The sequence below is a fragment of the Rousettus aegyptiacus genome, unplaced genomic scaffold (genome assembly GCF_014176215.1).
Source record: "Rousettus aegyptiacus isolate mRouAeg1 unplaced genomic scaffold, mRouAeg1.p scaffold_m13_p_2, whole genome shotgun sequence".
Lineage (NCBI taxonomy): Eukaryota > Metazoa > Chordata > Mammalia > Chiroptera > Pteropodidae > Rousettus > Rousettus aegyptiacus.
Genome location: NW_023416295.1, coordinates 46,135,029 through 46,423,386, shown reverse-complemented (window position 1 = coordinate 46,423,386; position 288,358 = coordinate 46,135,029). Strand labels below are relative to the sequence as shown.

Genomic DNA, 288,358 nt, shown 5'->3' with positions numbered 1-288,358 from the left:
TTCTGTCTTTGGAAATCTTGAGCTCAGTATCAGATGAGTAACCTATACAGGCTTACACAGAAAAAAACAATTTTCATCAGGGAAAAAGACTTGGGAAATGCTCAAAACAAGGCTTCCTTGTGGTGATTCTACTGCATGTTGGGAGCCGCTCTGTATTCGCAACCCTGAAGACTGCCTTCCAACACACCCGGCATGCAATCAGGGCAGAATGGACAGGACAGCTGTCCAGAGGTGAAATCTGTGTCATATTCCTTTGCAAATATGATTTTTCAAAAAAAAAAATACAGCAGCAGTTTTTGAAATACGTGGCAAGTCTTGCTTTTCACTCTGGGCAGGATTTCCACTTAACTTTCAACTGAAATTTTCTCCATCAATGGCACGCTTTGCAGCTGCCATTTTCCGGCTCCCTGTGGGTCCACATCCCATCCAGACATAAAACCACTGGGCCAATTTCTGGCCTAGGAGGGCCGTTCTAGTGCGTGAGGGTACTGTTCTTTTAAGGGCGGCTGCCACTTGAGTGCAAGTTCATTGTTCGAAACCCCAGCTGCACTTCATTAGGGTAATGACTGCAGACCAAGAGGAAGGCTGCCTGCCAAAGGTGACTCAGTGGAGAGTGAGATGCTGCTCCAAGAGAATGCAGCTTCACAAAGGGCTGCTTAACCTGGACCCTGGCTTTCACAGGCCCAGGAGGGGAATTTTAGTTTCAAGTACTGCGGTTGTTTTAACTGGCCCATAAAGAGGATCTTTGTCAGAACCTAATCATTATCATAACATTGGAGTGGCCACATAATTCCATTCAGTTCTACAGATAAGCAATGGTGTCAATTATGCACAAGTCACGGAGCTGGGGCTTGAGAGAATTCAGAGAAATAAGACATGGTTCAAGCCCTCCAGGAGCTTACAATTTAGTAAGAAAATAAGACAAGTAAAATCACCAATTGTTCAAACAAATGTTCATTGTTTTTCTCTTATGTGCATGGAAATGGGCCAGACTAGGGAAAGCAGGTACACGAAGCCAAGCCTCTACCCCCAAAGAATGAAAGTAAAATATGAACCACAGTGATTCTTTTTGTCATTTTAAGCTTTTTATTTTGAAATAATTTAAAACTCCTTCTCCTCCTCTTCCTTCTTCTGTCCCATCTGAAGCGATTGAAAGTTGAAAACTCCTAAATATTTCACTGTGTAGTTCCTAAAAGACAAAAAAACTCTCTTACCTAATCACAGACCAACCATCAAAATCAGGAAAACTGCACTGAGACAATCTTACTATCAAATCCCAGGGCTTCATTTAAATTTTACCAATTGTCCCAATAATGATCTGTATAGCAGAAACAAAATTACATTGCAGTCAGTCCATCGTCCAATCCAGGACAGCAGTTCGCATTTAGCTGTCACGTCTTTATGCATATGTGTCTGCAGTCTTAGGTTCTGGAACACTTCCTCAGTCTTTTCTTGTCTTTTGTGACCTTGACATTTTTGAAGTGTAGTAGAAGGTTATTTTGTACCTTAATTTGAGTTTGTCTGATGCTTCTTCATGATTTGATTCAGGTTATGCATTTCGGTCAGGAATATCAACGAAGTGACACTGACTCTTCTCAGCATGTCACAGTAGCAGGGAAGTGATATCAACATGTCCTACCACTGGTCGCATTAACTCTCATCATTTGGTTGAGATGGTGTTTGCCACTATAGAGTTATCATCATTTTTTCCTTAGTAATTAATAAGTGTTTCGTGGGGTGCTACCTTGAAATCACGTTAATATCCTATTCAACAAACTCTCAGCGTCTTTTATCATCAGTGGATAGTTCTTGCCTGAATAAAGTACTACTACAATAGCTGCCAAAATTTGATTTTTTTTTCTAATTTTGTCATTTATTAGTTGGCTTTTTAATGAAAAGAAGTGCTTTTTCTTTTCCTCATTTATTAATTAATGTATTCATTTATTTATTCTTATCAGCAAGATCCATGGATTTCCATTTCACTCAGTGGGTCATAATCTATTATACTAATATTTATTTTGATGCTCAAATTGTTCCATATTTGGCTGGTGGGAGGAACTTCAAACTGGTTTCTGCGTGATTTTTATGATTCCCTTAATTTTTTGAGACTTCCTTACTTTCTGGAACGAAAAGATGTTCTGGGCTCACCTTATACTTTGCCTGCTTCAGCCATTTCTTCAAAGAGCCCTGATTCCTATGAGCGGAGAATGAAATTTAGAAACCAAGACACACGCAGTAGGTACGCTGCTCTCTCAGTGGCCAGACCTAAGAAATGTACATATATTTATGCGCACACACACACACACACACACACACACACACGATCTGTATCTAATTCTATATCTATGTAGCTACATTAAAAGTCATGAGTTTACATCAATAAATTCTATTCCAAAACAATACCACAGGGCTCATTTTAGTCTTTACTCTTTCCATATTTATAACCCCTTTCTTCAACCATGAAAAAGCCTGCTCCCATTATGTGTTCATATATTTGTCTACTTATTTTCCTTGGAGGACAGCAATCTCCTGATATCTTGTTGTTCCAGAAAGCAAGGAAGTCTCACCCCCTTTATTCTGGCCCTGCACACCCCACGAACCTCACCAGCCTCCTAGGCCCTGACTGCTTCCTTGGCTCTGGTGCCACTGGCCCTGCCACCCTTACCTAAGGGAAAGAAACTAATAAATATTTTTTAAAGAAAATGTTTAAAGGGAAGGGAAGAGGAAGAAGAATGAGAGTTACTATAGTCTGAATGTTTGCGTCCCCCTTGCCAAATTTCATATGTTGAAATCTTAATGCCCAATCTGGTATTAAGAGATGAGGGCCTTTAGGAGATGATTAGGTCATGAGAGCAAGAAGGAGCACACAACAAAGAAATGCAGCTTGAGACCTCCATCTTAGAGAAAGCTATTAGATACAGCTAAATATGGCAAGGGGACGCTCAGGCTAGCTAGCTGCATGAGAATGAGCCCTTTGCCAGAGGGCCTCAGAGAAGTTACCACTTGTCCATCTTAACGGGAAACAGTGGGCGGGAACAGCAGTTGCGGTCAACCAAGTAGAAGGTTGGAGGCGGGACAGTTAAAAGAGACACGGCTCCCTTTCACTCCCACCTCCCCTTCACTCCCACCTCCGATCCTCTACAGCACAGCTAAGGAACTAGCATCTAAAAGGAGAAGAAGGGAGAGAGGGCTGAGAGCAAGCACCCCACTTGTAATCCCATACAATTTTACCTAGCGCTTAGGACAGGGAAGAAGATGATTTTAAACCAAATTTGGGGTCGAAGTTCTATAGGAGCAGAACTGGAAGAAGATTGTTTTATTTTAATAACCAAAAACGGGTAAAAATGTATGTGATCCAGCCAAGTAGTCATTAAGAAAACCACTACCCAACCCCAAAAAGGGATGGTGAACATAGTATATTTGGTGTCAATTCTCATGAAATAAGATTCTTAAATGTTCATATGCCAAAGAGTTGAGATTTCTCAATAAACTGTTTACACAGACATCTGTTTAAAATGATATTTCAGAATACAGCTCTGGCTTGCACAATTCTGCAAAAGAGTTTCCAGAATGCATCTAATACAGTTATCTGCTATTAGATGCAAAAACATGTTGCTAACCAAGTGCCACGGAAATGGAGAGGAGGGAGAGATGACTTCCACATGGAGACTTCCCTGGGCTCTCCTGACAATAGGAAAGTTGCCAGATTGAGCCCAGATGCACTGACAGCTTCTTTTTACTTTGATCGTTGTAGAAGGGAAATTCTTTAGCTTCTTTCCCCAAGTTCAACCCAATTCTGTACTTATTCTTTCTCCTACCCCCAAAATAGACTTCCTGCATTGAAGACTTTACATTTATTGGCCTTAGTTTGCTGGTTCAGATGGAAGAGGATAGACACTAGCTCTCTTTGGCTCTGTTGTTATAATGCTGCTCACTGCAGTTGCTGAATGCACTTTGTATAATATAAAGAATTAGAGCTACAGTGTGCATATATTCATGTGCATGCTTTGAACACACTTAAAAATTTTTTGGAAGGAGCTTTGGACTTAGAATTGGACAGATTTGAAATAAAATTCTAACTCTGCCATTTTTCATGAAAAAAGTTTCTTTGAGCCTCATCATCTTTACCTATCAACATGGAGTAATAAGATCAATGTAATAAGATTACCAGGAGGTCTAAGTGAGCTGACATTGAAGTGTCTAGCATGTCCTTCCACCTTGAGCACCTCAATAAATGGACATTCTTTCTAGTCTTCCTCACGGTCAGCATCTGGCCCAATGGAGGACACAGCAGAAGGTGTTCAATATTTATTTTCTAGCAGGAGTTCTAGCATTGTCTCAGGGTTACCAGGTGCAATAACCCATTCCAACAAGATTGAGTGAAAAGGAGATTTATCGTAAGGACATGGGGGTAATCTCATGAACTGGCTCCCTCATAATTGATGCTGCTATGTGACTTTGTCTTATGACGATGCTCACTCTTGCTCAGATTCTACATGACCTTGCCCTTTGGCTCCCAAAAGGTAGCATGATCAATATTTCAGTCCCCTATTTCAATTTTCTTAGAAAATTTTCTCGTTCAGATTTACTCAAGATTTTATCTCTGCTGCCTCAGCTGCTTTGGCTGGGCCCATTATCTTCTGGCCCACTCAGCTGTGGTCAGAGCTGTAAACATAGCCACCTACACTCACCTCCTCAGTCAAGCTGTGGGTAAGAGAAAATTGCTTTAGCCAAGAATGTGGTCCACCAAGATAGAATTCTCATCTTCAATCTCTGTGATTCAATAAGATTCATTCTTTGCTCTACAACTAAGGAGACATCTCAAAGGGTGACTCTCCAGAGCTCACATTGACTATAAAAAGCACCGTGTAAAAACTTTATAATCAACTAAAAGTTTTAACTCAAAAAAATCTGTGCATCATTTACTATATGCCAGGCAGTGTTTTGAGAATTCTATAAATATTAACTCATTTAACCTTATAACTGGCTGAAGGAAGCTACAATGAAAGACTCTGGCATTTTACAGATTTTACTAGAAGCACAGAGAGACGTAGTGATTTGCCCAAGGACACACGGCTAGTCAGCAGCAGAGCCAAAATATGAACTTAGACAGTTTGTGGGGCAGAGTCCACTCTCCAGACCATTGTATGATGCTGCAATTCACACTAAGACAGCCAATTACTGCTATGTGATGCTGCTTCTCAGACCAAAGATACCAGCATATGTACTGTATGACCTAACGATATTAGAGTATTGCGACATGTGAACATTCTCTTCAGCACTTCAAGAAATAACCCGCCAGAGACTGGCACTCACCTCCCACTTGTCTTTTATTTTTGTATGAATCAATGGGCGTTTAAGGGAGCTCTGCTGCATACTTCATATTACCTTGAAAGGGTTACATGTGCTAATGGTTTGGTTTTGCATTCATGTTTTTAAAACCTTTTCACCTCAGTAACATTTCCCATTTTCTAACAACACTTTAAATTCCATTTCTATTACTTGAACGTCAGGTACAATTATGCCATTTTGAGTTTCTTCTTTGCAATTAATGCAATCATATGACACATCACTAATGCCAACCAAGAATCTTATCACAAAATAGTATAAATTATCATATTTCTATATACATTTGCAAATGTCTTATCAACACTCTAATCCTGTATACATTTTTATCAAAGAACGCTCTCTGTGTCAGATTTCTGGAACTGTTGCTATCAGCTACACTAGATCAGTATGCATGACTACCTGTCTCACAGAGGGAAGCTCTGAAACTGGCAACTTAAATCAGGTTGCATAAGATTTCTTATCCAATTGAAAAAGTTCTTTGAGCTGCCAAAATTTAATAAGTCTGTAAGACCGTCTTTTCATATAGATATATATAAGTGTATAATATCTATAAGGCTATTTTCTCATAGAGATAATATTATATATCTATATGTAGATATGTACAATGAACAATTTTTATACATAAATTCTGGAAATGAGCATATTGGATTAATTCTTTAGATAATAATCTGGAAAAGACATTGGTCAAACATTGCCTGAATATCAAACGTTGCTCAGAGCACTGGTTGTGCTTTAGTTTGATTTATATAAAAATGAGTATATAATGGTAAAATTTGTTTCAGAGAATCAGTGTAATTTTAACTTTAGTAAGTCACAATTCTTCTACTTCAAATTTTCTGTCTTTCAAATAAGAACATCTCCCTGTATACAAAGTGATGGAGAAAGTGACATAAAGGTATAGGCTCTCTCCTTCATCTTCAGCTCTGTCTTCAGCCCTCTCTTGATTTTGATGTCCCGCTTCCCTCTGATGAGATACCCCTTCCATAACTCTGATCCGACATGTACCATTGTATGGGTAGGATCTTCGTCTATTACCCTTCTAGTCATGGCAATATAGGTCCCTACATTTCAGGACACCACCAGATAATTTTCTAATTGCACAGTAGTGTGTAACGTAGAAAGGGCCAGCTTCATGAATGTGCCTCCAGGGCAATTGCATAGGATCCCCAACTGAGTTTAATGCTCTGCTGTTGCCATCTTGAAATTCTTAAGAGTTTTATTTTTGAATTTGTGTTTCGTAGATAAAGTCCAATGGGACAATGGATTATGTGTATGAGCAGAAGACACATCACACGATATGCATGTTTACTGTTCCTTGCTGTCCCATTCACACACATAGCATTCACAAAGTTCTCTAAGCACAGAATTCCTGTGGACCCATGATACTCAGGAGTTGGTTGCATGAGACTTGAAAAAGATTACAAGGTAAAGTCTATGGTTGAGCAAATAGTTGACTAAAACTAAGTTTTAGTCAAACCTTGATCTCCTGACAGGATTGTTACTAGTGTGGGTTTCACTCACTTCATGCCTGTTCTATGATATTCTAGTTGTTAGAACTGGACAGTCTCCATTTTTTTCTCTACTGGTAACTTTTTCTTCTCAAACCACGGATGGTGGTGGTAGTGGTAGTAGGGAACGTTGGAGGAAACACACTGCGTTTGGGTTTCCTGGACTCATTCCCTCTGAACAAACTCCTTAGATGAGCTTTAGCAGCTGGGAAAATTACGTTTGTACCCTACGAAGATCTCATAAATTTGCTATACTTAGGTTTTATTTACCAATGAGTGTTCATTGGCTCTTCCTACTGTGAAATGAGTGAAGGTTCAGAGGCAAGTCAAGAAATTCCAAAGAAATAAATGAATAATCAAATGAAAAACACTTTATACCAAGCACAGAAATGTTATACTATTAAGACTACAATAAAGTTAGTGTATAAATGGTATTGTGTGTCTAAGGTATCATATCCTATAAATTAAAAATAAGTAAATCTAATGCGTATTGGCAGGAAATTCTCCATTATCTTTTTATGCAGATGAATTGCTATTTGTGCAGGGATGAAAATAGACCAAGATCTTGCAGGGTAGAGAATATATATTTATAATCCATTATAGCAGGGAAGAGAATGGTGTCAGGAGTTGAAACCTTGGGTCCTGAACCTGGCTTTGCCACTTATTAGCCATGAATATTGGGCAAACGTCCTCATCTGGAAAATGGAAATAATAGCAGCACTGACCTCATAGAGCTGTTGTGAGTTTTAAATGAATTAATATGTATAAAGTACTTAGTTCCATGCCCTGCATATAGTAATCACTTAATAAATATCAACTATCACCATCATTACTATTACATACAGGAAGAAGAGGAAAATACAGTAGAAACTCTGAAAAAGATTGTTTAAAGTAATGAGAAGGCTTTGGGAGATAATGAAGAAGAAAACAACAAAGTGAAATGAAAGAAATAGGTGTATTTCTATTTGCTTTTGGAAATTCACAAATAATTTCAAGGATTGAAATTATTTAAAGTACCTTTCCTTCTCAGCCAAGTGTAGAGTGCCATCGCATTCACTGAGCATCTCGTTCTGTGGAGATGATCATTACTATCAAGCTGGTATTAAACCAATCAAATGAGCCTGACCCAGCAGCCATATATTGCTTTTCAATGTCCTCATGTTCTAAAAAATAAAATAAAAAGCCCTCTAATTTATGGTAATCTAATATGTGCATAGTGCTTCAGATATTCTATCAAACCCATGCAGTTAAAACCGCAAAATTTCAAGCATTCTCAGACACAAGTTGCATCAGCCAGCCTAGGGGTGTGGCTGAAAGGTGGAGGAGGGACAGCAAGAAAAAGAAGAGAATGCTTTATAATAGGGGCTATTATTTCCTTTGTCATATTTTGGTTTCTTTAAAATTGTTCAGTTGCATTTAAGTCCCTAAGAGCCACAAAAATTATGCCGAACAATAGCAGGGATTTGTGAAAAGATTCCTTAGATAACATTTGAAAAACACAAGCAGCCCTTGAACCTTTTTGCATCCAGTACATCTGACAGGCTTTGTGAGCTGCAGCCACCTGCAAGAGTTCTAAAATAGATGCTTTCATAAACAGAGAATTCTCAGAATTGATGTGTTAATATCGTTCTCTTAATTACTTGACATCTGACCTAAGTAGCAGTAACAAGATGATTTCGGCCAAAGGGAAGGGGAAACTAGGGGCCATCGTTCACATATTTTTGGCCACAAAAAAAAAAAAAAAAAGAAAAGAAAAAAGAAAGAAAGAAAGAAAAGAAAGAAAAGAAAGAAAAAAAAAAGACAGCTATTGGGGGTGGGGGGGACATGGTATCAGTGAGGCAAATTGTCTACCCAGCTGAAGTGCACTAAATAATGACGTAATCTACCACTTCACTTTTTCTGTGCATTACCAGCTTAGATTTTCACCAATACAAAGAGTTTACTTACCATTTGGGGGTGATGAGAGGAGACTGGTTTGGGCAGGAGGTGTGGAACCGTCAATGGAAAATGTATATTACAGCTATTTTGTTTATGGAGAATTTTCAAAGCATAAACACACACACACACACACACACACACTTAGAAGCCCCAGGAGAAACGAAAAACTGCAAATAATGGAAACTTTATTAAAAGATGGAAATTATAGGTCTAAAATTTAAGTTAGATCAATAACTTCTACTAATCAAATCAACGCTTCTTGTGTGGGTCACATCCCATCTGCTTCTTTCCCAGCCCAAGACAAGGTTTTACTTCCTATTTGTCCTTCTCTGTTTTCAAACTGTCAACACTGCAAAGCCGTACAGCTGTGGGTGAAGCAGCTGTGAGATATTCTGCCTCCCTCATCGTCAACCAAATTGTCTGCTCAGTTTTTCTTTATTGCTCATACTTGTGGGATAGAATGCCAACGGCTGAGGATTGAGTTATGTCAAATACTGTGTTTTGTGTTTCTCAGGTATCTCTCTCTTTAGGACTTCTCTTTTTGCTAAACTTTGCCTCCCCGCTATATTCTTTCAGCCTTTTTTACTGTCTTTTTTAGTTATAGAAAGATCATGTTCATAACACGGTTTTGACTCTTGATTATGTCTTTAATATGTGGCCATAAGCATAACCATGCACTTAAAAATTCCCCTTCCTTTTTTGGATGGCTATATGGTAGCTCTGTAGGGAAGAATCACATTTCATTTAGCCATTTTTATATCTAACCATAAACAAATGCATGCTGAATATCTATACATAAATCTTTATCTTCATGTCTGATTTTTTTCATGAGGATGTCTAGAAGTGGCATTGCTGGATAAAGGCCTATGAGCTTTTTAAAGGTTTGGGGTACATAATGTCAAATTGCTTTCCTTTCTGGGTCTATAATAGTAGGAAAGACTAAGCCATTTTTAGTTCATCCCACATGAGGGAGAAATGTGTTTTCTACCCTCATGCATGTAGCACAGGGGCCATGTCAGACCTTAGAGAAGCATTTGCAACACTACCTGGCATAAGCGCCCCCGGAGTGCTGGTTGCCGGTATGGATGACTGGTGCCCTTGCCTAGAGATTCTGAGGCGGTAACTGTGGGCAGGTCTTTGGACTCAGCAGCAGCACATTAGCAGGCTCCTGGAGTATGATGATGGCAGAGAAGTGGGAGCCGTGCTCCCTGAGAGTTGAGGTGAGTGCGGTGAGAGGAATAGGAAATAGGGTAAGGTGCTCAGGCTTGTACCTCTGAGGTAGAAACTGAATGAAATGTTGAGAGAGTGTCTATTTTTAGGAATTTATAGGGTTGGACCCAAAGAGATACTAGGAAGAAAAAGAAGTGTGGTGAGGAGAGAGTTGATGTTGAAGGTAGGCCTTCAAGAAGGGCAAGGTCAATGCGAGCATAATAGCCAGGGAAGGCTTCCTAGAGGAGGTGAGCTGAGCTTGCTGACAGCTTGTGCATGCGCTTGTGCTCACACACACACACACACACACACACACCCCTACTTTGCCCTAAAGTCTTCTATGTGTAAGTTGTGTGATTTCACTAGAGAAGAAATATGTGAATACATTCCTCCTATAAAACTTTCAAGTACTGCAGATGAGTCTAAAATAAACGTTAGCCATCATTATCTAACACATCTAACACATACCTCCCACCCCCTGAAGCAACCATTGCTATCAGCTTGGTGTATCTACTACTGTACCTTTTTCTGTATACTTACATATATATATATATGCCAGTATAAAATAATAAAATACATAGAATAGTTGTAAGTGTGAGCACATTTTATATAAATAATACCATGCTGTATGCATTGTTTTGCAACTTGAGCAGGGGAGGGGAGTAGTACTTTGGTCCATTTGAACTCAATTTACTTTAGAGTTTTCTGGGGTTAATTTTTAGTTGCACAATTAATATGAGAGTTCAGTCTTACTGTGAATACAGAAAAAGAAATAAATTACAGATAACCTTAAAATCTCTTTTCTCTGTCACCTCTATTCTACTCCCCTCTTTTCCTTTCCAGAGATATAACCCGTCATAGTTTTGGAGGGCATTTTTGGCAATGGTTATATTTTATACCTTCTCTTTATCCCCACTAATTCCTCCACATCTCACTGTAGTCACTGCTGTCATAGAATCTTAGAACCCAAAGAATATCTTATAGATTTTCTGGTCCAGCTTCTTATGGTATAGATGCAGAAATAGGTCAAATGCCTGGTCTCAGGTCACACTAATTACCTTGGCCTTGGTTTTTGTTACCCTTAGCTAGTGTGCTTTACTAATCTATGTAACTTTATTTAACACTATGTAAATATATAAATAACACTTTACCAATCTATGTTACTTCTAGCAACTTCTGCTTAAATGATTTAAATTAAAAGCATCCTTATTAGTAACTTCATTCACAAAGAGTCTGTGAAATTCTCTCTTTTACTAAGATGTAGGCTTTGGGGAGGAAAGAATTAGACAACTAATGTCAAGCCTGAGCTATGTAAAGGAACCACACTTCCTGTTTCTTTAAGCAACTGCGAGCACCAGAAAGAGTGTGGCCCTTTGGTTCGACTCCTGATACTGCAAGTGAGAGGAGGCCTTGGACTCAACTCTGCATCCCTCAGTTGGGCAAGATTTTTATTTTGAGGCCAAACGTTTGAAGACCGGCTCCCACCTTCTGGCTTTCTAACGGCGTCAGAAGCAGAAAGAGCACAGCTTGACTCTTAAATTTCAGGTTTAGTTCATTTCAGGGATAAGCAGAAAGAAAAAAAAAGAAAGAAAAGAAAGAAAAGAAAAAACCCTTTGGCTCACAAAGTAAGAATCTTTGAAATGAAAGTTGTGCAGAGTAAATATGGAGCCCCACAATGCCATCTTCAGAGCTGCATTTCAGAACACAAGGGCACTTCCACTCTGACAGAAAGTTAAGAGATTTCATGTTCCTTAATTAAAACATATCTCAAGAGTCAGTGGGAGGCACCTGTGCAGCCCCTACCTGAAGATGCCGATTTACAGAAAAACTTCCAGCCGTGGGATTCATACAAGGGACACGCTGGCAATTGTGAGTTTCCTTTCAAATCGGCTTCTGTCTGTCATACCTATGTAGTTACAAAATCAAAAGAGATAATAAAGTTCAATTGTATATTCACAGTTTGATATTTCTATTGACAGGTTTCACACAAAAAACACCATTTCAGGAAACTCTGATTCTGTGTCCCTCTATGAAAGGCTCTGAAAGGCTCTCCTGGGTTGCAAATCCCCACCCAACAATCCCTCTAAATCTGAATCTATAAAGTGGCCCCATCAAGGTTCAAAGGTGTCAAATTGGGCCTCCTCTCCCCAGGTTCTGTTTGTGATTTTAAAATATCCCTCTGATGGTGAGGGAAAAAGGAAACCACCCAGACCAAACCTCGACTGAGTTAAAATCCCAGCTCCCCTGTAGAGAAGAGCAGTTAACCCAAGCTTCACCACACTCGGAGGGGATTAGAGCCGCTGCCCACACTGAGGCCTTGGGTATACCAGGAATGACCCTCAGAGCTGCCCTACAGCCTTTGCTTCACCCAGAGAGTCCATATCGACTCTCAATAGTTCTCATGTTTTAAAAATGTCAATATATTTCAATATATTTCACTCCTATGGAAATATTTTTTCAGGCCCACTAAAAAACCAACACGCAGGTGCCTCTAATTTTTAAAGAAGATTCTTCTTGGAAAATAAGGGTGTGTGTTTGGCTGGATTCAAAACCAACGAGTCTTGTAATAGTGTATGGGACTAGGCTTACGCAAAAGCAGAGCACATCTGAATGCAAAAATTAAATGGAGGAATGGGAGGGGGGAACAGGTGCTCTTTTATAAAGGCTAAATTCCATATTTACCAAACTGATTTGCATGAGGCATATTTTCAATGAAAATATTGCTACTCATTTTGCCGCATTTGTGCAACAGAAACATAAGGATGGAGCAGAAGAGGAGTGCAGCTCTCAAGCTGTCTTCTTGTACCTACTCTTTAGGCAACAGTTAAGCGGCACATTTGGGAGATTAACTCTTAGAACTTCTGGCTTCCCACTGCCGGGAGAGCAGGGCCTGAGGGTTCCTCTAACTCCACAATCCAGCCTCTGAGTCAGCACTGAGATGAGAATCTAGAGAGGTGGTGAGAGGTCATTCACTGCACTGACTTTCGCCAAGTGAGAATACCTAAATCATCTCGAGAGAAGAATTCTGTTGTGTTGTAATTCTGTGCCTTCTTTTAGTAATCTAAACCAGCATTAATTTTTACTACCAAGAATATCTTCCTCCTGTTAAGCATTTTATTTATGCTTTACTTCATTTTCATGTAAACCCAAAATGAAAAAGTGCTGTCAGCTATATAGATTATCTCATTTATATCCTTAAATCAACCCTATGACGTAATACTATTACATTCCATTTTATAGAGAAAGAAATTCAGGCAGAGATAGGTGAAAAAAACTGGCTCTAGGTCACCCAGCTTATACTTGGTAGACCCAAGATATAAATTCAGGAATCTGAGTCCATGTTCACCTCATTACCACAAGATGCTACCTGGCACTCTCAGATATGGTCAGTTGCAAATGGAATTACTAACAATGCACTAAGGAAGGCCCAGGACAGAAATACCAGGTAGAAATTGGAATAAGGTTAGTTGAGCGCTTGGCTAATGGAAGATCACTTTCTAAGGTTTACATACTGAATCTGGGCTCCACCTGAGGAAGACGACTAGGAAAATGTTCTATGTATGGAAATTAACATTCTCAAGGAAGATTTAATTCTTCTCTGGGGAAAAACCAAGCAGATAAAATCAGGGGCCTCAAACAGTCCACAATTTGTGACAAACACAATTTTAATTCTCTATAAAATTCTTGATCCTTCGGTCCCTACATAAAGTCCCCTGCTCTCCCATAGCCCTCCTGAGCCACTCTGATTTCTTGTGACCTACACAGTGCAGGTCATGATCTGTTATTACTGTTACTATCTGGTTGTTTTTCTATTTCTTAATGTAGGTCTGGTGAAGGAAGATCATATATGCCCAACTAAAAATTTCGATGAGTGAAACACAATTCATGCTAATCTTCTCTGTATCATTCCAAATCTAATACATGTGCTGCTGAAGCAAGCGCTGAAATACAATTCAAGTGCCCTCCCTCTACTGTTCCTCAGACACTAGCTTATTAACCCTTCATTCATATTGTTTCACATTTGTCCTTCAGGAGAGAGTCTCTGCATATATATAATGTGTGTGCATGTGTAGGAATAAATGTTTCAATGCTCATTGCAACATAATATACACATGTAACATAATGGTTAAGAACACAAACTCTGGACTCTGGAGTTTAGGTTTGAATCCTAGTTCTGTTATACAACAGCTGTGTGACCTTGGGTAAGCTACTTAGCCTCTCTGCACCTTAGTTTCCTCAATGCTGAAACTGAGATACTAATGGTGATAACTTCATATGACTTAATGATTAATTAATAGCTGTGAAGGATTTAGAATAGTATCTGCAACCGAATTTTTTTGTTAACTATAGATCTTAGAACTTCCATGTAAGTTTGTTTAGCTGTGGCTCTTTGTTTCTAGTGGCTGACAGTGTTCTGTTGTATGGAAATACAAAACTATATTTGACCAGTAGCCTATTGATGGACATTTAGATTATTTCCAGTCTCTTTCTATTAAGCTACTACAATGATTATCATTGTACGTACATCCTAAAAGTAGAAAGAATTTCTAAAAGTAGAATTGCAGAGCCAATTTCACCACATTAAAATTTTTGATAGATATTGCTAAATTTCCTTACAAAATTTTTCTTTTAACTTATATTCTTGGCAACAATATAAAGCATTGTTGCCTATCACACTTCTTGATGCTTACCAAACTAGCAGGTGAAAATGGTTTCTTGGAGTTTGCATTTCTTTCATTATGAGTGTAGCTGAGCACTTTTTCAAGTGCTGCATTCACTTTTTCTGTTGGGTTTTTGGTCTTTTTCTCATTGAGCAGTCTGTTCTTTTAACCAGAGAACCCTTATGTGAGTGATTGGATCTGCCTCCTGCTTGATCTCACTTAAAGTCTCATTAGTCTGTGTAAAAAGGTTTTCTCTATGGTAATTTTATTCAAAATGTTGAACAGTACAAATCTGATCACTGCAAGGATCCGTTAGCATTCATGCAACATGATCTACCCTGCTGGGAAATGAGAGTTTTTGCATCATAAAAATGTTACCTTCCACTTGTGTTAGTCAAGTATTGAAATTTTTATGAGCTCTTCTTAACCCAACTTATCAATAAAATACACACAATTCTTGACTGAGATAACCCTAGACAGATGTGACTTATTTGGTAAATCAACACCATAAAGGAACTCTTGGCTCAGTGTTCAAGGAGAGAAGGAGGATTTTCAACTCTGAGTTCCCAAGTCTGACTCCAACAGTGAAAAACGGACAGTTGTGTTCGCCTCCCGAGAGTTGATCGCCACTGGTCAAAGGCCCGATAAATAGCTATCATTGATCGAGTTCCCTCTGCAACTAGGTTGTTGCAACACAAGGACTCCCTTTAACCCTGCCTTCTATTTGATCTGACCCAAAAGAGGCCAGGTTTGCAAAGGTCTTTTCTGGTGCTTCTCACACTTTAATATTTATCAGTATCATCCAGGGAGCTACACCTTTAAACCAATCCACAAGTGATTCCAAAGCAGGTGGTTAGAAGGCACACCAGGAAACTCAGCTAGCAGAAACCATGCTGGATCACCAAATCAAAATCCCAATTGAATCTTTATTTTTACAGGCACACCTGTTCATGCTCATGCACCCTGAGGAGAAGAACCGCAGTGCTGAGAAGGCATGTCTTGTGACAGCCGATGGAGTCGGAAAGATTTTTTGGAATGTTTCCTCCAATATATTTGGAATTGTTGGTAGTAATTCAAAGAGACTTTAATGATTTCCTCTTCCCCACAGCTACTCTTAGGTGGCCGCTTAGAATCAGGTTTACCTCTCTTTTCTCTTTTCCCTCACCTTATACAATTATAAAGTGAGTGACAAGAAATTTGTCCTCAAAAGGAACTGGTCACAATGGGAAAAGGAGAGCAGTGTGGGGCTTTTCCCTGAAATGCCCCTCTTTGACATCTTGCCCTTACTTGGGAACGCAGCTTGCTTGAAACATCATCTGAGCAGGTGTTCCCGGACACACTCCATTTCCACATGTAGAGCTCCTGCTTTTGTCCAAGCTGTTCTTCACCTGAAAATGAGACTCGCTTAGCAGAATCATCCGGTAAGAATAACAGCTAACACTTAATTATGCCAGACACTGTGGTAACCATTTTACACGTATTATTACAATAATCCTAAGAGTTGGTACTGTTACTATTCCCATCCCATAAGTGAGAAAACAGACTTAGGGAGGTTGAGCAACTTGGTGCAAATCACACAGCAAGTAAGTGGAAAAAGGATTCAAGCCCGGCAGCCTGACTCCGGATTCCCTATTCTTCATTACTCAGGGTGTGTTCCCACTGGTAGTGTCTGATCCTCACCAAGTACATTTTACTCATGGTAAATGAGTAAACATTAGATTACACATCAGGTAGTATGATCTAATAGAACAAGACAAGTTCAAAAACCAAAAGTTCTGGAAATCCTCTGACACCGAAATCCTGTGTAAATCAATTTCTTTTACTACCTTGTTGTAACCATGTGTGATGGTATTGTCACATTTGTCAACCTGTTTGACTTATATGACAGTATGCGCATGTGCAAACATACTGCACAGTTCATTTGAAAGTGCCTGGCAGAGAGACAGCCCCGAGGGATGTAGAGATGCCTGTAAACCAGCTCAGATTGCCACTGGGGCAACAGAGAGAGCGGAGAGTGGTATGCAGAAGACTTGCTTCTGGTCTCACTTCTGCAAATGCGTGTGACTTGGACAATTAGGCCACGCCTCTGGAATTCATTCTCTCAACTGTAAAATGGGCAGAATCAATGAAATCAGTAATTTAAATTTTTTAACGTAATAAAAATGCCTAATGTATTCGATTATTGAAAAAGCCAAACAATATGAATAATGTGAAAGACTTTGTTGACAACCCCCCAATCTCACCGATCCCTTAAGTAGTTACTGCTGTAAACAACATGGTGCAGTGTTTCATTCCACTCACGTTTACCAAACATGCACATTCCCTTACAAATGTATAGATTCTTTTGTTGTTATTTTACATAAATGATACCAGATCAGTGCTTCTTAATTCATTTTCTTGGATTTTAAAAACATGATGAAAGTTACGTATCTCCTTCACTCCAGGAAGATGTACCCATTCACATTTTGAATAGAAAACCTTCAAGAATACTCATGGAACTTCTGAACCTCATCCAAGGGTTCCTTCCATACCTTCCAGATTAAGAAGCCTGGACTAGAAGTTTCTAAGGATGCTCTAGTTCAAAATTGGTGTCCTATACTTTGAAGTGCAGGGCCGTTTGGGGTTTCTAAACTCTCCATGTCAACTTCCCCACCCCAAACACACACACACACACACACACACACACGCACGCACACACGCGCGCGTGCGCGCACACACACACACACACACACCCTTCCACACGAGAACATTGCTTTATTGAAATAAAATCTTATTTTTTATCAAAGTCTTCTATGCATTACAGTTTTTAAAATCACGAGAGTGAAACTCATAACAGAAAAAAAATTTTTCTCCAATTTCAAATCATGCTTCTGAGAGGCAAACTCCCTTTTAGTTGTTCCTTCTGAGATTTTCCTCCCCGTTTCTGAATAACATGTTTATAGCTGGTTTACTAAAAAATCTTAACTAGATGGTGTACAAAAAGAAAATGATTTTAGTTTTCTCCAACCACAGCCTTTGATCTTTCCTGACATTGATGCCATCTCAGGCATTTTCTCTAGGTTTTAGTTATAATTTAGACATAATGATTTTCAGAGATAAGTTAATCTAGACCTACTTGTATATTTCAGTCAAATCTGGTTTAAAGCTTCTCCTGCCCCTCGGCTCAGGCCTGGCCTGCGGCTGAGGGGCGGGCAGGGGTGAGGATGACGCCGATGTGCTGGTTGGGTTTGAACGACCCTCCAACATAGTGGTTCCGCTCTTTGCCTGCTGCTGTCCTGGTCTGAGGAGCCCAGAGCAACTAGTGATAGTGGCAACCTCAAGTTCCCTAGAATCCTTACTGAGCTTCCTGGCACCTGAGTCCTGGACAACAGACCTAGTTGATGTTCATGGGAAGAGTCACACTGTCTACCCAGGTGTTGAGAACTCCCTTGATGATGGGTGCTTTTTGGTGAACACAAAGATTCCATAGACATATCTACATACCCCTTCCCTAGTACTTCATGTCTCTGGTATTGCAGTTGTATTCATTGCAGGACCCTGGCCACCCAGCCCAGTCATTTGCCAGTGACCAGGAGCTCCCTTAAAACCTTCCTGTGCAAGAAGTGAACAGTAATGTGTGTGCTTGGAGCTCTGGATACTAGGGAAATAGCCCTTCACCTCTGTCCTTCAGAACCATCTCCGAGTGAGGCTGCAGTGCAGCTGAAGTTCACTCCCAGCTGGCGCAGACATATAATGCCAACTCGTCAATGACTCTGCCCTAACTTCTTTCTCTTCCTTTATTTGGGCAGAGTGGGTTCCCATTAGCACATGGGTGTGAGCTGAGGGTACAATAAGGTGTGCAATATAGCAGTCGAGGCCTCCTATCCGTGTAATTTACTTGTGCCTTCCACGCCTGCCAGGCTGGATCCTGAGAGTATCGTTTCTGTTTTAGAATGGATTGCCGCTGTGCTCCCTCTTCCACGCCATCAATCATGAGTTCCCTCAATTATCGGTCTTATTAAATACCATAACAAGGGAAAAATCCTCTTGCAGAAGATTTATGTAAGAGAAAACACCCAAACACTCCTATATTACAGGATCTGGCAAATTCTGGGTGATTCCAGCCTGCAAAGTGCGTTCACTTCTCCCTCAAGCACAGATGCTTTCCTTTTTCTAAATAGATATGGAACCTTAGCGTGCGCATGTTCCTATTTTTTTTTTTTCCTGGACACTCCTTCATACACTGGAATGCGTTTGCCCTCTGGTTATGTCAAATCATAGTCTGTTATCCTTCTATGCCCGTGAGACCACTAGCCTAGCTACAGCTTTTGCTGTTTTACTCACTCTTCCTCAAAGGCAGGAACATAACATGAGTGACAGTCCCAGTCTCCCCAGTGTTGTCCAAGAAAGGAGAACTCAAGCTTTTAACACAGGCCCTAGGCTTGTTTCTCTCTTCTACTCCATTACTAGTTTTCTCTTGACCAGAGAGACACTTCTCTTCTGCCACTGAGCCCTCCGCTCTTCAGTCTTGCATCACTTCTCTACGGTACACATTTCTAATACAATCATATCCCAAGTATTGTGAGCATTTGCCCCAGTGATCACAGTACAAAGAGATATAGCTTTCTAGTTCTTAAGAAGCAGAAAGCCAGCATGCAAGATGTTTCCGTTATTTCTTGCTCTTAATACTTCTTTTCTCCTGCTCTGACTTGGGACACTGAGTGGTGATTATAATTACTTTATAACAATGGAATGGATTATTATAGCAAACGAAAATGTTTCAAAGGAGTACTTAAATCCATCAAAGCATCCCTTATCCAAGTTTGCTAACTTAAATGAAGAATTGTTAACAATGTATTCTTGTTCGTTTGTCAAATGTTCTTCCTGACCTTTTCTTGTTTCACATTTTGAAAGGAAATTATGTTAAAATTGTCTCGGGATCCAAAGTCTACTTAGTTCTGTATCTCGGACTTGCCCAGGGCTGGAGCTGTCTGCACGACCTGGGTGTCCTCTTTTCACAAGGAGCCTCCCAGAACATTTTGGCAGCAGGTGAGTTTTAACCCCCACGACCACCCTGCTAAATCCATTAGTCTGTTCAGAGTTCACAGAATCCTTAGGGCTTGATACTGTGTGTGCCTTTCCTACTATGTTCATGGGTCCCGTTAGACTTTTAACATATAGAAAGTAATAAAACACACACATAAGAAAAGAGCAAACAAGATGATAAGAGAGGCAGAAATGAGTACTATGAGAACATATCTATGGAATTAATAGGATTTATCCTGGAGAAAGTATAAAAATCTGAATGGCTGTGCTATTTTAACAGTCACCCTTTTTCCCCGGCATGAGGTGGTCAGAGAGGCTTCCTGGAGAAGCAGGGCTTGGGGCAGCCTCTAAATGATGAGTAGGAATCAGAAACAGGGGAACTGGGCTTTCTAGGTAAGGGAAGTAGTGAAGGCAAGTGCACAGAGGGCAGGCTGGAATGTTGTGATGTTGTGGAGTGAGAGTAAACCCACGACACTGGAGTAGAGTTTGCGAAAAAAGCAGCGGGAGAGGAGGTGGGATGGGAGGGTAGATCTGGGCAGTGCGTGGGGGCGGCGTGCCTAGCACACTGCACTAAGTGGATAGGATTGTTTCGGAGAGTGGGGATTTTTCGAAGGTTTTTGATAAGAGGAGTGACATGTAAAGGGAAGTTCTGAGGAGATGAATCAGCCTCTGGGTTAAGAGAGTTAAGAGAGACCAGAGGCAGAAAGTCTAGCCAGGTATCAAGGCCATCGCAGCTGGGAGAGAAAGGAAGAGGCGGCCTGAGCATCGCTGTGGTGGGCAGGTTACAGTTCTCTCCGCAGTACCCACACTTTCTCACAGACTTCCCAGCCCCATTCCAATGGCCAAAGGGATCGACCTCAGGGTGACAGGCACAGGATACAAGCAGAGCTAATTAAAATTCTAGGTTGGAATGGGAGGAATGGAGGCCACAGAGCCAGAAGATACTGACTGCCACCTTCGGTACTGGGAAACTGTGGCGGGTAGGAATGAGGCCGACCCACAGCAGAGGCAGAATCAAGGGGTGAGGGCTGGGGAGGGGACTGACAATCTAACAACCTCATTTGTGTTTCCGGATCCAATTGTGCCACTAGTTTTCCAGCTTATATAAGTTAATAAATTTTGACCCTTGCTGTTAAGAGTCCAGATTAATACAGACATTATTTTTTAAAGTCATAATAGGATTTGTGGAGTATGGAGAGAATTGGGAAGAGATAACTCAAACATTTTTATACTGGGTAGCCATGTGTATCAAACATAGTGGCTGGCATGCAGATGTACTCGTAGTTTGAATGAATGAATGAATGAATGAATGATGGACAGAAGGATAGTGTCAAAATACCGATATGAATTGTTTTCAGATATAGCATGTTTAATTTTTTAAAATATATATTTTACAAGTAAATTTCTGTCTAATTCATACCATAAAGTTACATTTACCCACTACTATAAAATTGATATCAATATTCATAGAAGAAAAAGAAACACTTAACAGCAAAGGAAAGTAGGGAGGGAAAGGATGAGGGGTACGTGAAAGGTCTATGACAAAAACACTTCTCTTTTTTCACAGCCCTAGAAAATAACTGAAAATATATTTCAGCCCCATCAAAAGGTGGTGGGGTATCATGTAATTTGTAATTATTTGCATTAGCATAGGGTTCTAGTCTTTTACCAAAGACAGAAAACTGCCCGAGGGCCTCTTTTTCAGAAGTTTGCTTTCATTTTGGGATGCATTCAAAACTTAAGTTGGACTATAATAGCAGAACCAAAAAAGAATACTGCTCTGTGAGAAGACAGCTGTCCGAGGGTTTCTCTGGCCGAGCAGGATTGTTGTCACGGTGCCAAGGCACACATCCCACATCTTCTCTTACAGTGTGTCATTGCCAGTCCTCGCCGGAGAAGTATGGTTTATATCTCCTCTCCCTGAACCTGGGCAGGCTTTTGATTTGATCATAACTGAGAGAATGAGGCAAATGCAATTCTGCATGATTTCTGAGGGTGGGTTGTATAAGGCAGGCGGCTTTTGCCCCATTCCTGGAACACCGACACTGGAGAGCAGAGCTGCCATGGAAGCAGTCTTACTGCCCCAAGACCACCATGCTGTGAGGAAGCCCAACTACTCCACAGGGAGAGAGCACATGAAGAAGCCTAAAACCACAAAAATAGAAAGAGGAATGCCTGGCCAGCACCTGGTTGCTCCAGATACCACGCTGGAAGAAGGTGACTCCAGATACTATCTGACTGTGACTACAGGAGAAAACTGTCCAATCAAGCCCTTCCTGAATTCCCGATGCAAAGAAACCATGGGATAATTTGTTGCCCAGCAATTATAACCAGAACGGTCACTGAAAGGATTTGTTTTGTTTATTTGTTTGTTTGTTTTCCCTAAAGCTATTGCTGGGTCTTCTGGAAAATGAGTGAGACCCCAGATCTATTTTGCCAACTCCAGAATGGACCCTCCCTATGCATACATGACTTCACCTGCTCCAAAAAGCAAATGCTTAAAATACCTCAAATATAGAGTTTGAGCTGCCTGTACGATGGCACTTTACTTCTGAAAAGAGCTCTGAAAACACAGGTTAAACCTCTACTAAAAGATACATATCTATGCAATTAGCAGAACTCAAATATTCATGTAAATCACCAAGATTTGTTTTTAATCATTTCTCTAACAAAGACAGGAAAAAATGAATTATTTATTATGTTCACTTTAACTACTGGAAATGTAAAACTGTAACGTATATACCAATGTGAGTCTTGTTATCGTCTTAATTTTCCAATAACAATGAAAAATTTTTGACAATGCACAGATTAGGCACTGAATAAATGTTCCAATAAGATTATATTATGTAGCTTTTGTAACTCAATGTGGTGGAATATTGCATTTTCCTGCCACTGAAAATAGAGTGAAATGCAGTTATTAGAATTATTACAATATATATATGCACATTTTCAAATATAAATGGCATACTATAAACATAAATCATCCAACTATAGTATAGTATGATTATGTTGAAATAATACAACATGGACATAAATGAAGAGAAATGGTGTTGAACTGCCTTTCCAGCAATGAGATTTAAAATTCTACTACAAAGATCAGAATTATAATTGGAAAACCGGGTAAATACTGTGCCAATAGTTTTAACCTGAGAAAAGCACCAATTTCTTCAAAACTGAAACTGTAGATATACATTCCTATTTATCTCACCAGGCACTTCCTTTCCACTGCACAAAATAGTCATATCACTAGCAGAAATGAGGTAGGATGTAGCGTAAATTGGAGATAAAATTTTAATCTGGCAAGGTAGTTAAAACTAAAATGGAGCCGTGGTTTCGTTCAAAAGGCTCCAAATAAGGTGAAATACAGGGGTCCTGTAACGTCCCATCATCTATAGCAGTCCACAGAAAATCAGGAAGCGCCGACAGCTTACACGTCAAATACATAAATTTTCTACATTTTTCAAAATGAGTTAACTTTGTCCCTTCAGCTGCACTCCAGCTGTCTGACCTTGCACAGGCGCCCTTGCACAAGCAGGTGAAATATAGACAAGGGAAGTGTGAAAATTGCTTCTTATTGCAAAGGGTCTGAGGCAGAAAAGTAGCAGGACGTGTCCGTTGATGCCAACACGACCATTTATAATAGAGTTTCCAAAGCCGCTGTCCCACTGTGCGGCAGTGGGCAGTAATGAAAATTCAGGATAGGAGAGGGAAGGGGAGAGGAGAGACAGAGAAAACAAGAAAAGGAGTAACAGCCGCTCTGTAATCCTCTTGCACTCACTGATAAAGCAAACCATTTATAGCTATTAAGAACCCCAATGAGCCTTCTAGAACTTCTAGATTGGTCAGTCTCAACTCTATCAAACCAACACCAATGCCCTTTCTTATGATGAATCTCTTGTAATGCCCCTTTACTATCCTGAAATGAAATTCAACTTACCTGGATATAGAACTTTTTTAAAGCCCACAAAATGTCCTAAGTATATATAAAGGCTAAGTAAAAGGCAATCATGTATAATAACATAAGATGTATTTAATTATATAGAAGCTCAAGTCAGAATACTGCTATCATCTGTATGCAGAATCACCGAGAGTGTGAGAGCTACAGACACAGACCTAGAGTAGAGATTGTTGTATTGGCACATTCAATATCATAAGCTGTGTTGCAATGGCGGTATGATTTTCCAAAATTGGGAGAAACTTTTGTTCAAGTCTCAAATGAAACCAAGTACAGCCTTCCCTTGATTTACACAAGATTCCAGAAAAATAGGGCATTATTAAAAACTACGCAAAATACTTCATATTTATACATAAAAGGGTATACTTTTTTTTCTTAAGAGTGTACAGTCTAGTCTCAGGTGATCATAAATACATTTTTCACCTGGGGGATATTTGAGAGTCAAGCGTGAGGTGCAGCAAATTTTCACTGTCCAGGGCTGAACATCCTGCTACCCACACTCTCACTAAATATCAGCAGCGCCCCCAACTCATCTATCCCCTCCATCACTTTGTCCATTTATTTGCCCCCATGAATTTCCAAAATCTGATGATTTAGATGAACCAAAGCTTTGGCTTTTATTTAAATGGGATCACACTCCCCAACCAATATGAAGCAACCTTTTTCTGGTTTTGGAGAAGGGAGAACTGGAATTTAAGAGGAAGGATGGAAACTAAGTCAGAACAAGACCCCAAATCCCAAAGACTTTGAAACTAGGGTAGGAGAGAGACTACAGGACCCAGTGGAGTGTTCTGCTGGAATTTGCTGGGATAGGGAGGGAATTCCCTCCTCTACAATGCTCTGAGTTGGGAAGGCAGAATGGAGAAGTCTCAGGCATGCCTGAGTTTCTCTCCTTAGTTTAACATAGTTAAGAACGTTCTTAAAAAGCCATTTAAGATTGTTCTTCCTGAAACATCCAGGCTGCCTTGCGACTGTGTGGCCATGGCAAGACCCTGACAAGGAAATGGAGAATACTGTTTGTAAGAATAAGATACCCTCTATGTCTCCCACCTGCAGCCTATCCTCCATTCCTGACTCTATCAAGGTTGGGGTATAATGAGGAAGAAAGTAAGATGCCAGGCCCCGTGCAGTCTTTTCCTCAGAGTGCTCTGCTTATGGCAAATAAGAGAAAGGTTCTTAGTGGGGCCTGTTTTACCAGGGAGTCAGGATGGTTCCCCTTTGTCACTATTCTCATTGCTTCATCCTGTCAGAGAACTCTACTTTTTAATGAACAGTGTTAGGTTCTCATATGGGTGCAATTTGGGGTTCCTACTTCACTGAGGCCAGTGGCATTCCCCTTGATTTCCCCACGAATGCTTCCTTTCTGGAGCTGGACAGAACCTTGTCCAGAGCTGGAGGCATCCCTGGCCATTTCAGGAGCAAGCTCAGAGTCTTCTCCCACCAAGTACAATGTGGTGATGCCGAGTGTCCGGCTCACAATCTCACACCAGTAGCAAATCAGCGGGCGTAGTCACTGACCAAGTTCCTAGGCTGGTGATGGTGAGAGGCATGACCTGCTTGGCCACACTTCTGGCACTAAGGCAGACCCACACCAACTCTGCCTCCTCACATCCATTCTGGGCTACTTTGTGTGAATACATCTTCGCTTCCTTCTCCTTCCTCTCTTGAGTTACCACCGTTCCAACAGTGAGAATGCAGTCCTCTATGTTCCCTATACAGTCCAGGCCTCTCGAATGTAATTTCCCTCCTATTAAATCCAGAAACCCGTTATCCAACTGAGCTCCTTTCCCCATTCAATGCCAATTTTTATGGCTTTCTGCAAAAACCTTCCTAATCTTACCACATATACAACGTTATTTGCTCCCTTCTGATGGGACATGGTCAAAAGTGGACTCGTTACTAAGAACCCATCTTAATTCTGTTCAGCAGTTAGCCATAGACCCTTGGAGGCTGAAGTAACACACAGCCTCTGAGAGTGATAGAATCAGTGGTTCTATCACTCTCCCTCACTTTTCCTTTTTTGATTGGCCTCTCTTGCAACATTTCTATGGCCCTGGCTACCATTTCCTGAGAGAACACTTATTTCTGTAAGCTTTTGGCCTCTGCCAGGAACTCCAAGGCATGACTGATTGTCAGCACCCAGAACACGCTTAGCCTTTGGGAGATTCTGTTTGGGCAGATGGAAGAGAGATGAGAATCTTTGATCAGACTGAGTAGATCTACCAATATCTTATATGTTCCTCCTAGGGAAAACTTCAATATTTAAATAACTTGTCTTCCTATGGATGATGGCTTGCCTGCCAACCTTTGCCTCATTTTCTATCTGGTTTTCTATCTGAAATCTTCAGTCTGCTGTCCTCATTTACAGTGAAGCTAATTTTAAAGAGGTTTCCACAACTTCTTTCTCACTTTGGTTTTTCAAGGTTTTCCCTGTTTTGGATCTGTTTGTGGTCCCCTTGTATCATGCATCTATAAATCGGCGCTCATTCGAAGCATGTACCTCCCTGGCTCAAATCTAAGGTAATCAATCTATACAGAGATACACTTGTGTACTGCCCAAGTCCGGATTCCCCTGGATGAACATCAGGCATAATTTCAGCGTCAACTGATATCATCCTGCCCCTTTACAATATAAGGCTTAATATGAATCCCACACAGAAAGTACAAGTACTTCTTGAAATTTCTGAAAATCCTAGAGGTCCTTAAATTCTCATACTCAGTTCTGTCTATAAGCATAGGCTACTACTAAATTGGTTCAATTTATGGCTTGCTTTGTCACCCCATGGGTACTGTCCCTGCCAGGTATAAAACCTAGCTCCTTTATTTGACACACACATAGGCACATGTTCATTTATTGAGCTGTTCATTTATAAAATATGCATGTCTTCATTAAAACTTCCTTTATAAAAGAGCTTACTTTTTAGTGGAGGAAGATGTTGAATAGCACAATAAACAAGTAAATACATCGTCTGTCAGAGAGTGATTAGTGCTACAAAGACCCACAGAGCATTGCATGGAAATGTCAGCTCCATAAGGGCAGGGTATATTGTTTGCTTTGTTGTTTAGTTCATTGACCTATTTCCAATAGAATAGGGCCTGGTATGTGGTGTTGAATAAATATTTATTGGGTGAATGAAAGCGTAAAGGGAATAAGGTAGTGGTGTATTCTCTAAGTGAAAACGTATGCATATATATGTGTAAATTATAAGCTTCACATTTTATATATGATGATTATATATGTCTTATATTTATAGATTTTACTATTTAAAGGATTTGTAGCACACAATTAATAAATAATAATAATAAAATATATCATTCTCTTCATTATAAATTCTGTATAATTTACCGATTCTCTGATTTTTGCTAAATTCAAATACATTACTATCCTCTGGATGCAATGGAAAAATAAATGTAGTTCAAATGTGAATGTTAACTGATAATTTTATTTACATGAAGAGAAAGACAAAAATGAAATAAAGGTATATATTAAATCTCACTCCTATGTCAATGATGCAACTGACTTCTTTGCCGAATGGGAAAATAGTTTTTGAATATTGAAAGAATATTTTCCCAATTTTTTTTGTGCTTCCCACAATATAATAGCTCCAGACATGAAAGACTTTTAAGTTTAAATGATGTTATTAACATTAAATCAAAGCAATAAAAAAAAACAACAAATTAAATTTTACTTTGTGTTTCCAGATTTCTGTTGTATAAATACTCCCTGGTTTCAAGCCACCGACATGTTTATAAACATGATGTTTATGGAAAGAGACACAGCAGCACACCATCACGTCACGCAGTTTCTACCATATGGATTAGTGGTGCTCAGCGGGGGACAGTTTTGTCCTCCAGGGGATGTCTGGCATTGGCTGGGGATCTTTTCAGTGGTCATGACTAGGGGGAGGGGGGTGCTACTGACATCTAGTGGGTGGAGGCCAGAGATGCTACTAAACATTCTATGACAAAATTAAATATTGCTTACCCAAAATGTCTATAAGGCCAAATGTATTCAACATAGATAATAGTAAAATATAATTTTAAAAAAATTGGATAGTGTGCATTATAAGTATTTACCACCTTTGCTCTTAGTACAATTTCTTCAACTTATTTACCAGTATCATTTAGAGACAATTAAATTAATTATGTATTTCAACTTTTAATAATGCTATATTTAACGACCAGCTTGCAAAATTCCTGAAAACTTAGCAATCAGTTCTTACACACCCATATGAGCCAGTTCCAAGGCATCACTGGGATAAGGTAGGGAGGTCACTATTTTACATAGAGTGGTCTTAGAAAGTAGCTTTTGAACTCAGACCTGAAACAAATGAGAGGTGAGTTCTATGGACATCCAGGCAGGTGGAACAGCATCTGCAAAGGCCTGCCATCAGGGAGCTTGCTTCACATGTTCTAATAGATAGGGGCCAGTGTGGGATCTGAGTGGGAGAAGAGAGAGTAGGAGAGATGGAGGTCCATGGAAGGCTCTGAGCAAGGAAGCATCATGGCTCAGTGTGTAGAATTTCTTGAAATGTATTGGGTGGTAGAGAAGCCATACAACAATTTGACAGGGAAAGCAGGTACCTCCATCCTTGAAAGACCTTTTGGCCACTCACTAACTGGATTTACCACCGTCGGCCCCACTACACAGAAGGCAGAGCCAGGCATCTTGTACTGACTCCTCTTTCCCTGCTCTCCTCCCATCCTCCTTCTCACCACTCCCTCCCCCCAAAACACTCTTCTTCCTTCATCAACCAGAGAATTTTAGCTCTCTCCGGTGCTGCCTTCAGACTCAACTCTAGATGCTTTGCAAGGCTCAGTTAAACCAAAGGGCCTTCCTCTCCATCAATAGCAAGAACTACGATGAGCATTCTTCCTGGAGCACAGAAAGGCTCACATCACACTTCCCCTCCCTGATATTAAGATACAAATGACTTTCTAGCAATTATGTTAAAGTTCCCCCAAAATAAATTTTATTATCATTAATAAAAAGAGGCATAGATCCAATGCAATTATTTTGCCCCCTGACTTATAATAGGTGGCCTTTTATTGAGGACTACTCTGTACCCAGTGATAAGTGCTCACATATACAGAGTGACCATAATCTTGGGCAAATGATGTTCGAGAGCATCTTCGATCTGCAAAAACTAACATTATTTATGTTTCTTGACTCTGTAAGCATCTTGCATTAGCTCTCTTCCCCCTCATAACAATCTCTGATAGGAATATAATCATGTGTTATAGATAAGAAAACTGGGGTTTAAACAGGTTAAGTGACTTATACTAGGTTTCATAGTTCTAAAGGCAGAGCTTGGATTCAGAACCATGTCTTACTCCAAAGGCAGCTCTTACCTACCCTCCTCAACCTCACCTCCCAGCCCCACTCTGTGCTGTAGCCGCACTGCATCCACTACCGGCTGTTCCACAACCTCCCAAAATGTGCGCATGCCTTGCAATTAATAACAAGGAAAATAGGTCAGCTAGTTTTCCATTAAAATTGTTATATAAGTGAATAAAATAAGGCTCCACTTCCTTTTAATTATAACCACTAAAGTAATTTAAAAATCTTACAAAGTATCTTCCATAAGTACAGAATATTTTTGTAATTTTTAAAAAGAAAGCAGTTGGCCTTGTGTTGATGCACTGTTGTTTGCTTGTAGACTTCAAAATTCATTTTCAGTCAGAGTTGCCTGTAAGTGAAGCACCATCATCAATTCTTCATTCAAGGTTTACCTGTTTCTTTCTTTCTTTCTTTTTTTTTTTTTTTTTGGTGCCTCTTGTTCTCCTCTTTTTGTAACAGTTGCAAAGAATTCAATCTTCCCCCTAGCTGAGAGGGAGGCATGAGCTTCTTGTAGGTTTCTCTGTCTCACTCCAAGTTACAATATGAAGTTTAGTCATAGCATATTTTGGAGATAGGAAAGAGGCACAGAAAAAAAACAAAAACAAAAAACAAAAAACAGCACTCTCCGCCGGTCTGCTTCTGATGCACCTAACAGTCTCTGTTATGCTTCAGTGTTTTGCTCATTCTAGAAATATCAGTCACCTGCTGTTTTTCCATAGTGGTGACATTTTTCTTTAGCTGAGCCACAAAGCTTGAACTTGGAAAGGAGGACCGTGGGAGAGCAGACACCAGTGAACAAATGCCAGCTGGGGACAGAAGGATCTGGAAACAAGTCTGCTACAGTTCTGAGGACTGTGAAAGAAGGCTGAATAAAGTCATATCTTTGATCTATAGGGCTTCCTCTTCCTTTTCTGAGAAAATATGAATTGTAGGATTTTGTAAGAAAATGCTGTGAACAATGAAAAATCAAGATAAAGACTAAACCAAAGAAAAGAGGAAAAACTAGATATATTAACAAATGAGCAAGAAAATTAGTAAGACAAAAAAATACACAAACTTTCTAGAGAATTTGACAAATATACAAAATTCATCAAAGATGCATATAGTTTTGATGGAGGATATCAATTCCACTTCTAGGAATTTCTCCTAAGGAAGTAATTAGAGAAGTCTATAAACATTTAGTTCAGAAATGTTTATATTAACATTGTTTGTAATGACCAAAAAAAAGGGAGAGAAAAATATATAAACATTGAATAATAGAAAATTAGTTTAGAAAGCTGCAGTCTGTCCAAATGGTGGAATACTAGGCAATCATTTAAAATAATACTGTGGAAGTTATTTATTAATGTCAAAATCAATTATTTAAATATTTTAGAGTGAAAAAAGTCAGATTAAAAAATAATGTAGGGGAAATTTGCTTCTGGCCAAGAAGGAGTAACAGGGACCAGATTTATCTTCCTGCTACAAACAATCAAAAAACAGACAAATTATATGAACAATGATTTTTGAAACACTATACTTTAGCCAACCAAGGACAGTGATTTCCCAGGAATGTAAAATAAATGAGATGAGTCCTACTACCATCCTAGCTGACTATCTTGAGTGTTTCCAGACCACAGTGCAAGGAAGAAAAACCCAGTCAGAGACCAGTGGATCCCTGAGTTACGCAGATGAAAGAGGGAGAACAAGAACACTAAGGTAGCTAGAGTTTATGGGAAAGAGAGCCTGCAAGGAGAGATCTTTATACAGAGAGAACTCTGGAAACATGCAGAGGGTCAGCCTCAAGTATTCAGCTGAGTACCGATCAGTGCATGCATGCGAGGAAAGTAGTTGGGGCCAGGGAAAGAACTATTCAAAAGGATGAGAGAGAACAGGGCCTGACACACAAACAGGGCCAGGAGTAGTGCTTGTTCCCATTAGACAGACTAGAAAATCTCAGGATTCATAGGGCCTTTGGTAGAGTCTACAAAATGGCTTTGCTTCAGTAATGGAGAATATTAGCCCTAGACAGAGCCCTACTCCAATCCTGCCTGATAACCCTTAAAAATGAAAACCTAAAGGATCAAATTGTTCCAAGTAAGTTAACTATGTCACAAAGTTCGATAACACTTATAGGAATACAAAAGTATCCAGCACACAACAGGTAAAACTTACAATGTCTGGCATCCAGTCAAAATTACCAAGGATTAAAAGAAGAAGAAAAATAAAACTTATGAGGAGAAAAATTAATCAAAACTGACCCAGAACTGGCACAGATGTTAGAGTTAGCAGACAAGGACACTAAAGAAGTTGTTATAATTGTATTCCGTGTGTTCGAAAAGTTAAATAGAGACATGGAAGATATAAAAATGACACCAATCGAGTGTTTGGGGATTAAATATATGATGTCTAAGATTTTTTAAAAAAATTATTGGATTCAATTAATGTCAGATTATACATTGCAGAAGAAAGAAATAGTGAACTTGAAGACACAGCAATAGAAACTATCAAATATAAAACAGTGAAAGAGAATTTTTAAAATATAAATAGAGCATATCAGAATTTGTAGCATGCTGCTAAAGTAGTACTTGGTAGGGGGGGATTATAGAATTAAATGCCTATATTAGAAAAGAAACAACTTCTCAAATAAATGACTTTAGCTTTTAGTTTAAAAAAACTATAAAAAGAAGAGAAAATTAAACCCAAAGTAAGAAGAAAAGAAATAATAAAGATCAGAGAAGAAAAAAATAGGAAACAGAAAAACAATAGGAAAAAACAATGAAACCAAAGCTGGTTCTCGGAAAATATCAAGAAAATTGATAACCTCCAGTGAGACTGATCGGGGGGTAAAAAAGAGTAAAGACACAAATTACCAAAATCAGAAATGAGAGTAGTGACTGTGCCACCAATCCTATTAAAAGGATAATCAGATAATATTGTGAATAACTTCATGTCAATAAATTTAACAATCTAGAAGAAATGGGTGAATTCCTTGGAAGACACACAAAAAAATAAATTGTACTCAAGAAGAAATGCATACCCTAAATAACTCCGTATGTATTAAAGCATGAATTTGGAGTTTAAAATCATCCAACAAAGAAAACTCTAGGCCCAAATTGCTTTACTGCTTAATTCCACCAAATATTTATGGAAGAAATAACACCAGTTCTACACAAAATTCCAGATAACTGAAAAGAAGATAAATTTCCAAGCACATTCCATGAGACCAGCATCACCCTGATACCAAAATCAGATTAAAACATTACAAGAAAATGACAAATAGCCCTAATTAATATAAATACAAAAATTCTAAACAAAATTTTATCAAGTCAAATTCGACATTATATAAACACGATGATATATCATGACCTAGGCATGAAAATCAATCAATGTAATTCACAGTATAAATGAACTATAGAAGAAAAACCATAAAATCATCTCAATAATGTAGATAAAAAAATTGACAAAATCCTGAGAAACACTCTCAGTCAACTAGGTATAAAAGTAAAAGTGAATTTCCTCAACCCGATTAAGGGGACCTGTGAAGAACATACAACTAACATAATATTTAACGGCAACAGACTGAATGCTTTCCTCCTAAGATCAGGAACAAGACAAGGACACCTACCCTCACTACTTCCATTCAACAGTGTATTGGAGTTTCCAGCCAGTGCAGTATGGCAAGGAAAAGAAACAAAACCCATCTAGTTTAAAAATATAGAAGTAAAGATATTTTTGTTTGTAGACAACATGATCATCTACATAGAATATAAATCTATAAAAACTCATAAGTGAGTTTAGCATGGTTGCAAGATACAAATTAATATATATAAAAAATCAGTATGTCTATATACTAGCAAAAAACAATTAGAAATTGGCATTTATTCAAAACACACCATTTATAATAGCCTGAAAGTAAATTTGACAAGAAATATGAAAGACCTGTGTGATAAAAACTGTAAAACACTAGGAGTGAGATTTAAAAAGACCTAAAAAAAAATTGAGTCAAATATCAGGAGACTCAATATGATTAAAATGTTAATTTTTTCAAATTCATCTAAAGATTCAAAGTTATCTCGGTCAAAAATCCCAGCAAGCTTTTTAACAGAATTTGACAAGCTGACTATAAGATTCATATGGAATGAAGTTCAAAAGACCTAGAATAGTCAAAACAACTCTGAAAAAGGAGAATAAAGTTGGAGGATTTACATTGCCTGATTTCAAAATTTATTATAAAGCTATAATAATAAAGACAGTATGGTATTGGTATAAAGATAGACAAATACAGCAGAATAGAGATTTCAATAATAGACTCACATATATAAACAACAGATTTCTTGCACAGATGTAGAGGAAGAATAGTACTTTTAACAAATAATGCTGAAATCAGTAAATATCCGTGGGGGGGGGGGGAGGAGAGAAAGAGAAGAGAAGAAAAGAACAACAGGAAGAAGAACAACAACTTTGATGCATACCTTGTACTATATGAAAATTAGCTTAAGCTGAATCATAGATCTAAAGATAAATTTTTAAACTATAAAATTTCTAGAAAAAATATATGAGAAAGCATTTATGGCCTTGAGTTAGGTAAAGGTTTCTTATATCTGATACCTGAAACTTAAAAAATTAATAAATTGACTTCAATGAAATGAAAAACATCTGCTCTATAAAACACACTGTTAAGAAAATGAAAGGATATACCATAGACTTGGAGAAAATACTTGTGAGTTATATATTGATAAAGGACTTGCATCCAGAATACAATAAGAACACTCAAAACTCAATAAGAAAATTACTGATTTTTTAAAAAATGAGCAAAGAGGATATACGATGGCAAATAAGCACACAAAAAGTTGCTCAACATCATTAGTTATTAGGAAATACAAATGAAACCTACAATGAGATTCCATTATACATCTATTAAAGCAGCAAAATTTTAAAAGCTGACTACAGCAAGTGGTGGCAAAGACATGGAGGAACCAAACTCTCACAACCTGCTGGTGGGAATGGAAAGTGGTATAATCACTTGGAAACAGTTCAGAGGGGTCTTAAAATGCTGAACGGCTGCTGTATGAGTCAGTCATCCCACTCCTAGGTGTTTACCCAAGACAAATAAAACTTTTCTTGTTCACACAAAGACTTATGCACAAATGTTCATGGAAATCTTCTATCATAAATGTTTATTTATAATAGCCAAAAGAGGAAACAAACCAGATGTCCTTAACAGATGAAAGGGTAGACAAACTGTAGCATATCCATGCAATAGAATGAAAAGGAATAAACTATTGACCATGCTACAGCATGAGAGAATCTCAAGATAATTACACTGAGTGAAAGAAGCCTGGTAAGAAAGAGTACGTAATGTATAATACCACTTATATACAATTCTAAGAATTTTAACTAATCCATAGTGACAGAAAGCAGATCTGTAGTTGCTTGAACGTGGAATGGTGGGAGAGGCAGGATGCAGGGGTTACAATTGAGCATGAGGAAACCTTGGGGGTGATGGCTACGTTCGCTCTTAATTGTGGTGATGGTTTCACATTTGTATACGTGTCTCATCACATTAAATTGTACACTTTTATAATGTGCAATTTATTATATGTCAATTACTCATCAATAAAGCTGTTAAAAATAGTATAGCCTTATTTTGTAAAATAAGTAAAAATATCTATGTGTATTTATTTGGTTGGGAGAGGGCGTATACACTGAGATTAAAACACGGCTTATTTTTCTTTCCTGTTTTTTACCTTCTTTATCCTTATCTTTTCTTCTTCTTTTGCTTATTTACAATTTCTCATTTTCCAAATATGACGTGTATTATGTATGTAACAAAGAAAAAAGAAGAATGATGTGGAGTGAAAGAATCAGAGAAAAGAAGGAAAGCTAGCGGTTTTGTTAACAAAGTCAGAAGAAAGAACAGGAGACACAGTTCAAAAGAATTTTAAAGAAAATTTCTTGCTTTAGAGCAAAGATTTTACAAAAATCCACCAGAAACAAAAAAGTTGAAGATCAATTTTTTAGAAATTTCCAAGGTGGTTTAACTAGAATGTTACAGTTTTAGAAAGATACACATAAATAAATAATTATGGTTGATTATTTTCCAGGCAGCAACTTCAGTGCAATGTGCAGAAGTAGAAAACAAGCCCAACTGGTGGCTGAAGGTTTGGAAAGAACAAAATCATTTTCTATGTAGTGATGAATTTCCAACTAAGAGAAGATGGATGGTCTAGGTCAGATTTATTGCCAGTGGCAATTTTTTAAAAGTTTTGTGTCTTGGAAGAATTAGCTGCTGCATTATTATAGCTGACATACTTAGTGACCTAGATAATTTTTGGAATCAAAAGGATTATGCAAATGACATTTTGGTGTTAGAGCTGATGGCTGGTGAAACTGTGACAAAAAGGTACTGGAAGATCAAATATTTCACGGAGCCCCAAAGCCCTGAGATAGAGCAGCGCTCAAAGGCAGGATACTCAACTGTCTGCTGTTTTGTAAAATACACAATAGATGACACTGTTGACTGGTTGGGGAAAGAAGAGGCAATATAACTCAGCGGTCGTGTCCACAGACAACTCCACCACCTTCTAAGGAGCTATAGGCACTTTATGTTTCTCATCAGCCCAAATGAAAATTCCAATAGTTAGTTGTGAGTTGTTGTAAGAAATTCACTTACGCTTAAAATGTAACACTTACAATAATGTGCATGACAAATTTTAAAATTTTGTGGTTCATTCGTAAATGAAAACTAACGTAATAAATTAGAATAATAGAATATTAGCATTGAATGGGTCTTAGAGACCATGGTCCAATTCCCCAAACCGAGGCCTGGAGAATTTAAACTGAGGGAAGGCCTGATAGTGCTCCCTGTGTAAAGCGTGTCCCATTATGCACCGCTGTTGTCCTACTGCTCACCTGGATTCACTGTAAGTTTTCCATCAGCTCATAAGCTTCTCCTGAGCGATGATTAGGATGTTTTAAGTGAATACAAAACGGTCAGCAGAGCTGAGCGCGCCAGGTGCTCAAGAAGGATGATGGCGACTACATGATGACATAGAGACAAGGCCAGAAACTAGTTCCAGAGGCTCCCTAGTGTGAAAATGATCCCATTCTCCCTCGCTCTTTCCTCCTTCTCCCCCTCCCCCTTCTTCTTCCTCTGTCTCCTCTCCTCTCCTCCTCTTTCTCTATCCCTCCCTCCCTCCCTTCCTTCCTCTCACACACATAGACACACAGTTTATTCCTCTGTCTTCTTTGTGCGGATCAATAAGCATTTATGCAGCAAAACCAATTCATTCTCAAATCAGAATGTCCAGAAATAAAATTTGCCCTTAAAATAAACTTGCAAGTAAGGTTACATTATTTTGGATTTACTGTCTCTCCTTATTGTAAAATACTTGCTTAGCACATTGTTTATAATACAAGACGAGAAATGAAGTCCTTAACTACTCCACTCTTTCGTGGCAGCTTAGTTCAAATTTCTATTTGGCTTCGATATGAGATTTAGCAGATTCAATCCCAGCATGCAATGGAATATAGGGAAGAATGAAGCCAAATGTCAGAAATGGATCCTCTTGCAGCTTCTTCTGAGTGCCAGCCTTACAGTGTGGTTCCATTCATTATTGTTTTTAAAGCAAATACTCTTTGATTTAAAACCTGAGCCAAAATGTATTTCAAACACAAATCTACATTATTTTCACATTCTCAACAATCTGAGGCCATCCACACATCTACTTCTCTCTCCACTACTTAGAAATTATCGAAACTCAACTCTTTGCCATTCTACAAAACTCTCTTGTGTTTATTCTAAATTCTGCCTCTTCTTCCTGCTGTATTTTCACAGATAATGAAAAACAAAGTGACAGTAAAGTGAGGAGGGTCTGGCTCTATGTGTGAAGCTAATCGAATCCTCCCAAGGCGGTTGCCAACAACATTCTGACCCTTGCTGGGATCCTTCAATATTGCAATGAAAAGTGCAAATTGTAGATCAAATGTGTCTCCACTCTAAGTGCATTGGGTCATTTACCTTAACAATGTGAATGTGCTCTCATTATCATGTTCAACTTGATTAGTGTATGGTCTAACATTTAAAAGTGCACTTCAGATAAAAGAATGTATAAATGCATGATTGGTTCCTAATAAATCGAGCAACCTCTTAATGAACTGTGAGGCATCTAGAGAGGAACTATTACATACCAGTCACGGAAATGGCAAACCAGACAAAAATAGATTGTGTGTGTGTGTGTGTGTGTGTGTGTGTGTGTGTGTTAAGAGAAGATCTTTCTCTATCTTCCATGATACACTGATTGCTAACTTTGTTGGAAAAATAACTAAATGAATTCAAGGCAACCAGAGAAATAGTTCATTTAAAAGCCAAACATAAATGAGCAACATCTTGTGGCTATATTCAGCCTGGCTGGCCTAGCATACCAAAATTGGAAAGGTCTGAGGGGGCGTGTGGAGAAATCCCCTAAATGAGTTTTCTCACTATTTTCTTCAAGGTAAAGGAACACAGACTTAGGGCATAAGATTTTGTCAGTCGTTTAAGACAAATTTTGTCCCACCTCCTTTTATTCCTATTTCTCTTTTTTTCCCCTGTTTTCTTTGGCCTCTACTTGCTAAACATATATTTTATAGTGATAGAATAGGTAAAGGCACTGGCCAAGTGGCCTTTTCATACAGTTTAAATCTTGAAGTTTGGTATCTTCATTGTGAAATACTTCTTGCATTTACTTCTGATTGGAATCTAAACATTTTCAAATGAATGAGGCAATGTGTCTCTCTACTTTCTTACTCATATATCAAATAAATTCAGGTGAAATGTAAATGTGGACTGAAGAGTTTATATATTTAATTGGCAGCAGGCTCATCCATAAGAAATTTAAGAACTATGCAGAGCAGCATCAACAAATGTTTACTTGGTGTTGAGTGAACACAAGAGGAATACAAATTGAGTCACGGGTCCTCATCACGAACAAGGTAGCACTTTCTAAGTGCCGCATGTGTGTACAGGCAAGACACACAAGAAAGAAAAGTTCATTAGAGACAGGATGGTGGGGGGAGGGCTCATAGAAGAGTTTAAAATCAAGCTGGGCCTTAAAAGATGTGATTGGACAAAAATAAGAATGGCAAAGGACATAGTGGCAGGAGGCCCCAGTTGAAAAAGAACAGAATGTGTCTGGGGTCCATGGAGGAGTCCAGTTAAGGCTGCACATGACATAAGAGGCTGAGGACTACGACACTGGCTAAAAATGGAAAATATCAAAAGCTTCCACGGCTCCTGCAGAGGCAGATTAGGTATGTAGCCGAGGTTGTAAGGGGAGAGTGCCTATGAGCAGAGTGTCCAGCGGGAAGTTGTTCCAAACAGAGCAGGTACATGTGGGTAACAAAGGGAAGACAGTGGTGAGTACGAGCAGTCTGAAGGCAGACTCTGTGGGTGAGAGTCCTAACCAACGGTTGGGTTTTACAAAGATGGAGATATACACAGATATGTAACCCTCGTGTGCTCTTCTTCAAATGAGACATTGATGCTCGCGAATTGAGAAGTGGGGTCTATGTTGTCTCCCCTTGAACCTGGACAGGACTTGGTAACAGCTGCCACCAATAGAGTGTGGTAGAAGTGACACTACATGACTTATGCTGCTGAGGCTGGGCCATGAAAGACAATGAGGCTTTATGCCTTTTTCATCCTCTCTCTCTCACACACATACACACACTCACACAGTCTTGAAGGCCTAAACCAACAGGTAAAAATGCTAGAGAGATCACATGGGAAGAGCACGAAGACTGATGCCCGGGGAGCTCTAGGCTTTCAAGACCACAGCCTGTGACCCTTCCAGCTGAGACCCTGTACATCATAAATCAGAGATCAGATATCCCCTCTATGCCCTGTCCTGGCCTAGGGAATCCATTATCATAAGAAATAGTCATTTCATGCTACTCACTAAGTTTTGGGGTAATTTGTACCAAAGCCATAGTACCTGGAGAACCCACGCCTTTATCATACACCCACTAAGCACACCTTGTCCTGCTACTGCCCCCAGTCCGGCAGTCAGCAGATTTGTTCTATAAAGAACCAAAGAGTAAACAATTTAGGCTTTGCACCTACCCTACCATTGTTGTGTGAAAGCAGCCTTAGCCAATACCTAAATGACCTTACTGTGTTCTGATAAAACTTAATTTATAAAAACAGGCACCAGGCCGAATTTGTCCCGGAGACCTAGTTTTAAGACTGCCGCCCAACCCACCACCATCCCATCCTTAGGAGTCATCAGAAATTGGTCTCATAATCATAGTAGTCCAAGGCTGGTCCCACAGGCTGCCCTAGGAAGACAGGGATGGTGCACAGGGCCCATCCATGTCCAAGACCATGATGCGGGAGCCAGAGTGAACAAAAGGTCTGGGATGACATATTTTCTTACCTTCCAACTTCAGCCTCTGAACTATGCCAACCATTTTCACGGTAGTTAGGTCTTTAGAACTGTCCTAAGCTGGAACCCTTCTTCCTCCTGCCTCCTATTTTATTTCATTCTTAATTGCCCCACATTGACTGTGTTCAACACTGTAATCCCGAGGGTTTTCCTGCTGGCTCGAAGCAAAGCTGATTTGTGAAACCCAGTTCTCCGTTACTGAGTGCTCAGAATTCATTCAGAAACCAAAAAGGTGCTCTTTACCCATGATACATGGAGCTCAAGGATGGATAAGAATGCATCCCATAGTCCAATTCCTATTCCTTGAAACGCCATCAACTGTGAGCAGCAGAAAGTGACAAGTAGACAAGAGAGTACAATGGAGTTGCACTTTTGTTCCTGCCTCCTGAGAGCTGAGTTGCTGTCTGGTCCTTGATATCTTTAAGTGCTGATTTTGCAATGATGGTGAAGTAAGCAGTACTGAGTTCACAAGTTCACATCACAGAATACACCGAGAAAGAGGCCTTAATGAGAGACAGGAGGACTATAAGCTAGCCAGAAAATTCGCCTCTCCTTCCTCCTGGTTTTACAGAATTCTCTAATAAGGGGATAACGGAGAAAAAGGAAAGAAACTCAGCTAAGTGTAACAGCAGGAGTCTCTCCAGCAGTCTTCTAAGCAGCTTCCTGAGAAGGCCTCCAGCCATTCAGCAGAGCCCGAGAAGGCTTAATGACAGCAGCCCACATGCATGACCCGGATCCAGCTGCTGGGATTCTGGTTTCCCTGGGGCCTTTGCCTGCCTAATATCAGCTGGCCAATAAGAAAAAAAAAAAAAAAGGCAAGAGAGACAGACTCTCAATTACTGATCTCAGCCCCGACCCAGCTGTTTTATATGTGTGTGCTTATAAAAATACTTATTAAATATACATAGTTTGCCTTATAGAATGGAGGTCACTGAAATGTGAGGAATAAAGAGTTCTAAGAAAATGAATTTGTAATTTCATTTCTAAGATAAATAGAAAGTGAGAACAGAATTTGAAGGAAGCTTCTATTTCATCAGTCCAAAACTCCACAGCAATCACAAACACAGATGGGTTAAAGGGAACGTATGTCATCCTTAGAAGGCAGACAAAGACCTATCAGACTGACCTAAAGGGCTCTTGGGCATTGCTGTGGGTTAGAAATTGGCAGGCTCAAACAACCAGAGCAGGAATGGTTTGGGAATCTTTGAATGAAGAAGATCCTTTCTTCCTCCCCCACCTGTTCCCTAAATCATGACAACTTTATAAGGAAGCAAGACAGCAATCACAGTGAACTCTCACCTCAGGCCACAGAAGAACTGACCTATTCTTTCACAAAGCACCTGATAAAACAGTTGTTTGTGTGAGAGCTAGCTCAAACCTTCTGGGAAAATGTGTTTAAAAGAATCACTTTGATTTATAAAAGGTAGCAGAGTGAATTTCTGTTCTGAAATACCACACAAAGGCTTTTCACAGAATCAGACTGTACTTTCAAACACAAAGTGCTGTATTTGTTCCAGGTGTTGTACCCGAATGATGGTCTGAAAAGCCTCACCAGGGGCAAGCACTTACTATCCCTCAGTCTTCTCATCTGCAAAATGGACCTAACAAACCAACGTAGCTCATTCAGCTGTTATGAATAAGGTCCAAATGACACCATGTAGGAGAAAGTACTCCAGAAATTCTAAAGTGCTTTGCAAAGTTATTCTTTTCATGACATTTTGTGCAACTATAAGCAAAATTTAATAGGGGGAGAGAGGGAAAATGGAGACGATGTGGTGAATAAGACGTTTTTATTATTAAGGATTTAGACAGCACTTCATATTTTCAGAGAGCGCGGCAATCTTTTTTCCTGGGTTACTATGACAGGTTAACATTTCTCTTACTGACCTTAGAGCAGTTACTAGCATCAAAACATGGCAGAAAGGGTAAAAGTTCCGAAGAGCAATAGTGCAGCTACTTCCCTTGTGGATACACGTGGACGTCATCATCAGCCGTGGAGCAATTGCAGCCTTCACTACCACTCCCTCCCCCACCACTCATATCTAAACTAGGGGCAACATAAAATTGAGCTGAGACCAAATTTTAGCCACAAACTGTACAAATTTCGTTTTTCTTTATCACAAAACCAGGCTAAGAGCTTAACTCAAGACTTATGAAACTTACCTGCAAAAGTCCTGATTTTCCTAAACAGCACAGAAAAAGCCAGATTCTTGGACTTTGCTCTAGAAAGCAAGATAGGCCCAACCTTTGCTCTAATTAGAGCTACAGGCTTGAGGCCAGCTGGCCAAAGGGCTGCAGGTCACATACTGATTCTGTAATCTCTGATCCCTTGAAACCTATCCTGCAGTCACTGATATCTTAAAAACTCACAAAGCTTTAGCGTTTTTTTTCTATTGCTCAAGATACAGGCTTAAACTAAGAGTCAGGATGTACTTGTTTTCAGAGTAAAACACAGACAAAAGGAACCATTTCAATAGACTGGGCAAATGTCAGGCCAAAATCCTATTGTAAAATGGAGACATTTGGGGAAAGTTTGGTTTTGGCTTAGATGCATTGCAGGAAGACTGGTTTGGTTTTGCCTTTTGGCCTCCCCTTTGTTGGGTCCTGACTGTAAAGCAGGGGTGTGGTCCTAGGGTAGGGAGGACGTGGACAAAGGCCCCCACAATTGCAATAGGCCCAGGTGCCGAGGAGGAAGGACAGATGGATGACAAGAAGAGAGAGCGGTAGTGGGGCCTTCTTGCAGAGGGCTGCGACTGGTAGATTTGGGGAAGGAATTCTGGCGAATATTGAATTGAAAATGTTTTTTTTTTTTCCTCATTGTAAACCCACCTGTAAACTCTAGTCAATTTTATCATGAATTAGGTATCACAGCAGGTGAGAGAATGATCAAGCATCAAGCATCAGCAGAACAAACATATCTTTGTTCAGCAGGTTGGGGATTAGGATCCAAAAAAATAAAAGAGAAGGAAACACGAGAAGCATAAAGCTAAGGATGACAAGTTGAAAGAGACCCCAGGGAACTTCTGACCCTTCCCCTACCATCCCACCCCATACTACAGATAAGAAAACAGGCCCAAAGAGGTTTATTTACTTCCCAAAGTTTGATGAAAAAGTTCTCATCCGTTGTTTATATATTTGGGCTGGAATTTCCCTGCAAAATCCTACTGCTCCGTTCTCCACAAAAAAGGTTGGGGTTTCTTATGCTGCTTCCTCCTCAAACTACTAAAATGCATTGACTGGAAGCCAAATCAAAGCCATAAATATCCAAACAAGTACAATGAGTTGCTGAAACTGGGTAGACTCTTATTTAATAATGTGCTGGGGTTTTTTCTCCTCAGATTTTCACTATCGCACAAGGCTCTTTTATTTTTGACAGCTTTCAGTGATGGCCCTTGACTTTTTTTTTTTTTTTTTTTTTAGGCAAAGCAACCCTTGGTTGACCTCACAGATTGCAAGGACCTTGTCAGCTTACAATCCCTTATTTTTATATTTTTTTACACCTACAGCACCTGGTCTTCCTAGGTGGTCTCCCATCCAAGTACTAACCAGGCCTGACCCTGCTTAGCTTCCGAGATCAGACGGGATTGGGTTTGTTCAGGGTAGCATGGCTGTAAACTGTTGACGTTTTCTTATGTTGCTTAGACTGCCTGCGGTCTTTACAAAGATGCGGTCATTAACACACACCACTCAGCCAACATTTATTGAGGGCTTGCTGTCAATGCCAGGCACTGTTCTGGACATCAGCTGCATGGTGATGAACATGTCAGGGAAGACCCTACACTCCTAGGATGCACAGTATAGGTCTGCTGCATCTCCCAACTTCAGGAGCAGTCCTCAATGGAATAGGACAACCTTGATTGTCGACTAAACCCTTAATGTGTGTTAGCACCCAGAAAGCCAGCCACAGACAGAGGCAAACAATTCTGTTTTATTCAAGTTCTGCTGACTCTTCACACTCTCTTCTTTATTTTGTCATTTTTTAATCAGTACATTCCTTGGCTGCATCCTCTAGCTTCTATACCCTCAAGTAACTCAGGACGTGCCCTTAAAATGCACATAGGATTGTAAACCTTTCAGGAATTTGAGTGCAACTCTCTTTCCTATTTAGCATCCAGAAGCTAACTCAAAAGAAAACGCACTCAATTGAGGAATGCCAAGTGCAGATGACTTGGAAGTGTTTTTAGAAGTCAGGTTTCTACTACGCTGAGATGCTTCATCATATTGAAAATACAGGATAAGTTAGGAATCTATTAAGGGAAACAAAGAAAACCTGGGAAGCCAGTTGAATTGATACCTTAAAGTTGAGAAGTACCACGCAGTCATACCCTTGCAGAGCCCCGAGGTGACAGGAAGACATATCAATGTGGCGTAAAGGCAAAAACCAAGGAGAACTACCCACCCCCAGGTCTTCTTTTCATTTTTAAGGCCTTGACGTGAAGAGAAAACAAAAACTGCCACCACATCAACCTTTCCAGCAGATTCATCCTAGTGGAATCTACTTGAGTCTTAGAAAGGTGTTTGAAAGGCTTGCAAGCTCCAGGGCTTGGTGTAAATCTACAATTGCTAATAGTATTGTGATCGGAGCACCTATGAGTCAGTTAGAACTATCTAAATCCATAGGATTAACCATGTCACTTGCTTGGGACTTTAGGCATTTTAAAAAAGGTGAGATGAACACATGAAATGAACCAAGCTAAGGAATCTTCTGCAAATACATCTCTCTCTTCAAGACAGGCTAAAAGTTTTACATAATTGGCAGTAATAAATATCAGGGCATGCTATTGAAACAAAGGTCACTGGTCTACGAGGGTGACAAATAAGTTTCCAAATTGGCAAGAAATTTTACGCACGTGCCAAGGCCTTTTCCCAGCCCAAGTGACTCACCAAGGCCCTGGAGGCATTACCTAGACTCATTTCATTCTTTCCAACCACAGCAAGGCTGCCGTTCCCCTTCTGTGTTTCTTCACTTTTTTGAACTGACAATAGAAACATGTCAAGCAAAATTCCAACATTGAAACAAAGTTGTCTAAAGGATGGGCCTGTGCCCACTCAGGCTCTTGCAGCGGAGATGTATACATATCCACTGCACTTTGAAAAGGGAAACTATCCACTGGTGTTGTGATTATCAAATCTGTGAATAGAAGGGTCATTTTCTGCCTTGATTTCTTTAAACTTCATGCGTTTAAGAAGGATAAGATGTACATTAGGAGAATGGCAAAGCAAGCCACCACAATATTCTAGCTCTGTCAGTCCTATTCAACTCTCTTTTTCCTCTTCAGTGAGCTTTGTATAAAGCTTACCCAAACCCACATGGATTTCTAGAATATCCAAAAAGAATGACAATGAGTGATGTGATGTAGGTGGAAACTGCCTGAAGAAACCTAAATTGTAACAGGAAAAAAAATTGACATTTTAGATTTTAAATGTTACACAGTTTTTATAAAGCTTCAGTCAATTTATTTTATTTATTCTAATGAAGAGCATTACAACTGCTTTACTGCACTGAAGCAAGCATCGATCACATCATTAATCACACCTTGTGAATAGCCACAAATCAAGTTCTAACAGCAAGCACTGAATCAGGAGCAATGAAGCATAAACTCCTTCACAATTTATGATCTCTCCAATTGCATCTTTTCAACCATTAAATTGCAAGATACCATAAATTTTTATCTTCTTCACTTCAGTCACATTATTGATTCTGCCGTGTGAAATATAGAAGTGCCGTAAATCTCGGCTATTGAATTAAATTTAAAGTCCCGACTTCAGAAAAGAAACCCAACACGCTGCCATGGCTGTTAATTTACACTGAGGAACAAATGATAGAAACATTAAAATTTAAATGGACAACAGGGATTTCTAAAAGCCATAGTACTGTCAATCCTAGTCCTTGTCAACCTTGAGGGTCTTTTAAAAAAATATTAATTCAAATTTTCAAATGTAAAAAAAAAAAAAAGAATTTAAAAATTTTAAAGTAGAAGGTAGGTAGGTTATTCATAAGAACAGATGATAGAATGGTTCCTCAATGGGAATGGCTGCCAATACCAAACACGTTAAAAGACAGGACAATGATGTATTTTTCTCCTATACTATGGGATAGGTCCAGATGAACCCGTGTGTCCCACGTTCCACTCAGGACACCTCTGGCTAAAATGATGACCTCATGGGAGGTGCTGACAGTGTCTAGGCAGGGGTGCTCGACCCATTTGCCACCCTTAGTCCTGATGTATTTGCTGCCCTGTTGTACCTCCCTGTGCACCAGGATGTTGCTCTCGCACACAGGCTGCCTTACAAGGCCCCCTTGCTGTCTGGCTTCTGGTTGGGTTTTGCTAATGGGAGGGAGTAAAAGAATAGCAAGGGGCAGGGTGAGAGATTGGCTGAGGTATTAGTTTACTACTCCTTCTTGCTTTAATGCTAGGGTTTGGCAGGGGTGGGACCACTCCCTGACTACAGCTCCTCTGTGTGTGTGTGAGTGTGTGTGTTTGTGTGTGAGACAGACAGACAGACAGACAGAGACAGAGAGAGAGACAGAGAGAGAGACAGAGAGAGAGAGAGAGACAGAGAGGATGCTCCTCCTTGGCTCAAGTTGTCACGAAGCTCCACGAACACTCTTTTCTTTTGCCCCTTCAGACCTGGGGTTAGTAATGGCTTCTCTCAGTTGCATCTCTCTAGGTGCCTCACTATCCCATCAAGGTGCCCTTAACTCTGCCCACAAATCTGTAAATAGCCCCTTCATTAAAGTCTCTTCAGTTGAATATCTGATGCCATTCTGCTGGAACTTTGACTGATAAAGGCAGGGCACAAGGAAGTTCTTAAAAGCTCTAGGGTGGGGGGGGGGGAGGAAGCAGACAGCAGTCCAACCATTTAGTAAACACCAGAGATATCATAACTCCAAAATGGTAAAAATCTTAAACTAAAGCCGGATCATATACAGATCAAAAAATGCCAGTTGTGTTTTGGCAGATAGCTGACCCCGGCTATTATGAAGGGCATTGTACCCAGGAGTGAGATAAATGGGACCCAACAAACAATCTTTCTTCACCACAAAATGACCAAGGACTCCTGGAATTGAATATATTAATTTCTCCAACCTAATAATGGTCTTATGGGATAAAGGGGTTAAGTGTATTTCTCAGCCTATGGCTGTGCCATACGTCAGGCTATCCCTAAGACCTAGTAATTATGGGACCTACTGGGACTTCAACCTACTCCAACAGAGTCCAGGCAGGTCCAGGCTGAACAAGATTTCTGGGATCATTCTCAATTTGATCAAAATCCAATGAGAGGTAAAAGAGCAGAGATTTACACCTGTGTCATCAGTCATGTGTATTCTGTACTTGGAGGTTTCTGCTTCAAAGCAATTAAACACTCTTCAGTCTATCACAATAATGCTACAAAACCGCTGGGTGATTTCTGATACTTGGAAGAATTAACTAAGGCTCTAGAAGAAATGCCAAACTGATGGCTCTCAAGTTGCACAAAACTTCTGTTCGTCAAAATTCAAAAGATACAAAAGAGAATGAGGTAAAAAGTTTTCCTTTTGCCCCATTCCTCAGCCATTCAGTTTTGCTTCCCAGAGCCAACCAATGCTACTAACTTACCTGTCATCCATCCATCTATCTATCTATCTATCTATCTATCTATCTATCTATCTATCTATATCTATCTATCTATATATGTGTGTGTGTGTGTGTGTGCTTTCAGAAATATTCTATTTCATATTCAAATGAATGCACACATGTGAACATGTATATTCTCCACCCCCCCGATTTACATGAATGATGGAATATCATACACACTGCGATATACCTAACTTCTTTCACTTAGCAAGATCTCATGAAACACATAAGGAGATCCTTGCTACTCTCTAAAGCTGCAGATTAGTTATATAAGATGGGCCATAATTTACTGAATCAGTCCACAATTGATGGACATTTAGATTGTTTCCCATCTGTTGCTATTACGGTAATGATCTCATGCACATTGTTTCACAAATGCTATATAAGCTTTAAAAAATGGATCCATTTTTAAAAATCAGATTTCACATTAAAAAAATGGATTTAAGGTTTCTCTTGCAAAATGAAGTATCTGACAGTAGTGAATTCTCACTCCCACATGTCAACAGCCAGCTAAAGCTGAGCAATAGATGTTTCTTTGAAAGACCTGTGTACTCTCCAATTTGCTGTCTTCTTCATGCAATGTTGTATGGCCTGCCTTGTTCCTGTGGGCATTTGAAATCCTATCGACCATAGAGTATGATCAGGATTAAATGATATAACAAAGATAAGCACCTAGCATGGCACTTGCCACACTACAAGAGGTAGAGACCTCTCAGGGGAATAAGGTGCTTGTTAAAGGACGACTCTATTCCATTCTCCTTCCTTCCCTTCCCTTGGGTCTATGAATCCCTAGTTCTTCAGTCTCTCTCTAATCTCACTGGAACATAAAATCCACCACGACCCCAGTACCTCAGAGTATAAGACATATAAAATGAGTGAGTGAGTGGATCAATGAATAGAAGACAGCAAGAAAGCACCAAGAAATAAACTCTACTAGGGTCTGTATGCCTATAAACAGCTATAAACCTGTTTCTTGATGATTTCTTGCTTTCATTTCTTTCCCATACTTTTCCACTTACTTGCCCAATTCAAGCTTTAACATCTGTCAGTTACATGTTTTCCCAAGTTCTTTAGTATTTACCTTCTATTCCTTATCTTTAGAATTATCTTTTCTCTTCCGTCCACTAACGTTTTCTGTTGCTTTCAATTGTTTCAACCTCATGGTTTCAAACCAGAAGAAATCAGATTGATTTTTATGTGTTCCCCAAAGCCATAAATCTAATTTTAAATTCCAAAACAGCCCTAACATCTTTGAAATGTTAATAACCCTATAAAAATATTCACATTAGTTCAAATTATATGATTAATGTGGCATCTTCCCCACGAACATTTAAATGACTTTATACATGACTTTGTGACATTTGGTATGTAACACAAGGTCCATCTTAGAAAATTTAGAAGATGAAGAACATTATCTGATAAATGCAATTTTGAAATAAACACTAAAGACTTTACCAGTCCACAGTTAGTTATCAGCTTGTTTGTTGTTGTTGTTCTTGTTGTGGTTTAATGTAACCAGCGGAATGCCATGGTTGTAGAGAGTTTTAAAGTTTACAAAGTGCTAACCTCATGTTACACCGGCTCATTTGGTCTTTACTACAGCCCATGAGGGAATGGGTTACTATGTTGGAGATGGTTTGAGTTAAAGAAACTCATTCAAACTGTCTTAAACTAAAAGAGGCAGTTAATGGGGGAGAAATGTAGGTATCTCACAACTTGAGGACAGAAAGTATAGCTCCATTCCAATAGGAACAGGAAGTGAAACTGTGAAATTGTCAGGCCACGACATTTGTTCCATTGGCCCCTCAGTGAGACCACAGTCTCTCACCTCAGTTTCTCTCTGTGCATCTGTTTCCCACTTCTGCTCTACCTGCAGTCTGGCTTTCTTGGCTTTTCCCTGTACACAGATGATGACTGCCCTATAGCTTCTGAGTTTCCCCACCTTCCATCTTCAGACAATCGTAAAGGTTAACCAGAGACTCTCAGTCCCAATGCCTGTGAGAGGCATTGTGGTCGGCCCACCTTGGGCCAGATGTCCATCTCAATCCAACATGAGATAGAAGAATAACACTACTAACCACATTTTATTCTTTGACATGCCAATTTTATTATCCAAGAGCAGCTTGCTAGAGGCTTCATTGTGAGTTACAGAAAGCATATAGAAAACCTTGAGTAAAAAGGGAAAATTATAAGGGAAAGGCATGGATATCTCTTGGGTCCAGGAAAGGAAATGCGGCCACTCTAGATTTATTCTGACTGACTCATCCACAGTAGGGCACTCTTGTGCATGGCGAAGAGTCAGTCACATAATGTGTGGGGCCCAGTGCTACATGACAATGTAGAGCCCCTGTTTAACAATTATTAAGAATTTTAAGATAGTGATGGCAGAACTGTCCAAGAGTAGGGCCCTTCTAAGTACAGGGTCCTATGGGACCAAAGAGACTACATGCCCATGAAGCCAGCCTTGAATGGAAGGTGATCTTTGAGAAGTGAGGACATCAGTAGGCAAACACTCCCAAAGGTCTCTATTATAACCTTATAAGCAAGTATTATTATATCCTTATTATAGGTTTATTGTGACTAAAAGACTTGCCCAGGGCTATACAGGTAGCAAATAGACTTCTGACCTAGATCTGCTACACTTTAAATATATTCCTTTAATTCTACCACATTCTCTTTTCCAAAGTTTGGCACATAATAGGCACTCAGGACACAGAAATTTTCAAAGCAGAAAAAAATTATATAATATTCATGAATAAGCTGATAAATTCTGCATTCTCCGATATGATATTCATCCATTTAAAAAGCACTAAATTTCAGTAGTAATATAATTGCAAGGCTTTTAGATCCTTCCAAATAAAAGCATATCCTCACTATCACTATAATTTTTACATAATTATCCTATCATAATTCCTGGAATTTTTTCTGAGCCCTAGAGTGCCAAATTGACACTCACTTTCCAGGAATCATCAGTTTTTTAGACATTGAATATTACTTTCAGTACTTCTCCCATCAAGGCATATAATAATTCTCCAAAAATATACTCTTCCTACCTTTTCACTTTTAATAAATGTAATTGAATCAGTCCTGGACAAGAGCATCTGGCCCTGGGTTATCATGTGGAGTTTTTTGGTCCAGAGGGCACATTTTTTGTTCTGGGGTCAATGAAATAATCAAAACCTAGTCCCCAGGGAAGAAATTTTATGGTTCTCATTTATTTGATCCACAATCTACTAAACTCCATGCCATAGTCAATCAGCTACAAAATGAAGGAAAGCACAGCTAGTTTGCTCTAGAAAAGGTAAAATCCATTGGATCTTGAGCTGGTTAAGTTAGAAATAAATTGATTAAACATAAGCTGGGGCCTCACAGGACTTCGGTGAAAATGTCCAGTAGTTGAGAACTCACTCATTTATTTTGCTCACAAACAGAAACTGCCTTTTGAAATGGCGAGGTAAATTCTAGTTAACCGGATTTCCAACCCAGGCAATGGTCAGGATTGACAGGCTCAGATTGTCAGAAAAGGACAGCAGGAAGGTAATAAAGGGAGAGCACTTCGGAAGCAACAGGGCGAGGTTCACAGAGAAAGTGTCTGTTCAGAGGCACCCACCACTGGCCTATGGCCACCCAGGGCCATCTTCTCAGTGACCCATCCCTCTCGGCTCTCACTTCACTGGGCTGGCCCGTCAATTGATCTCTAATGCCTGCCTTGGTTAATGTAATTGGAATGTCAAAGAATAAAATATGGTTAGTTACGTGATATTCTCTTTTTCATAAAACTCACTTGGACAGAGGGAACCAGCCTTTGACAAGGACTGTCGCTGGGCTTCCAGAGAGCACTTATTTCTATGTGTTCTCTAGGAGATGTGTGAAGCCCTGGAGCTCCAAGCTGACCGTGAATTTGAATTAGTGGTACAAAGGTCAGCAGGATTTTAGACAGCTATGTGACCAGGAACTCTAAGAATTTTTTTTGTCAGTCTATAGAAATAATCACCACCTAAAAATTCCTTATACCCTTGCTCTCTCACAGTCCCCACCAATTGCATGAAGACGGCAGTGGTGACAGAGGGGCTTTCTTTCCATATTTGCCTTGGGAGACAACACTCCTTACCCCAGCAGTTGCTGTGTCAAAGCCATATGGCATCCGCCTATCAGCACTTTAACTGATCTGTACCTCCCAGGAGGGCAGGGACTATGTTCACTTACTTACTACTCCAGCGCCAGGGCCCAACTCAGGCCCTGGAACATAGTAGTTGCTAAGAAATGCTTGTTAAATCATCAAATAGATCTGTAAAATTCAAGGGAAAACATATCTAAGCTAGCATGACAGGTGTGGAATGATACTACAGATACTACTCCTGAGGTGGAGAGATAGGGAAAAGCCACACTAATTTTGTTTTTCTTTTTTTGAAATTTATGATCATAATGTTATTATATTGGGCAGTGAGATAGAGCAAAAGCTGAAGCCGGGGCAACCTGGGGATACATCTGAGGTAGAGTGTGAAACTGAAAAGAAATGAAAGAATTTAGAAATGGCAGAAAGATGAGCCAAACAGCCATTGAATCTCCCTTAGCGATGTGACTACCCCCCTGCTTTCAAACAGGACCACATCCAAACATGCTACAGAGATGAGAGCTATTGTTTGAAAGAGCTATACAGGGGTTCCAGAAGCCACCATGGCCCCTGGTAAGCCCTGCCCAGCAGCATGCTAGCACACATGCAGGTATAGGGCCTTCAGGTTCGAGTATAATGACACACAGAAAGGGTCTGTGTAGGAACCCCTCCTCTGCCCTTGAGAGGGGTGGAATCCAAATTCAATGGCAGGAGCCCTGACCTGCGTCATCACTACTACGGATTTCTTTTGTCTCTATATTTAGAGCTATTTGCTACTGGAAAACCCATAGAGATACTCTAAATGTGCATCTTCAAAAGTTGATGTAGCCTCTTGCTAAGAATACTTTGAGCATGTTTTGGTTTTTCTGTCTAGTTTAAGCTGCTTCTGTGAATCGCCAAAGTTGGAGTGGGTTGTAAGTCAAAATGAATCCTCCCACCCATACAACAACCCTAGAAACATGCCCTGAGGGACAGCAACCACCTATTAAAACATGAAAAGAGGTGCCCTGTCCAGCAGAAAATGGACAGGGATGAGAGGAATAGGAAATCCCATCAGCAAACAATAAGTGTTTGAAGAATGACAGCTGCCCACAGTATATAATGAAGCAGGCACACCAACTCAGGGAACACCCTCAAAAGTAAGTGATAAATATCATAAACTCACATTGTGTATTATAGTTTTAAAATGAATACATAAGTGCCATTGATGCATGCTAAGTATAATTATTTTTAACACTTTTCCCAGAACTAAGCCAATTCTATCCCTAGAAAGCTTTAGATGCCAAAAATGAAGTATGTGGGAGATTTGAAGACCAAGTGGAAAGAGATTCATATGAAGAGAGTGTACCCCCCAATTTTTAATTTTCTTTGAATGCAGTCACTTACCTGATCTTGGAAGGCCCAGACACTTGAAAATGCAAAATAGATTTCATACAGTTCAGGAGGAGAGTCTGGGGGAGTATTCTAGGCTGTCAGGAGACAATCCAGTAATGGGAACAAAGTCTTCAATAAAGACAAATGAAATAAAAGGGCTGTGTGAAAATTACTGCAGCCTTGCATAATAGCTGAGCTGCAAAAATACTGTAGAAATGGTAATGAGTACAATAATGCTCTGAACTTGGAGTGTTTTTAATTAAAAGATTTTAATTAACCAGAAAATGAGCATTAATCCCAGGCAACTTGGAAAATAACAACATGCCATCTTATTGCTACAAGTAAAAAGGTAAGAAAAAGAACAACTAAATGTTATCTGGGGAAATAGTCTCATTGAAAAATTAACCATTCAGAGCACCAGCTAGAATATCTGGTATGGTCCACTTCTAAATGGTTGACTTTCAATAGCTTTTTATATTCTGAAATTTCTAGCCTTAAATTTCCAAGAATCCAGTTAAATTCAATGCTCTGGTTTCACAAGTTAAATACACTGAATGAAATTTTCAGTCATCTAGAATTTATATTCTGAAAATATTACTCCTTGTTCCAATTATCCTCAATGCTTAGAAAATCCAATGAGCCAACGAGCATCAGCTGCCTGCCGCCTCTTCTAAAATATTAAAATAGTAGGCACATACGAAGAAGATGCCAAGAGGGACTGACTTACCTATGAAGGTCTTGGCTGCCACACCAGGTTCCCCCCTGCTGCTCAAAAGAAATAGTTATTTTTATCCACTACATGAGCTATTTCTTTCCAATGGATGAGGGCCTAGGTTTATTAAATGAATCACAGAAGCAACCTCAAAATATGAAATTGATTGTCCTAAAGCTTCCCGTTAGCAATCAATCATGTCCAAAACGCAGGCATTAAATGAGTAAACTTCTTTTATAAAAAATTCTCCAAAATGTTCCCACATCATTTTTTTCCAGATTTATACTTAGGATGCAAATTTCAAAGCTCTATGGCTATAATTTCTATTATCATTGACAATCACATGATTGCTAGAGTGCCAATCACAGAGCCTCAAACTGAACATGCCCAACACCTGACTTGACAACCTGTGCCTTGCCCTAAACTCCTTCCCTTGGACAATGCACTGTGATCCCCATGATGGAAATCCCAAAGTTATCTTAGACTTCTTCTCACAAAACCTTGTCGATTCTACTTCACAAATGTCTCTTGAATCTGGTCTTTCCCCTCTATTCCTTGGTTCAAGTATCCAGCTCTTCTCTCACATGCAAAAATTCCAATAATCTTAAAAGGTCTTCCCACTGCCCTGATTCCATTTGTCCTCGGTCTTTTTTTCCTAAGAAATAATTAAAATTCTCATGCTTAACATTTTCCATTTCCCACCAAACAAAATCCATACTACTCACCATGCCCTTCACAATCTTACCCAACTCTTATCTCCTACCTCTTCCTATAAATAAATGTTTGGGACACAGTGACCTTCTTAACATTTCTCACGTCCACCATGTTTATTTACAACTTCGATTATCATTCAAGTCTTTCGAAAAAATCATCCTTCAACTTTTCAAGAGGGACCCATGCCCGGGTCCCTGTGCTTTAGGAGGCTCCTGCTATGACCTCCCTCCACCACCCTTCTCCACCAGGCAGGTAGTCTGTGGGACCAAGTTTACACACCTGCCCAGAGGCTGCACATGCCCTTCTAGAGCATACTCTCAGTGCCCAGGGCTCCAGAGTTCCCTGTTCAAAGGACCCAAGCCTGCTGCTAGGGCCTAGTGGGCCTCTTCCCATGTGCATCCTCCAAACGGCAGCTCACACCACCATGATCATTCCAAGGCCTAAGGGTAGCCAGGTGGCAGCTGCTTGTAGAGGAGGTAAAACCAGGGTGTCCACATGTATGGCACATGAGGCCCCTTGTAATACAAGATGGAGCTAGGGGTGGGGAAAGAAGGAACGAGGCTCCCAGGAAGGAGCTCCAGGGGACAGGTACCTGTTCATTACCTGCCATTACATTCCAGCCTAGATCGTCTAGGAATGCTAGAATTCAAATTTGAATTTGGTCTTCCCAGTCATTGTAAAGGTAAATTTAGCAAGGAAGTGGAGTAGATTATATTTTATTTGTTTATTATCTTGATTTATAACTTTTAAATATTTAGATACACGGCACTTGGGCCTCTTTTTGTACTGTTCTGGCCCTGCAGTAACCATTAGGGGCGGGCCTGCTTTCTTGTCCTACTGTTATGTCCTCCTTTCCTACCATGTCTACCTGGTAGGCTCCTATTCAGCCTTCAAAAACCATTGCAAATATCACCTTTTCTAGGAAACCTTTTCACGTATTTCTAAGGTGTAAATTTAATTGAGGCTTATGATTGCAAATAGCAAGTAACATTATTTAGACTTACACATGCAAAAAAGTAGATGACTTCCTCCTTTTCCTCCTCCTCCTTCAATAAAACTAGGGAATTTTGGAATGCAGCTGGACTTAGGCCTGGAACCAGGAGGTGGGGTACAGTCAGGTCCCAGGTGGTGTGCTCAGCCGTCTTCTGACAGCTCTGCCTGGCACTCATCCACATGGTGAAATCCCTCCAAGGGAATTTCAAGTATAATGAGAGCAACCTTTGCCCGAAGGAGTTAAACCTTTGAGCTTCCTAAGTAGCACATTGCCAGTAATGAGAGCTAAGTGGTCACCTGCAAGATGGCCGTTGACTCTGAGCCCCACCATAGAGTCAAGGTGACAAGGAGGAGCTAGGGATGGTTTGTGAAATTGGAAGCTGTTATTTAGCATCAAGTCTTGAACAGAGTCAGCTGAACATATCTCAGGGACATCATACAGGCTTGCAAAATACCCCAGAACGTGAAAATTAGTGGTACGAATGTTTCTGTTTTAAAAGTTAAATTTAAATGAGGACATCTGAAGATTTTCCATCTCTGGCTATTTTCATTTACATCAAGTAGTGCATTTGAATGAATGCTTTAGAAAAAATTAGATAGGTTACTGACTGTGAAAATCTGCTCATAAACTATTTCATTGCCATACTTTCATAAAGGAACATCTGAAGTCACTATTTCATTAAACAAATTACATTATCAGATTGATTAAGTTGCAGAAGACTTTCATGGTAATTCCTATATTGTCTGCCATGATTTCTAGGGATTGGACAGGAGGGGGAATATCATGTCACCCCTGCTCTGAGCACCACCAGCAAGAGGCTTCCAGCTCCAGCAGATTGGAGTTCTGTTTTGTTTTATTATTTTAGTTCAATGAGAACTTAATAATCTTTTCTTTTCCTTTCTTTCTTTTTCTTTCTTTTATTTTTTTAAAAAAGAAACTTCAGGAAAGGAAGGGTCATTGCTTAACATGAGACAAATTGGTACCATCATAAGAGAGGGCAGGATACGAATTGCGCTGTTCTGGAATGATCTGACAGATTGGGAGTGAGCATGAAAGCACACTCACCTCTTCCATGCACCACTCTCTCCCCGGGCTTCCTGGAAGGGCAGCCCACTGTCAGTTAACACAACAGCAGTGAGCATCAGAAGAACAATAGATTTTGATTAGAAAAACACTAATGCCATATCTATTTGTTAATTGTAGACTCTTAACAATTTCTGTCAAATGTGGGATTCTTCTTTAAATTTCAGAGAAGTAATCACGGCCTCCTGAAATTCAGTGTGAACCCTATCCATTCAGGCTTTTGTTTGCATAATGCATGGAGGGTTGGGGAAGGGGGCCACGAGAGGGATGTAATAGAGCAGTTCTCTTTCCAAGGGTACTTGAGAAAGTGAGTGTTGAGCTTACCGTTTTAATCATGAAGGATTAAAGATAACCAACTGAAAAGTTTTTGATCAAGATGTTTACATTTTCAATTTAAGCACTAGAATTGAGAGACCAAATCACAAAACACATGCAGAAGCCACAATTTTTATTCTTTCACATGGAGTCTGAATGTTTAGCTTCTCAGAATTTTTACTGCTAAAATGAAGAAAGGATAAGAAAATCATCCAAATGAAGAAGAAATAAGAAAAATAAAAACCATGAGATAAAAGAACTATTTGGGGAGAAGGTTTTTTTGGGTAGTCTGGTCTGAGAAAACAAGAAAATTAAACTAAACATCTATTTTAAAAATCTGAAATTAAACAATAACATTTAACTGTACAATAGAGCGCAGTAGAATAATTCTGATTTATCACCGTTTGAGGATGGGGTTATCTCAGCTTAATTTGTGGTTAAGAACCTGCTGAGACTCAAACATGCCCAGGCATATATGACAAAAAGAAAATTGAAGTAGGCCTGCCTGAAATTTCTTTGCCTAAGAAGTGGAGGGGAATTTGGGGTGACACCTTATCCTTAGGAAAGGATTCAGACTCACTGAGCCTGGCCCAGTGACAAAGAGAGAGAGGACATGCAAATGAACACAGCCCTATGTCTGTTAGTCGGATTTTTCTCCTACTCTAGTCCCAGATTTGATTCATTGCTGGCCACTAATAAGGGACTGGGCCAAAGGGACTAAAACTTGCTTTCAAAGAAGTTCTTCTGGAAAATTTTTGTAAGCGCATGTAGCACAAGCAACTCTGCTTGGGGATCCTTCTGCCAGCAAGCACAAGAAGAGGTCTCTTTCTCACCTGGATACCAAGCACCTTTGGTATTTCAGGGGCACCTGATGTTCCCATTGGGGTGGAAACTCATTGCCTGGAGGTAGCCACTGGAGGGAGAAGCTGTCACCTGCCCAGAATTGCTTCACTTATGAGGACTCAAAAATACGTAGTGAGGAATATTATTTGCAAGAGACTGATGGTCAGACTGAGAGAAGGGGATCAAAAGCCAATTAAACATTCATGACACTCCAGGCTTCCTTTATTGTTGACTATGATATTTAGGTAAGTTGATTGGTGTCATTATAACATCTTGCTAAATCAAAGCTTTCAATGACTTGTTCACTGCTGGTTAAGTTCTATACGGATTAAACTTGGACTGTAAGCACTCTTTAATAGCATTATACCCTTTCAAAACTGGGACCCCAGTGCTCTCTTTCTGTACTATGTATTCTGATATTTCTAACTATGAAAGGACCTCAACAAGTACAACTCTTAATGCCCTTAAAAATGGTTTATGTTTATATTCGATTGGGGGGGGGTGCATTTTTCATCCTATGGCAATTACCTATTATTGTAGAATAAATCGCTCCAAAACTTAGTGGCTTACATCAGCGGTCCCCAATCTTTTTGGCATAAATATCGAAATGTCTAAAATTAAAAGACAGACCATACCAAGTGTTGGAAAAGAATTGGACCAATTGGAACTCTCAAGTACTGCTAGTAGGAATGTAAAGTGGTGCAACTACTTTGAAAAGCAGTGGAAAACAGTCGGTAGTTTCTTTAAAAATTAAACATACACTACCATGTGATCCAGCCCTTCTACTCCTACAGATTTACTCAAGAGAAATGAAAGCATACAGCCATATAAAGAACTACAAATGTTTATAGTAGTTTTATTTTTTATCAGCAAAAACTGGAGACAATGGAAATGTCTAACCACAGGTGAATGGAACAAATTGTGGTATATTCATAAAATAGATTACTACTCAAGTAATAAAAATAAACTATTGATATATCCAATAACATGAATGAATCTCAAAATAATAATATTCAGAGAAAGAAGCCAGACAAAAAACAATACATACTGTATTAGTCCATTTGTTAAATTCTAGAAAATGTAAACCAGTCTACAGGGACATGAAGCAGATCAGTGGTTGATGGTTGGGAGGGGAGGGCAGAGGGGGAGATTACAAAGGTTCCCAAAGAAACTTAGAGGTAATAGATATGTTCGTTATCTTGATTGTGGTGATAGCTTTACAAGTATACAACATGTCAAACTCATCAAATCGGAAACTTTATGTTATACATCAATTCTGCCTCAATTAAAAAATTTAAGTAAAAAAATAAAAAGCAATGACGGAAGAACATTTAGTTGCTTAAAACAAACAAAGCTTGATAAAATCATTTAATTTGCTGAAGGATCTGTAGGACTCGATGGAGAAGGCTCGCCTCTGCTCCATGTGGCATCAGATGTGACGACTCAATTGAGGGCAGGAGGATCAAATCCCAAGATGGCTCACTCACACGATGACAAGTACTAACTGTAAGCTGGGAGCTCAGTCTGAGCTGAGAACTGGAGGCGTCTCTTCCTCTTCACCCGAGCCATTTCATTATAAGTGACCTGGGCTTCCTGCCTAGTAACTGGATTCGAAAGGCAAGTGTGCTGAGAGGGAGCCAGGCAGAAGCTGCATCGCCTTCCATAGCTTGGCTTTGGAAATCACATAACATCACTTCCACCAAAACTCAGTAACTGAGTCGGTGATAAAGGCACGCCCAGTTTCAAGGAAAGGGAAAATAGACTCTACTTCTCGATGAGGAGCAGCAAATTCTGGAAGAGCATGTGGAATGGGAGTTATTGTTAAAGTTATTCTTTGGAAAATATGATCTCTCGCGATGCACCCTGTGGCTTAATAATTCACATTCCTCCCAACATGCAAAATGTACTTTCTCTTCCTCTGAGACCCCCAAAGTCTTACCCTGCAATGGTACTGGGCTCAGGCTTGAGGCACTAGATCTCATCATTTAAAGTAAATCCAGTGGAAAACAGTTTCTTAAGAAGTTTCTTCAAAAGTTAAACATATACCTACTACATGATCCAGCAATTCCACTCCTAGATATTTACCTAAGAAAAATGAGAGCACATGTCATACAAAGAGAGAAAGCTCTTTGGATGAAATTCCTCAAGTATAGCTTCCTGGGTAAAATTTCTCGTGATCTTAAACACTGTGAATTACAGAGAAAGTTGTTTATCTCATACACACCCAATGTACAGTGATAGGACAGACATGATAGCTTTTATAAACACTTGTGTTCAAAAAGAGAACAAATGGAGGCATACCGAAGTCACTGCTCTGTAGCAAGTCCAAAATTCACTTGGGCGCATTTTGCCAGTCTCTTAATTAGAGTTCATTTCTACTGTCTGTGTAAAATTTATTATACCTCTGAACTCTGCCCCTGAAGTGGATGTGCTAAGGTTCTAGAAGAGCATATAAAATGGAAAATAGCATGGCGGCCATTTTTTTTTGAAAATACAATCTGCTACACATTCTTTTTATTTAGTTATATCTTTGAATATTTAAAATATTTATATAGTTCAGAAGTCAACATTGTATAAAAAGTTATACTCAGAGAGGTTTCATTCCCATTTCTATCCCTATAGATAAGGTTTTAGTTAGTTTTTGGTTTACCCTTCCCATTTCTGTTTTAAATTACACCCCCCCCCCACACACGCACACTTCTATTGCCAATCCTTTCTTACACAAAAGAGATACTATATATATTATACAAAGATACCATATCCTAGTACTTGCTACATAATCTTTCATTAAGGTCTTCCTCCTTCTCTATTTATGGCTGTATAATATTCTATTATGTGCACATATTAGAGTTAATTTAATCACTCTTTATGAATAGTCACTTGCTGTCAAGCTTTTGAATTTTGGCCATCTAATAGGTAAGAAATAGCATCTCAATCTACCTTTAATTTTAATACCCTTATGTATGTTTAGGAAAAATCTACTTTTTTTCTGTTAAGGGTCTGTTATGTATTTTGCCAATTTTTCTATTGGGTTCTCTAAATTCTAATTCTTTTAATTTTAACAATTCTTATATACTAGAGAAACTCATCCTTTATCTATGGTGTTGAAAATAATTTCTGCTAGTTTTCCTTTTGTCTTTTGACTTCATTGTATTTTTTGTCTGGCAAAAAAATAATTCAGTAATGTTGTCAATTTTATCTATTTTTTTATTACAAAGAGAAACAAATGATTTTAACAGTAAATAAATTGGATAACATGGCTACATAAGAAAAAAATAATTGAACTAATTTGTGAAGCTAGTACTTTGGCTACACATCTTTAGTAGGATATGTTCCTGTCAGTAATATGGGCGTATTAACTCTGAGATGATTTTGTATCTGTCATAAGATAGAGCAAATGAATTACTATATTTAAATGATTGGGAAAAGCCAGATACCTGCCATCCACAGCCTCAGTCTCATTAATGGTCCAGCCACAGCTGTGTAGTGGTTGCAGGCAACCTTCAAAGAGCTCAAATTGACAACATCTCACCTCAGGTGTGTACCACCTGTCTCTCACTTCCTGCTCCTGGACTTCTTTGGCTGTGGCATGAGATGCATGTGGGAACCCACACGATACTCACACATTATGATTCAGGGCAGCAAGTAAGTTAACACCCCACAAGTAATTATCAACCATTTGGGGCAGGAGCCCATAGATAAATGCTTACGCATTTTGTCCATTGGACAAATAACTCTAAGGCAGATTTTATATACTACTCACAAATCAAGCACCAGTCACTTGTAGAGGTGACCAGCTCAATAATGTGTTTGAGGTGTCCTTCTTTCCTTGTTTTATTCTCCCTGGTTCCTCACTCTTGGTCCCTGAGATCATTTCCCAAATAAACCACCTGTACACGAGCCCTTATCTCAGGCGATGCTTGTGGGAGGGCCCCAGGACAGGACACTGCTAATGGAATAGCTGAATTACTGAACTTATTCTGGAAGCCACTGAACTTCAAATTTTTTTTTTATCATAACGGAAAAATACAACTTAATTTGTTTGTTGTTACTTGCAGCCTAAAACTTTCCTCACTAATACAGGTTCACTAAAAGGAGTAGCAGAAACTGAAGCTGGAAGTATGGAAAAGGACCAAATAGCAAAGGACTCCGTATGGCAAACTGAAATGTTTGTACTTTATTTTCTGGAATGAATCCAACATTTCTTGCCTGGATGACTGGTTGGATGGTGTGAGTGTCCACTAGTGCAGAGAGAGGCACATATGGTAAGATAGGGGAACTCATTAGCTTAGATTGAGACAAGTTAAATTCGCAATGCCTCTACACAGCGGCAGATCCAAACCCAGTGAGGCTCAAGCGAAAGCTATAAATGAAGCAAGTTTAATTTTTCTAAAGTTATTCACTTTTGTCTTTTTGCCAAGACTAATTCTAATCTTTTTGTTCCTGTCATGTTCTCTCCTGCCTAGACTTATTTTGTAATAATGCAACATTATTTTATTATTAGTCATTAGCTATGAGGACTCTACTTCTAAAATTACCTTATTTTGTTTACAAAAAGCCATATAAATTACCACTACAGTTTAGATTCCAAGTTCAGAGAGAAATAATCAGTTTTTAACCCATTTCCCATTTGCCCTGAACACCTGCCGGCGGCACTTGTGGCTACAGCCTTTACCCCGAGATAATTTGTGGATTCTAGTCCTAACTTTACCCCCAAAGTTTGCCATAAAATATCTTGCTTTCATTATTTTCTCATTGTTCTAGTATATCGATAGTCTCTGGAAACAAATGACATCGTTCTATTTATAGCAATTCTGTTTTTAGTATTTCGGTTGCTAAAAATGTCAAATCTTAGAAAAATGTAGCATTCCTAAATGTGATGTTAGACAAATGCTGGCAGTGAGCTGCTCTTTTTTTCCAAAAGGGAAAAGGGTTAAAAATCAGAATATTGCTGAATTCTCATTGGTTGAATTCATGTATGGCACAACTGGAAAAAACATTCATCAGAAGTATGCAGTCTAAAAAAAAAAGATGATGTTTGCAGTCACATAACTTTAGATTTGATAGCCCCACTGAGAGTAATGTTGAATCACATTTTAGCCATTTCGTACTTGGGGTCTTTTATTTACAAAACCAATTGAACTGAGTGTGTTTTTGTAATTCGCCTAGAGCAAATTAAAATGTCGTGTGGCTAAAATGTAATGATTTATGCTTCACAGCTTATGCAAAGTTCTTTTACAGGAATGGAGTGAGGATATATTACAGCTTCTGCCTTGGACTCTTGAACATTCTCTCTCTGGACACTACCTCCATGGATGTTCCCTCTTGGGATCCAGGTGCCACGCTGTGAGAAGCTCACGACACCTAGAGAACACACATGTAGACATCTGGTCAACGGCCTGGCTCAACCCCTCGCCAACAGCCAGCACGAGCTGTGCAATGACAGTGACCTCCCTGGACATTTTTCCCAGTTGTGCCTTTAGATGATTATGGCTCTTGACAACATCCGACTGCAACTGAGTGAGAACTCCCTAAAGGGAACGACCCAGCTGAGACCCTCGGGAATTTCTGATGTAGAAAATTATGAACACTATAAAGTGGTTGTCTTTAAGGTACTAAATTCTGGGGTAATTTATTACATGGCAATAGATAACAGAAACACTACCTTAATGTAGCTGCTAGGGACAATCAGACTCCTCAGGCCTAAGAAAACTTATCTGCTATTAACACTTTTTCTTCTTAATGTTCTTTCTTATTGACACTGTTATGAAGGTTCATGGATTAATTTTAAAGAATAAAATGTCTGAATCTTTGGACATTGCGTGTCTAATGTTAACAAAATGCCTCAGTCTTTTTTGCTCCGATTTCCTATTGTGATAGTAAAAACATGACCAATAGCTATAAGAAATTTGCAAGAAAGTATAAAAAGTATTTGTTCTCTTGTTTCTTTGTTGCAAAGAAATGAGAGATTTCCAAACAACATACTTGATGGAGGGTAAGCAGACTTCCAAGATGAAAAAGGATACATAAAGCTCTTCAAGAAGGATTTAGAGATTGTAATCAAAAGTACTCAAAATAATAGGATGGCTAATTATCTCATTAGTAAAATTATAACTCAAAGATTCAATTTAAAAATAAAATAAATTAATGCTCTCAGTTAGGCATCACACATGTAGGATAAAGAAAAGTCTCATGTCTGCCTAGAGGGCAACATAGAGGAGCCCAACTTTTCACGTATGACGCCCAGAGTTGATAAATTTACCAGAGTTGGTAAATTTGATAATATGTGATTTTATAAGAATAATCTATACACATTTGCTGTTCTGCAATGCCCTATACCTAGCTTATCAGTTCAAGTAAGAAGGGAAATGAATTATTTAAGGAAGAGAAAAATAAATACTTGCTAATGATACTGGACCCTTCCTCCACTTTCATTTTTAAAGGAATAAAGAAATAAGAGACTATTTATACTATTGTACTGAGGGAAAAGATTCCAGAAATTAAAGTGTCAACCAGAAAGCTCTGAATGTTCTGAAAAGTCTCTATAACCAATAATCAAAAATTCTCTCCAGCTGGACTCACATGTTACAGTCTTTGAGTAAAATTGTTTAGACACTGCATTCCTAAGGACCACCTGATTGAGTCCAAATAATTCTTGTGATAGATAGATAGTAGGACAAGATTTTCTTTTAAAGAATAATTCTTTAAAAACGAGATGATTTTATTATCCTCCTTAGAGGTATGAAAGACTAATCATAATGGGGGAAAGGTGTGGGTCTGATCATTTTTTTTTACCTTTACTTTGCTGGAGAAACACAATCTAGAGAAGGTCCAGAGCTAAGTGGGAATGTCAGCCACTTCCAGCCCTTAGCAATAAGGGCTCATTGATATAAAACCAGTCTTGGCCACATCAGTAACTCAGACTCCTGCTTTCCAGAAGTAATGCTTGTATTCTCAACCACTCATCTTATACTAACCACATTGGCCATTTTCACATCTTGTAGCCTCGTAGAGGTCACTGCAAAGCTAATGGCTCCTGACCAGGAGCAGGCAATGACTTGGGCCTGACAGTTTCCTGTGACTATAGGAAATGAGGGAAGAAAAAGCACAGATTCAAACAAAACTGACTACACTTGGTCTCAGTCACTCATTTTCAGCTTGCCAACTGGTTCGACTCTGGAAAAGAAAACTGTTTTGCATCTCATCCTATGAGCGAGAGTACATAGAAATCTTGTCCCGGAGAAAGAGGACACACTTGATGACATCAGTGGCCATGAAAAGACTTAGAAAAACTTTTATTTACTGTGTAGGTAGAAAGTGAGGCGAGGTATCTGGCTATCTTGGTTGGGAAATTCATACTCCTCTTTGAAAGATAGAAATTGGGTGTTCATCATTTATGTTAATCTGAAAAGAGAAAGCCAGTCTTACAACGAGCTTACAGCAGGACTCACCTGGCGCCACGCTACTCCTGTAAGTGATCCTCTTGTTGAAAACTTCAACAGTAGGCACTGGATGAGCCCTGCCCAAATATATCCATAATCACAACTAGCTGACAACTGTAAAGAGAGCAGACAGAGAATTAGCAAGGATTTCTTAGAGGAGACAAATGAGGAACTGTAAGAGTGACAGACAGTGGCAGAGCACGCAGCCTCCACGGCAGGGTGCCCAGACTTGACTGTATCAACCGCATTACCATGGGGGCTTCTGGGCTGCCAATCCATGGGCCCAACATTGGTGTCATAAGTGGTTTTTCTGTCCTCGTTTTATTTTCTCCAGTATCCTGCCAGCCCACCATCTCATGGGCCTTCATTGAACATATAAGATCAGGTGCTATGGCTCCCAAGCGCTCAGGAAAAGCCCCATAAGGGATGTTCTGAAAATTTGCAGGGGTGCTTTTGAATGTCAAAAGAATTATAAGAGGGAGGTACTACAGACATTTACTGGGCAAGGCCAAGGCTGTTAGATGTCCTGCAATGCACAGACATTCCCAAACAACACAGACCCATCCTATATCCATGTCCTTATGACTTTGAAATGATCCACTGCACATTCATTTACATGACATCATCTTATTTTTCAGTCTAGAACCTTCTTCCATGTGGCACGTAAAGACAGAGGATTCTTTTGCATTTTGCACAATTTTGTCATGCTCTGAATTTTCCAGTTGATCAAGGAAAGATTATTTCTTGCTTTGTTTGAGACTTTACTAAGAGTTGTCATTGTTTCAGAATGTCAGTTCATGACAGTAATGCTGCTCTAGGTATCTGAGACTCTGACATCGCATGCCTCTGTAGCTGTCACAGGCATGGTGACTATGTCTGGATTCTTATGCAGTTGCACACAAGCATTTACATACTAAAATAAAGGATATTTTATTTTAAATGACTTTTACTTTTATATTATAATTGGGCAGTATACGTTTTGTGTGCAGGCAGATTATTTTACCTGTGAATGTCACTTTCTGAACAGTGTTAACAAAAAGGTTTGGATGGAGAATGCGAGGTCCATCAGGGTTGACAATCTCTGCTTATAAGGAGCTGGAGCATCGAGAAGTTAGTAATTTTTCATTCACTGACCCAAGATTCTCCTACTACTTTAATAAAATGCTAAAGAAGAAGGGGGCTAAAAGATTATCATCAACAGAGTAAAGGCCCACAGATAAGTTTCTCTAGTCCCAGGATAGCCCACAATCTCTTGGATTGTAGCAACATTTCATTGGGGACTTGATTTAGCTGGTTCTGCTGTCTTACCTAAAATCTTCCTCACTCCTCCATGTCCACTTGTGATCATTTCTTATCTCTGTCTCTCTTTTTTTAATTGTGTGATTTTGGCTGTGCTCATTTAAAGTCCTCACCCAGTACCTAAATTGTTTGAAAGAAAGATGCTATGTGAATGTCTGTCCATAGCAAATATATAGTCAAACAATGAACAAAATGTTTATAAAATCTGTCTCTATCTGGAAAAGAAACTTGGAGATTATTATATTTCTTTGACAGCAGAGGCCAAATTTTCTTTCAGCTGATTAATTGCCTTCTTAAGGCCTCAATTTAATTTATTTTGGACCTAAGATATAGATGTGCCCTAAGATCCTCTTTACAGTGCCTCAGACTTTCTAACTTAAAACCAGTAGATAATTTCCCAGGCATATCCAGAATCTGACCAATTCTGAATCAATGACATTTCCAAAATCAAAATATTTCTGAAATTTAAAGAGCTTACACCTGAAACAGCATAATCAGAAAAGGATTCGATTCAAACCCAAGAGATATTTTTAATCATATATATGATAGAATGGGTTACATAGTGTACACTTGCACAGGGCTGCAGGACAGCTGTTGCCCACCAGAACATAAACCACATCTGCCATGCACCAGGAACAACGAGACAGCCAAGACGTCCCCAACATGCGCTGCAGCTTGGATCCCTAACTTCACCAACCAGTCTTCAGAGGCCCAGCAGCTTACACGTCAGCACATGAAATACAGTATACAGAATACAGTCTATGGACTCGCTCTTAGGTATTGGAATGGCATAATCTTAAAATAAGTGACTATAAAAAATAGCCTTTGTTTGAATGCATCTTGGGTTTAGACTCTGAGATAAAAATCTTCTACCATAGTTTTGGGGGTGTACAGCATTATTTAAGTACCTTGGTACTGTCTAATTTCACAGTAAGTTGATAATTGGGAGTAGGAGAGTAGATTGAAGGGAGAGAAGAGGAACAAAGAAAAAAAGACTTACCCCCTTCTCATTCTCTTTGAGGCATCAACTATGGTTTTCAATGTTAAATATCACAACTGAGCAGAGACAGTGTGGAGAGGACAAAAGAGAGCCAGTCTCGCTCATATTTGTCTAACACTGGTTCTGTGCCAAGTACATAGTCTTTTGCATATATGATCTCAGTTACTCCTCCCAGTGATCCCATATAGTCAGTATTATTATCAGACCCCCATTGTACAGAGGGAACTAAGATCCAGAGTGGTTAAGTGATTCGCCCAAGATCATACAATAAGTACAAACAGGCTGTGTGTGTCCAAACTCAAACTACTAAGCTTTTCTGCCTCCAGCTTATATCTTTCGATCCTTGATTTTACATAAAATAATACTTTATCTTACGGTTTGGATCTTTGATTTATGGTGCTCCAAACATCTCATATTTGTACTCTCTGTTAATCCAACAAATTCCCAGTGAATTTGAGGGGTCAAAAAGTTTCATTCCCTATTAAATATTGAAAAATCACAAAATCTTTACAGAGTTCCCTCTAATCCCAGCACTTCTCTACTTAATCAGTATTGCTAAAGACTCTTGCCTTGAGTCACTACCCCTTTCCCGGTGACATTCTGCCTAGGCCAACAGGCCACAGCAGCAGGCCACACACATATGGATGGAAAGCAGTTATTCATATATTATACTTTTAAGGGAAGAAAGATAAAAGCAGCAGAATCCTTGATCAAGCTGATAACTAATGTCTGAAAGGGGCACAGCTCTGCCATCTAAACATGCTACCCTAACACATGCTTATCTAGGGAGTACGATAATGTGTTTTCCTCTAATTCTGGTTTTCATCATACTCATATTACTGTACCTGTTATTCACATAGATATCAACTCTGGACACCATCAAAGCTGCTTTTCGGCAGGAGCTAATTTGAAATATTAACCATACTAGTGGAGTTTCTAAAATGTGCATTAGTACTTACAAAGCACTAAAATACTAGACTGCTTAAAAGTAATTCTCTTACCAGTTCTAGATTTTTTTTCTATTGACATGACAAAATCTCTCTGTAACTGGACAGTAGAATTGCTATAAAACCATGATTCTCTTTTTAAGTATAACACATATAATGTCATAAGTATATACATTAAATTACATATCATAAATATAATACATAATATTAAGTATAGTGATATATGTTATCTATGTTTATAAAAATATGTATATTCTATTTATAATTAAGTTATGTTGTTATTTTAATTATATCCTCTTGCAAAGGAATACCAGCATTTCTGAGTCATCCTTTCCCTAGTGTAATTTTCATTGCTATTACCCTGCTCTCTCTAAGGTAGGTGGCTTGCCAATAGCAAATAGACTCTGTGCTTTGCAAGTACCAGGAAAGGCTATTAATCCTGAAGGATTTCATTCTGGATGACATAAGGGATTTATTGTCATGAAGTTTAGTAATTGTAGTTTAGAAGCAGCAGTAGCATTTTAGATTGAGGCATCTGCTTCAAATTATTATAAACTTCATGGTTTACTTGCCTTTCAAAACTCAGGTATATGATTGCAAAGTCTAAAGTACGTAACATTGTTAATGATTTGTTATCATTAATTTTGAGACAGATCCTGAAAGTCATTTTCATCAAGTTGTACAGAGAATCCAAAATAAGCCAGCATGTTCAAACCCATTAGCCAGTGAGGAATGTAAACATACTCCCCCCAAAAATAAAATTTAAACCTCTCAAGGGATAAAAATTAAGCTAACATTGAATTTGGATATAGTTATCAATATGGCTTAGATATTTATAGGCAGCAGTACAAATTATACATTGAGAAAGTAATAACAAAAGTGAATGGAGATAAGAAAGTAGGAGATTCAGAGGTTGCAAACCCAAATGCTTGCAGGGGCAGGCAGGCAATGGCGATGAGGGCAGGCTGGTAAAAGGCAACATGAATGGTAGGGACCATGAAAACAAGATGGCGTGTTCCCTGTCTAATGACATCCTACAGCATAAAAACAAACTTGGTGAGTACTGAACTATCTTCAGATGAATGATACATCTGGCATTTGCCTGAAAGTAAACCAGGGCAAGTGAGAAGGAATAGAGGACAGGAAGATTATAGATGAAAGAAAATTAGCTTAAAGTTGATAATTCTTGAGGCTGGTGATGGGCATATAGGTTTCATTTTACTGTGCCCCTTATTCCTGCATAGATTTGAATTTTTCAATAAATAAAAAATAAAAATTATATTAAATAATCAAAAAAAGAGGTACATAAACCTGCCAACTTTCAGTCCCAGTTATAATTTTTAAAAAAATTAAAATTGCTTTAGTATCTAGTGCCTGACCATTTAGTATCTAAAATGAAATCAAATAGTAAATTCACTGCTGCCATTAATAAGAATGTCCCAAAGCCAATAGGATCATGTGAGGCATCAGTGGCTATTTTTATGTCTCCAGTATTTATTCATAATTACATATCAAATTCAAAGTATGGGAGAAATAACCCCTAAAATGTAATATTTAGATATGTATACATATACACACATACATCTTCCTTATTCAGAAGCATTAAGCAGATGCTGAAATGCTCTGGAAAGTGAACTTCCATTTAGCCAAACATCCTTTTAATGTCCTCTTTGATGACAATTGAATTTCCAGAAGTCAAGATCAGGCCTTATTATTTTTCAGACTCCTGGAACATAGATACTTTACAAGTACTTGTTGAATTAACATAACAATCTTTGTGCACTGGGAACTTCACCTTGGCAAATTGTAGAAAGGCTATATGTAGAAAATGAGTAGAATGAAGTTTTTGGAATAATTCAGAAAAATTTCAGCAATATGTGAAGTGTGATGATCAATGGAAAAATGACTATAGTCCCCCAGTTTTTAAAAAATTGATTCTAAATATATTCAGCAAATAACTTTTTCTGGAATTGACTTCGAAGGGCCCTAACCCATTCTATTCCCCCATTTTTCAAGACTATCACACGCTCTGGAATTGGAATCACAATAGACCTTTTTCAAGTCACATGTCAGAGACTTGACTAGAAATCTGATGCCAAAAGTACAACTATGGGAGCTCCTCCTTCCAGGCTACTTGAGCTCATGAATGTCCTGAAGTCCTGGGCAGGGGTCGGGGGGGCGGGGCGGGGTGGGGTGGAAGTGTCCTCAAAGAATGACCCAGCAGTGTGGGAGGGACACATATGGCATGGGCAGGAGATCACCCCACTCATGGAGTTATTTGGAGGTTGACAGGTGAGGGTCCTAGGCTTAAGTGGAAGGAAGTGCCCTTAACATGAAACAGCACGGTTGGCTGGCAAGGCCTGTTGTCCAGCACAACACTTAAGCTCCTAAGCTGGGCTCCCTAAATTTAGGTGGGCAGATGCAGTAGAGAGATATCAGTTAAACATAATGAAACCCAAATCAAGAGGCAATTCAAAATATTGTCACTATCATAAGCAGGTCACTTATTCACAAACTGCTTCACCATGCCCCCTTTCTCCACATCTAGAAAATAATAAAGTTGGTCCCTCTCACAGAAAGCACACATGCCACAGAGCCATTCCCCTCTGTGATTAAGAAATGCTCTTCTTTCTACTTCTTGCATCAGCCTGATCTGGTGACAGCACAAATGACAGAATAATTCAGTTGTGACAGGAGTACCACAAGGGGACATAATACTTGTCAATGGGCCCATCTGCCTGCTGTCATTCTCCATCCCCTCAAATGCTTGAGGGATTACTTTGGTACTGAAAATATTACAAGGAGTTACACTCACTCATCCGTATTCTAAATGGGTGAAGGAAGGGCCTGAATAATAGACGGTGCGTTAGTAGAAAAAAAACAGTCACCAGAAGGGCAAGTGATGAATCTAGAACTTTCAACTCTCTGGGTAATTGTAGTCTCTCATCCTTCTTATGTTCTAGAATTGATTACAGAAAAAACAATAAGAAATCATTATGTCCTGCATTTCTTTCACAAATATTTAGTGAGTAGCTACTATATAGATAGCAATGGTCTAGATATTATAGAGGACACAAAACAGTAAAATTTATTATTTCTACTTTCAATAAACTTAAGAGCTAATTAAGAAAAGCTACATACCCATAAAAAGTTAAGATGTGCAAGTCCTAACTAATCACATAGCCCCAAAATTTCCATTTAATAATTTAGAATCAAATAAAAACAAATCCTGGATATTGAGAGTTGACTACTTTTGACATCCTAAATAGCACCACCTCTAAAACACAACATTGGCCATCCATGGTTCTGTTTCCTATGTGTTAATCTGATCGTCTCAGACAGACCCCTGCATACTCTGCAGACTTCTCAATGCATAGCCCAATGTCTAATGACCAGTAGCCACCAGCAAAGCTTCTATTCCAGCAGGCAAAACTCTTATTCACTTCCTGGTGTCCCCTCCCATAGAGCTTACCACACCGCACTATGGTCAGTTAGTGTTGTCCCTGTTAAAATTAAGTTACATGAGGGCAAGAGTCAAGTCTCTCTTTCTTATCATTATATTCCCAGCAACCAACTGAGTATACTTATTGAAAGAAGAAATGGCTATTACAATTTTGTTCAAACAACCACCAAAGTAACTAGAAAATCTGAGGGTTTGTAAAACAGTACAAAGATTCAGAATTATAACAACAACAAAAATAAATAAATAAAGGGAACAAATTGAAAATGACAGAAAGATAGGAAAAAATCTTCAACTACTTCAAAATTTTACATTTTATTTCACAATTTCGACCATTTGAGGCTGCCCCTGTTTTAACTGCCATCTGAAAAGCCATGGGCCAAAAAGGCCATCATCGATGTTGCCGGCCAGGCTGCAACAGCAACTGCAAGATGTGGCTGAGCCATGAATGACTGCAGCTTCCCCACACACCCTCCAAGGCAGTCCTGTTTCTGGGCTCTGCCCATACATATAGGAGCACCCCACCTCCCCACCACACACACACACACACACACACACACACACACACACACACACACACACACACGGAAATACCCAGATGCCTCCAAACCTGAAATGGAGCCACAGGTATGCTGGCAAAACTATAAATGTCTCAATCCCTATGGTTTACCCAAGAGAAAATACAAAAAAGCAGAAGGCACGAGATGCCTGTATAGTTCTATGGATGCACACAGATTCATACCATTACATATGCTGGGCGATCAGCTAGGTAGACCAGTGAACAGCCTATACACTTTTCGTTTTATTATCACTGGTTCTTTTGCAGTCTCAATATAACCATAGTATTAAGAAGAGACTCAGATAGGTCTGGGTCACATGGGAAGAAGTAAAGTTGGAATTTGGTTCTGCAATGTGCAGGTAAAGAAGATAAAGTTCTGTATACGAAAACTGTCTTTGCTCCTTTTCATCATGTCACACTGAATCTACACACACACGCACACACAACCTGCCAAGGGAGACCCGAGAGTGCCAGGTCTAGATTCCAAACAGCTGGAGCAGAAAGCAGCAGTTGGCAGGAGCAGACAATAACAAGAGGCACAGTATTGGGTCCAGATTGACACGCAGAATTTTTGGCATAACCACATTGCAACCCTTTTTCAGGAGAACTGGCAAACTTCCAGGCCTCCCCAGCCCTTCCCCAAATGGCAAATCCTAGACCTTCTATGGAAAAGGAAAACTTAATGGGTAAAGCCATTTTCTTCTGTTTTCAAGCTATATCAAATTATACTTGTTAGGATAGGTCTCAGAATGAAATGTGTTTCCACCCTAACAAGCACAATGGCATGAAAGCAATAAGGCCCATTTTCTCATATGTTATAACGTAAAGAGACCTTGGACATAATTACTCCACTGCTCTCATGTTGCAGTTGAGGAAAAAGTCTCAGAGAAGTTATGTGACTTGAAGAGGTCACACTGCCGGTTAGTGACAGAGTTCTTGCCCTGACTTTTAGAGAGCATTCTTTATTCTCTGCCATGCTGCCCTTGTGATTCATTTCACATTCATCATTCACTCCCTGAAAGATCACAATATCCAAATTATAATTTTGCAATGTTTTATTCATAGCTAAAGCAACATGCTGTGATCTCTCAAATACAGTTGCAGGTTCTGCCCCAGCTGCAGGACACCCAGAGTTGACCTGGGGTTGGAGGGTAGGTGGGGGGTGGGGGTAGGGGGGAACCTAATGATGACTGGCATGATCAGGAGGCAATAGGTAATGACTTCCTTAATAATTTTCTTTTGCTGAAAATCAATGAACCAATAAGTCTCTATTGATAATGGTTAAAAGTGATGAATTTGTAATTAGGAAGACTGGGTTTAAATTCTGGGTCCACCACTTAATAGTCTATCTCAGGCAGTTTTTTCAATCTTTCTATATGGCTCAGCTTCTATGTCTGTACAACAGGGATAAAAATAACACCTCCCTCTCTGAGTTCTTATAAGAATTAAGTGGGATAAGACACTAAAGATGCTTAGCATATGCCAATCTCTTATTACCTAATGAGTTCTATCTTTCATTTTTCTTTGATTCAGGTTTTTAGTTATATAGCTAGATCCATCATTAACGCAGATATCAACTTTGGACTCTTTCGAAGTTGCTTTCTGGAAGTAGCTGATTTGAAATTTCGGTCTTACTGGTGGAGTTCCTAAAATATGTTTTAATACTTGTAAGGACATCTAAAACACAGGGCTCTTTAAAAAACAGTTTGCTTCCTATTTCATGTAAGGATAGTTATCCTCCTCAGTAGCACCATTATCATGATCTTTACCATCATCATCATCATCAACAGTGTGCCCAGCAACTTAGACACATAAAGGAAATCTCCCTTGATGATGAGGTTTGGCATTTTCACAAAGAAGGAAGACATAAAGCTACACAGTTTCTGGTAGTAGACATGGCAGGGACACTGAAGATTGAAGGAGTGAATATTTTGCCTTCTGAGTTAACAAAGAGGAAGCATTTCCAGATATTAGAATTGTCTCTACTTCTACTCTCCCAGGATATTCTCCTTGTTGCCTCTAAAAACTGAGGCTTCTTTCTCTGAAAAGCTCTCAGAGGAGACATTACCACCTCCTTTTCCTTCACCTCAAAACTCTGACTTGTATTTTTACATGGAAAGTATGTAGCTATAGGCTGGATCATTTCAGACCATGACTCTGCCAACCACCTTAGTTCTTGAAATAGCAAGTTCACATCGCACAGGCTCAAGCCTCTCTCTTTCACTGTCTCTCTCAATCTCTGTCTCTGTCTCTGTCTCTGTCTCTCTCTCTCTCTCTGTCTCTCTCTCTCTCTCTGTCTCTCTCTCTCTCTCTCTCTGATTCTTATCAAAATAGCTTTTGCTTCTACCAAAAAAAAGAAAAGAAAAAAGAATCCAAAAGTCCATGATCCTTAAATCCAGTAACAATGTTTTTAAAATGTGAAAGAAAATAAAACTGGGTAAAGCAATTAAAAATTACTTTTTAAATATTGAAAAAATTGATGAGAAAGAATACTATTCTAAAATGTAAAAGCCCTCAAGTGATAATTTTGTTTCCAAATGTTACCTTTATTCTTATTTAAATTGTGTTAGTCACCCAAAACCTACATTTAAAATATCTTGGCATAATCTTAGTGATAGAAATATTTACTCCAAACATCTTGCCGGTATTATTTCTTAAATTCCACACTTTTAAATCATAGAGAAACTGCTTCTTCCAGGGCAGATTACCATATTTTTCAATGTTACCCCTTCAATCTGCTACCTCCAGAATGCAAATTGTTCTCTTTTTTTATTATAAGAGTTTTACTGATTCAGCTTGAACCTAATCTCAGGACATAAGCCAATTTTCCTAAATTTATCTTGTGCTTGTTAGCAATTTGGATTTGTCTCTGACAGAGGCTAAATAGGGTTTAGAATATTAATTTAAATTCTTGTGCTAAAAAGGTAATAAAAATCTTGGGTTATGAGGATAAGAAGCTGAAGTATTTCCATAACAATATGCAAAAGGTTCTCTTTTTACTAAATGTACCAAGGTAAAGTTAATCCTGAAAATAAAATTGTTCTTTTTTTTTTTTTTTTTTTGTCTGCATACAGGAATTGGTGATACTTGCTTCTAGCATAATCTGCAGCCTATTTAAAACAAAAGCTCTGGGCAGCACATCACAATACCAAGGCTAACAGCTGTCAGCCAGTAAAGGCATCTGCCAGATGTTGAAGCCCAGAGGCGTCCAACAACAGTTATCATTATGGCCTTCAATCACCCATTTAGAATTTACAACAAACTGAGCAGAAAGCCATTATTCCCACCTTCTGTATAAAGTTTTCCTGAGGCTGCAAGTGGAGTTCTACAACGGACAGACACACCATCTGCTCCAAGTTCACTTTGCTCTTTTGTGGAACTTCCATCAACAGAAACAAGTCCCAGATAAAGTCCAGAAATATTAGGAAGTTATTTGTTGTCACTTGAGGGATATCAAAATCCCCAAGTATTTTTGATCATGCCTAGAAAAAAGGACTTACACTGTAATTAAATAAAATAATAACAAATCATAATATAAAGCATAAAATGAACAAACATTATGAATTAATCATACTTAGACAATTACAACCCATATGGCTTGTTAAATCCAATCTGCTACCTGTAGTGATATCAATTGCATACTGTATATTCAATGCTGTAGCTTTTTCTTCCCCAAGGATGTAATTATTCAATTTTGTGAATGAGAAAATGAGATGTAAAAGGCAACGTATTCACCATTTGGTATCCTCTCAAGTCTCCTTTACTGGGTTAAAAGCATGTCTGCCACTCACGGCTCAGAAGACTTCTGAATTCTTTGCCTTATAGACACTGGTTCCTTTAGGAACAAATGTCCTTCTTTCTCCTTCCACCTTATTCTGTCTTTTCCCTCTTCTCTACTTCAAGATATCTATAGCAAGAAGTTAGGAGAGCAGAGTTCCAGATCATCACAACCAGAGGGAAGACTGTACTTCTGTGTAATTTGACATCTCAGTCCAATGACACCAGTGCCCTAGAGAAAGTCTTGCTTTTTCTATAATAAAATCGGTGATGTGACTTAGAAGACTGATGACTTTCCTGCTTACCACGGTCACTGCTGATCTTGAGCAAATTACAAAATTTACCTGGATGTCAGTCCCCGCATCCACACAATGGGAAGATCAGTAATATCTACTTGTGCCAGAACCATTGTGAGAATTCAATAAAACCTCCCCTGTGAAGGACCCAACCTAGTGCTTGCTAGTCAGTGTTCACTACAAGGTAGTAAACTTCCATTCTGGAAACACCACTGGGAGTTGGACTGCTCAAGAGACATTTTAAAAAACAAAAACAACTAAGGAGTTGGTAAGAATGCTCCTACTCTGGAAGGACACAGACTGTCTTCCCCTGCAGTGAAAATGACACTAGAATGAACAAGACACAGGCCTGGACTAGACGTTTGGTGTATTGCAAAATCATCCTGTTACCCACCAGTAGGTAAAGCCTAGAGAATTCTGCAGAGTGCCAATAGCTCTCACTGGCATGTGGGCTCAGAAACTAGAGACAAAGACCCAATCAGCTGAACTTTCCCAAGCAAGTCTTCAGAGCAGCTACAGGCACAACAAATGTGTGAGGACAACTGCAGGTGACTACGGGTAGGACAGATGCCTGTGTGCTGTCTACCTCAGGGTCCAAACTCGTCCACACATCAGCAGCCAGTTCTAGCATCTGCATGTACCTATAAGATTTACTGTTGGATCAAAAGAGGTTGAATGAACCACGAACCTCTTTGACTCCATGGGAGCCAGTAGAATTAGTCTCTATGAATAAGCCTTAATTAAGCAATTTTCGTACCATCACAGCAGAGTAGAGGTGTGAGGCCCATTCCACTATTTATCTTCTCTAATCAGGTACTTTGAATAATCCTACAATAACTCTGACAGAAAAAAAAATCCTGGATTAGCTCTTCGCACTAACTTAGATTACAGCCACTATCTTCTTAAATTCTAATTAGTAGTTTAAACCTGTCAGAGAACCCAGAGGCTTCCTTGGTTTAATCAAGCCCAGACAATGTGAGGATGATGATAAAGGGGGGATCTCTCTTGGAAAGGAGCCAGAGTCTGTCACCCTTATTTTTGTGTATGGAGGACCACCTGCCTCTAGGAGAACTCTTACAATTCTTGCTTTACCTCCAGTCCACCCTTTCCGAAACACTCCAAGACATAGCTGAGACCACTTAAATACAAACATTTAAACATAATTCAGTTAACAGGGAGAACAAAGAGAGAGATTTGGCATCTTAGAGTCTGGGTACACTTTATATACCTTGAGCAAGTGACTTAACCTCTACGATCTTCCTGTATGCCACGTAGACGGTGGTGTACCTACCTCATGTGGTTACTGTGAGGATTAAAAGAAAAAAATAAATACAAGTCAAGTGCTTAGCAATCAGCCTGGCATGTGGTAGGGACTCTAAAAAAAAAAGTCAGTTTCATTTTTGTAGTTTTGTTTGTCTTCTTCCTTATAAGGTATAACTTTTTAACTATATTCACTCTGATCCAAGTAGCTATCATCTCTTGCCTGGATTATCACAGTGGCTCTTAACTATTCTCTTTCTTCTTTTTTTGCCCACTACCTGGAGTCCATGCTCAACACAGTAGCCATAGTAATTGTATTACTTTCTTATTGCTGCTGTAATAAATAACCACAAACTTAAAGATTTAAAACAACACAAATTTATTATCCTGTAGTTCTGGAGTTTGGGTGCCAAAATGGATCTCATTAGTCTAAAGTTTAGATGTCAGCAGGGCTGTGTTCCTTTTGGGAGCTCGAGGAAAGAACCCATTCATTGCCTAGTCCAGCTTCTAGAGTTCACCCCTACCCATCCCTACCCTCTGCATTCTTTGGTTCATGGCTGCCTTCCTCCATCTTCAAAGCCTGCAGTATTAGACTAAGTCCTTCTCATACTGCCACCTCTTATTCTTTCTCATCTATCTCCTTTTTCCACCTATAAGGACCCTTTGATTATATTGGGTCCATTCAGATAATTCAGGATAATCTCCCTATCTCAAGGGCACTTGATTACCAGCCTTAACTCCATCTGCAACCTTAATTCCTCTTTGCCATGTAATGTAACGTAGCCACAGTTCTGCAGACTAGGTCACTGGACATCTCTGAGAGCCATTATTCTACCTCACAGTGGTCCTATTAAAATATAAGTCAGACCACCCCACCCTTTGCCCAAAGCTCTCCACCCAGAGAATAAGCCACAGTCTCACATGGCTCACCAGACCGCGTGCTTCTCCCATTTCTTCTCTGGCCTACTCTCCTGCTGCTCTCTCCCTCTCTCACTCTGCTCTTCTTATTCCTCCATGATTAGCTCAACACTCCTGGCCAGCAGCCACTTCAGGGTTTTCGCACTCGCATCATAAAAAAAATATATCCACAATGCAAACAAGCATGTGGAAATACGCTCAATTTCATTATTTCATTAAGGAAACGTGAATTCAAACCGTGATACAAAAGCACTACACACGCCACAGGATGGCAAAAATTAAAAGGACAGAAAACACTAAGTGTTGGCAAGGATATGAAGCAATGAGAAACCTCATACATGGCTGGCGACAATATAACTTGTTACAACCGCTTTGGAAAACTGCTCAGCAACTTCTACTAAAGCTGAACATAGGCATAGCCTATGTGCTTTAATTGTTTATTAATCTGTATTTCCCATAGAACATGAGGGCCTAAAAGGCAGGCATTGTATTTGAAACACAGTTGACTCCTAGAACAGTGTGTAGCATATAATGGGCATTCAGTGAGTACTTGCTAAATGCATGAGTGAAGGCATACATCTCAAAAAATCCTCGACGAAACATGACTAGACCCTTTGAGGTTAACCTACCCACCTTATGTGGTTATATTGCTTCTATTACACACCTTTGAGGTTACAGGTTTGATGTTTTTAAATAATTGATCAGGTTTCTTTACAATATGACTTCCTCCCCTGCTAAAGCCGACAACCCTGTTTACTCGTCTGAGTTTGTCTGGAACTTTGGTTCCCAAATATAGACCAGGCCTTGCTAAGGAGGTGAATAAAGCTCACAAGTGAAAAACCACACTGGCGTTCTGCCTGCACTTCACAGGCCAGGCCCTTTCTTTAAGCACTTGAACTCACGCACTCCCACAGCCCGTTATTTCTCGAAGTCTGTGGATGCTGTCTCCTTAGCTCAGGAACATGTGCTCCCTGTCACAGCATGGTCACCACTGTTTTCTTTCTCCCTGCTCTGTTCAGCTCTTCTCAGTGTCAGAGCTCTGATGTTTGCAAAGCTGCATATTGGCACCTGACTCACCCTACCCCAGGGCCCACCAATGAGCCCCTTCCTGCCAGGTACCACCCCTTCCCCTCAGCGGCACCACCGTTATCAGCAATGCCCTGCAGGTTCCCAGGCACCAAACTAGGACCACCTTTTCTGCAGTTTTCAAGGCACGAAAACCCCTCCTTGCTCCTGTTAATAGTGGGGGTCGACCCTCCCCTTCGTGCTATACTTCGTCACCTGGCCCCCAAAAGAAAATTACTCCTGCTACATCTACCTGTGACACCCATCTCTTCAAGGATCAGGCATGAGTTAGCTGTGTGTCAATCTCCCAATCTCCTCTCCTCTGGCCGCATTTCTTCATACAACCACGATGAAAAACCTTAGCTGATATTTATTGTGTGCCAAATATTGTCAGAACTCTTCAAAAGCTGTTACAATTTTTAATCAGTTAATCATCAGCACAACCCTATGCCATACATACTATTATTATCTCCATTTCATAGAAAAGGTAACTGAGGCATGGAAAGGTTAAAACACTTGTGTGAAGCCATGCAACCAGGAAATGCCAAAGCCAGAATGTAAGCCCAAGCAAACCTTGTGCATATCAACTCTTGGCCAGCCCACTCCCACCAGTCAATAACGATAATGGAAAAAGAAGAAAAGCCAACATTGATTGAGTACATACCAAGCATTAGGCACTGTTCTAAGCACTTTAGAACTATTGTCTTATTTGAACTTCACAATAACTAAGAACTGTTACGATGTTTTCTACAGAGATGAAGAATTTGATGTAAAGAGGAGTTAAGTAAATTGCCCAAGGTCATGCAGTCCTTAAATGGTAAAGTCAGATTTCAAACACAGGCACTGTGACCTTGGAGTCCAGCATTATACCTCTGTGCTGTGTCACCTTTGCCTCTGGAAGACCACAGCAATGTCAGACAGCCCGGGGAGGTGATGGTGGAGCTCCAGGAATGCCTGAACACTTCTGATTCCATTCATGGATGTGGCTTAGACTCCAGATGAGAGCCACAATACACCAGAATATGCACTATATTAATACAACAAGATACGATTTTTCTCCATATTGCCATGAAGATTACAACCTTTAGGTGCTTTTAAAAATTTCTTAGATCACCAAGATGTCTTTCTCTTCTGCCTTTAAAAAAAGAATTAATACCATAGCTGAGAGTGTAGTATCACTATCAAATCTGCAAAAAGTACAGCACACGGGTGCCATTTGCCTTCTTGTCAGCATTCTGCCCTGATTCCACAGAATATAACTTCTGCCATGACTGCTCTCAGAGAAAGGAATACTTCTCCAGACTAAACACACGTACCTTATTTACAACTACCAAGGAAGAGAAAGATTTATTTTTTGTTTGTATCCCTAGATTCGGGAAGAGACTACAACATGCTTTTCTCCCGAGCTTCTTAGAACATGATATGGAGGTCAAGGGATAGCTGGTCATGCAATAAGTTGAGCTATCATGTCCTATGCAAACAATACTCCTTGCCACTAGACATGTTTGAAGTTTGCTACAATCCTAATAAGATATTCACAGAGCTCTTTAATAAATTTGATTTAAAAGCAGGGTTTCACACCTGTCACCTGCTAAGAGGGCGATTGTCAACAAAATGCATGGAGAAAGATAAATGTCCTGGCAAACATCCTGGAATGCAAAAAGTCCTTTGCCTCAGAAAGACTCCCCATGAAATCGCAACTCTTGGAATCACAGAAACTGTCAAATCCCTTCTATGTAAACAGCAAAGCTCTACAGATGCTAATAAGTGTAGAGAAGGCTATCTGGTTATCTAACATTGACATTCAACGTAACAGCTGAAGAAATGTTCTAATTTAAACTCTCTTCCAAAATAAAATATTTGAAATAGTGGAATGCCACATGGCCCATTGCTTTAAGAATATCCTTTAAACTGTGAATCAGTCAGGACCCAGAAAAATTTCCAAAGATCTCCATTTTCACATCCCCACTACTCCACCTTACTGCAATGTTTCTCCTTCCTATACAAATATTATATACACTATAAAGAGCATAAATTGATTTTTTAAGTTTTATGACTAAAAGAGGAGAGGAAAAAATATCTATGAGCTTGAAGGAAAAAGAATAGAATTTTACATTCAAAACTTTTCAGAATGAGCAGTCCATTCTATAAAAGTACCTAAAAATGGCCCTCTTATCTATAATTACATAAAGACTGAGTCTTCATGAGAAGTTCATTCCTGACACACAGCATTTGGGCCCAGGGATTAAGGATTTTACCATTCTCTTAATGAATCACAACGACTATTTAAACAATTTTAGTAGCCAATGCTTAAAAACAATGGACTGTTACTCTGAAAATTTACAAGTAAAGAAATGACTTCAACCTTTACTTTGTCTTTATTATATGAAATATATTTCAGAACAACCAAATAGTGATAGTTGATGAAGGAAAGTTTTTTAGAAGAATTCCAGTTAATACATAATAAAGAAAAGATAGAACTATAAAATCATCATTTCGTAACCCTTGAAGTAATAATTCAGGAAACAAACATTGATAGATGCTAAGAGTGAAGGACAAATAAAGAACTAAATTTTGGGGGCAGATTACTTCCAGTTATAAGAGGAAACCTCAACATTATAATCAGAGGGTCTAGCTGTCACCAGCTGAACTCATTGATCAATCTTGGCATCACTAAACTTAAAATACCCAGATATTTTTTGTCTCCTGATGTGATGCAATATGAAGCAAAACGCAAAATATTTCACCAAATTTATTGAAGCTTTTAGAATTAAAAGAAATACAAAAGACAAAGGGATGAACCTAAAGATGTAATGAGGAAGACATCAGACAAATCCAGAATGTGGACCATTCTATAGGATTAGTCTTTTTAAGACAATGGTATGAATAAAAAAGCGGAGGAAGGGTAGAATTGCTCTCAATTCAAAGACGTAAAAGACATAGGACCAAACGCAACATGTGGACCCTTTCAGGATCCACATTTGAACAAAACAATTAATAAAAATTGAGAGGACAACTGGGGAAAATTGAATAGGGACAGGATATTAGATGACATGAAGGAATTATTGTTGGAGTGCCATAAAAGCACAGTGATAATATAAGAAAAGGCCTTATGTGTACAGAGATGCATACTGAAGTATTTGAGAGTGAAGTCACATGTTTGGAATTTACTTTAGAATATTTCAGCAGAAAAGAAGACTGGTAAATCAAATATGGCAAAATATGAACAACTGTTAAGTGATGGATATGTAAGGATTCATTACTATTTATTCTGTTATATATGTTTGAACTATTTTTATAATAAGTATTTTAAATTAGACTAAATTCCACTTTCATTTCTTAAGGTTGAAGAAATAAATAATACTAGAATAAAACCTTTGACATAAAATGGGAAAGCTAATTCTTAGACCCGGCTTTACTACTCACCCTAAAATTCCACTTACAAAAAATCTTTTCTGCCTTTGAAGTCTGTTTAATGATATGAATACTACCAAAATGGAGTCATGAAATTTATAGGTATTCCTTGAATATGTATTATTTTCTTAACTCAGAGTTTTTAAAAAGAATAATTGTCATCCCTGGTTGACTGGCTGATTATTAGTATAATGAAAAATGCACTCTTAATGAGACATTAGAAAAATCTAAAATTATGTTCAATTCTTACCAAAAATAATGAGCTTTAAGGCTCTCTGAAAGTTTAATGCTTCCCACATACCAGGGATTAACCATTGTCAATATACCCACTGTAGCTTTCAACACCATAATTTCTCCTAAAAAGTATAAACTGAAAACAAGATTCATTAGCTAGTTGATCAGTTAATTTTTTTTTTCTTTTTGAAAAGGTGCACATAAAGTCACAAAAACTTTATTTTATGAAATATGTTTTATAATTAAATTTATAAAAATGATAATGGATTTTTTCACATGCTCAAGTATTAATTACATATTTAAAGCTAAATCTAATTGTGATCATCCCTAACAGACCTCCCTGAATGGAGACAATGTTGAGCTAAGCCTTGGTCTTGATGTTAGAAAATGCCAACTAGACCCCTTTAACATGCACATAGTGTGATTGACAATTACGTCCCATTATCTTAGCTTGTGTCTGAAATACCAGAAAAATGTCTACCCCAATATACAGTCCAGAGATATAGTCCAAAACTTCTACACAGAACAGCTTTAAAAAGTATAAATAAATCCTCTCCCTCTCTCTCTCTCTCTCTCTCTCTCGCTAAATGACCTCTCACTGCACTCCTGTCATAATTAATTCTCTTTTTTCCCCTAGATTGCTTTTTGATAATACTCCTCTATACACAGAGACAAGCATGGCCACACTCACAGTTCCTCAATTTACATATCTTTAATTAAAGCAATTGCAGAAACAGAGTAGCTCTCTCAGGACCAATTCCAAATTCTCAGGGAAGAAAATCTGAGTGATTCAGATTAAGCCGAGTGTCCATTCCTGTTTGAATTGACAATGCCAGGGGAATGGTCACAGTCAACATAACATGAACATGTCTTCTGGGTCCATTCTCACATGTGGTTGAGGGAAGTCCTTAGAAAAAGAGGTCATGGACTAGACAAGCATCCCAAAACCTAGCCACTGTAATCTACTTCACTCCTGTTCAAATGATCAAGAATGAAATATCCCCAGGTGGATCTTACAGCAAATTAGTGGATATTAGAGATCACGAGATGCTGTCCTACCCAGCTAGTGCTACAGCCTCATCGCTGAGTGTGGTACAGCCCTATCTGGGTCCCCCATTTCTACATTGCACACTTCTATCTATGCCCTCAAGAGGCAGAATTTCAGTTGATTTGTTTATTGCTTATCCACTATGCCTAAAACAGTGCTTGATACATAGTAGGCCCTTGATAGGTATCTATTTATTGAATGTTGCATAATGTCTTACTCAGTTGGGGATGCCATAACAAATTACCACAGGCTAAATGGCTTAAGCAACAAATATGTATTTCTCACAGTTCTGGAGGCTGGAAAGTCCAAGATCAAGGTACCAGCAGATGTAGTATCTCATGATAACCTGCTTCCTGGTTTGCAGATGAACACTTTCTCTTTATATCTTCACATGGAGGTAAGCAGAAAAAGAGAGAAGTAAGCTCTCTCTTGTCCCTTCTTATAAGGACATTAATTCATTCATGAGGGGGGTCCAACCTCATGATCTAATCATCTCCCAAAGGCCACACTTTCTAATACCATCATATAGGGATTAGGATTTCAGCATGAGTTTGGGAGGATACGAACATTCAGTCTGTAACAGATAGTATGACAATCAGAAGTAAACTGTCTTAACGTTCTACCCTGTACACACACACACACACACACACACACACACACACGCACACGCACACGCACACAGCCACAGTCACCCTTCCCTCCAATCTCAAAGGGATTAATCCTGCAGAGTTAATCCTGCACTTGCTCAAGGTCAATCCATCACCTGTCCTCTTAACCTCAGTGCCCTGCTCTCTTAGGCCCGTGACCTATTATTGATTCCTTCTCTAATATCTTCTCTATCTTTTCTCTCTTTCCCTCCTCTTCTCCCTCCTTCTCCCTCTTCCTCTCTCCTCTCCCCTGACTTCTTCCTCTCCACCTATAAACACAATCAGATCTTTCCCACCCCAAATCCACCCTGGATTGGGAGGACTTCCATAGCCACTAACTATAAAATTCATCTCATCTCGTTTTTTCTTAACACATTTTCCCACTGTTCAATTGGAGGTGGATTCTTTTTTGTAACTTATAAAAGCTTTTCTCAAAAAATGTACAGACAAAGTTATTTACCACATGGGGCCTGTTCTTTAAGAAGTCTTGCCTGACTCACACTGGCCAGCTGTGTCCCACAAACCCTGGTGTACATCTAGAGCTGTATTTGCCACGCGATTGAAAATCATCTACATACATGTCTATCTGCCTCCAAATTATTAGCTCTTAGTGAACAGGACCATGACATTTAGAATCTTTGATTCTCTAAGTTCTAGCAGTGTCTGATGGTAGTAGAATTCCACGAAGAGTTTGTTGAATCAATCTCAATAATTGCTGTCGATGGAAATAGAAGTACCTTTTATTATTGGCCATTCTTAGCACTACATTACATAACAAAATGGAAACAGCACAAATAAGTGAATACTTACAGTAAATAAATTGAGTAAATATTTCCATATGTAGGCTTTGTAATTTATAAAATAATTGATTAGTCACTTATCCCGACAAGGAATTTGCTGACATTTATTATAGTTGCAATTTTTAAGGCAATAATTCAAGTAAAAGAATCATCGAGGACTTTTCTCATTGTCACTCATTGTAAGGACTTTTCACAGAATGTGGATAAAGAACTCTAAAACTCTGGACTCCTACAAAACAGAGTTTGACTGCAAGGCCAATCTCTTTCATAAAAGTTTATATTTTAAAAACAGATTTCTGACATGGATCACTTTCCTTTTATCCCCCTCAGATTTCCAACTTATTTTGTAGAGTACCCTGAACGATGGTGTTTACTTCATTCCATAGGAAATGCCTCCACAAAACGGTGGAATTCATCTGCACAATACCATAGTCCATGTAGAAGTTCCCCATTCATGGATGTGGAATGAAGGAGAGAGAATGAGAGGCACACCTGCTGATACCCAGGGTTCATAATGGTGAAATTGAATTCTCCCATGCAAAGAAAACAGCACAGAATTGTGATAATGTTTGATATCAAACCTACTCAATTTGTGACTTAAAAGGATATCAAAGCATTTCTTGGAAGAAGTCTTAAAGTGTAATCCTGGAGTCAGGGTAGAGCAGCAGATCCTGTGCATAGACTTAAAAAGTTTTAGCAGAAGAATTAAAGAAAAGTAGGCAGAATCCCAAATGGAATTCTCCTTTCTAGCTTATACATATGTTTAGGGATAGGGTAAAATAGAGTTTCATATTTACTTAGAAATCTGAGAAGATCTGCTCCAGGTAAACGACCACATTTAGGAGTAAAAGAGAGAAAGAATGAAATGGTATCATTTAGACTAAGTTCAAGCCAATGAAATATTTGCAAATCTAATGATTCTTGGCTACTCGGAGAGCTTAAGTAATATCGGGATTGTTCTTTCTTGTCCATCACGCACATCCCTTCATCAATTTGTTACCCATTTAGACAGTACACCAGCTCCTTCCAAAGGACTTATAGTAGCTCTTACGATTGGAATCCTTTTTCCTCTTCTAATTATTAATTGGCCCCACAGCTTCCCTACTTCATAGAAGCTGCAGCCTTGGGCTTTAGAGGAGAGTCTGCTAAATTGGCAAGGGCCCATCCTTCCACTGCATGAATGTACCACAGCCATTTGCATTTTTCTAATTTTGGATTCCTGCTTCGATAGGTATATAGGACATTCTTGAGGGTATCTTGGCAACCCACCCCCATATTCATGCATGAAGGTACATAGTCTCAGGTTGACTAATCCACTCGTCTAAATTACACATGTCGGGTGACCATGGGATTTGCTGACTGTATTCAATTTGGTGCAGTTATCAGAATTTTTCAACATCTCAAGTTACATGAAGCATATGTTAGAATAAATCAACTGCTTTCTGCTGCTAGGTTTTGGCTCTGGTTCTGAGAGGGAAATGGAATGTGCATTCAGTATGCAAGATCCTTTTCTCTCAGCTGGACTTGAAGCAGAGAAAACAAGGAAGTTGAACCTGAACCTGACCATGGCCCTCTGTGGTCTGGCACTCCATAATGTGAAAGAGAAAGGAAGCAAAGGGAGTCTCACTAATAAAAAATTCTCCATAGGACTGGGATGTGATTTCAAGGGCTTCTACCCAAAAACATAATCTCCAGTGTATTCTTTGATTCCTTTACTTAGGAGGAAAGCAGGCCATTACAATAGAAACTCAAACTTAAAATGCAAATATCTGTATAATAGACTCGTGTTGCTTCTTAAAGCATTTTTTCTTTTAAGCGAAGCAACCCTTGGTTGACCTCACAGATTGCAAGGACCTTGTCAGATTACAATCCCTTATTTTTTTTATCTTTTACACCTATAGTACCTGGTCTTCCTAGGTGGTCTCCCATTCAAGTACTAATCAGGCCCGAGCCTACCAAGATCAGATGGGATTGGGCTCATTCAGGGTGGCATGGCTGTAGACCATCGCCTCTTTTATTAAGGGTTAGTCAAGCTCCTTTCACCACATACCTGTGCACCTATTCATTCATATATGATCTGAGGGGAGTTCAGACAAATACTGTGACATCTGATGGCTTGCCATACTAGACACCTGATCCAAAGGTGGAGGGTAGAGTAGTGACAATGCCAGGAGGACAACAATGTCCTGGAAAATAATTCTGCGTAAGCAAAGAAGGTGTCTACATGGTAAAAAAGGACAATAAAAAATAACTGTAATTCAAGATCGTAGAAACATAAATGATAACCTTCTTAAAATCAAATACGCCACCTTCAGGTCAAACTACTGCCATCATTTTATTTTAAAATTCCATTTTTATAGATTAAATGCTGTGTCTACCAGGCAATTATGGGTATATTTTTGTATTCTAAGAAAAACAACAACAAAAAGAATGTCTATAAGAGGGTCATTTTGCTCTTTAGTTTTTTCATAGAATTGGACTAAATCATGGCAATTAGTGTAACGGAAATGTTTATAGCAATCTCTGATGGCAGTTCCACTAATGTAATGATTTAGCTCAAGCCCAATAAAACATGAACATGTATCATTAGGATGAATCGGAATCAAAAGCAAAGCAACTTTTTTTGCTTACAGTAATTCAACATACATCATCTCATCAGCAATGCCAACTATAAAATTAAGGATATACAATTAGTCAATCAGAGAGTTCCTGAATTAATTAATTAAGCAAAGAAAATTAGCAAGCAAGGACAGGACTACATCCAACAACATACTTGCCCCTCTTGGAGAGATCCTTTTCATTAATTTTGATCTAGTTTCCCAATAAATCATCGGGTTAAATTCTTCCCATAGATATTAGTGATAAGGACACCTCCCAGATTGGCCTTTGCAAAATTCTTACATTAGTATCCCCACTTTGATATCTCCTAAACTCACCCTCCAAGAGGTCAGTTGGCTTTGTTTCTACATCTGAGAATTATGTTTTGTTATCTGCCTGGCAGAGATACACCTCTAATAATCCTCAAGAGTTCATTCAACAGCTGCCAACAGAACTATGCTAAGAAACAGGGTTAGGTGTATTCCTCCCTCGGGATGCATAAGAAGAAATTCAGTTACCTCGAGATTTCAAGACAATGAGTATTACTAAAATAGAGAGAAACATTTTATAATAATAAAAGGACAATTGTAAAATGTCAGTGGTGGACTCTCGGTGGTGAGTATAAAAAGACTGTTTGCTGTAAAATTCTTTCGACTTTCCTATGTTGGAAATTTTTCAGAATATAATGTTGAAAAATATGTGAAATTAAAATGAATGACAACAATAGCATAAGACAGAAGGTGGCAAATGAAGTTAAAGAGTTCTTGGGTCTTTGCGCAAAGTGGTGAGAGTGAAATTCACAGTATGATTTATGATTTATTTGAATAAATCATGTTTAAATAAGTCATATATTATAATTTCTAGGGTTAAATCTAACAGAGTAATAGAAGATAAAAAGAACCTATTTGGGTGGTGGTGGAGGGTGGTTGGGTTGAATAATAAAAACTTCTCAATTAATCTCAGTGAAAGTAAGAAAGGAGAGAATCTAAAACAACTGAGTTAAATAGAAAACAAACAGCAAAATGGTAGATAGAACCCAAATGTATCAATATTTATTTTAAAAATAACTAATATTCTAATGAAAGGACAAAGCTGGTCAGACTCAACTTTTTAAAATCCTTATGCTGCTTATAAAAAGATATACCTTAAAAATAAGGACATACGATGTCTATAAGAAAAAATGGGAAAGCATATACTAAACAAATAACCAAAAGAAATTAGTGTTGTTATATTATATCAAAGTAAATGTGAATACAATGATCATTAATAGCAATAAGGAGGATCATTCATAATTATAAAAGGATTAATTCACCAGAAAGATATAACAATTTAAAATTTTATGCATTTACTACTATAGCCTCAAAATATATAAAGCAAGAATTGGTAGTACTGAAGATATATAGAAAAATTCACAATTGTGGTAAGAGATTTTATCAATCCTCTCTCAGAAGCTAATAGAAGAAGTAAACAAGTAAACAAACAGTGACGTAGAGTATTAGAACAACATGATTATATAATCTGACTTTGAATATATAAAGAACAGTGCAGCTAACAACTACAGAATTTATACACTTTTCAAGTGCACATGGAGCATTCACTAAAATTTAAATTTGCCTACCTCTGAAGATATCAAAATAATTTTGAGAAGATTGAAATTACACATATCATGTTTTTTAAACACAATAGAATTAACCTAGAAATCAGTCACAAAAAGATAAATATAAAAATCCTCAAATGTTTACAACTTAACCAATACACTTCTGAAAATACTGCATAACAAAGGAGAAATCACAATGAAATTTAAAAATACTTTGAAATGAGCGATAGCAAAAATATGACATATCAAAATTTGTGATATGCAGTTAAAGAATACTTCCAGGAAGAATTATATTGTGACTTATTAAAATGCAACAATTACTAAGACAAAGTAAATTTTGTGAATAGAGGAATAGAACAATGGAACATAAGTGAGTCCAGAAACAGATCTACACATAACCAGTCACTTGATTTATGACAAAGGTGACCCAGCACAGTGGGGAAGGGGTGGTCTTTTCGATGATGGTACATGGTCAACTGGAAATTCATATGCAAAACATATTAATACTGACTCCTGCCTCAAACCCCATATTTACAAAAATAAGCTTCAGGTGGATTTAAAAGCTAAATATGAAAATTAACAATAAAGTTTAATCTAGGAGACAGCATACGAGACCATATTCATAATCTTGGTGTAGATGCCATGGTAGACATGAACAAAAAACCAAAGTTAAAAAGAAACAACTAACAAATTATACTGTAAAAGAATTATTAGTGACAAAAATTTCTGATGTTATAATGTGAAAACTAGTTATAAGACTATAATACAATTTAAAAAAATACATTTGTATTGTTATATATGTTCAAATAAAAAAGAATATTTACCAAAAAGTGGTTATCTCTGCATGATAGAAGAAAATTTTTCTTATTTATATTTTTCTGTATTTCTAATTTTCTTTATATTGACATATATTCTTTTCAAATTTACTAAAAATGATATTTAATTCCTGCTATGGTCTGAATGTTTGTGTCCCCCCAAAATTTACATGTTGAAATCCTAATACCCAATGTGATGGTATAAGTAGGTAGAGCCTTTAGGAGGTGCTTAATTCATGAGAGTGGAGCTATCGCGAATGGGATTAGTGCCTTAGAAAAGAGGCTCCAGAAAGCTCCCTAGCCTCTTCCACCATGTGAGGACAGAGCAAGAAGGCACCAGCTATGAGCCATAAAGAGAGCCCTCACCAGAATGCAACCATGCTGGTGCCCTGATCATGGACTTCGCAGCCACCAGAACTGTGAGAAATAAACTTCTGTTATTATAAGCTACCAGCCTAAAGGGTAGCTAAATGGTAAGAAAGACAAACCCCCTTCCTTAAGAGCAACAATTTTTAAACTGTTCTAAAAGTGTATGGTATTAATTTGATTTTTTTAAAAATCAAAGACAAGAAATTACTGGTGAATGAACACATGACCAAGTCACAACAAAGAGTTTCATATTTAGGTTAGAAAATCAATCTATATAGCTATTCTTCAATTTAATCAGCAAGAATCATTTTTTAATTAGCATCTTTTCCAAAGGAAAGTTACATTTCATCAGAAAGACAAAAAGAAACATCCATGTTTTCATTATCCAGGAGCAAGCAATGTAGTGGAAAACATCAGAATCCGGTAAATTTATATAGAGCAGTCACATTCTACTGCAAAGAAGTGTTCATGAAAAGTGGAGAGATGTGGTTCCCTTCCATGTTCTGACCCCACTGCAAGGCACTTAGCCTCAGACCACGGTTACAGCATTTTCTGACAGGACCTTGGGACCAGAACTGGCAACAAAGGGAGGAGCCAAGTTTGAGAACTGAGTGAACAAAAGTGTCACTGGGTTGATCTGGGGAAACAGTAGTAAAGGCAATGCCCTCCGGCAGAACCAGAAATGACTAGGGAGAGCAAAGAAAATAGGGGAATGCCAGAAAATTAACTGAATCCTTGTTCCTCCTTGGGGAATACATGGGTTTTTTGTGTGTGTGTGTGTTTTTTAAATGTGGAGCCACAAACTACTAAAAGCCGATTTAGAGAAATTACGAAATTTGCCCGTGGTCCACGGTTGGTAAATAATTGAGCCGAGATCTGAACAAAGCATGTACTCTCCTCATGGACCAAACGCCTCTCAGCAAACAGAGAGGGAGCCAGATGTTCTTGTTCTTCCAGCTCTGTACTGCCAGAACACCAGACAGAATACTGAAGCCACAGGTGTGTCTGTCTATGGCATTCCTCTTCCAGCAATCTGAATGCCAAAATCCCAGGAGAAAACACAACTGAACAATTTCCCAACCAGGTGTCTATAAAAAAGAGAAGAAAAAGGAGGAAAACCAAGACAATTTTGGGATGTGTAACTGACATAATCAAAGACATGGTTTAAAACTCTGCTATCAAGGATCAGAGGGGCCTCCAATTTGTATAATATGTGTGTTTATGGCCTCGAAGTTGTGCAACACACAGCCTTACGAATGGATAAATAAGTTGAAATAATGCAAGAGTACATGATGGAATATTTCTCAAATATTTGCTTATTCTAAAAACATGCAACATGCAGATAAGAGAAATAGAAAAGAAACAAGGGATGACATGACTTATCTTGTCAGGGCACCTGCTGGATGCAGGTACTCTGTCATTCTGCCAAAGCAGGGAAGTGACTTTGTCCAGAGTCCTTGCAGGCCACTTTTCTGGAAGGTTAAAGGAAGTCTGAAGCTGACCAGAGCTGTCTGCATTGAGGACAAAGGCCAGGACGTCTATCCGCAGACCCCTGCAAGGATTCTCCTCACCATGGTACGAGAGGACTATGGGATAACTATGTGACAGTCCAAAAACACCGGCATCCTCCACAAGGCACGATTAGTTCCTGGACGTTCTGTCACTATCCGGGTTTTAACATTTTTCTTTTCACCTATATTTGCTTTTATTTATCAATCTTGTAGCTTTCTGAATTAATCAAGTGATAATTATATTACCTTTTTAGTTGATTTATTCCTTGTTTTTTAAAAATTATATTTAATTGCATAAGTAATAAGTACCTCATACATAATAAGACCAAAAATACAATGTCCTCCTTGACTACCAGCCCCATCCCACCACCACCATTGCCATTGGGCCAATTTCCATCCCCTCTCCCAAGGTAAAACAGTGTAATCAATAAGGCATATAGCTTTATGGACATTTTCAGTATATTTAAAAACGATATGTACCCATAAATATGTAATTATATAGTGATATCTTTTACACAAATGGTGTCATGCCATGCAACTTATTTTTCAACTTGCTTTATTCACTTAAAAATATGTCTTGGAAGTCTTTTGTTGGCAGTGTATACAATTCTACTTCATTCCTGCTAACTGCTGTATTCTTAAAACTGCTGCATAGCCTGCAGTACCATAGTTTCTTTAACCGCTCCCCACTGCTTCTAATTTTCCAATCACAAACAATGTAGTAATGCATGTTCTGGTATTTAACACTTTGGGCACATGTCCGAGTCCTTCTTTGGGACAGATGTCTTTAAGTGGGACTGCTGCAAATTATAACAGCTTCAACTAAATTATCATTCCTCCAAGACCCTACCAATTCACACCCACACCAATTGTAACTGAGCGTGTGTGGTTTCCCTCATCTTCACCACCACTGGACGTGATGGTTTTTCTAGTGATCCCACTGTTTTAGTTTTCATTTCCCTGAGTACTGGTGAGGGTGAGCGGTAGTTTTTAAATGTCTGTTTTTTCGTAGTTTCCTATGCTGTATTATATTACTTCGATGACTTTGTCTTTTCCAATTAAACCCACAGTTCATCTGGAGTTTAATTTAAATTCATATTTTGGTATGAAGAAAAACCCTAACTTTATTTTTTTCCAAACAGGAAGTCAATAATCTGTTCAGCATTTATTGAAGATTCCTTATTTTCCATAGTGATTTAAGCTTCCATCTAATATTTGTATAAATCTTCATTTTTTACAAGGGTCGGCGTCAGAACTCCCTATTTGCTTCCACTGATCTATTACTATAATAAAATTGTTTTAATTACTAAAGCTTAATTGTATGTTTAATGTCTAATAAAATAACATTGATGTTTTGTACATTTTCTTTTTGAGATGAATTGTGAAATTGACAAGTTTCTCAAGAAAATTCAATTAGTATTATTTAGGTTTTCTTTTCTTTCATTTAGTAAAGTCTTATAGTTTACATAATATAAATCTTAGACTGTTCTTGTTGAATTTCTTTCTACTCTTTTTTTTTTTTTTGATTTTTGGCTAAACACATGCATTTAAATTTATATCAAATGAGACTCCACTGCATTGCCAATTAACTACTATCCTAACAAGACAAATAAAATTATAATTTTTGCTGGATAGTCTCCAAAATTCACTCAATCGCCATTAAATTTTTGCAGCTCACAATGTTCAGTTTCCTGAATCTACATTTTGCAATTAACTTGGCCTATAAACAGATAACAGAATAACCCGCAAGAACATTACTAAAGTTCCTTGATTGTGGTGAGTGACCGGCAGAACTGCTCCAAGATATTTCCTGGCCCAAACCTCTTCTGTCCTGGGCCCTAAACCTTTTTGCAACCAAACAGCAATGCTTTTTTGCTATTTCATACACAAGGGTTATATATACAATTTCATTTGAAAGCAAACTTTCCTGGTGAAAAAAAAAAATTGTTCTGAAAATCACTGTGTTCACGGTAGGAAACTCTGAAAACAACAGGCTGTTTGTTCCAGGTTGGAACAAATTCAAGGCTGCTTGCTAAAGAAACTGCTGACTGGGCCTGCAGGAACCCCTGGGACCGATTTCCTTGCAGAGGTTCATGGTCTACAACCTATCGTGTCTCCTCAGCCTGCTAAAATGGGCTTCACCAATCACCACATGTTCTCTTAATTACCAAAATCTCAAGTTCGACCTTAATTCAGGAGTATAGAGCTTAGGCATTCTGAGTCTTCAGCAGAGTCCAGTCTTTCCTCCAGCACCTCCCAAAGGCTGGTTGCCCAAGGGCTGTGTAACCTACATATTCATCAAGGACTCTGAAGTCCTTGGATGGATGGACAGCCAGAATAACTATTTGGATCCTGTGAATTCAGTTCCAAGAAAAATCACTTTTACTCAACTAAGTATTATGCTGTTGTTTTGATTTAAGGTTATTCCAAGGGTTATGAATGAATCAATCAATGAGTGAATGAACAATCAAATTTAAAGAGAATCAATTTGCAAAGCAGAAACTATAGTTTTGTCATTATAGGCAGCTTTATTTAAAAGTCTACTAGAGAAAGAACTAATAAATTTAGCTTCATCTCAATTCAGTTAAATTCTACGCAGGCCAAACAATATAATTACCAGATATACCTCGGTGTTAGTTGGAAAGTTTAAGCCAAGTACTGCAAAATATGCATTCAACACAGAAGTTGTTCCAAATTAAGCACTATTTCTATCTTTAACAATTCAAGGTGCTAAAACTTCAAAATAAATGTTCACTACGAAGGGCTTGCTTTGTGCTTAATAAGAGTGATTTAGCCAATTTTATGCATTTTTTAAAGTTCTGGATTTTGTAACAAAGATGCAATGAAAGTTTCAGGATAGATTTACTTCACGACTTAGATCTTTACATTGAACAACTGGATTTTTGACTGTCATAAAATAACAGGTATGTGATATGACTGCTACAGAAGCTATCCATTTCTCTCACCATAGGAATAAGCCAGAATAGAAGATTTTACTGATAATTCACTATTTTTTTTTAATGTATTTCATGGCACTCCTTACTCAACTCAGAAAAAGTTATTTCCCTACACACACAAAAGTGAAAGAAAGACAGGGAAAGAGGCAGAGAGAGTAAAGGAAGCCAGTCACTTCAACAATATAAAAGATTATCTTCAGGAACACCCTACAAATTTTATGTTTAAATATAATTCTAATAATAATTATTATGATATTCTATAAGTGGTAGAATCATTAGCTAGAAGGTTTATTTCCCAAAACTTCTATAGGTGAGTGAGCCTCTGTTCTACATGTCACTTCCAGGAAACTGCGCCACATAAAGATGTGTTTCTACGCTTTCTTACAACAGTTCTGTTCTAACCCACTTATGGGGAGACTGGCGGAGACAGGAGGTGGGGGGCAGGGTGAGGGAGGGGACATTGTGCCTGTGCAATGGGCACTAGACCAAGACTGATTAAAGTTTTTATTTTTTTTTATTATGCATAGTCCTCCAGATTATTTTCTAAGAGTGATGTATAAGTTTTTAATAATGCATTATTTTACCATTAAATACTTTTATCAGGCTATAAAGAAGGAATTTTTCTCTATAGAGCAATACAAAAGTTTTATAAAGATCATTGTTATATTTTCCATTCTGTCTGAAGAAATAAGATCATTTCTGATATCTATTTGGTCTTGACATCTTCAGGCCAGGACACATAACTCATCAGAGGAAGCCCGAAGTTCTTGCTGCCCGATTTCTCCCATCCCCGAGGTGCACTTGAGTAAACCACTTACTTGTGGTTGGATGAAGGTCCAGTACAAGGGGCACATAAATCAGTAGGCATGGGGGCTTTAAGACATTTGGCATGGGAAACAGATTAGTAACTCTGTTTTATTGTAACTTTTGCTTCAGTATCTGCCAGGGGATTTCTGGAACGTGCTAAAAACAAAACTCTTCCTAGCATGTGGTAAGGGACTAGACATTTATCCAGTCATTAACATTCCCTGGCTCTGAAGGATGACAGAAACACACAAACACACTTAATCCATCATCCTGCCGGCTTCTCTAATATTTTTAGATTCCAAAAAAAAAAGAAGGCTGGAAGTTTCCCATAGAAGAAACTGAAGATATTAATGAGAGCCCTGTGGGAAGCCTTGCTCCATCTCCTCTATGGCCAAAACATCACTGAGCAAGACCTGCCAGGTGGACAAGGAACACTGCAAGACAAATTTGCTTATGTAGTGGCATAAGGCACTTTGTTTTCAAAGTTCATAAAAATTCGAAATTGGCTAACTAGGAAGCGCTGCAAAAGTGAAGTCAAGCACAACCGCATTATTTTCAAGGAATAATGATGAATGAGCAACAAAGTCAGAATCTTGACTTATGTCATGGAAAGCCCACTTAAGTTCCACAGCCTGATCAGTTGAGCAAATTTGTGAGATGCCTTAATCTGCCCCTTCTTTTTGTAGATAAGGAACTGAGACGTAGTGGCCAAACGATAGCCCCCAACACTCTTAACTAATTACGAGTTGCATGAGACAAGAACCTGGGGTTTCCCTGATATCTATGAGCCTCTCTCTGCACCCAAGGCAGAGTCGAACACTGCCTCTTTATGTGGTCCCTGCTCCTCGCACAAATGCAGTTACAGTTCCTATCATGCTGAATTTGTAATTGTTTCCATCTGTAGAAGACAGGGACAAGTTTTATCCACCTTTTGATCTCTGCTCCTAGCATAACACCTAACACAAGCTATTGTAGAAAGTAAGGCTACTGATAGCAGCTCATGTATACTGAGCCCCTAGTTCACATCAGGCCTGTGTTGCCTCAGTGCGTTACCTCATTTGGTCCCACAATATCCTTGGAGGCAAAAACTAATGCTGATCCCACTTAACAAAGTCAAAAATTGAGGCTCAGCATGGCAACAGGCTGAGTCTAGACATCTCGGGGCTCTCCGACCACTCAATCGGCATTAGTTCAGATAGTGAATAAGTGAATGAAGCTGATGTCAGGTCCCTTATTCCACTTACCCCTGTTAGCTTTTCCATTCCTTAAGTGTCTGGATTAGAAAAACGAAGTTACCAGCTCCTTTCATTCCTTCAGCACAAAGTGGAAAGTTACGCATATGGAAAGAGTAAGACTGGGGAAGCTTGTCAGAGTCTCAGTGATTGTGAGACAACTGGATCATCTTCATTTTTGTGGTTCTCAATATACTAAAATACAAATAAATGCCAAAACAGTGTTACTAAACAATAGCATATTTTAAATGTTTTGTCTTGGCAGTGTAGCCCTGTGACTACGTGTAGCCTCATTTGAGGATAATCTCTAAATGTAAACTTCCAGATCCTTCATAAATGTGAGCCTAGGACCAAAAGGTCTTCTGACTCCACCCTGTGATAAGTCCCTATTAATTCTAAATTCATTTACCCCGATCCTTTTGTGGAGTTGTGTAAAACTGTTTGCTGTTGATTCAGTAAAGCATTTATTGTACAAAGTACCTTACAGTCGCTAACTATATTGAATGATTATTTCTGCCACTGAATGTCATTGAGGCAACAAAGGAAAACACCTTTCTATCATAAAGTAATCCTCTACCCTACACCCATTTGACAAACTAGACATACAGGTGCTTATCTCAGCAGAAGCAATAAAGGCATAATGAATATGTTCAACTTCCTTCTCACTAGTACAGATGGCACAGGTGATCTCCCTGGGAAGGATTCAATGTCACAGCCACAATACACCATCCTGAGCATCGAGAGAGGTGTCATTAAAGTCAGTATATGCAGAATTTAAGTACTTTTTATTCCATGAAGAAATATCTTTGAGAGGCAATTGCTATATTGGCTCCTAGTTGATCTTGAAATTATTCAGCAATGCCAGGACTTTCTCTGCAGGTCAGTACACAATGTTTCAATTATCTTTTTATAAATTATCACTTGAAAAAGTAATCGGTTATCCACATTTTTTTCACTTTAGGTATAAACAGTTGGTGTCAAAGTAGTATCAGAAATTGTCTTATCTTAATTGTGATTAGTTGAATGAACTTGTATAAGTCAGCTATCTCTTTTCCAAAAACTGCAATATTTTCTTGAAAAATGTAACAATAATCAAGACAATTCATGATTTGTCAGCCTTTTATCTGTGTCTGCCAAAGAACTTGATGATGCCATCTGGGTCTGATATTCTCAATTCTAACTCACTTATTATAATTAACCTTCACTTCCTAAAGCAGGACAACTGAACAGTGATCCACCCACAGAGGTGCCTTTTGTATGCAAACTTTAGCAACAATTGGTGCTCAACCTATCCTTTACGAAGGAGCATCCCATCCTCAGACCAGCTATTCATTTATTCAGTAAATATAATGAGCACCTACCATGTGCTAGGCATATCAGAAACATGTTATTTTTGCTCTGAATTGAAATTGATAATACACTTTCCCATAGAAATATTGTCACTGACATTACTCGAAGACTCAGGTAAATAAGGGACCCTGCCAAGAATCCAAAACTTGGGGGTTCCCATGCTTTATAATCCCTTCTGGTTTGTGTAACTCAAATTGCTTACACAAATAGGTGCCCCCCCCACACACACACACAAAAATTATTAACCTGGGACTCCCTCCCACCATAGGTCTGGGCATTGAATCACTCACTTCATTGTTATAATGGTAGGTTTAGGTACCCGTGAAAAGGAGTTATAATTTCAATTTATATCTTAGTTTGGGGTTAAATTTATGAGCTAAGAAAATCCTTATCAACAAGCCTAGGAACTCACCTTATATAAATTTTTTAGTGTAGGGAAATACTTTCTGATTACCAAACAACAAATTTCCAAAAGGATTTTGGCACCCAATCCATCCTAAATTGGGGACTATCTGTATTGTTCTATGTATGTACCGTAGAACTCATTTATAAAGACAGTCCATTGTTCCACAAAATTTTCACTGTTCATCTTTTTAGAAACGATGCAAAAGAAACACCATGCGCATGTTGCTGTGTCTTATTCATGTTATTCATCATTACGCCTCCAAACATTACGCCTCCAAATACCTAACTCAATACATAGCTCAGAGTAGACACTCAACAAATATCATTTTTAAGTAGAAAATCTTAATTATATATTTTTCTTCAAATAACAAATGTTTGTAGAAGCTTCATAACTAACTGAGCTGAGACCTTTTATGAAGAAAGCAAAATGAGAAAGCTCTTACATAACACATGATAATATTTTCCTCAAGAAATTCTTCTGGCTTCATAATCTTGTCAGAACTGCCAATGTTCTCCTTGTGGCTCGACAACAACAATAAAAATGACACAGTCATTCATAGAACTAAAAAAATGATTTAAAAAAAAAACGAACAATCAGAAAATGACATATAAATCTCCTGAAAACAATTCAAAAACTCTCTCACTGAGGGAAAGTCTCTTTCCATCTCAAGTCTCTCTTGTCTTTGTTTCTCTCACATACACTCATGACACTGACACACATACACACATGCCAATTCCATCTGACAAGAAACAAGAAAACAGTGCGGAGCATATGGTTTAGGTCAATGTGAGCCCAATAAAATAGCCACTTCCAAAACAGGCATATGATACTGTGAAAGACAGGAGCCATTTCATGAGCCAAGCAGAAATAGAATTACTAGTTCAGTCATAAACTTAACAAGTGAGAAATTTTCATACTCGGTATAAAAACCAACATTTAAGTAATGCTATGTGCATATATTTGCCACCTATGCAAATATCTATTAAGACTGTCCAGCCAATGTGTTATATCCCCTACGCGTTAAAGGTCAACGATTACAAAATGTCATTAATCAGCAACTACACAGTCTCCATGAAGTGAACTTTACCTTTCTTGACAGTTCCATGGCATCATTTAAGTAGATTCTTTCAAAATCAAATGTTTATCATCTTTAAAAATATATATATATATATGTGTGTGTATATATGTATATGCACACATATATATATATATACACACATATATATATATTACATATGCTGATAACAAATCAAATCAAAAATCTCAAGAAACAACTGAAATGCACTATCTGAAGAGTCAACACCCTTCCTTGGAGTTTTCTGCAGGTCAGTGTTTTCAGTTTAGCTGAAAAAATACCTATGAGCTCTTCTTCTCTGTGCCAGCAAATGGATGGGTCACCAATGTCTGGTGTCCACACACAGAACCTTGACGTTCACAGAGATGTGACCTAAAAGTCTTTGTGCCAAGTTAACTGGTGTTGAGTAAATTATATTTAAGCATACCAAGGGAACTTGATACTCTTTAAATATATCCTCTGCTGAATAAGCATTGCTCAATATACCTTTTTATGTAAGTATAGAATTAAGATATCAAATTACCTTAAAGCAAAAAAAAAAAAAATGAATTTAAATCCTAAAGCACGTAATCTGAGAACTCTTTCACTGTAAATTCTGACTATATTCAGTTTACAGATGAAAGGGTAAATAAAATGTGGGTCAAATGTCCCAGTGTGCTAACTTTCATAACCATCAAGATTGGGCTTGTGTCTTACCTCCATTGGGGTTACTCTAATTTTGAATAGTAGAGGCTCCTTCTCATAGACAAAAGGCATTAAAAGAAAGCTACTGAGGTGTGACTCTAGGTCAGAGACAATTTCCAAATACAGTAGCCCCCGCTTATCCTCAGGGGATACATTTTAAGACCCCTAGTGAATGCCTGAAACTGCAGATAGTACCAAACCCTACATATACTATGTTTTTTCTGCACATATATATACCTAAGATAAAGTTTAATTAATACATTAGACACAGTAAGAGATTAACAACAATAACTAATAATAAAATAGAACAATTATAATAATATGCTATAATAAGTTATGTGGCTCTCAAAATATCTTATATTGTACTCACCCTTCTTCTTCCTGTGACAATGTGAGATGATAAAGCACTTGCTTGATGAGAAGAAGTGAGGTAAATGAGACATTATTAAGTAAAATAAGGGTTACTTGAACACAAGCACTGTGATACCACAACACCAGATCTGACAACCCCGATGGCTACTAAGTGGCTAAGGAGCAGACTCTGATTTGCCTCTCTGGCCAACAAAGCAGGTATCGCGAGATTTCATTATGCTACTCAGAACAGGCACAAAACCTAAAACTTATGGATTGTTTCTTAATGAACTTTTCCATTTAATATTTTCAGATGGTGGTTGGCCCCGGGTAACTGAAACCGTGAAAAGCAGATCCACAGCTAAGGTGGAGACTACTGTAACAGTCAGAACTAACTCACTGCCCCAATTGGCAGAGAACACCCACTCTGAGTGTCACCACGTTTCACCTGTGGTGGAAAAGGAACCCAGCTGAGAGAGATCAAGGAGGCTCAATGCCCAGGTGTTCACTCTCTCACTGCAAGATAGGCTTTCTGGAGGCAGTCACATTCTTAGACAGCTCCACTTAAAGCTTCCTCTTCAGCCGCTGTCGGATTATTTCCTTATGAACTCTTACTCCATCATTTCACCCAGTCCCTTGGGAAGGTAATAATCCCTGCAGAACGCCCATCTTCTCCATTCTCTCTGGACCATACTTCATGATTCCCCCCACCCCCCATCTCCACCTCTAAGGTTTTCACTGGATCTTCATTTTTACTTCTGCTCTGGGATAATTTCTAACCAGGAACCTTTAAGAACTGACAACAATGCTCCAAAGCATGCAGCTGCAAACATATTTTCGATATTCATCAGCTCTAGAACCAACTCCAGAAATGTAATGGAATTCTCTAAAATACATGCTTGTATTTCTTGTTTACATGAAGAAAAATTGAATGAGTGATGCTAGGAACTGAATTGTGTCTTCCCAAAATTCATATGTGTGAATGATAACCCCAAATGTGATGGGATTTGAAGATGGGGCCTTTAGAAAATAATTAGGTTTAGATGAGGTCATTAGAATAGGGCCCTCATGATGGAATGAATGTTTTTATAAGAGATATGAGAGATATTCTCTCTCTCTCCCTCTTCCCCCTACCCTTCCTGCTCACCCCCTTCCGCCCTCGTCTCCCCATACCCCCCCCCACCCACCACCACTACCCCCATGTGAGGACACAGCAAGCCAGGAAGAAAGCTCTCACCAGAACCTGACCATGCTGGCACTCTGATCTCAGACTTCCAGCCTCCAGAACTGAGAAAATATATTTCTATTACTTAAGCTTCCCAGTCTATAGTATTTTGTTATGGACCCCAAGCTGGTTAAATGCAAGTTACTTTGATTAATTGTCCTTAAAATTCTTTCTAGCTCCAAATTCTTTGAATCAAAATGTCATTCATAAAAATATGCTTATATTAGTGTGGATAGATGATGGGTGAGGGTGTTAAGGATGGGGAAGGGAACTGTTAGAGTCAGAGATTCAAAAAATAATGAAGTAAATGACAAACTATCAAAACTTTCAAAAAACAGGAGAGCCCCGACCTGAGACTTATCAGATGCAAATTCTATCTTGACCTCCATGAATATGAGTTATCACTATTGCCATTTTCTCTAACTGGACAACTTTTGATGCTTCAGTCCTGGAATATAAGTGGTACCTTACCTAAATGTACAATATTGATAAACTTAACTAAATTGGGAAAACTGTTCAGGATATGGTATAAAATTGAGTTTTCTCAAACATGTGTAAGTCAGAGTGCTAATTAGGTAAGCTATGAAGATTGACAAAGAGTTAGTAATGGCTCAACAGGATAGTAATATCAGCTTGGAATGATGAATAGTAGATTGCTGTGATGTCAAGAGATGGTGTTTGAACTTAATGCCTTTACATGCTAGGGCTAGTTTCTCAGCTGTTCTGGAAGTTTTCCCTGTCTCTCTTCTTGGCCTCACCGTATATACAGACCCACACATATACACCATCCATCACATTCTAAACTATTTACACATAAAAATATCTGGGTCTATAGAGATAGAAAGTAGATATTGATTGCTTAGAGCCAGGGTGGGGGTGGGGGGAGTGTATAATGAGGCGAATAGGGGATGATAGCTAAAAGGTAGAGGGTTTCTTTTAGATGTGATGACCTGTTCTAAAATTGACTCTGGTAATGGTTGCACGTATCTGTGAATATACTAAAAACCAATGAATCGTATAGTTTAAATGGGTTAATTGTATCATGCACGATTCTATTTTTAAATTAAACTCAATAAAGCTGTTTTGAAATAAATATATATCGGAGTTAAACCTAAATGTCCTCTCTTGAGGACAGTCAATAAAAGAGAAGAGAGGGTACGAAAGGAGTAACAGAGCTGAAGTCATCCCTTGTGGCCTAGACTTGACAATAAGAAAACAGAATCATGGCTATGGTCCACAGGTTGGTTTCCCCGGTGAACCACCCTCTTTGGAGGGCCAGATCACAGCATCGGGACCAGAGAAATTTCTTCCACTTTATGAAGAATAAAAAAAAAATTCTTTGCCCATCCGACCTCCCCCCACAACATCCTCTTCCCTCCACCGTCCAATGCTCCTCCCTGACCCCCAGACAACTGAGTGATTTGTCAAAGCCTCACTTAGGAAGAATTTGATTAGCATAAAGGCTCATAAGGTGGAAGAAGAGGAGTGTATCTTGTCTCAGAAGCCTGGCGACATCAGTCAGGCTGCAGGGCTCTGGGCTGGCCTCTCCAGCAGGGACACATTAACATGCAGATCTGGCACGGTGGTTTCCCCTCGTCCTCGCAACACACCTCCTGCCTGATTCCTGTCCAAAATCCTAATTAATAGGAATCTATATTTTCACACAGCTCTGGCAGTTTGAATATGCAAGTGCCTCTTCAATGCTCCAAAGAAGCCAAGCACCCTTTCAGAGCACATGGCTCTATACAAGGGCTCCTGAAATGCAGACACTGCTTCGCTGTCACCATCCTAGAAGCGTGGCAGCTGCACTCCCCAAAGCCAGCAAAGTGAGTCCTGGGCACAGAAGACATGCCTCAGCTCCCATCCACCATCTGCCTGGTTGGTGAGTACGCAGCCTCAGCACAGACAGACAGCTGCCCCTGACAATGGGGAAAACAGCAGCACTTCCTCGGCGCCTTTGGCGACAAGAAAAAAAAAATGTCTGCAGAAAGAATATGTAAAATTGCTGCAAATTTTGGATGCAACTGCTATTATGTCTCCTCACAGCTAAATGATCACACTCAGTAGGATGAGTTCTGTTTAGCAACTGTAACAATTAGGCACATTTATACAGAATAAGACACTAACAAGGCTTAAAGACTATTGTCCTGGACAGAGTCCCTCTCATATGCGCTACTATAATAAATGATACCTTAAAAAAAAAACCTTCTCTTAAGTAAAATGACTGGCACTAATTACTTTGTTGTGAGTACAAATAAAAATTACTTTCTTCAAAAATTCTCTCTAAATAAATCACTCTCGTCAGAAAGATGTACTCAATTAATTCTTTATTAAGGGTGTTGTAAAATCTAAGTGATTGTTCTTGGATACTACATAATAAAGTTAGGCAGTGCCAGGAAAACATTTATCACTTAGCTAACTAATTAGAGTATTTACTTAGAAAAAGTCTTAAAAGTTAAAAAGAAGAAGAAGAAGAGACTCGAGGATTATTTATAGTAGTCAAGTCTCTGAAGAACATGAAAAATACACACAAATATAAGAAAGAATATTTTTCTTTTAAGGAAAAAAGCACCCAGCTTTTCAAATATGACTTATTTGGGTCCCCACACAGTTCTCGCTCAGCTGCCCAAGCTCAAGGGTGCCCTTCCTGGTCACCCTCATGATTTCATCAATATCAGCTGCTTCAGTGATGTTCACACAGTTGTGAATTTTAATTCTTTAGGGAAAGGCACTTTCTGGAAGATATGGCATTTAATCCAAAATTGAAAACTTTGGGGTGATCGCTCTGTTACAAATCTACCTGCATCTGTTAGAATTATGTTCAGTTGGGAGTAAAAAGAAGCCCTTTAGGATTCACATCTAACAATGGCTCGAACAAGACAGAAGCTTATTTCTCTTGCATGTAAAAAAATATGGAAGTGGAAATCCAGAACTGGTTTGGTGGCTTTATGTCACTGGCTGGGAGCCAGCCTCCCTCTATTGGGCTGCTATAATATCCTCAACATTGGCCATTTCATACTACAAGATGGCTGCTCAAACTCCCAGCCCTCTTTTCCACATTCCAGCCAGCCAAAGGAGGAACAGAAGAAGAACACAATCACTTCCTTTAAGGACACCTCCTGGAAGCTGCACACAAAACTCCACAACATCCCAATGACCAGACTTATGGCCCTAGTAATTGTAAGAGGGGCCGGAAAATGCCATCTTTATTCCAGGCATCCATGTGCCTAGCTATTACATAGGAAGGAGGAAAGAATAGATATTGAGAAACAAATACCTGCCCCTCTCAAAGCATCTGAGAAGCAAATTGCTACTAAGAGTGGGGTCCAGCCCTGCAATAACCTTTGGTTTTCTTATTATTGCTGGACATGTGGCCTAGCAGAATTCGAAGGGTAAGGGCCACCTGTAGTCAACACGCTAACTGCTGTGTCTGCCAGACCAGAGAGCAGCAAACTGATTGTTAAGGACTGGATAGTAAGTATCTTAGGCTCTGCAGGCCATACAATCTCTGCTTCAACAATTCAACTCTGCCCTCGTAGCACAAAAGGCATCCATAAATCCTACATAAACAAATGCACACAGCTCTGTTCCAATGAAACTTTGCCTAAACAATTTCAGTAACTGCTCCAGACCACTGGTCTCCTTGCAGTTATCAATCATGTACCACTACCAAAAAATGAAATGTTTGGGCATGTCCCCATTTGTTTATGTTCATTTATAAAACATATATACATATAATATATATATTACTGTATGAACATAGTATGTACAGAGCTGAAGTCACACACAAAATAGAAATTAAAAGGGGAGGTTTAAAATATATAAATAGAACTGCCTCATATTTTCTTCCCATGCCCCGAATGACTGTCTTGTATACAGCACGTAGGGACAGCTGCACTAGTCACTGGTTGCCAGCATGGATGCTGTTTGTTGAACACTGTGTGCCAACATTCTGTCTGGCCCGCAGAATAAAATGACTAATTAACCACGGCCCTGCCCTCTGGGAGCTGGGATCCTAGCAAAGGGGAGAGATGTTTTGATGGACACTGGGATGCACTGTCCAGATTCTCCCTCCACAAAGGACTGTTGCCCCAAATGTTAGGAGTGCTGTGAGCAGATAGCATTCGGCTCCCTATGGACAGCTTAGCTGTAGCAAGTTCCCACCCAAGGTCACACTCCTGTCTAATGACTGATCCCCGTGGGGATGTAAAGGTCCTCATGCCCCAACTTGGGAGAACTCTGTCTCCAGCGCTCCCCCTGGGGTCAGCTTGTCTCACACCTCGACCTCTCCCCCATGCCCACTTCCTGCTTCCTCTCCCATTTTTTTCCTTCATGCTTCCTCTCCCAAGGAGGCTCACCCCATGAAAGATATTTCACAGTAAGTGCAATAAAGTGTTTCTTTCAAATGCATTCTGTTGGAATTCAGGGAGGGACACAGGTAAAGGGGTGTTCATGGAGGTCTGGGGCACCTGGGTCTATACATACTGGGGGTGAGAAGGAGGGAAAGCAGGGAGAATGCTTATGGCAGAAGGAAGTTCATTTTTTAAAAACTTCTTGAGAAGTTTAACCTCAAATTGAGTCTTAAAATTCTTTGATGAAAGTTTGCCAGAGTGGGAAGAGAAAGAGAAGAGCATTCCAGGCAAAGGAGGGAGTGTAAGCAACAACGGACACAATTGAATGACACACTTGGAGAACCTGCACATTTATGATATGTCTAGACCACAAATATGTTCAACTGATGGTGTTTCTAATGACATTCTAATGAGTTTGGGCTGTTGGTTCTTGATTCTAACAGTATGTTCCCTGGACCAGTAACAATAGCATTACCTAAGAGCTTATTAGAACAACAGAAGCTCAAATCCTGCCCCAGACCTACTGAACCGGAATCTGCATTTTTAACAAGCTCCCAGGCAATTCATGGTCAAGTAATATAATCTAAGTAGTGGTTCTAGACCACTGGCACCCAAGGTGTTATGTACAAAACAGTCCACTGGGGGAATGGGGAAAAAAAAGAAAAATATCTGTTGTTGTTAATCTTATCTTTTAAGTCTATGTTTACATATTTGGATTCTATGTAATGTATCAGTACATTACCTGCATATAATTTAAATAAACAAATACGTAAGTTGGGGATGCATGCTCAGAAATGTTTGGAGACCTTGACTGTGGGCAACAGGAAGAGACACTGAAGGCTTTTGGGCTGAGAGGGTCATGATCAGATTTACAGTTCAACAGATCATCCTGGCAGTGGTGTGACAAGTTGATTGGAGAAGGACAAAACAGGTGGTAGGAAGATCGGTTAGGTTTTTTTAATTTGCATGTCTATATGGCCAGAAACTTTTTTTAAGACGATTTTTTTTAGAGCAGGTTTTAGGTGCACAACAAAATTATGAGGAAGGTACAGAGATTTTCCATATACTCCCTGTTTCACATGAACAACTTCCCCCATTATCAACATCACTTACCAGAGTGGTTCATTTGTTACCACTGATGAGCCTACCTTGACATATCATTATTACCCAGAGTCCATAGCTTACGTTAGGGTTCACTCTTGGTGCACATTCTATAGGTTTGGACAAATTTCTAATGACATGTATCCATCATTATAATATCATACAGTGTATTTTCACTGCCCTAAAAATCCTGTGTTCTGCCTATTTATCCCTCACCCCACTCTCACCCCCTAACAACCACTTATCTTTTTACTATCTCCATAATTTTGCTTTTTCCAGAATGTCATAGTTGGAATCATCTAGTATATAGACTTTTCAGATTGACTTGTTTCACTTAGTAATATGCATTTAAGTTTCTTCCATGTCTTTTAATGGCTTGAGTTCATTTCTTTTTAGCACTGAATAATATTCCATTGTATGAATATACAACATTTTATTAATCCATTCACCTGCTGAAGGATATCTTGACCACTTTCAAGTTTGGGCAACTATGAATAAAACTGCTGTAAACATTTGTGTGCAGGTTTTTGTGTGGTCATGATTTTTCAACTCTGAGTAAACACCAAGGAGCACAGCTGCCGGGTCACATGATAAGAGTTTGTTTATCAAACTGTCCTCCTAAGTAACAGTGTATGAAAGTTCCTGTTGGTCTACATTTTTGCCAGCATTTGGTACTGTCAGTGTTCCAGATTTTGACATTCTAGTAGGTGTGAAATGCTATCTTATTGTTGTTTTAATTTGCATTTCCCTGATAACACATGATTTGGAAGATCTTTTAATATGCTTATTTGCCATCTGTATATCTTCTTTGGTGAGGTGTCTATTAAAGTCTTCACCCACTTTTTAATTGGATTGTTTGTTTTCTTACTGTCAGCTTATAAGAGTTTTTTGCATGTTTTAGATAACAAGTCCTTTATCAGATGTGTCTTTTACAAATATTTTCTCCCAGTCTGTGGCTTGTCTTCTCATTCCCTTGACATTTTCTTTCACAGAGAAGTTTTTAACTTAATGAAGTCAGCTTATCAATTTTTTTTCATAGATAATGCCTTTGGTATTGGATCTAAAAAGTCATTACCGTACTCAAGGCCATTTGGTTTTCTTCAATGTTATTTTCTAAGGTTTTTATAATTTTGCATTTTATATTTAGATCTCTGATCCATTTTGTTAATTTTTGTGAAAGATGTAAAGTCTGTGTCCAGATTCACTTTTTTGCATATAGATGTTGAGTTGTTCCGGCATCATTTATTGAATAGATTATCTTTACTCCATTTTATTACCTTTGCTCCTACATTTTTAAGGGGTCTATTTCTGGGCTCTCAATTATATCACATTGATCAATTTGTCTGTTCTTTCACCAATACCACATTTCTTGATTATTATAGCTTTAGAGTAAGTCTTGAAGTTGGATAGTATCATTCCTCCAACTTTGAATTTCTTCAATGTCATGTTGGCTATTCTGAGTCATTGCCTTTTCATATAATCTTTAGAATTAGTTGATCGATATCTATAAAATAACTTGCTAGGATTTTGATTGGGATTGATTAAATCTATAGATCAAGTTGGGAAAAATTAATATGTCTGGCAGTATCAAGTCTTCCCAGACATAAACATAAGACATTGCTTCATTCATTTAAATAAATAGTTCTTTGATTTCATTCATCAGAGTTTTATAGTTTTTCTTATAGAGGTCTCGAACATATTTTGTTAGATTTATAACTAAATATTTCATTTTGAGAAGTGCTAATGAAAATGTTATTGTGTTCTTATTTTAAATTCCATTGTTCATTGCTGGTATATAGGAAAGTGATTGACTTTTGTGTATTAACTTTGCATCCTGAAGCTTTGCTATAGCCACTTGTTAGTTCCTGTAGTTTTTTGTCAACTCTTTAGACATAACCATCTACGCAGAAAATCATATCATCTGAAAACAAAGACTATTTCATTTGTTCCTTTCAAATTGTATACCTTGGTTTCCCTCGCTCATCTTATTGCATTATAAAAGACTTTCAGTATGATATTGAAAAGTTATGGTAAGAGAGAACATCCTTGCTTTGTACCTAATCTTAGTGAGAAAACTTTAAGTTTCTCACTGTTAAGTCTAATGTTAGTAGTGACTTTTTTTGTTGGTTTTTTTAATCAGGTTGAGAAAGTTCCCCTTCTATTGCTAGTTTACTGAGACCTGTTAGGTTCTTCCATACAACGACTAGATTTGAAATCAAGAGAAAGAAAGCTTCAGACTCTCAATGTTATTTGAAGAGAGTAGGCTCCCTCAGCTGAACCTTTAATCAAGACCTAGTCTCCCATGGGAGCTGCAGGAGCTCTTTCAAGTGTACTGGATCATAGCAAGATACCAGGTTATTTTTGGAAATCTGCCACAAAACTTTGATTTGTCTATTAAAGAGTCAAGGACAAAGCACTGACCTAAACGGTTCACCCATCATTGCTGTGTGTTTTTGCACCACAACCTCACTTTCTCTCTTCTCCCTTCTCCCATCTCCTGCAGGTTATTCCTGACCTAAGAGAGTTCTTTGACCTTCCTTTGCCATAGTTCAACAACTGCCATGGGCAGCCAGAACCACTCCACGAAGCAGCCTAGAACATAAACCTCTTTCCCTAGTTCCTCCCTCTTGGTAGAAGCTCAGACAGGTTCAAGGATGAATGCACTCTCATCACTTAGATTAAGGAGACCAGGGCACTGTGTTTCTTACCAATTTCCTGCCCTATCCCACATACCAGCTTCCACACAGTGCTTTTGAATATTCTAAACAACCCTAAGCTAAAAAGTCAAAGATTAAATCTAAGTCAGGGGTGATAAGTAGTATGCTTCAAACACCCACAGACTGGAATGGATACCAGCCTGGCTGAGGTAGGGCCTGGCAGCCTCCTTTTAAGATAGGCATAAATCCTTTGGCTGCTGTCTAGTGGGACTATCTGGGGAGTCTCAGGAAGGGACCTGAGAGGCGTAGCACAGGGGGCTCAGGAGAGGACTGTTTACCAGAAGGTGAGCACATATTTCAATATTGTAGCAACCAGGACAGCCATTTTGGCGTGTATCAGTTAAATGAAGGGACTACATAGATAGATAATATTTGGCTGTTTCATTAAAGTTTCTCCCCATTTTCTGTCTGTTCTTATCCATGAGACAGTGGGTGCCCCAGACCACAGCCTACTGGGGGCTTTACCCCTGAAGAGATTACTAAAGAAACTAAATATATACATACCTGCAGAAGTTGTCTTAGAAGTATTATCTGAGCAAAAATAGAACTATCTTAAAACTTATGATACAATCCTAACCATTCTCTACAGATCTTGGCTCTCCAGCTAGCACTGAATAAATGTACATTTTTTCATTCTAATTGTTTTCAGACCACTGACTAGAATTACAGCATGAAAAGGCCGCTGTCATGTTCAGTATACATTTTTAATAGACATCTTTAAACATTTAGACAAAATATTATTTTTAAATGGCAAATCTTTAACTGGTAAATGCAATTATCTAACTTTAAAGAAAAAAAAAAAAAAAGAAACCCTGACAATCAAAATATTCTGTCACTGCTTTACCGACGCACCTAAAATATCTTTTTAGCAAATAAAATGATTCTTTATTTTATGCTTTTAAAAATGCATTAGGGTAATTGCTCTGCAACAAATCACCTTCTCTGCTCTGAGCTTGGCTGCCACATCCTTCACGTGCCCATCAATTGTACGTATTGTCATGATCTCTTGATGATCACCCAGGGTGAGTCCCCCAACAGAATGTTTATAAGAGTATTCAGTTGAGCAATCTGCAAAATAATTATATTTCAATGGAGATATTATGCTGTGAAAAAAATCTATTATATGTCAAGTGCTAAATGAAGCAGTTATAGAACCAAGACACATTTATTGGTGCTTTTAATCAAAGCAAATAACTTTTGCAAGCTGATCATTTCATTGTTTTCTTGTGATTTTAATTTGCTTCTTCAATAACAAAAATATACTTTTCAACCAGCAGTCGTCACTTCATTTCTGAGTGAACAGAACTCACCAGATTTTTTTTAACATTCTTGATTTACCATATCCACATGATTGGAATCTATTTTCCCAAAGTCCTATCACAAAAAATATATATATATATATCCAGAAGCTAGTCTCCTTACAAAGGTTGTCCAGAGGTCCACATTTTCCCTAAGTCCAAAGAGAGACTAAGGGACCCTTAACCTTATCTGTTGGTGGCAAAAGGGTTGAAGAACTTTTGCTCTAATGCATTTTATTTGTTCCTTTGTAAAGTTTAAAGTTTAAAGCAGAGGAGTCTCTTTGTAGGCTTCAAGTTGAATGAAAACCTGCTCTGTTTCAATGTGCTAGTCATCACCACCACAACAGTGAAAACCTCCAGCTTACATCTCAGCACTGAGTTTCAAACCATATACTTGGATTTTCAGAAATTTTTGAGTATATAAAGAAATCACTCTTTTAAACCTCACGATGAAATATAAAGTCATGAACTTTCATCACACTTTGGCAAGGTTCACCACAAACACTTTGACCTAAAGTATTGGTGAATTTCTCATGAGAATAATAGTCCACATTTCCTGAAGGCTCACTGTGTGCCAGGTTGTATTTTAAGTCCTTTATAAGTATCCGCTCCTGTAATACAACAATCCTATGAAGTAAAGCCTATGATTAGCCCAATATACAGATGAAGAAACTAAGGCTAGAAAGATTAACTTGCCCAGTGATCCAGCCAATTTCCCTAGCTGACCCCTGTTGACATGCAACAGATGTTGATGGACAGCATGAAACCTACTTAAGAAAGCCTTTTATGTAAAACCATTTCAAGTTCTCACCTATATCTCAGTGGCCCACCACACGTGAATGCTGGTCAAAGTCACTTGGACAACAAAGTCAAACACATAACAAAGACATAGGGAACCAGAAATCCAGTGTCTCCAGGCCCCCTTTATGGCTCGATAAGCCCCAGCCCAGGAAAGTTTGGGATCACTTTCCTGCCTTCAATCTTATTTGCAGAAAAGATCCATTTACAATCCCATGTAAACCTCATGGTAGGATTTCCTGTTCTAATATCTGCCTGTTTTCCAAGCAAGAAGTGTGACTAATCACAGCATTGGGATTAGAGGAGCCCATAGAGGGCTCTTAGCCTGGATCTGATTATACTCTACCCTCCTTCAGCACCAACAACCCAGGGGCCACCGGGAGGATGCTCCAGCTCCACTTCACCCAAAACTGGCACAGCACACCTTAGAAACAAGAGACTGCATTTTCCATCTTCTGGCCACCTCACGATAAAGCCGCTGACTCTGCTGTTTATTCTACCCTCTCCACCTCCTGTTCCGCCCTCCAACCTTCTTGCTCTGCTCACTTATCATTAAGCCTGTACCGTCTAAAAGGGACTAATTATTTCAGCCGACATGCCAGTGTTCAGTGCAGATATTAGGAAAGAGAGTGCTGACAAGAGGCTTTTCCAGAACAAAGAAAGTCAAATAGAAGCTGGCCCCTGAAGGAGAAAGTCATCTTGGGAATTGCAGTGAGGTGCGTGTGAGAGTTGTGTGTGAGAGAACATGTGTGCATGTGTGCTTGTGAGAGAGTGTGGTATGTATGTGTGTGTGCACGCAGTGGTATGTACAGTGTTCGTGTGTGTTACTGTCTGTGCACACGTGCCCATGAATGACATGCACATGCATAAAGTCTGGGGAGAAAGAGTCAGAGAATGTAACCAGTAATCTGATCTTACCATTCTAAGGAAAAATGAAGGGGAAAATCACACTGTTCGAAACTGAAGATACCATCTTTTGCTGGAGAAATCACTAAAGTTTAGATCAAGAATTTTCCTCTTAGGATCACAAGAGTTGGGTCTCTTTATAACTGTAATATTGAGCACTGATATGAATGCACGAATCCCAACATACACTCTATGAAATATATATTATTATCTCTATTTTACAGATAAAGAAACTAGGATTCAGAGAGGTTAGATCATTTCCTCAAATTGGGCAGTGTGAAGACAGAGTTGGTGCTCTAAGCTTGTTGACAACAGCGTATCTTACTCCTAAAATTAAAGACACTGTTGTGCATTAATTACTCCCTTTTCAGCCCTGGATTCAAATGCTCACATCCATTTTCACAGCAGAGTGGAGTCCTGGGCCAGAGGTTTTCAGATATCAGTGAGCAAAAAAGTCACTTAGGGAGCTTGTTAAAATACTGATTCTTGGCTACGTATTAGTGATTCTGATTCCCCTTGTCTGTGGCAGGTCCTAGGAATCTGCATTTTCAACTAGCATGCCAGCTGATTTTGATGCAAGGGGAGCAAAGACCCTGTTCTAATCCAGAGCCCAGGATGGGTGTTGAAATAACTGAGCTGTTTCTGTCTTTATTAAGCACTCACCACTACTAGCACACTCTCACCGTCATTCCCGTCCTTCTCCCCTCCTTCCTCACCATATTTCCACCTGTAAGTCTCCAACTCTAGGAAAGAAACCTACTTAGAGCTTTCACAATTAACAAATTTCAGCACATATTTTGCATAGTCAAATAAGTTTTTAAGCCTTGGACATTAGGTTTCCAGGAGCAGAGGACAATGACACCTACTAGAGTGACATAATGAAGAATGCAGATGCACTTGACAGAAAAAACAAAAAAAAACAAAAAACAGGAAATTGCACTGTTGTCTGTCTCACTTGCATGAGCGGGATTTTAATCTATGGAAATAACCGAGTGGCCACACAGAGAGGCCACTGCCACTGAAAAAATTTTACTTAAATCTTTCTTAAGTACTTAAATGTCCCCAGAAAAGGGGACATACCATGCCACACAGGGACCACATGGGGAAGTGCCACGGTTTGGTCAGGAAGCAGAGGGAGGAGTGAAGGGAAAACCCAGGCCAGAGCCTTTACTGTATTTTCCGCAAGAGAAGCAAAGCAGGGAAAATGACTTAGGGGACTAGCTACGGTGAACAATGTCGGTGGCTCTGGGCTACCCGGTGGTCTCTAACTGTCTGGTACCTGGCCCCATGTGGTAGGGAAAATATTGGCTTGGGGTGTGAGAGTTAGATAAGAAAGTGGTTCCAAGCATGGGCTCTGGATCACAGGAGAGATAAATAACTTTGGCTGTTAGACAAACACAGAATCTAAGAAAACACTGAACATCATCATCCATATTGTTAATAAGTCTTTCCTTTACTTAGCCAAAACTAGATACTGCAAGCTAAGAAGGAAGGAGTTAGTCACCAACAGATTCTAGACTTATCCATCATTAGGGGGTCTTTAACACTGTGCATTGTGCAATCTGTTGATTTCTGTTAGTACCAAAAATAATCTTTAAAAATTATTCAATGTCACTAACAAATCAAAATCTTTCATAATTCGCATCTGAAAACAGATGTACTATTGCAACTTATAAGATTAAGAAACTATACTGTTGAAAGAAAGCAAATGTAAAAATTCCAAAATAAGATGCTCTTTAAAAATTGGTAGAATTCATATAACATTAAACATCCATTTTAGAATGCTTTTCTCAATAACAATTAATAACCACAAATTATAAATAAGTAATTAGACCTTGATCTAATTGACACATGTCACACAATATAGATGATGAAAGACAAAAAAATGCTGATTTCACATGATTTGGTTTAAATATGGAAGTGAATTCCACACCCTCTGAAGTTGTTAAAATACTGTTAAGAAAGCTTAATATTTTCAAGATTCAGTATCTCTGTTCTTGATAGTATCAGCAATACTCAGAGACTTCTACTCAGTCTTATCTCTATCCCAATGTAACTATCCCATTTCTGAAAAGATGCCAAATAAACCAGAAAGCATTTATTGGGCTATATTGCAAGTGCCTTAAAAGTTACTCATCTTTCAGTCCCTAGGACTCTAGGGGACACAAGAAAGCCATAAAATCAAAAGATTTGGACAAGTGACATGCGTGTGAGGTATGTGCTGTTTACAGAGGAAACTTTTAGAAAAACCCAGGCATAAGGCAGTAGGCCACAGAGAAAAGGAAAGCCCTGGAGACATTTTAAAGAGAGAGGGCAGTACCATGTAGCGGTTAAGAGCACGAGTCACGGGTTTCAAGCTGAATGACCATTTAAAGCTGAATGACCTGGGGTACACTGATTAGTTCTTTCACATAGAAGAATGATACCTACCTTCCAGAGAGTGTAATAAAAAGCATAAGCATGGAAACATGTTAACACTGTGTCTGGTATACAGTAAGTATTCAGTAAATAGGTAATAATATTTTCGATTATTTAAAATTTTTAAATCATTATTAAGAGAGAAGACTCATTGATAATTTCCACATTTCTAGCCAGGAAGACCTGGATACTACAGAGCCGAGAGAGAAAGCTTCCTTAGGGAGGTCAGCGATGAGCCCCAGTATCCTGAGATTTAAACAAGCTGAGTTTACATGGACAGCAAGCATTCAGGTGGAGGACCCCACACAATTAAAACATCATGGTTCGGATCCAAGTACACAAAAAGAAGTCAAACATGACATTTATTCTTCAGAAGATGAAATATTATGGAAATTGCTGAACTTTATTTCCAAAGCCTGTTTCTTGCAAGACACTGCAGTAAAGAAAAAAAACAAGTCGATGGAAAGAGTGTTTTGTTCCGTGATTACTAAAAAAATAATAACAGCTTAAAGCGCCCTTTGTTAGGAAAACAGGGGAGGTTAAAAGGATTCTGAAATTTCATTATTTGGTCCTGAAACTGAGCATAGTTAGAAAAAACAATCAAATAATTTTTATTTTTTCTACATGTGTTTTTCCATCTCTGGCATTCTGTAATAAAAATTTGCAATAGTCAATTCTCAATTAGCTTTTTTAATGGAGAGGAGCACTGACGTAGATAAAAACAAACTACAGATAACACGAGAATGATTTACTGCCACTTAGAGGTTCTCTTCAACCCCCAGCCTCTCGCCTCCTCAAAGCCCTCTAACCAGCGCCCACAGACCCCCAGCACGCAGTGTCAGAAGGAGACGGTGGGTCACATAGATAATCCACTCAAGGGTAATGGATTTGACCACAATTTAGCATTGATTAATTATAGTGTCCAATTTTAATTCAGTGCTATTCACTAACTAATTAGATAAGGTTTTTCGATGTTCTATTTTTGGCACAGAAAATTCTAAGCGTAGGTACTTTAAAATTAGCAGTGATGTTAAAATTTAATAATTATTTATCCCCAACCTCACAATGAGTACTGTACGAGGGTCAGAAGACCGAGATTCTTCCTAGTTCTACTTATGACAGGAGCTTTGTGACACCACTGAGCTGTGTCCTCATTTATAAGGGAGCAAGGGGGGGTGGGAACAGGGAGGCGTTAAACGACCTACATGTCTGAGATTGTTTCCAGGGCCGCCTTTCTAGTCTAGGTCATACCGTGGATATATACCTTGTTACTAACATTACTGTCCTTAGATCTGTAATCTTCAATTTATGGCAGTGGTTCTCGGCTAGGGGCAATTTTGCCCCCAGGAGACATTCGGAAAGGGTCTGGAGTCATTCTATTGTCATGACTCAGAGAGGAAGGGGTGATACTGGCATCTAGTGGGTAATAAGTCAGGAATGCAGCTAACCACTCTGTTAAGCCCAGGACAGTCCTCAACAGCAAAAAATCATCTGGTCTGAAATGCTAATTGTGCTGAGGTTGAAACACTCTAATACTTAGGACGGTATTTTGACATAGGTCAGTGGTCTACAAGTTGTCTTATTTTGGAAGAGGAACAGATGTATAAATTACAGGATAACAAAATGTGAAATTGGAACTTATTATTGAAGCATCAAAGATTCTAGAAATATGAAATCCCAAAGTGAGGTATCACATCACCTCGTGGAAATGTCAAAGAGCATATTTAAAAACTGAGTAGGCAGCTCTGAAACCTATAAGGAGGCTTTTAAAAGAATCGAAAGTGTGGATATTGGGGAAGATTCATGAAAATAATTTGTTTGTTTGTTTGTTTGTTTGTTTGTTTGTTTGTTTTTGCAGAGAGCCCCTAAACCCACCCAACAGGAAAAGAGCTGGTTGGAACCATTTTGAATTCTTCAGGCAGAGACCCTCCTGTGAGCAATGGTCTCCAAAGTCTTTAGGGAGTGGAAACTCCAGAAAACAAAGGGGAAGAAGTGAGCGCTGCTAGAAGGACAGTGTGCATGGCCCGCCTCCCAGGACTGCCAGTGGAGGGACCTGGCAAGGAAGCCCTAGAGAGCCCACTAACACTCTTCCAAGAAAAAGATTCATCTTTAAGCATCTGCCAGACCCAGATGGTGCAAAGTTATCTCACAATCACACACCTCAAAGAACTTCCCTACCATTTCTTTCCAGCCTTCCTATACTCTGAGCTTAGAGGAGCCTGAAAGTTAGAAAATGGAGAAAGAAAGGGAAAATCCTTTTACACTTCTTTCCCCAAAGGCAGGCAGCCTGTGAGGAACAGACTGTACTCCATACCAGTTAAGTCAGAATCTGTGTTGGGATCCAGGCTCCTGCAGTTTTTAAAAGTTTCTAGGTGACTACTGTGCAACCAAGGTTGGGAACCAAAGACCAACATAAGTCAAACTGAAGGAGTTGGTTGACAATTATATGGTGGAGTTATGAAAAGAAATAGCTAATATTCACAATTTATACCCCCAACTAGCTTTGGTGGGAGTGGGGTAGGAGTAGCCAACTCGACCGATCTATAACCCTCTTTCCCATCCACTGTCCTCACTCAGATTCTCATCATCATTAATCTAGACTATGACAGCAGCCTACTGACCAGTCTCCTGCTTCCAGTTTTGTCTACTCGTACTCTACATTGCCCATTTTCTTCTCTATCTACACTACTCCTCCAACTCAATGATTTACCTAGAAAAGAAAAAAATCAGACCATGCTCCTCCCCACTTAAAACTCATAAAAATCTCACCATTGCCTACCTAACAAGTTCCAAGCTCCTTAACCTGGCAACCTAGGCCTCCCATGGTTTATTCCATGACACCTCCAGCTTCACCTCCTGATCTTCTTATCTCTGGGCTCCAGCAACAATGGGCCAGCAACAATGGGCCAGCAACATGTTTCTATACTCCCTAAGCCACTTCATGCCCCTGGACCTCTTCCCATGCCTTCTCCTCATTTCTTGGAGTGGCCAACTCCTGTGAACTTCTCAAGACCCCGCCCAGCTCAGATGCCAGTCCTCCAGGAAGTCTTCATTTTCCCCTAGCCAATTCCTTTACAGGTTGCTTTCAATAGGGCTCCTTTGTGTTCTAAAATGAAGAGAATCCATGTGAATAAGCACAGAGGTTAAAGCATATATGTCCTGAAAAAGTAAATAAGCTCATTATTACAGATGCTGGTGATAGATGTGGTACAGAAGAGATGAGCGTCTCAAAGAATCAACCACCCTGTTTCTATTACAATGCAGATGCACTCAGCCAGGTGAGGACAGCCTCTCTAAATCATGTGAGCTTGAGTGAAAAATAGACCCTGGCCAGTTAAGGGGAGAATTTTTTTTTTTTTTTTTTTTTTTGCTAAAACAACAAAAACTATATTCATTATAAAATTTTTGAAAAACTTACCAAAGAAAGATGAATTCCTAAATTTGAATTTAAAAAGACTCTGTGTGACTCTTCTGTAACTACTATCTAATAATCATTTTCACAACCCTCAGACTTTGATGAAGTTTCAGAACTGTTTCGGGTTGCTTTCTGTGTGAACAGTCCAGGAATCTCCTAGCTTGTGCTATTCTCATCAGAACCTGTGAAATAAAATAAGAGTTATCATAACCTTCTGCTCCCTAAAATAATAACAATAAAACCACTCGACTAGATTAAAAATGGTACTAGGGCACATAGGCTGCTGTTTTCAGCGCTGTTTCTTTTGCCTTGTTAGTCACAATATTTTTTAATTCCTCTTTCAGTTGGTTCAGTTGAAGGAAAGAAAATAAACATTTATCCTACACATATTTATATGCTAAGCACTGTGTTCAGAGTATTTCTGTATATATCTTCTTATGCAATTACAACCCTATGAAATTAGCATTATCTACCTCTTGCAAATGAAGAAACTAAAACTCAGGAAGCTTAAGTAAGCTACCCAAGATCACACATTTAGTAGGGTACTAATAAGTTCCATAAAGCTGTATCTTTAGTCACAGAATAATGATGACAATACAATAAAAGAAGAAAAAAAACAGGACCCAGTTAAACTCCTCCAAAGTTTACGTTAAGTCCATAGCAAACATGGCAAAGTGAATACAAGTAGATAATAGTGTTAGCTTCTCTCCATCAAGTGCTGGACTCCAACAAACAGCTCTTAAGGGTACCAGCAAATCTTTGAATGCCACACAAAACTAACAGAAGGTCCTCCTGTTAGTGTTACCTTGCCAAGGAATACAATTTCTAACATAGAGCAGAGCCTGGAAGAAATAAAATACGAAGCTAAGCATAGTCTAAAAAAATGTTAAAAGATAGCTGTTTTTAAGTGTGTGTGTGTGTGTGTGTGTGTGTGCGCGCGCGCACACACACGTAAAATCTTCAGGGATCAGACTTCTTCTCATCTAAAATCATGTCATTATGAGACTGCTTCTTTCCTAGAAATCGCCTTTTACTGAGACAATATGAACTTATAAATCAGGTTCAGAAGGATGTGCTAAGGATTCAGATCACGATATTCCAATAAAATCTCTTCTTCATGACCCAAAAACAGGTAGGTTCCAATGTATGGAGTTTCAAAAGCAGACGTCTCTTACCTCTTGGCTATACATGGAGAAATGGAGGGAAACCATATTTGGATCCAGTTTTAGAAGAAGAAATCGCCTGTAAAAGACAAATGTACATCTCAACTTACAGTTTCAATGCAGGTTGACATTTCAATGCTGATATGGCCTGTTTGTGGTGATGAGTCTTTATTATGTGCATGAATCTATTAATGTCTTCTGGTTATGGTTTTATACCCTATTCATCACATTAAGAGCTTAATAGCTGAAAACTACAGATCCACTGAGGTTGTCTAGCTAAAGAACACTAATCTTACGGGATCAAAATGAGAATCTCATTCCAAAGCCAACCAAAACTAAACTTATGTAAAAAATAACACTCTCACAGCAATAGAAATCATGCCCGGGGTCTAAGAGAAGATTGATAAGGAGCTACTGCCCCTAACCTGAGATCCATATTGTTCAAGGCTCATGCTTCTTTGTTTCCATCCTGGCTTTAAGGAAAACAAACTAATACATGATAAAGTAAAATAAAATAAAATGTTTCTGAATACCTCATAATACCCGAGGAGACAACACTTCCATCTCACACTAAAGAGGCTTTTTCCAAGGTCAGTGTGAGCTTCACTATAGAGATTGTGTTTATATATAAGATACAAGCATTTTTTAAACTGTCTGAAAATACTGGTAATCTGAAAACTATGACTTGCTTAAAATCATACACTCTGTGATGTCTTTTCAATAGTCCCTGTGATCTTCTAATGTGGGGAAGTGGTTTTTACCAAGCTAACCACCAGCCTTGAAATACCTAATGATGCCCTGAGACTGGAGGGAATCATTCCAAATTGCTCTAAATTGAACTTCCCATGGTAAGAACAAAGGGTGACACTTAACTCAAGGCCAACAGCCATGGACCTTGGGGGGTCCAATTTTCCACTCAGGATTCCAGTCTTGGGAACTTCAGGATTTTAAAGTACTCTATTCTCAATCTGGCATGCAGAATGAACTTGTCCTGAGAAGAGACCGTGCAGTAGTTTTGTGATTTTCCTAAGATTCTCTTTTTCACTAGAAGCTAGAGACCTCTAGGCTAGAGCTAACTGGGAAAATGGCCAAGTCACTGCCCCTATGTTGTCATTTACCCAGACTCACCCTAAATTTCTAAATGTTCTCCTTAAAGATAAGCTACTTTACTCTCAAAATGCATGTCAGCATTCTATGCCAGCCCTGTTACAGCAAATCATAAATGATAGAGCAGATTGATTCCCCTCTGGGAAGAATCACAGTTTATTAGGACTTTTTTTTTTTTTGGTTGCAAAAATAGAAATCCATTTGTGCTAGCTTAAGAAACATGTATTATAAGAATTTGGGAGTATCTTAAAGAACTTAAGAGTTTGTTAAATAGCCAAGTTTCAGAAAAGGCAAGAAGCAGGAATTAGTGCATTGTAGAGAGCCTTAAAAGACTTCTTTCCATCTCTCAGCAACTACTTCATTTTTCTTTCTGTTTCCATCTTTATGGTGGAATGTGGCCATCACTAGCACCTCTCTCATTGGTGTGCTCTCCATTCAAGACAGCATTCACGCCGACCTGTATGCTTTTGACCCTAATTCCATTTCCCCAAAAAGGAATCTGGTTGACTTAGCATGGATGAATTGTTCACCACTCATCCAGGCTCTTGTGGCTCAGAGGAGGGGTCATTTGTTCAATTACGTCTGCTCCCACTGAAACAATGGGATAGAGGGACATGAGGAAGGACTAGAGCCTACAGCTTTAGAAAATAATAATATAGGATAGCCAGTTAAATTTGAATTCACCTAAATAATAAATCGTTTTTAGTATAAGTATTCACTATGCAGGACAATAGTGTACCATGAGCTATTAATACATATTCCATAGTAAAAGTTTCCATGATTAAAAGGGTTTGGAAAACACTGGATAACATCTAATCAATCATTGACAATTAAAATTAGTGCCTGCTTGAGCCAGGTACAAAATTCAACAGTGGATTTCTCAGAATTTTTAATACACCAGTGGTCACTGTGATTCTCCAAGAAAGGAAATAAAGTGGACAGTGTTTCACAATTTTATCTGACCTCAGAAAAATTACCAGAAACCTAGTATTGCTCAGGGCCCAGCATGAAAAATGTTGACTTAAAGCAAATATATCAAGAAAGATGAATTATTCTAAGATCTACCACCTATGGGCATCTTGATATTAAGTCATATAAGAGCTCCTAACAATTCTGTGCATTCCGAAAATGTGCAGGGGAAATATGCATTATTGATAAAATACACACTCAGTCCTTGAGCCTGCATGTGAGAGTCCCAGCCTTGATCATTTTCCATTGACATGCCCATTATTACCACACTAGGCTTGAGTTTACTCTGTATTTTATAGACATTGTTTGATTATTTTATTGAGGCCATTTCAGCCCTCTTTTCATAAAGCTTCTAGACCATTTCTGATACCTGCATCTCCTATCAGAATCACTATTTGCATATTACATTATGATCCAGAAAGTTCTGACTGTGGCACTGTCTATAAGAACTAGCAAAAACTGTACTAGCGGCAGATGAGTAGCCAAAGGCTGTTTTTTCCCAATCGTAAAACTCACATTCTTGAAGCCGCCATAGCTTTTTGTACCCTTTGACTTTCCGCCTGAAGTACCTCCTCAATTGTCTCTTCTTCTGACATCTTGACTTTCTCCGCTGTCCACTCTCACTCAGAATTTTTGTCTGTCCCTCAATCCACTAAGTTATCCTTCCATGACAGCTCCTTCTGAAGGTTCCAAAATACCTCCAAAGACAGAAAATTATAAATGTAATCTAGTTCGAAACACCTTTTGAACTTGGAGGTGCCAGTTTTCGAAATGTATGTAGGTCACGAGACAAGCATGAAAAAAAATTAAAGCTTGGAATTTGCTCCAGGTTATAAGATTACAAGGACTCCAGGATAGAAGGACTCAATCTTAGAGATTTAAACTGGATTAACTGGAAATTTAAACACCGACTGGATATTTGATGATATTAAAGCTTTTTTGATATTTGCCAACATTAAAAAAATAATGTTTTTAAGAGTGTTAATAGTTTTGTGGTTATGTTAAAAATAAATAGGGGAAAGAAGGAGAAAGAAAAAAGAAGGGGTAGTAACTACTATGGAAAGATATGTCATCTGAAATTTGCTTCAAAATAATACAGGCGAGAAGGAATGTAGATAGGGCAGGATCAGCTGGGTGTTAACGGTTGTTTGAGTTGAGTAATGGGTACATGGGGGTTGGGAGTTGTTCATTATACTATTCTGTCCATTTCTGTGTATGTTCAAAATGTTCTCTAATAAAATATTTAAAATATATAAGTGAATGGGGTTAGCTGGTCAGGAGAACTTGGGAGAGAGTGGAAATTATGGGACAAGTCCTACCATAGATCCTAGAATGGAATCTAAGCTATAGAGTTGAAAGCAAGCCTGAGAACTTATCTTTTTGTTCATTGTTCCAGGCTTCATCTGGTAGAGCATTTACAATGCCGAGCAACCTGTGGTGGCCCTGGACTCAAAGTAAGAAGGTATTTCTGTTTTGGTGAGATCCTCTTTTCTCTGGCCCCAAACCAGCCGGTCACAGATGTCTACTTCCTGTGTTAGGGAATTTCCACCAGGTCTTGTTTTTTGCTTGTGTGGTCACTCAAGGAATAGACATCAAACTGGGTCTTTTTCATCTGCTGTCTCTGGGAACCTTTGTTTCCCTCACCAGGCTTGGCAAGACACTGGCAGTTGCTCTGAAGCTGAGCTTTCCATCATTCTCACGTGAGCCCTCTGGGTTGCTGTCCTCTTGGCTGATCTTCATTCTCGCATGCTGAGGTGACAAGAAGGAAGAGTGACTTTCTAAGAAGTGCACAAACCCAAAGCAGAGCCATACCTCAGAAGTCAAAGACACGTGATGGTTTCTGTGGGACAGTTTTAAACACTCCACTGCAACAGCAACCAGGAGCACCAAAGCTGACATCAGGTGCTTTACAAAAACATAAGCTTTGCAGGTAATTCTGGTTCGTGATCAGGTCTAATTCATGATCCGTTTACAGGGTAGGTATTTTGGAGACATATTAATACTTTCATGGAAAGAGATTATCTTCAGGATCAGTTCATTTTCTTGGTTACGAACCATAGCAACCAATTCTGGAAGATTTAAGCAAGGTAAGAATTTACTAGAAAGATGTCTTGGTAGCTCAGATTCTCTAGGAAAGGTAGAAAGCAACAATGACAAAACAGGCAGGAACAGGGCAAGTGAAGTCTAGACATGCCAGGGTCATGTCTAAAACCCACTGCCCCGGTCTCCAAACACCAAGAACCACCACCGATGTCATAGACCTGGCCCTCAGTGTTGCCATTGTCCCCTCTTCTTCACATCACTAGCTCTGGATCCAAGTTCTAACCAGTTGGGCCTATGATCTGCCCAAACCCTGCCCCAGGGAAAAGGAGGCCCAGGCCTTTTCTGTCTCCCTGCCAGCTTCCACAGGGGGTGTCATCACAGGGAAGTATCTATTTCTCATGTTTCCCAATGATCCTGAATGGCTGAATGCTTATGCCCTTCAGATGTGAACAATTTGAATCCTGGACTAACGCAGAAGTCACCCTGAGACTCTGTCGAAGAATGCTACAGAATGGGGGAAAGGCCTCCTTGTTAGAAAGAAATTAAAGAAAGGGAATGAGAAGGCTGCTAAATTATTGTGCTGTAGGAATCACAGGGGTTACCTGTCTACAGCTATGCCCTGTCTCCACCTTGCCTATGGACTTCTAACATTTGCACTTAGTGGTTATTACACACTCCTTTTTAATTTAAGAAAAGACTCATTTAAAAGAAAACAGTGAATACAGAGAGCAAAGGGGCTATGATGGCAAAAGAAGGAATAAAAGATATCTGCTGACCCTGAAAAACTGTCCAAGAGTCTAGATGCATTAGAAGTTGCCTTTCCAGATTTGGGAGGAGAACCCCTGCCACTCCCCAACATGGCCAGAGAGCAAATGTGGCTCTCAACAGTTCACATTTGCACTCTCAGTCGTCCTTGCTGCTGGACCACCTAACACCAGTCTTGCCCACAGCCTGAACATGGTTAGTGTAATGAGTCTGTGCTTCCTTTGCAAGTTGTCAAGATGTCAATCAAGTCTGAACTCTTCATCTATACTATCACAGTTCCGTAATAGCTACAGTTCACAGATGAAATCATCCATGATTGTATCACGGACTACTTCAGAATTAAACTTAGGATGTGGGGTAGTGAAGCGAACCTGAACTGCCTGCTTCATTCATATCAATAATCGATGTCTTCTGTGTCTGCATCTGTAATTCTGCTTGACCCCCTGACTGACATATGTAATTTGCCATGCAGTATATTGCCTTAGTGCTCCTCCAGATTATGATGGCTAACCTCACTTCCCTTAATTGAGGGTACTTGTTTTCCCTTTGCCAATGAGGAGAGCAACTGGAAATCCTGCTGAATCCACAGTTCCTCCTAGAGCCTGAGATGGAAGTTATAGCCATTGTCTTTCTCAAACATTAACTTTCCAGGGATAAGCCCAGTGCCTAACAATATAAAACATCATCATCCAAATGGGCCTAGGCCTATGCTAATGGTAAACAAAACATCTGACCATATCCTAAAACCAAGAAGCTATCTAAGGCCACATGGGTCACATCAAACAAACTCAGGTGCTAAATCAAATTGGCTCACACTGATCAAAGTTGACACAACTTAAGTTTAAAAGAGAGTAGTAACAACAAAGAATTGAAATTGTTTAAATCCATAAGTGATAATAATAGTAAAAAAAAATCATCATAACTTATTTGGAGAATGCTATGGGACCAACTCATTATGATAAAGAATTGAGCCCTCATGCCACTTTTCCCATATAAACAAAAATCAAACAGTAGATGAGGGAAATTTTCTCTTTATAGAAGTAGTCAAGCTAAAAAATAAAAGATAACTGGTAGAATAAGAAAATTATCATTTACAGCCATGCCACCCTGAATAAGCCTGATCCTGTCTGATCTCGGAAGCTAAGTAGGGTCAGGCCTGGTTAGTACTTGGATGGGAGACCACCTAGGAAGACCAGGTGCTGTAGGCGTTAAAATTTAAAAAATAAGGGATTGTAAGCTGACAAGGTCCTTGCAATCTGTGAGGTCAACCAAGGGTTGCCTCGCCTGAAAAAAAAAAAAAAAAGAAGAAGAAGAAGAAGAAAGAAAATTATCTCTTTGTAACTTCTAATTGATAAATGAATCAAGGCAATATTAATCAGTGGTTGTTCACATCACAGAAAGGCAGATAGTCATATTTTCCTTCTGATGGAGGAAACCACCACTATCTACACAGTAGTGTTGCCAAAAAAAATAAAGATCGAGTTTGCTCCAATCGCTAACACACAAGTCAGAGGAACATGTTAAATGACACCTTAAAAATGCACTCAGAAAAATCCAAACTTTGCAAATCTATACAGGACAAGCAACTTTGTTTCTTCAGTAATAACAAAAATTGGAAAAAAAAAAAAGAAAAGAAATGGAGAGGACCTACATATCAAGAGACTTGAGAAATTATAAACCAATTGCAATGGGTGGAATTTGTTTGGACCCTGAGCCAAAAAGTACCATGAAAAAAATTTTTAAAGATTCTCACAGCAATCAGAAAATTTGAACACTGGATATTTAATAATACTAAGAAAGTGTTAATTTTTAAGACATGATAATGAGGTTATGGTTTTATTTGTGTTTTTATTTATAATTCTTTATTTTATAGAGATACATACTGAACTATTTGCAGATAAAATGATATTAAGTCCAAGATTTACTTTAGTATAATCTGTGGGGAAGCAGAGGAAGGGTAAATTAGATTGACCACATTTTGGTAATTGTTAAAGCCAGGTGCTGTACAGTAAATCAAGTTGGTTGAACTATTCTCTCTACTTTTATGTATTTCCAAATTCCCATGATAGAAATATACTAACAATAACTGCAACTGATCAAAATAATTAAATACATTTTAAAAAACTGTTATCAATGATACTCACACAAAGACAAAGCTAAAAACAAAACAAAATTAAAATGTAACCCCCATAATTACACACATTCAAAAAATCTTTTTTGTCACCATTAGAGGAGTCTTACTGCATGAACTCTTCAAAGAGCCATAGTCAATGAAGGAAATCTTTCAAAAATTCTAGTCAATGTAAAAGAATAATAGAATTAGATTATTTTGCAGCCTGTAAAGAAATTCAAGCAAAGATCATCAGTGGGTATTGTAATTAGAAGAAATCTTGAGCACAGCATTTCTCTACAGATTACCCAATGGTCATGAGCAGAGTAACTCATTGTTAGAGTCCAGGGTCAGGCTGATCAAACTTGGCAGCCTCAAAGTGGGACACCAGTCATCGTGTACCTCACGGCGTGATGCAATGGGAGGTTGATAGGTCTTTCAAAATGAGTTCTCAACCACAATGTTGAACTTCAATCCAATCAAGCCTTTAGATCTAGTTTCCAATTTACAGGAAATGCAAGGGATATAAGAATAAGTTATATGACACTATAAGAAAACAAATAACCAAATTCTGATTTCTACAGCACAAGTCAAAAAACATGAAAAGGGTTGGGTGTGGGGAGGTAGGAGGAGGTGACTGCTCTTTACTAAAATAAGTATGAGACATAATAACCAAAATATACAATAAAATAAAACCTCCCCATTGCAGATGGGGTCCCTGAGAAGCAGATTCCAAGACAGGATTTGGCGCCCAAGATGTTTGCTAAGGAGTGCCCTGGGAACACCTGGATATGGAAGAGAAAGTAGCAGGAATGCGCAGAGGGGGAAACTGAGCTGCAATGCAGGTCCCAGGAAAGCCTTGGCTCAGACTAGAGGGGCTTTTCCATATTGTCACAAAATGGCCAGGCAGTTTACTGTTTTTTTAATCAGTCACTGGATATAGGCAACCTTAAGATAGGCTTAACCTTGCATGAAGTGAGAGGTTAACATCTGAAGGCTGTCTGCCCACATTGCAATTACTTCACTGAGAAGGGATCTGCATGGCACATCTCTATGTTCATCTCAGCCACCCCTCAAACTGCTAGGATCCACGGTTTTATATATATTCAAAAAGGAGCTCCTCCAGGATTCCGATGAACCACTCTTCCTACAGGAAATTACAGTTCCCCTCCCTGCTGTAGCTGGTCTCAGGACTACAACTGACACTCATCTTGATGTTCCTCTACCATCCATTTTAGATTCTGCTCACTCTGATAGGTCTGAGCTGCTGCCCTCGCCCGTTCATCATCAAATTTGGAAATGGAGTACCAAGAGCCATCCCTAGTGGACCACCTAGGTGTCAAACACATTCATCACTTTCTATTAGCCATCTCATCATTCCCTGGATGTTAGGATGCCCTGACTATCCACATCGTCCTTGCCTTTGGTTGCAGTTGTCAGAACTGCGTCCACAAAAATTCCAAATTTTAGAAGTCAGCAACCCAGATTATCTTCCTCCTGCTACCCAGGGTCCAATTCTTTCCCAACCGAAGACCTGACCTTGACATAGCAGTCCTGCTTGGGTCAGGAGAGTTCACCTGTGCAGCTCAGTTATTCATGTTTAAGTCTTGGGCCTGGTCCACAGCTCTCTCTGCCCTCCAGCCCTAGGATTTGAGAGTTCCCCTGGTGCCAGTGCACAAGTGCCTTTATGCTCCTGCACCCATCAACCACTGGATGTGGGCATAACGATGGCGAGGTGGCGCCCTACAACTGAGGTAACACTAAGGGGCTGACAGCTAAGGCTATCCGCCCATGGCACTCTGTCCACTGAAATAGGACCCAGGAGGTGTATGGCACTGTCCTCCACACTCCTCTTTCCCTAACCCTGTTTGGTTTTGCCACAGTAGTAAGTCTGTGGGAAAGAAATATATCTGGACTTCATGGTTTATATTTTAACTATTTGTTCTTTTGGGCACATAAACTCATTTTACAAATTTGCCCTCAAAAATCTCATCACGAAAATGTCACTTTTTTCAGCAATTTATATTTCATTACTTTAAAAAGTTCTTTTTAAAATAAAAAGACCTTTTAAAGGGGATCAGATATAATGTAATAGATAATATAAATAATAATATAGTATAAACTATGATGTATGACATAATTATGTATTATATATAGCATAATGAGTGCACACGGATGCCGATTATGAATGCCATAAGGCTGGGCACACCAAGCACTCAGCTAATGTGTGAGGACAGATTTACTCATTGGTCATTTTAATTAGCTCTTCTGGGATCTCTTCTCATTTCAGAACCCTGACACTCTACCTTTAAACATTATTCAGAAAGGGCTGCTTCAGGGGACGCAGTAACATCATCCTAACTTGACAGCTTCAGAGCACTAACCTTGTGATTTTAATACAATGCCATCTCCATGCTCACCAGATGTGCAAAGCTTGCTGTCTGATGGAGACTTTTAAGATCCTCGCAGTGAACGAAAAATCGGCCACACAATCTGTCCAAAGCTGGAACCTGTGGGCTGACGGCAAGCCTCTGGAGAACTCACATGCTCTGTGGAGCATTAAATATGGCTGAATTAGATCCTGGTGGGGGTCTAAGTGAGCAGTACTGTTTTCAGAGAAGATGGGGGCTCCAGACTTCAGGTAGTTATTACTTATGAGCAATTGGTTAAGTCAATGTCTTAATGATTCTGGGCCTTAGACCCCTCCTCTTCCCCCCAACCCATTGGCCTGCTTATGTGACTGTCTCATGTTGATCACATTACTTGCTCAGGACACAGATAAGGATGTCAGCCATCTTGTATTCTGACTCTTTTGGTCACGAAGTTCTCATTTGATTCCTTCTTGCTACCGCTCATCTATGGGAAAATGCTGTCCTGTGTTCCCCTACCTCATCTACACTCTTGCTGCCTATTCTTCTCCTTAAGGGCCTTATAAATGATTGTCCATTTCCTTTTATCTAAAATGAGGTGCTTGGATTAAATTATCCCTAAGGTTCCTTTTATCTCTAAAGTGCTGTGCTGCTGTAATTTTTTAACATTCTTTTGCCATAATATTCTACTATCTGAACCTGTTACTTATTTCGTAGTTAGGGTTATAGCATACTTTTATAATTCAAGCATAATATTTATAACAGGAGTCATTTTGAAGATTCAATGTAAAACGTATAAATACGTTATTAGAAGATTATAGGGTAATGGGGTAGAATTTGATTTTAATGTATCATACAGCATTTTACAATATTGCTACATGATATAATATATATTTTATGAGTTCTTGACAGCATTTTTAAAATCTTCTGACACTGCTTTTCAGATTGTTTAAGATGTTTATTAACTCTCTACTACTTCGGAATAATCTTTACTAAGTGAAATATCTGCCCTCAAATCAAATTATTTTTATCCAAATGATAGGTTTCTGTAGCAAGTTAATAGGTGCTTCATACATATAAGAATTAAAAGGATTTTATAATCAGATAAATTTTGGGAAAAACTGGGTTAAACACAGTTAAACAGGTTTTTACCGCAGGACTTTTCAGAACTTTTTATGTACTTTAGAAGTAATCCCTCTACCAAAAGTCTGCTCCACATTCACTTGATACACGCTTTATGTTTTACTCTAGCACTGTATTAAAACTAATAAAAGTGAAAAAAGGATATCTTTTAAGATCTTTCTGTTTGTCTTTCTTTGCCCAGTCTGAAGTGGTTAGGTTCTCATCCTGACCAAGCCTCTGGACACTTCTTCTGAGTGCTCCTGCTCTTTTCTTAAATCTACTGAAACTAAATCAATGGCGAGAGGTAAAGACATGGATGATTTAAAAAGGAGGAAGTAAATATGAGAAAAAAGCTTCAGCAACAGTTCCTTTGCTGTTAAAAGGGATGTCGAAAGCTAGGCTAGTATCCTAAGTAATATTTTTTATTGAAGAAAGCATTTATGAGTCTCTTTGTTCCCCGTTAGGGCTTAGCTTATTAGTGAAAACAATAATAAAATGATTATAAAGACTACGAAGTAGATTTTTGAACAATTGATGAACATTCTTTAAAAAAAAAAAAAAACACTGGATGTCCTATAAGTTTTACAAGACATAGCTGGTTTTTCATGTTCTGCTTCTTTCAGCATTTACACATTGCATAGTGACAGCCTTATCGCTGGGAAGAGCTAACACTAGGCTCTTCTCACCCCACACCCCTTCTCAAATTCCATTGGCATCTTAACCTACTTTGGAGAGAGGTAGGATAGTTCTTAAGACTCCCAACATCCAACTGGCTCCAAAGCTAGATTTTTCTTCAAAATTAGTACTCATTTTTTCCATTCATCCAGCAAACAAGATAGATGATTTGGAAAATATTCCTTCCCTCAAGGAACTTAGAATCTAGCCAGACGCGCCCAATCAGAGATGAGAGTACATAAAGGAGAGTGGTCAGTTTTACTGGGTGGGAGTTGGGAAAGGTGAAACGTGGGCTGAACCTTGTCAAGGAGGTAAATCGATGGAACTCATTCTCTGTTTCGATGTGCATGTAGAGGAAGGTCTGAGATGTCTAAATTAGCTGACTGGGAAGACAGTGGTATCTTACACCAAGAAAAAGAACCAGAGAGACAGTCAGTGATGCAGGAGCAGTAGGGTAGGGAAGAATATAAGAAATCCACTTCTGTATTTCTGAGTGTGAGGGTCCTGTGAGAAGTCCAAGAGGATGTGACAAGGGAGGAATCGAATGTGTGGAACTGAAGCTTGAGAGAGGTTTGGGCTGGAAATAATGCTTCTAGAATATTGTTGTGTAACTAGGAGGCCAAGTGAGGTAGAGTGGGAAAATGGTGTGCTCCTAAGCCATTCTGCTACTATCTGCATGATTTTCTTTCTTAGTCACTTATTACTTACATCATTACATACTCAACATTTTTCTTTAAATCATCTCCCACAGCATGTCTGGACCTTGAGATAATCATGCTAAGCAAAATAAGCCAGAGAGAAAAACTTAAAACCACATAATATCACTTATATGTGGAATATAAATCTAAAAGCAACAAACAAACAAGACAAACAGAGAGTCATAGACATGGACAATAGACTAGTGGTTACCAGTGGACAGGGGTGAGAGAGAAAAGGGGAAGTAAATGGGGTAAAGGAGATCAAATATGTGATGACAGAAAGAAATCTAACTATGGCAGTGAATACACAATGCAATGTATATATATATCTTACTGTTGAATTGTGCACCTGAAACTTACTAGATTTCATTAACCAATGTCACCATAGTAAAAAAAAATAATTAAAAAAATAAATCACCTCCCATTTTGCTTAACTAAATTCATTTTGCAAAGAAACTTTATATCATTACTAAAATTTTAAAGATATCATTTGCTGTAAATAGAAAGTAAATATAAAAATAAATAGGTAACAATTATATAATTATACAATTTCTCTTACATATAGAACGAAATTTGACCAAATTAGAAGAAGAAATTAGTAGATCTACAATTATAGTATGAGATCGTGGAATATTTTTCTCAGCAATTGATAAATCAAACACATTTGAAGGTAGGAAAGATATGAAAGATTTGAATGCCACTCATTATTTTCAAAGAAACAGATCATCTTTTAAAATTTGTCACATACTAAGCCACGAAGTCTCGACACATTTAAGAATCTCTATCCTACTGAAAGTACATTCCGATTATAATGTTATGAAGTTAGAAAAAATAACAAAAAAATCCTCCAAATATTTTGACATTTTTAAAATTTCAAAATAACTCATGGCTCCCAGGTGATATCATAATGGAAATTAGAAAGAAGAACTGAAAAATAATATATAAAAATTATATATCAAAATAATATATCCAAAGTAATAGTATAATGCTAACACAATATTTGGAGATAAATATATAGTATTAAATGAATCTATTAGAAAACAAGAAAGATTAAAAGTTACTGAGTTAAGAATTCAAGTCAAGAAGTTAGAAAGAAAAAAAATAAAACAAGAATCAACTCAGAGAAAACAGAGAAAATTTAAGAAACAAGAGAAAAAAATTAATGAAATATAAAAAAGAAATTACAAAAACAAAGAAATAAAAAGCTGGATCATTCAAAAGATTAACAAAATACACGAATTTCTTGTAACAACGACGAGAAAAAAAGTCCTAGCACAAATAAAGATATTAGAAATGTTCAAAAATACAGCGTGTTGAAAAGAAGAACTTTATACCCCAGTAACACCGGAAAATTAGGGGGAAAAAAATATATCATTTCCCAACAAAAAATACAGCTTATAAAATTAACCAAAAAAGAAAAATATAAATAGACCTAGAACAATTACATACACAAATAACATTTCTATACATCACCATCAATTAAACAAAGTAATTCTTTAAAAGATATATTACAATAGCAGCAAATCATTTAAGATGACTGTGAAGGGATCTAATAAAGGATATACAAAGGAACTTATAAAACTTTAATAAAGGATATTTTAAAAGCTATACAATTTATACCCATTTCACAAAAAAAGAACACTCGATACATAAAGATGATGATTCTCCCCCAAATTATTCTATAAATTCAGTGTACTTCTAATAAAAATCCTAAAAGAGTGTTTTGCATGCTTTGGTTATCTTGAAAGTTCAGTAGAAGAGTGAAGAACAATGGTCTCAAAAACTCTTAGCCATAAACTCAGCCACCTGAGGACTGCCTGACATGTGCCACAGAGCCCATAGAGGAGCTGGGATGACCACCCGGGGGGCTAGCAGTGGGGGTCACACAGGGTAAAATATACCTGCCACCACCCCTGTCACCTTCAGGAGCCATAGGCCAGAGGTTGCAATATGGTTGAAACCAACACATTCAACTCAAGTACGGAGGCTCGGCAGTGGACCAGTAGTAACCTAGAACCCAAAACTCATCTTAATTCAGTGCAAGTGAGAGTCACCCCAAATCAGCATGTCCACACCACTCTGGCAGCCAATTCTCTTACCATCCAAGGGGGAAAAAAGCTGCACCAATCAGCAGGAGAGACCTGCTTGCCAGGACACCTTCCTGGAACCAGAGCCCAGTCACAGGACCTACAGGCACAAGGCCTGGCACTCCACAGGCCAACCCCACAGAATGAGTAAAGTCAAAAAGAAATGCGGGCCCATGCAAACCCTGGTCCTGGCTCATGGCAGCCCTGCCCCAACAGCACCACTGGCCAGCTGGCCTCAATGGAAGAAACTTTGAAATTTGGGGCACCCAAAACATAAGATCCATTAAGCGTGGAGGCTGCTTGTCCCTGTCTAAGGGTAGAACAGTACCTCCCTTCACAGATCTACACTTGCTTCTTGTGTATCCATTTGGTACTCAACCTTGGTTGAGAATTCTTTAAAGAGAAGGATTACATCACAAACATTTTTTGTGTCAGTCACGGACCCCAGCACCACACTAGATTCATACCTGATGTTTAGTGGGTGACCACGGACCCAGGGACTAACCAAATTCTTTCCCTGGAAGCAGAGTCAGAGAAAGGCTGGCCTAGAGGTGACATTTGTGGAAACACCATACAAGAAGCTGAAGTTGAATCATTAAAATTTCCCCTTTGCTTGAACCCTCTTGTCTGGTGTGCAATCATCAAACAGCTTCTTCTATAACAACTAGGACTCCTGCTGTTTCATTCATATGCTTCTACATTAACACTCTGAAATACCTTTTAAGCAACACCAAGGAGTATAGGTATTATCTTATAGTCTAGGATGGTTTTAATATTCTGAAAAGTCCCTTTCTATACCTCTGTACAATAATTTAGCTCATCATACTTTTGCAATGTATTTATGTGTATATATGTGTATGTTTATGTGTGTTTGTGTTTATGTGTGTTTGTGTATACATGTGTTTGTATATGTTCTGTGTTTGTGTGTATGTGTGTATGTTATATCGTGTGTTTGTTCGTATGTGTGTATATATGTATATGTGTGTATTTCTTCCACTAGCCTTACTGAGAAAACATTGGAAAAATTAATTCCTCTACCCAGGATTCTTATTCTCTTTCTCTCCCTTACTCTCAGTCTTCTGGCCAATTTGACTTCCCTCCTGTTTTACTTTTTCTCAGGAAAACTGCAATGTTTCCTCTTTTGAGTGTCATTTCATTACATTTCTAAAGCAGCCAGCCTGCGTCCCCAAATTAACTCTTACCTGGCTAGAAGTGTAAACGGCTTATCAGTGCATAATGTACTTTGTCAAAAAAAAAAAAAAAAAAAGTCCTCACTGTAATGTATACTTCTCCTTTGTTGTGCCTGGGGACACCAATTAATGTCGGAAGGCTGACAATACCCTGAACACATCCCTGACATCCAGTCCTCACAGCTCACTCTTCTTGCCCTTGACCTCCACAACATTCCTAGTTTCCTCATTCCCATCTCCTTGTGTCCTTGTGGGAGCGAGTGTAACGGGAGTGGGTTTTCAGCAGACCGTAAACCCCTCGGTAGTCTTTCTCCCTTTATTTTTTCTTTTATCGCTCTCCCTTTTCTATAAGAAACTCACTTCAACTTGAAAAAGAGTGAAACAATACTATTTTAACCCTTTCTTCTACATTCTTATTTATACTATGGTTAGGTTTTTACAGAAAGCCTTCAACCTTATATGCTAACTGTAATTGAAAATTTTTTAAAATTATTTTTAAAAAGAATGAATAGAACATACAACCAGATGTTTTCATTTAGGATCTGAGAACATGTCCTTGGCCAGGGTAAAGGAAAGCACTGAGCTATTTATACTTTATTAGACCTAAGGTTGAAGAGATCCTAATACTTGAAAAAAAATTTTTTTAAGAAAACAACAATAAAACCACACATATCAAAAACCTGTAGTGCCAGCAGAAAATATCAATTTATATTTAAAAGCTGAAAAATGATAAACCCATTTTATTGAGATGGAAACTGTGACCCAGGGAAGTTGAGTGACTCACCAAAGTCACAAAGTTTGAATGAGTTAAAGCCAGGACTAAAACACATCTTCTAATGCTAAATTTTATTCCTTCTCCATATAACACTACAACATATAGAGTAATCTGCATATTTGCAAAAAATCACTAACCTTTAACATTTTTTAGTCCCTTAAAATAATCTTAAATGTGGTAGCCTGTTGGTGTTCTACTCAGATATCCTTGGATCCCTTTGACCTTTTCCGTGTGACTTTCCTTGACTTCACAAGCGTTTAGTTTCTTATTGTCCATTTCTGTTATGCTCTATGGAGAACCACACTTGATCTAATGGGGAACTTGGGGAACTTGGTCTAAAGGCAAGTTCCTAGGATTTTATGTCTTCAAAAGTAGCCCTTATCCAATGATTGACTGGAGTGGGAAAATGAAAGACCAGTTCCTTTGCCTTGGAGTTAGGCGAGAGAGAGAGAGAGAGAGAGAGAGAGAGAGAGAGAGAGAGAGAGAGAGAGGAGAGAGAGAGAGAGAGAGAGAGAGAGAGAGAGAGAGAGAGGAAAGGAGGGAGAGAGGGAGGGAGGGAGGGAGGGAGGGAGGGAGGGAGGGAGGGAGGAAGGAAGGAAGGAAGGAAGGAAGGAAGGAAGGAAGGAAGGAAGGAAGGAAGGAAGGAAGGAAGCCTTTAACCACTAAGTTTCCAAAAATGACAACTTCAGAATTAGAGGTCAGGATTTTCATCAGTGCTATTTTTTAAAAAATTAAAAATATAGACTACATGAAAAAGGACTTCTATTTTCAAAAGAAATACACAGGATATTCTTCAAGAATGGAAAACTGAGACTAGGTTGACTTACTGAGTCAGTTAAATGGGATAGGGCTGACCCATAGGGAAACAAACTCACTTTCTTGTATTGCACAGATAAAAATTGTACCAGAGGCAAAACTGAGAAAGGAATTCAAAGATGAGTATAGAGAAATCATGTAACCTAGACTCATACAAGGCCACAGGCAGCAGTTCTTGTTCTAAAGGCCCTACAGACCCCAGGTATTCTGAAACCCCTTGGAGAGAGTCTCCTGCACGTGCGTATACACATACGCTGCTCTCATGCTTACATCCTCTCTTTTTTCTTTCTATTTGGAACGTCAGTGGTAACTTCAGTTACAAAGGCATAACTGATGCGCAGTGGGAAAACCTAACATACCCTTTCAGAAAACAGAATTGTTTCCTCACAATACGGCCTTATATATCTTGAGATGGACAGAAAACACAAACCAGTCAGAAAGAAACCAGAGGAAAATTCCACTACAAATAAATGGAGAGATTTTTCTTGCATCCCTACAGAGAGTCTGTGAGAAAAAAATATTGCTTGTTTATAGGAATTTGACCTTAAGACTTCAAAAAAAAAGAAAGATGCAATAAGGGTCATCGGTGAAGGAAATGCCTTTTTCTTAGATCTTTTAAATATCAGTTTTGTAAATGGGTCAAGCCAAAGTGAGCAAAAAGATCAGTAAATTGATTATTTTTCCTTCCTAAAAATCAGCTTAGTCCCACTATTTTGATCATGCTGGTATCTTATCCTAGATAAAAATATTTCTCTTGTTCTTAAACTTGGGGGAGAGGATGAAGACCTAGAAGGATTGTAGTGTTAAAATTTCAAAGCCTTTTGCTTTTAACCACAAATTCTAATTAACATTTAAAGGATATTCCAAACAATCCTTCCAAAACCAAACAAGGAGAGATCTCTGATGCCACAAAAGATATAGCCATTGGCAAACAAGGAGAGATCTCTGATGCCACAAAAGATATAGCCGTTGGCAAACAAGGAGAGATCTCTGATGCCACAAAAGATATAGCCGTTGGCAGTCCAGAAGAGATTAGACACAAACCCAAGGAAAATCTAAGTAGTGACAAACTTCTCCAGTGCCTTCACCTTTAAGCCCCAGTTAAACACTCCTGACTATGAAATGGCACTTTTGTAAGATAGAAACATGGTCTGAGCTCTAATAAAACATTTCTTCCCTGCTTTCCCTAAATAAAGAAGAGATCTCAGAAGTTTTATCAGGGAAGTATTTCTATAAGTGTAATCCTGGCACTGGCTCCTCAGGTCCCAGGTCTAACAATGCCCAATATCATATTCAAATATGTTTCCACTTTGATATTCCACATCACTCAGATACCTGGAGCTCATCTACGGAAATCAGCGGGGGAAAAAATTGTAATAACAGTAACAACTGCATCCTATTCAGTGATTGAAAACTGCAACTATGTTTTCCAATCTGCTTGCAATGATGGAGTGTCATCATGTGGAATGAAAAAACATGGATTAGAGTCACCCTGCCCATATGCTTATGAGGCCCTGTTTGCATCAAATCCAAAGATGACTTGATTTTAAATTGGTTTCTGAACTCCTTCCTGCCTTGTAGGCTGAAAGACACAATGCATTTATTCAAGGAGAGCTCTTTAGAGGTGAAGCAGGTGATCCACAGAGATTCCGCCTTAACTTTTCCCCAACTGCCATTCATTAAACATGTTCCATCTCATGAACCATGAATCATTTCATTTTTAAGTACTCTTTTATTTCCTTTAAATTTATCTAAAACTTTATTAGATTCAACTGGCACAGTCCTGACAGACAGCTCACATACATTTTAAACCTTCCCAGAGGAGAAGCATAAAACATTTAAAATCTATATTTGATCTGACAACATCAGCACAGTGTTTGAATTAGGAACAGATTAGACATAATTGAAGATAAAGAGGACGCAAGCACCACTCCCATTTTGGTGAAGTGGGCTTTAAATTATCAGATTCATCCAGAATACATTACAGAGAAACATTGAATTGTTATCTTTAGACAGCCTTTTCTAAGAGTTTACAATTTCTCAGTTCAGTGAAGCTTACCACCAGCTTGTTATCAGAACAAAAAACGAAAAATCATTCGGTTCAGAGCACAGAACTGATATCACCTCAAAAAAGTACACATTTCCTTCCGATAACAGACACTTCATTGGACAGCCAAGGGGCTACTTCATGCGCAACCTTTTCGGGTCAGTCCCAGGTAATTTCTAAGCAGGCTGCAAACTGGCATTGTTTACCAATAGGGATGCTTGTCCAGCCCTGACTCCATCTTTTAATAAACATCCTGCAGTCACCAGCACACACTCACCTGCACAGTCACACCCATGTATGGGTGCATGCGGACACACACACACACACACACACACACACACACACACACACACACACATCTTGGCTTTGCCAGAGTCCTTCTACCATTCTTATTAGCAATGGAGCTGAATTCATTGTAAGCAAATTTACCAAATTTAATTAATGAAATTTAAATAAATTAAGTGTGGATATAATAATAGCATGCTATGTTGGGGGGGGGAATATTTGTTTTTACAAACAAAATCAGACTTTGGACCAAAAATCAGACTTTAACAGGACCAGAAAAATAATTCCATTAGAAGTGAGTAACAGAACATGAAACTGTCGAGGCTACATTCTTCTCATTAAATGTGTTTTTACTCTTTTTTGATGATGTAAGACACATAAATGTTCTTATGAAGTATCAAATTTTACATTTACTAAAGACAAAAATAAGGAAAGGGAAAGGAGAGGAGGCGCTGAATTATTTTGGAAAAATTTCAGGTCCAGCTTGATCACTGAAAGCTCAGAACACGTTTTTTAAAGGCAAATTTTGAATCCTAGTTCTCAATCCAAAATTTTTCAATAAACAACAGCAATAATTTTTCCAAGCAACTAGAAATATTCTCTCTCCCCATCCCCATCACCCTCCCCTTTCTCTCTCTTTCTTTCTCTCTCTCTCTCTCTCTCTCTCTCTCTCTCTCTTTCTCTCTCTGCCAAGTTTTAAAGAGGAGCTAAGGATTTTTGGAAATCTGCTTTGAGACAAGCATAGACCTGGAACACAGTAGATATTTAACAAGTACTGGTGAAATTAAATGACTAATTTAATGCTTTAATTTTGACATCTCCTGTCTGTACTTTAACATGCCTCAGCTCTTTCTCCAAAGCACACATGCTTTTGTTTTCCATGTTACTTTGTTCCTTGCGAGCATTTTTTCATGGGATAACTTTGAAGTACTTTGTGATTTCCAAATAATTTAGATAATTGAGGTTGAATCAGGGAGAGTCCCCAAGACATAAGTTACACTGTGTGTGTGCGGGAGGTAGGGGTGGACGCGTGTGTGCATGCATGTTATTAGAAATGTCAGTTGGACTGAAAGAAAGTGCTTTTTAACCATCTAATTGCTAGATGGCAGCCTTCTAGGGCAGGAAGGAGCATAGGTTTGGGAGTCGGATAGACTTGCATTTAAATACTAGCACACGGTGACCCACTGAAGGCAAATTTCTGGGCCTGGTATCATCCTCCAGTAAGGAAAATACCCCCCACCCAGGGCTGCTATGAGGTTGAAATGAGGTCCCAGCTGTTTAAAAACTTCATAGTGTGCAGACTCTAATTTAGAACCTAAAACCTGATGTCCCGTACACACAGTTATAAAAACTAGAGCTGTGTTCCACAAATACACTTTGAATAATAAAAACAGCAAAGAAATAAATAAAAATAAAATACAAAGGTCTTGCAATATGTTTACATTAACAAAATGATTTTTCGGGCATGTGATTTAAATGTGAAAAACTCAGATATAAAATGTCTATTATGGCTCCTCCTTTTCAGAGTTTTCTGGATGAGCTGAACCAGGAGGGACTTTGTAGACACATTCCTCCATTCCTAGTAAATCTCGAGGCTGTTACAGGATTCTTGATGGCTCTGACAACTTTGGGACTGCATTTAAATTAGGGTCATTTGTCTGAAATTTTTTTAACCTATCCTGTATGCATGACTGATTATAAAGTCTTTGGTAAATGGTGGTACATACTGGAAGAACGGTGTCCTTGGCAAATTCATAATGTTCAAGGATCTCTCACTTGACTTTTTCAGAAAGTTCGCGTTGCTACACCACTGATTCCAACCATGTCTCTTTTCCACAACGCTGAATTATACAAAGTTCTTTTCCTAGAGAAAACAAAATATTCTTTGCTTTCCCTGACAGCACAATCCTTTGATGTCTCTGGGAGTCTGTTCTTCAGTATAGGAAAAACAATAATAATGCTCTTGCCAGATCTGGTACTTGGTTCTTTAGACAAACAAATCTGTTGCATCCAGTCCTGCATCCGTGGAAGCAAAAGTTTTTCCACCTCACAAGCCATTCCATCGGGTTTTCTTATCACCGCTGATTGCATTGACCTAAGTACCCTTTACTTCCTTCAAATATTTTCCCTGTCCTTCAAAATTTCACTCCCAGGCAAATGCAACAATTTGAAATTGCAGGCTAGCTTACCCACTTTTATGGCCAATTCCCGTTGACTAAAATATCATGCATTATTTCCTGAGGGATGGGTTTTCTTAATGTTTTTATTTCATCTTTTTTGTATCGTATTTCCTCTTCTTATATCGATCAAAGAGTAAAAAATAATTTCAAAGTTTGAAGCAACTCTACAAAAGAGAGTGATCTCCTGTAATATAAATTCATTCTGAGGGCAGTCAGCAGAATCACTTCCGACTAGGACACACCTTTCCAAGTTTTTATGAGAGTCACAGCAGCCTTGATTATGATGTGAGAATGGGTCACAGTCACTCATCAGGTGGCCACAATCTGAGCGCAACTGGGTACCTTAATTTCTTTTAAAGTAGTAGTTTGCTATTTTGTGGGTGGCAAGCAGTTTTTTGCATTCAAGAGAAAAAAAAATGGAATTTGTTCTTAGGGAAGACTTTCCATTTAATGAGAGGGACCATTTTAATGAGCCCCTTTAGTCATGTAAATATAATGCAAAAGCATATACATTGTTCTCAGGAAAACCCTCAGGGGAAAAGCCAAGGCTTCAGGCTGAGGGATTGAGTATCCTATTTATCATGTCAATTGGGCTTCCTATCAGCACTATCCTCTATTGAGTCTCAGCAGTGTTTTCCCCTACCCTGACGTGAAGCCTGAGAGATGCTTAAGTTCTTTGGGTCTAGGCATTTTCTTAAAGGATGCTGAGACAGCAGGCTGAACTCTCAGGGATTTACAGATCAAATCCCCCCTCCTCCTAACTCTGGGACAAAGCAAAGACCCTGAGTTGGAGCCTTGGTACCAGCCCAACCTAAATGGAAGGTGTCCACAACAAGGTGTTACTTACGGCTGAACAAGTCGAATTTCGGAAAAATGCATAATGAATTCTCATCCTGGGCCTTTGGAGATGCTCCATGAAGGAAATGAATCCACCTCCACTGTCAGTCAGTCACACAGGAGCAGGAACTGAGTGGGCCTGACCTGGAGGAGGGCCACACAGGTTTGCTCAGGAGCTGGGAGTTAATTGGACTCTAGTTCTGAATGCCTGGGAATTCCCACTGGTAGGGGTTGAACCATCCCCACCACTGAGAAGCCTTTGGGGATTAAGGCCTTTAAGGAGTGGATCCCCTTCTGATAGCCATTTTGAACCTCTGTCATGATATTTATTACCCTGGGCTGTGTTACTTAGAGGAGAATTAGGAGGGCAATGGTCCTTCCCCAAGGCTAGAGTAGGGACATGCTGGAGGTGAGCTGGGAAAAGCAAGTGAGGCTATGGCTATTTCATAGATCATCAGTAGTATGGGCAGAGCCTGGCATCGAGATAAGAAGGCTGAGCAGAAGGAAAAACTAGAAGGACTTTATCTCAAGAACACTTTCATCTGGTTATCAGGAGCCTAGCTTTCTGAGCAAGTCACTGATAACAGAGAAGATAGCTTGAGGGGCCTGCACTTCTGGAAAGAAGGTCAATAGGAGCTCTTGTGGTAATAATCTAGTTATAAAAAGAATGGGTTATTTTATTTTGTCACAAAATGGTTAAAGAGTAGGCATATGGGTTGAGTTCTGATTATTTCTATGGAGTCTTACTAAAATAAAGAGATTACCTGTTAAAGTCATAGAAAAATATTTATTCTTTTTTGTTTTTCTCCAAATTCAGATACATCTCTTTTCTGAAATTTAAGAGTAGAACCAAAGATTTCTACCAAAAGGAATCTAGTTATATAATGATAAAGAATTAATAATAGCCTCGTGCATGAATTAGAAAATTTATGGCTCGTATTTTTGTTTGCATTTTTAATTTCTGAAAATAAAGTGCTTTTGCCTTTGAATGCAACCACTCACAAATGAAGACGTACTCATAGGTCATAGAATACTGTCCTTTCACAGATCTTGCTTTTCACAGTGGAAAGCCAGATTCACCAAATATTTTTTGTAGCAATATAGAAGAGCTGAGTGTAATGTTTAGCTTTGAGAATGGAAATACAACCATAACAAATGTTCAGATCTGAAAGATAAACACTCTCCCAAAGACAGGGACATATGGAAGATGATCTTCCAATATCCCTCCCTATTCCATAACTCAATGAGTCTATTGCTGATTTTACAGCATCTCTGCTTAATTTTGACTCTACACAGCAAGTACAAGATCAGGAGTGAGCAGCCAGAAACAGAATTTGCTTGAAATGAGACCTCGGATCTAGAAGCACAAATCTATCTAGCTCCCCTTACATTTTCTCGGTTTCAATCAAATTTTTTATGATTTTCAAGTTCTGTAGTATCTACCCCTCCATGATAGTAAGGTCCATTTAAGGTCAGTTATGGTTTTCAAATAGATTCATCTTTGGCCCATTTTTGGATGAGCTTTGTGTATTCGGGGGGTGGGGAGGTCAACTTACTTAAGTTTGATAAATGGATGCAGCTTGATTCAATTTTTGTTTATTGGTTTTGCAGCTTTATTGAGGTATAATTGACATATAATAAACTGCATCTATTTAAAATGTACACTTTAATCAATTTTAATTTATGTATATACCCATGAAACTATCACCACAATCAAGATAATGAACATGTCCGTCACTCCCAAAAAATTTTCTCATGCTCTTTAGTTTGACTCAATTTTTAATCAAGAAGAATATATCCACAAACTTCTTACTATACTCCCTGCCTCAGATAGTCAAATTGACAAGAAATCCATTTCTGAGCCTGATCTGATTTTTATTTGACAAGTTGAGAGTAAATATATGCAATTTGTTGACAATGCATTTGTAAATGAAGGTACAAGAAATCTCTTTAAATTGCATCTTAGGAGAAGACATTTTCATAGTAAACTCTATTTGTCCTAGGAAATATTAAACAACTTGAAAGATGGAAATTGAAAAGTAAGCAATCATACTTTGAAAGGTCCCCGGTTTTCATATCTTATAGATCTGCAAATTTCTCAGAAGCTAAACTTAAGAAAAACGAGATTCCTTATATGATTTTTGTAGTTCCCACCTTGCCTCAGACTCAGTGTTGAAGGTGAAATCCTAAATTTGAGTTTTATTTTAGGGAACCACATTTTATAACTGGTCTTTAATGACATGTTATTTAAGAATTGTTTGATAAAAATCTTAATGTTCCAGGTAAAATAATGTCAATAGCACTATTAAAACTATGGTACGATGATTTTCCCTTCTATGGTTTCTGACTCTACTGGAGTCCTCAATTCCTGGCTCCCCAACTTACTGGGTGTGAGTACCCCTGGGTAAGACACTTAATATCTCTGAGACTCAGCTTCCTCATCTTTAAAATGGGATGTATGAGAACTATAGAGTTTCCATAAGAATGAGATATAGAATGGGCACTCAGTTAATGTTAGCTGCTATTATTGGACATGTATTGCTTTTTCTAATTGTGCTTGCTATAAGCTGGAAGTGAGAGGCAAAACCTCACATTTCAGTGTTGCTGACATTCTGGAGGAAGTATTTATTACTCCACAATCTTTAGTGGAGCTAGCCATCTTCTAGTGTTGCCTGGACACCCGCCCATGGCCAAGAGGTGAACTACTCTCCTGGTTCATTTTTGTTTAGAGAGTAAAGAAAGGAACACTCATCTGCCAGAGGAAAATTCCTCCAAAAACTCAGCTTCTTAAGGATGGTCGTGCTCCTCCACCCTCTGACGCCCACCCTGGGAAGCCCTCAGTGTTCCTGGTACTCAGGTTCTCTTGCAAGGTCTTAGAGAAGTAGTCCTCTAAGTTTGAAGTGGTCCCGTGGGGGTCTAATGTATCCTCTGTAGACAGCCCTGAAAAAAACAGATAAGGCTCCCAGCCACAAAAGCTCTCTTGAAATAAATGCCTTTTCACATTGTACATCATAATCATAAAAATGTGTCCATCTTAGTCCTGGAAGCTTGTCCTAAGGAAATCATCCAAAAAGAGAAACAATTTTTAAAAACACAGGAATGTATTCCCGACATTAATGGTGAAAAATTCTCAACAACCTAATGCAATAGCTAAATTTTGGCACATCTATGGGCTAGGATATAATGCAGGGATTTAAAATTATAAGTATAAAAACCATGTACAAATATAAAATGTTTCTGTTACAATATGAAGTAAAAATATACTTTGCTTAATGCACATGCAATCTAACCTTGTAAAATAAATGTAATATGAGAAAAGATGGAAAGAAAAATGCAAAGTGAAAACTACTTTTATGTTAATAGATTAGGTGATATTTTTTTCGTACTTACCAGATTTTCCGTCGTGCTTTCCCATTGTTTTTTTCTCCCTCTTTAATTCCCTGCCCCAACTTCCACCCCTGACCTATAGATGTTGCCTTTTCCCCTTAAGAAATGGATCTCTCTGAAGGCGGGGCATCTCTTCCCACACGCTCACCGCTCACCGGGGTCGTGGTGCACCCTCTTATTGTATTTTTAATTGCAAAAAATGGTTGCTTCCCAGATAGCTTTTTAAAAATTATGAAGTCTAGGCTCTATTCTATAGAGATCTATTCTGTGTGTGTACTCACAGGATGTGTTTGTGTGTGTGTTGTTGTTGTTGTTGACTATTTTGCTTCAGCATTTAGCCAGGGGTGGGAGGTAGGAAAGCAAATGGCCGTGACAGGGTTTGCTTGTTAACCAGAAAGAACCTTGCACCAGAACTTCAGTTATAAGAAATGTGTAAGCGTAGATGTGACAGTTAAATGGAAGTTATCTCGGCCCCAGGGAAAATGGGAGGCTGGCAGATCTGGCTCTAAGCAAAAACAGAGGTAGTTGTGCATGGTATAGGAAGAACTAAATGGCTTTGGGGTATTATAGACCTGTGTTCAACTTTGTCACCTTGACATAATCAATTTAGATTCAGTTCAAGTTACCTAACTTTTCTGAACCTCATTTTCTTCATCTGTGATTATCCTCCCCCAGAAAGCCCTAGTGAGAATTTTCATTCAGTTCACCGTACTAGTTGCTGGGGATAAAATGATGAATAATACACCAGGTTCGCTCTCAAGGAACAGTCAAGGAAAAAGCACTCTGGGCAGAGGCGTCGCATAAGCAAAGGCGGAGCAGAGCGATACCCCGTGCTGTGGGTAACTACTAGCACATCAGTATCACAACAGAGCTGGAACACTGGAGGCCAGCAGGAGACAGACCCATAGACCTCAAACCATTAAACATTACCCTGCATATAACAGAGAGTCACTGAAGGATTTTATGCAGAAAAATGAAAACTTTTTTTTTTTTTTTTTTTTTTGCATTTTATGTAGAACACTCCGGTAGCCCCATTAAAGAAGGCTAAGGTTCAAGGCAAATCAAGTAAGAAGTCCACCCATCCCCAACACAAACTCATTTCTCTCCACCTTGCACAGTAGTTAGTGGCAGTGACCCATCTGTCTGTCACTCCTTGACTACTCATTCTCTCTCACATCCCACATTTCTTCCATCGGCAAATGCTCTCGTTGGTTCTACCTCCAGACTATAGCAGAATCCAATAACTTTTCATCATTGCGACAACTCTGGTGGAAGCCAGTATCATCACCATCTTTTGCCTGGAATGTTGCAATAGAATCCTACGATTCTCTCTGATTCTGTCGCTCCCTTCTTCAGACTACCCTCGATGCAAAAGCCAGCAGCATCTTTTAGAACTCAGCAGCCATGTCACTCCTCTACACTACCCAAAAATCCCTGACATTTCCTTTGCCTCTTTCTTGCTTCTGTTTCTCCTGAGAACTTATTACCTCCTAACAGCACAGTAAGTGCTTAGTAGATAAATATTTGTTAATCTAATGATTAGATGATGACAATCATTATCTAAGATGGTAGAAGACAGAAATAGTGTGGAGGAGACATTTTTGAGAATGATTTTGGAGGTGAAATTGCCCAGATTCAATAACTGATGAAATGTTTACAATGAGGAGTCAGAACAATTCCCAGGCCTCTCACTTGGGCACCTGGAAGGGTTGGCAGTGCTATGACCTGAGTGAGGGAGAAAGACAGTGGAGCAGCTATGAGTATAAGACATCTTGAGTGAGAGAGCCCTAGCGAGTGTATAAATGCACGCATCTGGTGGACAGCTGGGTACAGACATTACAAGGGTCTCCTCTGCCCGAGCAGACTTACTTCTTTACCTGGTGTCCAGATGACATCTGGAGAGGGATGAAATCCAGATCAGAAAGTCTCAAAGTTTAGGGTACATAAGAATGCCCCAGGGATGCCTAATAAAAGTACAGATTTCCTGCCCTGTTGATTCTGATTCAGTAAGAACTGCAAGAAGTTTCAGAATCTACATTTTAACTAGTTCCTAGGGGATTCTGATGCAGGCAAAGAGCAGGCCTCACTTTAAGAAACAATGACCTTGATCTTCTCTTTCACTTACTTCCCATCCATTACCCCTAGCTGTCTGAAAAATATATTTACATTCTTATTAGTTTTAAAAACCTGGATGTTGTCAGATGGAAATACTGACACCTGAGTCATACATAAACTGCATTACTTACATGCATTTGATAAGGAATTTTATAACATTGTAAGCCATAATTATAGAATGCAATAGTATGTTCCAGTGAGTTACACATAATTATATTAAAAGCAGTATTTAGGGCAATTATATCATTTGTTGAATTGTTATAATTTCATTAAATATAGGAATATGTAATAGGTTAATTTCAGAAACAGTTCAGTTTTACAGTGACCCCCTCCCCCTTGAAAAGTATTAAAGAAAATAGGATTTGTATTGTTTTACTGAGTCCCAGTTAGGGACTAAACACAATACGGAGTTCAATGCACTGTGCCTTGCACGACCCTCTTCGTTCTGTTCCGCCCTCACTCCCAACTCCACTCCTATCACCCTCCCTCCTGATAGAAGTCAGTCACTTACTCCGCTCTCCCTGAGCCTAATCCCCCACCTCTCAGACACCCTCAGCTTCTCTCTGCCATGCTCGCTATTCATTAAAAAATACACCATCGCATTTTCTCAGAGCCTCAGGGGTCCAACTTTGGTTTATTGTTTTATAGACTCACAGCAGGTTCGACTTTACAGATGGCGCAGCCCGGGAGAGCGACCAGCAGCTCCTGAGAGCTCTTTGACAGTGCAAACACTCCAGCCCCACCACAGAACTGCTGAATTGGGGTCTGCCTTGAAACAAGATCCCCAGGTGATTCCTCTGCACCTGCAAGTCTGAGACTCACCGCTCAGAAATCTAGACTGGACCAACCTGGTCTGCCTTCTTGAGGAGGAAACCAAGACTCAAAGAGCAGAGTTCCCTGGCCTGAGGCCCCACAGCTAGTGATTAGCAGAGTCACCTAGAGCTTGAATAAAGCTTTCACTCATTTACTAATATGACAATTAAGCACCAACTATATGCTATACACACATTTTCTCTTTTGAGCCACTCAACAACCCTACTGTGAAGTTATAGTGCTCCCACTTTCCAAAGCAGAAATCAAAACTCACAGATAAAAACTTACTCAAGATTAGAGTTAACCAGATTCAATACCAGAGCTTCCCAACTTCAACACCTAAGCTCCAAAGACAGTGCTTTTTATTTCTAACACTTCAAAAACAAAAGGTTAGAACACCAGACTGTCAGGCTCACGAAAATATTATTTATCTACATTCAGGGCCTGTCCTTGGCCCTGCCAGCCCAGGAGGAGACTTTTTACCTCTTCTTACATCTACCAGCTTTCTTGTTTTCAGAGCATTTCACATTATCTCCTCAAATTTCCAAGCTTTGGAAGTCACTGGTGTAATGGTTAATTTTACGTGTCAACCTAACTGGGCTAAGGGATGCCAAGATGACTGCTAAAACATTATTTCTGGATGTGTCTGTGAGAGCGTTTCTGGAAGAGACTAAGGAAGATTCACCCTCAACAGTGTGCACAGGCACCATCCAATAGTTGAAAGCCCCACTAGAACAAAAAAGCTGAAGAAGAGTGAATTTCTTCTCTTTTTTGGGCTGGGACATTTATCTTCTGCCCTCAGACGTCAAAGCTCCTTACTCTCAGGCCCTCCAGGACTTACACTCATGGCCCTTCTGGTTCTCCACAGCTCACAGACAGCAGCAGATCGTGGGACTTTTCTCAGCCACTGTAACTGTGTGAGCCAATTCCTATAATTAATCTCCTCCTATATCTCTCTATATGCATGTTATTAGTTCTGTTTCCTAGAGAACCCTGACTAATACAACTGGGCTAAAATGTAGATGTTCCCATTATCTCCAAACTGACTCAGTTGCAGCTCCCGTGTGAATGCAGAGTTCCATCTCAGGACCAAAAAGATCCCCACACACTCTCACTCGCTCATGCCCACAGGAAACAGGGAGACCCTACAGAGAGTTGAGATCTGTAGTTGAAGATAACTGCACTCCATTTACCTTCCATGTTGCTCTGACATGTCTTCTCCCACCCATGTTTCTACGTTGGAATTCCTTGAAATAACCAGTATAGCTTCTTCGTCAGTGAGCTTTTTTTTTTTTTCTTTTTTATACTGGCCTTTTTAATTCCTTTCTTTTCCATGTTTTCCTCAGTGTTCCATATTAGCTTTGTTTAAATTCCTGGTACTCACGGGCCCATGGTTTTCATCTTCTCCTTTTCTCCCCATCTACCAAATTCATTCATATTCCTCATCTCATGGGAAACAATAATTGAGAATACCAGCTTTAGAGCTCTATAACTCTACAGCTCTGTTTCTGTGAAGCTGAGGCAAACAAACTTAGCGAATAAAATGAAAAACAGGAAAAAGAAAAAAAGCAGCTCCTACAAACAATTTCCAGTTTCAAGAACAAAGTTTGAATTTTTTAATAATCCATGATACTCTTGCCACCTTGCCTACCATTTTTTTGTCTACTTTTACCATCTACCTTCCACTGGGCATTCTTCTCTAGGATAAATACTTAATTCAATGTAATATATATGTAGAATAGTTATTTGAGAAAAATAAAATGAGAAAAATGAGGTGGTAGAATCGCCAACAATGCAAAATGAATGTTTTCAATAATTAATAATTAATATAATTAATTAATGTTAACTTAATTATATTCAGAATTATTTTAGAAGATACTTGTGTAAATACCAAAGTTTCCCTTACAAGTCTTAGCAAGCCTCCTCTTACACCCCCTTTAAATGCTCTCTGCCACAGTTTAGATGCAGATCTCAAATACATTTTAATTACATATTCTAATTGATCTTAAGCAAAAGGAAAGATTTCCTTGTTGTTTGTGATATACCTATCATGAGGAATTACCTAATTCATACCATGTCTGCAAGATACCAAAACAGGTAAAATAGGAAACAAACAGATCATTTAGTATTACATAGACACAAAAAAAAGATTACTTAGCTGAATTCAACACTTCTTGTTTTATCCATAGCTTATCTGTGTGGAAAACATGACAGTCTGGTGTAGCTTTCCAGGATAGGAATGAAACCACCTGACAAAAATTCAGCTTTTTAGCCTTGACATTTCACAAGTAGTGGTAATCCCTCCTCAGCAAGCATGGCTTCTCCAAAGGTATCTGCTGATTCCAATAAAGATTTTCAGCAACTTTGGATATACATAAGGATGTGGTTACTTACCGGTCAGGAGAAACCGGTATTCACAGAGTACACTGTCTTTGTGATGCTAAAGTGTTCCCAGCACAGTCCTACTCCTGACAAACGGCATCATTTCCTCCCTTCCTTGAGAATCCCCGTGACCTCTGTGACCTCTCGCTCCTCTGATTACACCTGCTTTCACAGCAGCTCTGATACATCTGTCCTTCTGTAGAGATGAGTGCTGAGATAAAAAAAGAAAACAGCTGTTATCAGAAATGGGTGCCTACCTAATATGTCAGCCAAATTCTCTTCATTTAATGTCATTATAATAAAAAGTGGCGTTTTAAAAAATGAAAATCTTCTGAATTTATCCCATTGGTTTTGTTAATTTAAACAATCTAATTCTATCATACAGAAAAACAAGTATAATCGGCAAGAAGGAAAAATAAAAGTAGGAGTTATTTAATTCTTTTTAGTGAGCTATCCTAACATTAATCTGTAAAGAACAGAAAATTAAGATTTTAAACATTTTATTTAATTTGAAAAGTTATTACTATTTAAATCCACTTTGTTTTATTGGCCACCTCCTTTATGTATTTTATTTCCTACCTTTGAAAGCCCCCCTTGAAAGCCATGTATTTCAACAAACATATAGTAACTGACTTCATGATTACTGCATTTAAGTCTCTACCATAGCCCTGTAAAGAAATACACTCAGATTAACTCACTTATGTAAGATTATAGCACTCAAAAGTGGCCACTAAGGGTTAGAACCTCTGTTTTCTCCTTCTAAGTTCATTGATCTTTCTAGTACATCACTACTACCAAACTATAAAAATACCCTGTAGGTAACCCCTCTTTCTTGAGCCCTTATCACTTGAGTCCATGTAAATTTCTTCCGGAGCTTGAATGCAGCAGTTAAAATAGTAGCGATTTCAAGGACCACTGCCTGGAGCCATCCATCTGCCCATGGCTCCCCAGTTAGTACTACATGGGCTGAATCTTCCCTTCCCTTCTTCCACCCGGCTTCTTCCTAGTTCATGAATAAATTGGCCTAACTCAGTTATGCTAACATGTAATGTGAGAAAATGCCAACAGTAAATTAAGGATGAGCCTGTGAAAACTTGGGGGAAGCTACATGTTTCAATTATATTAATGAACGGGCAAATGCAATCAAATCAAATGGATAAGCATTGTGTCAAGTTTTTACAAGAATTGCATTTCACATGCATGAAAGCAACTCTCTTGTAACTTACACAATAAGAGACTAAAAATAAGCACACAGGAGAACCATTAAAATACTTATTATTTGAGTTAAATTAGAATTCTATGAGGATGGTTTCATCAAATGATTTGCGTTATTTTAATTTCCTTTCATAATCAACCAGATTCAAATTACTCTACCTGCAGGTTACATGGCTAAGCAGATGCTCCCTAAACATCAAATACCATTTTTTATAACATTCATCATTGATTTTTTTAAAGGTTTAATATCAACTTGAAGCTAGTTGCTAAATATCCTGATTTTTAAAGTTGTCAACTCCTTCACATAATATTTCATATATGTTGATCTTAAAGGAAAAAAGATCTCTCAGAGACAAGAGTTTCATATCAAAAAATATTTTATGATTTAACAGCTGTCCTTGGAATTGAAAAAGATGATGTTAGGCTCAGCTAAAATTCAATACCTGTTCTTTAAAGTGTGCTAAGTACAGTGTGGAGTTCTGACACTCGTAGTCTGCTTGCAATTCCAGTTCTTCAGCACCAAGAAATTGCCCATGGAGAAGGAACTGCTTCATGAATTCAATTTTATCGCCCATTTATAAGTAGCTGTATTTCTTCAAGTAGCTTTGATTCTTGTGATCATTAATAGTGACTGATTGCACCCTGCTCAGGGTTTTCTGATGCATTTCCTCTAGCACATCCATCTGAGCCATGTTCTTTCCTAACAGGAAAATAAAATTGAAAAGAGTAAGTGGGGCAAATGATTTCATTTAAAACTAGGAAGAATTAGAGGTAGACAAGAGCCAGACTTGCTACTTTCCAAAGCCCAACCAGAGTTCTCAAAATGTTGTATTGTAAACTGAATATTCATAAAGAGAATCACACTCTAAATACAACAGAGCAGCGGTCCCCGACCTTTCTGGCACCAGGGGCTGGTGCTCCTATGAGAATCTGACGCCTGATGATGTGAGATGGAGCTGAGGCAGTGATGCTGGCGCTGGGGAGCGGCTGCAAATACAGATGAAGCTTCACTCCCTCACCTGCCGCTCACCTCCTGCTGCAGGGCCTGGTTCCTAACAGGCCACAGACCAGTACCAGTCTGCAGCCTTGGGGATTAGGAAACCCTGCCATAGAGGATCTTGTTTAAAGGAGTATATCATAAATCACTTGGTAAGCTAGAGAATTGTTTTGGAAAAGAAAAAATTATCCACTTAATTTACCTTTGACATGGAAATAGAATAATATGAGTACACCAAAACCTATGTTGGATTTCTTAAGACCGGAATATGCAATTGAGTCTCTGTAAAAGTGGAACTAAATTTTTTCACCCTGAACATCTATAAATCATCAGAATTGACACCATCAGAGTGGTGTGTAGAAAAGGAAAGGCTTCCCTCTGACAGCATCTCTCTTTTCTACCTCAGGAGCTCAAAGTAGGCAAGAGAAACCCATTCACCACTATTTCCAAAGCCCCTAATGATGTCCCCTTCCTAGTCCCTCAAGTAGCCTGGAATTAGGAGAAAGACAAAGCCAAATGAGAGATGCTTGTCTAGTGTTGACCATAGATGTCATCGCCTTGCAGTCTCTGCTTTCTCTTTTGGCTAAGTACATACTAAACTAACCAGTGTTTATGGTCAACTTATCATACACGCACACACACACCCTTGCTCCCCTGATGACTGCTTTAGGGTTTGCAAGGGTTAAGCAATCAGGATTTGGAGAATCTTGTTATAGCAGCTGCTTTCAGCATTCTGATTGATACAGGAAGTTACTATCATCTTCATTCTATATGGGAAGGAAAACGAGGTTTACATCAAAGCATACACATGAATACAAGAAAGTAGGAAAGCATGATACAAAAGCAGAGAAAGTCCAGGTTCAGAGCATTTTATAACCAGATCTTGCCCAGTTTTCCAGCAGCCCTGTAGGACTTGCCATGTCCCAGCATATCATGCCTGGCTGGCTATTACTTCTGCTTATGCTGTCCTTTCTCTCTGGAATTTATTTCCAAATATATACTCATTTCAAATATCGACTCATTTTTCAGAGTCCAATGTAAGACCTCACTGATTGAACCTCTATAAAACCCTCCTTGTTGCAGTGTGATATGGCAGAAATAGTGAAGGACTGGAGCCCAAACAGAAGGGGTTCACCTCTTACTAGCTCGATCCTAAGAAAAAGGCCTAAACTTTCTGAGTCTTCTTCCTCTTTTCTAAAGTGGATTACCAATCATCATTTTACAGGACCATTGTGAAGACAAGGTGAGATGATGAATGAAAAGGTATCTCTGGTACAGGAAATGTGAAATAATATTTTTCTATCATTCTATAGCCCTTTATTATTCTATTCATTCAGATCATCTGCCCAAGATGGAACTCCAGAGGAACAGAAGCTTCATTTTATTCATCTTTAGAGTATGCACCTAACATGTAGTGGGTGTTTTAGTTAAAATTAGGTAGCGTTACATTCGACAACATTTAAAAAAAAAAAAAAAGAGCTTAAATCTATAAGGGTTTTTTCTCTCACGTAAAAATCTAGAGATGAGAATCCAAGCTGCTAAGGCAATTACACAGATGAGTTAGTATCCCATACTCCTTCCAATTTTATTCCTGCCACCCTAAGACTGTGAGCCTTGCTAGCCTTGTCTAAGATGACAGATGGGCTCCAAGCAACATATCTATCCTCCAAGTAGCGCAAAGGAAAAAGGCATGGCTCTCCCTTGATGGACACTTCCTGGAAGTCACACAACCACTTACCTATCATTGGCCAAAACTTAGTTATATAGCCCCATCCAGCAGCATGGGAGGCTGGGAAATGTCTTTAGTCTATGTCTCCATAAAGCCAAGTAATATTCAAAGGTTCTATCACTGAGAAAAAAGATAGAATTTGTTGTTAGAGGGGCAACTAGCAATATCGCCACGTTAAATATATAACTGTGCTTTAGGAAGTGGATTATGGCAGTGATGTGGAACGTGGAACCAAGGGGCAAAAGTGAAGAACAGGGAGAATAATCAGGGTATTACAGTAATGCTTATAAAAGCTCCCTCTTGCTATGTGTTTACTACGTGCCAGCTCTTTATCCACATTAGTTCATTTGCCACTTCAATTTTTCAAAGTAGCATTAGAGTTCGGATTTTAGCAAAACACTTATTCTAACACTGAGTTAGTTGTTAGGTGGCTTAAAACAGCAATCATTATATCTCATAATTTTGTGGATTGGAAATTTGGGCAAAGCTCAGCTAGTTGAGTCTTCCGTCTGCATAGTGATGTATTCAGCTGTCAGGTGGGTTTGTCTGGAGTGTTCAAAACAGCTCCACTCACATGTCTGGAACCTGGGCTCAGCTAGGACTGTGGACCAGAGCCCCTACTAGTGGTCTCTTCAGAATGGCAGTCTCAAACAGGAGGACTTCTTTCAGAGCCGGCTCTAAGAAACAGGAAATGGAAGTTGCCACCTTCTTGAGGCCCGGGGGCCCTGAAACTCACACAGCAACACTTTTGGCATTTTCTGCCATTGGTCAAAGAAGTCCCAAAGCCTGCCCAGATTCAAGAGGAGTGGGCAAAGATCCCACTTCTCAGTGGAAGGTATTTAGAGTATTTGTAGCCATCTTTAATCCTCCACAGTGCCTTGCACTTAATCAATATCCAATAAATGTTTATTGAATGGTTCACAGATTTGGTTCATTTCTAAACCCTGAAAAATAACATAATGAGAAGAGATACTGATTGGAGGAGAAGGAGTTCGAAAATTAATACACAGATTTTGGGCACAGATTTGATTCTATATTAGGCAAATAAAAATGGAGTTTATTCCGAAACATGAGGGAAGAAAGTTAACCACCATCCTTCCCCTTTTCCTATATTTCACCAACAGTTTGAACTAGTCAATTCCTTTTTTTTATTAACTGGGAATTTCTCCAAGATACGAGCTGATTACTCCCTTCAGTCCTAGAGTCAGGAAAACAAAGCCAGACAAAAGCGAGGTATTGCCTACGTATGAGATTCCTTGGCAAGTCTTGGATGGAGGTAAAAGGCAGTTGGTGGAAAACGCCCCAGGGACTGCTCTCATTTGTTGTTAGAGAAGCAGTACCTGACAGGTGTCTTTTCCAAGCTGTTTAGTAACTTCCTTCATAAATGAGGCAACACCGAAGTCTTTATGAGACATTCTTTCCTGCTAGTGACATTTTCATTGACAGCATGATTCCAGCAATTTTGGGAAGTCATCTTATTGTCATTCAGGACAAGAAGCGCCACTCCCCCACCCCCACCCCACCAAAAAAAGAAAAAATGGATTTAGAGTTGGTCTTGAAGCATTCCCTCAGATGCTGGTTCTAACTGATACCAATACAAACCTTCAAGCATCTCGGACAACCCACGTAATACCGAGTAATTATAATGACGACTCCCATTCATCGAAATCAGACTGAAGTAAGTCTGCTTGTCCTGATAATGACTTGGAAATGACAAGTTAGTGAAATAAGCACTTAGACTTTTCCTTTTCATCCCAGCTAATTGGCCACTTCATATGTAAGGGAGCTTAGGCTTTCTTTTTAACTAGTTTTTCACTTCAGCTATTATAAGACAGCCTACACCATAAATCTCTCCAGGGTGTGGCTAGATCACACTAGTATTAAGACAAATTTTTTAGATATGAGTTCCATATTCTTTCCTACCATACCATGCAAGTTCTTTAAAAGTCATGAAAGTAAATACTTAACAAATCCAATCCTATAAGAAGAGTAAAAATAGCTTCCAAGGAACTCAACCTATGCATCTAATAAAAATCAGCAGTAACCCTCGCAAAAATATATGTTGAACAATATTTCTACTGTTTTTACTGAAATTTCTAGGGTAAGTTCACTGAAGGAAAATAAACACTTAATGGCTTCTGCTAAGTGAGTGTAAAAAGTTGTTGCATATGTTTACTGGGAAGATGAGGTGCTACAGGCACATGATGCAGATTTAGCAAGTCGGATAATAACTGGGCAAACCCGACTTTTACAATAGTGTAGGTGCCATTCAAGCACGCAGGAGGCCTCGACTGGCTGACCTGTGAATAATCTCCCTTGACTGTGTAAACAGGGTCAAACAAGTGACTTTACTGGCCCCAATAAGTAATTAGTAGTTTCCCAGCCTATGCTTATATTTAATCAACTCCTCAGGCAAAAACTCCAACTTAGTCTTTTCTCACTCATAGAGAAGTTCCTTGACCCAAGTTCTAGTCTATGGTCAATGCAAAACTTCAAGGGACTGTCACCTGAATGAGCTATAAGCTGCTCAAATTCTTGGGAGATGGAGAACTCAGACCATGCTTTCTTCACCACCAAGACAGGCAGAGCACCCGATACATCCACCTCAAGAAAAAGAGGCTGTTGCTCAGTCAACATCATTCTCACAGAAGCAGCTCCTATTGCACTTGGATTTGGGGACCTGGTTGTTCATGCTCTCGGCTGTATTCAGGTTTACAAGAGACTTTCTACGGCACATCGAAACCTGCCAAACCAGACCTTGTTGTGCGGAACAGCACGACAGTCAAGTGCATGGATTTGGCTTTGAGTTGCACAGGATGGAGCTGAGCTCTGCTATTCTCTAGCTGCTGTAACTTGGGACATGTTACTGTTTTTTATGTCTTCTTCTGCACCTGTAAAATGAGGGGCATAATGGTTGTGAGGATTATGAGAAACTATGGTGTCTACACATGGTGAGAGCTCAAGAAATATTAGCTATCATTATTATCATCGGTTGCCAGCTAATCTTCACATTCATTGCCAAAAGGAGTGGGGCAGAGAGGTCTTGGTTACAAGATGCTATTTTGCAGCCTTATTCCACTCAGTGACTAAATTCAGGCCCTGATATAAAAATAGATTTTTTTTTTTTGGACAGTAAACATGAAATACTCTTTTTTCTATCACATTTTTTCACCCATTGCAGTAGAAAAACTTTCTTACAAAAATAACTTAATTTTTTTAAAGAGCACATTAAAACCCGGTCATAGCAATGCCTGCCTGGCATCCATGTTCTTGCTCGTTTTTCCACACTTAGTAAGGAAAAGAACAAAACCAAAGCATAAAGGCGGTGGGCATCGGGGGGAGGCGGTCTTGCGAGGTCATGTCCGCTATAAACCACGTTTGACAAACACGTTCAACCAAACTAGTGTCTACAACAGGCAATGAGGAATAGTTTAACAATCCTGTTGGTAGACACACCATATAAGTCTTAATTTGTCAACATCCTTTGACGGGAGCTGGAATCAAATATAGATTCGAACTGATTGTTCAGGCTGGTTCAACTCTCTTGTAGCTTTTTGTTCTCACCTTCATCTGTCACAGAAAATGATCCATATTTACCTGGTAGAGAATTTCTCTTTTAGGATGTAAGTGTGTCAAAACTTCAGGTATCTCAGGATCTTTTAAAATCTCTAGGTATTGCACTTCCTGGGGAATCGCTGAAAGCTACAAACATTCACAGCCTGACTGATTTTAACCCTTCACACTGAGAAGGTGATGTCTTGTTATAAATAGGGAGAGATTTCCACCCACCGTCTCACACTCTACGAGAAATATTTACCATCTCCATCAGCTGCTGCTAGCCTTTGAGCTGCTCTGTGAAAAGTGTGAAGGAGGGGGGCAAGGGGAACCGAAATTCAGCTGCCAACCTCTGTAGCAGAAAAGATTTATCCCCCAGAAAATGTAGGCTATCACTGTAGAGATCCACCCCTTAATGGCTTTCAACTCTGCAGAAATTGTTGTCAGGGAGACTGAAGAGGGTGCTTGTCATGCAGAGACCATCCTGGCGGCATGCTTGCCCAGGCGGGAGGACTCACTCTACGTTATTGGTTTCCGTATCCTATTTGTCCAGGCTCCATTATAACCAATATGCAATCGAACATACAAAAGACCTGATCTTGTCCATTAATGGTAGATTCACAAAGTGGGCCAGATGAGCCTCACAATCAACTCTCAAAGAAAATGCAGACATCTCTCCCTGGCAGTGGGATTGTCAGCACAAAATGCTGTGAATTGTTCCATAGTCTTATGCTCTCTTTCTCTGAATCCCTATAGCACTCATTATCCGTACCACACAATTTAGCACTTGATTATATACTGTCTTGTATTGTTCTCTAATTGTTTCTCCACCCAGTTAAGAGGTGGAGTTTCTTGAAGACGTAATTTTTTCCTAACATGATTTCTATAATTGTCTGTAGTTGCTTCCCTTCAACCTCTGTCTAGTAATTTTTCTTCCATTATGATATGTACTTCAAATCTACCTAAATGAGGGGAAATAAAACATTGAATTCCCCTCCCCCCCAAAGAAAAAAACAACTAATGGAAAAATAAGAAGTACCTGCACACATAATGCACCTCAAACAATGAAGAAAACATCACTGAAGGTAAGAAATTCAGTAAACACTTGTTTCATTGGCCACTAAAACACTTGTTTCATTGGCTCATGACCTAGTATGAGCACACACTTACAGAAGTACCTTCATTCTTCTGTGCCCCCCTAGACTTCTCAATAGGGAGAAGAAATTTTCTAAAATAATAACAATGGCAACATGCTGAAACACTGACCCAATATACCTCTGGATTAAAAGTTAGCATCATCTAACCCACATTCATTACTCCTGGAATTCGTTCCTTGAAATGCAATCTGCAGAAGCAACTAGGACTTCTCTTTCTAGAACAAATATGTTATATCTCCCCTCCTCATGGCAAGCAAATGACCATTTCAGGTTTTTTTGGAAAACCAGATGGTTTCCTTTTACCCAGACACTTCTTGAAGGGCAGGATCAACCTCATTGTGAATTTCTTTTTAAACATGCAGTGCGGGCCTGTCTTCAGAAATGCTTTCAGCCTTCCCCGCGCAACAATCCGCGGCAGCCCTGGCAAGCATTCACATGCCCCGAACAGAGCAGGCAAGGTATGCTGGGGTGGGGAGACTCCCTTGTGGCTCTCAAGGTCATCTCAGGCTCTCGCCGACAAGCTTTTGTGAAGTTCAATGCATGCTGTAAAAAAAGGAAAAATGATTTCTTCATAAAACTTTTATGTAACAACCAGAGAAGAAAATATCTAATGCGACATGGATTCTCTGACCTTCCTTAAAGTTCTTTGCACTTACAAAAAATCTGTAGATTCACACATCTCAAGGCCTTATGCCATTTTTAAAACTCCTCAAAGAAAGGGAATTCTATAACCTCCCTGAGTTCATCGTTTATCAACCGCCGCATTAGAAAACAATCTTTGTACTGGGTGATTCGGGCTTCAACGAAGATGTGCCCAGGTTGTTCTGCCCCATTACTCTCTTCCTCCTCAGGCAGGACCAGCAACAATGCAAAATGGAAATGCGAGGCCCCTTGTTAAAAATATTAAGAATTTAGAGATGGTGACAGCAGAGCATCAATCCAAGAGTGATGCCCCGTGGGACTGACCTCAGGGAAAACTATGGCTAGGTGTGGCACTGGCAAGCCCATTTCAGTCCACTTCTATCATATCCTATGCTTTTATTTCTTCATGTTTATTTCTTTATTTACTTGTTTACCATGTGTCTTTCCCATTAGAATGTAAGGCCCGTAGATCTTGTCTACCTACCCAGCACTGTATCTTTAGCATCTATGTTTGGCACATGGTACACATTTAATTCACAGGAAAAGGGGAACAGATGAGGGAGGGGCAAGGAGGATGGAGGAGGAAATGAGAGGGGAGGGAGGGAAAGAAGTAGGGAAGGAAGGAGGGGCCACCGATTGTAGTTCATTCTCAGCCCTCCTGAAGCAACTCATCTATTTTTAGTTGCCTTATTTCCCTTTGTACTTTTTGGGCCACCAGCTACACCGTGGCAGGTAGGGATCGAAGAAAAGCCAGGGAGGAGATAAGAGAATATAATTAACATTAGTGAGCACTTGCTAAAAACCCTCATCTGTGCCTGTCCTTTAATACATTGAATCTCCCTTATTTCAGTTAGAATCTTCTGGCTGAGAGACAGAGACATTAACCACATCTGCCATGGGACCTGGGCTGGACCAGGACAGTACCTGAAACAGCGGTGCTCTCATTCTCTCTCTCTCAATCTCTCTCTCTCTCTCTCTCTCTCTCTCTGTCTCTCTGTCTGTCTGTCTGTCTGTCTGTCTGTCTGTTTCTCTTTCTTCCTCCCTTGCCCCACCCCCTTTCAGCACTTCTGCTTTGGCAGAAGCTCTACTCTGTTAACACCCAGCCTCTCAGATTACCCATAATTGCTTTCCCCTTAGACCTCCAGCTTTCACATGGCCTCTTGGGCCCTGACTCTACCTCATGACTTTGCAGCTGAAGAGCCAACTTTTAGCTACTCATCTCAATATTTGTTTGTCCAAATTCCCAAGAGAGGAATCTGAATAACTCAGATATCTTTTCACAGCAGATCACAGTTAGGTGACTAGGTCTGGATAGGCTGCCTTTGGATCAGGTGTCACTTTTATTCTAGTCAACTTGTGGAAAGGGGTGCTGGGCAAGGTAGGGGTGAAGGATCGCATCATATGATAGAGAACTCAGCTTCCCCAGGCATGTGAGCAGAGTAACTCTCATTAAATGAGTTTATGGGTGGGAAGGTACCTTACATGGTCATTTTACACACTAACTCTTTGCATGAACCCTGACGGGGTAGGCATTATTAACCCCATTCTGTAGGTATGGAGCATGAGGACCAGAGATGTTAAGCAATTTGCTAAAATTCCCACAAATGATAAGCATAGGTCAGAAGGCAGGCCTAGCTGAGACTGCAAAGCCCTGTAATGAAATTGCTTCCATACAGAGAGTAACAAAACACAGGGTGGCCCAGAATGCTTTTCATCCACTCTAAAATCAGAACTGCTCCTTCATACACAAATCCCCAAAAGCTGACCGATGGGCGAGTATTTTAGTCTGCTAGGGCCGCCATGATGAAATACCACAGACCAAGTGACTTAAACAATTGAAATCTATTGTCTCACAGTTCTGGAGGCTGGAAGTCCAAAAGAAAGGTATCAGCAGGGTTGGTTTCTCCTGGGGCCTGAGAATGAAGAGTCTGTTCCGGTCCTCTCTCCTTGGCTTACAGTTGGCCATTATCATGTTCACATGGTGATCTTCATGTGTATGTAACTGTGCCCAAATGTCCCCTTTTTATAAGGATGCCAGTCCCACCTTAATAACCTCATTTTAACCTCTTTAGTGGACCTCTGTTCCAGATAAGGTTGCTTTCTAGGGACAGAGTGTCAGGGCTACAAAATACGAATTTCGGTGGGATCCAGCTCGGCCCACAGCGGTGGGTGAGTGACTTGGAGCACTCTCACAGCGTCCCTGCTCTTACACTGTTCCCCGTGTTCTCAGAACCGGGTCCAGAGAGCGCCAGAGGCAGCAAGAGCGCACACAGCCGCTCGCGCTCCCCTGCTGCCAGGCAGGACTGGCTCTGGAGGCTGCGGGCTGCCTTCTTTGGCACCATGAAGAGAGAGATTTGTTCTTGCCTTGCCTCCAAGACCCTCCTGCCAGCCTAATTTTACAGCAGTCTCTATCCTCACCTTACCATAGTGAGGCCTCCATCCTATCGCACCACCCAAGTCTCCTCCTCAGCCTTCACAAAAGAGCCTGACAGGAGCCGAAATCCAGGCACTAACTAGTTCAGCTTCTTCGCTGCACCACGGGTCTGGCAGGACCCTACCTCTTAACAAATATTACTTACCTTGCTCAATAGCATAAGCAGGCATAACCATTGGTTCAGGGCAGCCACTCACAAGGTATGAATTGAGAGTGTAGCAATTAGACTAAAATATGTAAGTCAGGGTATCGTCCTCCAAAAGCAACGGTATATAGTACAGGGAGCCTGAAAGGGAGGAAGAAGTGTTAACGCTTTAATATTGGTTGGCTAGTATCACCCTAAATGGCTGACACAGGGTTTGAGACCTAAGGCTTGGTTCAAATTCCAGCTCTGCCACTAATTGTATGGCACTGGGCAAAGTTTTTAACCTCTCTGAACTTCAGTTTCTTATCGATAAAATAGGCACAATTATACCTACTTTATAGAATTATGGTGAGGATTTAATGAGGTGACATATATAAAATATTACTGCAGTACTGGACAATTAGTAAATGTTCAAAAAGTGGTAGTTGCTATCATTATCGTCATCATAAATTTTCACTTAGAAACCATCTTAATAACGAGGTTATTTCCTACCACTTCCTAATTTAACTTGCTCAGTTATGTAGAGAATGTCAACTGAATTTGAACAAGAAATCTAATGGATGGATTTGTAAGTCAATAGCCCCTTGTCAATCAATCTATTAAGCAAAGATAATAATTCATATTCAGCAAATAACTACTGATCATCTGCCATCTACCAGACATATTTTAAGATTTCAGTAAACTCTTTTCTTTTTCATGGCTGAATGATATGTTATTATGTGTATATACATTTTCTTATCCATTCATCCATTGATGGACATCTAGGTTTTCTGCACAAACACTTCATAGTATACAAAATGCTTTCATGTATATTATCACATTTGATCTTCACTAATGCTGGCATCATCTCCACTTTCATTTTACAAATGAGAATATAGAGTCAGAAACGTTAAGTGTTCTGCCTAAGGCTAAAGCCAAGATTTTATATCTATAAAATCTCAATGTTGGCAATACCCTTTCTCTCCTAGAAGTGAGGAAAATAGCCTTGAATAGTCTGCCGAGCAAGGGCCACTTGGAAGAAGGCAAGGAAAGAGAGAGAAAATAAACCCGTACAAAATCCAAATAGGAGTTTCAGGCAAAGGGGAGAGAACGGAGTGCACAGCTGAGCAATATGAGCAAGCAGATAAGAGATTCTTTAGAAATGGGAATCTCTGGAATTCAAACTTTTTAATTTTTCCATTTCTTTGACGTAAACCTCCAAATTCTTAAATCTTTAAAGAAACATCTGCTATGTACCCCAAAATTCTTGTGGCTGTGAGTTTTGGTGGAAATCTAAGTGAGGGGGCTGAAAGGTACTCACTTTAGGGTTGACTTGGAACCCGAAAGAACGGAGCGTGCGTAGGAGAGCGAGGCAGCTCAGACTGCCCAAGGAAAGCAAACCTCGCCTCCTGCCTCTGGATGCCCAGAGAGATCTTCGAGAGCAGAAGCAACTCCTGCACTTGGGATGACATTAATCCAATTTTATCCGCATTTCAGGGGACGAGGAATGGACACTGACAACTGGATTACAAAGTAATTTGGTATTTTGAGGAAAGATGGGATCTAAAACAACTTTTTGGTTATTATTTAGGGGAGGTTTTCAGTTTGGAGTTTTATTGGCCCAAGACAAGGGATAAGAAAATAATTGAACAGAATACCTCTTGGCTACACTTCCAAAGAACCTTCAAAGCCCTGGGATTTCTTTGCAAGCAAAAGATTAGGCAGATGGCTCTCATGACCAAGCTAATTCTAGGTACTACTAATTGGACAACTGCCCAGGAAACCCTGTGGCCACATATGTTTTCTAATGCCCATAAACTTGAAAAGACTAGAACACTGGTTTTAACACTTCTTTTAGTGATAGACCCTTTTACTCAAACAAAACCTTACACAGACCACACAGGAGAATACGGCTGGAAATATGAAGCCCCCTAATCAAACTTGGAAAGCACTTTTTAAAACCCAAAATATTTAGTAGGAGTAACAAATCAATCTTTCCCGAGAATGTGTATATTATGTTAATTTTCTGTTACAACAGATGAGATAAATCCTCAAAAATACTGCTTAGACTAATCCATGATGGAAAACATGAGTATGGGGCTGTTGGTGAGGATTTTCTAAAGCTATAGCTTTGATATTTTTTTTTTATTGTTATATAGTAATTTTCTATGTCTTGATGGGGGTTTGGGTTACATTTGTCAAATGTAGCAAATGTGTACTTCAGATTTGTGTGTTTTATTGATGTTGTTTGTATCCAATGGATAAAAAACTATAAACAAATATTAAACTCTAGCTAATGATATGCATATTGAAGTACTTAAGGGAAAGTGCACAGATGTCCATAAGTTACTTTGAAATGCATCAGAAATAAAACAAGAGGGCTCGATGGATGGATGGAGGAATAGATAGATGGATAGATATATGACAAAGCAAAGATAATAAAATGTAGCATCTAGGCAGGCGAGCATACAGATTTCAACTTTGCTTTTTGCCTGAAATTTTTCCTAACAGTGTGTTAGAGAAGAAAAGTCCTTATCTTTTAGAGATATATATTGAAAAACTTTCAGATAAAATTATGAAATGTCTGATTTGCTTCCAAATCATATGGAGGAATAAGTATGAAGGAGAATAGAGGAAATAAGATTGACCAAGAGATCTTAACTGTTGTAACTGGTAATGGATACATGGGGTTGTCTTAGTTCAAGCTGCTACAACAAAATACTATAGACCGGGTGGCTTAAATATCCACCGTTCTGGGGCTGGAGGTCCAAGATCAAGGTGTTGGCAGGTCGGTGTCTAGGGAAAGACCTCTTCCTGGATTGTATACACTGTCTTCTCACTGTGTTCTCATGTGGTAGAGAGCAAGGAAGCAAGCTCGCTCCTGTTTCTTCTTATAAGGATACTAATCCCATCACAAGGCTCCACCCTCAAGATCTAATCACTTCTCAAGGCCTCACTTCCTAATATAATCACACTGGGGGTTAGAGTTTCAACAAACGAATTAGGGGTGAAGGAGAAGGAGACACAACATTCAGTCCATAGCAGTTCATTTTGCTATTATCTCTACTTTTGTGTAGATGTTTGAAATTTTCATAATAAAAAATTCTTAGAAATGAAAAAAATAATACTGAGTTACTGCTCCCTTTTTTAAAGCTTTCTCCTAATTCCCATTTTGTAAATATGATAAAATACTGTATTAAAAAAAAAAAGCTTTTAAAAACAGCAAACAATACATTTTATTCTCGATGCCACTATAGTAATGGGTCCCCATTTAAAAGATCAAAGTAGCAGCTGTGCTGACTTATCAAATTCATTTAACAAAAGTTGTGCCTAAAATGGGGAAGGCCCAGTTCCCACTCTGAAAGGGTTTTTCATTATGAAGCTTCAATAAGAAATTCCAAGTTATTGTACCTGACTCTGGTTCCTGATCTAGGTGTCCCCAAAACAGATAGCAAGAAGGCTACTACTTTGAATGCAATTGCTGTGCCAGTTTATGGGGCACATGGCCCAGCCACCTGCCCTGGGCCCCAGGAGTTCAGGCACTTGTCCGCACAGGAACCCAGCTTTCCTGCCTCTAGAGTCACTGTTCCTACTTGTTTCCATGCTGCCTTCCTAGCAAAATGCTAGAACCCTCAAACAAACAAACAAAATCACACTTTTGAAATTCATCAAACTGGAATTTCTTCTGTATGTTTCCTATGCAATAAAGCTGGATTCAAAGAAACACCCCCACATTCTGATATTTAGCCAAACCACCTCAGGCTTTACAATGGGGACAGAAATATGATGAGGCCGGCTAGGTTCCAAGGTCTTCCATCCTTCCTGCTCATCATCAAAAGGAAAAGATCCCTCTCCCCCACGCCTTCCTCTCCTTGTTCTCTCCCCCAGCTCAGACTTTCTTGTGGTCTTTCAAAACATTTCCTTATGAACCTGGATAAAACTCGAACAATCAAGGCTATGGAAAACTGGAACATTGTTTCCTGAATAATTCGAAACCTAAAAATAAATTAGTGCCTGTGTGTTTTGTTCGAGTTTTGGATGAAAGCCCCAAATGACTTTCTTTTGCACCTGAACTGGTTTGCCCACACTTGTACAAGGGATCCACCCTTCCCTTGGTGGAAATGTATCAGTTACTGTTCTGTGACTTTTAAGCTTTTTGGTATTATTAAAGAGCGTTCCCCTGAGGGCAAGAGATGTCCAGGGGTGATGGATCACAGAGAACAAAGAAAGTATGTGAATAAAGTGACGGGCCAGCAGGGACTGGGTGGTTCAGTGGGCACTGGATGGCCAGTGGACTCTGCCATTTGGGTGAGCCGGACACCAGTCACCCCAAAGCCTGATCAACATGGTAGTAAGACAGCCACAGGACATGTAAAAAAAAAGCCAGAGGGCCATTAGGGAGCTACCCCCAGGGGCCACAGTGGGTCATGCCCTGGGAGATGATGGCATTCACTGTTAGTTCACCGTCAGCCGGTACTACGCAGTGGCTAAGAGAGAGGGCTCCTGAGCTAGCCCTCCATGAGTTTGGAGCTCGGCTCTTCCACTTCCTGGCTGGGTGACCTTGAGTAAGTAAATCCAACTTCAGAAGGTCTCAGTTTCCTCATCTCTAAAGTGGGGATAATCACAGCCAGCATTGATCAAGCACCTTCCACAAACAAGGTCCTATTGTGAGAGCTCAATATTTAATCTTCCTCACAACCATATAGGTCGACATTACCTTCTCTACTTTAAAGACCTGATAAACTTCTAAAAGTCACATAACTGCTAAGGGGTGGAGCCCGACCATAGCCAGGCAATCAAACTCCAGAGCCTACTTGTTTAACCATTAGACTCCCTTACCTCTGTTTTGGGGTCATTTTGTGACTATTCATAAGCCCCTCTGAAACTCCCCAAAATAACCCCCTATTGTTATAAAGCCATAGCTGAAGGAGCAGACCTTATTCACCTAAGACCGGAATAAGCATGAATAACTCGCTCATGGCTAAGTTAGACACAAACCAGACTAGGAAGAGAGAAGAGGGCGAGGGCCCAGGGGAGGATGTCCAGAATCTGAAGCCATGAGGACCACCAAGAGACACCAACGGGGGCTACCAGAGCCAGGAAAGATGGCCCGAAGAGAGCCGACAGGAAGAGCCTTCCGCAGGGAGCTCTGTTATTATCAGGAAATGTGACAATCGCAGAAGTGACATTGACCCAAAAGCACCAAAAATCTAAGACATTTGGTTCAGCACCCAAACTGGAGAAGGCTGGAAAGAACTCACCATAGGCAAAATCAAGAGGATTATCACAACAGCGTCTAGTGGAAGGGTTTAGAGAAAGGAGGATCAGAAGAAGCCCAGGTCATTTGTATCTCAGAGTAAAATGCGAAACGATGTTCAACTGCTATTCTTACTCTATTTCTTCTATCTGAATATACGTTGCTTGTGTCATTTCCCTGGAGAGGTTAACAGTAAAAAGCCCTTAAAAATGAAACCTACTGTGCTCATTTTTCAGGGAGAGCAAGGAAGGAGGGTTGATGGAAAAGATGCTTCCTGCTTTGAAGACAGCACCAGGAGAGGAAGAATTTGGAAATGAGAGATAAGTGGGCCAGATCCCAAGGGCCTATGGGATAAAAGAAAGACATATGTAGGAGCCTGTTGAGGCTGCAGAGATGGACTCAGGGTGGCTGGAGAGAGGGCTTGTGTTCTTGGCTCATCACGTAACTCCTTGGTGATACCTGCAAGGCCCAGAGGGTTGGCAAATAAAGCTAAGCACCAGAAAGAAATCAGGAGCACAGTGCCACTGGCTGACCATAGCACACTGGCTCCCAGAGCAGGGTCTAAAACCACTCTTTACTTTTCCCACCTAGCCACCTGTAGTCTACACAAAGTCAACCTGTGATGAGTCTCCACCCTTCTGTCCCTATCTTTCTGAGGGAGACATGAAGGAAAGGGAAGTCTCTCTGAATCTCTTTAAGACAGAAGAGATCAGAACTGGGGTCTGCTAAAAAGTGAGAGGATAACCTTGGAGCCTGGGGGCTGACCTTGGGAAAGCTACCCATGAAGGGAGCCCACAGAGGATGGGTCACCCCAAGACCCCTCCAGACAAGGCAAGAACCTCCCTCCCCAACACCTGAGCCCACACCAGTTAATTCTCCCTTGATGCCTAGGGAGCACACACTTGGTCAGCATCAATCCATCACCCTCTGATCCTTCATCAGGAGAAACTCAGAGCCCAAGTCTTTGTGCAGACCCATCAGCCTACTCCACATAGACGGGCTCCCTCATGACACCCCAGGGTATCTGTAAGTTGAAGAAAGGTGGGGAGACAAGGCATCCCCACTGGGGGTAGATGAAACAAACTAATTCAAGACCCAGAGGTCATAGTTAGAGGCGCCCCACCTTTACACCTTTACTTGCAGCACTCAGCGGAAACAGGCCCAGGACTTTCCTGATCACCAGAGAGGAGGCAGACCTCTCTTGCTGTATTAATCGCCATCCACAGCTTGGCTGCAGTACTGATTATTGAAAGGCCCTGCTCCCAGCAGGTGAGGAGGATCCTAAACAATGTAAAGAAATGAAGAGGAAGGGGAGAGAAGAAGAGAGGGGGGAGGGGAGGGGAGAGAAGGGGAGGGAAGGGGAAGAGAGAGGAGGGGAGGGGAGGGGAGGGGAGGGGAGGGGAGGGGAGGGGAGAGGAGGGGAGGGGAGAGGGAGAGGAGAGGGGAAATTCGTCCTGGCGTCTAAACCATGCGTTGATGTCGGCCTTCTTGTCTTCTCTTTATTTAGCAAAGGTCAGAATGACAATTATACCAAAGTTATATATACCAACTTCTGGAAGGAGGTATGAAGAAAAGGAATAAAGAAAATAAAACATAAAATATGTTGTGTGTGTTTAGCATCTAAAGTGATCATTTTGGTGTAACAAACACCAGTCACTTAAAACTGTTTATAGATGACTTTAAGTGAGTTCACATTTACAAAATGCCTAAGTACGGAAGAAACATTAAAAAACATTGCCTGTTTCTCTCTATTAACAATGACTTGCTTGAGACCAATTTCCTCGTCAAATATTGAAAGCATCAGAAGTGCAGATTTCAATGAGAGTTCAATAAGCCTTCCCAGACCCAAGATGGATCCATAAAACCGAGTGTGCAAACTGTGAGACTCACACACAGGCAAAGCAAAAGAGCAAATCAACAAACATCTAATGTTTACTCTGGGCCAAGCAAAAAGCATCACCTGAACAGTGATTGCCCTCTTGGGGAGAAAGGAAAAAAAGTTCTGTGCTGACTGCCTCCAGAAAATTCCTTTAATGATAAATATATTTTTATGTAAGTTTCCATATTAATAGTGTGGTTCAAATAGAAAAAAAAATGCATATGTTATACAGGAAATACATTTTGAAGTTAACTGTATTTCTCTTCTCAGACATAAACAAAGCTTGCCCTGACTGTGGAGGGAAAAAGAATATTATTTTCTATACAAGAACTTTAAGACATCAGGCTAAGCTGAAAGCAAACCGGGCTCTATTTTAACAGAAGGGAATTTAGCAAAGAATTCAAGTGTATGGGCTATGGAGTCAGGACACTGCCTATCACCCCAAGTTCTCCTTCCTAGACTTACACCATAGGCATTTTTCTCTTTTTGCAGCAGACGCCTCAGCTGTAAAAGCGTTTCTCCTTATAAAATCGCTATGGAAAATAAGAGAGTCTTGGAGCTAATGCTTAGAGATTCTCAGTAAGATACTCAGGTTGAACGAACACATGCATTTATCTCATTTCCCTGCTAAAAGAAATGAAATAGATATAAACTCATGAGGACAAGGAGTACAAGCGAGGACACAATAATGGACAATAAATGTCAACTAATTTGAGGGAGATAAAAAGTGGGTGGAGGAATGGTGACTGACTCAGCAGAGTCCCTTCAGAGAGGGTTAAGAAGAAGAAGCACATTGAGCTGCTTTCACAGAACCTCAGAAAGACGCAGGGATTTAGGACCCTAGGTCACAGGAAACCATAGATAGGGCTCGAGGGGACAACGAGGAAACAGCGGAAGGCCGAGACTGCGCGTGTGGACCCCTAGATTCCTCCATGACCCCAGCCGCGACCAGCCGCCATTCTCTCGTCTCCAGAGGCCCTCGAAGCTATACTATTCCTGGAGAAGCTAAGGCAGAACAGGGGCACAGAGTCCGGGAAAGCCTGCCTGCTGAATGGCGAGACCCTGGCTCATTTCCCTGTCCTGCTCCCAGGTGCTGACAGCCAGGCACCTACTTCTGCCATCCCTCCTCCGACCCCACCCCTGCCCCAACAAAAAACTGAAGGACTCGTTTTCAGAGAAACCGAACAGCTTCAGAAAAATAATCCTACATTTGAAGGTTCCCACCAAAAGGCCAGCTAACCACCCAATCGTTCTGCAATACTGAAACGAAAACGAAAACAAAATGAAAAACAGCTGTCAGTCTCGTGTATTCACTCAGATAGTATCCACTATCAGCTCTTAGTGCTCTGCCTTTTAGTGCAGAACCAAGGATCACTAGAAACCCCCAGGAATGTGCAACCGCCGGCAGGAACAAAGAACAAAACAAACAAATGGAGAAAAGGAACTAGAGGGACAAACAAACCAGGGACCAAACAATTTCTTCTTATCTTCAGAAAGATAGAAGAAGATATTGTAGCCATAAAACAAACACAGGATCCCTTTTTTTTTTTTTTTAAGGAATAAACCATTAGAGAATATAATAAATGTCCCATAATTGGTAGCTACCATTTTTGTTGCCACGTGCTACCCCTCATGGCTGCCCCACATAGAGATAACTTTCTCAAGTTCACTGCGCAGAGACTCCGTCTCTCCTTATCCTATCTGGTTACTGCGGTTGAGCAAACAAGTCAGCTTTCAGTCCTCTCTGCTTGCTGTCTCTTTTCCTGGAGCACTGCATGGCTGGCTCCACTTCATTGTTAGATCTCTAGCTTAAATAGGGCCTCCGACTGCCGCAGCTCCTCATCCTTGACCCTACTTGTTTTCTTCATAGCACTTATTGCTGTAATATGTGAATTATGTGATTTCTTCAGCATCGTGTCTCCTCCAGCTCCAAGAACAGGCCCCAGCACTTAACGCGATGGCTCTTACAAAGCAGGTTTTCCACAAATATTTACTGAATGGGGAAATAAATAAATCTTAATTGTATTAGAGGAAAAGGTATGACTGCAAATATTCAACTGAACATATAGACCATTATTTTCTCTCCTTCAGGAGTTAAAGAGCCAAAGACAATGAGGTTTCATCTTAGGTTGCTACACTAAATATAAATTATAGTTTATATTTTCTTTGACTTGAGTTCTTGTGTAATAAAACATAAGGGCTAGCATTATTTACCATTATGACAACTGAAATGCCTACATCTATAAAATATGAAAATTGTTTTCTACATTAAAAAAAAAAAACACCTGAGTTTAGAAGACATGCATATACTCTGTGGGGAGGTATGTAATTGGGCAAGAACTCAAATTCAGAACTTCCGATTTTAAAGTTTTTCAGAGGGATGGGTTCGTTGGGGAAAGCCATTTTTGAGCCTAGAGGGTAAATGCTCTTCTGTGCTTTTCTTTTTTACACCAGCCACAGACATAAACAAACAAAAAGCAACATGGTCCAGGTGGGTCTTTTTAGTTTAAAATTCTTCAGCCAAATCTTTTATTCAAGCTAATGTTCACAAGTAATAATCAATCATAGAATCTTTGCACTGGAAAGTCATTGAGTTCAAACTCATCATCTTACAGAGGAGAAAATTAAGGCATAACGAAATTGGTTCGAGTTTCCAGAGACCATCATGGCTACCTGGCCTCCCAGGCCTGTCACTGACTGATAGGAGTTGGCCCCCATTGCATCCTCAGTCCATGTGTGCTGGGTGTTTATGGAGAACTGAGAGAGAGGCAACAGCACCCACTGGGTGCCAAACCAGACAGAGTGTCTGCCCTCAAGCAACTAACATGCTCATGTAAGAGACAGACAATAAATTCATAAAGAGGGAAGATAGTTTCCATTTCTGATAAGCACTCTGAAGGACAAACTAAGCAAATGTGGCGGAGTATAAATAACAGTTTAAGGATATGAGGGAGAAGGCGTCTCTGAGGAAGTGAGAATTGAGTTGAGACCTGAATGATGAGAAAGAATCAGTCATGGAAGATTTAGGGGAAAAATTGCAAAGGCTTGACATGGAAACCAGTGTGACACATTCATGGGACAGAAGAAAGCAGAAGCCTGATGGGAAATAATAGGAGAGAAAGTCCAAGAGAAGATGGTGGCTTGGGCCATGGATGGCAGTGGCAGTGGAGATGGTGAGTTGGACGTATTCTGGGGTGAAGCCGACAGGAACAACTGAAGTAGTAGATGTGGAGGTGAGGGAAAGAGAAGAATCAGTGATAACCCCTAAATTTGTGGATAGTGGTGCCACTTACCAAGACGGGCCATGTTGGGGGAGAGAACGGGTCTATCTGGATGGGTTAAATGTGAGGTGTTTGTCAGTCATTGAGTAATCGTGGAATTTATGTCCACATTCTCAGCCTGTGCCCCTCTCCCTCCCTCACCCATTCAGCCACTCTGCCCTTCGCTTAGTTCTTCTAATGTGCGGAACTCATTCCTGCCTCTGGGTCCTTGCACGTGATGTTCCCCCTCAAAGAACTCCACACTTTGCATGACTTGTCCATTTCATCTTTCAGCCCTCAGCCTAAACGTCCTCCCTTCCTCCCTTCGGGAAGGCCTTTGCTCAGTGTCTCATCTAAGTTAGGACCCCTCCGCCTACTGTCTATCATAATACTCCGTTTCCTTCAAGGGCCTAATCATAATTTGTAATCATCCCTCAGTTTACTTTTATCACCTATCTTTTCTGCTGGGATGTAAATGTTATAGACCTAGTACTTAGCACAATGCAAGGCACACAATTAGTGCTCAATGAAAATGTGGTTAAAAGAATGGAGGGAAAAACAAAAAATAGGATTTGAGTTGACAAAAATGTACAAAGGCATTCTGGGAAGCGGCAGCGCAGGCATGAAAGTGGGCCTATGAGTGTGTCAGGGAGAAGGCCAGCAACCGGGCCTGACTTCTGAGGCTGCTCTCAATACCTACTCCCCAGCCCAGCCCTGGCCCAGACAATTCGGCTTCAAGTCCCTAAGCCATTGTCCTCTGCATACAGCACATGCCGCTCACATGCAAGAGTCTCAGGGATCAAGAAAGTACAAGACTTCCTTTCTCGGGCCGCCAGCTTCCCTGGGGGGCTGCCACCCCCACCAAAACTTTCCAAAGGCCAAAAGGGCATCACAGGTTACGGCTCAAGGTTAAGGACAGAGGACTGGAGTTAGAATAAACAATAGCACAGAAGGTGATGCTCCCTGTCCACATTAGACATTTTAACTTCATGCTCAAAATATCCTGCTGATAAAATCCAAGCTATTTTTTAAATAAACTTTACTATTTATAAAAGTTTCAGATTTACGGAAAATCGACAAGGGAGGACAGTGAGTTTCCACATACCCCATACCTAGTTTTCCCTATTATTAACATCTTACATTAATGTGGTATATTTGCTACAATTAATGACCCAGTATTGATATGTTATTTTTAACGAAAGTTCATATTTTATTCAGATTTCCTTAGTTTTAACCTAATGTCCTTTTTCTGTTCCATAATCCCATCAAAGACACATTTTATTTAGCCATCATGTTTCCTTAGACTCCTCTTGGTTCTGACGCTTTTTCAGACTTTCTTTGTGTTTGATGACTTTCACAATTTTGAGGAGTTCTGGGCAGTTATTTTGTCGAATGCCATCTGCTGGGATGATGGAGTTTTGGGAGGAAGACCACAGAGGTAAAGTGCCATTTCCACCACGACATCAAGAGTACATACTATCAACATGACTCATCACTGTCGATGTGGACCTTGATTATCTGGCTGCAATAGTATTTGCCAGATTTCTCTACTATAAAGTTGCTCTCCCCCACCCCACCCCTTTCCACACTGTACTCTTTGGAAAGGAATCACTATGCACAGTCCACATTTAAAGAATGTGGGGTTATGCTCTGCCTCCTTAAGGGTGAGAATCTACATCAATTATTTCAAATCCTTCAGCACAGGACATTTGTCTCTTCTCCTCCACTTTTTTATTTACTTACCCATTTATTTATATCAGGATGAACTCTTGGATACTTATTTCATATTTTGGGTTATAACCCAATAGTATTACAATTTGTTGCTCAAATTATTTCAGCTTTGATCTTTGAGAGCTCTTTCAGTTGACTCCTGTCTCCCTTTGACATCCCTCCAATCAATGTGGGGTTTGGTTTGGTTTGGTGTGGTTTGGTTTGGTTTGGTTTGGTTTGGTTCGGTTTGGTTTTAAGCACTTTCCTATTTTCTGGCACTATAAGATGCAACCTGTTTCTTAAATCATACCCTCGCAGACCTTGACATAAGACAACCTCAAAGGTAGGTAATTTAAGGGATGTCCCTGCAGTTTATCCAAGGAAAGGTATGTTTCCAGGCTGTTTGGCTCTCTGGTGCTCACTTTTATGAGGCTTTTGCATTGCATCTCAAACAGAGGTCATTTGTCAAGTGTCAAAGGGCACAGAAGTCCTAGACTGTGGTAGAATGGGCACCAATAAGAGAGTCAGAAAGACTGGCATTATCCGTGTCCTCCATACTAGCTGAGTTACTTTATAGCAGGTCACTCCATATATCTGAGCCCTGGTTTCCACATATTTCTTGCAGGACTTTGTGAAGATAAAAGGTAATGCATGTGAACACTTAGCGCAGTGCCAGGCCCAAAATTGTTGCTTAAAGAAATGGTTAGCCTCACAGAAGAAAGAATGAGACAGTGAGTCCATTCTACAGGGATCAGGGCTGGAAGGGAGAACAACCAGCTGGCTCCAGCCTCTCGAAACAGCCAGGCTCCATCAGTTCAAAACCAAACACATGACTCATGAATTCTAATCCATTCTTCTAGTCTCAGCTTTCCTCCTTCATGCTGGGAGGCCAAATTACAGTATTTTTATTATTTTGCCTCTTTACTGTGTATTTTATTTATCTCTGTTGTGCTGCCTAGTTTTTGGCATTTTTTTCAAAAGCCCTACTCATTCTCCCTACTATTTGTATTCTTGGTAAAGCCACCAATAGCAATAATGTACTTCTCTCAACCTATGGGAAAATTTCTTCATTGCATTCTTGCCACACTGCTACCTTCATTAACCTGGAACTGAATACTGAAATTCCACTTACTGTTTTGATTATTTTGTTTTCTCAGTACGTTTGCCATTTTCCAGAATCAGAGATTCTGCTCCTGGACCAGTGGCAGCTCATGGTGCCCCCGCCCCCCCTCCCCCCCCCCCCCCGCCACCAACCAACCACCAACTGAATAATAGACTAGGTCTTGACAGAATGAAGGCAGGTAGTAGCAGACTTCGAAACCAACCTGAAATCAGGAAGGGGAACAGAGCTGCAGTCAGTCATCCTCTGAGCGTGAAGCCCCCAGTATGCAGTGTAAGTTGGTATCTGGCTTTCCTTCACTAAGCTCCAAGAGGTCAGGGCCACTTATGTCTTGTTGACTGTTGTATCTCCAGAGTGTAGTACAGTGCCTGACACATAGTGCATGCTCAATAAATGTTTATTTTTAAAAAATGAATGATTAGGTTTTCCCAAAAGTTAAACACTCCAACTTTTCTTTCATTTCCTGGTAGATGCAGTAGAGGTGCCTTTTTTTCTTAGTCCAAATATTGGTTCCATTTTATATGGTCCCACTGTGTTGATTGTCTTCCAAATGGTAATTTGAGTTCGAGATTGGGAGGCAGTCCTTCCTATTGGGGAAGGAAAAAGAGAAGTTGAATTTAAATAAGAATGTTGCTATAGAGTGAATGTTTATGTCCCCTCAAAACTCATATGTTGAAAACTAACCCCCAATGTGATATTCAGAGGTGGGGCTTTTGGGGGGTGATTAAGTCATGAGGGTTGCACCCTCGTGAATGGGAATAATGCCTTTATAAAAGAGACTCCAGAGATGTCCCTTGCCCCCTTCCCCATGTGCAGACACAGTGAGAAGACGGTGTCTGTGAATCAGGAAGCCGGCTCTCACCAGACACCAAATCTGCCAGAGCCTTGATCTTGGACTTTCCAGCCTTCAGCACTGTGAGAAAGAAATTTCTGTTGTATATAAGTCACCCAGCCTGTGGTATTCTGTTATAGCAGCCCAAAAGACTGAGACAAATGTCCTCTCACTTCTTTCTCCATTGAAATTTCTCAGCTATTCATACCATACATATCCTTCCAGACCTGGCCCTTGGTCAACATCAAGATGTATCTCTTCATGAAGCCTCCCCAGGCCCACTGAGTTCATTATCCTTTAAGCCTATAGTTTTAATGACCTGTAAGGCTCATCCACATGGCAGACATACTCTCTGAAGACACCTCTCGTACTGTAATCTTCTGTGTTGTAATCTAATACTTTATGATTATTTCACTTTTCATGTGTTCCTATCTTATCTGTCCAAATACATTATAAATTCCTTGAGCAGAGATTGTACCTCATATTTCTTTATAGTTCTCTCTGTCCTGGCACTGCCTCTGGCACATGAAAAGTTCTTTCTAAAGTCATCCACTTTCAAAGCACTAGCCTTAATCACTTCATCACTTCGTAAAAAAAAAAAGAAAAAGAAAAAAAAGTCAGATAAAGGAGGATGAGGTGAGAAGGTCAGAGAAAAGAAAGAGAGAGGATGGGGAAAGGCAAAGAACATGAGATAATCAAAATGAAAAGAATCGAGCCAAGACAAGCCCTGATAATAGGTTAGGTTAAATTTCACTGAAATATTGAGTGGATAAAAAACCCAGTGCTGCTAACGGAGAGAAAGCAAAGTATTGTGAACCAGTTTGACACTCCCCCGCCCTGCCTTTCTTATATACATTTCACTACTGAATAATAGAGCCTCCCTTACACAAGCTTCAACAACCTACCTTGTACTGGAGTTGTGTCGAATAAAATATTATTTGAATTAAGTAGAAACGTGATCACCTGGAAATCATAGATCCATAGGTTTTCAAGCTGGAAGTGATATAGGAGACCAGGTCAAGGTGACGATTAATTCTAAACCTAAAATCCAATGTCTCCATTCAAAATACATATGACCCTCTGGAAATGGTATGAAAAAAATCTAGTATAAGCCCATGTAAACATTTCTGGGAAGATTTATAAATTTCATCAGTTTCTTAAAGGGGCCACCCTGCCAAAAAGTTATAGACCACTAACTACTCTGGGTTAAGTCCTTGATAGTACAGACCAGAAAGCTCTGACCCAGAAAGGTTATTAAGTGTACCCGAGGAGATAGAACCAGGTGGTAAAAGAACCAGAATTATGACCCAGTTCTCTTGACTTCTAGCTGCCACTTTTTCTCCTGTACTTACACTCCTCCCTTTTTTATTATAAAGAGATTTTCTCTGTGAGAATATTTGCACTAACAGAATTTGACCTGGGGTGTTCTGGATGCTTCACTCTATTACACTTTAAGCATCTTCCATTTGCCTGCTTTCCTTCACCCTAATGATGCCCACAGGGATGTAATTTTCTCACTTCTCTTTTTCTATTATCACCTTATCTGGCCTTTGCCCACTCTCTTTTCTGCTACACATGGCATGTCTCTAGGTGCCCTTTTGTCCTCCCATCCTGATTTTATGAGAAGTATTTATTTCCATGTTTTCTGTATTTGCCTGGATGTATTCTAAGGGAGCTGATGGTAAAACCCTTCTCTCTCAGCAGGAAACGATTGCTCACAGCAATTACGCCTGCTGTCTTCCTTTTCATTTTCCTTCAGCTCTTGATGAAATTGTGTTTCCAGAAACCCTATGAATTCTTTCTCAGACTCTTACATAACTCGGTGTATTCAGGCATTTCTTTTTCCATCCATATTTTTGTTTGGTTGGTTGGTTGGTTGGTTGGGCATTTGGCTCATTTTCTTTCCAAATAACTTGGTGGCTATTTTATCTTCAGTTTCTCTCACACTGTAGATGATCTGCATCCAAATGGATGGTTTAAGATTCAGTCATGTTTGGTTGATATTTCTATTGTTAGCTGCAGAATGAGTCCATGAACCTGACAATTGAGTTGTTTGTGAGTTTGTTTTGCTGATTTGTTGTTTGGGGAAAACTTTTTGTTTGTTTACCCTTTGGGGAAAAAGAATATTAATTTGGGGTCCAGTCTTAGGGCTAAAGTTCAGAATGTGTTATTTTACTCCAAGTTATATTCTTCATACCATTAAAGAGCTTGTCCCTTAGGCAAAACTCAGTGTGTGTGTGTGTGTGTGTGTGTGTGTGTGTGTTCTGGGAATGATTCTAGAGAATATTTCAGTGGAACTGAAATATAGGTTTTAGTATCTTCTTTATAAATAAGTCAACCCTTGAGGATAAATTCCCAATTCCACTCCCCCTACTCTTCCCTACCCCATCACCTAGCCCTGACCTACTCTCCAGGTTAGGATTCTAGCACTAGTAAGTAGCACCAACAAAATCGAGGCAGAAATTAGACCATTATGTACCACACTGGAATTCAGAAGAGACAAATAGAGACTTGGGAAGGGGGTGGGAATGAAGCAGGAGAAGACAGTCCAGTGGCAACCCAGATGCCTGGGGGTCCTTTTTGGGACCATAGTGTTGACTGATAGTTAATGTGCCTTAAGAACAAATAAGAGACTGATTGGTTGTATCTGAGCCACTGGATCTTGGGACAGAGAGGGAGCAAATTAATTCTAAGTTACACTGAATAGACAAGGGAATAGAGGAGGGGTGATACTGAACCTTGGCTGTGTTTCCTGGTTGGTTCAAGAGATAGAGCAGGACAGATTCTACAAGGAGTTCACAATGACCCCTTGGAAAGGAGTTGAAGGAGGCAGAGGATGGGAGGAAGGTCCTGACACCCATAGGGCTATTATTATGGCAACTGCTTACATCTCACTTGGTCTCCTCTGTGTGCATGGTACTCTGGTAAACCTTGAACCCTGCCAAAGGTACCTTCAAAGTCCAAGCAATGTGTAAACTGTGTTTTTGCTGTAATTGGGAACACATACTGGCAATGTCTGCCAGAAAAAATCTTGAGCTGAATGGGTTGCAGTGTGCAGCCTGGGGTCTAATACGAGTTCCTGCCAGTAGAAGGAAGCAGATAGAATGAAATGTCAATCGAGCCTGGAAGAGAGAACCCATATCCAATGCACCTCACTAGACCTTTGCCCTTATGCATCTACAAGATAGTGTAGCCCTACCAGTTAACAAATCTGTGTAAACAGCATTCAATGCTGAGTCGCCAATAAACAATTTGATGACTGTCAAAAAAACTTTTTAAAAGTGTTTCCTTAGAGAAATATTGACCTTCAAATATGCTGCCAAAAAGAAAGCAAGCATTCTCATCATTTGCATGAATTCAGAAAGAATCAGTGGAACACATGACATGATTTTAGAAACTTAGAAGTTAAATCAAAATAATACATAGACATTCTCTTCCTCCCTCTGAAAATACTCAAAATGTCACCAATGGAACTTTGAGAGTCAATATAATGAATCAAACATAAGCTTCAGAAAATGAAAGCTTTGACCCAAGTCTGCCTTTCACAAGATATATGTCCTTGGGCAAGTTACTAAACTTCTCCAGTTCTCAGCTGCCTTATCCATACATTCCCATGCTGAACCTGATTGGTAAAAACAAACAAACAAACAAACAAACAAACAAAAAAACAAACAACACCTTTTCAGTAGAAGCCAGTTCAAGAAAAATAAACACATCAATGGTCAAATGTGTTCCTTTGTTAACTCCAAATGCAGATTGCTTTATTGATCCCCATGGCAAAAAGTAAATATTATATCAATTATTTTATGAATAAAAGAATACGAATGATAATATAATCATTGCTTTTATTCTCTTAAAATGTTAACATATGGACTTTTTAATTAATTTATTTTTATGGCTACATTGATTAACGAAATCGAGAAGTTTCATCTGTACACTTTAACAGTAAGGCATATATATATTTATAATGTGTGTTCACCTCTCATAGTTAGATTTCTTTTGTCACCATATATTTGACCACTTTTTTTTACCTCATCTACCACCCCTTCCCCCCTCTCCTACTCTTTGGTAACCACTAGTCTATTGTCCGTGTCCATGAGTCTCTGTAATATATGAACATTTTTGGAAGAGGCAATAAAGACACGATTTTCTAATCTTTCCATCCTTATACTTGTTTAAATTGAATCTAAGCATTCACAAAATGCATTCACTGCCATTACCTAATTTCTTACTTCAGGACACCCTGAAAGAAAAACATAATTATCACCCCCCATTTACATATGGGAAAACTAGAAGCTAGAAAGGCTAGAAATAACTCTCTAAGGACAGCAAATTGGAAGCAGAGTAGAAGCTAGAATTAGTTCATTACATTCAATGCACAGTACAAATGTGATTTTTTTATATTGTATAACAAAATGTGTCACCAACATTTAGAAGATCTGCATACCTCAGTGAATCAATATTTTCCAAATGACCAATGAATAACATAAAATCATGTATGGGTAAGAGATCCATTCAAAGTACAAGGTAGATCACTGGGTTTTAATGTAACAGAGTGTAAAGATTTCATTGATCTGTTTTCAGATTTTATATTGCAACTAACCTTTCAGGAAACACCACTTTTTGAGTTTTAGAGTAGTGTCAAAGATGAATATCCATGTTTATCTGAAAAAGCTATTATAATACTGCTTCTTTTTCAACTACATATTCGTGTAAAGCTGAGTTTTTTCATATATGTCAACCTCAATCAAAACAACATATTTCAACAGATTAGATGCAGAAACAGATATGAGAATCTCATTGTTTTCTAATAAACCAGACATTTAAAAGGTTTACAAAAATGTAAAGGAATGCCACTCTTCTCAATAAGTTTTTTGTTTCAGAAAATAAAATTTTTTTTAATTTTTAAAAAAGTTGCTTATGTCAACACATAATGATTTTATTACTGTTATTTTTTAATGAATTAATACATATATAATAAATATTAAAATCCTTTTTCAGTTTTAATTTCTAATATGGTGAATATAGATAGATATAATCCATACAAACAAAATCTCTCTGGAGTTCTCGATAATTTTTAAGAATGTAAAGGGATCCTGAGACCAAAGCATAAAGAGAAAGCCACAATAAAAGATTGACTTCACCAGGAAGATACAACAATTCAAAAACTTGTATGCACTTAAAAAAATAGCCTCAAAATATACAAAGCAAAAAATATGTAAAGTGTAGACACTGGAAAATCCACTATCATAATGAAAAATCTCATTCATCTCTCTCAATTACTGTTAGGTTAAGCAGACAAAAATAAGTCCAGAGATTTTATCAATTGGGTCCTGGCAGAAAAGTGATGCCACGCTCAGATGAGGTGAGGAGAGAGAGTTTAATTAAACACTCACAAGGTGTGGATGAGGTTAAGAGACCCCAACCAAGGATGGATGGAGAAGCATATCAAAGCTAGCAACAGGAGCAGGTTACCACCCATAGGCCCAAAGGGCCCAAGAGGGGCTTGGTCACCAACACCAGTAGGAGCTGTTGCTAAAAGAGAGGGTGCCTGACAGGCTCTATGGTCTTTCACAGAGGATTATGGTCTTTGCCAAAATGGCCCAGCAAGAGCGAGCTGGCTAAGTTAATATTCTGACCTTTCTCTCTACCGCTTTCCAATCCCTATCCATATCTCCCATTGGCTGAGCCCAGGGGTGCCAGGGAAGAAAGTCATTGATATAGTTCATACAGGTCAGCCTCCTGAAGCATGAAGTAGGGTGAGAAAACATAGGAAGCAGATATGGAGGGGCAAAGGGAAAAGATTCAGCACAGACGTAACTGATTAGACAACATCATGTACAGGTTTAGTCTGTTGAATTAAAATAGAACCCTGGATCCAACAACTAAAGAACATATATTCCGTCCAAACATACATGGAACATTTATAAAAACTGACCACGATTCTAGGCTAACAAAGGAAGTCCCAGCAAATTTCGAAAAAATCTACGTCAACTAGAATCTGTCCTCTGACCACAAAACAATTCAATTGTGAGTCAATAACAAAAAAGATGGAAGGGAGAGAACCCATATATTTGAAAATTTTGAGAACAATTCTAATAATGTAAAGGAAAACAACATATTAATTTAGATACACTCAGAAATTAATGATAACAAAAATAGTACATATTAAATCTTGTGCATGCAGCAAAAATAGTACATAGAGAGAGCAATGTATATCCTTAAATGCCTATGTTAGATAAAAAAATTAAATTAGAGAGCTAAGAATTCAATTTAGGACATTAAGAAAAAACAAAGAGGATGATAAAATATATATAAATGCAGAAATGAATGAAATAGAAAACAAAAATAAAATAGAGACAATCAACAAAGATGAGTGCTGGTTCTATAAGATCAAAATGAACAAACTTTGTAAAATCAAATTTTAGAAAGAGGAGCAAGCAAGTGTGCACAAATAAAAGTTTTCCTCTCTACTTTCTTCTTTACGGCCTCCCTCAGACCCCACATATCCAAACTCCAGCCATCATTTCTTTTGCTTGATGTGAGCTGAAAGAGTGTGTTTGAAATTGTAGCCTAGAAGAGCAAAGTACACAACTGATTAGATGACCTTATAGAGCCTGTGGAAATTCTACAGACTCCACTGCATCTCCTGTCTAAGCAGCAATGGCTGAGTTCTGTGCTCCTGGGTGTGGGTGAGGGGACCAGGCTGTCGGGACAACAGGCTTTGCTCTCTAAATGAGGGTAAAAAGAGCACAAGGGATGATGAGCACCTGAAGTGGAAGGAGAGTGGAAGTGAAGCTCCTGAAAGAAAAATGGTGCAGACCTAGGAGGCTAAACAAGAAAAAGACAAATCAGAGACCTGCATCATTATTTTATTTAGAGCCAGCTCTGCACTCTCTCCCTATTCATGAGGTGTGTGAACATCACCACTACCGTGAGACTTGAGGTGCTAAAGGGCTCTCCGTGGCTACAGAAAATCTTTTTGTTGTGCTATTTGGGGGATTTTCTTTTGGTTTTATATTTTCCATTTTTCTTCTGCTGCTTTATAAGACCTTGTCTACAGAGAATACATACCCCTCATGGTCTTCAGTCGTCTTTATAAAATAGAAGCTCATTTACAAGTGGGTCTCAAGACATGAAAACCAGATAAAACACTCACCCAAATCATCCAAACCCCAGGGTTTTATATCTATGGAAGGTACAAAGAACTGAACCAGATGCAAAGTCATTTTCAGCTTCATAATTACAGAGGAAACAGCATTTCATAACCATAGGTGTGGAACTGAGATTGGCAGAGGACAGAGGTACTACTTGTACAGGTTAAATAATTGCCAACTGCACTACCCATTATAAATTAGTAATATCAACACTTAACTTTGAAATCTATTTGTTTAGAGCCAGCTGATGTATCTCAAACCACAGCTGAATGAACTCTTAAAATGGTAATATAGTAGCTCATTTTCTCACATCAAAAGCTGATTCAAGTACTTTTGAATCTTGAAATGATCAGTTACTAATCTGCTAAAATATTCTACGTAGTTGGAAAGCAATCCCTGCATTTTAATTTATTGGAAACTCAATTCAGAATTCAATTAAAAATATCAATATTCTTCATTCAAAGAAACATCACCCAAATAACTCTTTCATTTCCAATTTTAATTAAAAGAACTATCTAAGAATTTCATGTTCTATTGCTTTTCACACCCATTAAAAAACAGAAATGGACTAAAAGTAATTGATATTATCCTTGTGGTAATGACTTTAAAATTCTCGCCCTGGTCATTTATAGCCACTGTAAATAAGTGAAATACATGTCTCTATTTACTTAACTTCTAAGAAAGAAACCTCATGTGTTCCCCTAGCCATTTTTTCAACATACCAGAACTCTGGCTCTTCTATTTCAATATCTGGGTATGATGAGATCTCCATGGACCATTATAGTCTTTTTTGTAATCTTAAATTTTGATTATTCCTGTATATACCTAAAGCACCATCTATGCTTTTAAATTCTATGACACAGAAATCAGGAATAATATTTATAAACAATCTCTGAAACTGCCCAGTTAATACAATACATAATAATTTGACAGGCCGCTCCAAGATTTGTATTATATTCATATTTATATTCTGATTATCTATTAAACTTAAGACATAGATAAGATAATAAACCTCGAGGTTAAAGCTATTAAAGAATTATGATAAGCAAAATATGAATGTTTTCTTGTTTCAACTTATTTTTCCTCCTTTAAAATGTAAGTATTATTTTGGTTAAAAATTAAATGTAATTCCATGATAAGTCTTACTGCAAATAGTTTAGAAATACACGTGTAGACCTACACTTAGGGTAAAAGGGGCTCATCTTATTTAAATTAAAACACAGCTCCTATGCAAGAGCAATACTGAATTTTCACCCCAAATTGCATAAGTCTAGCATGTAAATGATGTGTAAATGAAGTGCTCCCTGAATAGGCATTAAATGAGCTTTAAGAGGGAAGACCATAACAGTCCATCATCTCAATGGTCCCAGTCCAAAAGTGCTTGAGTCACTTTGACACAACAGAGTGTGACAGCTTCATAGGCATTGTTTCAGGGAGCTGAGTCCAAACTCAGTAGAAAAGAGGGGTCACTGATGGCTGTAGGCCCAGAGGTCGCTGATGGCTGTAGCCTGACCCTTTGTCCAGCAGGCACCCACGATCACTTATCCAGGTTGGACTTACCACTGTGGTCCACAGGAGGAAGGATTGTGTGTGGGTTTGCTTTAAGTAAATGATGAGCAATTGATATGGAAATAAGCCAGTAAACCCTTTGTTTGAATCCAAATCCTGGGCAATGTTCTCAAGATACCACCCCAAAAGGATAGGAAGTGCTCCCTGAAGCAAGCAGAGGGTGCAGGCTCTGCGGAGTTGTGGCTCCCAGCTTTGCCTCAGGCGCTGAAAGTGTGGTGATAAGCGCCTAGTGATCATCTTTCATTAAGGAGCTTCAGAACGGTCTGCCTTCTGCCAACCGAGGACTAACATTTGCACCTTTCCTCATAAAAAGGGTCCCCATATAATGGTCCAACTTTAGTAATAATGCATTCATTAACACAGGAAAATGGATCCAAGGCTATTATGGAATCTGCACACATCTCAGTACCTACTATGAAGCCTCCAACACGGCAGGTACTCAAATTATGTTATACAAGTCAACCTCGGGTTACTTACTAATTACTGAGGGTAGGTTTATATTATCCATTCATCTACTTTTACCCAATCCCCAAGGCCCACATCTCTGCATCATGTCCAAACGGAGGTGAAAATGAAATCTGTGTCACAGAACACAGTATCCTCACTCAGTTTATGAGAAAATTATCCATTGGCTTCATTAATGTCATCTCCACTGGTATCATCAACCTACCGAATATTCTATTTCTTGGTTATATTATTGAAAGAATGCTTTAGGTCTAATAAGGAAATTAAATATCAAAATGTCAGCATCAAAGAACATATTTCCAGGAAACAAATAAATAGATAGATAGATAGATAGATAGATAGATAGATAGATAGATAGAGCATGCACACATATATATTACACATAGAGACACAGACAGTAAAATCATCTGATCTCATATATTAGTTTATTTTCCAAATGACCTTTTCTTTTTCCAAGAGCAAATCTGGATTTTTGTCATTTTTGTGATAACTTTTAAAATATGTGACCACGATAATATAATGTAAACTTTTCTTAACATGTAAGGTTGACTTTAGAAACACAAGTTAATGTTCTCACCTGTAACCCAGTGGTGTTCTCAGGGCCTATTAATGTACATAGAACTCCCTTTTCCAGTTATTCTGAAAGACTTCAATTTGGGAGAAGAGATTGTCTGTTTTGGGTTATTCTCTGCTTTTTGAAGATTTCTGTATCCTCAGATAAGGAAACAAAGAATTACTCTTCTCTCCTGTCATGTCTGCCTCTAACACTCTTCTTTCCTCCTCACCCAACTCTCGCCACATCACTAGATTTTCCTGCTTCTAAAATACTTGTTGAAATTGCTCAGTCACTCACGTCCTCATTCTCCAGGTATTTAATGAGCCTCTACTATGTGTCAGACACTGTCCTAGGGAGCACGTAAACCTGTTCTCGGGTACGGAGCCCATAGCCAGTGGGTGCAGATAAGCATTAGTCAAAGCATCTCACAAGTAACTGTGATATCACCTCTGAGGTGTGAGAAGCAATGGTGCAACAAGGAACCAGAACTGGTCAGGGAGCCAGAGAAGGCTTCCTTGAACAAGTAACGTTCAAGCTGACTTCCTAAAGAGTTAACTCAGTGCACAAGAGCAGGAGAGAAAGGCATGCGCTAAAGCCCTGTAGTGGAAGAGACCAAAGAGAATCCACGACATGGGACTCCTGTGGTGAGACCCAGGACTTTTAGTCTCTGTTCTAACAGCAGTAGAAGACAGTAGAGGTGTAAGTGGGTAGGGGACATGTGACAACAAATTTCGTATTGAAAACACCACCTTGGATGCAGAACGGAGGACGGTTTGTACAACCAATAGCGGAGTGTGGCACCAAATCCAGTGAGAAATGATGGTGGTCTGGACAAAGGCAGGAGTTCTCAGTCTGGGCTCCACAGAAATCCATCAACTTGGGTGGGTAGGAAAACAAGCACATCTTCATTCTCATCAACTTCTGATTTAATTTAGTATTTCCTTCCATGATGAATATAAACAACAAACTACAGTAGTATCGGCAGCACCTGTGACCTTGCAACCGAGAGGAATCACAGGTGTTTTCACTTTACCATCGCTAGAGATAAATCAAGATGTCATTTACGCTCAACACTACTTGGAAATTACTGTAGTGGTTAGGCCTGTCACTATATGTTAATAAAGAAGCACGTACTATTATAACTCAATTTCTAAAATATTTTGATAACTGTATTTTAACATAATTGGTTTCCTTTATAATCCTATGTATTTTGCTTAATGCATTTAAGTCTTATTCTGTAAAGGGGCCCATAGGTTCCACAAGTTAAGAACTCCTGCGTGTGAAAGGAAGTGGGAAGTTAGTTCAGTGTGGCATGACCTGGATGGGTGTGTTAGGGTGAAGGGGAGAAGGGTGCCTGGGATGGTTTCTGGGGTATGATTCATGTAAGGGATGAACAGCGGAGCTCTAGAGTTTTACTCAAGACAGAAAACACTAGATGATCATAAGAACATTTATGGATAAATTGCAAGGGCTTTAGTTCATAGACTTGGGGGGTATCTAGTTCAGCCAGTTTTTTCTCACTTCTTAGGTCTCAGCCAAGTTGCAGGTAATTGAAAAATATTGATAAGTTAGATGTCACCGTGAACAGACACACCATTTTTTCCCCTCACTTTTTGGGTCTCAGCCAATTTGCAGATAATCAAGAAATACTGGGGTAAGTGAGGTGTCACCATGAACAGACACACACATGTATAAATAGGGATTGTTATCAAGAAAATTAGGGGTTTTTATTCACAAAACAATTTCAGTTTCAATGTATTTTTAATATTCACAAATGAAACAGTTATCAAAAAAGTATGCCATTTTCTCTATATTATAAGATTACTTTTCAGGGGATTTTCTTTTCCTGAAAGACTCCAATTTTCATTAAAACCTTTAGTTAAGCATTGGATGCCATCACCCAATGTCTTCCCTGGGTCACAAGTTCCATCCTATTTTTTTAGAACCAAAAAATTCTACTGACGCTCCTTCAAAAAATCAGAAACAACATCAACCCACATACCCTTATTATTTTTATTTCTACACACGAGCAACATATTGACTTTGCCAAAACAATTAAATAAGCTTAAATCATGAGTCACTAGCCAGAGTTCCTTCAATGACTTCATCCAAGCCTCCTGCCAGCTATCCATCAGGGGAGCCTAAATTCAGTCTTCATTTAAATTATGTCTCCATTTCTGTTTACCTTCAAAGTCATTTCAACCTTCCTAACACTAATTCATTCATGATAAAGTTTTAAATATGAAAGTATTATACTAAGTGAAATAAGTCAGAGAAAGACAAATACCTTATGATTTCACTATATATGAAATCTAAAACTACCAAACAAATGAATAAACAAAACAGAAACAGACCCCTAGATAGAGAGAACAAGATGATGGTTGCCCAAGGGGAGAAGGGTGGGAAAATGAGAATAGAAAATTTACAAATTGATAAATATAAATCAATGAATGAATGAATAAACAAACAAACAAACAAATAAATAAAGATGAGAGTCAGGGGATCTAAGTAGTGGTTTGCTCTTGGCTCTGCTTAACTTAATAGAGATTTTCTCATTTTCTGTTTTTTTGTTTTTCCTTTGCCTGTGGAAAGCACACTTCAGATAAGAATAAATTCAAAAGCTGGTAGATGGTATTTGAGAAAAAGTGGTCTTCCTCGCCCTTATCTTTCTCAGGTGTCGATGTACATTGTGCCAGCATTGTGACCTTGCAATAACTTTTTTCATTTTTTTTTTTTTTTTTTTTTACTTACTCACCAGGCTGCAACTCTTCCTGTGGAAAAATCCCAAAGAAACCAAAGTCATGAAGGTTTTAAGTCCCCCCATATCAAGAACTCTATGATTTACACTATGCTCAGTGAAATCCATTTTAGTGGTCCTGCCTTTAAATTTTCAGAATTTAATACAAAATGTAAATATTTTAATTGATTAATGTACCTATTCTCTTTTTTATTATTACTTTTAATCATGTGTTCAAGACAAAAAAATTTAGTTTCAAAGGCATTCACTGCTATAAATAGGCTGCTTCTTGAGAGAGCCAGTTCTTTGTACTCATTTCAACAAAAACTTTTGCATCAAACTGGTTTTCTTTTTCTTTTTCTTTTTCTTTTTCTTTTTTTGTTTTGTTTTGATTTTTCCAGATTCAAGTCCGTCTGACCAACTGGACTGCCTGGCAGTTGAATGAGCTTAGCAAGGTGGCTAGACATATTTCTCAGACTTTATTTTTCTAATTACCTATTACATAAATGACATAGAGTAAAAGTTGAGATAAGAGAGAACTTAGAAAAAAATAATAGAGCATGCTCATATAGATCTGCCTCACACAGACAATATGATCTACATTCTAGGGTAGAGAAGGCTATTTGTTTAACTTGTTTATCTAGCAAAGAAAGCATAACGAAATCTGCATGTGGTAGAATTTTTTCGAATGGTCAATTGCGAAGCTTTACAACACAAAACAGAAAAAAAAAAAAGAAAACACAACATATCATTGTCAAAAACTAAACCACAAGAAGACACTGACAAGCTCTCTAACGTTGTCAGAGATCTTGTTCTCCTCCCTCCTTTCTGCCTCTCTCTGCTGGCCAGCTTCATTCACACAAATCACCTCTACCTACCCTGCCAGAACCATCCTCTTGGCATCAAGGAAAGAAAGTAAAGAAATTCTTCTTCCCTTCTACTAGCTCCTGTTTTTTAAAATGACAAGGAAAGACTCCTACCATCCTCGTTTCAGACACATGCCCATTCTCAGAACAGTCATTGTGGCTAAAGGCATGTGGTGCTATGACTGGCCCAAGTGGTGCCAGCCTCCTTCCCCGGTGGCAAGCACAAATGCCAGAAAGCGGAGGTCACATTTAAAAAGTGCAACTCACTTTTGAATCTTATATTAGACCAGCAGAGTCCCGAAATACAGTCTCAAAAGGAAGGGAGTGTGCTAAACCAACAAAACAATAAATGCTCGCTCCACTTATATGGCAAGCACAATTCTACAGTCTTTACCAGGTAAAATTTTACCCTGATTTGACGTTTAAGATGCCAGAGATCAATGTAAATTACCTAGTATCAAAGGCCTTATTTATCCAAAATAAAGTTACAGTTGTGTGAATCATCAATAATGATGCAACATGGAAAGGAATAATTCTAGAAGGAGGGGGTAAGGGGAGATGTTGGTCAATGGGTACAAAGGTTCAATTATTCAGTTTCAATTATGAATAAGTTCTGGAAATCTAATATACAACATGATGACCAGTTAATAATCCTAGATTGTGTACTTGAAAACCACTAAGAGAGTAGACCTTAAATGTTGTCCCACACACATCCAGAAAAGGTAACTATGTGAAGTGATGGTTATGTTAATTAACTTGATTGTGACAATCATTTTACAATGTATATGGGTATCAAAACATCAGTTGTACACCTTAAATCTATACAGTTTTTGTCATTTATACCTCGATAAATCTGGAAAAAATAAACTGATGTAGTTCATTTTTAGGTTTTCACCAAAAATAAGAATAATAATAATAATTCTATGGCAACATTGGGTGAACTACCCCGCCTCTTCCCCATTTCTAGCATTCTCTGGTATTCAAATAGTTCTTTCTGGAAGTAAAACGAAATATTGAAAGATTCTTTTTTTCATTTATAATAGTCTACATTAATAATTTTAGAGTACCATTAATGATCTTCCGCATAAAAATAAGTGCTGTAGAATTGTTCTAATTCAGCAATGTCGGCAGTGCCCACGATGCTAAATGAAAATACCATAAACCTGTGCTATTATTGGGACTGGCTATTTCCTTTCTCACAGACATAGCTGGGCAAGACGAAGAGCCAGGCTAAAGGCATCCTTCCCACTCAGAGTCAGGCACCACATCCACTGACACTCAGGGCTCCAACCGGAGGAGCCGGAGTCTAGCCATCACCACAGGCAAGTGTGTTCGCCACACCAGACCAATCTTTTCCTTGGCTAGAAAAACAATAGAACTGGGGTAGATAAACTTTAAGGTGTTTTCCAATTCGAAAATGATATAATTCTAACAGAGAATTAGTTAGCCTACTTGGGACGTAAAAGAATCATTTGTTGTATCACTTAGCATAAAGCCGGATACCAGCTTCCATTTATTTAACATATACATGGCCCCTTCCCACCCTGTGGGCCAAGCGTCAGGGGCACAGAATGAGTACATTGCAGTCCTTGCCCTCAAAGAACACACAGGCTGGGGGTGCGGAAGGGAGACAGGCATGTAAACAAATCATTAAAGCGCAATGTCACAAGAGCTCTAAAAGAACAGTAGATAAAAAACACAGGGAGAAGTGACTAATTCACCCTCGGAGATGCCTCACAGAGGGGGTGCTGTTCCAGACAAATCTGGAAAGGTGAGCTCAACAGATTATCTGAACAGTTGGCCAAGTCTGAGGAAAACAAATCTGGGCAGGAAAGAAAACACGTGCCGAAGGAGTCCAGGGTATTCCGAGAAAGGAAGTCTGATGAGAGTGAGAGAGGTATGGGGACTTTCTCCTGATGACAGGAAGAGTCGCTGAAGAGCTATGCACAAGTTAGACACTCTCAGATCTGCCTTATAGACGCTTCCTGGTAGCAGTGTGGAGGGTAGATCGAGGGGGGAAAGCCTGAGGGAGGGGACACGGACGGAGCCATCGGTAAACGCCTGCACGAAAAGCCGAATGAGCTGATGAGGGTCTGGGTTAAGGCAGTGGCAGGGGCAAGGGAAGGAGAAGACAGGTGCTACTGAAGGAAAAAAGTGTTTTCCTAGGGCCCATGAACTGAATTACGTTTACCGTGTCTGGAGGAAAAACTTTTCTTGTGCCCTCTTAGGTTCAGTACCTAGGGGTGTGCTCATTCAACCAACAAAAGATAGATTAACAGGAGAAAAAGCACAAAACTTTCATTAATATTTATATGCATAGGAGCTCACAGAAAAAGAGTGAAACTCAAAAAAAGAAGTCAGACTCAGAGGCTTATATCCTATTTTAACGAAGGAAAGGGGAGATTGGGTTTTAAGGGAAGATAAATCACAAGGAAGTGACTTGGAGGTATATAGAGGAACTTACAGAAGATATGATTTTAGTAAATTCTGTGTATGCAAGCTTGTCTCCCTTCCTGGTGGTAGAGGCAGGTACCTTTACAAAGGAAAAATTGTCCGCCTTTCAGGCAGATAAAAGGAGGGCAGAGAACTCTTCCTATATCTGTTGATTCTCAATTGCCTTTAGCTCAAAATAATCTTTGTCCCATATTGGTATATTTTGGGGTGGCATATTCTGATTCCCTTCAACTACATGTGTGATTTTGAGTTTAACCTAAGGCCCACTTTTCTCACTTTCAAAATGAAAATAAAATGTCAGATTTGCAGTTAAAATGACACAACCCATTTAAACTACTCAAGACAACAGTAAGTGTTCAGCAAATGTAAATCATCATCATGTTTGCTATCATGCACCACTACCCAGTCCTCCCTGAGCGAACAGGGTCAAGGGGAGTTGGCCAGGCCATCTGGCATTGGTATGAGGTCAGTGCAGGCTGGGGCTCAGTGGGCAAGTGAGCCCAGAAGAATAGAAAGAGCCAGAAAATGAGGGAATAAGGGTCCTTTGGGTGTCAAGGGTCAAAGATAGAAAAAGCCAAACTCTGTTGTTGAGATTAAGGAACTAACACGGAGGCTGAAATAGGAAACGAAGGCAAAAAGGTCATGAAGAATCAGGGACTAAGTGGAAAGGAAGCCAAGAGCTAAGTTTTGGGAGAGGAAGGAAGGTCCTAGAACTATTGCTGCTGTGGACAGGGCTGAAGAGCCCAGGGTGTGGGCAGCTCTGATGGTCCACTTGGTTTATAAATTAGGATAGACCTCAGCAGACACCGCTGACTACCACCCACTTAGCAGCCTTGAGGACGCCTCCCAACAAAAGACCAAAGACATTTGTTGTGAAGAAGTTCTTTGCTTTCAAGAACAAGAGAATATTAAACAGTCCCCAAACCCTCAGGGTGTTAGGGACGACATTCACTCCTGCTCACTGTTCTTCCCACCCAAGACCAAGATATGAGCAAAGAGAGCACTGAACGAAATAAGAGCTTTCAACTGACTTGCCAGGCCTTGTTCTAAATGGTTTTCCAACATTAATCCTTTCATCCTCGCAACTCCATGAAGTAGACACTGTCCTCATCCCCATTTTAGAAGTAAGGTGAGGCTTCGAGATGGTTCGTAACCCAGGTAAAGTCATTCAGCTGGTAAGATCCTGGCTATCTGATGTCAGAGCTAAAGAACTAAACAACTCTGCTCTACTGCCGCTTGCTGGGGCAGGATGCTGGGGAAGCCGGAGGAGAGGACATGAAAGGGCAGGCCCCTTTCTCTGAAACCAGAGGGAGCATGAAGTTGTGGGAAGAGGAAGGAAGTTGAAACTTGACAGCCTATATTTTCTCCAAAAAGCCAAACTCGGTTTATGTGAAAAAGCTGCAAGTGGGTTATGGTGGAGAAGCATGAAGCTAAGGATTTCCTGGGAGAGGCTCAGGATGCTGAAAATCTGGGAGAAGGGTTAGTGATGGGTGCGGCACTAATCAAGACTGGGTCTTCCCGGCACAGGTGTTGCTAACCATCAGGAAGTCCCGGGGGACTTGAACGAGCCCCAGCCTCAGAGCTCTGGTTTTTTTAAATGGCGATTCTCAGAGTCCGGTGCAATATTGGAGGAAGGGGGCATTCCAATGTTTGCCCGGAGAAAGGTGTGCACTAGGACCTTACTGCTGATATTCAGCAGCAGTGGCATTACCTGGGAGCTTGTTAGACAGGTGAACACTGGCTGCACTCAGATTTTCTGAATCAGAATCTGCATCTTAACAAGCCCCCAGGTGACTCATGTGCACATCAGAGGATGAGAAGCACTGCACCAGAGGACAAAGTACTCAAACCCAGAGTGGCTGTTCAAGCCTCAAAGTCACTTAGGGTCTACTCATTCCCATGATTCTCATCAAGCCATAAAGCTCTGGAGAACGAGAAGTGCTGGAGCCTGGGCCGACAGCTCTAACACAGTCTAAGTATCAAAGTCCAGATGGAAGACGAAATGGTACAATTCTGTAACATTCTCTGGAAAGAGCAAGAAACTGATCTGAGTGTGCAGCATTCCTGTTGGGTATCCTGAGGCCTCAGGGCAGTGTTTCCCCCACCATCCGGTCATTGCTGAGCGCCTACTATGTACCGGGCACTCTCCTAGCTGCTGGGGGATCCACAGTAAACAAAGCAGACAAAAAATCCCTGCCTCTAAGAAACTTACATTCTAATGAGGAAAGAAAATAAATCAAATAAGTAAAAATACCATTCACTAGATGGTATAAGTACTATGGAGGAGTAGAAAGCAGGAAGGAGTACTGATGCTATCAGTGGTAGCTTATACTTTTAGATAGTAGAGCTCTATAGGCCTCTCTGAGAAGGAGGCATTAAGTCAAGACCCAAGGAGGTGAGGAAGCCAGCTAGACCATTGTCTGCGAGAAAGAGCATTGCAGACAGTGCATACAGTCAGTGCGACGGTCCTGGGGCACAAGTGTACCTGGCTTGCTTGAGAAATAAGGAGCTCTACATGGCTGGAGAGGAATAAGCAAGAGGAGTCGAAGCATTGGTCCGAGAGTCAGCACAGGGCTAGATCCTGCTGGGCCTTACGGAGCACGATTAGAATTTTCGCTTTTACCATGAGTGAGTTGATAAAACAAAGGTTTTGAGCAGAGACATAATGTGATCTGACTTATATTATAACAGGATCACTTAGGCTGGCTGCTTTGTCAATGATAGGAGAAACAGAGAGAGTCATTAGGAGGCTGCTTAAAGAGTCCAGCCAAGAGATGATAGGGACTTGGAGCCGGGTGGTAGCAGCGGCAGTGGTAAGGAGAGGCTGGATTCTGGATATTGAGTAAAGATAGAGCCAAGAGGATTTCCTGGCCTGTTAAATGTGGAATGACTCTAGGGCTTTTGGCCTGAGCAACTGGAAGGATAGAGTTGTCATCATCTGAAATGAGGAAGACCACGGGAGACACAGGCCAAACAAAAGAATCTGGCTCAACAGTGCATGGTGCAAAGCGCTCAAGGAAAAACTTGTGTCATGTTTTCACCTCACATTTTCTGGAAGCAAGTGGGGTTTAGTTTTAGCTGAAGAAGGTAAGTTAGGTCTTTCCTTCTCCCCTACTTAAAAGGATAAACGAGAGTATCAGATTACCAAGTCCTTGCCAAATGTCAACAGTGAGCTGGCACCAAATGTAACTGAGCTAGTACATCACCCTGGGCACAAACGGTGAAGATCCAGCTCATTGCGATGGAAACGGTGAGTTGAATCTAGCCAGGAAACCGGGTTAGCACTACCAGTCACACTTCCTGGCACCTCCCCAGCAATTTCTTGATTCTCTCAGAACAAATCTCTGGTTAATGCCATTTGGTGCCTGGCTTATTCCTTATTCACGATTGAGAAAAGCTTTTCTCTGTTTACGGGGCCACCAACAGGGCCAGGAGAAGACCCGTCCAAGGCACAACATGGCCAGGCTTGATTAGCAGCTGGAGACCTTTTTTTCCTCCAGCTTTACAGAGATGTAGCTGACAGATAACATGGTGTAAGTTTAAGGTGTACGGTGTGATGATTCGATACATAATGTGATATATAATGTGACATGTTTACCACAGTAAGGTTAGTTAATACATCCTTTACCTCACGTACTTACCATTTTGTTGTTACCGTTGTCGTTACCTGAGAACATGAACACTCTACACTCTACTCTCATAGCAACTTTCAGGTAGACAAGAAAGTATCATTGACTATAATCGCCATGAGGTGCAGTACATCCCTGAAACTTATAAATGAAAGAGTGTAGCCTTCACTAACATCTCCCTCAGGCCCTGGCAACAACCATTCTACCCTCTGTTTCTACGAGTTCCGATGTTTTTAGATTCCACATATAAGTGAGATCATATGGTATTTGTCTTTGTCTGACTAATTTCACTTAGCATAATGCCCTCAAGGTCCATCCACATTGTTGCAAACGGCAGGATTTCCTCCTTGTCTATGGCTGCATATGTATGTCACATTGTCTTTATCCATTCATCTCTCGAAGGACACTGGTTGTTTCCATGTCTCGGCTATTGTGAATACTGCTGCAATGAACATGGGGGTACTTAGCTCTTCAAGATAGTGATTTCTCTCCTTTGAATATATACCCAGAAGTGGAATTACTGGATCATATAGTTCTATTTTTAATTTTTATAGTTCTATTTTTAATTTTTTGAGGAGCCTTTATACTGTTCACAGTGGTTGCACCAAGTTACATTCCCACCAATAATGCACAAGGGTACCCTTTTCTCCACATCCTCACCGGCATTTGTAATCTCTTGTCTTTTTGAAAATAGCCATCGGAACAGATGTAAGGTAAAATCTTGCTGCAGTTTTAATATCTATTTCCCTGATGATTAGTGATGTTTGGTACCTTTCCATGTATTTGTTAGCCATTTACATGTCTTCTTTGTAAAGAAAAAAAAGTCTATTCAAGTCTTCCATCCATTTTTTCATCAGATTGTTTGTTTGTTTTGCTATTGAGCTATATGAGTACCTTATATACTTTAAATATTAGCTCCTTTTCAGATATATGGCTTGCAAATATTTTTTCCCATTCCATAGGTTGCCTTTTCATCTTTTTGACTGTTTCTTCTGCTGTGCAGAAGCTTTTTGGTTGGATGTGTTTCTTGCGCTTTTGTTTCTTGCACTTTTGGTGTCAGATCCATAGTGTCATGGCTAATACTGAAGTTAAGAAGCCTTTTCCCTGTGTTTTCTTCTAGTTTTAGAGTTTCGGTTCTAACGTTTAACTCTTTAACCATTTCGAGTTAATTTTTGTTAGTGGTATAATACAGGGGTTCAATTCCATTCTTTTGCATGTGGATATCCAGTTTTCTCAACACCGTTGGGAAAATTAAAGTAACTATCCCTTTCCCACTGACTAGTCTTGGCAGTTAGAGACCTCTTTATGAAAATCCACAAGGAATATGTCAAGACCACCTGACATTCAAATCTGATTGTCCTCTTTAAAAGAAAATCACTGAACTTATACACAGCCCTCTGAAGAACATTAGACTTATATCATGCTGTTTCAGCACTGCACTCCTTTAAAAATTACCAATTTGATGATTTTGCCGTCGGTGAAAAGGAGTTCATAGATAAGCCAGAGTTACACGGCTAGTTAGAGCTAAAATAAAAAATAAATAAGGTCACCACTCTCCCGACCCCCACCACAGCAGAACTTCTGGGGCCACACGGCGAAGCTCGCTGCAGGCTGAGTGCGTTACAGGTAGGCCAGGAAATGGCGATAGTCTACCATTCTTGTAAAGAGAAAATTGAACCTATTTCTTGTTGAAATTAAGTTTGAACTGGAGTTGTATAGCTCTCTCTAAAAACATCCTAAATTCCTAATTATTATTTTAACCTGTGAGACGTCAGTGTAACATCTGCCTCCAGAGCACAGTCTAGAGAGGTCACACTGCACCTGTGCTGCTCAGATACTGTGGGTTTTGTCAACGCCATGATGTGAGAAGGGTCGAAAACTTTCCCTTATTTTTTTACATTTTATTTTTGATAATAACTTTCAAATATATTAATGTTGGTGACTTCTACTAGAAAGTCCATCAACCCCTTAACAACCATGTTTCTTAGAAAGCATGGTTGAGAGTCCTCTTAGACCCAGCCTCTTCCCCAACACCAAAGAAAAGATGCTCAGTGCGGCGCACTGTGGGAAGGAGAACATCCCCTCCCCTTACAACCATCAGCTTCACAGTGACACGACCCTGCCAGGTATCCTCAGGCTCCATGAGGAAGGCAGCAGCCTACTACCGTTTAGATTGTGATTGATTCCCTAGTGGCAAATGTTTAAAGTTGCTATGAAGCTCTGAAATAATTGTACTGTTTCTCGAAGTCTTTCTTTCCTCTCTCTAGGACTAGTTTTTAAATCTTCTAGATTCATTTTTTTTTTTAATCTTGGGAATAAGATGAATGTAAAGATGACATGGAGGATATGTTCAATAAATCTATGTTGAATTATTATAGTTAAAGTTTAGAAAGTCATATGACAAAATAAGAAGTAATCATGCTCATTATCCCCTTTAACTAAATGGTAGAGAAGACTTTTCTAAATAGTTAGAAAAATAGCAAGTAGAAATTCAGCAAACAGAATGACAAATATTTGCTAAATAGTTATGGTTAATTTTTAAAAAATGGATTGAGACTAAATTCACTAGGTACCATCAATGCATTATCATCAGAATGGTATGTGCTATGTAAGACATTTGCTTAATAATCCACAAAACAACCAAACGGTAGAACGTCTCAATCACTGCCTTATTATTATGCCCACAGATCATATAAACTACAAGGAAATTACTGTAACAGTTGAAACATTGGCAAAGCCTTCTAGCTGGAAATATAAACTGCAAATTCAATGAACTTACACACTTTGTACCACTATGCACTCTCATGGGATTTTGATTGTTCACAAAGTACTTGATTTCTTTAAAAAGTTATTAAAATTTTCTTCTCTGTTCTTATATTTAAGCTCCTCTACTTCTTTCTTTTCATGGAGAGGGAGAACGAGAGGTCCACAGAGTGTCATGTCATATGGATATGCAATCAATATTAACCCAAAATAAGAGTAACAGTATGTGTTTTCCATAAAAATAAGTCCTTGTTACTTGTCATACACACGCACACATACATGCACATGCACACATACACATGGCAAACACTCATCTTCTACAAATTAAATATGTGAGTTTCCAGGAATAGTCACCAAGATAACAGTATAGAAATTATTCTAGTCTGGATTCCTGCCCCTTTAAAACACACACAACTGACTTAATGCACAAACATGACAGTTTGATGCCTGTCAACTTCTGGAAATACTGTGCTATATTTATCAGTACACATTTCTACCGCTTACCCATCCCCCCATCTCTTCTGTATTGTGAGAGACCCCACTCAACTGTTCTTTAATATGTTACCCTCCAGCATTGCCCAGTGATCAGTGCTGCATGCCATATGAAGCCTCACCATTCCTTGATTGGAGCACACAGACTTTTCAAGTCTCAGTCCCCTTGCAGTTGGACATGGCCATGTGACCAATGGACCGTAATAAGAAGGGAGTGTCATTTCTAGGGTGAAACACAGAAAAGCCTACATGGGACCCTCCAGGGTGATAAGGAGTTAACATACTCCAGATGGTGCAGCTACAAGATGGTAGAACCTCTGTTACCACGGGTTTCTAACTGACTGTGTGGAGCAGAGCTTCCTGCCAACTTGGGTGGAACATCTAACAGGAGCTAGAACTGAAGGTTGCTGTGTAAAACCACTGAGCTTTGGGGTTGCATGTTTCTACAGTATTCTAAGGAATCCAATGACTAACAGTATTCTAAGGAATCCAATGACTATAGCTGGCATTGCTACAAAACCACCTAGACCAGTAAGCCCTACTTTTCAGCCCTGGGGAAGGACACATAAAGTCAGTTACACAGGCCCAGAACTCCTCCAGGAGGTGCCTTCTACCTCAAGAAACACCACCTTCTTCTGGCCTGCCTCACACACCTCTCCTGCTCTTTCGAAACACACTCATGGGCATTCTAAGGAGACAAATGCTGGTAATCCCTGTGCAGGCAGGATTCACTTCCAGGACCCTCCTCCCAGGAAGCTCATGCCCAGACACCAACTCCCTCAGGAAACTAGCTTGCTTTTAGCTGCCCTCCTGGAGCCTCTCCAGTCCACTCACTGAATTCAATCCACAGCCAGTCTTTCTGAAAAGCAGGCTAAGACTCAGTTCCGTACCTATTAGAGGTGCTATTTTCTCCCTCTGTTTGTAAGTAAACATTCATATTTTTACACTTCTCTCTCCTCTGCCATGCAGGAATCAGCCACTTTCCACTGAGAGCCAAAGCCAAAATCTCAATGCAGTCCCGAAATCAACAGGATGATCTCATATATTGTATCATCTATTCCAGCGCAGGCAATTCCCATGCAGATGCTTCCAGCTCAAACTCTTCTAGGCTCCACTTCTGATTTTCCAGGGTTTCCTTGTCTGTCAGTTTAAGCCTGCCCCTTCTGTTATTTTTAGATTTGACTTTGCTCTTTATAAAGGGCCAGGGGTGGGGATGAGGAGGATTTTTTTCTTTTTAATTAAAAGCAGATGACAAAGACAACTCGGTCATGGAAAATAATAGGAGTCACAATGTCTCGCTGGCTCCCATGGTATATTTCCTCCATCAGCCCCAACTGAGCAGAGAAGTAACAATGCTAATTGAGTCTCCTCTGCCTTTTTTAGAAGATGCACATTGTCTAAGCAGATGTCTACTGGGATTCCATTAGAAAATTGCATTTGCTATTCTTCCTGCTCACAGAATGATTATATTTTAGAGCTAGAAGGAAGTTTCTACGACTATATGTTCTATGACTACAGGGAGGAGCCCGGGGCCAAGGAAAGTGACTGAGAAGGTCCAGCTTATTGAGGTCTCTCCATTCTCACCTTCCCATCACTGAGCCTGCCTGTCAAATCCGAGTTTCTCAGCTGCCCTAATAGTTAAAATGGACTGAGAGCTCCTTCAAGTGAGGCCCCGGCCTTATTGTTCTGTTCTTTAAGTTCTCAGGAACTTGGAAGGCAGATAAATATTCGTGATGAAGCACTGGGCCTTCAATGACTCTTCCACAACTTTTGTTGCTGTTTACCTCCTTTCCAATGACTATATTTTTCCTCTCTCGGCCAAATTTATGAGCTTGGGCATTTGTGCGCTTGCCTGTTTGTTAACTCAAAGACAGCCTAATTTCAGAATTTTTTCCAAGACTTCATTTAGATTCAGTCTTCAAAGTCACATTATTTAATGTATTTACAATGAAGATATTCTATTATCATATATAATAATTCAAAAGTCCTGGTCTCTGTCCTCAGGAAACTCACATGGAACAGAACACAGCGTTCATTATGACCATAGCATGAAATTGGGTTTTGTATCAACAAACTCTTGCCTTTCTTCTTTGTTTCCCCAAATGTAAGAAGAAGGCCATGAGGCAGGAGTGACCAAATGAAATCACTTACAGGTTATCCACAGGATGAAGCCAGGGACAGCCTGTTGAAGGCAACCTCATTCATGCCAGATGGCAGACAGAAAATGCATGTGTTCTAGAACCTGCTCACCAGGAAAATGAAGACTCAATTGTAAAACATAGAAAACCAAACTAGCTTGAGCGAAAGGGGAGACTTATTACATCCCCATCTAGGAAGAGCAGATATGCCCTGGGCATCAGAGACAGCCGGGACCAGGCTGCGAGCAGGGACCACAAGCCCCAGCATGCTTTCTTTCCTCTGCATCTCTCTCTGAGTCAGCATTATTTCTTCCAGGCTGTCTTTGTCCACATAGTGAAACCGTGAGCTCTTCCTCATGCCCAGATTAAGCATCAAGGTGAAATTAGCTCCTTCTCCCGAATTCGGAACCCCCAAGGAACAACTTGGTTTGTCTGACAAGGGCCAGGTGCCCTCTCCTACCCCTTGTGTATTGGAGGCCCTTCTCCAGAAGAGGGGAAATCAATGAGGCACTTGTAGTCACCCTAATTCACATCTACCACCACATGTGGCAGTGGGCAGGTTCCTTAACTTCTCTGAGCCCCGTAAAATGAAAAACTTGGGGGGGAGCGTGCAAAATAATATCTTCTTCAAAGAGCTGTTGATCATTTTATACAGATAACCAATGTCAAAGGCTGGTGCTGTGTCTGGTATATATGAATATATATCAATAAATGTTCATTTTTCTTTCAAGGTGAGTCTTAAAGTCAAGGAAGAATTCAGCACATTAAAATAGAGAGAAGAATTATTTGGAGCACAGGGAACTCAGTGGGAAATGCTATACAATTCAGAGTAAGAGGTACTACGGGGGTTGTTAAAAGGAGAGTAATTGAGCCTTAAATCATTTCTACCCATAAATCACCCACAAGAACCATATTCTAGAAAAGGGGGGCACAGAATTAGCTATTGGGAACCTGGAATGTCAAGTTGACCAATTAATCTGTAGTTTGTGAGACATTCTTTGCTATCGAGGGGAAGATTATTTCAGTCAAGTAACGTTTTAGGGCCGACATAAAAAAATTGTAAAAGATTTGGATTTTGATGAACTCTGAGGAGCGAAAGCTGCATTTGCTCATATTCCCTTTATAACTTTTTGGAGTCAGGCCAATGAACATATCCAGCTGTGCAAGGATAACTTGAATTTACTACTAGTCCTGCAAAAATATTCCTTATGTTGTCTTTCCCCCATACGTTTCATCCTCAAGTCTTATGAGAGGAAAAGTATTATACCTTTCTCAGGTAAGATTACTACACCAGTGAAGCACTGAAATCAAGAGATGGTAAAGTTTCCAGTTTTCCTAAGCTTAGAGAGTTTAGGACATGTAAGATTTAGCTTTTTTTTTTGGTATTTGAATCCATTCGAATCACAACATCTGTTCTCGATAAAATAATATGAACCGTAATGACTTCATGGTGGTGCAGAATCTAACATTACCCCTCTCCTTGCTCCTCATTCTTTTTTTCAATAGCCTCCAGCTCCTCTGCTCCACCCACCCCCCTCTTCCCCCCGGTTTGTAAATGACCATGGTGTCTGACAACTCACTAGAACTCACCTGCACCAGGTCCTCATTTCTCTAGAAATACATAGGCTACTAATGGCAGTGGCCACACTCATCATCTGAGTGTGTGGCATCTTGTACAGTTGAACCTCAAAACCTGCCAGGTCCTTCCTGCCTTGAGCTTTGACTCAGCCCTGATTCTGGCTCTCAGACCCACCCCCTCAATGAAAGCTTCTTTTACTATTCTTGCACACACGCATGTTCTCCCCTAAACTCTCACTTAGAGCATCAATACTTTGCTCTTAATCAAAGGGCTACCTAATATTGCAATTTAATTTTTACATGCCTATGTCTGGGGCCTTGCTGTCTTCTTGCTGTCTTCTTGTTCCCTGGTACCCACCCAGCACAATGCCAATACGCAGTAGAGGTTCTATAAATACATGCATGAGTGAGTGAGTTAATGAACAAATGAGCAAATAGAATGTTTTTCTACAAAGCTTGGCATTTCTGGTCTTTGGAAATTGAGGCCTATCTCAGACTTAAGTCTAAAGCCAGCAGATTTTGACTCAACCCTTTCTGCTACTCTCATAGCAAATCGTCTCATGAATCTGAGAAAAGTTAGGATCAGCATATGGAGAAAGAATGAAACAAGGTACTATTAAGGATGGCATAAAGCTGTGGGCAGGAACAGGGGTAGAGATGGAGCCAGGAGATGGGCAAACATCCCAGATCCTGGTCCAGGAACTGAGTAACCTGCATTTTGGTCAATTACTAAAGAGCAGATTCTGTGATTCAGGTGAAGTCACTGAATCACCCTGAGCCCAAGAAAATTCATAGACATCTACCAATGTATATATAGACTCTCTCTCTCTCTCTCTTCATCAGAACAAATGCCTACAGGGATTGAGAAGTATCCATCTGAAGGTCTAAGCCATGGGCCCATTGCCAACCAAACACAAGACTTGCCACCCCAGGAGAAAGTCACCTGTAGGCCTGAGAGTTGTTGGGATAATCATGACAATGCAGGCAGGGTTACTAAGACCACTCACAGGTGACCCTCAAAATTGGAAACAGGTTTATCTTCATCTCCCTTGACATACTGAATATACAAGCATCCCCCTACTCCAGAAACCAGATTGGCCAAGGGAAGGAGAAGGGGGAGAAACATCCAAAGATGGAGCATTTATCTTAGGAGCCTAAGGTTACTGTTTTAATCAGAAAGTAAAGGGATCTGTCTTCAGTTTTCAAATTTAAATTCTTCTGTAGTCCTCTAATTATCTGCTGAAAGGGGTTCAAAAATAAGTTGAGATCAGTTATATTTATATAAAAGAAGGCACTGCAATGCTGATCAATGTTTGGCAAGAGAGCCACTGCTTTAGCTAAGTCCTGCCATCCATTAGAAGCTCCAATACTAATGTCTAGGGCTGGGTTTGGGATAGAAATAGGGGGAAAGTCCTACAACATGAAAAAGGAAGGCTTTCAGCATCTCTCAACCAATATATCTACTTTAGCATGTGTTTGTTTGTTTGTTTGTTTGTTTTAAATTACCAACAAAACTACTAGCAACTCCAAAATCTCAAACTCAAATATTTGTTATTCTACTATATAGACTTGTGAGTCTGCTTCTTTGCTTGGTGTTGCTTTAAGGCACCATTTTTAAATGTCCACATAAGAGCCACGAGGTGCCTGTTAACAAAACTAAGGTCGGGCTCCTCCCCTGGAGCGTCAGGTTCAGCAGACCGAGATGGGACCTGGGGGTCTTTGTTCTGTAACAAGTGCCCTGGAGAATGAAGGAAAACACTGCTCAAAGGGAGCAGTGCTGAAAGTGTGGCCACTGGTCCAGCAGCAGCAGTGTCACCTGGGAACTTGCTACAAATGTACATTTTGGGGTCCACCCCACACCTGCTACATGACACTCATTGGGCCATACCCCACCCACACGCAAAAAATCAGCAATTTATCTAGTATCCCTGTATCTGACATGGTGTTAGGCTGCTGTGACAATGGTTCTCAGACTATGCTGCACGTTAGAATTGATTAGACCGGGGAGATTTTAAAGCCCGGGGAGCACCTGACACGAATCGAGTCAGAATGTCTGGGGCTTAGAGCCAGGCATCAGTATTAGTTGAAGGTACTCATGTGATTCCAATGTGTAGAAAAGTTTAGGAACCATTGTCAAAGCTCCCAGCAAAGCCCCTGAGATCAAGACCTGCCACAAAAGATAAGAACTACAAAGTGCAGACAGGAGACTGGGATATCATAGGGCAGGCCCAGCGAGGCAACTATCCTTTATAGGATAAAATGACTAGAAGCTGCTTCTCAGAAGTCACTAGAAAATTAGGAACACACACTCACCCTCTCAAATATTCTTCAAGAGTCAGCAAGAAGTGGATAGGTCAGAAGAGGAAGGATGACGGTTCTCCTCCACCCCCCAGATTCTTTCTGAATATACTTGATTGAGCACTATTAGTATTTTAATTATCATCTGACTCCTTGACAGGTTTTGGTAAATAGCTACTGAGCAAGACTGGGTCCCTGGGTACAGAAAGATGCCATGTTGATGGAGAAGAAAGGGTGGGGGAGGAAGAAGGGGGGAGAAGAGCTAACCTCCCGGAGAGGTTCCTGTATGCCCAGCTCAGGGCCTCTGTCACAGGGACCAGACCTGTAGCATGGCGAGGCTCTGCAAAATTCAACCTCACCATCTGGTTTAATCCAGGTACGATACTCTGGATCATGGGGACACATGGGTTCCAAAGCAACCAGGGTAAGGAAAAGAACATGGCACAGGTACTTGGGGCAGGGACAGTCCACCAATGGGCACAAACAGGTTTCCACATTAAACAATCAGTACACACATCAGTGTATACCAGTAAACAAAGTGTAAGGTTTTGTGTGGTTAAGGAGATTTAAATTTTTCAAAAGCTCTTTGGCAACCAACTTAACTTTTTAATGAGGTCCCAGATGTCCCAACTGGGCCACCAGCACAAGTGATCTAACTGCCTTAGTGAGGACGTGGCCTCCCATCCCTCCACCAGAAGGCCATCATAGAGCTTCATTTGGAAGCTGAAGCCAATAATTGCAGTATATGAAGAACCTGGCAGGTAGGTAGAGTGGTAGAGAGGGGAAGAGATTCCTAAAATATCACTCAAATTTGTTTCAGTCTTCACATTCGAGCTGGGGAAAAACGCCCAACATATACCATTGTTTCAGTGTTGCAAGTTTTCAGTTTGCTAGGCAAGAGTATCAAGATTTTTTGGCAGCTTCTGAGGAAATGTCATCCAGTGGGCAGGGGGAGAAAGGGAAGAGGGAGGAGAGAGGGAGAGAAAGGGAGGGAGGGAAGGGGGGTGGGGAGAACGGGAGGTAGGAGGCCCACGGGAAGATCAGAGGATTGCAACAGAGCTGGGAGTCGTAGGAGAATACAATGAACACAAATCTCCATTTGGGCTTCAAAGATGTTAACAAAATTATGAAATAAAAATTTATAAAGAAAAATATACGCCGATCTATCTTTTTAGCCAATGCTCTAGCAATCATTTTGCACAGATTGAAGGAACTCAGCGCACAAGAAAAGGGGGCATCCAAAGCCCATGCCTATGTCAGACAAACAGGTGAGGGGCCCTGGTTTGAATTTAAGCCAAGCCTCAAACCATCAGTCAATAGTTATCGGCTAACAGTGAAAACTGAGCTCTTTAAATGTAAAATTCGCCTAAAAACACAGGGTTAGCACTGCAAAGACCCCAGGTACTGACAGCATTTACAGTAGTAACAGGTGACAGTCTGGAGTGCTCGCTATGTGCAGCCCCTGTCCTGACCATATTCTAGATGACATCCATGTAACCTGTACAGTAGCCCACATGCAAAGTGCCAGTCCTAGTCTCAGGATACAAAGAAGGACGTAACGAGACCACACGGTGGCACATGGCAGAGTCAAGGTTTGACTCCAGGCAGCCTGATTCCAGAAACAATCATTTCTTTATATTTATGTGCCTTTTTGCTTATGATAGTAATAGTTAACATTTACTGGGCACTTACTATGTTCCAGGCACTGTCCTAAGCAGTTTACGGGTATTAATTCATTTAATTGTCACTGTTATATGATATTATTTTTGTCCATTATCATTATTATTACTATTATTATTATTATTATTATTATTGCTGCTACTGCTGCTGCTGTTGTTATTATTTTGAAAAATGAGAAAACTAAGGCACAAGGAAGAGAGGTAAATTCCCCAAAACTCATATTTAGTACATGGTAGAGCCAGGGTTCAAAACTCAGTAGCCTGGTTTTGGGGTTCATGTTCCTGACCAGCTAGTGACTGCCAAAGGAACACACACATTAGGGTTGAGGGAAAGCAGTCACTGAGATCTGGAAGCATTAAAAAAGTCACTCCCTGAAATTCAATCAAGGTCATGAATGGGGAAAACTTCCATCTGGCTGCTCACGTTAGGGACACGTGAATCACAGAGCCAGATGATAAGCACACCCCTCAATGCTGTTGCCATGTGAGCTGGGGCCCAATTTATCATCTGTGGCTTTACCCTGGGCACCACCCTTGGCATAAGTGGGTAGATCTCTACCCCAGTCAGGACAGCCTTTGTTTTCTCTAAAAGATTGCCTTTCTGTTTAGTCTCTCTAGAACATGAATGCGCCCCAACAAGTGGGCACCCTGACCCTCATCAGAGAAGCTAAGCTCAGGCTGACTGCCAGCCACTCCAACTGATAACGCCCCACTGGAGGAAGTGACAATTACAGAAGGACACACTTACTCTACGTCTGATCCTTGGATTTAGATGGACCCCAAAAAGTGAAATACCTGAGTGGTGTTCTCCTGGTCTCTGGCAGAATTTCTTCCATTGAGCTTCATCTGGATATGTTGCCGTCAACGTTTACCAAAAATCCTTTGTGAAGCAGTCACATGAAACTCCTACAGAGTCTGCCTTTGGAAAAATTGGGAGGGCATGGTCCACCGTAGGAAAGATCCGTAAAAAAAAAAAAAAGTTTTGTTTCGTTTTTTTAAGCTGAGGAAAAGCTTTACTTACCTTGAGGAAATAGCACATTTTGTCATTTCGGAAGCTGAGAATTATGTTCTAATGGCCCATCTCTCTCTCTCTCTCTCTCTCTCTCTCTCTCTCTCTCTCTCTCTCTCTCTCTCTCCCTTAATTTTTTAAAGCTGCCAGGAAGCTCAGAGTCCAATTTGAAATTCATATTACAGCATGGGCCTATTATAAGCCTATACCAAAGATCCTCAAAGTTTTTTTAATCTCATCATCTCCATGGGGAAAAATTTAAAGACAACCCCCTAATAAATGTTTGTTGTCTGTTTATAAATTATATGCATGTACCTGATTATGTACTACTGCCTGGTATTTTAAAGTGTAATGTACCCAGAGGCCACAGGTCATTGTTAATGACTGAGGGTTTAAGTTCCTATTTCAAAGGGTCTTCTAAAAATTTCAAAATTGTTTTAGCCTCTTCTCTCAGCTGCACCTAGATTGGACTGTCATCGTATTCACTTTTAATGAGGCTGAGGAGGAATTCGGCCAAAGGGCACGAGAAGTACCAGCTTTGCCGTTTTCTTCTTCTTCCCTTGAAGATAAAGTAGAACGATAAGCAAAACCGGCAGTTTCTTTGCTGAAATATTTTTAAGTTACTATCCTCCTTTTGCGAGGGTATACTTAAACATGGATGACATAAAGCAGAAATCCACATAACTGAACACACGTGTAAAGCAAGATGTCACAGCCTGACAAAAGCGACCAGGCAAATGAGGCTGCTCTCTGGCCCCTGTGGGTGCAGACACCTGCCCAGAGCTCCTCGGGATGCCTTCTGGACGTGTCGTGAGCCAGCCAAGGGAAGCAGTGACAAGCACATATTATATAGTACTAAATATTAATGCTTCTCATTTTTTGGATGGAAAAAAATGTCTCAAAACATTCTAGCATATTTTTGTCCTATACCTCAATTGGTCTCATGTACACACACACACCCCTTCGGAAACTGTTTTTCTGTACCTCTGTCTGTTTTTACCTTTCCCTGGTCCTGACCTCCTATTCATGCTTTTTTTCCTTGTCCTCACTCTATTTTTATTTATACTACTCATTATTTTTGGCCTGGTTCTCATTAAATATTTTATGGAATGAAAGTATACATTCCTACATGTTGTGAACAGAACAGATACAAAAAAATTGAAAGAAAACTTTGTCTCAGTGTCCATACTATTTTCGCTAATTGTATGTTTGGGAATCTGTAAGTTTGGGGTTATTCCATTTACCTATTTCTCTAAACATTTCAAAGTCATGTTCAGAGGAATACATGTGAATTGGCATTGCTTATTGACCAAAACTAAAATATTTAGACTTTAAGAAGATGCTAAGTATTCACCCAGTCGGGATAGGTTTGGTGATAGCTTTGGCGACAGAAAACAGTGACTTTAATACACAAGATTTTATTCTTCTGTTTCAAAAGAAGTCCAGAGGAAGTTCCTTTAGGGTTAGTCTGGCAGCTCCATGAAATTGCCTGGGACCCAGCTAGCTTCGGTCACTTCCAGGATGTGATCTTCATCCCCGTGATCTAAGACAGCAGCTAGAACTCCGACCACCATGTCCACTTTCCAGGCTGGCAGCAAGGGGAAGGGGTGGTGTCACTGAGGGACACGGCTGGTGGGCTGCACTACCTCCCTCACGTCTCCTTGGCCAGAACACAGTGAAATGGCCACATGCGTGGGTGGGAAGCAGAGGCACTAACCAGCAGGGAGGATGGGTATTGGGATAACAACAAGCTGTCTCTGCCACATCTGCTTTAAACGTTGAAATTTCCATTAGCAAATTCCAGGCCCCAGTATTAGAACTGCATTCAGTAGAATTCTAATTCTAGACCATCAACTCATAACTGATTCTAATCTTTTTTTTTTTTTCTATTCAAAGACCCATTATCTATTACCACCCAATGGTATTTAAAATAAGAGTCATTCCAGGAAAACATGGTAGAAGCCCTGGAAATGTCTCCGTGAATGCAAAGTTAATGTAGACATTTCCAAAGACTTTTGCTGCATAATAAGAACCACAGTAGGTCTCTTCCTTAGATGTTATGCATCAGGTTTTGCAAACCTGACCCTCCTTCAAATGCATTAGGAAAGTTAGCTATTTAATGAAACCTGCAGTGAATTTGGGGGTGGCAGGGGGTTGGGAGAGGAGACTTCCATCACACTCTAACACATCTGTATCAGAATCTGAAATGTTTATTTATCAGATATTCCTAAAGTAGTGCAATCTCACCGGTGATTATAGCAGACACAAAGCCTCTGAAACAAGACCAAAATGCAAATCTCATAATGGGTCTACCGTCTCCTTTTGAAGTCTCACCTCAGCCACTGCCTTGTCTCCCTGTCTCACAGAGATCCCATTGGGGAGGTGGTCATGAGATTCTTGCTGTTTACCCATCGACTGACTTCAACAGCTGGAGATGTGGGCAGATGCTGAGTGACAGTCTTCTGTTGCTGAACATGAGTGAGGGAGAGAAGTCATTGTGCAACAACACACATTTCTCATCTTTCAGATGCCAAATGTTCAAAGCATAAAAATACCTCAGCTGGTCACTCACCAGAATAAGGTTGGCGATGTTCCATTCACGAGCTCACGGTGCAGCAGCGGCCTCACACTCAACCAGGCGGGCCTGTGTAGTATATAACCAATCAACTGGGGAGCCTAAAAGAGACAGCTTCTCCTTTGCTGGGCCTCACCTCCCTCACCAAACCTGGAATACTTGCTCACCTGAGTTTACAGGAACAGTCCGGAAAGCTGGAGAGTAAAACATGCGGGGACAGGGGTTGAAATTAACTGTGTGCCTTGTGAATAATGAAATTGTCATAGCAAGGGGCGTGAGTCTCGGAAAGCTGACACCCTGTGAGTACATTCACTGACCCACTGAGATTACCTCCAACCCATTAGGAGCAAAGGAAATCTCTTTCTCTGTTTTGTATTTTTTTTCCCCTCCTCTAAGTTTTCAGAGAAAGAGGAAAATTATAAAATCAGGAGCCTACATATCCCCTGAAACATTTAAATTTAAGGTAGACCAAGCACTATCCATGTATCACAGACAACAATTTCACCCTGGCAGGGAAGTGGACTAAGTGACTTAATGGGTATTTTCCAACTCTAATTTCTATGATTAAAAGAAAGAGGTTGAGAGGGGTACATGTGGAGCCTATTGTGAGTTTGCCAATGAATCCTAATTTAGATCAAAGAGAGTCTATGTGACACTGAACCATAAACACCCTAGTGTGCGTTACTTCAAGGAAGTTGTTAGTGTGTCCCTGGCGGTTATTATGTGACATAGTTGTGCTCTAGAGCCTGCATCCTTTAATTACTAATATGGAAGAAAATCCCATATAAGAAGGAGGAATGTAAATGAGACTTCTGCTCTTTTGAACATTTTATGCACTTGCCAAATTAAAATTTGCTGCGCACTTTGGTTTTTCCTGATCGCTGTTGGTAGTGATCATTTGGCTTGTGGGATTAAATCTGACTTTCCAAAAACTATTTCCGATCAGCGTGCGGATTTTAGATCTTTATGTCTGCTTTGCACCGAGACACGGATCATCAGAACCAGATTGGAAACAATTTCTTTGAAGTTTTCAAAGGTAGGGAAGAAATCCTCTTTCATTCTCATCTTTCCCTGTGCTGACTGTTGTCCGGGACAAGTTGAGGGGGCTGCGAGTGAGAGAGGGGCCGGCAGAGGCCAGAGGCGCAGCATCATGCCGTACTCGTGCACTGCCCCCGGCGTGTGCGCGACGCTTCCGGGCAGAGAGAACCACGCTCTGGGGACGTGGGTCTGGATGGGCAAGCGTAACCACACTCGCTGACGTGGGGTTAGCCGTGCTGAGTTTCAAAGTACAATTTCAAGATGAGGGCAACCACAAATGGCAACTTGAACAGCATGATTTTAATGGTATTTCCTTCTCTGGGTTTCTTCTGCCCTTAGCCTACATGTAGAAAAAGAGGCTTGATAACGACTTCACACTTAAATTAAGAGCTGAGTGCAGGACCAGGCCCTGTACAAAAGTAAAGACACTTAACGGCCAGAATGACTACTGAAGATATTAACCATTCAGGGAGAGCTGCCATGCCCGAAACTGCATGTCGTTCAATAAAGCGAACTCCTTCTTTGCCATCTGTCTCATACTACAAAGAGATAATAATAATAAAATCATTGCTTAATGAGTAAACTAAGTAGAGGATAATTCCCTGGTAGATCATATTGATGTTCTTCTCCAAAGGATGCCATATTCTCAATGAGGCAGAGAACACAGGGGAGAGCGCGTGATCGTGCACAAATGGGAATGCCTAAAATCAAAAACCAATGCAGCATATGTCAGTATTTAAAGCCCCATCAAAGAAACATCCAACTTTTCAGCTGTAACCCAAATATAAATTTTCCTTACCCTGTCAATTAGTAGATTACAAAACTTCTGTAGCAGGAAGACCGTTCTGCCAGCAAAGCCATGGTGTTTGGAATGGGTCCAGGTCAGACAGATGGTGTGGAAAAGGGGCGCAATGAGATGCTTCTTATCGGCAGAGTCAACTGTTCTCCCATGCAGCAAATGTAACCTTTGAAGGATGGAGCCGCAAGGTGAAGTGTGTCTCCCACACAGCTGGAGAAGCAGACACACGTTCGAAAACCACCGAAGTAGTCAGTGACAAGCACAACAATGGGCTGGCTCAAGGGAAGCATTTAGAGAAGGAAAATATGCAAAACATTAAATAATAGGAAAACTTGTTCCTTGGCACCTAAGAGGTGCTCCCCACAGCCCTAAGCTGATGGGCATAAAAAGCAGAATTATATCTTCTTCTAGTAAGACATGATAATTAAATTAGGATGATAAAGATTTTTTGCTGACTGTACTATAAACAGTCAAAGGATATAACCACAAGGAGAAAACAAAGGATATTTGCTATACTATTATTAATTGCCACCTGTACATGTCACAGTCTATTTGCAAAACTGGCTCCCTTACAAACAGCACCTACTGAGCTGCACAGAAAAGCTTGATTCAGAAGTTGATAATTAATAAAGTTATGCATAGTAATCATTATAGCCCACTGAATTTTAAAGGTGAGTTTTGAAATGTAAACACTAACTGATCACTCTAAAATGTTTTTAAGAATTTCAATTCCCTTTCAATAAGATCAAAGAAGCGAAACTACTTCATTAACTTAAACATTTTTTAGGTCAGTAAATGTCTTTGTTGCTGTCTCTTTAAATTAATAGTGACCAGCCACCTGTAAGCACCAACAATGCACCTCACACTTTACAGATGTCAGCTTACTGAATCCTCTAAACAACCCTGCAAAATGCAGTTGCCCTCAGCATTTTAGAGATGAGAAATTAAAGATCCAAAAAAAGGAAACTGGCTACACTCTGGCAATAACTCAAAGCACTGCTGTTCCAAATTCCAGGGTCTGGCTGTGTCCACCAACGAGGGAGTGGCTCCTGGCAAGCTCCAAGTCAAACTTCTGTCTTCCAGTGGAGAAGTACAACCTGATGAAGTGCAGATGAATTGGCCCAGTGCGAAAGAGCCAGTGGAGTTAGGGCCTAACTCCTATTTTAGCTGGTTCCAGGGCTTGGCTAAGAGGAACAGGATTGAGCACCATGAAGTGACTTGTGCCCAAGCACAAGTTGGAGTCTTAGCTTTAGGCAGGTCTTCCTGAAGGTGTTCCTGCATGACTTGGAAATGGTTCCGTCCTGATGCCTGTGTTCTGCCAAGTGAGAGAGATGCCAAACCTAAGGTGGTCATGGCACTTTTGATCTTCATGGTGCTTTTCCTCCACCAAATCTGATTCTTTTCTTTCTGCTATTTTTGCACAATCACTCACAGAGGCTGTGGGGTGGGAGGGCGCTCTATGTTGAAACGGCACAGAGAGGAAGGCACGGAGGCCATTATCTTGATGATGCTGGGCTAAATTCTTTTCAGCTGCTTTAGCAAAAGCGGACTTTGCCTTCACACAGAAGCTGCTTTTCTTTGACATGATCTTGATGGAACAAAATAGGAGAGAACTCACATGTCACACTCTGTCTACAATAGCCCCCTATTAAAGAGAATATACACCTGGCAACACATTTGATGCCATAGAGATTTCAGTTCCAAAGCATGGCTGACCTGCCACGCCTGCAGTGAAAGTTTATGACTAGCACCACTGTTTTTGCTTCAGAATAACCTATAAGAAAGATGATCCAATGATGAAAACAACAATGAACTTAGCCATCAGTTTAAACTTTGATCCAGGCCCCTGACCTAAATCCACACCCTGTGAAGAGAAGGGGGGGTGGGGAGCACAAAGCCTCATAGAAGTAACAATTGCCTATTTCAATGTTGGCAACATGTAAGTGACAATTATGTTGTTAATTGATAGTTACTTCAATGAGTTGTCATCCATGTCGATTGTTCAGATTAGCAATGTTGTTTTTGCACGGTGATTAAACCACTGAGTAGCTGCATAAAAACTGTTGTATTCTATGGTAGATACATTTTAACTACTCAGAAGAGAAAAGGGGATAAGCTCCTTTAAAGATACAGATGACTTTTAAAAGAGGCTGGAAGACACAGTCTTGTTAAAATGTGATTTTTAGAAGAATGCTAGATTAATGAAATGCAATGTTAAATTAAAGAAGTTTTCTTCTATGTAAATGATATATTAATTAGAAGGCAGTAAAAGATCGAGGGACAGTTACCAAGGAAAATATGAGCTCTGCCTAGAATGAGGCTAACAGAGCCCACATTTGTTCCTGGAACTCTCTCAAACTCAGCCGGTTTCTTTTTAGGGCTGGAGATCAGAGCAAGTAAAACCCCAAAGAAGTCTGTCCTGAAGGAAAGCTTTGTAATAAATTCACTGCCCAAAACTAAATAGCAAACGTTAACTCTACATCTTCACACACACGCACACACACACACACAGACACGCGCGCATGCACATTCACAGTGCTACATCTTAAGTTTTCTGTAGCTTTCCAATCTTGCAAAAACGGATGAAATTTTGAAGTGTTTCTATAGTCATTTGATTAGAAACCTTAAAAAGCGATCTCAAAATCTGTGGGCAACAACTCAAGAAGGCCCAACTGGCCCCTCCAATCTCATGGGGCAGTCCTGGCCACAAGGTGGCAGCTGCCTGAATCTTGGGTCCAGTGACCTATTGAAACTAAACGGTTTAGAAGCCATAGCATAGAGTGTCTGCATGAATTTGGACAAAAAAGCATTCAAGTTATCAAGCTTCTCTGTATTTCCTCTTAAATTAGGCCAAGCTAACAAGCCTGGCAATAACTTTTATTAAATTGGATCAATATTCCTTTTCCTATTAGTTGTACGTACATTTTTTAAAATTCACCTTTCTGTGGTCATTTACATCTATGCAGTCTGCCCATACTTCTCCCCGCTATCCTAGTCTCTCAATACGGGCACTACTGTCCCATTTGATGGTGTAGTAAATGTGAATGGGTTTAACATGCCCAGAATTATTTCCCTTTCTTGTGATAATTGGACTCTGATTTTCCTTCGGAGAACCACCCGTCATATATACTATTCCACATGGTTTGGGTGAGACAGTTACCCCCTCCTGGGCTCAGGGGTGGGCACATATCTCAGGCCTGACCAGTCAAATTTTTCCATTCCTCTGACCATAGTAAATGAATCAAGGGTGACCAGAGAACCCAATTAGTCCAGTAAGAACTTATCTTGGAAATTTTTCTGGAACTCCTTGGGAAGAGAAAGAAGCACTCCTTCTTCAAGGGTTATTAAGAGGGGGGAATGTAAGCTCAAAGATGCTAGGGGCCACCACATGGAGCAAGCCTGACTGAGGGAGAGGCTTATACAGAGCAACATAGAGTCAAGAAAGAAGGGGCAGTTTCTTACAGGGGTGTAGGTTAGCCATTTGGTGACTACATGTTTTTACTAGGGTTAAGAAATAGGTAAATATATCATAGAAAAAGAAAGCTAGGTTTTTCACTGTCAGAAAAAGAAGTTAAAAATAAGGAAAGAGAGGAGGCAAACTGAATGATCCTGAGATTTTGGGTTGGAATTGAAGGTACTAGTATGAATTCATGCTTTTAACATATATGCCCAAATAGAAAGGCACAAATAAATACAGATGTGTGTGTATACATGGGTTAGTATATGCTCTAGCTTAGTCTTCTGAGAAGGCCTAGATGCAACAATGCCCTGGGAGTGATGAGCACAACTAGCATCCAAATCTTGGGTTCTAAACATCATTCTCCAGTGAAAGGAACCAGGGCCCATTGGAGAAGTGATCGATTCCATGGCTGGGGTAGAGAAAATATGAGTCTGCAGTATCTCAAAGCTAGAAAGTAGGGAAGGGCTCCAAAAAAAAGAGGATGGATCCATGAAAGAACTCATACTAGCTAAAGCTGGAACAATCAGAGCAACAAAATAAATAATAAGAGTGCTGGATTATAATCCTAGAATAAAAGGAAAGTCCATGAGTCCGTAATGATATCAATAAATAATTGAATAAGTAAATGGAGAAGAGACAGTTCTTCTTACAGAAAAATTCCAAATAAAAATGTAGATGAAATGAGGGAAAATAGAAAATTACTATTAGAATAATAAAGTAATAATTGTTACAGCCACTATTCACCAATGGTTTCTGACATTACAGGGCAAAAGTTTGAGGAGAAATAAGATTTTTGCATAATCTCAAAGTATCTCCCCCAAGATATTTATCATTTATAAAGAGAAATGTAATCACTTTGTATTGAAGAAGCCAGAAGATACCACTTTAGATCAACATTACCAGAATATAACATACTGACATCATATGGTGAACTGAGAAGAGCATATCACTTTTAAGGTATTCTTATCACAAATGTATAACCTCAGTTTAATCATGCAAAAACATCAGACAAACTCAAATCGAAGGGTGTTCTACACAAAAATAACTGATGAGTTCTCTTTAAAAGGGTCAAGGTCATAACAGATAAAAAAGATTGAGGGTAGGTCACAGAATTGAGAAAACGTGACATCTAAATATGATGTGAGATCCTCAACTGGGTGCTGGAACAGGCTTTAGTGGAAAAACTGGTGAAATTCAAAGAAAGTCCTTAGTTTATTTGTATTGTACCAGTGTTAATTTCTTAGTTTTAATCATTATACTATTGTTATGCAAGATACTAATGTTAGAGGGCTAGGTGAAGAGACTTTCTGAACTATTTTTGCAATGTCTCTATAAGTTTAAAATGATTTCAAAACAGTTTTTTAAAAACCATAGAAGGTGAAAGTAGAGGGCCGTTAAAGATTAAAGGGCAATGGAGGAAGAGGAGAGGGAGAACAGGACCCGGAGGCTTCATATGAGCTGAACCAAGCTACCCCTGAAGCGAAACTGCAGGACTTTGGGGTCGTTAGGGACGAGCATGCAAATAAATTTACGATACCTAACAATAACACTAAGTTTAAATAAGTATAGCAAAGTCACAGGCCATGAAGAGTAAAAAGGAAGTGGATATATAGCAAGGAAAGCAGATAAGATTTCATATTCTACTAAATGTTAGAATAGTATCATTAGTATTTAAAAACAAAATAAAACCTCGAAATGCTTGTAAATATGCCCCTCCAATTTGCTCAACATTTATGAAGACCCCTTTGGGTTATCAGCTGAATTCACTTCTTGTTTACAGATACTACCTACCTAAATAGCGTACCCCAAAAAAACTCAGCAAAACATTTTTCTATTGACCAAGTTGTAAACCTCTTTTTGGGTTAAAGCCTTGACGGTATCGACTAAAATGTGAATGTTGTGGCTCTGCCTATAAATATTCATCCAGGTTCTATCTGGAAGAGTAATATATTATCAACCATTAGCAATGTAGCACCAATTTATTAACAGATTAATTTCTGCCCCCGGGAGGGTTTTCGAGGAATGAAACAAATTTTTTAAAAATAATTTTTAATGAAGGATTAGGAGAGAGAAAGGATTGGAAGCCTAAGAAGAGAGACCTGGATAGTGAGCTGCCTTTTGGGGTCTAGTTCAAAGGTATCAGATGGAGAGAAGAGAGAGAGGAGCAGAGAGAAAAGGCATGTGGAAAGAAGAACATTACTACACCAAGAACAAACCTACCAACGATTCCTATCTGCAGCTTCTATTCACATTGGCATGGTTAAAGAGCACATCAGCTCAGGGCCACCATGCACAGCTATGCAAGTGGTTCCTGCACAAGGGCATGAGCAGGGATTGAAATCCAGCCCAAGCTCCCCTTGCCACGCCCTGCCTCCTGGGGAGGAGGACTGCATTTGCCCAGTGTGATGCAATTTGAAGCGGCAGCCCTGCATCAAAATGATTTTCAAGCCTGTTTCACCCATGGAGGGACAAGAGCATGTAGATACTTCCCGGGAGCACAATCTCCTTCCACTTTGAGGAATGTGACAAGGGACCTGTTGCATTCCACCTCAACTGTGTACTCAGGCTGCTGTCACATCAGTCACTCTCCTGACATTTGGGCTTATTTTGGAGGTGGTAGAAGGCAGAGGGCAGGAGGCTGTAGCTGAGGAAAGAATTTCACAGCAGTTATCAAATTATTTTCAATCACGGGGTTACCGGAGCAAAGTCTCTACTGGAAACTATTGTGTGTACTGATCTATCGTTCGGAGTAGTTGGAGGAGAAGGGCGCCCAAGGAAGCGCCCATTCTACCAGAATCCTAGTCAACAAAAATCGAAAATAAAATATCTATATTCTATTTTTTACTGCAAAAAATACTAGAGTTACAGGGAAATCACTTTGCCCTATAAGTTATTTTTTCCTACAGCTTTCAGGACACTGTCAACTCACAGGATAGAGTCTAACATATTTGATGAGGAGAAAGTGACAAATTAGCACGTTATCTCTCTTTAGAGCAGTACAGAGAGGCTCGGAGAAAATCCCTTAGAGTATCTTACCTGATGAAGATAATGAGCAAATGCTCATTTTGATTTTGCCCGAACTCCTTTCTCCAGGTTTTCCTCTGGCTGTCTGTTGAAGCTGAGGCTCACTTTGGACTAGTAGTCATCTAGTGTCTCCCCAGAACTGCCCACACCTCTGCAGAGCACCACGCACGCTGTTGAGCCCAGAAGAGAGCCCAAATCCCACTCACAAAGGGAGCTTAGGAGATTGTCATTAGCGTTTATTTCCTTGGATTTTTTCTTTCGGTGTTCCCAATCAATGACATAATGCAGGTGCTGAGTACAGAGGAGTCAGCCTGTAATTTGAAGCAACATCTGCCCTCAAGCTTTTCCTCCCAACAGTCTGCTTTTGCCCAAAATATTTGCATAGGGTTAAGGTATCATGTCTCCTAACGGTTCTGCTAAACACAAGCATGATATTCTGGAAAGTTAGCATAGAGTTACATTAGTAGTGTTTTCCTCACTCAAGCAACAAATATTTAAGTATAGTGACTGCCTACAATTCCTAATCAGGTCTTGGCCGAGACTAGAGGAAACAGCAGTAACCAGAAGAGATGTATGTAGTCCTCTAACTTGTCTTTCTTATCTATCCCATTCTTTTCATCTTCAGCTTTTGTCACTCCTCCAGGAAGACTTCCATTGGCCTCAGTTCTGGTTGAAATGACTCTCTTCTATTCTCTCCTAACGTTCTGTGCACATCCCTACAGCACTTAGCACTAAAAGAAAACTCCCAGTTCCCATGATTTCAGAAAGGGGCAAAAGTTGGTTTATATCTCAAAATCTCCTTTCATTTTTCATTTCAGTAGTAAAGGACCACATAAAATAACTCTTAAAATATTATTCTTAAGTGCTTCTCAAAGGAGAGAAAAATCGATATTCATTACACAAAATCCTGGAAAAGAGTCTATATTGCTCATAATGGCAAATGCAGTTGTGGATCATGAATCCAGTCTAAATCACTAAAATCCATAAAAATAGCTACAACTTGTTCATAAAACACCTCTTCCGAGACTTTCCATAAGAAACTTTAGAAGGTAATGAAACATCAGATAATGGGAAGAACTAATTAACTCTGGCAAAGGCTTCATAGGCTCCACTTTACTATCTTAATTAAGTATATCATGAACACCACACCAATAGACTCATGCCTTCTTCACCCAAGTTTCCGACATTGATAAGCAAAAGCACACGACTTCCCGCCACCAGACTCACATAGCCCAGATTTTATTTTTGAGATTCATAATGTACCTTCCTGTATCTTCCCGCACATTCCTGGGTTACCAAATAGAATGATTTTGGTAAATAGAGCTTATAATTGAGAATTAAGGCTGTTCAAGGGCCCATGTCCCATGCTCAAAATTTGAAATTAAAACCAGGGCTATAAATCATAGTGAAAGATGTAAAATGAAAGTGAAACTAGAGGGGAGAAAAATTATCAAATAAGCTAAGAAAACTCTTTTATGTCTAGTTTATCTCATAAAATATAAAGTCTTGGGGAAGTCACAGTATGATTCGAAAAGTCCTTTTTACTCTTTCTTCTTCTTGCATTTTTTTTTTTAATCCATGCTAATCTTTGGCCTATGTTCTCTGGTTTCTCAGACCCATTAGCCATTCTGCATTGTCATAGTAGTTAGTATCAGCTTGAGTTCTTGACAAAAGTAGAGGCAATTTTCCAGCATCCAGAAACATTTGCTAACTCCTGACAAATATCATTTGCACATCTCCAAATATAGATAATTTTGACATGATAAAATAAGATTACTGAGTATCTAGGCTTCATAATGACCCATTTGATTTTGCAAAAATAATTCCGAGGGTAGGGAAATCTATCAATTACTAACTGTCAAAGCATATTAAGAGGCATCATGACAAGTGTGAAGTTATCAGGTTAATCTATGAGAACTTTGCTTTCTCTGGATTTTCCTCTCAATCTTCTCTTCAACATTTACTCTGTTGACAGTACCCTTTAACGCCTAAGAATTGCTTTAATAATCTTGAAACAGGAAAAAATAATTAGCATATATTTGTAACAAATGGTGTATAGACATTGATGCTGTAATTATATATCATAATAAAGAATATAATTCAATGTCCTAAAAGACAGTTTGCCTGAAAACACGTAGGAGATGATTTGGGGATATGTTCAGGGATGTAGCATTTTGGTAGTTTGAAAATAATTTAGGCAGCAAGCAATGTGGTCTGCTTACCCAAACCACAGAACGAATGTAGTTAAAAGAAGGAATGGAAAATATTGTGGGTTTGACTAAAAAAAAAAAAATGGTTATGGACTTCTCCTGACTGACTATAATCTTCTCTTGTGACAAATGTCAGCATAAGGAAGTAAAAGAACATGAAACGGTAGCAGACTTGTCCCAATCTTCCTCTTAACCACCTGGTACACATACAGATAGTGAGAAAGACAGAGATAAGTCTGGATGGCGAGGCTGGTGAATTTATACACCTCATTCCCTTTGATAAAAATCCTGTACTAGTACTCCTTTAGTCTTTTGGCTGAATTGACATGCAAGAAAAAAAGAAAGAAGAAAGAGAAGGAAAATAAAGAAACTTGAGGTTAACATAAAAAGAGAAAGACGTGTTCAAACTAAACATGGTTTTTCCTCTCCGTCTTCTGTTCCCATGGGGTTGCTGCAAAAGTCCTAAAGGAGATATAGGGCTGAATGCTGAGGAAAGCACCATGCTCTCTATTATCTTTTATTCTACTTGGAATTTCCTTCTTCATAAAGTTCAAATTTTACTCAAGACTCTCTAATTAACACCAGAATATAATGCCAAGGTCTTGAAAAAATAATTATGCCAGCATAACTAGGTCATATTTTACTAACTAATATCACCAACGCTGTACTCAAGACTAGAGGAATTGGTTATTTTTCTTTTGTTAGGGTCAAGTTCCCCTGAAGAGAGGTAGCTGATGTGGGGTGAAAACATGAGAACCAAGAGGAACCTGCTGCTCGGAGCTGAGGACACAGCATGAGATCCAGCTGAGGGAGCCAGGTAGTAAGCTGATTGATTACGCAGATGCAGATGCGTAGAGCGGTTCTTCCCTCTGAGCTCTGTCTGACTATTGCCATCAATCCATATTTCTACCTGGTATGGGAACTGAGAATAAATTCACTCTCTATGCTACTCAGTGGGCCCCACCTGCTCCATGAGCCACAGTTGGTCTTCCCAATGGACATTTTACTAGCTGGGGCTGCCCCTCTCCTGATGCAATGAAAATGAAATAGAAGCCTCTCAGACAGAAGTAACAGAAGGAAGTGTTCACTTAATCACTAGGCACATTAGGCATGGTGCCTAGCCTCACAATACATCTAAAGGTCCATGAAAATGTTTTTTAACTTCTTTTAAAATCAAGAGATTAATTAATCCAGCATTTCCACTCCTAGGTATATACTCAAGATAATTGAAACAGGCATTCAAATAAACACTTGTACACACACATTCATAGCAACACTGTTGACAACAGAAAAAAAGCCAAACAACTCAAATGCCATCAGTAGATGAGTGTATAAACAAAATGTGGTATATCCATATAACATAATATTATTCAGTCGTAAAAAAGGAATGAAGTACTGATACATGCTTCAATGTGGATGAACCTCTGAGACATGCTAAGAAGGCAGACATAAAAGGCTATATGTAGTATATGATTCCACGTATATGAACTATCCAGATAAGTAAATCTAGATAGACAGAAAGCAGATTAGTGTTTCTCAGGGACCGGGGGGAATGGAGAGCAACTGCTTAACTGGGTACCAGGTTTCCATGTTGCATAATGTTTTGTAACTAGATAGAGGTGGTGGTTGCACAACATTGTGACTGTATTAAATGCCACTGAATTGTCCATTTTAAAATGGTCAATTTTATGTTATGTGAATTTAACTTGATAGAAAAAAATGAACCCAATCTGGATTATATTCATCTTTGTACCAGTGTAGTCATCAAATATAATTTTTAAAAAAATGTATGAAGGGGCCTACAGAGAGGGCAAAAGTACCTAGAGCCTACGAAAGTTATAATGCAGCTGACAGAATACACAAAGCCCAGAGGCAGATCAGAAGGAACATAAGCTATCTGAGAAAGTGAGAGTAGGCAGCATGACTGGAGCATGGCAAATGAGAGATGAACTCATCTGAGGAGGCAGCTGAAGTCAGCCAAGGACCGACCAGGCCATGGCGAAGACTCAGGATGCTACCTGAAGTGCCAGTAGAGTCTTAAGAGACAACGTTGCAAGTGTGAAGATGGATAATTTTTAAAGATCACTCCGGGCTCCTATGTAGAGAGTAGACTAGCAGAAATGGGGGGAGAGGGTGGGAGACAAGATGAGTGGTTATGGACAGCCCAAATTAAGAGACTATTTCCAGAATTCAGGCAAAAAATGATGGCTGCTGGCTAGGCTGCTTGCAGAGGAGTTGTAGAGAGATCCAAGGCCTTTGAAACACTTAGAACATCAAAAGGACCAATATGAGGGGATGAGAAGGGAGGCTCACGAGGCTAATTTTCACTTTTCTGGCATGTGCATCTAGATGCATATCTCGATGCTATTCGTTAAGATAACTACTGGTTTAGTGGCAGACATTCAGAAATTGAGCTTTCAACACAAACTGTGAGGCACCTGTAAAACATCCGACAGAGGGGCCGAAGAGGTAGTTCGATATCTTGGCTGCAACTCAAGTGGGGAGTAGAGAAGAGACAGAAAACCTGGGCACTGTCCATATCTGGAGTAAAAGAAAATCCCCAGAATGAATGAGATCATCCAGTAAAAAAAGTCTACAAGGAGAAGAGAAATCAGCTCAGCATCGAGCCTTGAGAAAACCCAACATTGAAGTGCAGGTATAAGAAGAAAAGCTGGCAAAGGAAAGAGAAGTGGAAAGAGGCAGAAGGAAAGTCAGGAAGGCCATGGATGTCACAGAGACTGTTTCAAGAAAGGGAAAACAGCCAGCTGACCCGAACATTGAGGGCAAGCAGGATGTGAACGTTTAAATGTTACATGGTTTAGTGGCATGGAGGTTATCACTGACCTTTTCAAGACCATTGTCAGTGGAGTGATGGGGCAGAAACCAGATGAGAATTGAGAAGAAAGTAGAAGACTAAAAGAGTGTAGACAACTCTTTCAAGAAGCTGATTGTGAAGGGGGAGGAGTAGATGACAGCAAGGCAAGCCAAACCCCAACTTCACTCACCCTAGCTGCCTACCATCTGGCAAAGAGGGAAATTAAGGCAGAAGAAATTTTGCCAAAAACAAAGGAGTTAGCAACCTGGTACTGCTAATTCTGACAGATGAAGGACAAGCATGACCTAGGCCCTTCTGTACCTGGAGGTCTGACTGTCTAGCAACCTGATAGAAGCCACATCGTGATCCTGTTCATTTTATGGCTGTTTGCAAAGGGACAGTTTTCTTTGACCTTGCAGAGCAAAACCAAAGAGGAATTTGAGTTTGCAGCTTCCTTTCCAGCAGTTCTCAAGCTATCGGGCAAAACCTCAAGGACAGAAATGGTATGATCACACTGGGTCAGAGTCCAAAAAGCTATCTGCATATAATGTTAAGACTCTATACCAGCAGCAAGAAGTTGCATCCTGTGAACAACTTCAGCACTTTTTTATGTAAAGATTAAGAAGACGCCCAGCACCCAATGCTAAAAGCCAAGCCCTCCCGATTCTCCTGCAGCTTTCTTCACACCAGCTGCTTTTAATAGCTTCCTCCTTTCCTCCAAATATCTTCTCCCTGTGTCTGGGACACAAGAATCTCTCAAATTGTCTCTTTTTCCTTTGCCAATTGAAAAAAAGAACCAGCCCAGCAGAGAGGGGCCCAGATAACACAAGGCCCCTGGCTGTGGGTGGTGTTTATACCTACCTAACCCCTTCCCTGTGAGTCATCACTCAAATAATGATTTTACAGAATAGTACTTTTTCCTTGTTCATCAACTGTGACTAGAAAGTTGGTTGAGTGCACATGTTACTGCCTTGTGGTCTCTAGTTTCCATTTCAGGGTTGACTCACTGTCTCCAATATTAGCATAGATGTGAGGAAACTTTGGTAAAAAAGACATACATCATGAGCAGCTTTTCTTACTTTATTTTTTCCTACCCTGAATTTGGCCTTTCAAGTAGGTTATCCTTGAGCTTAACACTAGAGCCTGAGCAAGTAAGCCCTTACATTTTTTCTTTGAATGTCATAAAAAGTTTATTACATGCCCTCATGTATATATAACCCTGTGCCAAGCAGACAGGGACCGTCACTCAGGCTCTTGCATGCTTGGAGTACGATGTTCCAGATGTCACATCTGTGGGCACTTAGCAGGGTTATGCTGTAGCTCTTAGAGGATCATGTTTAAGGAAGAAAAAAGCTACTCTTCCTCAAACTTTGTAATAAAAGGGAATATGTTGCTTTAATGGAAAGAGTACAGGAAACTAGAGAAACCAGATAAGGTTTTTATTTTTAAAAGTCAGAAAGGTAATTGTAGCGAGAATGTCATTAGCTTCTCTGATTATATCCTTCAAGATGGAAACTATGAATTGATAATCATTTTATCCCAAGGGCCTAGTGTATATAGCATGTACTCAAATGTTTGTTAGGAAGGAAAAATTGCCATCAATTCTATAAATTCTATGAAGACAGCTATTGTACTTGGGATGATCACACAGGACTTGAAGTCAGAAAATCAGGATTTGAGTCCACATTCTATGGCATTCTCTAGCTATGACTGTGTGACACTTTACCTAAGTCTGAACTATAAAGAGGTAATGCCTATTCTGCCTATCTCATAATGCCGTAAGGACCAAATAGGGTTATATGCGAGAAAGAAAAGTAGTCAAAAGGGGACAGAGATGTCCATTACCACCATTTGTATTTAACATTAAGCTGCCAGTGCAATATTCTTCTAAAAAGGTATCAGCATTGGAAACAAAGAGACAAACTTTTCTTATTTGAGGATAATGTGACTGTCTCCATAGAAAACTTTATAGAATCTATAGGCAAACTATTAGAACTAGCAAGAGATGTAGACAAAATCAATTTTGAAAAATCAATAGCATTTACATAGATCAGCACTGATCAATTTCACATTTAATTTTTAAAAGCCTAGTCCCTACGGAACAACTAAAAAAAGCTACATAGGAATAAATGTAAGAAGACATGTTAAGTCCTTTCAAAGAAAAAATAATAATTTATAAAAGGACATTGAAGATTGAATAAATGGAGGTACAGAATGTCCATGGAAAGATAACCTTCTTCCTCCAAATTAACTTATAAACTCAATGTAATTCAAATAAAAAACATAACATGATTTTTCAATGGAATTTGATGGTTTAACTCTAAAATTTATAGAACCAGGGCTCAAGAAGAGTCAAAACTATTTTTAAGGACAGGAAAAGGGGTGGGTAGAAAAGACTTGCCCAACTAGATGTCAAAATCTGAGTGCCTTGGTCTCAGCACAGGGAAGACGGAAAGGAATCAAGGAATAGATGCACAAACAAATGGAAACTTGATAGAGGTAGTAGCATTATGACTAGTGGTAAAAAGTTGGGCCATTCAATAACTGTGCCAAGACAACTGGTTATCCATATGAAAAATACTGACTACGCCATAAGCAAAAAATTTTCGAAGACGAATAAACTAAATTAAAAGGTAAAATCATAAAATTTTTAAAGGAAAACACATTTATGACACTATGGGGAGAATTTCTTCGAAGATAGAAAGTTCCAACTCAGAGATTCAATAAGACTTTTGTAAAACACACACATACACACAGAACACCATAAACAAACTTAAAGGAAAAGCTCTAGACTGTGAAGATATTATCAGCTCATATATCCCTAAAGTAATGTCTAACCATAATTTATTAAGAACATTTAAAAATCAATGCAAAAATGCAAAGAACCCAAAAAAGCAAGTGGGCAAAGGATTCAAATAGGCTATTCCCTATTATAAACTTAATGAAAATATGCTCAACCTCACCAGCGTATAGGGAAATAAGAATCAAAATCATGAGTTATCATTTCACATCCATCATGTATGTACACACACATGTGTAAGTGGCAATATTAGGGATCTCTACAAGAAAGTATTTCTCAAGTTTGCAGTTGGCTTTTTCATCTGACAAGCTGATCAATGACCGCTTGAGTTGGGGTGGGGTGGGGACGAAGGGAGAACTGGAGAGAAGGGGCAGAGACTAGAGGCCATAGTGCAGTAGTAGCCTATACTCCCAGTCCCTGGACGAAGTGAACACCATGGAAGGCAGCTAGCTGGCCTTGAGTCTTCTTTACAACATTCAGTCCAAGGGGGCCTCTACTGTGCGAAAAGACCCCTGCAGTGAGAGGGTGTAGGGAGCACCTACTGCGTCAGGGGCTACTTAACGAATGTTTGGTTATGCCTATTGTATCAACTTCTTTTTACATACATGACTTAGTCTTTCTGATTCCTTTTTAACTTCTTAGTTACCCTGGTTTGTTTTTATCCCAGATTAATTTTAAATCATTTCATCAAGCTGCAAAATAATGTTTTCATCAGAAAGAAATATATGCCAAGGCCAGGGACTGGCAGGATGTGGGAAAATGTGAACTCCTATAAATTGCTGGTAGGAGTGTAATTTAGTACATACATTGTGAAGATCAATCTGGCAATATCTGATAAACCTGAAGACAAGAATATCCTACTGGCCAGTGACTAAAGTTCTAGAAATACACCTAGAAGAAACACACACATGTACAAGGAAACGTGTCAAGTACTTCATTGCAGCATTGTTTATAACAGCCAATAACTGAAAATAACGGAAATGTGCATCAACAAGAAAATGGATAAATTGTGATATACTTGTTCAATGAATATTTTAAAGAGTTTAAAATGAATAATTTATATAAATGTGCTAATTAATATCGGTACATCTCAAAAATGTGAGTGAAAAAACAAGTTCCAAAAGGTTATATACAGTATGATACCATTTATAGTTTCAAAAACATGAAAACAATCCTACATATGCACATATATAAGCATATAAAATCATTTATGGTATCATTCTGATACATATCAAATTCAGAGCAGCACAGTAACCTCTGTGGGTGAAGGGAAAGAAATGGAATGAGACAAGACTATACAGATACATAGAAAATGATGACTGCAAAAGCTAGATGGCGGATACACAGGTATTTGTTATATTGCCTATTATTCTCTGTATGTTTGAAATGCTTAATAAAAAAGGGCACAATACAAATGCTAGGAATTTTGTTAGTAACATTGCTGACAGACAACTTAGTGGATCAAAGTGAATGAACACATTAATACAGAATGGGGGTAATTATTTCCTTGTGTTGGAATACCGATTTCTTTGAGGCTTATTTACTATGTGCCAGGCATTGCAGTTTACATGCACTAACTTATTTACTATCACCCTATGAAGACGATGCTATTATCCCCATTTTACAGATTAGAAAACAGGCTCAGAGTGGAAAAGTAGAGTCCAAGGCCACATAGCTAGTAAGCAGCAGAGCCAGGACATAAACCCTGGTGTGTCTAAGCCAAAAACCTACACACTACATTACACTGTTAAAGTTTACTAAATGGTTCGAGATGAAAAAGCCACAGAAACTTAACAATAGTAAAAATGAGATTCAATTAACTAAGAATTTAAAAGATCAGGGTGTGAGGAAGACTAAGTAATTGGGTTTACACAAAGGTGAGGCCCAAACCAAACCTGAGTCTAAATACCTAATGAAAGACCTTGTGGTGTGAGATATTAGACATAAAGCTAATGTTGGCAGAAAGTCAATATTCCTTAAGACCAAACACAGGCACGAACACAGACACAGCCCTTTGGTAAGTGTGTTCAAACTGTAAAGGGAATTCTAAGCCTTTTAATCAATTCTCTTGGGCACATTTCACTGGCCCTTCAAGGTCCATCCTGACTCACTCAGGCTCTGTACTAAATTCTCCCTCATCTAAACCTGACTCATCTGGCACTAACCATGACTGGTATTTCCTACAGGATCAAGTCGTCGATTATGTCGACACTGTATTTTACGTGAGAAGGAATTTTATCTCAGATGTTTTAGTTGGCATTATTTGGTAGCAAGTGCCTCCCAAACTAAAGGAAAAACTAAAGGTGGAAGTGGGGCAGTCTTTCTGTAAGGGTTTGAAGGTGTCTTAAGGAACCCAGGAGCAGGAAATGCACAGGCACAAAACACTGAAAAAAACTGCAGTTACTAGGAATTAAAGCAGCTGTTTTCTTCATCTTTTTCCTCTGGGGTTGTTATGTCTCTCAGCCCTGTTTTATTCTCTGTTTCACATGCATGTTCCAAATGCAACCTTCCCAGACATGTTTTCCAAATTCCAAAGTCTCAGGAGATATCAATTAATTGGCTCAAATTTGACCAGATGTCCACTCCTTGTCTGACTACCTAAACAGCTCATCCCTGAAGGTGGCAGGAATAGTCAGAAAACTGGACCTAAGTTGTGCAGACACCTTTAAAGTTATCTACTCTAACACTTCCTGCATTTCCCTGTTGTTTATTGGTTAGAGGCTAAGACCTTTTTTTTGGAGAAATAAGCTGCATTTGATAGCCTTTTCCAACTTAAGGTTGGAACCACTACATGCTAAACTTTATCTTTCAATTGAAATGAACCTTAAAGCTTCTTTGGCTGGCTCCTAGAAATGGTAAAATAGAATTATCCATTAGGATGTAATTTCTTCAAGACACTTCCCTGTACTTCATTCTTATTCCATCCTTTTTAAGAGGGCAGTCACTTCAGACACACTGTCCATCATCAATTCAGATTCATTTGCTTTCCATATTTTTGCATTAAAAACAAAACTCCCCCTCATTCTGAAAAGGAAAATCAATGCAAGAATAGCTAACCAACGGAAATTCCAAAACACTAGTCCCTTCACTATAGAAAAATGAAATCTCCAGAGTTAGTAAACAGATGTAAGAAAAAAAAAAAATACCATTTATTGAATCTCTACTATAAGACAGGCACTATGCTAAATGCTTACATTTTAATCCTCACAACAATCCTATGACAGGCACTGTTAGTTATTCCTTTTATGATTATGAAAACTAGGTTTTAAGGTTAAGAAACCTACCCAATACCACATATCTATTATATAGCTTAAAATGGATTTAGAAGCAAGGGAATTAAAAGCTGGGAGGTGGGGGAGAAAAGCTGAAAAAAAAAACATACCTCCTTATCAGCACATTTTTAACACCAAAAAAAAAATCTTAAATATATAATGAAATGGTACAAATCATGTTACATAATGTTACCGTGTATTTTTTAAAACTTCCAACTCGAATTTTATCATGCATTTTAAAAGGAAACAATGGTTATCTCTGGGTACCTTAGTGGTTAAATTTAAATTCTATATTCTTTTCCTAATATTTATGTGTCGCTTTTATAATTAGAAACATTTTCACCAATTTTCTCAATCCTGACTCAGCCATGCATCTGCCCATCTTTCCTTTTAAGACCAAACAATATTTTACGCTTGCCGTCTCATAGCCTCTTCTCCTGTGCCATTTACCAGTCTTACCAAAACTTTCCAAATGCTTATTACCACTCCTTATTACCAAAATCTATAGCCATTTCCTGCTTTTCATATGACTTAATCTCTACTACTACATTTAATGTTTATTACCATCTTTGACACTTTCTATAGTTTCTGAGTCTCCTTAACAATTCCTCTTCCTCCACCAGTTCCTTAAGCGTAATTGTTTTCCAAGGTTCAGGCCTCAACAGATGCCCAGGTAGTGTTTGAACATACTGACTTTGAATTTAAGGTGCATTTTTCTAGGATCCATGATCCCTAAAAGGTTAAGAATCACTAGTAAAGATTAAATTCTGAACTCCTTTGCAATTAGACAGCCCCTCCTCCAAAACTTTGCCACTCCATTTTTCACAAATTTCCCTCTCACCCGGAACCACACTATACCTCTGCTAATGCCATTTCCTCTGCCTGTGTTTACAAAACTTTTCCTATTCAAAATTCTCCCTTCTTTCTGAGCACTTTCTATCTGCCTCTAGTATAAATTTATAATATATTTGACTATATGCAAATCTGTCTGAACTAGGGAAGAGACAAAATCAATATATCTTTGTCTCCAACACTAAAACGGTGATTTCGCTGAACTATCAAATCTTGCTCCCAACAATTTGTTTTGTGCTCATTATCACCCAACAGACTTACTACTCATCATGGCAAAAAGTTTTAAACAAATAGTTCTTTTCCATTGAATACCATTCTTACCAACTTTAACACTGAAAACCAAATTGTCTTAATAGGTATCATGACAAATACGTCAACTTACATATTTTAAAACCAAATGTTATTAGTAATAACCTCAAATTTCTAACTATTTACAGTAAAATTTTTAACAAACTCTGGGATCATGAGCAGTCAGCATTAAGTTCTGAGCTACAATTACGATGCTAAGGGGATGCTTGCTCTATTGAATGATTCTAATCCAGGAATGTTTACCAGAATCATTTTAGAAGATGTTACATAATACATATATACTCCTCATCCCGAGAGATGTAGATTTGGTGAGTTAAGGATGAAGCTCGGCCTGTAGACATTTTTAAATGCTCCCAGAATTTTCCCATGAAAAATACTGGCTATTTTCCATGAAACATGTTTGGCATGCCTTTAGCTTATATGTACATGTATGTATGTTTACTATTTAAGCATTTTCACTACTTTGCCCAAAGTTACTTACAGGACACCTTTTTATAATAGGTACTCTACTCTTTCAAAGGTTTGTGTGCTTTTTCGTTAACTGAATTACTTTTCAAACTCATTAATGGAAAATAAACTTTCAACATTTTAAGGTATAAACATCTAGTCCACTAGATGAGTATGTTCCGATAAACAGGATTTCTATGTAAATATACTATGCATTAACTCTATAGCTTTTCCAAAAATAAAGGAACTGATTAGAACTATTAAAACAGTATACTTACAATAAGAAATATTATACTCACACACAATACTGATATTTATAACTAGAAAAAAAATGACTGAGGTAATTCTTCAATTAGTGTTTTGAGTATATTCAGTATTTTTAATACAAAAATAGAAATATTTAAAAATCACCTAGGCAGAGGTTGAATACTTTGATTTACTAAGTAAATATCAAAAGTTCATTGGTACAGTTCTAGTGGGCACTCAAAAAAATCCAAAAACTTAAAATAATTTTCAAGACTATTTACTTTCTTCATGGCATTCATGTTCTAAAAACTGATAAAATATGCTTGGAAACTCATGGATCAAAAACACTCTATAAACTTATTGTAAAATTTCAGTATCACTCTAAAAAGTTGAATCTCCTGACTTAATGGGTATTTTGTTTACGTGAGCAACCTTCTAACATAATCCTCTTTACACATCCTAAATTTAAAAATTTTCAATTATCTAAGAGTTTAAAGATTCAAATTCTAACTTGTGTAATTGGAAAATAATTGTACATTCCACTGATTAATTTCTACAACTCCAAGTCCTATTTCACATCAGAAGTTTAAATCTCACATTTAGAAAAACTATCTAGAATTGTCCTATGCATTCAAAGATGTTATTGACAGTGTCAGATTGAACTTGAAAGATAATGAAAATCTTTACCTCCACCGTGTATGTGGGGAATAACTGGATTTTTAACTTAAAAATATCTAAAATGCAGTCATGTTAATATTAATTTGTCCTTTCCTACCTTGTCTTTATTAGACATAACACAAATTCAAAATGATTTTTCAAATAGCTCTTGCTATCATTACCAAAGTTTGTCTTATCATTTTAAAAAATCTTCATGTAAATTCAAGTTTTTGATAAATCAAAATATTCTCCATTGTTTTAACAGGAGGAACAAACAAAATACAAGGTTTGCAAAATGACTTTGATAAAACTGATATGACTCAAGAAAATATTGGTATGACTTGATGTGGGCTAAAGATAAACGATTTTTTCAAAAGTTTTATTTAATAAGCTTATTCTTGGGTGAAAAATTAGTAATCTGATGGTGCCTATATTTTTTCCCTTTTTAAGTAAATATAATTTTAATTTCAGTGTTTGAAATCAATTATCTGCAAATAAAAGGCTAAACTGAACAAAAAGCACACAGATTTTCTTACCATACCACTGCAATACTTTAAATGCATAGGAACACAACAAACTCAAAAGAAAAAAAAATAGTGTTTTATTAACTACCACACTGTTATAATACACTTTAAACGTACAATAAGGTAGCCTTTAAATTTGAGGTGGTCTTAAGAATAACAAATGAACAGAATTCCCAATTTTTGAAATAGGTGAACTGCTGCAGTTATAGGTATACATTTAGGAAAACTGGATAGCTCTTACAAGACCAGCAATGAAACTTTATTTTGTACATTTTTTAATAATTGAAAATATAAACAATAATTAAAAAATAAAAAGAAAATACAGCATAATAAAAAACATATGTTTCTCAATTAAATGTACTGAATACATATAAATTTTAAGGGAAGAAGCAAAAAAGGAAAATGTTGATATTTAAGTGCAGACTGACTACCTAGACAAAAGAAAAAAGACTTAAAAAAATATCATAAAACCGCTAGTTTTCTATGACTAATATCCATATGGTTGGAGTATCGTCACTATGGAAGTGATTTTATTATGTTTGCATATGTTATACTTTACTGGTAATTTACATGATGGCTTTTAAGGCCCTGGCAGACATATGGTTTTTGGAAACAAGATTGGATTAAAAAAATCACTGCTAAGACGCAATATACCTTATTTTTTGGTCCTCCAATATGCAAGAAAAGGGGTATTTCACTATAACATTTTCTTACCACCCAAATGCCTCAACCTATACATTTTAAACTTTAATTTTAAACATTTGTTATATTGCCCAACTCTGTTATTGAAATATTAACACATTATTTTGGCAAATTAAATCTTAAACATGGCTTTTCAACAGGATTTAAAAGGTGACTATCCCTAGAGTTCCATGTTAAAATGTAGTTTTCAAAATCTTACAAGAGTAATGCTTAAAATATTGTACATAGTTAACCTAATTAAAATAATTAGCTTCAAAATGACAAATTGATAAGCTAAGTAAAGCCTACGCTATGTAACATTTGCTTGGAAACTTGATTTGTCAGTTATGCATAATAAAAATTCCAGTCATCAAGAAAATTACAAAAATTTTTTATCATAACATGATTTCTTTCACCCACCAACTTTTTATCTTACAATAGATAAATACCAACATGTTCTCATTTTTACACTAAACCACACAGGATTGATGCATTTGGTTAGACTACCATTCTCATTGTTAAATTCAATTTTCTCTTTATATAACTTGGTAAAATTTCATTTCTTCTAGATTCCAAAAGTACCTACAAAACCCATGCAATTTTACCATTTTTAATATACTATGGAATATCATACAAAGTAAGGCATTTCAGTGTCATGTATAACCAAGTTACTGTCAATCCAAAAATTTTTGCACATCAATAAAAAGATATCTAAGAACTTAGGAACAATATTCTTTTCACTACTGTATAAAAATAACCACAATGAATAAGTATTTGTGTAATATTTACTCCATTGTCTCATTTCCAGAAACTGTGACAAGCTGTAAAGGTATTTCAGTGTTGGTAAGGATATCTTGATTGCTGGTGGTGGAAGTATTAACAGTTCCTATCCCTGAAACAGAACCTTGTTGGATATTTGCAAGGATAAGTGTTGTTCCTCCTGCAGTAATCAACGTATCATCTCGTGCAGCTTCCACAGATGCCAGCACTGTACTGCTAGAGTGAATACCTTTTTTATTCTGATGTGTTTTAATATGTTTGGCAAGGTGGTCACTTCTCATGAAGCGTTTTGAACATTCTGGACAAACAAATTTCTTCTCACCTGTTAGGAATAAAATTAAGTTACTTAGTTTTGAAAATTCAACATTAATAGGCTAATCATTCCTTGAGAAAGAAAATAAGCCAACAATGACAGTTAAGGATGGGAAACAATTCAATTAAAATTGTATTAGTTTCATGAGATGCCTCTGCAAAATTCTCTTAGATTATTTCTCCTCAAAGTAAATGTCATCTTTACTTTTTGATGAAAAGCAACCTTCAAACTTATTATCGAATGATATTCAGGTAAGATTTTAATACCTCAACTATGCTAAACTAAGTTTTGAAACATCTGTTTTAAGAAATCCGCTAAAAAATGATCATCCGTAACATACAGCAGGTCCTTGAATAAAATCGTTTAGTTCAACATCATTTTGTTATAACAATGAAGGAAAAATAATTGATTCCCAGCAAGGCCTGTCTCTTGAGTTTGCACACTTTGCCCATGTCTATGTGGGTTTTTTCCAGGTACTCCGGTTTCCTCCAACATCCCACAAATGTTCACGTGAGGTAAATTAGTGTGTCTACATTGTTTCTGTCCGAGTGTGTGCGTTGGTGGGTGGGAGGTGGTGTGAGTATACCCCATCCTGGAAGGGCCTCTTGCTCAGGGTCAGTTTCCACCTTGCGCCCAGAGATACTGGGACAGGCTCTGACCACTGGCCACCGTGAACTGGGATAAGTGAGTTGGAAAATAATTCTCTTGTTTTTATTCATCTTTCTTAAGTATATACATAGCAGACATGTATCTCAACGTTTAATATAAGAAGTGTTTTGGGTCCTTATTTAGAAGTTTTGGTGTTCTTGTGACCAGAAATATGCCATAGGAACTTAACTCTTGTTTATATCAATTAGCCTATGGTAAAACTGATTTCATTATACGTCCTTTCACTTGAAGTTTCAGTTTCCAAGAACCTACTGACGTTAAATGAGGACTTACTGTACTTCTGTAAAGAACAACACACTGTTTTAAGCTATTTAAGGTATTACTCACATGTCATATCCATGATAAAAAAAAAAAACGTTCAACTCTGAAATCTGAATTCAAGTAACTACACAGTATATTTCTAGATTCAAGCAAAGATGCAAGCTTGAGGTCCAGTAAGACTGAGTAATTCCAAGAACAGATAGCTAGGTGACTTGATTTCGGCTGGAATAATCAAGAGCAAGCCTAACATATCATGTAAAAGGTAATAAGACCCTGATGCCTAAATTTATTTCCCAACATGAATAAAATACTTTTAATACAAAAGACTGACTGAATTCTAATATGCTGGAGATCTACTATGTAAGAGGATTACTAGAAGGCCAAAGACCAGCCTAAAAGGAACCCAGAGAGAAAATCAAATTTGAGTATTTTCTTATTTTCTTCAAAATTACCTATCTCCTATTCCAACATGTCTACTCTAGGTTAGGTCCTCATCAGACTTCATGCCTAAACTATATTGCAATGACACCTATTCTTTCCCTTCTCCAATCCAACAAATCAATGCCAGACATCTCTTCCTTAAATATCAAATTTTATGACAGTACAAAACTTCACCACTGTAACAAGTGGTATGGGAATGAAAGAATAACTTGCAAACAAATAGGATTGTGGCTCAATACTATTTAACAGAAATGTGCTATATAAAAATCTCATCTTCATTCACGTCAAACTGTCTCTCACCTCTTTTATTCACATACTATTCTATTCTTCTGGGAAGCTATTTCATAAAGTTTCTTTTGGAACAACAGTCTTGAGAAATGTTCCATGGCGAATGGCACAATGATCAAAGATAGTTGAGAAATGCTACACACACTACATACCCCCACTTAAAGAGATGCACAGTGCTGAAGGTCCATAAAAAGTACTGCCTTGAATGGAAGTGTAGTGATTCTCTTTAACCCAGTGTTTTCCAAACTTATTGGATCACAGATCTTTTCCTTCCTTTTACATTGCTTTTTATATCTTGCTGATCAACTTCTACTGAGGAAAAGTCTTGTTATAGGGCCACCATAAGGTCTACTACCCCAGGCCACTGCCCAACAATGCCTTACTATTGCAAGCCATAATGATTTCTGCCTCTGAGGATACTTTATCTACTTTCTTATCTGTTGCAGTTATAAACAGCTCATCTGTCTTCCTAAGTGATGAGTGAGACAGAAACAAAAACAAGTACATTATTTAATATGTGTACTACTAAATACTCTACAGGTTATTTTATGTTATATTTAAAGCAAGTAGGTATGAAACCAGAGTCAGAGACAGTTTATTTGCTTAATCTAACAGAGTACTTGGATTTGAATCCAGATCTAGGAGATTTCAAAATCCATAATGTCTTCGATTTAACCATGCTTCTTCTTTCTAAGCTCTCTAGGGGCTCAAGTTCATTATATTATTTTTCAGTTCTTCAGTGTTGATCAGACTGATGAACTCCTTGATGATTACATGGTAGCAGGAGAAAACCATCTTTAAGTAATAGTAAAATAAGATTCAGTTTGGGTCATTCCTAAGTCCATTTCATGTAACTACCATATAACAGTATATAAAAATAATTAAATAAAGAATGAAAGGATCTTGACATCAACAATGCCATAGTTGTTCCTCAATGAAATGTCTTTTGCTTACCTCACAGATATTAAAATAAGAAAAAAAGTGAAATGCCTAAATTCATCAGAGGAAAAGGGATTATTCTTTATTAAAGTTTTAAGGAGGAGGAAGAAAGAATAAGATCAAGAATAAAAGCAGGCGACTAATTTAAAATATTAACATAATAATAGCATAAATGTGGCTTAAGACATTCAATAAAGTCAAAACAAAACAAAAAGCTAGCTAAAAAAGGAAAAAAGGCTAACAAAAGTCTGCATAAAATGTAATTTTACAAGATAAGCCATACTGGCTTGTTTGGAATTAGTGTTTTTAAACTGGTGTTACTGAAGATAAAAATCTGATGTGATTGGTCATATTTTTAAAATTCAGTTCAATAAAGGTATGCTAAAAAAACTTTCAAGGTAGTAAATACCCCTATAATTCATTTTTCTGTTAAAAATAAATATTAGTGACCTGTATGTGTTCTTCTGTGCCTCTGTAATTCATCGCTTCGAGTAAATCTTTTACCACAGAACATCCAGTTACAAATAAAAGGGCGCTCCCCAGAATGCCAACGCAGATGAGCTCTCAGATGTGAGGTCTTCCCATAGACTTTACCACATCCTGGTATATGACAAATGTGTTGCTTCTTTTTCCCAAGATTGGTACCTCTAAAAAACACACACAGAATAATATATACTTACATGAAAATATTCAAATAAGCATTACCATATATATCATATAATCCGATGTTGAATTTCAAATAGAAGACATTATCATCATGAAGTCAAGACCATTTAAGAGCAATTTAAATAAAAATTAATATCTCAAACATATAAATTTTACTCCAGAATGCAATTGCTGTCCAAATGTAAATATGCTCAAGTATAAAAGAATTTAAAAGGACATATCATATATAATGTATAATTAACTATTTATTATTCTGTCAGGGCCATTCACAAAGTCTATACATAGGCCCGATCCAATTTAGTTGTACGGGAAACCAAATGGTCTGTCTACTCAAAGTCACGATGTCAGCTAACTTAAAGAGTAAATAAATCAAGTATGAATGCATAACTAATCACAGGTACAAATAAAAAGTAGACAGGCACCTTAAGCAGACTTTAACTAACAATGATTTAGCACATTTATTCATGAATTTGTATGGCCACACCCTGAATACACACTGGAGAAAGTTGAAGAATAAATCTGGACAAAGCTATTGTCTTGGTTTCCTCAGTACTATATGAAATACATATAAGCCAGTTAAAATTCTCTTCATAGTAACCGTGCAAAGATACCCAAAATTACACATCAGAGATACAATTATAAAGTTTCTCCACATCGCAAAATTTGACATTTGTTACATTTCAGTATCTGATACCAAGAACAGGGTTTGGGAGATATGTGCTTATTAGATGGGTTAACAGAAGTATCTTATAAGGCCTAAGCAAGAAGAAAATTTTTTTGATTCCAGAACTGATATCCAAATTGTATTAAATACTACTTAATACTCAAGCTTAAAAGAAATTAGGCTAGTTATTAAATAAAAATGAATTTATAAAAAAACTTGAAATTTTTTATTCGTCAAAATCACATTATATAAATTTTGCAATGTTTCTGAGATTAAAAAAGGTACATTTAAGACCCCCCCAACTTCCCCTCCTCCCCCAATCTCAGTCTAGCTATAGCCTATAAACCTTCCGTAAGCCTGAAAATCCTCCTGTATATAATATACCTATCATTTTTCAATTTTTACTGGAATAATGCATATTTCCCCACATTTATATTTTAATGTACTCACACTCAGTAGCATGTGAAATTGCCATAGGACAAACAGTGCTAAACGGTGCAGTGCTGGCTGTTAGATGCCATAGGTGTTCTGAACAGGGAGACATCAATGTGGGCTCCAGTAGTTAGAGAAGACTTCGTGGAGGAGGTGGGTAGGATTTAGATAGAAAGGAGGGAAGGCATTCCAGGCAGAGGAATAGCATAAGTAAAGACAAGGAGGAGTCATGCTGTTGTCTCAAGGGCAAGGATGTCATAATCTAATACAATTCTAGTTTCTGCTCCAGTCCACCCCCAATTTCTACAACTCTCTGTTCGAAGAGCTGAGTTGAGTGAAACAGGTTTTTCTGGTTCACCTGCAATGCCAAAGTCTTAACCAAAGCCAATATCGTTTCCGTTTAATTTAGATTTTTAAATTTATTTTATTTATTCTTAAATAGCCCTAAGAGCAATGCATGTGGCTATTGGTGTACAAACCAATTTTACATATTGTGTTCACCACAGCAATTTCACAGAGAACCCAATTCAGTTCACTGTTTGTTGTACTCAACACTTCTTACCTCTCTTCTAAGCCTACCACTAAGGTGAATCAATGTATGTGCTTTTATGAACTCAGAAGTACTATTTCACTAATTTAGCAAATAAAAAATTGGCTTGAGAAAACTAACAAAGCACAAGATTGTACCATATTACAGCAACAAATTTGGGTTCTCAAAGAACCAAGAAGCCAGGCAAAGATGTTTTAAAATATTAAAGGTATTCATTGTAAGGAAATGAGAAATATTCATTGTTTGGAAATGGAACAGGCATCTAAGAAAGGAAACGATGGAGACAGGGGCACACACAAATATATAATTCAAGGGAAAAGCTCAATACCCAGGTCTAAGTTTCAATTTAAAAAGGAAATTTTATTCCGGATAAGATCTAGATATGCTAGATATGAATTTATGCATGTGAGGTAAAAGAAGGAAAAGAATTGAAGTAAATTTCCAAACAAACCAGGTAATAAAGGATTTAGCCATAAGTTTTCTTCTTGATTTTCATAATCATTCCACTAATACCTATTAAATAACCTGAAAAAAAAAAACTAAGAATTTTAAGTTTCTGCTATTGAGTTCCTAAACATGTTGCAAATAATGTATTAAATGCCAAGAGGGAGTGACTCAAAATAAACTAAAGGTAGAGGGATTAAGAAAAGTTAAATAAATCAAGTCTTTCTTTTGCTTAGGATGGGGGAAACAGGACACAAACTGAAATACTGACAAAGAAAAGAGATTTTGCAAAATAACTTAAAAATATGGATTGATGTTTAATCCACACAAACCTACATAACGATAATGCCTTGAGAATTTATTTCACTTTATTAAAATTATTTGTCTCTTGCACTAAAGTGTCTAAAGAAAGGTTGGTTCAGCTTAATAAATATTGGATAAATTACCATGCGAATACTATTAATTATATTTTACATTTTGCTAAAAGAATAAACGAATGAAATTTAACTCTCTAAAGATGCCACCTTACACTTTTTTAATTTTTTAAGAATATGGCTGAGAAAATAAGGCCAATATTCTGATATGTTTTAAGTACCACCTATCTCACCACTGCAGAACACTTTGGAATATTTTGAATTTACTACGTTATGTTTTTATTAATTAGATGCATCAACTATCAATGATATAATTGTGCCTACTATGTATACACACATTTGCATATATACATATATATACACGCACTGGCTGAATTTTGTTCAAAAGAGCTCTAAGATATAATATAGGTTTTTTTTCCTTAAGAAGTTCAATTTTGATTGCTTAGAATAGTTATTTTAAAATGAATTCACAAAACTAGAAATAAATGTTAAGTACTTTTATAATCCTTGGGATAGGAAAATTTTTTAACAGCATAACAAAGCATCTTATGAAGACTGACCAACTAAAATTTTGTTCTTAAAAACTTTGCAAACTTGAAATGATGAAACTCATTCTTCGTTAACTGTGTTTTGCAAACCACTGACATAAAGTTGAAAAGCAATATAAACCCAGAAAAAATATCTGCGTATGACAGTTTAACACACAAATTAACAAATTCACCAAAAAAATGAAAAACAATTCAAAATAATTTTTAAATGGTAACATAACATACCAAAAAAATGTTCAATCTCACAAAGTAATAAAATATATTAAATAAAGCAATATTGAGATATTATTTTTTCATCTGTCAGACTTTTTAAAACATTTAAAAAACGATAAAACCAATTACTGTGGGAAAGCAGATACTCTCATATACCACTGGTAAAAGTATAAATTGATACAGCTTTTCTAGCAGAAAATTCTCTTTGATCCAAAAATCCCTCTTCTGCCAACTTACTGATGAAATAACCAGACAAATGTGCAAAAATATGTGTAAGAATTAAAATGACAATAAACTTCAAAAAAACAAAAAGTTAAATTCTTATGTATCCATACGATAAACTACGGCCAAAAAAAAAAAAAAATTGATGCAGACTCTATATAGACTTGGAAATATGGTCACAAAAATTTTCAAAATAAGAGCAGACATGTAACACAGTGAAAAGATGATTTTACTTTAAAATATATGTAAAGTCTGGAGAAGTATATACTAAAATGCCACAATGGTTACTTTAAAGTGGAGTTTTTATATTCTTTTAATACTCTCCTATATTGCTGAATTTTTATGAGCATGCATTAAAATAAAATTCTTAAAAAATATATCTATTAAATTAACCCATTTCCCATTTGCCCCGAAAATGTTCACCAGTGGCGCTTGTGGTTGCATTTACCCCAAGATAACTCATGGATTACAGTTCTAACCTTATCCTCAAAATTTGCCACAAAATATCACTTTTTTTTTTTTATTATTTTCGTATTACTTTAGTATATCAATAGTCTTTGGAAACAAATGACATCACTCTATTTATAGCACTGTTTTTAGTAGTGGTATTTCCATTTACAAAATACAGTAATCCTCTATCACTGAAAATGTCAAATCCTAGAAAACGTAGCATTCCTATGTGTGATGTTAAATTACACTGGCAGCAACCTGCACTTTTTTTTTTTTTTTTAAGGGAAAAGGGCTAAAGACATCCTAACCAAATCTATAGTCATAATGAAAGACTTTTATAACATACCTCTCAGAAATGACACTGTAATACAGTTAATGAGCTTGACCTAATAGAGATTTTCTAGCTGCCTTTGAGTTGGTCTTATTGATTTGCACATTGGTCGGCCTATTCTTAATAAAAGTAATGAATAATAACTGTGATTGCTGAGAGCTTACTGTGTTCCAGACAGTCTTATGAGGCATAGAGAGGCTGGAAACAACCTTGTAAAAGCACACACGAGAGGGATTTGGACCCAGTTTCTTACTCTAGAGCTTTACAACTACAGTGTACTGTCTCCAAAGTGGATTTGCTTTTGCATCTGATACTCAGATACTTGTATTTACTGGTAATTATTCAGTTGTTTGAAATTTTATTTATTCTTTGAATTGTTTTGGTCAGTTTATATAAGTAAGCATGTAATTCTAGTTAGGCAATAAGTTCTGAAATTTACTCTCATTTTTAGAGGAACTTTCAAGATAACTGTTTATGAAAGTCAAATCTAACTGAGGGTCAAGGTCTGCCCTGTTTTACTTTTTTTTTCAAATTCTATCACTTTTAACTCTGTATATTTCAAAGCTGTGGGGGACAAAATAGCATGACTATTATCTTGGTAAAAACTTTACTTTAAAATATACCTCTATCTATTGATGATTATCACATTAATCCTACCTTGCCTAATACTAGCACTGCTATCCATGTTTTATTTAACATTTCTCTAATCTTCTTTCATCCTTTTATCTTTAACATTCCTGTACCAATTTATCTGAGGTGTTCCTTATAATCAACATAAGGTTGGATTTTGTTTTTTAAATATTAAGTTTAATCCATCCACATTTGATATAATTACTGATGTTTTGAGTTTTTCCTGTCACAATGTTGTCTTAGTTTATTTTTAAAAACACTGAACTGAAATACAATTCTACTTTTTAAAAAATTCTGACATTAATGATTATTCATTTCTGTTAAAAATGGAAATGTTTATGCTTATCAACTATTTCTGAACTTTTTATGTTTATACAACTGCTATTCTCAAGCTAAGAATCAACTTTTATCTGTATTTAAGCAAATCTCACTGCCAGTTTGCAAATAGGCTAATTTCTGATATGAGCCTGTTAAATAGCACCTGTTACACTGTTTTTCAAGAAATAGCAAACTAGGTAATTTTAATTTTAAAAGGAGCTTTAGGATTTAAAAATTTTTTTCATATGATTTCTTAACTTTTTCTGCCATACTTATATATACACACAAAATGATCATGTAATGAATAATATCCCATAATTAAGTGATATGGCATGCAGTATTTCAAAAATTAGGGTGATGATATTAGCAGTCTTGAAAAGAAAATAATGTTTCATGTGTGCATACCTCCCACCACCTTCTTTACAGTTGGGACAGGTGCAAGCTACCCTCCGAAGTCTTTTTCCTTCTTGATGTTGTTGGTCCCCTTCTTCATCTACCACTTGTACTCTTAAGTGTGTTAGATCATTGGTATTCAATGTAGAATCACCACTGAGCTGCCACTCTTCAGGATCAGGTTCTTCTTCCTTAATCCTAATATCTAAAGAAAAATAAAAATACAGATGAGAACAAGCTCACTGGCCCAAAAAGGTAGCATGAAATCTGAGCCTCACTAAAGTGAATACTGTATAAAAGTCAAAAATCACCTGTTTAGGAAGCATAATCCCTGCTCCTTGTTGTGACTTATTCTTTCAAAACAATCTATTTTATTGTAAATATCAGAGTAAGCCAAAAAGGGTATAGAGTCAGCATGAGAATTTGCTTTTTAAAAGACTGATCAAGAAAACCAAGTAATTTCTTTTGAATAAGCTGAGGCATAAACAACCTAAAACTTCAATTATAAACTGATTTATTAGTAAATCCAATTTTCAATTCAGATTGGAACAAAATCTAATATATTAAACCTCTCTTTCACAATCTATATCAATTATACCTGTCTGTAGATACTATGTGAATGTAAAAAGGTGCCGTTACATCAATCTGTTATTCACGAATTTAAGTTTTAAAGTCAATTATTACTAAAATATCCACAAATTTTCATTTTGATTTATGTAAACTAAAATTTTTACTGAAAATTTATTATTTTAGATCTGTATTAGTCACTAATAATTGGGGGATATAGCCTAAAAATATCAAATGTACCTAATAACTCCTGAATTTAAACTAATGAATGTATAACCAACAATCAAGAAAAATGGTGCCAACAGTTTAAAATTAGTTTATCAGAATAATCACAATGAAAAATTACAAAGAAAAATGGGAAGAGAGGGTTCTCTGACCTTGGGAATAGGGTAAATAGTAGTGCTATTCACTGACACAGGAAATAATGTTGAAATACAGGTGGAGGTTCAAGGTTGAAGGTTATGGAGTCTAAACTGTTTATGAGACATAAAAGAAAAGAAGCTGGACCTACAAGTCTGGACATAAGAAAGAGGCATGGTCCTAAAGATATAGAAGTTATCAGTCTATACTCTGTCATGGAGTCAGTCCATCCAAGGAAGTAAAAGTTAAGTCAGCAGTCCCCAACCTTTTTGGCACCAGGGATCAGTGCTCCTATGAGAATCTAATCCCTGATGATCTGAGGTGGAGCTGAGGCAATGTTGCCAGCGCTGGGAGCAGCTGCAAATAAAGAAGAATCTTCGTCACTCGCCTACTGCTCACTACCTACCTGCTGTGCAACCCAGTCCCTAACAGGCCACAGACAGGTACTGGTCCTTGGCCTGGGGATTGGGGACCTCTGAGTTGGAGGATTTTGAGCAGAGGATTCATGATCTATCTCACTTACAGATCACTCTAGCTTCTGTACTGAGAATAGAAAGAAGGAGGAGTGTCTTAAGACAGTAGGGTGTTGGGGACACCTAGGTTAGGTCAGGTCACTCAAGACCTATGAGTAGAAAGAGCAAAGAAAGTGGTCTATGAGGAATACGAACGTTTAAGAACAGGCAGATGAAGAGAAACCTGCAGAGAAAAGAAGCAGCCAAGAAAATGTGGAGGAAGTGTTTAATGGTAAGTATAGTTAAGTTTTGCAAGTCTAGCTTGAGAAAGATATAGAAACATGGCAGTAGAAGCTAAAAGGGACTAGGAAGAGAGCTAAAGGAGGGAGTGTTTTGTTTTGTTTTGAAAGATAGAAGACTTGAGCATGTTAAAAATGTTTATGAGGAAGAGCCATTAATTACAGAGGGAGAGGTTGAAACACTGGCATAGTCCCTAAGAAGTCAGGAGAGGATGATGACCCAGAGCACTCACAGCTGATGTTGCACAGCTACCTACCTCTCCCTCTGTTACACGAGGAAGAGCTATTATGTTTCACAAACTGTCTAGACCCCAGATACAGAGAGAATGTGATAGCTGGAAATTAAAAGAAAATTGGTTTCTATTTCCTCAGTGCAATGACATAAGACTTAGATATATGTAAAATTCCTCCAGATACACAACATAAATGGGTACTGACTTCTGTTGCTTATTAGTCATTTATGATAAAACATATATGTTCTTACACAAATATGGCACAGTATTAGCTTTTTCAAGCTAAATAAAAGACAAAGCATATGGATATCATATATCCAGAGTTGGATGATTTTAAGTACATAAAATGAGGAATTTTATCAAATATTTTTTAAAGCTGTTCATCTCATATTTGTGACAAGACAGCAGAGAAAAAAAGGACAAAATATTAATATCAAGAATGGATAAACATGTCTACAAAGAGAAGAAAGATTTAAGGACAACGTAGAGAACAAAAAAGAAACTGATGAGAGGGTAACCTTACTGAGGCGATGAAGATACTACAGGGCATTCCTGCTCCCATTGCTAATTCTTACTGGAACCTACGATATGCTTAAATAATGTCATGGACATAGTTACTTACGACTTAGTCTTTCTTATTGAATCTGAATACAACAAAAGCACATAGGACTTAACTTGTCCAAATTGAACACATCCTATTTACACACTAAAACTTCTCCTTCCCCTCAGTTCATACCATTTAAAAGCTACTTAAACAGCTCAAACTATCTACTTCAGGTGAGTCCTGTCAGTCCATCCCCAGCCTCTCCTCTCTTTTGCCAACCCATCTTCTACTCAGCTTGCAGAATTTTCTTCCTAACTAAAAATTCAATGGCATCATTTTCCTAATACTTGCACTAATTCTTTATAGTATAAAGTCCAAACTCATTGACTTGGTATTCAAAAACATTTCCAATCTGGCTCCAACTGGAGTATTCCAACACTGAAATTCTCATAATCTTCAGAACACATGTCCTTTCACAATGTCACATCCTCGTATGTGCCTTCTGCCTGGACCGTTTTCTGGCTCTTTCCATTTTCACCTAACTACCTCTCCTTATCCTTTAAGACTAGTTCAAATGTCATCTCCTTTATGAGTGCTTATGATAGAATTAATTATATTTATTGGCTCATATATCCCTTTAGATAATAAATGCTTTGCTCAAAAGTACTCAGAATACAATCTGATTAAATGAAAAACACTTTCCTAAGGAGGAGCTTCCAATATAGGTAATAATATCCCTGAAAAGACTTTGATGTTAACTTTTTTATGCTCCTATCTGAAAATAATAAAGAGAAGATTTTTATGAGATTAAGAGTTAGCGCATATGCAAAGGACCACAAAATTGCCATTAACTGAGATAAGGTAGGCTGGAGGTGCAAAAGATTATGGGAGGGGGTACCAATCGGGGGCCCATTTTTAGATACGAAAGTGTTGAGGTGCCTGTAAAACATCCAAATGATGATGGTGATCAGGTAGTTGATGGGTCTGGACTTCAAGTGGAAGTATGGCCTGTAAATATATATTTGGGTGTCATCAGCATATATAGTTGGTTACTGAGAGTCAACAGGAATGAAATGTACAGGAAGAAATGCTGGGACACTTCAAAATAAACAAGTAGAGGAGATTCAAAGGAACAAGCCAGTGAGATGAGAGAAAATTGGTGTCCAGAAACCAAGTGAAGTCATTTCAAGAAGAACATAATTATAGGTGTTAAATGCTTGATTAAGTCAAGTAGAAATGAGGACTGAGAAATGACTTTGGGGTATAAGAATGTGATAATCACTGGTGATCTTAACAAAAGTTGTTTCAGCAAAGAAGGGAGGATGCAACTATGCCTACGATAAACTCAAGAGAACGAAAGGAGATGAATTGGAAACAAGTATGTATGTACAAATTTTTTCTAAGAGTTTTGCTGGGAAAACACGTATTATAAAAATGGCACTCAAGTTCCTAAACTATACCACTCAGGTGGATTAAACACAAGAGTACCTGAAATAGTATTAACTAACCTTTATACTCAGTGGCAATATCTATATAATATACACTAGCAATATAAAAAAATGAACATGTTTATTTAAACTCAACTTTTGGTACTTAAAACAAGTTTAAATGCAAAAAACTTAAGCAATGGAAATAAATAAAAATTCTCAGGACTTACATACACATTTAAGAACTTTATAAATAGCACCTGTTTTTTCTTATGTCAACTCTATCTCAAAATGTGTTTCCTTTCCATCTGGCCTGCTATATGACTAACAGTATCTGTGTCCCATGATCACGGTTGTTTTCAAGGCCTACCCCCAATAAAACAAATTTGAGGACGGGATACAGAAATGAAAAAATACATATACAATATGGTTATGAAGATTAATTTTCTTGTATAGCCAAAGGACAAAAAAATTATACAAAGATAATAGCTTAACACATTACTAGTACACTTTAAGAAGAGAAATACCAAAACAGGAAGAAGCACAACCTCCTAGGGAATAGGTGTGGTGGTGAGGGTTCAGATAGAACCAACTTCCCGTGGCCACCAATAAACAGCACTGTGGACTTCAAAGAGTTTGGCTGCTTTTGTGAATTAGGAAGCACAGCAGCTACTGATCTCCAAATCTTCCTGACTGCTCAACACCAGTAGTAAAGTTTTGAACATGGACTCCATAAGTGTGTTTATTAAGCATATGTACATAATACTATTCTAATTGATAATGAAATATTATAAGACACACAAATAGATGAATAAGAGACAATTTGAATTGTACTGCTAATTGCAATAACTCAACAGTAAATAATACGTCACAACAAAATATTAGGTTAAGTTTCAATGTTAGCAATGGCAGAAAGTGTCTACCATTTTCCTGTTGTTTCAGTGATACTTGCAATTTTTTTTCCTATTCAATCCATGGTTTCTTTTCACAAATATTAAAGCTACTTGTCCACTCACTCTGATGGTTATTCAGTTAAAATCAGAAAAATATGAATCCACTTAATCCGAGCATAGACAAAGAGCAACAGGCAGCAGCATGCTAAAAGCATGAAAAAAGTAAGGGAATGAATGGGCATATCGCATGTAATACAAATACAGCTGACATAGAATTAGTGAAGGCACCAAGAGCAATCTATAAGATCAATATTAGTTAAGCGTTAATAACAGACAACATGCCTATGTTTCTATATAACTTCATAAGTTATATAAATGTCTAAGCACTATGTTGTACACCTGAAACTAATATAGTGTTATATCAACTATAATTGAAAAAAAATTAATCTAAAAAAGTTTAAAAAATATTACAAGAAAATGCTAAATGCTTCCTCCTAAAACTTAATTATCACTAATGCTAATAGAATATTTAAGACAAATTCTTAACTGGTTCATTAAGTCTAGAACATGCACATTTAATTTAAATAAACACTAGAGAAATATGAATTACGAACTGTTGATAAAATGAGACATTCTCCTTTATCAACAGTTTATCATTAGGATTTTGTTGTTCTTATCAAAGGCTTTCATAGTCTCTTCAATTTTTTAAGCACTGATAAAACTGCTTCATTTGATTCTAAAAGTTTATCTTATTTACTTGTTTCCTTTAATCAGTTTCACCTGCCATAAAATCACCTAAACAAAATTACAGGATAATCCCACAAGATCTCATGTAATTTTAATTAATTTTCACATTCATTAAGAGGCAGATTCCCATGGACATTTCAGAGCTTCTGAGCTTTTATCCCCCAGTTTTTCTTTCAAAGAGATAGTTCTAAATTATAGACATGGATTCCTAAATATCCAACTTTACTAGTCTAATCAAAAGGTAACACTTTAAAGATTTTAAAACCGAATTTTTTCCTTTTATTGAATATAATCATCTTTTTAACATGAAGCAATTTCTTTCATACGAACCCCATCTCCTTAGATTGAATCATTACTCTTCTGTATGACTGCTTCCCTCCTCTCCATTAAAATTAATCTTTAATTTCATCTCTACTATTCTTTTTAACCCCCTCCCCTTCTATTTTTGTAGCAGGTTTCCAAATTATCTTCAAAGCTTTTCTACTCAATTGGAGATTACACATTAATAGGATTATTTCTCCCATTAAATCTAGACAATGTAAGCTTTTATAAAGTACTCGCACATAGATATAAACATAATTGGAAATAACTGATTTTCTAATATGGTTTATTATAAGAGCTCATTTTATAGTCATACCACAAATATGTGAGAAAGACTGTGATGTACAATGAATACACTGTAAATAGTGAAATATAAACTTTACTTTATTTAATCTGAAGTACTAGATAAGTCCCTGTGAAGAAAACAGTGTTCTACTCTGTCAGATGATGGTGAGAACAACTTATATATAAAATTTACTACTCGTTGGACACTATAGTAAGCACGCAACATATATTAACTTATTTCATGTTTCCAACTACTCTGAGATTAGCGATATTTTTTCCCTACTTTCTTGATGAGAATACAAAGTAGTTAAGTAGTTTGCAAGGCACACAATTGGAAATGGATGGAGCCAGGACATAAGACAAAGAATTATGCAAGTGCTGCTAAAGATCAGTTCCCTAACTGGGCTAGTTCCTAGGAACAGAGCTTTAAATTAGTCACCCTACATGTGAATATGTAATTTTAAATGTAGTTTGATTAAATCGAAATAATATAATTTTAAGGATCTAGGGTGGATAAAGAAAATGTACATACAATGGAATATTGTACAGCCTTTAAAAAAGAAATTTTGTCACATACTACAAAATGAATAAACCTTGAGAACATTATGCTAAGTGAAATAAGCCAGTCACAAAAAGGTAAATGAAGCTATCAATATGAAGTATCTAAATAGTCAAAATCACAGAAACAAAAAGCAGGAAGGTGGTTGCTAAGGGCTAGAGAGAGGGAAAAGGGGGAATGGGTACAGTTTCAGTTTTTGCAAGATGAAAAGTTCTAGAGATCTGTTGCACAACAGTGTGAATATACTGAATACTAACAACCTGCACACTTAAAAACAGATGAAGGAAAAAAACTTAAATCATTTCTTCGATTAAAAAATAAATTAATTTTAAAAAATAGATGAGATGGTAAATTTAACGTTATGTTTTTTATCATTAATAAAGTATGGAAATCTCTCTTATTGTTTCCCACTGCCAGAGGGCTTATTTTAGGAATGCCACATAAAATCTTCAGTATCACAGGTTAAGATGTTCAGAATAACTATGAATAATACACATCAAGAAATTATTGTAGACATTACTCTTTCCCTAAAGCGCCTCTATTCCCACATAGGCTTTAGAAACTAAGTTTCCTCTCTCTTTCAGATTAAAAAAGACTATTTTAAAGCTCTAATGAAGTTTTTTTTAAAAGAAAAACTTTTCCTCTACCACTTCCCTCCCACTACCAGGTTAAAATACCAAAAAGGATGATAGTTCCCAATAATCCCTGACTGCCATCTAAGGAACAGCAAAAAAGAGATTTGTTTCCAGAAGCTATCACAACTCCCACATGCCAAATCCTAACAGTACCAAACATTCATGTTAAGAGTAGATTCCATTTTTAGAGACAATTAAAGATGGTCTGAAGTCACATAAGTATTTAAACAAGGAAATATAATATTGCTCTTGATTCAAAACAAACTCTAAATTGGATCCTAGTGATTTATACCTATCACCTAATCTTCTAAACAGTCTGTCATTGGAAGCAGCAAACACTCTAGTCTAAGCAGTTAAGGACAAAATACACTGTCGAGTTGTTTATTATTATTATTATTATTATTATTATTATTATTATTATATCTTCTGTAGTAAAACCAAGGGGGAGAAATATACAGAAACAGCAGTAAGTTATGATTTTTTTTTAACCTCACTTCTGACAAGCCTATTCTCAATTTTTATACTATCTACCCCATAAACAAATTTTCTTTCAGGTTCATACACACAGCCGTATGTGTATGTATATATGTGCATATATATGTGTATATATGTTTGTTATTCACCAAGAATGAAAAAAAAGTTCTATACTGATTGTGCTGCTAATCCATTCGAATTTCATGTAGCAAGAAAATTCTTCCAAATTAGATGGTTTGTGGTCATGTTTAAATGCTTTTTAAAAAATAGCTATTACAGACCAGATATGTTATGCATTTTAGACATTAATAATTTATTGAAATGCAAAAATATATAGCATAATATAGACTCATTCTCTCAAATTTAAATAACCTGGGGGGGGGTTGTTTTGTTTTAATTACAAAATCTGTTTTAAAAGTGCACATTGGAAAAGAATAGGATCTACTACTCCCATATTAATTATCCCTTTAAAAATATATCAAAACCTAACTTCTAAAATTCAAAACCTTTAGGACATAAATTGTTTAGGATGGTAGTTACCAGATAACTGCAGGTTATTGTATTCTGAATAGAAATCCCTCCAGAATAAATTATACACTTACCTACTTTCTTTAGCAGGAAGCTCAGAATATTATCTAATCTTTCTCTAATAACTACATTATTAGAAATAATTTATAGTATTAGATGAGACCTAGAACACTGCACTAAAAACATCCAGAATTCTAGTTTATTTTTTATCTACCCTTCTGTTTTCTTGCCTTCTTCCCAAATCTAGTGGTATCAACTCTCCCCATTCTCTCTCATCCCTTCTAAAGTGTATCTATCTTCCAAGCCAGTTTTAAATTTGGAAATCAGCCAGGATTGTTCAAACTGTACATAAATAGTACATAAATTAGGCCTAAAGAAAGAATTCCAGGCTTTTCCTGAAAAACCCGAACTCCCGAAAGTGAAGATGGCCACACTGGCCGTACCTGCTTCCAGCAAAGAAGCTTTCAAACTGTTTCCTGAAAGGACTCTCTATATGTCAGCAGAGATGATGAGTACATGGGGTACCAGGCCCTCACATAAATCAGAGCAACCAAAGAAGATCTATTTTATACACTGGAGTTCTTCCTAAGACTTAATTTGAGGAACGGGTTCTACTTTAGCACTGGACTAAAACTGATATCTCTGTCACTGCTGCTATGGCTAAAAAATATAATCGTTTGGGGTTTTTCTACCACACCTCATTTTAAAAAAATACTACCTTTAAACAAAGGATTCCCTTTCCTCAATCTTGTGTTAGAAATACACATTCTTTTTTTCTAACAAATATCTGCAACATTTTCTGTGGGTTCTCAACTATCTTAATTTGAGTAGCTATCATAATAGGAAACAATGCTTTAAATGATCCAGTAAACCACACCTATGTATAGCTTTGAACAGTTATTTCCAGTTACAATGTTACAAATTTCATGGCATTCTAATTTTTTTCAGTCTTCTACCTACATAATCTTTGTCATATTACCTATAAAAAAGGGACTTAGTCACTGTGTGGGCTGGCTATTATATTAATGAGTATAAACCAAAAAGCTGTATCTTGGCACTTTTAGAATTTGTACATTTTCCTTTGGCCCCAAATTTCAATGTATTCAATTCAAACATTCACTTAGCTACTCTGACTAAAATTATAACCTATAAACATCAAACAGGACTAGTGAGGTTGTGCTACAGTAACGTCCCAAAATCTCAATGGCTTAATCTAAGTTTATTTCTTAGTAATTTTACATGTGCAATTTGGATTGGGAAGATGTGCTCATCACAGTCCCTCAGGAACCTAGGCTCCATTTGACACATGCTTCCAAGACTGCCTTGCCAAGGACAGAAAAAGAAAATATGGTAAATCACCTGCTGCTCTTAAACTTCCATTCACATTCTATGGGCCACCATAAGTCACACGGCCATGCCTGGCTTCAAAAATGACAGGATGGGCAATCTCATCATATGCTTAGAAGAGAGGTGGACTATTTATGAAGACTCCCAACTCCCAAATGCCCCACTAGTGAAATAATCAATTTACTCTTCTTCCTATAAGTAGAATACCTTCCATAAGAAGATAATCCTAAAAACCCATCTAGTTAGTTATAGCATCAAGCTCAAAGGCAAAGATCTGTGGATGATGTGGAAATAACCTATAAGGTTCAGATGTAGCCCCTCTTCACAAAAACCTATCTATTAAAACAAGTTATCTACCTCCCTTCATACACACAATACACAATAACAGAACAAGGTAAATATAACCATAAAAAACATTCCCTTTCAAAAGAGGAACAGAAGATACACAGTCTGGTTGACACAACAGTTAGTGGTTCATGTAATTCATAAACCCAGCTGAACAAATAGTTCAAGTGCTCTCTGCTTGAGGGGGGGTGGGGGCGGGGAGCAGGGCAGGGGATGCTCTGACTGATCACTGGAAGGAGTTTCTCAGTCTAGGGTTTGCTGTGCCTCTTGACTCTATTATCTGTTATCCTCCTCTACCACAAATGAAGTGAACACAAACAGTTTACTTCCTTGGTTAAGCACAATTCTCAACCTGCTGGTAGAAGTTTAGGGGAAAGGAACAAAGAACATTAAATCTCAAGCAGTTAACATTTTTTTCACTGCTTGTGGTTTCTTTGGTTGTACAACTCCTTAAAAAAAAAACTTAGTCTTCTTACCTGTTTGATTCTAGCCAGTTCCAAGAGCCAGTGTCTAGAACCAGTTTTTTTTTCCTAGACATCTCTTAGATTTACCACATTTCTTTGCTTTCTTGGCGCCATGAGACCATGTGTCCATTACATTCCACTTAATTGTGGGTACTTTGGGCTTACCTGGCTTTAGTAGTGAATCCATACCTTTAGTCTCTTTTCCCTAACAACTGAAAGGTACCACACTTCCTTAGACCTTTACTCTGAATCATCTTAACCCATTCAGAGGTTTTAACAATGAGTGATGGTTATAACCTTGATTGGATCCTTGCCATGAGACTGAGTTTTAATTATCTGCTCAAAAGGCTACTCAGTTTCATTTCTTAGGGATCAGAGGTAAGTAGTAGTCTCTACTTCCAATCCTAGAAATCAGCAAATTTCTGGACTCTCTGTGTCTCATTCCTACTTGCAAACCAGCCAATCATTTCCTAGCTCATCTCCTTATAACTTTGTCAAATGGAGACAAAGACAGCTAAAATACAATGTTTTCCAACCTGGTAAACCTAAAGTTACAAATGCACTGGGTAGATTACCTGCCTTCCACTTCAATGCAGGTGAGGTTAACCAAATGGTTCTCTGCACTGCACCTTCCCAATCTCTAATATCAGTTTTCCTACTGTCTGATCCTTGAGCCAGTGTCACATTAGAGATTTTTTGTTAGAGCACACTACTCATACCAATTTTGCTTTTAGTTAGGATAGGCTACATAGGTGCTTGCTGCCCAATAAATACAATGCAAATCACAGAAGTAACTTTAAGTTTTCTAGCAGCCACATAAAGAGTTAAAGAAAAACAAAATTAATTTTAGTAATATATTTTATTTAACCCAATATACCCAATAATTACATTTCAACCTCAATAAACATAAAAATTGAGATGTTTTACATTCCTTTTTTTCATACTAATGCTTAAAATCCAATTTGCATTTTACAGTTAATCGTATCTCAATTCAGTCTTGCCACATCTCAAGTGCAAAAAAGCATCACAGGTTAGTAGCAAGCAACCTCTAAAATCTCAGTGGCTTAAAACAAATGTTTATTTTTTATTCACATCAATCATAGGTTAGCTGAGGTGTACTGCACGCTTTCCTCACTTGGGAATCAACACAGAAGAGCAGACACTATAGCATATTTCACTGGTCAAAGTGAAATAACTACACCCAACTTGGGTTTGCCTGGAAAGAAAACCAGAAGTACTAGGTAGATGGCACTCATGACTACCATATCCATTTTTTACATCATAATTTAAAACCTTAACATTATATATTTAAGGTATTGTATCTTTTAAATCCCACCCCCCATATACATCTACTTCAAAAGCAGAAAAAATAGTAATGTGGTAAACTACAGTTGACCCATGCATGGGCAGAATTTTTTCAATCTGTAATATATTTCCTTACCATTTTAGTATTTTCTTTTCTCTAGCTTACTTTATTGTAAGAATACAGTATATAATACAATCACATACAAAATATGCGTTAATCGATTTTATGTTATTAGTAAGGTTTCTGGTCAACAGTAGGCTATTAGTAAATTTTGGGGGAGTCAGAATGCATGGATTTTCTCCTGCATGGGGAGTCAGTGCCTCCCCCCCCCAACTACTTCTTGCTAGATTAAATAGAAATTATTTCTACTACTTGCTAAATGAAACAGGAACTCTAACACAAGTGTAGTTTCTTTACTATGGATCATAATTTTTTCTTTAACAAAGTTTCTGAAGATTTGTTTGCTAAGAGCAATTGAAAAGATGCGAACAGAGCTCAAATACCATTTCTTTAACTTCATTTTAGCAAACAAGTACTTCGAATCCTCTAATTTCTCTTACCGAGCCTTTCCAAGGATTACTACTGATGAAACAAAGTACAAGCTGAAGGAAAATCTAATAGGAGGGGGAAAGCCACATTTATTCCTCAAAAGTGGGGTAAAAGAGGAAAATGAAGAGGGAAATAATGTTAATCAAAACTGAAGATAGTTTTAACATTTTTCAAAAAGATTTCCTTACCACCTCTGTAAATTAACTTTCTGCCACTTAACACTATAACATAAAAATCAATGGCCTATTTATTTATTTATCCAATATAAGGTATTATTTCAAAGCCTACAGCTTTACTTTCACAGGTCTATGGCTCAAATTCCTTTCTTCTAAAAATAAATGCTTAAATTCTATTTTACCTTAACTTAAGCATCCAACGAATTTTAGGAAATTTGAGGACCTAAGATAATAGCTGGATTACATGAGGTATTAGAAATTAAGGAGTATCCCAGTGAGGTGTAAGTGGTCTAGGCAATAAAAAACCATCACAAGGGGCTTATGCAAATAAAACAGGAAATTTTACTTAGAGAATAAATGTACCGGTACACTTGTAGATCGCTGTCATATTACAGTTAATTCTTACTCATAAAAAACTTCAAAGTTGGGTGTTTTAACTTATTAATTATGAATATAGGATAAAATAAGCTCTTTTAAATAAAGCAGAAGGGATACTATCTAGTTGATAAGCAATCATGTAGATGCTTTTCTGAGAGAAAATAAGACAAAGCCAAATCCCAAACAACTAAACAACCAAAACCAAACTAAAGAGTCCAAACTAAACTTTCCGATGCCTGATGTCAGAAGACAAAACAAAAAAACTGCTTTTCTACTACCCACTAAAACTTTACAATCCTAGAAGAGTATCTTAGAAATGGTAGAAAATAGATGATTCCTGCATGTTTCATTGATGTCAGGACGGTAGATAATTATAGACCCCATTCCCCTCAAACCTTCCAAAACTTCTTCTGTTTTATAAAAAGTTGTAATTCTCTTGTTCCATTTGCCTACTCTCGCGACTTCAATTATGTCTATCATCTCTATTTTACAGAATTTCAATCCTTTGTCCCAAGCTCCGTCCTCTATCTCTGCTACCAACAGCCATTTCAACCTAGCTCCACAAATTCAATCCACTAAAACTGGAATCCCTTTGCCTCCTCCGAATCAGTTAGTTTCCCTTCCCAACTCTGGCAATGCATGACCTTTTTTAAAACAAAGGACTCATCTTTTATTCCAAATAGCTAATCACCAAATCTTGTATATTCATCTTTTAAAATGTCTGGCATTCTTAATTCATTCATCCCTGTTTAACTGAAATAGCCCCCTACCTTCTTTAGTGCTAGTTTCTTCCTGTTTCAATCTATTCCCAAAATGTTTCTTCTAAGCACTGATTTATTCATGTTATTCATCTGTTCAAAAACCTTCAAGGGCTCCTTAAGTTAAAAATATTAAAATCCAGCCAGACAGAAAAAGTTGAAAATCACATGCTATCACTAGTGGTTACCAGAGGGGAGAGGTGAAGCAAGGCGTTAGATGGGGTAAAAGGGGTCAAATATGTGGTGACAGAAAGAAATCTAACTATAAGAGCTGAACACACAAGGTAAATATATATATGCCTTACTGTTATGTTAAAATGTACAGCTGAAACACTGGATTTCATTAACCAATGTCACCATAAAAATTAATTAATTAAAAAAATTAAAATCCTCTCTAGTAGTATTCAGTGCTCTCCACTCTCTTACCCAAATGTGTTCTATCAGTCACTAGTCCCCAAACGACGACCCAGTCTTCTAACTCATGGTATTACAGCATTTCCCAGTGTTCCTCACAATTAACCCAATGAAATACTAATCTCCAGAGATAGATAATCTAAAAAAAAAAGAATTCTGCTTCCTTCCCTTAAACAGTCAGAGGTTTCTCAGAAACTTTAATATACTAATGAGAATTTTCATAACATTTCCTAATACCTATTAATATCTTTAAAACCATTTTGGGGAGAAACACTAGGCTATTATTTATTGTCTCCTAGATAGGCAGGCTCTATACTCACTTATATTGCTTTTTGTATTGTTAGTAAACATCTTTCCCCTCATCTCTCTATACCTTTACAAACCTAAATTCCTCCATGAAAGTTCTTCCTTCTAGATAGTCTTTCCTGACAACTGAAACCCCCTTTGATTTTCCACTCCTCTGCACTTCTACACAATTATCTGTATCATGCAATTAGTAACATTACAATGATTTATACTGTCAATTACATATGGATTTATATTGTTGATTACTGCTCCATGTGTCTGCTTTAAATACCACCCCCTGCCCCAACAAATCTGTAAATTTCTTGGGACTATGAACATGTATGTGTTTCCCATTTCAGTTGCACTCTAAGAAACTTGTTCAACTGTTCTCTCGAGTTTCTGAGCTTTTATTATCCCTCTGACCAAATGAGACTGCCAAAATTTAAGCACCAAGGGCATTTATAAAAAAACGTATCTAGCTTTCCCTTTCATATGCAAGAAAAAACAAGAATACTTCACTGCGGCTTAATGCAACTGCCTATTCTCAAAGATTTATCAACTACCTTCTTCATATTATATGCAATAAAGCAAGGAAATATTCTAAACAGTCAATATCCATCTTCAAGGTTTTCATAGAACCATAAAATCCTCTTGACACTTGTAAAACAACTAAGCATTCACACCCTGTCCAAGCTGTTACTATGAACATGGCTTACTAAACTGAACATCACAGGAGATTTTGACACCATAATTAAAGTACAATCTCACTCATATACTAAATTTCTTTTTTTTAAAAAAAAAAAAATTAACAATCCAAAATGCCCACTAATCAAAAAGAGGAGGGGATAAAACCTACATTTTCAAAGGCTTTTTATTATAGAAAAACTTCAAATGTATGCAAAAGTAGAACAATATAACAAATTCCAATGTACTTACCACCCAGTTTTAACTATCAACTCTGGGACAGTTCTGCTTCAGCTATACCCCACACTGCATAATATTATTTTGAAACAAATTCCACATATAACATTTCATCCACAAATATTTCAGTATGTACTGCTCAAAGATAAAGAACTTATATTTTTTAAATCTAGCATGCATGTTATTTTTAGAATACATGAAACCTACAGTGTTAAAAAAGACTTTGGGGGAAGTCATTTAATTCTTCTAAATTCCTTCATATGCAAGCAAGATCTTTTGCTTCTCTTGGTTTTTTTCCTCTCAGGGGTTTATAGGCTGGTTTTTGAAACATAATTCTAAATGTCAAGAGTCTTTAAAAAGCTACAAATTTAACACAATTACACAATTGGTAGTGGTATGAAACAAACAGGTACCAGGCATCTCACACACCATGAACAAAGAATTGTTTCAGAAGCAAAAGGCGAAATTTACAGTTACCACACGCAAATGTTTACTTGTATCTATTACTGATATTTCTTCTCAAAAATAAAAAAAGATAAGTGAATGATTGCTGAATTCCAGAAGGAGACAAACATGTTAACTAAAGCAGAAACAAAAGGAAACAGGTGCTATTAAACAAGCAGTATAACAAAGCAGGCAGTAGTAGTTAAAAGGCTGTATACAGATAATATCTAAGCTAAGCCTTGAAAGATGTCAGCCTGAAGCTTAATCCTCTATTCCTCTCTGTTCCTTAAGTACCAAGGTTCAATGCTAGCATACCATTTACCACATATTAGAATCTTCTACATGTCTGTCTAACCTAGTGGTTCGCAAAGGAAAGAGGTAGGATTTTGCCAACCAGGGACATCTGGCAATGTCTGAAGCCATTTTTTATTGTCACAACTGGAGGGTAGGGGGTGCTACTGGCATCTATGGGTAGAGGTGAGAGATGCTACATACTATGTTAAATTATGAACTTTAGTGCAAGTATCATAGTATCTTTATATCCCCAGCATCTGGCACAGCAGGAAATCTACACATATTTGTAGACTCAATAGATCATAAAGACAATGAAATATAATTTTATATTTCAATTAAACACAAAAAAGTGAAATAAAATGAATAAAGGTAATGTAAGAGCCAGTGAAAATTTTAAAGAAGATAACATGTTTCAGGCAGATAACGAACGTAAAAAGGATAGACATTAACGACTTCCAATGTCTTCCAAAAAAATCTCTAACCCTTCTAGATATAAATCCTTCAGATACATATACTTTTTCTAAGGGATAAAAAATACATGTGTATAAAGATATTCACTATAATATTATTTGATATAAAGTTGAAAATATCCATCAGTAAGGGTCATATTAAATAAATGGCAAGATATTTGTTCAAGAATAATGGGGTTTCTGTTCCTAAGAATGAGATAGCTCTATATTTGTAATATTAAGAGATGCGACAAAAAAAAACTTTTTGATGCATAAGAATGGGTATAGTATGGTACAATTTCAGGCAACGGCCAAAAGAATACATAGGTATGGTAATGTTAGTAAATGTAGCCTTCCACCAGAGACATTTTATAAAAAACAAAAAAAAAAAAAAAAAAACTGGTTAACAACCGCTACCTCTAGGGAGGGGAACTAAGCAGTTAAGGAAGGAAAGAGACTAACATTTTAATGACCATCCTTATAAACTTTCTGAATTTGTGCCTTGCTCATTAAAGAAATACAGTAGCCCCCCTGCCCTTATCCACAATTTCTCTTTCCTGGGTTTCAGTTACCCTGAGGTTAACTGCAATCTGAAAATATTAAATTTCCCCAACCATCAACATCTTTATGGCTCAATGATCTAAGATCACCCAAAGCAGATATCCTCCTTCTGACATATCAGATTAACAGTAGCTTAACGCTATGTCATTGACGCCTGTCATTCACCTCACTTGATCTTGTCACAGGCATTTCATCATCTCACATCATAAGGTGAGTATACTGGAATAACATATTTTAAAAAACCATATTCACATTCACATAACTTTTATTTCCGTATATTTTTATAATTGTTCTATTTTATTATTCTTGTTAACCTCTTACTATGCCTAATTTATAAATTAAATTTTATCCTAGGTATATATAGGAGGTTCCGTATTACCCACGGTTTCAGACATTCACCAGGATCTTGAAACATATCCCCTGCAAATAAGGAGACCATTATAAAATTTTTTAAAAAGTTTTAAATATACCAGAAAAAAGAGGAGGCACGCAAAACAGGTTAAATGTTATTAGCCTAGAACAGTAAAAGCCAGACTAACAAAATGAGAATGGAGAGGAAGAACAGATCACAAAAATATAGCAGAGGTAAAACCAAAAGGATGTGCAACTTTCTAGCAAGAAATAGGAAACAGTAAACTCTGCACTTGCATCCCAGCAGCTAAAAGTAGCTGGAGAAAATACACAATTATGCTAATTACTCCACTGGGCACCCAGTAACCCTGTAATTCAGTGTCTAATTTCACTTTCCAGTTTTCACAGATGACCCTTTCAAACTTTCTTCCATCTTAAATTTCTAACACCTGCCCTCATCACCCATCTCAGCTTGTTTATTACAAAAGGAAATCAGAAGCAATCTGACAAAAAGTACCTATCTTTCTACCAACACATCGGCATCTGTAAAGCTCTATCTTATGTCCTTCTAGTTAAAATATGATCATCCCCAATCTTATCTGTGGCCAATCCCCATACCTGTGTCTTCTATTTCACCTTGCCTGCCTTCTTAAAAACTTTACCTTCTTCCTGCATCATCAATTTGTCACCCTTTACTGAAACATTCCCAGAAAAACCTTCCCACAACCTCAATTCCACCTCCAGTTACTATTTCAATGTTCCTCTTAACAGGAAGAAAAAAAAAGAAAACTTTAAAATATTTGTCTGTAATTACTGTTGCTATTCCTCCTTCCCTTAATCAAATCCTTTTCTTCTCAGGCTTTCCTCCCTGGCACTTCACTGAAACCACTTGTCACCAACACCCAGAATCTCCTTCTCTTATACACCTTCCACGGTATCTGAAAAGTTAAGAAATCTCTCCTACTTTTTTAAGTAGTGTATTCACTTGGCTTCCAGGGTACTGTTCTCTCCTGGGAGCTCTTCTCTTTCCTTTGCTGGCTCCTATTCCTCTTCAAATGTTGAAACTGTCTTAGGATTCAGCCCTAAGGATTTCCCTCAATTTGGTTAAGTTTCAGTTCCTAAATTTCTATTTTGTTCTTTTATAAATCTGCTTATATAATTTTTATTATAATCTCCAATTTTGTTAATTTTTTTTTCAAGTTTGGCTTTTATCTGCTAGACCATACTAAAGAGTTGTTTTAGTCTATGTTTGTTAATTCTTGTCTCTAGAGTTACAATGTCTTGTTTCTGTTGTTTCTGCTGGCTCTCACTCATGGTGTCTAATCTTCTCATATGCCCGGTTATCTTTGATTCTGTGCTGGACACAGCATTTTAAAAAACTACAAAAATAATTTGAGGCTCAGAATGATACTATTTTTCTAATCTCTATCTATATTCTTTCCCTATTAATTTACTAATTTATAACCCAACTGCATTTCAAAATCACCTGGGAACTTTTAAAACACTTGAGGCCTTTTCTAGGCCTCAAGCAGAACCATAAAATTAGAATAGGGAGAAAAGTGAACACAAGTTGTTGGTACTTTTAAAAAGTTCCCTGTGAGATTCTATCATGAAGTATAAATGCTGAAAAGCTATGACCCAAATGATTTCATTTGGGCACCACACATCTATCTAAAATAAAGACTCCAAAAATTTTATCTCTAGCCCAATCTGAGCTCCAGATTCTGATACCCAACTGTTTACTTGAACCATCCACTCGGATATCGAATAGACATTTCGAATTAAACAAAGCCAAAACAGAAGCCTTAATTCTCCCTTTATTCCACCCTTCCTCAGACTTTCCTTATTACTAGCCTGGCCAATCTCACTATCCTCTTTTGCCAGCATTACTGCATTAACCTTGTGCTTACTCTTGCCATTTCGACCACCACCCCCCCCATTCCTATCTTACAGGGATCTTTTTAAAACATAAATAAAATGATGTCATTTCCCTACCGAAAACCTTCCAGTGTTTTTCTATTAAAAAAAAAAAACAAAAAACAAAAAAAAACACACAAATTCGTTATCATAGCCTCTATTATCTGGCCTTGCCTACTTCCACTCTCACCTTCTAATGCCTCTCCTTCCCTGAGCTCCAGCCACTTTGGCTCATTCACTCTTCCTGGAATACCCTTTCCCCCAGACCGCAATATAAGACTCATTTCTCAATGTTTAGATTTGTACTTAAATGCCACCTCCTTATAAAGAGGTATTTTCTAACCATTTTACCTAAAATAACTACCATCTTCCATAGTTTTTCTATATTCCCTATGACACAATAATCCCACTTTATCTTCTTCATTACAACTGTAAAGTTACTGTTTGCTTATCTGTCTTCATCCACTAAGACACAAAGTTCATGAGAGTGGGGACTTTGCCTCTTTTACTGTTGTCAAAGACTATAAAAAACATTACCTGGAATATTGTACTACACCCTTAAACATTTGCTGACTGAATAAATTACAATCCAGGATGCTGAGAGGATGATGATGGCACTATTCATTAGAGGAAAAGTTAATGAGATTTATGAAAAGGGTCATATGACAAGTACCCTCATAAAATAAAAGTTGAATACAAAACTGTCTCCACAAACCACTAAAATGACCAAGTAATTTAGAAATTAGCTTTAATAAAGTTATCCTTTTACATTAAAAGGAATATGGCACTATAGAACAAAGTATCAAAGAAAGCACTCTTTAGGTGATTTCCATTCTGTTGTGTCTATCCAGAATTCTAATTTAAATTATTATTACTCACTACATTAGTAGAGTATATCTGTTTAATCATAAATTAAATATACTAATTCAGAAAATAAAACTAGTAAATTCAGAAAAAGGTGAGGGGGATAAAAAATTTTTAAAGTTACTTAAAAACAGACATTGAGCAGCCATTTGTTAAAGATGTACCTAAGCTTAATTGGCTGACCTAAGATTTCATGGTTTAAATCATACTGCTAATTAGAATATTATTATATTTACCAACATTAAATTAAATATTTGAGACATTACGTATTATCCTCAAGAACTTATTCAGAGATTTGTGAACACTATTTTTCTAGAGAGTAGTAAGAAAATAACAAGTGTGACAAAAAACGGTTGAAACAATTTCATTTTAAAAGGCACATAATATATTCTAAGTATTTTTCCAGTCATAGGAATTTGAAATTCTCAATTGCTTCCACAAACTGTTGAGTTGCATCAGAAGACTTATAAATCAATACAAACTAAACTAAAAACTATGGTCTAAAGTTTCTAAATTCAGTTTTCCTCAAAAAAAAAAAAAAAAAGTCTAGTAAGAACTTACATGTACTGAAAATCAACATGACCGAACTTAAAGGTAAACAAAAAATTTATTGATGATGTGACAAAACATTAATTAATTCCCTTAACATATAAAGGATGTCTTTTTTGTTTTTAATGTCTCACAAATTAGAGGGGAGGAGACAAGCAAAAATGAATGGCAATGGATTAAAGAAATAAAACAACTGATAAACATGTAAAAAAAGTTCAAATTCCTTAATAATTAATGGATGCATTAGATTCTCTTTATAACCCCCAAAACTTTGTCCATCTGACGCCTCTCTCATACAATGCTGGTTAAAGAACACTTTTGCAATATACATAAATCTTAAATAGTAACATTCTTTACTTAATAATTCCATTTTTTCTTCTGTATAAGGAAATAATTAGAAATGTGTGCAAAGCTTTCTATGTAACAGGAAAAAATAAGAAATAGCCTAAACACTTAACAATAGAGGATCGGAGAAGTTACAAAGCTGTTGTGTCTATGACCACAATTTCTTACAGTATATATATATATATATATATATATATATATATATATATATACACACATACACACACACACATACACACAGAAAAAAGATAGATCATATAGCAAAATATCAGCAGATAATTTACCTATTTTACTGGCTGTGGGATTACTAATTTTTTTTTTTCCTATTTCCATTTCAGGGTTGTCCTGAATTTCTCCATCTACTATTACTCCTTTGCTTTGCTGCATTTCTTCTTTCTATGTCCTGCCTCAGTTTAGAAGTCAAAAGTTACACTTCTATCCTCTTGATAGTTACTTATATCCACATTATAAATTTGTGTAAAAAGTCTAAAACTATTATCTAAAAGATTATCCCTCCTAAAAATGGCAAGAATCTTTACCCATCCGCTCACCTAATCCCACACCTCTGTTTGTTTTAATCCTTAGCACTCCATTTCTTCTTTAACAATATTAACATTAACTAGCAAGATGACAGTCATGAATTAAAACAATAGCTTTAAAAAAAAAAAATAAAGAGAATCTCTGATGGCAGGTCCAACACGAACTCATTCTGAAAATAAATAGCTAACAAGCCAAAGTTCTTAATAGAGGAAGTTCTTAAACACAAAAGGATTGATAAAAATTTTAAAATCACCATTTTGCAAATCATTTAATATTGAATCCAAATGACAACAATGAAAAGTTGCTAAAACCATTAGTTGAAAAGCTGTCACCTTGGAGGCACACCAACCAATAAAATACACGTCCTTGTTAGAATCCTAATTAAAATAAATCAATTCTTCAGAATACATTTTTTAATCAATTGGAGAAAAGTGAACTTTGTGAAAATATTAGGTAATATTAAGAAATTACTATAAATTTAGTATATTGTAAATAACTGCACTGTGCTTGTTTTTAAAAATCCCTTATTAATTAGAGCAATAGTTATCAAACTTTTTTTTGATATCTCGAAAATTACTGACAGCTTCAAGGAGTTGTTTATGTGAGTTATACCTATTTTTACCAGAGAACGGGCAAGATGGAGAATGGCTCAAGTGGCACATGAGAAAGAGGGGAGTGATGAAATACTGTATCTTGACTACACTGGTGATTACACAACTATGACAAAACGTGAAGAACTGGAAAATCCACTATATGCTACTTGTGAAGTAAGAACAGAATAGGCAAATAACATCTGAGTATTATCATGAAAATATCTTTGACCTTAAGGACTTCCCACTGGAGTCTCAGGGACTCCCAGACTACACACTCAAAACCAATTCATTAGAATTTTAGGGTAAAATTCTGGGATCTGCTTTAAAATACTCCAGCAGGAAAAAAAAAAAATTTATATGATGAGAAGAGAGAGAACAAGAATGACAGAATAATAACTACTGAGGCTGGGAGGTAGGTACACTAAGGTTCTTTACACATTTCCCTGTTTTTGTATATTTTTGAAGTTTTCTATAACTTTTAAAGTTATTATATTTTACAGTCAGTTAAATAATGAATTTTTTACACATTTCTGTGATCACTATTATTTCCTTATTTCCCACTCTTTTCCTCTGGATCCATTCTACTTGATCCTTCAGCAGTTGGTTTACTAAGGGTCTCTGAATAATAAAATCTCAGTCCTTGAATACTGTAAATGTCTTCGTTATATTCTAATTCTTGAGTAGGGATTTAATTGCATATAAATTCTCGGCTGGTTATTTTCTCTCAGTACTGTGAAGATACTACTACATGATCTTCTGGAATCTGTGTGGCAATTTGTAGGTCTGTAATTTCTTAGTAACTTCTTTTCTGTCTGTTAAAATTTAAGACTATCTCTGTAATTTTTGTATAAATCAGGGGTGAACTTATTTTTATTCATGTCACTTAAGACTCAAAGTTTTTATCTATAGACTGTATTTCTTCAACACAAGAAAATTATTAGTAATTATCTCATCAGAATTAGAAACAAAACTGAGTACACTTCACAATACCTAACTAAGATGTCCTCGAGGTATGTTTAAGAGTAAACACTTTAAGTCTACATAAGACAAAAGTTAGGTTGGTCCTCCATCTGTGTAAGAAGGCTAAGAGATCTACCAATTACTTTAAATCAACAAAGATCTTGTTCACATTCCTCGCCCCTACCGTCAACTCTTCAGCTCTGAAGACTGCATTTCCACCATACACTCTGCTTTTCATGTAACAGGTTTTGTCTTTTAGTAGTAATTGTACATTTCTAATCACGGTTTTGACATGTGATTCCTTAGGTAAAACCGATAAAGATTATTACATTTATTTTGTTAGAATCCCCAATAAAAATATTTCAGAAAACGCTTCCTCCACTTACCATAAAAAAATACATAACTAGTATCTTTCCTACCAAAATGAAAAATACTAAAGCAAAAACAAACAAAAAAAGAAAAATGTATACTCTATTGATGTAAATTAAATACCAAGACAGTGAAGGAGAGTGGGTAGAAAAATAAAAAGGCTAGTTGTAGCCTTGGGGCAGTTTCCTTCTCCACCCAAATATCAAAATAGTAACATTAATTATTACAAGAAAGAATTACGAGATATTTCTAAAATCACCTAAATAGTGCCTGACACAGTATATACATAAGAGATCTCTTCCTTTTTGTTCAATACTTAATTAAGCATAAAGTTTTAAAAATCCAATTTTTTGTGTTTCCATTCTTTCACTACTAATTTTAAAAAGCAAAGTTACCAAATAGTCCACAGCTATTTAGGAATTCTAATTCCCAAACAGGATAATGGGAATTCTAAACACTAGGTGTCTCGCCTGAAGTAATAATTTCTATGAACCTTTCTTCTTACCTCAAACCCCTGACTGCATTTTAAATATGGCCAGTCTTGAAGGATAACACTGTATTTAGATAAGAAATCTGGGAGATGGCCATAATTTGAAAGACTGAGTAAGTCTTGGCTTGAATTTGGGGGAAATTTTCTGACAAGAAAAGACATTGGAAAGATATATATATTCATACTTTGCCTCCATTCAAATACTCAGTGGTGGCAGACAAAGCTAAAATAAAAGTTTGAGAACCAGTTCTCTAAAACAGCATGCATTTCTCAGTGAGCATGAAACTAACGAAATTTAAACAGTGAGCAGGGTTGCAGTTTGGGGCCTGATGGACTCTGTTCCAAGGGAGACAGGGGTTTGATTTCTGAGGGATAAGAGGCTCTCAACACACCTCATGAGGAAGGGCCCAGAGTCACATTCACTACTTAAATGTGGTGTTTTCATGTACCTTGGAAAATTGTTACATTAATTGCACATTTACCAAAAGTAAAAATGCAAACCAATGTCGACATTTTATTTCATCTGAGCATACTATGCCTTAACAGATTAAAATAATTTAATGATTTTTCTGGTGAAAAAACATCCTAAAGTAATTAATCTTCCTTTTTGTCAATTAAAAAGACAGTCTCCCAAGGGATAGTTTTCCTATTACCAAATATCTCCAAAATAAAATTTCCTAGTTTTTATTACTAAATATTTTGTTACGTGCATTGCGGCATTTTTATTCTCATTCACTTTATTTTCTCAAATTCTTTCCCAATTCCTTAAAATTGGGACAAAATTCAAATAATGGCCTTCTGAGTGCCTCTTTATTCTACTCTTCCTTGCCATATTCAGTAAGTTAAATTACATTTTAAATTCTATTTTGTACTGAATTCATACAGTACTATTTCGATTGTATTTCAGATATTACTGTACTGAAACACTTGCTTTATAACACTCTAATTTAATGACCAACATAAATCTACAAAATCTCAAATAAATTCTCTAGAGATGGCTTTCTAACATGTATAGAACTCCGCTACCTTAACTTTGCACTAGCTTTAAAAAATAGTTTACAAAAACTGCTATGTCTTTAGTAGTTCTCAGACTTTTTGGTCTCAGGACTTCTTCTAAACTCTTAAATATTACTGAAGTCCTCAAAAAGCTTTTTTATGTAGGTTATACATTTTTATATTTACTGTATTAGAAATTATAAGTTTAAATTTTAATTCACTTAAAATAGTAAATCTATTACATGTTTACATAAATTAAGATTTTATTAAAAACAACTATTTTCCAAAAACATAAATGAAAATTTATAGAAGAGAGGCCATTTGTACCTTTTTGCAAATCTCTTTAATGTTTAGGTTATAAGACAACAACTGGAGTTACGTATCTATTTCTACATTCAATCTGTTGCAATATGTGGTTTGGGCTAAAGCACATAAAGTATGTCTAGTCTCACAAAGATAAGTGGCTGAAAAAAGAAGTAATTTGACAGCCTTTCAGCCAATTGTGGGTACTCTTTTTTGATACTACATCAAACTTGACAAGCAGTAGTTTCTTAAAGATCTGTTGCGATGTAGAATCTTAAACCATACTGGTAAACTTTCCACTTATGTTTGTTACTGGCCTACCCTCTAACTTTAAATAGATCTTTAAGCCACGTGTGATTTTGTAACATGAATTGGTCATTTGAAAACTACTGGTTCACTAAGTAATCATAGACCTTCCAAATGTTGTCCATTTAATTATAATAAAGTATCCAAAAATAAAAATTCCTTATTAATATCACTATCCATCTCATCAGAAAAGTATTTAATTATTAAGCTAACAAATAAGTTCATTGTAGTAGATTCGAGTTTTCCAAAACTCATCATTTTCACTGGAAGGTCCAAATTTTATCATTGGTAGCAATACTGTCAAGTTTTTTTCCTTTTAAGTTACACTCAATTCATTTTTTAAAGAAAACATCTCTCACTTAAAAACATAAACTTCTCAATAACTCTAGTTTGTCAGTTATTCTTTCAAGTAAAAATAGTTTTTCAGGAAAATAGCATCTAGTTCAGCCTGCAACTCACGCAACTACACAACTGGAAAAAAAGTATTTGTTTCAAATACAATCATCTTGAAGTACTCTATTAAAACATACTTTTTGCCACAAAAATATTACAAAGACAAGCAGCAGGAACTGCAAACCAAAAACATAATGACATACCACTTCATACCCATTATGATAGCTATAATCAAAAAGGACAATGAGAGGTATTGTTGGTAGGGAATGTAAAGAAACTGGAACTCTCATATATTGCTGGTGAACATAAAAGGTAGTCACTTTGGAAAAACTTGGCGGTTCCTCAAAATGTTACACAGAGTTACTATACGATCCAGCAATTTCATTCCTTGGGATATATACCCAAAAGAAACAAAAACATGTTCACACAAAAAAACTGCACACATAATGTTTACGGCATCATTATTCATAATAGTCAAAAAGTGGAAACTCTCCATCAAATGACAAATGAAAAAAAATGTGGTATATCCATATAATGGGAGTATCATTCAACCATGAACAGAAATGAGATAGGATACACATGAATCTTGAAAATATTATGCTATATAAAAGAAGACACGAAAAACCATTTATTATATGAATGCATCGATATGAAATGGAATTCCACTGATTCTATGAAAGGCAAATCCAGAGAGACAGAAAATATATTAGTGGTTACCAAGGGCTAAGGTGGAGGCAGGGGTAGAATGAAGGTGTGGGTTTTTTCGGGGGGCGGGGGGAGGAGGGATGATAAAAATGTTCTAAAATTAGATAGTGATAACGGTTGCAAGTCTCACTATACCAAAAAAATTCACTGAGCTGTATACTTTAAAGGGTGAATTTTATGGTACATGAATTATATATCAATAAAACTATTTTAAAAAAACATGCAGCAGTCAAGGATCAAGATTTAGTAAAAAATAACTATTTTGACTGGTTTATCAAGGTCGTTCATCAACAAAACACATTTTTTTTTAACTAAGTGCAACCTCATGAAGAAAACTACTAGTACAGTTTTGCGCCAAGACACAAGCAGTTTTAACCTCCATCATAAAAATGCAACACAATGAAAAAGGCAATAACGTTGATATTATTATGAAAAGTAGTTTGACATCAAGAACATGTAAGACAATATCAGAGTACTCTAAGAATCCACAGACCACACTTTGAGAACTGCTACTCTAAACCACAGCCTCAGAAGGTTCAAATGCAATTAAAGGTTTTCCAAGGGCAGACCAAAGTCTTCAAGACAATTCCAATTTTCTAAGCATATATCACAAATTTCTCAAAAGAAAAACGGTAGCCTTTATTATGATAGAAATTATTTCAATAAATTAAATTCAACTGTCCAAATTTAAGAGTTTAGAATCACTGACTCACCTGAAGGTTAAAACAGTACACTGTCCACAAAAATTCAAATAAAGGTAGAAGAGTGAAAGTAAGAATTCAGTACACAACAAAACATTTAATAAAGTTATCTAAGTAAATAATATTAATAAGATGATACTATCCCTTTTAAAACTGTATTATCTATTTCTTGCACAACATTCAAAGAGTAGACTTCTGAAATTTCAACCGGTGCTATCAGTAACAATATGGCTAACATATTGTTCGGTAAGTTCAATGCCCACTACACACTTAGAAGAATAGACAATCACAGAATCACTACCAACAACCCCATATTACATGAAGAGGAAACTGAGTTTATTAGAGGAAAAAGTAACTTGGCCAAAATCACACAGCTAGCTACTGGCTGAGATAGCATAGTGTTTACTCCCAGTACATATTTTCACTATGCCAGATTCCCCAAACAAACATAATGCATAAAACATTTAACTCACATCACACCAAGAATAATCAAGACACCTTACCTGCCAAATAAAAATGATGCAGTGCTTAACAATACCAATAAGATGTGAAAACAAATACACAATTAAGGCAGAAATACAAATGTAATTGGCATGATGAAGAAATGAATCCTTGACTTCAAAAACTACAAACTTTCAATGAAGAACAATTTGAAAAACATTTTGGTGTCTACTTTCCATACAAAAAGGGTAATATATCATCACTAAAGATGGCTAGATACTGATAAACACCAAAGGCAAAAAATTTCCCTACATATTAAATCACTGAACATAACTATAGTATGACATGATTTAAGACTCACCTGCAGGACTGTCAGCATTCTCTCCTGGGTGTAGCTGTATACCAGTAGAATCTATAGAGTTGACTGTAACTGTCTGTAGATTTGGCAACTGACCAGTGCTTAGACTAACTGGAGTTGAAGTCAAGGCTCCACCTGCTGCAACTTGACCAAGTGTGAGTGTCTGAACGGGCGTCAAAGTTATTTGTTGGGCAGCAGTATTCTGTATTTGCAAATTCTGCAAGTTCTGGACCCCTTGTACTTGAAATGTTTGCCAAGTTATCTGTCCAGAAGGGGTCACTGTCTGTGCCTGAATTAAAAAGGTTCCAGGATTCAGCTGCAACTGAAGATTCTGCAAAGCCTGTTGTGATATATTTTGACCACTGGCTTGCACACCATGGATTGTCTGTGGTGTAATACCTTGCACAATTTGGGCTTGACTGGTTGGCTGTTGAGACTCTTGAAGTTGTAGATGTTGTACAACAGGCTGTGCTGTAGAAACCTGAATATTCTGAGCCTGTGTCTCTTCAGAAACAGGCGACTGGATATAATTTCCCTGAAGATCTGAAGAATGGACTTGCCCACTAGAAGTAGTCAAGCTATTTGTGTTCTGTTGTAATATACCTGTACTATCTATAGTAACAGGCAACTGTGATGAAGAGGACGTTGGCACAAATAAATCTGTATCAGTATTAGTTTCATTAATATCAGGAGAAACCCGCTCACCAGTCCTTTCTGAATTGTCTGAACTATCCATAGCTTGTCCTGTGTTTATCAAATGTCCATCGGCATTAATGCCTGCAGTCATTGTCTGAGAACTGCCCGAAAGTCCCAAAGAATCTAGATCGACACTATTGATTGGTACAAAGGTAATATTTCCTGGCAGACCAAGAGGTACATTAGCAACTACTTGAGTTTGGCCAGGAAAAGATGAACCACCAATTGCAACTCCCTGAACCTGGACTTGACCAGTCTGTGGTATAAGATTCTGGATATTAGCAGGAGGTGTTCCAGAGGCAAGCAAAGTTTGATTAGAGCCAGGAATGATCTGAATTTGACCACTTTCTTGATTTATACCTCCATTATCTGAAGAGCCTGTGAAACCAATCTGAACCTGCTGACCATCTGTTGACTGAATCTGTGGTATTACTTGATATTGAACATTGGACACTGTACCATTTGATGAATCTGATCCTGGTGCAACTGAAAATATTTGTTGATTCTGCAAATTCTGAAGGGGAAGAACATACTGCCCACTTGAAGTAGCAGCACCTGGAATCTGTACTAGATTACCAGCTTCATCTTTTATAGTTGTAGGAGTGGCTGACAAAACCTCCCATCGGTTTGGTGCTCCTCCTAACTGTGCAGAAGCCAAATCACCTGTCTGGAGGAAGAAAACAAAACGTGCTATGTGATATGTATTTGTGGTTTATTTAAACCAATCCTCAAAAAAACTCTAAAAACTGATATAAATCCTACTACCTGAAAATAAACGTTCTCTTAAGAATACAATAGCGTTCAAATACAGAAGCAGCACCATATAAATTACGATAATTATCATTCCGGATTTTGTTAGTTATTGCAAAAATAACCCGTGCTATCTGAGCAGGAAAAATAAACTTCAATCAGAAATCTTGGTCTTATGACAACAAATGGATTTAATCCCTTATCTATGATCTCTAATCCTTTACAGTTAAAAATAAAGTAGAAGTGACCAGAAAAGATTATGAGCAGCTCAAACCAAACATACCTCAAACACTAAAGATTTCAAAAAGTATACAACGCACTAAAAATATATCACTAAATCAGATGCATTATATTTGATTTTTTAAAAAGAAACATTATTAATATAGTATTATCAAGACATCTAAATTAGAAAAGTTGAGATCTGAGTATTATTGGTACAAACCTTAAAGCGAACAATTAAAGCTACTTATGGCTAGGGCTATTCCATTAGCAGTTCTTTACTTTTCCCATGAACTACTTAAAAAAAAAAAAAGAAGAGACCTTTAAAAATTTAATGAAAAAAGGTTATTGCCCTGTGACCACATGGCAAAGTCTGAAAAGTTTTTCTAGAATCTAAAAGCTGGAAGATTTAGACTATGGCTTTACTTATTATTGTACTTAAGTCTGTAGTAATGTGCTAGGTATATACAGTTTGCATTCTGTGACCTGCCAGAATCTCAGGTATCATCCTTATATTTTATAGATTAAGCAAGACTAAAAATATATCAATGTAGAAAAGCAAAAACCAAAATTCTCCACATCAATGTCAAAGGGAAGATTTTTTTAAAGGAATAGTAACAGTAACATCTAACATTTGAACTCTTCTTTCATATTCCATGCACTATGATAAAGATTTGTAAGATTTTATCATCTACTCCTTACAACAATCCTATAAAGTAAGTATTACTATTATCTCCATTTCAGAATGAAAAAATTGAGGGAATGAAAAATCACATAACAATCAAATGCCAAGATAAGACTTAAAACTAGGCCAAGTCTAATTCCAGAACCAGGCCCTTAAATACCATACCACACTTTGTCTCCCACTGAGGCCAGGGGTAGACATGGGGAATGAGACCCTATATTACTTACCATCAAAATAAAACCATTCCTATCCCATTTCCCTCTAGATCTATATGTGATTTCCTGAAACTCCACGCATCTATAGTCATTGAGAGCATAAGCACATCTAGCCCAGCATTCTCAATCCTGGATCCATACCTGGGCTTCAAAGAATCTTTGAATCCTCTAAAATAGCACACCAACTTTTTAAGAAAGTGCAACTGGCCTGGGGTTGGGGGAGGGGGTGTGCATTATCTAGAGTTTCATCATATTTTCAAAGATCTGTGACCACAGAAAAAAGTTTAGATAAATACTATTCTCTCAACATTCTGAATTTTTAATAAATATTGTAAAAACAGAAGACCTTAAAAGTTTCTAAAGAAAACACTTCCTAATTCTCATGTAGATGCACAGTTGAAAAGTATATGTCCATGGATAAGCCACATATCTGCCAAGAAAAATGAGCATGATTTGCCCATGAGATATACAATCATTTTCATCAAATGGTTCACAATCTATCCGAATACATACATACTGTTATGTGAACAGTGGTGTACACTAGTCATATGATCAAAATGCTTTTTGCAAACAGAAGATTGAAAAAAAGATTTCATATAAAAGATATTTAAAAGTAATCTTAGAATAAAATTTAAGATTCCACTGTAGGCAGTTAGAAAAGAGAGATAGAGGCATTAATAAAGGTACAGAAACAAAGTCACAGACAAAAAGAAACTTTAAAAAGTAATATGTAGCTTCGAATTCAAGAGAGGATCTAGAAAAGGCTCATATTCATAGAGAAAAGTAATGGAGAATAGAACTAGACATTTTTATCAGAGCCTGTAAACGTCTTTGTAGATCTGGCTAAGCAGTTTGGACTTTATCCTTCAGATAGTGAATGAAAGCCATAAAATTTTATTTTATTATTTTTTTAAGTTTATTACGGTAACATTGGTTAATACAATTATATAATTTTCAGGTGTACATTATAATTGACATCTATAGTCTATTGTCATAAAATTTTTAAAGCGAGTAAATGGTGACATCAGATCCCTGTTTTATAAAGATAAAGGCCCAGTGAAGGAGAAAGACGGAAGAGACCAAAAGCAGAGAAACTGTGGGACCCAGCAGAAACAGCTAAGCCTGAACTAAAATAATGATCATTTAAATAATTTTTAAAACTTATCGAACTTATATTATTAAAATGAAGTAACAAACATCTAAGTCACATGTCATTCCTCAACTTTTACCTGGTATAGAAACTACAAGCTTACATCATCTTTCCCAGTATGAGTAATGATTCACGTTTCATTTCAATCTCTTGGCATTTTAAACAAAAATATTTAAATCTATACTTTATATTTAATTCAACACTGAAGTACATGTCTAAAATCCAACCTTATCTTCTTATGGTTAAAAATAAATTTAAGTCTACGGCCATGACACCCTGAACAAGCCCAATCCTGTCTGATCTCAGAAGCTAAGCAGGGTCGGGCCTGGTTAGTATTTGGATGGGAGACCACCTAGGAAGACCAGGTGCTGTAGGTGTGAAAAATTTTTTAAAAATAAGGGATTGTAAGCTGACAAGGTCCTTGCAATCTGTGAGGTCAACCAAGGGTTGCCGTACCTAAAAAATAAATAACTAAATAAATAAATAAAATTTATGAATCAACATGATTTTTTTTGACTAGCATTATTACAATTATTCCACTTATATTAAAAAATACAGTGGCTAATATTAATTTTACAATACTGGCATTTTTGTCCCTTTTTCATCTTTAAAAAAAGTCAATTTATGGCATCTAATATTTTATTTACAAAATAGTAAAAAGGGCAAATAGTCAACAATCAGTAAACAGCTTTCTAGTCAAAAAATTCCTTGAAAATAAATGCAAGTACTTAAATGACAAATATGAGTAAATGTAAGGACTCCCTCCCGGTCTCAAAAATAGAGAAGTTAAATAAAAATAAACCACAGTACCACTTTTTCCAACAACGCAGGTCATTAACTGAAGGGAAATTCTATGACAAAATGATGTATTTGAACTTTGAATAAATCTAAAGTGAAAAGTATATATAAGAAATACTTATGAAGCACAGCCTGGTGAGGGCTGGGGGGAGGAACTGGGAACAGTAAGATGATTTAAGATTTTAAAAATGCAACAAAAAAGATTTTCTTCCATGAAATAAATTTAATTTTAAAAGATTTACTAAGTGTTAATATTTTTAATGGAATGAGAGAAAACAAAATCAGAAAACGACTAAACTTTTATGATTTAAACTAATATTGTTTGGAGAAATGGAGTATATCACACTAGAAAGGAAAAAACTCAGAACTGAGTTCTGATCCTAGCCAAAGCTATAGAATGGTGTGTGATTTTTAACAGGATTCAATTTCCTTACATTAAAATGGGAAAAATATTACCTTGCAGAGACACAAGAATCAGGGTTATAAGAACCAAAAATGTTAAGCTTCATAAACTATAAAGCACTATACAATCCTAAGATATCATTATGATTACTAAGAATACAAAGACGGATTTGAAAAACATCCATTACTGCCTAGCACAATTCTTGGCCCAAAGATCATAAATATTTATTGAATTAATAATTAAAGATATTTTACTTTAAAATCATTGCAAGCAAAATGATAGAACGAACCAATAAACTGATCTTGAGATGAGCCTTCTATGAAAAACTGTGCACCAATTTTAAACCTATTTATTTCCATAATTCAACAATGAGTAAGCCCCAAATATTTCAAATAACTCCTACTAAGCCCATTCATTTGTAAGAGAAGTAGAAGCAGCAGCATACCGCTAAAATATGTAAGTACACTAAATACAAAATGGGAAAGGTATAAATTAGAAAATCATCTGAGACCAAAAAAAGTTGTCAAAATGTTTGCTGTTAGGCTACTTGGAAACACCATACAAATAAAAGAAAGACAGACACAAAAACACATTATCCAGGCAAGAACTAGTATTTGGTTTAGGTTCAAGACACAAAAGCTTTACACTAAAAAATAAAAAATCCTTCAGTATTTCTCTCAGTAACTTTAACATTCTCATTGGACAACAAACAAAATACCATTTAACATGGAAGTTGGCATTATTGTAAAAGTTTTAAGTGAAGGTACTCTAAGCCTCCCTCTGCATATGAACACAATCACAGTGAAAAGGACTACAACCAAGAGTAGCCCTGGGATGTTGCCATAGCAATTCATTACAAGGGCATTATCCAGTACAACCAGGCATAAAAATGGTGGGGATGAGGGGGTTGGGAGTGAGAGGAAGGAAAAAAAGAGGTTATCTATCTTCTCTGCTAATACCTGTGGATAAGGGGGGAAAAAATTCATACCAGTTACTCCACAGCATTTGGAAGGATTATTAACTTCTCAGTTCCCACAAATGACTTCACAAAAGGCAAAAACAGGCAAGGAAGGAGTAAACGGAAATAAGAACAAGTGTGAAGCTAAAGTGGAAACAAACTAACAACCATTCTTAAGCAAGTTTGTACTCTAGTTTCTTAAAATCTGGGAGGAACACTAAAGTACTTCAACAGACTTCAAATAAAAAGAATTACTCAATGAATTCACTACAATGACAGTGGTCTGATGTTAAGTAATGGTAAAAAATAACCTTGTTTTGAAACAAGCTACTATTTATTTTTTAGCTCACCAACATTTATATACTAAATTAATGAAAACTAAATTTACAACCTGAACTGATGATTAGGCAATGACTTTCATAATATTTACTTGTGTAGTTTACTACAGTGCAGTACAAGTGAAATAAATTAACCCACAACTTCATACAAATACAAAATGCACAAGTTAATATTGCATAATGGTCTACTTTATTCCATTTCCTGACTTATTACAAAAATGAACTATACAACTTTTAATAATACAGTCTGGCCATCAAACCATGTTATAGGGCAATACAGGTGAGACTGTGATTAGACTCATTTAGTACTGTATTGTGGGTAACCAAACATTCTTGGTCAGGATCCAAGATAAACACATATCCTAACAAATGCTAATTTCAAAATATTTAAAGCAAATCTTCACAACAGATTGGCTTTTCGATGACCTTTTAATATTAAAATACCAAACTAAAATGGCATAAAGTTAAATTGTATGTATATATTTCACTTGATTTTAACCACAATACTATGTGCAATGTGCTATCCTGGACTGGATCATGGAACAGAAAATGAGCATTAGGGGAAAAACTGGTGAAATTAGAATAAAGCCAGTAGTTAATAATACCGTATCCCTATTAATTTCCTAGTTTTGAAAAACATACCATGGGTATATTAACATTAGGGAACCTGGGTGGAAAGTATAAGTAACTCTCAGTTCTAATTTTGCAACTTTTCTGTAAATTTAAAATTCTTCCAAAATAAAAATTTTAAGAAACATAGCTACAAAAAAGCTCTCTATAGACCTCTCAGGATTCTTGGTAATTGAGTAAAGATTATCTCAGCATATTTTTAAGTGAGGGAAAAAATGCCCACTAAGTCACTTAAATTCTTTAATTTTCCAAGATGCACATGTCTAAAATTCATTTGAGCTACAAAAATAATTTTCCCATTTGTTAAAGCAAACATTCAAGCCAATCTTAACCAATTTAACTCAGTGAAAAATTTTATGCACAGGTACCAACCAAAAGAAAAAAAAATGCTCCAACTGATTCTAGTTCATACTCATCTGGAGCGAAATGTGATGTCAGGAGAGATTTGGTAGTTCAGAGGAGCTGAAGAGGCATGGAAACAACTTTCATACAAGTGATATATGGCCACAGTAGGCTAAAGTTGAAGATAATATTCCATTCCTGAGGCTGAGATTCACACATACATACATGTACATATACATGCTTTTCCCCCACAACTTCCTCCTTCACTTCTCCCTTCTCCCCCATCAATAAGCTGATACCTAAACTTGGCAAGCTGCAGTTACAAGAAGTTTTTGGTTCTAATTGAAAATATTAAAAAGGTAAGTAGAAGCAATTTGCTTTGCAATTTTACTTATGCAGTGGTTTCAATTTATTTTGGTACAGTGGGTCTAGGATATAGTTCATAGAAAAAGGTTAACCAATCCATAAATTATTTAAAAATATCAATGCCTCGCACAAACATAATTTTATGCTTTTACACTTTAATCTGCTTACAAAAGCACAAAACCTAAAAATCATACTTTTAGGACTGTAAAACCGTTCATGTCCTTCTACAGTATAATTTGAAGCATTAAAATTACATTTTATACAACTTTAGCTTCACTTTTAATGCCTAGAAATACTAAGAATTTCCTGCACACTATCAAATATCAAACTTTTTTGCCTACAATGACTACTCAAAATATCACTACACAAATTTCTATAATCCACCTCAGAGAGAACTGAGCAAGGTTTCAATTCTTTTAATAAACACATCTACATATCAAACTCATGCAACAGCGATGATTTAAACAAATATAAAATTCACGAACAGTCCTAAAACCTGTTTCTAGATCATTTGTATTAAGCCCTCATATAACACTGGCAAGCTCCTCCCCCTGCCCCAGACCGTGAAAACACTACAAAAACACTAGCAATCATAATAAAATGAAAATATAACTTTGCCAATTCCTTACATGTACTTTTGTTTCTAACACTGTTCAATTTCAAAAACTAAAGTACTAAGTAACTTCACCGAATTCAATGGTCGCTAATTAAATGTTTCACTTACTACACAAGAAAAATTACTGCAAAATTGAGAAGTCTGCAAAAACTAATAAAATTCGACTATTTAGAATGGCTACTGAAAAAGCATTCAAAAAGTCTTCACTCCAGCATACAAAATGATAACGCAAAGAATAAACTTTTTTTTTTTTAACGATATACGGTTTAAATCGGTAAGATCTATTAACTTCCAACGGAAAAAGCTCCATGTTCAAAAATAATAAAGACTAAAAACATTGCCTCTGTAGTTGATACTACCTATGGCCGATAGGCTGTGCTTGAAAATTTTTTAGTGTTCAGTGAAGGAGTTTTCAGCAGTGATATGAATTGCTCAAACATCCATTTTGGAGTCCTCTACCCCCGCCCTCTCAGACTTCATTTTGTAGTGAATTTGGATCGAGGTTCCGCAGTGACAATTTAGAGAAAGCCTGGGCTGGCATCTGATCCAAACTGGCATGCGAAAGAGCAGGAAAGAGCGCCCTGGATGCACGATCGGTCCGAATCGGGGAAGGCACAGGCGCCGGGGAGGCCTTTTGGGCCGCCAGGCGCGCTGCAGGCCCGGGATGGCGGGCGCTGGGCCTCGGCGGGGGCGGGCCGCGCGCGCGAGACTTACCGCTCCGGCAGTGGCGGCGGGGGCCCCGGCTGCGGCGGCCGCCTCCTCCTCGTCGTCGCCCGGCGATGGCGGCCCTATCTTGCTGCAGGTAGCGGCCAGCAGAGCGAGCGGTGACGGCTGAGTGTCCTACCCCCGATGGGCGGGTTCAGAGAGGAGACGGGGGAGGGGATGGCAGTTAGGGCCGGGCCGCCGCTCGCACAGGAAGTGCGACTCGGTCCCCCCAGGCTGCGCCCTGGCGAGCGCCAGCCCGCGCTCTCGCTCTCCTCCTCCTCCTCGACTCCCGCTCGCGTTCTCCCGCTCGCACGCGCACCAGCTCCACCGTCCGCAGAAAGGCGGGCGGCGGGCTGCGTGCCGGGCCTCCACCTTCCGCCCGGACACCCACCCCCGGAGGGCGCACGCGCGCGCGCGCAGTCGCGCGCACACACGCGTACACACACACACACACACACACACACACACACAAAATCACACAATCTCTCTCACACACACAAAAGGCGGCGGGAGGGGTAGCGCAGGCGGGGTCGGAGCGTTGGCGCCTCGGGCGGGCAGCTCCCGGGGCGGGGGGAGGGGAGGAGAGTGGCGCGGAGGGAGGGGAGAGGCGAGGGGAGGAGAAAGCGGCGCGAGGGGGGAGCCGGGCCGGGGCTCAGCCGCTCCTCACCTGGGCCGCCGCCGCCGCCACCGCGCCGTTTCCGTGCTGCTGCTGTTGCTGCTGCTGTAGATACTCGCCGTGGCCGCCGCCGCTGCCGCCGCTGTCCACGTCCAAGGCAGCCATTTCCTCTTGTTTCACGGGCTTTTCGGGAGCTGCAGGCACAGCGCGGGGGGGTGGGGGTGGGGAGGAAGGCGGGTGGAGGAGAGGGAGGGGGCCCGCGGGCCGAGGCGAAATTATTCCGAAAGCCTGGACCGAGTCCCCTTCCCCTCCCCCACCCGCCCCCCGGCGGCGGCGGCGGCGGCGGCGGCTCCCTCCTCCCCTCCTGCTGCTGCCCCCGCCCGCCGCTGCCTGTAACCCTCCTCCTCCTCCTCTTTCCCTCCTCCTCCTCCTCCCCGCGCTGCCCCTGCCCCCTCTCTTCTCCTCTCCTCCCCTTTCCCTTCGCGCCGCTCGCTCTCACTCGCGCTCGCTCCTCTCGCACCGTCAGTCACACATACGCCCGCCCGCCCGCCGCCCGCACCCGCACACAGGGGGATGCGCTCCCGGCGGGCCGGACCGCCCGCCCCGGGGCCCGGCGGGGACACGGCGTTGCTGGGGCTTGAGGGGTGGACGGTAGCTGGCAGGGAGGGGAGGGAGGCGGAGGGGAGTGCAGCTTTCTGCCTCTCACAGACACTCGGTCGCACACACGGGGCCGGGAGCCGGTGGCAGCGGCCCGGGGCTGGCTGTGGTCGGCGGCAGCGGCGGCGGCAGCAGCAGCAGCAGCAAGGGTTGCTCTCTCGGCTTTACGTACCGGTCATAGTGTGTTTAGGGCACCTCAGGCGGGGCTCCCCGCCGCCTTACACATGGTGAGGAGCGAAGGCGGCGGCGGTGGGAGAGGATGCGGGAAGCGGCGGCGGACACGGCCGGAGCGGTCCGGGGATTTTTTTTTTTCCTATTTTGATTGACTGTGCGGGAAACACAAAAGGTGGAGCCTCCAACCCAAAAGGGGGGAAGAGGGTGACAGCCCGCCCGGAAGTCCCGCCCCTCTTCTCCGTGTTCATTCGCCACCACGCTCTCTGTCGGCAGTGCTCATTGGCCAGGATGCCCATCCGTCGCTTAGCTTGGCGGCGCGTTTCCTGTTTGCCTCCGGGTGGAAGGAGAGAGACAATGAGCGGCCGTGGCGGCGTAGGTTCCCGAAATCGGCCACGGCTCGCCAGTTACCCGCTGTGCCCGCTTCGCTCGCCGGCTGCGTCTGCCATGCCCAAGGCGCAGGTTTCTTCCACCTCGCAGGCGCACGGAACAAGCCCCGCGAAGCTGTAGGGAAGCTGGGGAGGAAATCCGTCCCCGTTTCTCGGCTCCACTCGACGCTTCCTCCATCCTGGTGGCAGCCTCAGCCGGATCTCCCCAGGGCCTCGCGCTCTTGGAGCCACCGCTTTCCTGCAGTGCCTGGAGGCCGCCGCCGTTCAGCCCCAGGGCTGCTGCTGCGGCCGCTGCTGCTACAGAGCAAACCAGACCCGCCCCACAAGCCCGGGGGGAGGGAGCTGGTATTGGGGGAGACACCCCCTCCGAGGCTGGAGGAGGATTTTCTCTCACACATTCAGTTCATAGATTTCACAGTCTGAGCCATCTCAGTCCCATCCCCCAGAGTTCTAACCCATCTCCCACTTTTACGTACCCTGGAGGCAGGCGTTTAAAACAAAGAAATTTCACTTCACCTCACACAGAGGAGAACATTCCTTCTGGCCAATGGCACCAAAACAGGCGCTTAGCCTGTATATATATATTCAAAGGTGCAGAATCCTTTTTTATAAAAAAAAAGTCCAGTCACAATCATTTTGCTGCACAAATATATATTATTCCCTGCTTCTCAGTTCTGGTAACAAGTCAAACATCTGAAAAAGCCCATGAACGCTTGCCAACATTTTTAAAATAGTGAATCTCAGCAAGTATTTTTTTTCTTGGAACATTTCACTTATACTTAATTTAAAACCTCGTCTCACTGGGTTAGGTTAACACCCCTTTGCTCTTTGGCATCCTTGATATCTTGCTGTCATCCTGGGGAGGAAAGTGCTTATGTTTTACGTGTGTGTTTTGCCAACTAAGAGACATCTCTGCCTATTACCTTTAGATCTAATTGCCAAGAAACGCTGTCCATGATACACTTTTTACAGAAATCTGACTCATAAGAACCATTGTTCCAATTATTGTGATTGTTATATTTTGTATGATAAAGTTGTGCTGGGGATGAGGTTGTAAAGTTGTAAACACTTGAACTAGATTTTGTGTGTGCCAACTAAAAAATTCCTAATCCATTTGTGAGAAACTGAGTTTGCATCTCAGTACTAAACACTTGCAGCCTGTATTCACAGCATCAGAAATGTTGAATAGTTAGTTGGCACTTAGTTGTACAAAAGATAGAATTTCCAGGAAAGTGACCTAAAAACCACAAACAGGCAAAAACAAATCTGAAAATGGGGTTGACCTCTTCTAAAAGACCTTTTAGTCTCATATTTAAGTAGAAGGATCACTTTAAAAGGTAAATAGTATAAATGCTGTACTATTTCACACTTAAATTTTAAAGGAAAATTAAAGTATTACAGAATAAGCTGATTTGGGAGGAAGCTAGAAAAAAGGGAGGTTGAAGAGGACAAGTGAAAACAAGTGGAGTGGGAGAGAGGAGGAAGTCACAGTATGGTCACTCTTGTTATAAAGATGAGTTAGATAGAGGATAACTCTCCCTAGAAGAGATATTTCAGGTGCTTTTCTGAAAATGGGGACCTAACAATTCTGCTTTTAATGCAATGCTTTTAAGAGACATAACAAAAGTATCACTACTACACAATCAGATTCAGAGGACCCTCTCAGACCACACTTAAAAGAGTGACTGTCATGGAATATTTAAAAGGCTGGAAATAGTCTCTAGAAAGAATACCTTTTTTTAGTTATTCCAGTACTACAGTCAAATCTTGAAATACAGTTTATGTTAATAAAAAGGTATCTATTTTCTAAATAGATGTCAGCCTCTGACTGGCACCGACCGCTAATTACATAGGAATCCAAACTTACAGTTGCTTATGAGGAAGGGAAGCACTGTGCTGGATGTTATTTATACTTTCTCCCTTCCAAAGATGATTTGAGGAAGTTCTGTGCTGGTCACTATTTACATTGGTGTAGGAAATTTGGGTGTGGCTTTATTTTCCCTTATTCCCAATTTCCTTGCTTATTATTTTTTAAATCTTATATGTGTTTTTGTAAATTTTCTTAAATCTTTGGGAACATGAATATCGAAGGCCCTTAAAGACTTCTGTAAGACCCACATGACTTTTTTCATCCATCTTCAACCCCCTTTTTCTCTACAAAGAAAAGAGGCCACTAAATGATGCTTGACTCACATCTGCAAGAGCCTAGCTATTGTGTATTAAAAACAGCCACACGTCTGGTTAACTGCACCACACCTGAAGGACTATGTCTTTCCTTCACAGCCCCGACAACTTTTCTCTCCTGAACCACGTGAAATTGCCAATATTCAAGCATTTTTTTAACCTGAAAAGTTGGCAATTTTGTATAGTTCCACTTAAATCAATGTTTCTTTACCATAACCTTTAATAAACCCTCTTTTGACCTACTTTGGGGTCTCTCTAATCTCTTCACAATGGATTTCAGGAATCTTCAAATTTGTTCTATTTACATAATCACTATCATATTCCAGAAGCATTCTAGTTGACATTAACTAGATACACTTAACCCCTTCATTTTTTGTATCTTCCCCTTTCTCAAAAATATACCCCAAAAGTCATATCTCTTGTATTATTCTTTCTTACTTTCCCAAAAGGGAGAGGTAACATTTTTGAGCTTTTACTATGTGCCAACTCTTTCATATCTTTAATTCTTACAGCCCTAGGAAATAAGTATCATAGGTTCATCATTTTTATAGATGAGGAAATTGAGGCCCAGCAAGACTATGGGACTTGCTCAGTGTCATTTTCACATAGTGACAGATTCAAACCAACATGTGTCAGCCTCACCCATCAACATCTAGTCTTCTTAAATGATCAGTTTTGTAGATTCACCTGCTCATTATGTAAAAACTAAAGAAAAAAGGAAAGGTAAAACACAAAAAAGTAGGTAAAATAGGTTCATATGTATAAGGAAGATCATTTTTAAAGCAAGTCTTTTTAGAATGTAAGCTCCTTGTGTTAGGGGTCATGTGTTTTACATGCTCTAACCAATACCTAACATGTTGTGAATGTTCACTATTAAGCAGAAAGAGTGTCAAGGCAGTTATCTTGTGAGAAAATGAAAGATCAATTTAAAAATTACAATTAACCAATAAATACTGTCTGATGAAATTTCTTTGACGTTAGAATAGTTTACCTCTTTCAAGATCATCTTTCCCAAATGATTTAGACCCTCATTTTCATTCAAGCTCCACACTAGTGATATCATCATTGTACAAGGGAATTATTTTTTTATAATTCAAGAAATCCCATTCTCTTTATCTAGGCTATTGACATCCTTAGGTATTCTAAATTTTCTAATTATTCATTCACTGCTAAAGCCATCTTTATGTTAGTCCAAAAAGCTTAGTCCCTTGACAAATTTGAGTCTGCAATTTTCTGAGAAAAAATGGTCTACATATTTCTACCTTGTTAACAATCTGTCTTAGAAGAATACAGAATGCTAGAAAGTGTCTTGTTAATTACCGTTCTTAGAATAATATAGAATGCTAGAAATTCTTTTCACTATAAATTAACAAACACCAAGGAGCTTTACTTAACAAATAATACTAATAAATGACCTAAGGTTATTTATTAAATAACCTTAGATGCCACTAAGGTGTGGTGTCCTTAAATGTTGAGCAACAACCTTCGGCATAAAGTATATTTTACTTTACTTCATGATTCAGTTTCTATCTTATAATGGAAATTTTTTTCTATCTTCAATCCTATAAATCAGACATATCCATCAACTATTCCTAGAAGAGCCTACCATACCCAAGGCCTAGTTAGAGAAGGTAAGAAGGGGAAAAAGTAAAGAATGAGGTGGCAGGGAGAAAGTTGGTTAGAACTGTAGAAAATATTGAAAAACATTTTTATCTGCCTTGAAGGAATAGAATTTGTCCAGTTACCCCTAAAATGGCTGAAATGCTGCACCATGTCATCACTTCGTTTCAATTCAAGAGGTAGAGAAAAAAAATCAATGCAATTAAATATACACACATACATATATGTATAATATATAGTATAACCCACAGCAATAAACAACTTGTTATATTTCTTAAGTAATATTTAAGATAAATGAAAAGAGATGATTCATCATGGATAAATCTCAAAAATAATGAGTAAAAAAAATCGATTACGGCAGGACAAACAGTGTAAGACCAATTATATAAAGTTTTAAAACATACAAATTTATAGTCTACACTATATGCGGATGCATACATGTGGGATAAAACTATAGAATCTTACATGGGTATAATAAATGCTAAATTTTAAATGGTAATTGCCCTCGATATGGAGAGGAGAATGAGATTTGAATGTGTATCCTATAGGTCTTTGTATTTGCTAGGTTTCCTTAAACTAGGCTAAGCATATTATTATGATATTGTTTTCTGTTACTACTGTTTGTCTGTAATACTTCATAATCATTATTTTAAACAAACAAAAGGAATAAATGAGCCCATGGCAAAGGTAGTAAAATAAGCATGCTCAGGCAACCGATTGACTGAAAGACTGGAGGGGAGGAAGAGAATGATACACATATGACTAAGTTTTCCAGTTTTAGTAACTGGAAAGATGAACTGGAATAAGGAATGTAAAAAATGGGAATGGGTATGGATGGACAATCCTGAGTTTGGTTTTAGATGTTTTGAGCTGGAGGTTCTAGCGGAATATCCATGACATATTCAATAAACTACTATAAATTTGAATCCAGAGCTAAAAAGAAAAGCAAGTGCAGGACATGGATTTGGGAGCCTGTGGAATAATAGAAAATATGTACATATTTTCTGTCCTGAGTACCTGGCACAGAGCTCCTAAAACTTGTGATTTACTAAGTGATAAGAGCATTAGGTACATCTTTTGTTCAAATATTTGATCTTTGACCCTGGATCTTGACACAGAGCTCCTAAATCCCTTGGAATTTCCTGGATGATAGGAGCATCTTTTGTTCGAAGGAGGCAACTTTGGGTGGGCTCCTGGATGGGGGCTGGTCACTAGAAAGACCAAGCCAGGATTAGAAACTTGGAACTTTCAGTCCTACACTCACCCATCCTCCAAAGAGGGGCTGGAAAAAGAGTTAATAATCAGTCATGCTTACATGATGGAGTCTCCATACAAAAATCCCTAAAGTACTCAGTCTGAAAGCCTCCAGGTGGCTGAACACATGGAGGTTCTAGGAAGGTAGCATGCCCAGGGAGGGCATGAAAGCTCCACACCCCACACCCCTTCCCTATACCTTGCCCTATGAATCTCTTTAT

At 38.5% G+C, this 288,358-nt stretch overlaps 1 protein-coding gene, 3 long non-coding RNA genes, 1 other non-coding gene and 2 pseudogenes across 10 annotated transcripts; 2 read left to right on the top strand and 5 right to left on the bottom strand.

Annotated features, from left to right (window-relative positions):
- Positions 1-42,889: 42,889 nt before the first annotated feature.
- LOC118614810 lies at positions 42,890-43,008 on the bottom strand. Its single transcript, XR_004956147.1, has one exon. It is a non-coding gene; the product is annotated as a 5S ribosomal RNA (ribosomal RNA).
- A 31,963-nt stretch (positions 43,009-74,971) lies between these two features.
- LOC107505099 lies at positions 74,972-123,506 on the bottom strand. 2 transcript variants are annotated; one of them, XR_001595631.2, is made up of 7 exons: positions 123,064-123,506; positions 120,484-121,462; positions 119,312-119,490; positions 111,411-111,541; positions 99,411-99,529; positions 97,225-97,407; positions 74,972-75,349 (listed from the first exon to the last, which is right to left on the bottom strand). It is a non-coding gene; the product is annotated as an uncharacterized LOC107505099 (long non-coding RNA). The 2 variants fall into 2 exon arrangements; XR_001595630.2 differs by lacking the exon at positions 74,972-75,349 and adding an exon at positions 91,527-91,793.
- Positions 123,507-123,815: 309 nt separating this feature from the next.
- On the bottom strand, positions 123,816-208,606 carry LOC107505084. Of its 4 annotated transcripts, none has more exons than XR_004955555.1 (8): positions 208,331-208,606; positions 176,528-176,909; positions 163,118-163,258; positions 155,759-160,439; positions 155,194-155,304; positions 152,902-153,158; positions 151,256-151,454; positions 123,816-124,296 (listed from the first exon to the last, which is right to left on the bottom strand). It is a non-coding gene; the product is annotated as an uncharacterized LOC107505084 (long non-coding RNA). The 4 variants fall into 4 exon arrangements; XR_004955556.1 differs by having other exon boundaries at positions 155,194-155,861; positions 160,200-160,439; XR_004955557.1 differs by having other exon boundaries at positions 160,200-160,439.
- On the top strand, positions 126,445-126,563 carry LOC118614573 (annotated as a pseudogene).
- A 1,889-nt stretch (positions 208,607-210,495) lies between the features above and the next one.
- LOC107505113 lies at positions 210,496-231,011 on the bottom strand. Of its 2 annotated transcripts, none has more exons than XR_001595634.2 (3): positions 219,453-231,011; positions 212,957-213,122; positions 210,496-212,858 (listed from the first exon to the last, which is right to left on the bottom strand). It is a non-coding gene; the product is annotated as an uncharacterized LOC107505113 (long non-coding RNA). The 2 variants fall into 2 exon arrangements; XR_001595633.2 differs by lacking the exon at positions 219,453-231,011 and having other exon boundaries at positions 210,496-211,012; positions 211,117-212,858; positions 212,957-213,301.
- A 2,615-nt stretch (positions 231,012-233,626) lies between these two features.
- Positions 233,627-283,225, bottom strand: SP3 (Sp3 transcription factor). Its single transcript, XM_036236001.1, has 7 exons — positions 282,692-283,225; positions 281,914-282,056; positions 281,256-281,381; positions 272,379-273,738; positions 244,192-244,384; positions 238,395-238,591; positions 233,627-235,355 (listed from the first exon to the last, which is right to left on the bottom strand). The coding sequence occupies exons 1-7, from the start codon at positions 282,696-282,698 to the stop codon at positions 235,039-235,041; spliced, it is 2,343 nt and encodes a 780-aa protein (XP_036091894.1). The 5' UTR covers positions 282,699-283,225; the 3' UTR covers positions 233,627-235,038.
- Positions 276,349-276,467, top strand: LOC118614882 (annotated as a pseudogene).
- Positions 283,226-288,358: the final 5,133 nt, after the last annotated feature.

Excerpts from the sequence above, each read along its gene's own strand:
- SP3 (XM_036236001.1), bottom strand. Across the intron at positions 281,382-281,913 it reads TGGCGGCGGCGGCGGCCCAG|GACACTCAGCCGTCACCGCT; the intron begins GTGAGGAGCGGC and ends CATCGGGGGTAG. Across the intron at positions 273,739-281,255 it reads CCGCCGCCACTGCCGGAGCG|ACAGGTGATTTGGCTTCTGC; the intron begins GTAAGTCTCGCG and ends TTCTTCCTCCAG.